The sequence below is a fragment of the Pygocentrus nattereri genome, chromosome 13, assembly GCF_015220715.1.
Source record: "Pygocentrus nattereri isolate fPygNat1 chromosome 13, fPygNat1.pri, whole genome shotgun sequence".
In the NCBI taxonomy this organism is placed as follows: domain Eukaryota; kingdom Metazoa; phylum Chordata; class Actinopteri; order Characiformes; family Serrasalmidae; genus Pygocentrus; species Pygocentrus nattereri.
This window is the reverse complement of record NC_051223.1, coordinates 16,299,066-16,574,709: the sequence shown is the minus strand read 5'-3', so window position 1 is coordinate 16,574,709 and position 275,644 is coordinate 16,299,066. Positions and strand designations below refer to the sequence as shown.

Sequence of the window (275,644 nt, the reverse complement as noted above, 5' to 3'; positions counted from 1 at the left end):
AGAAAATGTGTGTGTATGTGTGTGTGTGTGTGCGTGTGTGTGTGTGTGTGTGTGTGTTATTGTTATTGTTGTATTGTGCCCAGTTCCTGTTTTTTCTCATTTGCCGGAACAGATCGAACAGATTGCTATACTTGTGTGCATCTCTGTCACATCATAGAACAGCATTATTGTTTAAGAAATAACTTAAGTGTTAAAAGTCCACTTATATCTGTTCCACTGTCAGAACATTTAAGAAAATACAGTGCAAATAATGATGTTTATTTGTCCTTTCCTGCAATCTGTGCTAATATACGGCAACTGCCTTTGACTGATCATGTAATAATTTTTGACAGTAACAACAGACATTTCTGTGTCTGTTTATATTCAGTATAAGCTCAGCTAATTTCGTCCAGCAGGACGGTCTGTCAAAAATGGTTAATGTAGAAGCTACATGATGAGAATCAACTGGATATCTCATTTTTATATACATCTTTTTAAAAATTAACTTTGCACGTAATTTCCACAGGAATAAAATATTACTTTAACACACTTTTATTACTTACTTTTTACACAATTGGTATTGCTGTAGTATGTTTTATTCATGTGGGAATGATGCATACGTGTAAAATGCATCACATGGAAATATGATCAACTCACCATATCCCCCTTCTGGTTGGCAGACTGTGTCTCAGGCTCTCTGTCTCTAAGCCCCACAGGTCCTTCTTCCGGTGGGCTGTAAGGCATTGAGAGCATCCAGGCCCAGATCCGTGCCTGAACAGCTGATGCAAACATACAAACACACAGTATGCACAGGAATCTTGCTGCAGGGCTCATCTCTGATCCAAAGCTGGAGTGAGTGAGCGTAACCTGAAAAATGCCTGGTAGTGTTTAATTCACAACTTTTCAGCTACAGTAAAAGCTAACAGTCCTATCTTTGATGCTAACTCTGTCGGTGAGTTTTGACCGCCTCTGTCTTCTCTGACTTATATAGCCAGATGCAGCCATCCTTTCTCTCGTTCTTCTGTTTGTCAAAGCTACAAGATAGGAGGAGACAATTACTAGTTAATGGATTAGCAAAATTATTCACCCCACCCCTTAACCCCCACTGCACTTAGGTTGGTTTGACAAATTTATCAGCTGCATAGGTGGGGGTCGGGGGGATTGGGGTTGGGGGTCGTCTGTGCTAATGGACAGATAACAGGCTCCCACAATGGGGCAGGACAAGCACCTCACCTCCTTTCACATACACATATGCAGGGTGAGGGTCTGAATTGCAGACAAACAGTCCACAGAAAAATAGTGTGGAGGGCCGCTTGCTGTTGACCTCGGCCCCCTGCCTCTGGACAAACAACTCTGCCCCCCCAGCCCTGCCAATAACCCCCCACGGACCCCTCAGCCTCATGCTGGGAGTAATTTGCAGAAGCGCGTTCCACAGACGACAATGGTCACCTCATTAAACATAATTATCATCAGCGTTGAGCAGCAAACAGTGAGCGCCAGGACACTACCAAACACCAGGAGACTGCAGTTCTTTCTTCACCATCCTGTGTTAATAATAAAACACTTTAGTAATAGTAGTTCACTTTATATACAAGCTTAAAAATAAGGGACATGAAAGGGGTTGGATCAATGCCCTAGAAGAACTGCTTTTGGGTCTCTAAGCATCTTCTTAGTGGATGGTTCCTTAATAAGCTCTCTTTGCAAATGAGATAAAAAATGTGAAGAACCTTTTTAAAGTTTGAAACACCTCCACATAACATTAAGGTTCAGTCCCAGAAGTGTAGAACATTATACATCATGTCAACTGAATTCTTGCCAAAAGTGAGTCAACTCAAAGCTAAATATCATGTTATATATCACTGTTGTTGGAAGAAAACATTTTTCAGTTTTTTACATAATCTGAAAATGCCTGTCGCCAAAAGAAATGGCCCAAAATGACTTGGAAATATGTCTGGTTCCACTGACTTACATTAAAAGTAAAGTAGGTTCTTTCCTTCTGCTGTAAAGTTCCCAATCTGGAGAGACAAGGTTTTGTTCCGACAGCAGCGATGTTATTCATGTGGAACACAGGTACAAATTTGAGTCAAGTAAATCAGTGCACTTTTGTGTACATGTGTCTTCTGAGTTTTACATGTATTGTTAATGATGTAGAAATAGCGGTTAAACTAAAAAGCATAAGCTATTTTTGTGTATTTCTTTGCCTTACAATGAATAACTTAAGAATATGTTTTAGGTCAAAAACCCTATAAAACTGCCAAAAGCAGTGTCTCGAACATCAGGCAGCATATTCATAACTATTATATGTAAACTTTCTATAAGGGAGCCTTTAGAAGCAGTAAACTATTCAGGTGTCTGGTTCCTATCACCACTGGGAATAATTCTGACTTGGTATGTTTCTCTAGAATGGAGCGTTTCATATCAAACCACTTTGTTTATCTTAATAAGATCAAATTATGCAGAAACTTAATAAAATACCTAAAATGGAGTTGCAGCACGTTTTCATCGAGAATTTTCATCCATACTTATGAGAGATGTTATTAGCAATATCATTTTAAGGTGAGATCACCACAGCCTAATGGACCTCACTGACCCCTTAAACCACAAGAGGCTGTATGGTGGCCCTTGTAATTACTGAATACTAAGATTAATATCCGAATAATAAACCTGGAATTCAAGGGGTTAACCAGTTTGTTGATACATCAGCATGTGTTCTCTGGATGCTCTGTCTATGGCGAACAGATGAGTCTTTACTGTCTCTCTCTCTCTCTCTCTCTCTCTCTCGCTCTCTCTCTCTCTCTCTCTCTCTCTCTCGCTCTCTCTCTCTCTCTCTCTCTCTCTCTCTCTCCTCTCTGCTCTCCTTCCTGTCCACATTGCTGAATACCAATGTTGTGACTAACCTTTTATGGTCAAAACTGTGAGAGACCATGCTGACTTTTGACTCGTTTGTCTCAGCTCTTCTCAGCAGTGATCTAACCAGAGTGTTCTAATTTCATCTCATCTTATTCTCATCCTATTAGTTTACCTGTTTTGCACCTCAGCACACAGAAAGAAGCCATTTATAAAAACTTCCACACTGAAAGGCGTTGAGCAGCATGCTGTAGCCATGTCTTCATCTCAATGGAGCGAACAGGCTTTAAACTCCCTGCCAGATGTGAATCTGTAGATGTCTTATTCAGTAACTACTATGAAATGTTATGTAGTTATAAGAGTTAAGAATGTGGGTCCACATGCAAACCCTTAGAGTTTAAGGGGTTAACAAACTACTTATTCCTGCTTGTTCAGGATGTGATGCAGGTTAGCAGCAGTGAGTGGATAAGATCTTTCAATGTGTCTGGATCATTGTGGTGGAAACGCAGGTGCATTGTGTCCTAAACTTCCATGTACACAGAGCTCCTGTCTGCTCTGAGAGCTCTGTCTGCCATCTCATTAGGAGCCATTTAAAGGCCCTTATCAATTAATGATGGCTGTACTGATAATGAGGGAGAGACACTAGAGAGCCTGTCATGAAAAAGCTGTGTGTGTGTGTGTGTGTATGTATGTGTGTGTGTGTGTGTGTGTGCGCGTGCTAGGGTTTTCAGGTCAGAAATGGCCAGATATTGCAGGAAACTAACCAGCTAACCTCAAAAAGTTTGTAAAGAAATGTATTTTAAAGATTTAAATTTTAAAGATTGGTCTGTTTGTTATGAACGTTTCACACAGTGTAAAGATCAGATGCTGTTTTCGAATGAAATAAATAACAAATAAAGAAATAACAACAAAATAGAGCTGGAGTTTTTTGACAGCAATGTTATACTTTCAATACATGTCAATATGAATATATTTTAAGTGGCTGAACAAAGTCCCAACACCAAGCATTCCAAACTAGTGTGTCTTTTATATCACTGTACCGGAGCAGAGCATGAATTTCAGAGGTGACATGCAGTTCCTGAACAAACAGATGTGAGAAGAGAGGCAGTAAGCATCAGGGAGCAGTGTGTGAATGACAGCGTAATCCAGCACTGACTGTTTATTTGGATAGACCACTATTGGTGTCCCAACACAAAACAATACGTTGACATGAAGTGTCTTGTATTGGAACCGAGTGGTGGTCTACCCCACCCTGTTTACTTTCTCTGTTAGGCCTCCCTGATGTATTAACACTCTTCTTTACAAACACACATGTGCGCACAGTCTCTCACAATGTTTAATTGGGTGCTGATCAGCCCAGCAGGTTGCGTTAGTGTTGCGTTAGTGACCTCCAAATAAATCGTAGATTTCCCCACTGTAAAACAGTTGGAATCCACTGTGTTGATAGGCAGACTAATGTGTGTATTGTGTGTTTGTTTCAATGTGAGTGCAAGTCACGGGGCATGTGAATGTGTTTTCATTTTATGAGTAATCCCTCACACGTTATCTTTGCCGCTATTGGCATCTACACATTCACTCTGTTCCAATCAAAATAAATGTACTAGGTGTTATGAAAATGAGCTGATGTGAAAACCTAAAAACCCACTTACAGCGCAGTGCTTAGAAAGACATTTATGCATGAAATCAATATTATGAAGGTTGTACCACAACATTTCAGCAATACGTATTAAGTTGTTCTTTCTCTCTCTGCTTTTTCACTCAGTCCATGTTACAAATTGGAATGGATGATTGTTGGTGGAGAGTTGTAATGTTGATCTTATCATTGAGCCATAAACACACAACTGGGACACAATAATATTCTCTTCTCTTCTCTTCTCTTCTCTTCTCTTCTCTTCTCTTCTCTTCTCTTCTCTTCTCTTCTCTTGTTGTTCCTTCTCTTCTCTCTCTACACTTTTCATCACTTCTTCTCTCTTCCCTTCTCTTCTCTTTTTGTCTCTTCACTTCTTTTCTCTTTCCTCCTCACTATGTAGCCGCATTGTGGATGAAATGTCATTGGTTGTTGTCATACAGTTTTGTTTACTTCCAGATACCAATATCAGCATATGTTAAGGTTGGACAAGATTCAATAATAATAATAATAATAATAATAATAATAGCTCATATTGGCATTTAACCCTGTAAAGTCTAAGGCCATTTTCTAAATTTTTGCATATCTTCTTAAGTTCAACTTTAAAGGCACTTGCATATAAAATGACCCCCATGTGTTTCATATCAAAATGCTCCATTATTTTTGTCATCATCTTCCAAAACCACTGCAGCAGCTTTGGCAGCTGTAAACATTTTACAAGCCATTTCAAATGTGTTATTGATGATGACTGAATGAAGAATGAAGGGTGATGGGCCAGTTCTTACTGATTTCCCGAGTGTCCATTGGTCAGTTTCACACAAAATGTAGAGACACACAAATCCACCAATTACACAGAGAGACAGCCAGAAGACATGTATCTCAATCCCTCTTCATATCTCAATCCCTCAGTCATGTATTATCTTGCAAAGGTGGAATGGAAAGGGCGACTCAGGAATTAATTTCTGCAAAGATGGAGAAACATATATAGAAACATTGAATTTGATGTGTGGGTGATTTCATGCACCCCAGAGGGTTTATGTGAACCCATTTTTGACACAGGCTGTGGAGCCAGAACTAATAATACAACAACAGTATCGGACCTTACTAATGCTTTTGTAGTTGAATGCAATCAAGTGTAAAGCCCTTGCAGTATAGAAGAGGTTGTTACTGCAGCAAAGGAGCAAAAGCAAGTGCCTGCAAACTTTTTAACAGGGTGCATGGCCATTAAGTAAAAACTAGCAGAGCTGCGCACACCATGAACCATGGAATGAGTGCATCACTCAGGTCTAAAGAAGCCTGTCATTGTATAAAATCTATATATCAATATGGCTTATATATATGTATATCAGTATGACTTCACTATCTCATTCGGTTGCATAAAAATAAACTTGCTTAATTTAACTTAGAGGCCGTCAGAAACTACCTGTATGATAATTGATGGAAAAAAACTTTATTTAACCTCTTCTTCTTTATAATTGTTTAGTTTAGTAGATGTATTCATGCCCTGCCCTCAAGTAGATTCTTTTATGGCCAATGTTGTAAGTTGGACTAACTTTACAGAATATTGGCAAAAATCACACCTGACCTAATAAGCCTCTACATAATGTTGAGATTCCACTGTATAATGATACACCCCTCATCTAGACTGTGTTGTTTTAGCCAATTAGAAATATTGAGCTTGGAAACAACAATGATGAATTTTCCTCTGTGCTAACATTAGCTCCATTAGCACCTTAAAAACTAAACCTGATCTGTCCTTACAGTGTGGGCTTTTCGGAAATTTTGTGTGGTATAATAATTCACAAAATGCATAATTTGGTTTGTTACAATAGCATTGGGTCTCAGTTAGCTAAATGCCTTTGATAATGTTTCTGTTTTCAGCTTATAAGAGCATTCCACATGATCAAAGTACATTTTTACAATATGAGCTAGCCCCATGCTAATAAATACTTATGAGGACTGTGCTTTTTCATCTTTCTCTTGAGTTTATGGCAAAGAGGAAGTGATAGGAAGTGACAAAATAGACCATTTGCAAAATAATAATGGGTACACCTCTCAGTCAATCACAATTGTCTTTTGCTGTTAATTCCTCCGTCAAGTGAAGGAAAAGTGTAGACAGAAGCAGCAGTTGCAGAAATGGTGGAAGTCACTGTTACTAAGAAACATACAAAGACTGACACACATTCTGATCATCTGGAGGACAATGTAGTTTCTATTTCATTGCTGACGTTGAAAATACTGCTAAAAAAGTTTTGGACAAATGTCTTAAAAGGCCAAGCCCCACTGGAGGGCCCAAATTTATTTATTACACAACCTAAGAATAGCTTAAACAATCTGTATTGAAGTACCTGTAGTTCCTAAATAAGAAGTCTTAGTATGTAATAAGCCTGAGATTTTAAGGGGTTAAAATCAGTAGAAGACCACACTCAAAACTATTCATGTACAGACTAATACAGCTCTAAGTTAAACCAAATTTTGTCTAGATTACTGTAATTACTAATACACATTATAATATCTTTTTTTTTATGTCAAATCATTTCTTAACTTAAATGTTGACAGCTTGATAAATCAGTCATATTTAACAGGACTGTACAGTGCTCACATTTGTGATTACAACATAGTGTTCAAAGATTAATATTAATGCCCTTGTACAAAGTTTGTTAAAAGACATGAGGTAAAGGACAATGAATCCTCCAGTGTTAGCTCTGAAGGGGCAGCCTCTCTCAATTGAGCGTCATTCCAAAGGCATTCTATTTGATAAAGCAGATAAACTATGCAGATTGAGTCACAGCCTGAATGTAGGCACTTAGGTGAACTTAGGCTACGTTCTGGCAGGGTAGAATGTAAAAACAAAAAAGAGCCAAGTATTTCTCAATTACAAAAGCAGTCTTCATTTGTTTTGTGTATTGGTTAGCCTACCAATGACACAGCAAATAAACCATAGTTGTCATGGTTTTACTTGTTTTACATGATGCCAAAACAAGTAGTAGATTGTAATATTCCTTATATAAAACATATATTAATCTAATGTTCATTATAAAAATACAAAGAATGATGTAAAAAATAAACAAATGAAACCAAATAAATGAACAAAGAAAACTAACTGGGAAGCATTATAAAGGACATGTTGCCTCTTTGCTGGACACCCCCCTTAATGAACACCATCACTACACAACCACCCTCCAGTACTCTGTTTAGTTTGGCCATGACTGAAATCTGGCAATGTACTTTCTTATTTGTCATTAAACCCCTGCTTTAACACTGAGTGGCTAAATGATTTCCCTGGTGTAAAATTAATGTAAAATTGATTTCCAGTATCTTTTTGTTCTCTTTAAATTGGCCAACATTCACATTGTTTCTTCTCACATTAACCGAACATCTTGTAAGGCCAGTTTGTTTTTGAATAAAAATACCACGGTTATTATTATTACTATTATTGACAGTGACTGCTTGTTAACTGTAATAAAAATACAACCCCAGTTCCAAAAAAATGGGATGCTGTGCAGAATGTAAATAAAAAAGAATGCAAAGATATGCAAATCATGTAAACTATATTTTTAAATGCAAATTCTATGACAACATATCAAATGTTGAAACTGTTTATTTTACTGAAGTTTTATTTATTTTTTTTAATATGCCCATTTTGAGTTTGATGTCAATGCTGTTGTAATACATGCAGACTATGGTTTTATACTCTCTTGCTGAAATAATCAAGGCCTTCCCTGAAAAAGACTTTGTCTGGATGGCACCCCTATACCATCATGAATACTGGATTTTGAACTGTGCACTGTTAACAAGCTGAGTAGTCTTTATCCTAGAGGACACAGTGTCCATGATTTCCAAAAAGAATTTTAAATGTTGATTTGTCAGACCACAGGACACTTTTCCACTTCGCCTCAGTCCATTTTAAATGTACTCAGGCTCAGAGAAGGTAGTAGCGTTTCTGGATGAGAAGTTTCTTCTTTTAGTTTTACTTAGCATTTGTGAACGCAGTGATGAACTGGTTTCACAGACAGTGGTTTTCAGAAGTGTTCTTGAGCCCATGCAGTGATTTCCCTTCAGAACCATGTCTTTAATCATGTTTCTAATGCTACCTGAGGGCAAAAGATCGTGGCTAGCAAATACTGGTTTTTGGCCTTGTCCCTTGCATAATGCAGTCCCATGCAGTCTTTCATAGAGTGGTGAACTCCTCTTCATCTTTACTTCTGAAAGACTCAAACACCAGGTGTTTTTTCAGAATTACACAACTTTACCAACCTTCTGTTGCCCCTGTCCCAACTTTTTTGGAACGTGTTCTTGGCATTGAATTCAAAATGGGCATTTATCCATCCATCCATCCATTATCTTCCGCTTCTCCGGGGTTCGGGTCGCGGGGGCAGCATTCTAAGCAATGAAGCCCAGACCTCCCTTTCCCCAGCCACTTCCACCAGCTCTCCAAGGGGGATTCCGAGGCGCTCCCAGGCCAGCTGGGCGATATAGCCCAGCGTGTCCTGGGCGATATAGCCCAGCGTGTCCTGGGTCTTCCCCAGGGTCTCCTCCCAGGTGGACTCGCCTGTGACACCTCCCGAGGGAGGTGTCCAGGAGGCATCCTAACCAGATGCCCGAACCACCTCAGCTGGCTCCTCTCGACGTGAAGAAGCAGCGGCTCTACTCCGAGTCCCTCCCGGATGACTGAACTTCTCACCCTATCTCTAAGGGAGAGTCCAGACACCCTGCGGAGGAAACTCATTTCGGCCGCTTGTATTCGCGATCTTATTCTTTCGGTCATTACATGACCATAGGTGAGGGTGGGAACGTAGATCGACCGGTAAATCGAGAGCCTTGCCTTATGGCTCAGCTCTTTCTTTACCACAACAGACCGGTAAAGAGCCCGCATCACTGCTGACCCAGCACCAATCCGCCTGTCAATCTCCCGCTCCCTTGTACCATCACTCGTGAACAAGACCCCGAGATACTTGAACTCCTCCACTTGAGGCAAGAGCCTATCCCCGACCCAGAGAGGGCTCTCCACCCTTTTCCGCCTGAGAACCATGGTCTCGGATTTAGAGGTACTGATTCTCATCCCCGCCGCTTCACACTCGGCTGTAAACCGATCCAGCGAAAGCTGAAGTTCGCGGCCTGATGTCCCCAATAGGACCACATCATCTGCAAACAGCAGCGATGTGACCCTGAGGTCACCAAACCGGACACCCTCCATCCCTTGACTGCGCCTAGAAATTCTATCCATAAAAATTATGAATAGAATCGGTGACAAAGGGCAGCCCTGACGGAGTCCAACTCTCACTGGGAATGAGTCTGACTTACTGCCGGCTATGCGAACCTCCAGCTTTGTTTGTACAGGGCCTGAATGGCTCGTAGCAAAGAGCCATGTACCCCGTACTCCCAAAGCACCTCCCACAGAATACCCCGGGGAACACAGTTGAATGCCTTCTCCAGATCCACAAAGCACATGTGGACTGGTTGGGCAAACTCCCATGAACCCTCCAGAATCCTGGAGAGGGTGAAGAGTTGGTCCAGTGTTCCACGACCAGGGCGGAACCCGCACTGTTCCTCCTGGATCCGAGGTTCGACTATAAGCTGGACTCTCTTCTCCAGTACCCCTGCATAGACCTTGCCAGGGAGGCAGAGGAGTGTGATTACCCTGTAGTTGGAACACACCCTCCGGTCCCCTTTTTTAAAAAGAGGCACCACCACCCCAGTCTGCCAATCCAGTGGCACCGCCCCCGATGTCCACGCAATGTTGAAAAGGCGTGTCAGCCAAGACAGCCCCACAACATCCAGAGCCTTGAGGAACTCAGGGCGGATCTCATCCACCCCTGGAGCCTTGCCACCAAGGAGCTTCTTAACTACCTTAGCGACTTCGGCCTCAGTAATGGACAAGCCTATTCCCATGTCCCCAGACTCAGCCTCCTCACTGGAGAACGTGTCGGTAGGATTGAGAAGGTCCTCAAAGTATTCCTTCCACCGCCCAATGACGTCTTCAGTCGAAGTCAGCAGCACACCATCTCCACTATATACAGTGCTAGTGGCACACTGCTTTCCCCTTCTGAGTCGCCTGACGGTTTGCCAGAATCTTTTCGGAGCCGACTTAAAGTCACTTTCCAAGGCCTCACCAAACTCCTCCCATACACGGGTTTTTGCCTTGGCGACAACTGAAGCCGCAGATCGCTTGGCCTGTCGATACCTGCCAGCTGCCTCTGGTGTCCCACAGGCCAACCATGCCCGGTAGGACTCCTTCTTCAGCTTGACGGCATCTCTCACCTGGGGTGTCCACCACCGGGTTCGAGGATTACCGCCCCGACAGGCACCAACTACCTTACGGCCACAGCTACAGTCAGCCGCTTCAGCAATGGAGGAACGGAACATGGCCCATTCTGAGTCAATGTCCCCCACCTCCCCCGATATCTGGTCAAAGTTCTGATGGAGGTGTGAGTTGAAGATCAATCTGACAGGTTCTTCTGCTAGACGTTCCCAGCAAACCCTCACTATACGTTTGGGCTTGCCTGGTCTGACCGGAATCTTCCCCCACCACCTGATCCAACTCACCACCAGGTGGTGATCAGTTGACAGCTCAGCTCCTCTCTTAACCCGAGTGTCCAAAACACATGGCTGCAAGTCCGATGACACGACTACAAAGTCAATCATTGAACTGCGGCCTAGGGTGTCCTGGTGCCATGTGCACTTATGGACATCCTTGTGTTCAAACATGGTGTTCGTGATGGACAAACTGTGGTTTGCGCAGAAGTCCAAAAACTGAACACCACTCGGGTTCAGATCAGAGAGGCCATTCCTCCCAATCACACCCCTCCAGGTCTCACTGTCATTGCCCACGTGAGCATTGAAGTCCCCCAGTAGGACAATAGAGTCTCCAGGAGGAGCACTTTCAAGCACCCTTCCCAAGGACTCTAAGAAGGCTGGGTACTCTGAACTGCTGTTTGGTGCATAAGCACAGACAACAGTCAGGACCCATTCCCCAACCCGAAGGCATAGGGAAGCTACCCTCTCGTCCACCGGAGAAAACCCCAACATACAGGCACCGAGTCGAGGGGCTATGAGAAAGCCCACACCTGCCCGCCACCTCTCACCATGGGCAACTCCAGAAAAGAATAAAGTCCAGCCCCTCTCAAGGAGATTGGACCCAGAGCCCAAGCTGTGTGTTGAGGTGAGCCCGACTATATCTAGCTGGTATCTCTCAACCTCGCGCACCAACTCAGGCTCCTTCCCCGCCAGTGAGGTAACGTTCCAAGTTCCAAAAGCCAGTTTCAGCAACCGAGGATCAGAACGCCAAGGCCCACGCCTTTGGACACTGCCCGATCCACAACGCACCGAACCCCTACTACTGCCCCTCCCATTGGTGGTGGGTCGATGGGAGGGGGGACTCATGTAACTCCTTCGGGCTGGGCCCGGCCGGGCACCATGAGTAAATGCCTGGCCACCAGACGCTCGCTGGCGAGCCCCTCCCCCAGGCCTGGCTCCAGGGTGGGGCCCCGGTAACCCTGTTCCGGGCAGGGTACACAAGTCCCGTTTTTGTGTCTTCATAGGGGTTATTATGGATCACACTTTGTCTGACCTGTCACCTAGGACCAGTTTGCCATGGGAGACCCTACCAGGAGCTTTTGCTCCAGACAACATAGCTCCTAAGATCATTCAAGCACGCAAACCCCTCCACCACGATAAGGTGGTGATCCAAGGAGAGGAAATGGGCATTTATTTTTTTAAAAATGATCTTTCTCAGTTTCAACATTTGATATATTATCTTTGTAGTATTATCAAAGAAATGTAGGGTTTAAATGATTTGCACATCATTGCAGCTTGTGCATTTACATTTTGCACAGCGTCACAACTTTTTCAGCAATGGTGTTGTAAAAACAAATTTTTTTCAAAGCACAAAAACTGAATCAAAACTATAATGTCCACTGTGAAACCAACTAAAAGAAATAGACCTACTGAGGAAAAACATCAGGAAAAGATAAAGCTGAGCAGATCTCAGTCTACTGTCATGTTCATTTAATTCTATCTTTATCAAATACTGGCTATCACACACTCATCATAATACAAAAAATAAATCTAAAATTGAAACTGAATGAAAACTAAACTAAAATTGATAAAAATGTTTAAAACTAACTGAAACTAAACTGAAATCAAATAATCAATAAAAACTAAAGAAAATTAGAAATCTGTAATAACCCTGGTTAGTATGAGTGCTGTGGATGCTACCAGGTGCCTTAAGCTGAATGTTTGACAGACATAGCAACAATAACTAAGGGAGACACACTTGCCAGAATGGTCAGGTTCTCCTTATGCTGAATGGGATTTTTCTTCAGCTTTTATGAAGGTTGTCCTAGCAAACAACAGTTGTGGGTGGAGAATGAATAGATCAGTTGTGCCAATTTTAATCGAATCAGGCTCTTCTCTGCCAAACAAAAGCACAAAATTCCAAAGGCAAATTAATCACACTGTTAGTTTGACAGCCCTGTAGGCTAAAGTGAGAGGCTGCTAAGAAACAAAAGCATGAATCGCCATGGAACAATCATTGATTTCCTCAAATATATACAAATCAAAGACATGTCTGTGACAACTGCCTGGTCCTACCTATCAAAAACATTCTGCATTCCATGCCACAGTCAACTAGAGGCCAGCAAACAATTGCCATTCTAAAGTCAGTCTAACAGGCCAAGACCCCCTGCAGTGAGTGATCAGGGCTGTGTGTGTTTAGCACTAACAAGGAGAGCACACAAAGTATGGATCCAGTTTTTTTGTTTTGTTTTGTTTTGTTTTTTTTAACATGTACAAGGTGTTTGTGGTAGTCTATTATTAAGTTCTTTGGGCTCAGGCTGTTATTTCTCAGGGTTTTATATGCTCTGAAAGAGAGCTGAGTGTGTAAGTATTGGCATCATCTTACATGAAACTTGTACCACAGTGACCCACAACAAACGGCTGTGTAATGGAAACTGTTCCATAGCAGTTTGGGGCATTAGAGGTGAAAGCACACTATGTTTCTGCTCCTTTCAGATTTCTGAGATATTTACAGGAGAAATTACCCACAACATCAGAAACACATTTGTCCAGAGCAGTAAAGCTTGCAGACACAGCATCATAAATATCCAAACGGCTGGCTCACATTGACCTTTACTGCATCTGGGTTGTTTCAATTATGTTATTTCTGAAAGATGATGTAATAGTTTGTTGGGTCAAGAGACGTATCTCTCTCTCTCTCTCTCTCTCTCTCTCTCTCTCTCTCTCTCTCTCTCTCTCTCTCTCTCTCTCTCTGTCTGTCTCCTCGCTCTCTTTCTCTCTCGCTTTGCCTTCCATAGAAACAGGTTCAGACGCAGCCGATTCCTCTGTATTTGTTTTGCCTTCTTCAGGGATAGTCACTATGTCATTACTCTGCTGTCTGGACAGAGATTGTGCATTAGTCATTTAGCTGCCTCTCTTATCTGACAGACATATTGCTGTGAAGAGATGAACATGTCCAATGTTTCTTTCCTCTCTGAACTGCAGCTGCCTTAGTGTCTTATGCACGCACCCACACACATACACATACACAGAGGCTATTTTTTTAAACAATGTCTGCACATATATAGCTGTGCAAAAGTCAGAGATGACACTTTTATTGACTTAATTCTTGCTCAAAAAGCCAAGAAGAAGTTATTTATTTTTCATTGTGCAGGTACTTTTTTCATTCAACAAAGTACAACAGTGCTTTTAAGGTCCAATTGTGTACCTTAAATAAGTTTCTCCTAGTACAACAGTAATTGACTTTTCATAATTTAATGTTTTAAAACATAAAATAAAAGGCCTGGAGATGAGACGGGGTGTGTGGAGTCAGTACAACTTCGGAGATATAATTTCAATGGATTATGGCACAGTTATGCTCCCTGACTGAAGGTACTGAGATGTACCCCTGAGGGTGCCACTCCAATGACAAGAGGGATACCACCATGGTGACCGTTTCATAGGTGTAATAGTGTAGGTGTAATATTAGTATTTAATTAGTTTATCCTTCCAGTTACAGCTGTCTTCCCAATAAAAGCTGCTCCCAAAGGAGTCTCTAACATTAGTCCCCAGCAGAGAGACACTAATATTCGCACAAGCTAAACTTTCCAAATACACCTTAACTGACTTCAGATTTCTTTCTCATGGGCATCTAAGAGGAGATAATCCTAATGAGAAACATTATACATATAAGATAATCCATTTACATAAGGAAGAAAATTAAGTTAAAAATGTGTTAATGGATACAGACAAAATAGGACTTCTAACAAACATGGAGGACTTGATAGACCACCAAAACTGCCACCATCAGGTAAAAACAGTACTTTCATCTTTGAGAGAGAGGAGAAAATCAGGCTCCAGTCTTACTTCAGATCTGCAAGAATCAAGTGTTTCTGTCCATCCCTCCACTGTGAGAAGATAACTTAATGGAATGACACTGAAAGGATGTGTAGCTGGCAAGGAAATACTGAAAAAAGAAATCTGTGCTATATGTTTAATCATATATTTCTAAGCCTAACCCTGAACATAATCCTAACATTCAGGTTTAATTCAGGTTCTTTGGAGTGTGATGACCAGGTTTGAACCTGACATTGTAGGTTAGTCCTGTCTTGCTTTGGTTTTCCTGTAAACTCGGAATATTTTTGTCTTGAATGTGTATACAAACATGCAAAAAACAGTGCTGATGAGTGGTTTACGTCTTGTGGTATGGCCTCTATATTTCTGCTCTTGAAGTCTTCTTTGAACTGTGAATGGTGAAACTCCTGCCCTGTGGACATTGTCAGTGATGTCAGTGACTGTTGTTGTTGGGTTTTTGTTCACAGCTTCCACAATATTTCTGTCATCAACTGCTGTAATTTTCCTCAGCCGACCTGTTTCATGTCTGGTTGTTAGTACACCAATGGTTCCTTTTTCACAACATTCCAAATTGTTGTATAGGCTATGCACAATGCTTGTGCAGTGGCTGACTGAACATTTAGCTTTGCCATTTCAATAATTTTAGCGGAGACTGGATATGTGGTTGTTTTGCTTTGCTTTTTTTTTAGATGGCTTAAATATGTCTTCTTCTTCTTCTTCTTCTTCTTCTTCTTCTTCTTCTTCTTCTTCTTCTTCTTCTTCTTCTTTCGGCTGCTCCCTTTAGGGGTCGCCACAGCGGATCATCTGCCTCCATCTTGCCCTATCCACTGCCTCCTCTACTTTCACACCAACCACCTCCATGTCCACCTTCACTACATCCATAAACCTTCTCTGAGGTCTACCTCTTCTCCTTCTACCTGGCAGCTCCATCTCCAACATTCTTTGACCAATATATCCACTATTCCTCCTCAACACATGTCCAAACCATCTCAACCTGGCCTCTTTATCTCCAACTTTTCCAACTTGACTTTATCTCCAAACTGCTCCACCTTCACTGTCCCTCTGATCTGCTCATTTCGAATCTTGTCCATCCTTATCACTCCCAACGAAAATCTCAGCATCTTCATCTCCGCCACCTCCAGCTCAGCCTCCTGTCTTTTAGACAGAGCCACAGTCTCCAAACCATACATCATAGCAGGACACACTACTGTCTTGTAAACCTTCCCTTTCACTCTTGCTGCTATCCTTCTGTCACACATCAGCCCTGACACCCGTCTCCACCCACTCCATGCTGCCTGCACCCTCTTCTTCACCTCTTTTCTACACTGTCCATTGCTCTGGATGGTTGACCCAAGATATTTGAAGTCATCCACCTTTACGACCTCTACTCCTTGCATCTTCACCTTTCCACCTGCCTCCCTCTCATTCACACACATGTATTCCGTCTTGTCTCTACTGACCTTCATTCTTCTCCTCTCCAGTGCAAACCTCCACCTCTCCAGATTCTCTTCCACCTGCTCTCTACTCTCACCACAGATTACAATGTCATCTGCAAACATCATTCTCCATGGAGCCTCCTGCCTGACCTCATCTGTCAACCTTTCCATCACCATTGCAAACAAGAAGGGGCTCAAAGCTGATCCCTGATAGATAGATAGATAGATAGATAGATAGATAGATAGATAGATAGATAGATAGATAGATAGATAGATAGATAGATAGATAGATAGATAGATAGATAGATAGATAGATAGATAGATTCAACTTTATTGTCATTACTCAGTACAAGTACATGGCAACGAAATGCAGTTAGCATCTATCAGAAGTGCAAATAGTAGCAATAGTGCAAAAAGAGACTGTGCAAGTGTGCAATAAATAGACATAGTGCAACAAATTACAGTATATAGAATAAGTTAGTATTATAGATATGCAAAAATAGATTCACTATAGGTGTGTAGATATATACATGAAAATGTTGGAGATGTACACTGTATTGAATAACTGTTGTGATGTGTTATTTACATGGCAGTAGAATGTTAAATTTGTGCAATGGTAATAATAATGAATAAAACAACAGCTCTGATTGGTGAGTGTAGTATGAAAGGCAGTGTTCATAGTCCGCTGTGTGCAGTATGAGTGGTAGTGTTATCAGTGAGGTGTGGAGTTCAGCAGAGTGATTGTGGAGGGACAGAAGCTGGACCTGAGCCGACTGGTTCTGGCCCGGATGCTCCTGTATCTCCTCCCGGATGGAAGTAGGTTGAACAATTTGTGGTTGGGGTGGGAGGGGTCCCTAATGATGCTGTGTGCTCTGCGCACACAGCACTGGTGGTGAATGTCTTTGATGGCAGGGAGCTGCATGCCTGTGATGTAACCCTACCTTCACCTTGAAACCATTTGTCACTCCTAATGCACACCTCACCACTGTCTCACTATCCTCATACATGTCCTGCACCACCCTAACATACTTCTCAGCTACACCTGACTTCCTCATACAGTACCACAGTTCCTCTCTTGGCACCCTATCATATGCCTTCTCTAGATCCACAAAGACACAATGTAGCTCCTTCTGACCTTCTCTGTACTTCTCTACCAACATGCAAAAATTGCATCTGTGGTACTCTTTCTGGGCATGAAACCAAACTGCTGCTCACCTTACTAATTCTCTGCACTTCCTGATCTACTATCTCTCCCCCTGTTGTCCTCCTCTCTTTCTCTCGTTTTCCTCATTCATTAGTTCTTCAAAGTACTCCTTCCATCTTCTCAACAGTCTCTGTTCACTCACTAGTACATTTCCCTCTCTATCCTTTATCAGCCTAACCTGCTGTACATCCTTTCCAGCTCTATCTCTCTTTTTAGCCAAACGATGCAAGTCCTTTACTCCTTCTTTACTGTCCAGCCTCTCATACAGCTCATCATAGGGCTGAGCCTTTGCCTTTGCCACCATTCTTTTCGCTATGCGACTAGCCTCACAGGACTCCTGCCTACTTCCTTCATCTCTCTGGTTATCCCACTTTTTCTTAGCTGCCTTCTTCTTCTGAATACCTTCCTGGACTTCCTCATTCCACCACCAACTTTCCTTGTCTTCTTGCCTCTGACCAGATGAAACACCCAACACATTTTTGCCAGTTTCTCTCACTGCCTTAGCTGTCCTCAGGTAGCTCCTCACTGTCCCCAAGGGCCTGTTGCAATTTTTCCCTGAACTGCCTACAACCATCCTTCTCCTTCAGCTTCCACCATCTAATCTTTGGCTCTGTCTTCACTCTCTTCCTCTTCTTTGTTTCTAATCTCATTCTACAGACAACCACCCTATGCTGCCTTGCTACACTTTCCCCTGGTACCACTTTACAATCTCCAATTTCCTTTAGGTGGCATCTCCTGCTAAGGATAAAATCCACCTGTGTGCACCTCCCTCCACTCTTGTATGTCACCCTGTGTTCTTCCCTCTTCTGAAAATACGTGTTACACAGCCATTTCCATTCTATTTGCAAAATCTACAACCATCTGACCATCCACATTTCTGTCTTTCACACCATACCTACCCAGCACCTCTTCATCCCCTCTGTTCCCTTCACCAACATGTCCATTGAAGTCTGCACCAATCACCAATCTCTCCTCTCTAGGGACACCATCTACCACTTCATCCATCTTACTCCAAAATTCCTCTTTCTCCTCTAACTGACAACCAACCTGTGGTGCATATGAACTGACCACATTCAAAATTACACCATCAACCTCCAACTTCAGGCTCATGATCCTGTCTGACACTCTCTTTACATCCAGAACACTTTTCCCAAGCTGTTCATTTAGGATTATCCCTACTCCATTTCTCTTCCTCTCTACACCTTGATAGAACAGTTTGAATCCACCTCCAATGTTCCTGGCCTTGCTTCCTTTCCATCTGGTCTCCTGGACACACAGAATATCTACCTTCCTTCTCTCCATCATGTCTGCAAGCTCTCTGCCTTTACCAGTCATTGTCCCTATGTTCAGAGTCCCTACTCTATCCTCCACACTCCTGCCTTTCCTTCTCTCTCGCTGCCTTCTAACCCGCCTTCCTCCTCTCCTCTTTGATGTTCTTTGACCTACAGTAGTCCAATTTCCACCGGCACCCTGCTGTTGACCGGAGGCGGTCGTTGTTAACCCAGGCCTCGACTGATCCGGTATGGCAATCATATTTGTGATCCGCATGATAGTTTTGGCACAAGTTTTACGCCGGATGCCCTTCCTGACGCAACCCTCACCATTTATCCAGGCTTGGGACCGGCACCAGAAGTACACAAAGTACACCCCTAATGGCTGGTTTAGATGGCTTAAATATGTATGAATTGAAAATCTGAAGGATGGAAGGCAGTGCAACATTATAGATGTTAAAGGAATAAATAAGTTACACTTTAGTAAACTTCTAAAACTCTAAAGATCTGTATTTGAACCCAGACTTCCTTGCTCTTGCAAGTACATAACTCAGACAAGTTTCATAGTATTTACTGAATAATTTATACATTTAATTAAGTAATAGAGCATGAGGGGGAATGTATACAGTTAGTAGTAAAGGTTCTGTGCAGGTACATTTTTCGTTCATCAAGGTACAAAGAATGTAAATGTTCCCTCACACGGACAACGGTGGTTTTAAGTGTGGAGTCAATACAACTTAAAAAACTATAATTTCAGTGTATTATGGTACAATTATGTTCCCTGACTAAAGGTACTAAGTTGTACCCTTGAGGGTCCCATCCCAGTGAGAAGAGAAGTACAGTGACAGTTTCATACCTTTTCTGAGAGTGTATCATGGTTATGATAACTGCCAAAAAAGCAGAGGTAGGGGTAAGGTTAACAGTTAACAGTGTCTTAGAATAAAACATTGCTGATGTTTAGCAACTCACACACACACACGACCATAACAAACACACAAATAAATCAATGCATCTTGAAAGGCAGAAGCACACTTTTATGGCATCAGCACACGCTTGAACACAAACTCCATGTTGAATAATGTATTAGATTTACAGAGGTCTTCACAAGGCTTACATAATGTGTTCAGTTGTTTCTCTTTTTGTTTGACTGCTCTGACGTTGGCTTTCTCACATGGCCCTCTCCTCCCCACTGAGCCTGTTTCTAATAACAGAGGGGCGAGTGGGATTCCTGCTCTAATCAGAACCTTGCTGCTGTGTTTGGTGCCAGGTGGATGGAGAGAATGAGGGAGAGGAGACTACGAGGAAGATCTAGAGCAAGGATCAGTTGAACTCCACACTGATAGCCTCTGCTTATCTTTAAGGTTACTAACCAGTAACCTATCTTCATTGTGATTCAGTTCAATTGAGCTATTCTGGTATGGTTCAGTATTATTTATGACACACAAATATATGAGTAGTATAATAAATAATTAATAAATACGTACATAAATGTGACTGGAAAATTATTTACATAATAGTTGAATGTGCACAATAACAACAATACAACAAGCTTTTCTTAAGACTTTTCTGTTTTTTTCCAAGTAAGTATTATTATATTTGATTATAATCGACGCAGATGTTCTAAAATCAATGCTAATGAATTGCCATCTTCAGTTTGATGCATCAGTCCACTTCACACCCGTATTAACCAATCTCTTGTCAATCTACCCCTTACTTACAATGAACTTCAACTTACCTTGTTCTTGTATTTCTATCACATCCAACACAATCATTCCACCAGTTTTTTAGAATTTCTGTGGAATTAAATGGTCAAAATGTACAGTCATCCAGTGTGATTTAATATGAAATGCTCTGTTCTGGGGAAACTTATGAAATCATGAATTATTCACATTGTTCGTGATACAAACCAGATGTCTGACGTGTTTAATGCCTTTAAGAGCTCCTTTCCAGAACGTTATTACATCTAATGATTCCCAAGATGTTACCTTATGCAGGGGACATTGTTTTAAAATAGTTTTGTGATAAGATTTTGGCTTAAAATGTATATTTTTTAATGAATTTATGATAGAGAGGTACATACAGGGTGTTCTAAGGCAAAATAGTCCCAGAAGAAAATATTATTTTCAGATTTACCACCACTTTACAATTATCAACATTATAAACAAAAACTCAGAAGAACCAATAGGTTCACTGGTGGTTTTGAATGGCTATATTTACCTTGTAGATGTTGTGATCAATCGTTTCTATCACCACCACATTAAAGAAATCTGATTCAGAATAACAATTTCACCTCAAATTTCACTTCATTGTTTATGTCAACTGAATACAGAATTTCTTTTAAAAATCTGTGGAAGTCTCCTTCAAAGTGATGATTTAGACAAGAAAAAAAATGAAACAACTCCCCATCCCTTTACCTCAAATGTAATAAGTCAGCAAATATGTTTGGAGTCTGAAGTTTGCTTCTTTTCTGTTGCACTGGAGCCAACAGCTACATTAATGTCATAAAAAGTGCATACCTCATTACACTGCCACGCGGTCTGTCTGATACTGAGTAATCTAATGGTGATATACTGTTAGCTATACAGGTACAACAAACATGTACATCTTGAAGCCTGAGTGTGTCTGACCATTTGTCTGTTTTTACAGAAGGGTTATTCCACTACTGGAGTGCCCTTTAGCCTTTTAAACTTTTACAAAATATATTTCAAACACAAAACCTTAATGTTAAATTACATTTCTACATTGAATCTAGGAAAACATGCATTTAATCACTCAAAATATATTAACCCATCTGATGACAATGGCTTGAAAGACTAACAAGGTTGAGTCTTTTAGCATAAAATCAGCAAGTTCATAAAATGTGGCATTCGTGCTGTGGATTTTTACATCTTTAGTAGCATACTTTTGAGCATTAATGTTTGTAGTAGCATACTTTTAACCATTAATATCAGAAGGCATTAACTCGCGCTTAGCATTAAAGAGTTGTGACATTTGCATGGCAGGGCAGGCTACAACAGGCAGTATGTGACAAACATGCAGAGATGTACGCAACAGGAAACTGGCCAAGGCCACAAACTGAAGTAGGTCTGCGCTTAACCGTTAAAACGTGAGGTTTTCGTTAGAACATGAGGTTTTCGCATCCATATATGGTAAACTATATGTCCATTGCACCCACTAAACAGGAACATGTGCACATTTAGGTTTAGCTTATACACACACACACATTCAGCTTCAGGGTATAAAAGGAGTCAGAACACATTGGGAGGTCAGCGCTTACTTGGGAGATACATGATGCATGTTCTCTGTTTGTAACCTCTCCAGAATTCTGTAATAAAACTTCATTTGTTTCACTTCAGTCTGATCTTCTTGTCTCAATTTTTTTGCATCAACGAACACGCAGGACTGGTTTCGTCCACAATGCTACTAACATTTAGGATAGTCCTGTTAGCTATTAGGATTACTAGCTAATAGCCACTCTGCTAAAACAAACAGCATCGACCAGCATGGCTAGTCACCAGCAAAATCAGCATATGTTGTGTTTTGAATGCTGGTGTGCTGATCAGCAGCAAAGGAAGTTGATACATTGATCACCAGCAAAAGTAGAATGTGTTGTGTTTTGTATGACCATGCGGGGTCACCAACTAAACCAGTATCATACCAGCACTGGACCAGTATAAACCAGCTTAGATCACCATGCATTCCATGTGCTGTTTTTTCAGCAGGGTAATAGGACATTCTAATTAATCTGAAAATTGTAGCTATTTTTCATTCAAAATGTACATTCAGTCTGTAATTTGTATAACAGGGTCGAGCTGTCACAGAGACATTGTCAGCCAATATCACAATATCATTGAAAATACAGAACATAATTATGAGAAATGAGAACATGTACGCTTCTTCTTTACTTGATTTTCAGGAAATTTGGATGAAGCAGCTTCATGTTGAACATGTGCTCTGTGGAGTATTCCAGAGATTTCATTCAGGGGTAAATATGTTCAGGCATCAGTGTTGAGTGAATGTAGTCAGACTAAATAGACATTTTTATGACCCTGAATGGATGACTCATTGAGAAACAGTAAATGCTATAAGATTTAAGAAATATATTAATGATTATTTTTCAAGATGAAGTGTAGGTATGGTGCAAGTCTTACATAAGTGGGTCTATTTGGAATTACTTGACAACTTGAAAACAGTTTGAGGCAAGAGTATGATGATGCAATTCTGGTGAGTCATAGCTTCTTTACGTGTTAGCTACATTAGCCTCATATCTCCCATGCAAAACTGAAGCAGCAAACATGTCTTGGCAGAACAGCATTCAGAGCAGGTGGGGCGTGTTGGTCAAGCAGTGGTATAATATTCATACAATAAGTAGTGATTTTGTGTCAGTATGTTAGATTGGAAATGGTTACATGAACACACTGACATACATGAAACCATTGCTTATTGTATGATAAGTATGTATTCCAATATTAATACTTTTTTGAGCAAATAAATGGTTACTATCCCAGACAAACAGCGTTTTAAATCCAATTTGCACAGTACTGTAGTAAATCTCCTTTAAGCCTCTTTTGAGTCTTGGTTCCTTTCAGAATTTCTTCCTTATGCTCTTATAGGGAGGTTTTCCTGTCATCCTCAGTTTGCACTTTAGGGCTCTGGGCCCATTTTTCTATAAAGCTGCTGTGTGACAATGTGTGTTGTAAAAAGCATTACACAAGTACAACTAAATAGACTTGGACTGTGAGAACGGGTGGCATCCCTCATCCTGCTCATCACCAACTGCCCATTGATGCTTTTCCAGTTAAAAAAACCCCACTTGAACACTTTGGAAGCATTTCAGAGATTATTGGCAGTCTAAAAAGAGGCCACACAGATACAAGACCTGTCTGGTCTCACTCAGATAAGCCTTACTCCCTTACATCAGAAAGTGTTGTACAGCTGTTTCTGTTTGGGACACATTACATGGTGTAATACACCACACCGACGGAATGTCCATCTGAACCAAGTTTCACGCATCTCTGGCAGCTCTTTAGGTTAACTCTTAAATAGGTTTTGACGTAAAGCATACAAATAACAGAAATGCTAGTCATCATCTGGACTTGAAAGAAAGATCGTGATTTAAAGAGCAGCTCTTTCGCTCTAAATCAGCATCTAATGGCATGTCAAATAAGCTCCTTGTTATTTAGACATATTTCTGTTGAAGAACAGTTACTGGCACGGGCAAATGGGAACAAGCTATAGGATCAGGACTTCTCCTCTGTCAAGATTTAACACAGAGCTGTTCAAGCTGTTTTATCAGTTTATTTAGACCCATAAAAGCGCTTGTAACCATCTCTCATACACACACTACGTCTGTCCGGTGGAAAAAAACCAACAAACATTGCATAACCTCTTTAAAGGCATCCTCTCAGAACATTTCACACAGTGCCAAAGTTTTATACTGGGCTGGTTCAGAACCAAATTTATTTTCAGCAGGATTTCCCCACTCGTTCTCATCTGCAGAACAACCAGAATCACTGGCAGGCAAAATGACCATCTGTTCTGTGAATATGAGGTACTGGACAGTATTGTCTTTTTTGTGTTAATCTGAGACCTGTTTTTTGTATTCTTTGAAGTCCATAGGACACCAGAGAAGTGTTGCTGGCTTGTTGTCCCATTCCTCTATATGATTGTTTGAAGTCTAGAATGTTCTCCCTCATTAATATCTAGACTGTCAGTTCTAATTCTAGGTAACTGCCAACATTATGATGATCCTGTTTGTTGTGGAACACTGGATCAATGTGTCATGGATTTTACTGTAGCTTAAGAGTCAGTTTTGGGTACACAGAACTGGACTATCAATGGGTCAGCAATAACCCTTTGATGTCTGGGCTTATTATTCTATTGTTCACCTTAAGACATTATTTAGTGAATACTATTAATTATTCCATAACTACTATGGATTATATAACTACTGCTGAAAGGTGTGCGAGTTATGTGGTTTGGAGTAGTCTTGTAGTCAAGACCACTAGAGCCAAGCCCGAGTCAAGAACAAGACCATGACACATCGAGTCTGAGACAAGACCAATGCTTTGCAGTAGTAGAGTTTAAGTCTAAGACCAGGAGTGTTGAGACCTAGACAAGACCAGATTAAGATTTTTTTTTGGAATATAAAAGATAAAAAAAAGACAGGGGAAGAAAACTGAAATCTGTCTGTAGTTTATTATACATTTTGCATGATAGATATAAAGAAATAATATCCATATGTTTAATATATTAACCCTTTCATGAATAGAGGTCACTACAGTGTACAGCTGTTTAAAAGTGTTTTTTCTCTATATATGCTTGCAATTTTGGGCACTGCTGCATATAGTCCACTCTAGTGGAAGCTATTGCATCATCCTATACAAAAAAATCCCATTTGCTAGTCATTGCAATGGGGAAAAATAGTCAGTGAATCCAAGATGGCTGACAGACAGGGAGAAAGACCAAACACCTTGGCTATTTCTGTTTCTACCTTCTATAAAAAGATACCATTGCAGGTTAAAAAAAATATAATTACATCAATTAACATCTAAGGTGACATATTATGTAAAGATTTTCAAAATTTTTATTTTACATTTGGAGGAAATGCAGATTAATAATCTGTCCACTCAATTGTACATCATGCATCACTAGCTATGTTTCAACTTTAATGCAATGTCAATTACTACCAATGTTGTTCTTGAAAATAATTCATATGCTTTAATGTTTTGTCTGTAAATCAACTTCTTTATGTTTTTATAATGTAATTTGAGTTTTTTTCTTTAAATCCTTATATTTTGTAGAGCCCAAAAAACTAGCATACAGGGTAATAGAGGAGTTTCCAAATTCAAGTGAGGAAGACTGTGCTTCTGGTAGCAGTGATGAGGAATGGCTGCCAGTACAGACAGGTGCAAGCAGAGAAGTAGGTTCAAGCAGTGATAGTGAAGGTGAGGAGTCTGGAAATGTTGCTGAGGGAGTTGAGGCTGAGGAAGGAGATGAAGCTGATGAAGGAGATGAGGCTGTTGAACCTGAGGGACCACCTTCCAGGGCCCAGGGGAAAAAAGCAAAAGAAAAGAGTGTCAGAAATATCTGGAAAGCTAAGGATAACCAGTTTGAGGGAGACCTGCCTCCTTTTGTAGGAGAGAGCAAGATGAATGTTGAGGTAGCAGATCCAATAGATTTCTTCATGCATCTTTTCACCCAGGATATGATCAAGACACACAATACAAACCTTTACGCTGTCCAGAAAGGAAAAGAGAAGCTGGCATTGACCTCAGAGGACTTCAAAACATTTCATGGAATCAATATGGTAATGTCATATGTCAGATATCCTAGATCCAGAATGTACTGGTCATCAGAGATAGGACTTCATCTTGAACTGATAGCCGATGCAATGCCTGTGAACAGGTTCGAGCAAATTCTTAGTTACATGCACTTTGTTGACAACTACTCAATGGACCCCAAAAATGCTGACAGGTTTGTCAAAATCAGACCAGTCTTGGATGCACTCACGGAAACCTTCCAATCAGCACTTGACCCAGAAGAATTTCAGTCGGTCGATGAGATGATGATTACCTACAAGATGCCTGTCTATCAAACAATATGTCCCCAAAAAACCCAAGCCCTGGGGAATTAAAGTGTGGGTGCGAGCAGGATCCTCTGGGTACATGTACAACTTTGAACCCTATCAAGGTCCAGCTGGTGGACGAGGTGAGATCAGTCAGCTGGGAATGGCTGGAGATGTAGTCATGTGCCTTTGTCAAGACATTCAGGACAAGAACTACAAGGTGTTTTTTGACAATTTCTTTTGCACCATTCCCCTCCTTCAGGCACTGGAAAACCAAGGGATCTATGGCACTGGCACATGTAGAAGCAACAGGCTCCATTGAGCACAAGAAAAGCTGAAAAGAGAAAAGCAAATGAAGCAAGAAGGAAGAGGATCTGTCTCTGTCGTGACCAATGCACAAAACATCACTGTCACATGCTGGTTGGATAGTTCAGTTATTCACATGGCCTCTTCCTGCAACGGCCTGTCCCCAACAGATGTTGCACAGAGATGGAGCAAAAAAGAGAAGCAAATGCTCAACATCCAAAGGCCATTTTCCATGAAGTTGTACAATCAGCATATGGGTGGAGTAGATCTCATGGATTAATGTGTTGCCATGTATCCACACCGACGCAGAAACAAACGGTGGTACATCAGAGTGTTCTTTCACTTCCTTGATGTCACAACTGTGAATGCCTGGCTCCTTTATAGAATGTCTGGAAATGAAGCAAAGGATCTGCTGCACTTCAAGGCGTCAATAGCTCGTGCTCTTATCAATGCAGGATCCATGAAAATACACACCAGAGGCAGACCCAGTGCCACTCCACCACGGGCAAAACGGAAAGCAGTGTCTAAGGCCCCCCCTGAGATCCAGTATACCCCTGGAAACCACTGGCCCCAGCTCAAGGAAGCAATAAACGCCAGCAGATGCCAAGATGCTGCATGCACACGAAGAACCAAGTACATATACGTGCAGTGTCATGTAGCTTTATGTCCCGGATGCTTTGGCAACTATCACCGAAAATAGTCTCAGAAATGAGTAACAAGGATGTTTTGACAGGAAATATGATACATGCTATAAGTTACTGTGAGAGAATATGCTCAGTTCAGAGACTTAACAGTTCAGAGACTTGTGTCACACTATCCTCCTCAGTTCAGAGGAACCACCATTCCAACAGAATACGATATTACAACTGTATAACTAAATTACAAATTATACCTATATAACTACCAAGTTATTACATTGATGTTTTTTACAATAAAAAATGCATGAAGTACACTTGCGTGGACAGTTAAATATTTCTTTATCGAATAAAGAATAAATAAATATTTTTTTTTCAAACCTTGTTTTACATCCCTAAGGATGTATAAAAACACTTGACTCAGTTTATTATAATTCATGCATGAGAGGGTTAATATATTTTAAACTATATTTAATAAAGTATAACATTAAGTCATATATCCCCAAAATATTATTCATTATTACCATAGTCAGTCCAACTTGGCATTCACTTAAAAAATGAAAGTCAGCTCAATATAAATTAAACTTAAATCAGCATCTTAGTTAGGTAAACAATATAATGGTTTTTCACTCAGTTTTCCCGCATGGAGTCTTTCTATCGCGTCAGGCCTTTCTTCCTCTTGGGTTCTCACTTATGGATGGCTATGGCATTGCTGGGGTTCAAACTCATGATCTCCTGTAGGAGTGATGGCTTAGTCTGTTTGCAGAAGCCGTTGAAGTTATTCAGATGTCCAAAAATTATTAATACAGTGCAGAAATTATTGGTTGTATTAACTTTGAAAAGTGGCATGAAGACACATGCAATTATTGCAGAATAATTCACTGAAACATCAGGAGACCGAGTTAAAAATGCAGCAACACCACTACTGTCCAACCCTTGAAGCCCAGTCAACCGAGACAAGACTGAGACCTAGTATCGAATACTATGACACTAGTTTTGAGGTAAGACACTATAGGTAGAACAGACAGCTTTGGTCCCATCAATTATTTTTTAAATCGTTCAATAAATTCCATCTATAACATGTCTTCTCTTAAAGTGTAATCATACAAATTTCAGTACATGTGCACTTGCATGTATGTTGCATTTGTTGGAAAGCTTGTTTCCTATAGAAATTCCTATTCTTTTGTAAAAACAGTTACACAAATGGTGCATGTTTTCTCTTTGGTTTGTCTTTACAATGAAATGAACATTTCAACTTTAATGTCATTCAAAGGCTAGATTTCTGTTTTGTTCTTTGTTTTTTTAATAAGTGCATGTATATTTAAGTAAGCAAGCTGTTTTGCAAAAAAAAAAAATAATTCATTAGAATATCAGAAATCAACTGACTGAAAGAAATTGAACTTCATCTGTACTTCATCTCTTGCTTTGTGAGTGTGAGACCACATGGTCATTTAGGTTGGCTTGCGTGGAGAAAATTTTAAATGACTTTTGCTTACATAAAACTTCATTTGAATTTATATTATTCAATCGAAGGTGTTGTATAATACAAAGCAGGGGTGTTTCACTCAATTCCAAACACAATAATTTTGACTTCAATCAATGTTTCACAGACAATAACTAAAACAGCAGATGTTGATTTGGAACAGTGCTTCTTAATTCTGCTGACGTTAGCACCAGTATTTGTAATGTAATGTACATTTTTAAATATGTCACATTACATATGTCTGTAAATTGTAACATGTCAGGACCCAGAGTTGGGTAAAATACTTTGAAAAATTAGTGATAGTGGAAGACTGAATACACTGTCCTGAAATGTATTCTTAAAAAAAAAATAGAAAAAACAAAACTACAAAACCACATACAAAAAAAACACATTCAGAATTCATTAAGAATGCATATTGAGAAGACACACATGAAAAATTTGATGTAATTTAAAGTTAATTTGTAGTATGTTTTCTTCATGTAATTCTTCGCTTAATGTGTTTTATGAAAAAATCACTACATTAATTTGGCTCTCATCACCTGCTTCAGTTCACTGCTGCTCCCATAATCCCACTGCTGTCTCAAAGCAAACAATTTCATATCCCAATCACATAATTCTGCTAACTTGACTATAAAGTGGACAGCTTGATTTTTGGTGACATATAAATACATGTCTGATCATCACATTGATTTATCAGTCTACTCAGGCTTTAGCAGGAACGTCAGTGTCTGTAAAGAAGGCATGTATTGTCTTCTGCTTTAGAGTACTTGGTGGGTAAGTATTCTAAAAGTATTTTCCACAAAATTTTAAAAGTAACTATATTCGGAATACTCTCTTTACAAAATGTAACTTGGACTGAATACAGATAATGAATTTCTGCATTCCACTTACAAATTCTGAACACTTCTGCTCTATTATATCCCAAACCTGTCAGTACAGCTTGCTCTGGCTGCCTCAAATATTAGCGAAATGAGCACTGTTCACATTCAATTACTCGATTAGATAGCTGTAGCACGGCCACAAAATAAATACAACAAACAAAACCAACCAACACTAAGCTATGCTGTCCACTTTTCACTGGATATTTTCAATTACTTTATGCTAGGTTTCTCAGCTCTTCAGTCTCTTTTTGCTGTTGCTCGTCCCTCTCTCGCTCTATTCCCTCTCAGCTCTTTTTAAAGGCGCTCCAGAGCACCAGAGCCGAGAGGGAATGAGAGCTCGCCCCTCCGCCTCCCCGTTACTGCCCCCAGCTGGCAGCTCAGCCACCCGGGTCGAACGTAGCAGCCTCACTAGTTAACAGGGGGCGGGGCCTGGGCGGCGGAGCTCGGGACTTCCTCCTTGCCCTGGTGCCTCTCATGGTTGGCACCAGCGTCCTCGTCCTCCTCCTCCCGCCGTCACTCTCATGCCTCACGTCCATCCGGGAAGCTCTCTGGCGCATGCCACAATAAGCCAAGTTAACTTAAATGTTTATACACCATATTGTTCTCACTCTGCAAGGTGAAGTTAAACATAATTGTAGCATTGCTATCATCTTTATGTATTTTTTCAGCTGTGATTGTTTTATTCCTCATATCTGTCTTTATCTGTCTACCTAGGACAGAGGTTTTTGACCCATGGGCCTTGGCCCCCCAGTGGCCCCCTACTGCCAATTTGTTTTAAACCACAAAACATTGCTACATTCAACCAAACTTTAAAATCTGGCAAATATTACTGATTAGTTGCAAAAATAAAACATATTTATATTGACCTTCGTTTTTTTCTTTTAGCTTGATATGTTTATATTTTCAGTCAATTTAAAATGTTTCACTTTCCAGTTGTTTGGAGCTCATCCATATTGGCTGAATGGTTAAAAGGTCCAAGAATTAAAAAATGAGTAACTACAGCTCAACTGAAGCTTTGAAACAACAGTTTACACTGTCATTTGGAGAATAAACATAGCAAATATGTATATAAACCTGGCAAATTGAGTCAGAACATTTGCAGCTTTCCTCTCTTCAGCCTGACATCCAGCAATCAAGATCAGCTCTCATTAGATGAGTCAGTAAAAATGATCAGATCCATTCAGTACTATGGGCTGCTAAAGTTCTGTGGTGATTTTTGTAGGCTATGAGTTGCAAAAGGTTGAGAATCATTGCTCTAGGGTTTTTGACTATTTATTTATGTTTTTATCTGTTGTGTATACGTGAAGCCTTTGAAAATTGTTTTTAAGCAGCCATTGGGGTGATGATGTACTAGATGATGTCCCATACATCTTGTCCTATAAATTCATCAGCAAACCACATCTTGGTCTTCCCTTCCCAAAGGAGTTGCAGGACAGTTCACGTAACTATACTTATATACATTTGATTGGTTGTCTGACGTTGACATGTTCTCAATTCATAGGGTAACCTTTTCTGTTTGAGTGGAGAAAAATAAATGTCCTCTTTCTCTCATCCTCTCAGAAAACCAGGTATAAGTTTAGCCATTCTTGTGCTTTTTCAAGCTGACATTTTTATTACATCAAATTATAATAAAATATTTCATCTCCTCTTCTCCTCATATGCTACCACTCATTTTTACTCATGTAAAACTGAGTGGTAGCATATGATGTACCATGGTAGCATATGATATACCATGTAATTGGTCTGAAAGTCCAAACCATTCAGAAAGGTTCTTTCACATTGCAAACCAACCAAACTATGGTTCAGTTTGATCTGTATAGCAATCACCTCTTTTAGTACAACCATATTTTGGTCCTTTGGTCCAGACCGTGGTCCGAGGCAACTTTCACAATTACTGCTTTGGTTTGAACCAAACTGCAAAGTTCAAAGCTCCGGACCAAACAAGGTTGGTGTGAAAGCACCCTCAGCTTCATGTAGGTTTCAAGCAACTAATGTTGCATGGAACTTTCAGAAGAGTTGCAGAATGCTGTACATTATGAAAGTCAAGAAGATATACAATTCAGAGAAAGAATCTTCTGCAGTTTCTGTAGCTGCTGTTTAATTGAGATGTGTACAGTGACACACAGCAAAACGGGTGGGAAACAAACAATTCCCTAACTGACTACAGTCCGCCTACCTAACAAGCTATATCTGTCACACTCAATTCACACCAACACAACGACACATGAGGAGCTCAGTGGCCTTCAATATCTCATCCAGGCTCAAGTGTTTGTCTTTTTTTCTCATTCATTGCATGAGAAAGGCAGTGCAAGGCAGTATATTCCAATTTCAGATCAGATGGGTAAAACATGCTCAGCTGTTTGATCTTGACATTTAGCTGGGATACATTATTTTTACCAATGCATTGCTTTAAATGTTTTCTTTTCCTGTAAATTGGATTATCCGCATGAACCAATGTGCTGGCTACGGCCTTGTCAGGGAATCACCATTTCTGCCAAGCTCTGTTCAGTCACCCTGACAGTATCGGTGGAAACACAAGTGTGTGTGTGTTTGTGAGTGAGTCCTCACAGGGATTGATTTTGGAGAGCTGATCTATGTGTGGGTGTATTGGCATTTGATCATGTTCAGCAGCTGTGTGGGATTTCTTCTGCTTGTTCCACTCGGTTCCCGCACTGTGCCAGCGGAGCTGCGCAGAATTACACTGTTCTCACCTGTCACCATGGTGACAGGCCAGGGGTCAGCATGAGTGTGGGTAAATGTTATGCTTGGCCTCTTGGTTCTATCACATGTAGGTCCAAGTGATGAAGTTGTTTAAGTTTAAAAGTCTAACTGTGGTGTAACATGCCAAAACGTGTGGAGAAAGCATATGTGTTTGTGTGTGTTTGTGTGTGTGTGTGTGTGCGTTTGTGTGTGTTTGTGTGTGTGCGTGTGTGTGTGTGTGTGTTTAGAGTCTGTCAACAATTTAAAGTCATTTCAGTTTACGAGATCTCTGGATCTGTGCGTACCCATTTATCAGTACTCTGGGGCACTTCTGTACACAGTGGTGATAAATGGATGCCTCCTTTGTTCAGCATCATTTCCACTAGGTGGAGCTCTTTACAGCTTCAGCACAACTTGTTTTTGAAAGAAAAAGGCAGAAATATATAAATATTTGTATGTGTGGTAGACTCAGCCTTCTCTTAAATCCAGAACAGTTCAGAGAGAGAGAGAGAGAAAAGCAGGGAGAGAATGGGAGAGATACAAAAACAGACAGAAAGAGGAGAAGAGTGAGGAGAAAGATGGTGAAACAGTGAAACATAAAGAGACAAAAAACAGACAGACAGAAAGAGGGAAACAGACAGAAGGGAAAAAAAACATAAGGAGAGAGAAACAGCCAGTCAGAGAGAGAGAGACAGAGAGAGAGAGAGAGAGAGAGAGAGAGAAGCAGAGCAAGAAAAATAGAGACAAAAACAGACAGAGGAACAGAAAGAGAGAAGCAGTGCAAGAGAGATAGACAGAAAGAAAGAAAGTTAGAGAGAGAGAAAAAAAGAAAGACAGAGATAAAGAGACAAAAACAGACAAAAAGAGAAACAAAAGAGACAGAAAACCATACAGAGGTAGAGAGAAAGGGAAAGAGGAACAGAGACAGGAGAAGCAGAAATAGAGAGAAAGAGAGAAATATACAGAATTAGAGGAAGAAACAAAGACAGAAAAGGGAGAAAGAGAGAGAGAGCCTTAGAAACAAAAAGAAACAGGGAGGAGAAGTCTTCTTTTTTTTCTTGAACTATTTGCCGGACTGTCCCTCCTTGAACTATTGCATTACCATGACTACCACATCCCAGAATTTAGAGAGAGGAGGAACGGAGGCAGAGAAAAAAGGGTAGAAAACACTTTGAATTCTGTTGTGTTGTTGTATTTTTTCTGAGTAGAAAGAGTGGAGAGAAAGGGAGAGTGGAGGGAGGGAGGAGAGAGAGAGCGAGAGAGTGAAATAAAGTGCAGGAGATAGAGAGTCCGTCAAAGTGCACACAAGGAAGAGGAGTGAGGTGAGAGGGGAGAGACGCCGAGGAGGGAGAGGAGAGGAGGAGTAAGAAGAGGAGAGGAGCGATTGAAGGAGTGAAGGATTGAAAGAGAGAAGAGAAGGTGGCCATGGGTCTGTGTACTGTGCTGCTTATCTGTCTATCGCAGGCTGAACTGGCCAGAGTATGGAGCCAGGAGCTTTCAGGTAAGAACACTGAGCTCACACTAACACAGAGACAGACTCAGACTCAGGTAACTGACCTGGGATAGGATCCTCTCAAGTAGATCACAGCACTGAAAACAGTGATGCAGTGAATTGACTTGATTCAAATGTGTAGATTATTTAAACATTAATAAAATTTATTACACCAACACAGTTTTATCTTTTGAGAGCAGTTGGGTTGTAATATATCATTGCTGTCTGAAAAACATTTATCTCCAGAATTGCAAAAGGCAAACATGCTCTTAACTTTTAATGTAAGATAATGTAACAATACTGTAAACCAAGTCCTTTTGGAGAATTTCTTGTGGTCCATTTATCATGAAATGTTCACACATTGTTCAAATGAGCTGGAAAAATGCAAATCATGTTTATTTTCATTTTTATTATTTCTACAGCAATGATCATTTGTTCTTGTGGAAATCATGTAATCATTAGAACTGAGTAAATTCAATGCTTGACTTTAGTCATGTAAAACATGCTCTTCTGGGTCACGCTCTAATAGGATGCTAAATGCAGCCCTGGCTGAAGCAGCACTGTTGGGGCCCAAACTTCTATTACACATTACTGTAATTTATGACTAACTCAGTCAGTTTGCTTTGTTTTCCATTTAGTCACTGGGTAATAAGCTTTAGGATGTAATAGGCCTGAGATCTTAAGGGTTAAATTATGAAAGTGCTAATTAGAACCAGTAAATGTGGGTTGATAATCACTTGGGCTGTTGTTTTGTTCTTAGGTTTATGTTGATGTGTTCCTGTTTGAGAACACTTGAGTTCTATTCTGCTGTGTGTGTGTGTGTGTGTGTCATTAATGATGCTGTCAGTTTCCTCTGAGTCATTAGGATCCTTGAAGACAAACACACATAGGAGTTTACTGAAGCATCATTAATGACACACACACACACACACACACACACACACACACACACACGAATGTTTGGATAAATGTAAACATTTCATGTTTTTTCCATTATGTTATATTCAGCAAATAAACAGTAATTGTGCATTTTATGTAATGTAATTATGCAAGATATGTAATTTGATTTATTAGAATTTTTTGCATGAGACTGTATGTGCTGCAAACCTACACTAGTTCCACAAAAGTAGGTAAGCACAGCTACCCTGTACATTCATCTAAGTGTATGAAATTGAAGCCCAAACCAGCGTATTGTGCCTGTGACTTTGAGACCTGGCTTGACTTCACCAAGCCTGACTGGTGCTGCAAAATCTAAAACCTCAATCCAGTCACAGACACTGTTTTGCAGAGCTTTGTTACAAGTCTTGTCTTGAGCTGACCAACAGAAAATGTATGCTAGGATAAGCTGGTATTTTACACATGTACTACACTAACAGGATTTATCAGTAATACATTTTTGAGGAATTGCTGATGGTACCTGACAGAGAAGGGCACTTTCCCTCCTCTGATTACCTGTTAGCCCTACTATGTTAACACTACTGCTGCTGCGGCGGAAATACTTAATAAACTTCATTGAGCTTAACAAGCAAGGCTAAAGATCTGCCATGACTTATCATAAACACATTAACAGTGTGATTGTAACTGATGTATGGTTTATCTTCATTCCCAGCTGTGTTCATATTTTGGGAATGGGAATGTAATGCACTGCGAAATCAATTGTGTGTGTCAACATTACATATTGTACTGTGAGGACAAATCTTGTATAGCCATTTTGATCACATTTTTTTATATTGCCATCTACCCTTTAAACTTTGTTGAATATTCATGGTAATGGACAAACAGACTCTAAAATAGTATAAAATGAATTCTTACTGCATTTTACATGAACTTTCATTGAAAGTACATATGTTTTTTTTTGTTCTCCTGTAAAGTTGCCATAGGTTTTGACCATGATGATATGCATTAGCACATTAATGCACCCCTTTTTTCAGTGTGTTAGCCAAATATATACACATTTTAAACCATTGTTAATTCAATACATTATATGTCACTGCATTGTGTGTAAATATTCAAACAAGTGGGGGCTTAGTTAACAAATATGTTATTGTTCTGCTTTTACTGGTACACACCCTGTGTGTGTATGTGGGTGTATGTGTGTGTGTGTGTGTGTGTGTGTGTGTGTGTGTGTGTGTGTGTGTGTGTGTGTGTGTGTGTGTGTGTATTTCTGTCCTCCTTGGAGATGCTGTATTTTTAGCAGTCCTGGTTCTTCTCCTCTCTGCCAGGCAGCAGTGCTGCTCTACTTTCTCTGGCCTCTGTCTCTCCTGTGCCTCTCAGTTCTCATGCTGCTCCCACAGAGAGCTGACCGGCCTCACTACATCACTGCGTGTGCGTTTCAGCCACTGTACATGCGCATATGTGAGCATGCATGTGACATAGTTTGCGAATTACAGCTTTCATTCAAGCCATAAAACAAGGGCTCTGAGGATTCCATGCAACAGATTTGAGTTTGTGAGTGACCTATATGAAGGCATGTCCTGTTTGATCCACTTCTACACCTGGGCATCCCGTTCTGCGCAACCAAGGACACACTGAGCATGTGCGAAGCCCTGAAGCAGAGCCGAGTTAACCCCTTAAATTGCAGACTAAAGCTTCTGTTCAGTGTAGCTTTTTTTAAACTGACAAAGTAGCCTAATACAATTTAATGCTGCACTATGTATGGTTTTTTTTTTTATTTAATTGAAAGAACCAGGAGGGAAGAAATGTACTGTAATATGATATGCGTTTGCTGCGACTCTACCTGGAAAACTTGAAATATTGTTCTTGAAATATTGGTGTTGTGTCAGCTTTCGGGTAAGTTTTTTGGAACATGTTAAATGTCTTTATCTATTGATGTCACATGTACGTGCTCAAAAGGAAAGTCCAGTTTGATGTATTGGCAAAATTAACATTAATGCAATTTCAAAGCATTTTACTGGCTTTGCCAGATCGGTAATGGCTTTGTTATGTGCCTACCACAATGGTTTCGGTGCAACTGTGATGTTCTCAGAATACTACCAATTAAAGTGTTATTATATACCAATACCAGCTACTCAAACTGTAGGCCACTCCTGACAAAGCACCTTAACTACCACACTTCACAAAGTTAGTTTGTGTAGGGCATTTTGGTGAGGCCTTCAGTGATAGAGGTAATTTTTGGAAATGCTGCGCAAACTAATTCTAAGAGATTAGGTTGACAAATGCTAAAGTATTTCATTAATCCAGTATAAATCGTTCCAAAATGTTCCTAGTTTTTACTAGTCTGCCAATAATAATTCCTGAGTGAATCATCTTCTGTAATTGGCTGAACTTCCTCAATGATATTAGTCTTGTTTGATTTACTTCATGGTAATAACACAACCTGCTAAAAGACATGGCTATGCACCATGTTGTTATTATTATCTTTCAAATCTGTCAGTGGTTTAGCAATTATTGTCCCATATGAACTGGCTACAGGAAATAATAATATTATTTTATCATTCAGTTATAAATCTAAGTGCTTATTTTTCAATAAGTACTGTTAAGGTATTTGGTATCCCTAATGTAGCTGATATGTAACTGTCATAATAGAGGAATTATGAAGGAACTGACCTAATTGTGAAGGCACCCACATCAGAAATAGGGTCTGTTCTTTTGACACACTGATTGGCTCTAGCAGATAGCATTATTGTCGGCCAATCTCTCTCACATTTCTATCTCTTCTATTATATATCTGTGCGACTTACTTTTGGATGAATTTGTTTGATTTAGAGACTGAATCTTTCTTTTTCCCTGTGTTTTACCATAAAAAAACATAGTAGATGGTCCCAAGTCAAGAAGCTACAATTTACTCAGACTCTTGCAGATACCATAGCCCTCATACAAGTTGTCCCAGTCCTTGACCCGAGAAGGTGAAATCAATTATTTATGTTTCTGAAACAGGTGGCATCACTGACTGTTGTATTGAGAGATGACACAGAGGATAGGCAAGTTTTACATGTACACATTTCAATGCTTGGCAACTTTGCTCTGTGAGTTTGCGTAGTCTACAGCTTTATGACTGAGCTATTGTTGCTTTTAGACATTAATCCACAGCAGTAGCACTCACAGTCAACTGGGGCAGATCTAGCTAACAATCATAACACTGCCACTTATTGCTTATTGCTTTATACTTTATTGCTTTAACATAGTCCAGGGTGTTTCCTGCCTTCTGCCCAATGACTGCTGGGACAGGCTCCAGCACCCCCCCGCGACCCTGAGGGAGAAGCGGCTTAGAAAATGTGTGTGTGTGTGTGTGTGTGCTTTAATATTAACATTTTGAATGTTTGACTGGCAACATTTTATCCAACACTTTGTTGATTAACTTGAAGCCTGACAACGAATAAATTTAAGTTCATTGGGTGCTTTGATTAAATTAGTGTTACAGTGCCATCACCATGACACTGCAGTGTCTAGAAAAACTCTGTAACACTGACCCTCGAGCATGATCACATTGCTCAGTTAAGAGAAAGAGTTGACATATCACTCATTAATACAACATGAATCCAGCCCTTTGATACAGAACTTCATGATAACAAACTGAGCTTCACCAGGTGTTTCCATTTTAGTTCACCCTGGGCTTTGCACTTGAAAGGCTTTGATGACATTGTGCTGACACTGGCCGTCCTCATATGGTTCAAATTCAAGAGATAATCTGAGATAGATAGTTCAACCATGTACCCCAGCCATGATTTCTCTCTTTCTTTTTCTCTCCTGTTTTTCGCCTATCAGGGCAGCTGACTCTATTTGTGATTGTGTGCTATGGTTACAGTTTCTGACTTTGCGCCAAATTGTACTCTTCCCCTCTGCATGAGACGAAAGCCTTCTCATGTGCCATGAAACGCTCATGTGGAACTTATAACTCATGCTATCAGACTATCGACTCCCATACATGTTCGCTGATCTCACCGAGTCCAAAGGGACAGCCAGACTAATTTATAGATCCGGACTGAGGCAGTGGCTTAATGCAGGATTTACTCTTCTGATACGGAAATGCAATGAATCGACTTTGTAAGCACTTTTGTGGACTTGTTTTTCCTCTATTAGTGTTGATAAAATTAATAGGAAAGGTTAACGCTTTAACATTAACACTCCTCATCCCACGCTGTATGAAGTCACCTGGCCGGACAGTCAGCCATGTTCTGACCTACTGCAGGTGAAAGGTCTCACTTTTCCCATGCTGCTACCTCATAGAGCCACCCAGGTCCGACACAGCCACAGGAAGTTCTCTGTGAAGTTTTTGTCTGGCTAGAACACAGTTGCTCTTTCACAGCGTCGGTGTTATTCTCTAGAGTACAGTAGAACGCTACCCACTCACACTGCAAGTACCATTCAAGGAGACAACAAAAGGCCCTTTTCTTTCAGGGACTGATTTTTAATCCTGATGTCTCTATAGTAGTGGCATGAGTTGCTCTAGCTCTCTCTCTCTTTCTCTCTCTCTCTGTCCCTCTCTGTCTCTCAATCTCTCTCTCGTTTTATTAATTTTGATAAGATTTATTAGTGTCACCACATTCATTTATAGCATCAATAAATCATCACTGAAATTTTCATTTATCTCATTTCAATTTTCTCTCTCACTCACTCTTCTTTCTCTCTTTTTCTCTCTCACTCTTTCTCACTCTATTACTTTTTCTTTGTCTCTTGTACTCTCTTAGTCTGTTTTATACCTGCAGTGTTCAGCACTTTGTTGCAGCCTCTGTTGTTTTTAAAGTGCTTTACAAATAAATTTGAGTTGAGTTGAGTTGAGTTAGTGTTACTTTCTCATTTAGCATGCTGTAAGTTTCACCTCCACCCCCCCTGATCACTCTTACTCTCTCTCTACAACCTCATTCTTACTCTTTACCTCTCACTGTCTCTCACACTCCCTCTATCCATATCACTGGTAGTCTTCTCTCTCTCTCTCTCTCTCTCGACAAAAACAAAAGACAGCGTTCTGTTAGAAAGCAACTTAAGCTCAGGCAGATGAATAGAAAGTGTGGCTCATGAGTTGTCAGTTCGGACAGTGCAATTTGGCAAAGAATAGCGCAGAGTGACTGAACTCATACAAACACACACACACACATACACACACACACACATACACAGAAAACAGGAAGAGAGCAGCGACCCAAGCTACAGCCTTATGATACAGGTCCTGAAGTCCCCACTGGAAAATGTGACCGTTCTTCTGCTGTTGTACAAAGAGGGGATTTTGATGGGGGTGGAAAGCGCTGTAATCCTTGTTGATTTGTTTCAATTAGAATTTGTTGGAGTACAGAGAGAAAGAGAAAATCGCTGCCTGTGTGTGTATATGTGTGTGTGAGAGTGTATTCCTGCATGTGTTCTGTGCAGTGTGTCTGCTGCACATGTCCTATTTTCCTCTCCTGTGTGTATTTTTATCCTTCCGCTGTCATTTTTGTGGTTAATGATTCTAATACAGTTTAATTTAGTTCTGATTTTTCTCATTGATTCTGATTGATACTGATCCTGATTGTGACCGATTCTATTTGATTGTGATTTTGACTGATTCTGGTCCTGATTCTAATCTTGAATCTGATTCTGTGGCTAAGCCAAAATCACTCTATATCACAGAAATAGTGCACTATAGAGTGTGTTAGCTATGTTGTTGGGGGGGGCATAAGATAAAAGCAAAAAAATAAAAAAGTAACATGGATATTTCACGTAGTTAAACGGGTTCAAGAGGAACATGCTTTTATGCTAAATTCTAGCGCAGTGATTAGTGAATGAGCTTTCTTAATGATGTTTCTAGGAGCTGATGTGGTGTGGCACATGTAGTCCACCAGCATTTATATAAATCTGGTGCTTTGCTTTTGTTTGCTGTTTATTAACAGCATCTCACGTGTCCATTCGAAGAGTAAAGGGTGAGACAGAGCAGCGTGTGGGCTTCACACAGGAAACTGCCTGACTTTTTAGTGTCCTGTTGTCTTTTCCTTTTCTTTCTCATACTCTTTTTCTGTCTTCTCACCCTTCTCCCACCCCACACTATCATCACTCTCTGTACAGCCTGGTCTACCTCCTCCATTCTGGTTCCACCCACCCCTGATCCCTCATTTTATCGCTGTGTTCCTCTCTGTGTCTCTCTCTCTCTCTCTCTCTCTCTCTCTCTCTCTCTCTCTCTCTCTCTCTCTCTCTTTCTCTCTCTCATCCCTCTTTCTCTTCTGTTTCTGTCTTATTCAGTCTGTCTCTCCTCTCTCTCCTTCTCTCTCTCTTGTTCAAGTCTGTTCATTTCACAGAAATATGGCCTAAATGACCCAATTAGGCAGCTTTGATTGTGTGTGGTAACAGAAATAGCTGAGCTTTTCCGGCTATGAAATCAAACAAGATCCACTATTAGAACAGCAGCTCCCCCATGACACACATCACACCCACCCCCCTTTTTAATCTATCCTGCTGTTTCCTTTACCTCTCACTCTATTTTTTCAGACATGAATTATATTCTCACATTGAAGGGGAGGCAGCCTGGAATCTGAGACTGTTATGTTTCATCAATGTTACAGTGACCTTCAGCTCGTCAGACAAGGTTTGAGTTGAGTGATAACAGAGCAAAACAACATAATAGGCCACATTTCTATAGCAGACTACAGTATCATCCTGCTGAAACTTACTTTCCAGGAAAAATCTGCCTAGATTCTAAACCAGTCAATGAGAGTGAATGTCAACCAGGGCTGCAACAAACTAATGAAACAAAATGAACTAATCAGTAGTTATTAGGTGATCAATCTTTAACGTCAAATATAAACACTGTTTTATTACAAACAATGTTATACATGCTTTTGGAATGCTCTTTCAAACTTAAAACACCATAACTTCGAAATCATACTTGTAAAGAACAGACCTTCTCCTCTTGGAAAGACTGTTTTAATCAGTGTGAAAAGTGCAGAAACAATAAAGAAACAAATTATTTTCTCTATTGATAAAGCTTTGCTAAATTAATTCTTTTCTGTCTGTGGTGGGTACTATGAAAAGCAAGGAGAAGACGAAGTGCCATGACAAGAGAGCGAGAGGACATAAAATGAGGATGAAAGGACGTAATGTAAGGACAAGAAGACATAATGTGAGAATGAGGAGACAATGGGACATAAAGATGAAATGACATAATGCAAAGACATAAGTACGAGTGGACATAATGCAAGGACAAGAAGACATAACGTGAGGAAAAGAGGACAACACGAGGATAAGAGGACATAACGTGAGAATGGGAGAACAAGAGGACATAACATAAGGCTGAAACAATATAACAAGGGGACATAACAAAAGCATGAGAGGATATTACATGATGTTAAATGTTAAAAACCAATGATGGTACAAAATAAAACTTCTCCTGTGTGCCTGGCCAGGGCATGTAGTACTAGGTATTATAAAAGTAGAAAGGCTTCAAGTGTTGTAGCAGAAGTTTATTATTATTAAACGCTGAGATTAAAATGACATGAAACACTTCTACAATGTACAAATTTCAACAAGTGGAACAAATTGAAATATGCAGATTGTTCATTTTCTCCACAGTAATTCCAATTCTCCATAAGCGAGGGCACTCAATTACCATTTTGTCTACATCTTTGAGTGTGAGCAAACCCACAGCAACACATACACTTGGAGTCATACATTTCAAAATGGGAAACAAAATAGTTTTTTACGTGAAGGTAAGGCTTAGTGTTATTAAATATGTGATTTTTTGATTTAAGCTAAAAATGTGACATAGGCTATTGGCTAAAGACAGCAAAGGCAGTAGGCACAGAAGGGAGTGCTTCAGCTCTCAAATCCAGAGAAGTCTTTTGGAATTGCATATTGTTCTGAGCAGGCAAACTATAAAATGCTAAATCAGTGTTTGCATTATGTATGGAATCCCATCCCCAAATCAAATGACTTTTAGGCATTTTGTAGATCAGAAGACCTTTTGCTTACAGAAATCTGTGTTACCTGATAGGCTACATCTCCAGAACTCAACCTGTGTCACCCCCACTGTGGGCAGGGGTTGAAATTTTGTTTGATGTTACATTCATTTCATTGTTATAACAACTCACAAATAATAGCTTACAATTGATTACAACTTCCATTGTGCATTGTGCAGCCCTACTGGCTTAACAGTATGTTGCATTGACTTAGGGCTATCAGCTATTGGTGAACAGCATTATTGAGGCTAACATATCAACTGTTTTTTTCAAAAATGCTAAAGCTAATGCCAAGGCTCTCTAGAACACCATATGTGGCCTGTGTTTAAGTACTTAAGGATAAAAAAAATTCAGACTGAAATTATATACCACTGCTGAAATGCTTTATTGGGTGATTTGGTGCTCACATCATGATGGGAGTCTGGAATCAAGACATTGACTTAGTTCAGATGTATCTCCTGCAACAACTTGGCCACACATTTATTTATAACGTATGTGACTCGTTTCTGAACCTGATTAGAGAGTGTGGTTTGGCTGTGTTTCTCCCCAATGTCCCACAGTTAGAGAATGCTGGGTCATCTTGTTCTCACTCGTTTTCCACTTTGTCTTATTAAAGGCTGAAAAGCTCTCTTAAGTGCCTTTCCTCTCAAAGTTGTCTGCTTTTATTAAGGCAGTAAAGCAGAGCCCTGTGTTTGAAGACATGGTCATGAAGACTTGGAATTGGGGCTTATACAGCTAAATGCAATAACCCTTTTCTGGTTGTGTGCTTTCTTTTATTATTTCTTCTACTCTATGTTTTATGCTTCTCTCTCCTGCAGTGTGCATGTAGCCTTTTTTCTCTCCTCAGTTTGTTTGTTTGGAGAAGATTGCCCGTCCTGCTGTTTCATGCAACAGCTGTAAAAGAGCTATGCATTTAATGCAGCTGAAAGGGTAGGCCAAGCCACACATGCCAGTGAAAGCATAAGCAGCAGCCTCTGACTTCTTTCATAGAAGACACACTTCTGTGCCTGACTGTGTGTGTATGTGTGTGCACCTCTTTGTGTGTATGCACATTGAACCACAAACCCAATCATGTAATTACACTAACACCTCGAAATGCTTCTTTTACTTTTTGTTTCATTATTTCTCACTCAACAAGCAAAGAAATTCAGTTGAATGTGCAGATTCTACACTTTCAGTTGTTGCCACATTTGTGTTTGTAGAGACTAATAATAGTCTAGATGTCCCCCCACCCCCACACTCTGAAGACAACCTGAAAAATAACTGTAATAAAAAACATTTGGCTGTGGTTCTCTGATTGTTTATGTGTGCTTTGACCGGCGCTCTAAGAATGTATTGTAAACAAACAAACATCATCTAAATGCTCTTCCAGAGCACAACAGCACTGTTCAAATATCAGAGATCATTTGAAGTCAAAACAGCCATAACTTCATCAACATGAAGTTATTCATTTTTCAGGAGATATTTCTGAGGATATTAGATATAAGATAATCCACTTAAAAAGGAAGTGGAAAGTCAAAGGAAATAAGTGAAAAAACAGGATTTTCCAAAACTGGATTTCAAATAATTATTAAAACGTGAAGAGAAAATGGGACTCCTAACAACTATGCAAGACCTGGTAGATCACCATCAGATAAACAGTACGTCAAGCGTGCATATCTGAAAGAGGAGAAAATCAAGCTCCACTCTTGCTTCAGATCTGAAAAAAATCTGTTCATCCTTCTACTGTGAGAAGACAACTCTGAGAGGATGTGCAGCTGTGAAGAAGCTTTTACTGAGAAAAAGAAATAGATAAAAAGTAGAGTCCAGACCTGAACATCGTGTTTTATGCACGTGTTTCCCAGATGCTGACAGATGAAGAACTCAGGCTTAATGGTCATTTTGCCTGGTAAAATGATTAAATGTTGGGTGGTCTCTGACTTTTGCACAGTATAGTATGTCATTATGTATTAGTTTTATAAAGTAATTATCTACTGCTACTGATATGATTCTGATAATATAGGGCACATCCACATATACATATCTACATATCATGTCAATTGATTGTGTCTAGAAAGTCTCAATAATGACTCCAGATTTCTAAGGGTTACTTCACTCCATCCACAAAGCTGGGAGAATCTTGGAAAATGTCTATTAGACAGTGACCATCCATCAATGTTACATTTCTGGCCTGCATCTCATGGGCCGGTGAGCTGATGTTTTCACTTGCTCCACCTCACCATCATTTTCTTTCAGTCTAATGGCTTCTGAGGGCCAGCTTAATTATGAGGGCACTCGGTTAGGCTGTATTTTAGAGCTGTGATGAATGGCCCAGATACACATTAGAAGTCAACATTTTTCAGTATAAAGAGTGTAAATTGTGGGACTCACCATCATTTTCTTTCAGACTAATGCTCTGTGAAGAGGGACCTAATTATCAGGACACTTCATTAAGCTGTGTTTTAGAGCTGTAATGAATTGACCAGGAGATTCACACCACAGATCAACATTTTTCATTATAAAAAGTGTTAAAGAGCAAGACATGGCTGAGTGAGTCTCTCACACTAAGCTGCTTTGGGCTGAAAGAAAAATGTTCTAGGGTACAGCTGAGCAAGACACCAAGGCTGCATTGCGAAGACAATGGTTGGAAGGTGCTTTGTGGCCTTCACAAAGGGCCAGCTATAACCTTTAAGAATCACTAATCAGGATTTGTGGTGAGCATGCTAGCTGACGTGCTGTAAAATACCACAAGCTGTCTACATTATATACTTGTGTAACTGGCTAATGTGTATTGCTGATGCTTGGATGTTTGTTTGAGGTGCTAATAAGTTACAGTTTAAAATACATACAAATTTCTAAGCATTCTAAATTCAGCAGTCTGTCTCTCTTGGCAGTATTTTTTTGCTTACCCAGCTAACTTTAACCATGGTTTGATCTTACCAGGGTGGCAGTGGTGACAAAATTTAATGTTTTAAATGCTTTACGTTCTACATATTTAGGTGTTATTTTCTTTTCCTCTGCCTCATGTTTCACATGATTGGCTTTTCATCATAAACATCACTCTTGCATGTTCATGCAAACCAGAATCAATCACAGCCTATAAATCTAAATCCGAATTAACAGACAAAGTTGTTATCTGTTGTTCTAAAAAGAGTTAGGCACAACGTTGTTTGTTAGGTTTTGTGAATTTGAAGCTGGAAGCTGTTTCGGCTAGACAAAACCCAGATTCACTACTTCTTGTTGTCCAACTACAAGACAAAACAAAACATACCTTTATCCTTAAGCCTTTTCTTTTCTGTTTTTGGCTCCAGATGTGTCCATTCTTTTTTGAAAAGTTCCTTTTTCCCCTCTCACTCGAGCATCTTAGACAACATAATGGTATATTTATAACACAGAAGTTGTTAGGTTGCCCCCTGGTGTTTTGAGGGGCCTAAGCAGCTGCATATATTAGAAATAGTGCTGCCTTCACAGCAAGGTTGCAGTTTGCTGATCAGCATTACGTTATGAAAGCAAGCGAGAGAGTAGATAACAGCACTTCATCCAGAGATCTCGTAATGGGAAGCTGTGGAAATGGTCCAACAAAGCCCTGCAATATCTTTCACGTCGCTGGAAAGAATGACTTGGCAGCAGGACAGATTACCTCAAGGCCCTGTTCTTCAGCTCAGTTTTGAAATATCTTTGATAAACTCGCCTTCACCTGCCAGAAAAACAGCCGAGCCGGGTCACTGGATGTGCCGGGTGGTTTGAATGTGCGCTGTATAACCTTCTGCTGTCTGCTGAGTCTCACTGTGCTGTCACTGTCATTATGAGACGAAGTTGAGTCAGAGCGAGATGTGTGCATATCTGTATATCCTGCTGTACCCAAGTCTCCTGTGTCTTGTCTGTAAAGGTTTTTTTTTTCTGGAGCAGGTCAGCGTCTTTTTCCAGGCCGGGTCTACACAGTTTTATTTTTACATCAATCTCTCTGTGCCAGTACATCTGTCAAACATACAAACACATCAGCCTTCACTCATCCACAATTCACACAAACCCTCAGAGGCAAAGTACTTCTAGCATGGCATAAGGTTTGCATTAAAGCAGGAATTCCACCAAATTTCTGCTAAATTTAATTGCTGACATGGCAACCAAAGTCATGCAGAGTGGTATGATGTGAAAGGGTCCATTGTAAAGAAACTCACCAAATTAGATTTCTTTACAGTGATGGTGATAGAAACCAGGGCTCACAATATGCCCTGTCTCATTCAAATATAGCCATTTTACATGCACGTCTTCTGAGTTTGTGTATGTAATGTTGACAATGGTAAAATTGTGATAAGTCTGGAAAAATATATTTTTTGGGTACTATTTTGTCTCACAACAGCCTTTGTGCACCGTGAATAATTTTTAAAATGTGTTTTAGGGCAAAACTTTAACACAAAACTGTCATAAAGCAATGGCTCAGACAGCAAGCCATGCATTCATAACCATTTCATGTACTGCATTTCTGTGGGGGAGCTTTTAGAGGCATTAAACTCTTCTGACATCTGGTCCCTATCACCACAACTGTGAACAATTCTGACTCAGCAACTTTCTCTAGAGTGGAGTATTTCACATCAATACACTTTAAATGACTTTACATTTTAATGATTTAATCAAGAAGAAATTATGAAAATCTGTAAAATTGCCAGATTTGGAGTTTGAGGGCAGAGTTGTTTTACATAGATTGTATTTGTTGTGCTGTGCTTTTGGGCTTTTATTACTTTTATATAGCAACACACAATTATTTCATGTATACTCCAGGCTACACATGCCTTATTTAAAGAACCAACTAATATAGCTTTATATGTGCACACACGAGAGTAACAATGCCCATTCTCATAGAATAATGGATAAGCTGGCCTAGATTAAGTTGCTCTTAGATGTAAAATGTGGTGTCAGAATCTTTAAATTGGTCACTGATGCAGGAAAACCTGACACAATTCAGTATTTTCATTGCATCTGCAAATTCTGAGAATGTGTTTATTGACATCCATAGAGAGGGAGCACATGGCCACCAAATGGCTTCACATCACTGTTTAGACTCATATTTGTCAGCAGCTATCAAGATCTCTATTATGAATATCTGTGGGTTTGCTGTAATATCTGTTATAAGCTAGTTTTTTTCACCAGCAGTGGTCGCTTACTGCTGCTGTTTATCATGAGTCATACTTAATTCTACATTTACATACAAATTCATGAAATTTCTGAACACAATTAGCTTATATGCAAGCCATATTTGTTTCCAGTGTATTATTAGAATACATCATTACAGCTTGAATGGACAACTTTGTGGTGGAATAAATTGCCAGTATTAAAACCACATGGCCTAATTAAAAAAATCTTCTGGGGCTTCTTTGTTTCGCTTCTTCTTTACTTTGAAAAACTGCTGTATAAAAGCAAGAAAGTCTTCAAAGTTTGCTATCGTGACATGGTCGCTGTAGATCATCACAGCCTTATTACATCTTCTTCTTTTCAAGAGGCTTGCTTCCAGTTTTTCAGAAAAATTTGCAGGGATATTTTTCCACACCTCCAAAGTTCAGTCTTGGTTGGTTGTATTTTCTGCTCCTCACTATTCAAGTAATCCCAAACACATTCAGTGGTGTTGAGGTCTGGACTCTAGGGTGGTCAGTCCATTCTGAAAACACCAGCAGCTTCTTAGTTTGATTTGCAAATGGTCTACATTTTTTTGTCTTTTTACTTTTCGCAGTAAGAGCTTCTTGTAAGCTACACAACCTTTCAGACTCATAATGTTGAGTTGCCTTCTCACAGGGGAAGGCTGGACAGAAACACCTTTTTCAGATCTGATGCAAGATCTGAAAAAGGATGCAACAATGGAGCTTGACTTTTTCTCAAAGATGAAAGACTTAAGTACCATCAGAGGTTCTTACTTTAGAACTTACTTCAGATTCAGATTCAAAACTATATTGTCCATCATTACACAATAGAAAAGTGTCTGCATTGATGTGCTGCAACACATACATCATCTGAGCACAATAAGATGATTTAACTTCAAAAAATGTTGAGTACTTGAGAACCCCAGTTTTGGAAGCCTCTATTTTTGATAGAAATCTCAGTATGAGCTACATCTAGGTTAGTATTTGTTCGTATATGCTTTTTGTTGTGTGTCAAATTAAAATAGATTGGGTTTTTTTCTCAGGTTCACTCTATGGCCGATCGTCTCGCTCAGATGGTGACCCTTCAGCTGTACAGAGAGTCAAGAGAGACCAGCAGGAGTCGAACAGGCGCTCACAGAACAGGACGGGCCAGGAGGCGTCGACAGGCCTGGCTATAGACACGCTGCCTGACAACATGACGAACGTGGTGGTAAGTTATTGCAAACCAGACCTGATTTCCCTTCTCTTCTCTTCTCTTCTCTTCTCTTCTCTTCTCTTCTCTTCTCCTTGCATATTTTCTCTTGTCTTCTTCATGCATATTTTCGTTTCTCTTCACTTCTCATTTCCTACTTTAGTCCTTCATGATTATGCTGCTGTCTAAATGCCACCTGCTGTAATCCACTCCAGCTCTACTCTATTCTTAGCACTCATTCATAACATGCTTCAATGAGTGCTAAGCATTCACATCACTAAGGTCTGCTCTGCTATCTATCATTGATCTTTTGAAAGTTTCAGACTCAGAGGCTGAGATGTTTGCATTATCAGGTTTATCATCGTTGTGTACATGTACAGTCTGCTTTTATGAGAAAAACATCCTAATGGTCTGGAGTGAGGTTCAGTAAAGGCTATGAGGGATTACTGCTTTTTGTGGGGGAATGATGAAATGAAGCAGATGAAAGAGTGTGCACTGATCGCTCTTTAAATATCCCAGTGGGAGGACCAAGACATCTCACTGCAGCCTCCGGTGTGTGGGTTTATTGAAGTCGTCCTCAGTATTTTTTACCTCACTAACAGTCATATAAGAATAATTTCCATAAACTGTGTTATGCTTCCTGCTCTTCAAAAACAAATTCAAACCAGATTTACTACAATCTGTGCCAACAGAGGTTTTTTAAAGCATCCTGGTGTGTTCAGCATGTCAGTGTGTATAGTGTGCATATGATTTTGCATGTGTGCACATTTGTTTTTACACATTTTTTGAAGAAAAATGTCTTGACTATGTAGGAAAACAGAGAAAAACAGGGGAAAAACCATGGAGCAGAAAAGTATTCCTGACATTGTAAATGATATTTCAAACATGGAAAAAACTCAAGACAGATGACTTGATAAAATATGAATATGTATATACATAGATATTTACAATATATTATTTATCATTTAATAACTTCTTGTTCAAAGAACATTGAAATGAACATGGTAAAGTCATCGCACAATACCTTTTGGTGAATAGACAGTCACATGGTAGGATATGCAGTGCTGTGTCTTAGATTCCAAAGCACATTATCTCTGTAGGGACACAGTACAGTGTAAAATAACAAAAATGCCTCTTTCTTTTATTACAACTTCCACACTTTTTAAGAAACTTGTTTTCAGTTTTTCAAAGGAATCTGCAGGGTACCTTCAAATTGTTTATCCAAAGTTCAGTCTTAGAAGTTAGCTTTGCCTGATCCAAGTAATCCTGGATCCAAGTAAAGTCTGGACTAGGGGGGTGGCCAGCCCATTGTTATGGCAACACCAGCAGCTACTTTGTTTGATTTGCAAATTCTCTTGTTTTTTTCTATTTCCTTTTCCCAGTAACAGCTTCTTGACAGCTTCCCATCCTTTCAGATTCAGTGTCGAGTTGTCTTCTCGCAGTGGAAGAAAGAGGAGAAACACCTGTGGATTTTTTCAGAATTGAACAAGAGTAGAGCTATGTTCTTCTCTTTGTGAAATATGAAAGGTGTATATATATATATATATATACATATATGTATGTCAGTGTGTCCCCACATCCCCACATAAAACCAAATGTGTGTGTGAGTGTGTGTGTGTGTGTGTGTTTGCGCGCCTTGGAACATAACCTTTTTACTTTGGAAAATCCTGTCATAACCAACCCTGTGATTTTCATTTCTGTAATGCCCTGTGGGTGCTTTTTGATTTTGTTTAGAAGTTCTCTGGGCAGCCTTTAAACTCTTAGTGGGCATTCTTGGCCTTGACCATCATCCCTGGTCAGAGAGATGCTGTGTGCTGCAGGGGGAGGAGAGGATGGCACCTCTTCTGCAGCTGGAGCTGGAGGTTTCCCCCAGAAACATAGGCTCAAATCACAGAATCTGGGTCGCAGCCTGTTATATGGAGCACTGCTACACTCTGCGTGTGTGTGTGTGTGTGTGTGTGTGTGTGTGTGTGTGTGTGTGTGTGTGTGTGTGTGTGTGTGTGTGTGTTCGTGAGAGAGAGAGAGAGAGAGAGAGAGAGAGAGAGACAGAGAGACAGAGAGAGGGAGACTGCTTTTAACTGCTCTACTTTCTACTCTTCCCCATACCTTCCCACTATAGTGCCTCTATCCTTCTCTGTCACCTTCAGCCATAGAGTGCATTAATAACACAGCAGAGATCTGGACCGCAAACACCTTTAACAAACAGATACACATATGCAGTGATACACATGCAACATCCCAATCTCATCCCATCTCTCTCTCTCTCTCTCTCTCTCTCTCTCTCTGTCTCTCTCTTTCCACACTTCATCATGCATCAAATTTTTCAAACTCAAGGCATTACGTGTCCCATCTTTAGTGACCTCCCTGCATGCATCTGATGTAAACTGTTTGTTGTGTCACTGTGACAAAAGAACTGCAAATAATCACGACTTACTGCTTTCTTAATCCCACAGCATTCATTCATTGTGGTGTATTATGTGAGCGCTTCAGATTGAAACCATATGGGGATGAGTTTGTTCCAGGCACATTAATGAATAAATTAACATTTTGACTGATGTGATGTTATCTGGGTTTGGTGTTTTCTCTTTTCTCCTCCATGCTTTCTTGCTTCCCTTCAGTCACTCACCCTTTCCTGCTCCAGGTGTCTCAGTGCGGTCTGTCTATTCACTTTTGCCTTTCTTAGAACCAGACATACAAAGTCTTTGAGCCAGTTTCTGGTGCAAATAAGACTGTATGAAACAGGCATATGAGCCAAAGGAGTCACTAGGGGATCTGTGAGACAATTTTGAGAGTTGAAATAGAGTTACTCTGTTGAAATATTGTTATTTTCTTGGTAAATTTTCTTTCAGCACATGTTTGAGGCCCATGCCTCTGTCTAGTCACCCTGACTGCTGCCACTATTAAAAGAAGTCAACAACATGCCATTCAGACAGTGTCGAAAATTTACGCCTGGTCTTAATAGATGGTGAAGAATTCATACAAATATGGCCAGTACTGTTGCACAAATTGGAGTATATCAAACAGGCTATATAATTACCCACATTTATAATTATTTATTTGTGTGCAATCATCACCCAAATGCATGTAAATGGGGGAGACATTTTCTGCATTATTACAGTAATTGATGATGTTTGCATTGGCCTCTTTCCCCCGTGGTGGCTATCGACTCTGATATATTTAGTTAATGTAAACAAATAATACACCTCCCTGTAACACTATTTTTAACTGCCAGCTCTCTGTGTGTGAAGTGTTGTGACTCTGAGTTGAACTGTTAGTGAGTAAAGAGGGGTGAAAGGGAAGGAATTGAGAACCCCCTGCTGTGAAAACAGCCATGCTGAGATAAAAATGCTAAGACAGCCATGCTGAGATAAAAATATAAACAGTAGCATTAAATTGGAAAAATAGCATTAATATGTAATTTAAAAACTTTATAAATGTTGACTTGCTTGCTCATCAACAAAGATGGAAATCCTGTTTGACTCTACTTCAAAATCCATCAAAATATTTTCTAACCACATTTTTGAAGAAAAACATGCGTAGTTCAACTGAGGGACCTCAAAACAGGAGAAAATTGCATTTTATGGCCACTGTGAAATGGGGCTAATAAAGTGAGTAGCTGCATTCCAAAAGTTAGGCTGTAGCTGAGACGGGTGAGGGCTCAGTATCACTGTTCTATGAAGGCTGTTTGTCTGAATTACATAATGCAAAACAGAATGGTTTAGCATGGCTGCTTTGTCATGTCATCAGTAAAGAGCCAGCGCGGGAAATTTGATGGAGAAAATACTGCTGAGGTGAATGATAGTAAGCTGGCATGTACAGCACTGATGTAAATTAAATGCTGTCCTGCAAGATAAAAACTGTTCAACTCACTAAAACTAAATTCAATTTACACTTAACTTAAAAAAAAATAACAACAAGCTAAACTTTCTTTGATAGTTGTTAAAGAACATGAATGTAAACAATTATGTGTGACAGAAAACTACAAAAGAATACTCCAGTATTCCAGATACTCCAGTAGCGTCCTTGAAAATTGTTGAAATGCAGGCTGCATTTCTCACCTGTATTTTTATCCTAAAATGCTGAAAATAGTAAAAGAGAGGAAACTTGTAATGTACAGGGCAGTTATTCCCTTAAAGGAGCAGTATGTAGGATTTAGTGGCATCTAGTGGTTGAGGTTGGAGATTACAGTTAACAGAATACCCCACCCTCACCCAACCCTTTCCAAGCATGCAGTAGAGTCTACGGTGGCCATGATGGTTTTGAGGATTCAGGCCGTATTGCTTTTTCTTGCGCTAAATAATAAGTGTGATCTTGCATTTGACAAAATTTGGTCTCTTAGACTTCTCACAACACAAAACAGTTAGCCAGCACCGCAGCAGCCACTGATTCTTCTTCTTTCAAACGCTGCTATAGTGCCACCAATTTCAAGCTGCTGCTTCAAAGTAAAAATGAGAAATGTATGTAGATCTGAAGGGCTCATTCTAAGCTAACGAAAACATAACAATTGTTACTTAAATTAGGTCTCAGAATTAAGGCTTATTGTTTAGTAACTACGTGGACTACAAAGCAAATTACTCCAGTTATTCTTAAATTGCAGAAGTGTGAAATAAAGGTTTGGACCCAGTACAGGGCATTTAAGGGGTTATGTTTTTTGTAGTCTATTGGTATCATTAAAACTAAATATCATTATTGTTGTGTGACACCAGTGCCAATATACTAGTATAGACCATCTATTGTCCAGCATTACGTTTAGCCTTGTATACCAGTTTCATAAATAACACATGGTCAGAACATGTCTTTTTTTGTGCCTGAAGGCTGTCACTAAAGGCTTTGTACATCTGGCCCTCAAACTTAGTACATCATCCTTTTTTGACCTTGTCTCTCTCCCTCTCTCTCTCTCTCTCTCTCTCTCTCTCTCCCAGGAGGACTCTAAGAGGTATTATTCATGGCGTAGTTTTGGTCCAGGCGACAGACGAACTCGGGAGCTCTGGGTGGACCTGAACTCAGTCCAGCAGGGTCAAGTCCGAGTGCATGGCATTCTGTCCAACACACACCGACAGGCAGCGGTAAGACAGTCATACATAAATACACCTAGAAAAATCTCTGCAAAAGCTTTTACATGCAGGATTTATGCTCAAGGTTGTGGTTACGAGCACAGGCAAACATCTCGTTTTGCTTCATAATTAAATACTCCTTGGTCATTTTTACATTCACTCCCACCTTTCCTGTTTTTCTCCTTTCCGCTTTCTCTCTCTATTCTCTCTGTCTCTCTCTGTCTCTGTCTGTCTGTCTGTCGCTCTCTCTCTCTCTCTCTCTCTCTCTCTCTCTCTCTCTCTCTCTCTCTCTCTCTCTAGCGAGTGGCTCTGTCTTTTGTCTTCCCCTTCTATGGACACCAAGTGAGGCAAATCACCATAGCAACTGGAGGTAGTGCACTTACACTCAGTTAACCTGTAGTTTATGTTCTTTCATAGCAGATCAATATATAGCAGGCCAGTGTAAAGCAGGTCAGTATGTCTCAAGCCAGTGTATAGCAATTTAATGCATAGCAGGTCATTGTACAGCAGGTTTAGTTTAAAGCAGGTCAGTGTATAGCAGGTCAGTGTATAGCAGGTCAGTGAATAGCAGGTTGGTGAATAGCATGTTAGTATATAGTAGGTCAGTGTACAGCAGGTCAGTGAATAGCAGGTCCATGAATATCAGGTCAGTGTATAGCAGGTCAGTGAATAGCACGTTAGTATATAGTAATTCAGTGTATAGCAGGTTATTATGGTTAGCATATACCAGGTCAGTGTACAGCAGGTCAGTGAATAACAGGTCTGTGAATTTCAGGTCAGTGTATATAGCAGGTCAGTGAATAGCATTTTAGTATATAGTAGGACAATGTATAGCAGGTCAGTATATAGCATATGCTATAGTGTATAACAAGTCAGTGTAAAGCAGGTTATTATGGTTAGCATATACCAGGTCAGTGTACAGCAGTTCAGTGAATAGCAGATTGGTATATAGCAGGTCAGTGAATAGCAGAATAGTATATAGCAGGTCAGTGAATAGCAGGTCAGTGTGTCGACACTTCAACTATTAACTGTATCTGTGCTGTGCACTGGCAGAATCCATTCCCCCTAATGAAAATTGAATGCCACTTTATTCAGAGGCACTTTTCAACATTGAGTTTACAGACCTGGGCTGTGATCTATCAGTGTGACCTTTCACAAGAATACAGAATACACATCATTGAGATTATCAATTTGTTGTAAATTTAGGTATTTTAAATAAATGAGCTACAGTTTCTCTCTTGGTTCAATGGGAATTTTTCCAGTGTTTTGCGAAGCTTGTTTGAAGATGAATAATAATCCAGCAGTTTGTGCAAAGGCTGTATTCTCAGGTCAATAACAGCAGAACTGGTCATATAAGGGCAGTGTAGATTCTTTTTTTCTTTCATGAGCTAAATGTTACCTAAGGAAACTTTATAATGATAATGGTCTCCCCATATTGACTGCTTCTTAAATTAGCATGAGAAAAATGGAACACTAATGAGGAGACCTTTATTAATTAAAGATTCCTTCTCGCCTGTCTTACACTGATGGGAAAAGTGACCATGAATCTGTCTGGCTGCTCAATGTATCCTAGATCCAGCAGTCTGCTGCACTAATTAATTTTCATAATTATTTTCATATCATTGAGAGGAAATGGATTTGTACCACAGTGGATTATAATAGAATGATCTTTAATATTTTTCTACATATTAAAAACATCTCATTGACTTTGGTTGGAAACCTTCACTTTTGATTTCTTGACCTTCCACAGGCTTCATCTTCACTGGTGAGATTACACACCGCATGCTGACAGCTACCCAGTACATCGCTCCACTCATGGCCAACTTTGACCCCAGCTTCTCCAAGAACTCCACTGTATGCTACCTGGACAATGGTGAGTGAGGTCAAATGAAGACTATAAGTATATTTTAATGCACAGCTTCATTAAAACTGAAAATGTGGCCTGTGAAAAAGCTAAGGCACATTTTATATTACCTGTTTTACTTTTTCCGATATGTTGAATTTAGCAAATGAACAGAAATTGTGTATTAAAATAAACTCACATTCAAACTTTTGCATACTTTTTACTAGAACTCTGGCTGAAGAAGTTAAAGAAAAAGTAGATCACTGTCCTTACAACTATACTTGACTGCATATTTGTTGAATGCAGGAGCTACACAATGTATAATTCTTGCAGTGAAATTCCTGGTGTCAGGTTCCAGAGTTGTGCAAAAACTGCAACAAGAAGTACAAGAGAAAGTGCACATATATAGTTCACCATGTAAGAGACATGACATACATTATTTTCTCAAAAGTATCTGGACAATCCAAATAACAAGTGAATCCAGCTACAGCTGCACACACAGCTTGCAAAATCCCAATAGGAAAGCTTTGGAGCTCTGGAACAGCTGCATTGCCTTAGCTCTACCTATGATCACCATGCCCAATGCCAAGAGTCAGCTAGATGGATATAAAGCCTCCTTTGAGCAATATTCTCTGGAGTGATGTAGCGCCTGCGGGATGTGGGGGTTGTGATCCAGAACTAAAAATGCATCATTAATTCTAGACTACACTAAAGCTGTTGTGGCTAAATGCAATCAAATCCTCACAGCAATGGTTCAACATCTAGTGTAAAGTCTTCTAGAAAAATAGTGGCTATTACTGTAGTCAAAGGGGGAATAAAAAAGTTTTATTATTATTCCCTGTTACTACTCTTAATTTCAAAAGAAATGTAGGAGAAGCAAACTTTGTAGCACAGATGACAAGTAAAAGTATTGTCATCGGTCAAAATTGTATTTAAGTACATAAGGACAGTTTAGGATTACTGCTATGGAGTGCTGTATACCTGGCAAGCTGGAGAGCTCATAGGCTGAGTAAAGTGGTCTGTGCTCATCTTCATGAACATATAGTATGTGAGGCACAAAATCCTGTAACTGGAGATTAAAAGTGTTCAAAAATAACCGCTGTGCTGAAATATTTTGTGCTGTTCTCTGTTCAGAAAATTGCTTCATGTTTCTGTATAAAAATGATTAAGTAATTAGAAACCATGATTTTGCATATGAGCCCAATTATGAGCCCATATTAGTTCAATTATTTCTGACTCACTCGGGAGCGCCCTCTAGCATTTGTCAAACCTGGAATGCATTACTGAGAGGCAGTTCTCCAAACTACAAATTCTCTGGTATATTTACCTAAATGCTAAACTTCTGTGCTGTGAATATTGACCTGACCTTTGACCTGACCCCTGATCCTCTAGGTGAGGTGTTTGTGGTGCAGTGGGATAAGGTGAGGCTGCAGGGCAGGGAGGCAGAGGGATCCTTCACCTTCCAAACCGCTCTCCATCGCAACGGCACCATCATCTTTGGCTACAGAGATGTGAGTCCTTCCACTGGTTAACAGCATCGGCTCAGGGGAAGCAAAATAATGATACAAGTTTCCTATGGAGCCAAGAAACATAAGAAAACCTAAGAAAAACACTTGGCAGCAGCATGTTCGGGCTGTAGACCAGAAATTCAAATATGCTGGAGCAGGAGAGTTCCAGGTTAAGTCCCAAAGTGAGCACAAAAAATGTTGGCCCACTCCTTGCTCTCAGCATGTCTCCTTTTTTGTGATAAAATTGTTATAATTTTAAACATAAGCAACAACAATACCCCAGAGGTAAAATGGGCAAATATAAGTTACAGTGTCAGGCTGAAGCATAATCCAACCCCCCACTCCCACCCCCACCGCAGACAACCCAATAAGATTTCTCATTAAAGCAAAAGCTGCTGAATACGATGATTGGAAGGTAGTAGCCACTGATTAGCATGATGTCATAAGCACATTAACTGGTGCACATAAGATTTCATTTACAGTTAGCATCAGTTAATAATTTTGTTATTTATTAAATGAAAAATAAAAATATAGTAAAAACAGAAAAAATGTAGTATGTTTATATTGAGCAAGTATCCTCTACACAATTTGTGGCCCTTTTCCAGCCATTTAGTTTCCTTTTTAAAAGCAGGGGTGGTAGCTGTCCTACACAGCTCTGTCATTGGCACCACTCAAAATGTGATTGGCACATAACCATTTCCTAATATTAAAAAAACTACCTAGCAGGCATACAAAGATAGAATGAGTGTTGCAGGATTTGGCTGGAAAGTGAACAAATATTATTTGTCAAAAGATCTATTCAGTTACACAGAAATATAATAGCCTACTTGCAAGAGAATGAGAGGAGAAGCTGTCAGCTTTTCTAGGAGCCTATTACAATAGCATGTCAGCAAATTAACTTTTAATGTAGCCTGGGGAAATATCAGGTAAATGCAGTCTGGCAGAAAGTAGTACTTTTATCAAAATGTTCTTTTTACACAGGTAACGACACCGGTTTTGCTGCATGATAGGTTAGGTTATTGCAATATCTGTGTGCACATGTACAATTTTATGTACTTGTTTAAGGTGGTCTCCAATTTCTGTAGGTTGTACCTAACGCAGGAAACAAGTCTCCTTGAGCAAAGCACTTACCCCATGATGCTCCAGGGCTGCAGCATGATATCACTTTAAAAAAGAGATGAGATCACTTAATGGGTTCTGCCATGCATGCCGTAAATACCTTAATTAAATGGCCAACACTTCAGTTACTGGGTCAGAGTTATTCTCAAAGATGTAACACAGGCATAAGGCACATGCAGTTCCTTCTGATGGACCTTATGAGATGTCTTCTGTAATTAGGTTCCTTTACCTGTGGAGAAGATTAACTCTACTGAGCACCCAGTGAAGGTGGGCTTGTCTGATGCTTTCATGGCCTTTCTCCCTTCCCCACAATCCCGAGGTTAGTTTTTTTTTCAACACCCCTTTTAAGCATCTTTCCAAAAGCCTTGCTTCTCATGGGATTAGTCCTAAAATTGTTAATAGAGTTTCATTCTCATCTCAGCAGATGCCAGAAGGAGGACAATCTATGAGTACAATCGTGTTGAAGTGGACACGTCTAAGATTATAAACCGCTCTGCTTTTGAGTTCACCCCATTACCCAGTGAGTGTGTGGGGCTCAATCAAAGCCAGATTTAACTCTACTCTACTAGAGAGATGGACTAGTTTTAATAATGTTTTCTCCATTCCTTCCATTTTCATTCACTCAGCCTGTCTCCAACACACCACCTGTGACCAGTGCCTGCACTCTAACCTCACGTCAGGCTGTGGCTGGTGCAACGTCTTGCAGAGGTAGGAACAATGCTGGCCTTAAATGGTGCAGTTTACTACCTTTCTGTAGTTCTAAAATGCCTTTTCATGCAATTTTGTGTACATGCTTACATCTTTGTTGTTTTTCAGGTGTTCAGATGGGATAGACAGACACAGACAAGAATGGCTTGACTTCAGCTGCTCAGAGGAGGTAGAAGAGCAACTAAGAACATATCCCAGCTCTATTAATTATACACAAGGCTGCCTTTACTACTCTTCTGTTTGAATGAGGCATCTACCCTGACCAGCCACTTCATTAAGTACACCTCTTTGCAACTACACACTATCTGCATATTATCAGTTTCCGTTTATCATATAGATGCACTTTGTAGTGGTAGCATGTGAGTGTGTGTTGTGCTGATATGAGTAGATCAGATGCAGCAGTGCTGCTGGAGATTTGAAAGACTGTCCACTCTATTAGACACTCCTATCTTCTTGGTCCACTTTATATATATATAAAGTCATAAGCAATGGTTTATCTGTTGCTGCACAGTTTGTGTTGGTCATCCTCTAATCCTTCATCAGTGGTAAGAGGATGCTGTCCACAGGACACAGTTGGCTGGATCATTTTAGCTAGTGGACCATTTTTAGTCCAGCAGAGACAAAACCTCCAGCAGCACTGCTGTTTCTGATCCACCAGCCAAATAATACCTCTCTGTTGTGGCCATGTGGGGCTCCTGACCATTGACTATCAGGGTAATATGAGCTAACAAAGTGTGAGAGACAAATGGACTGCAGTCTGTAATTGCAGAACTACAAAGTGCACTTATACAGTAAATGAACCTGAGAAAGTGAACAAAGACTGTAGATACAAGGAGGTGTACTTAATCTAACGTTTGCAGTTTTCCCATTATCCTGAATGTGGTTGATCAGCAAAAACATGTTTTGTGCCTGAGGTTTGCTTTGTTAGTTTTGCACTGGAATTATAAGGCGAATATAGCTAGCAAGTAGTGAAAGCTGAAATGCCTAGGCCTGTCATAGTCATACATTTTTACAGACAATCAATTGCCATATAAATAATTGCTATTAGTAATTGAATTGTCTAATACAGCCAAATTGGCTGATTAGCTGTCTTGCTTCCTAGCAGTCAATACTTTGATCATTTAATTGTAATTCATTTTTTAGAGCTGTATGTTATTTGGACACCCTGGTCAAATGAAATGTTTGTTTATGGGAAAATAGGTTAACACTTGGGGTTCAAAGTTAGAAATGGCCCTGGCTGTAATATTCCATGATCCCTCTTTTGTGTGCTCAGGCGAAAGAGGGCACATGTGAAGATTACACTCCGGGAGGTGCAGACAGCTCCATCAGCCCATATAGCTCCTCTGCTCCTGCAGCCACGCCTTCCCCTGCAGCCAGACCAGGCAACCCTGTCACTGATGGTGAGTCGTCATACATTTACTTCTCACATACAGTGCTGTATATGGGCCATTCTATTAAATGAACTCAAACTGTGGTCCCAAAATAAATAAATAAATAAAACAATAAAAACAATGAATAACTTGGACACTGGACAAGGATTATGTTATGATGTATTTAACCCAAAGCAATAACTGAGATAGTAATGAGATAAATATATACAAAGTCATCATTTATAAAGTACTTTTTATTGTGAAGTGACTGTCCTAAACCCTAACCCCAAAATTTACACTTGATCCTTTTTTTTTTTTTAGATCTTTATTATTTTTAAGTGAAGCTGAAAGTTTTGACTTCAAAACTCTTTGTTTTGATAGTGATTTGTCGAGTTTTAGTCCAGAGGCATAATCTTATTTTAGCTACACCCCTGCATTGTAGAGCAGGAAGCGAGACTGAATCTCTGTCCCTCGTGGCCACATGGTGGGCAGTTAGATCTCATTGTTTTGAAGTAAATGTGTCCCAAAGTCTGAAAATCATTGGGTAACATTCAACAAAATGGTCACTACCAAAACACATATCTTCTGCAGTAAATTAACATTTTTTGTGTTTTAATATCTTAAAGCAGGCCCAAAGTTGCATTACACACTTCTGTAACATAAGAATAGCTCCACCAATTTGCACTGAAGTCCCTGTAGTTACTGAATAATAAGCCTGAGTATGTAATATGCCTCGCATTTTTAGGGGGTAATGAAGAATATTATGATTTTATGTGTGTACAAATGTTTATGTGTGTAGCAAATGCTTGCTAGTCAGGTATTGGTTAGCATTTTTGTGTTTGAGCTCAAAGTTAGCTAAAAGCATCCCTGTTGAAATTGTTACTACTGAAGCACTTGATAGAGCTATTATGATTGTTTTGTTAGTGACAAAATAGAATGTTTAATTTGTTTTAATCAAATAAACATTCATAAGATACAGGGTCTCTCAAAGCAAAAGATTTTTAGTTTAAAGTCCTAGTCAGTAAAAAGTACAATATGTGTTTTTAACTCTGACTTTGAACCAATTCGCTAGAAACTGTTTATTCCATGGTGTAGATTTACAGATAACGTACATGCAATGGGTGTCATTCACAGTTACACTATAAATACTGAAGATGCTTAGACAATAAGTCTGATTAAGTGCAAATATGTCTTTTTGACCTTTCTTATACACAAGGAGCTTGAAATAACACTTTGCCTTTGCACTTGAAGGCACTATGAAGTCTTAAAAGCCGTACATTAATGTGTTACTTGTGCTTGTCTTGTGTGTGGTGAATGCATTTTGCATGTGCGCTTAATTGCTAAACTTGCTCTTGTGCTGTTCCTGCCTCCGTCTGTGCTCTGCCATCTCTCCATGTACAACAACAATCTCTCTCTGCAGATGACACCAAACTCCTGTTACACCACCATGGCAATGGTGAGTTGGCCGCTGCTTTGGTGCTTCTAAAGTTTTTTAATGTCAATTTAAGTGTTCATGGATGATTTACAACGCAAAATTAGCTGAGAACATTTGTATAAACACTAACAGGATTGTGATACGATTGTGAATATCTGACCTTGCCTGCCCTCTTATAAAACATTCTCTTCCGGATGAGATCATTGGTTTATTTGTGGTCCATAGTAATCACAGTTCAGTGGTTGCTGTTGTTTTTTGCAGACTCTTACTCGGTTTAACCAAATGACATTCTTGTATGAATACAGACTGGGTGTAATTTGAAAGCAGCTGCCCTCAGCACATTTTACATTTCACTGTGCACCGTGCTATAGCTTAGCATTATGCTAAAGTTACAGTCGTATGCAAAAGTTTGGGCATCACTGGTCAAATTACATTTTGTTGCAGAACACCATTCTAATTGTGCTCATTTTAACGCACAATTACTTTGTTTATTTGCTAAATTAAACTTGATTTATTAGAATAAAAACACAAAATGTGGTCTGGGCAACAGTTAAAGCACATTTAATAGTTCATGTGTAGTTAATTTCCATTATGTTGAACAAATAAATATAAAAATTCCATACTTAAGGTTGTTCCCTGTAGAGGACAAGTTTACTTATTTTCACTTAGAAAATGAACAGAATGTATAATTTGACTGGGGGTATTTAAACTTTCGCATACAACTGCGCGCTTGTCTTAGAAAACCATCTGATCACTACACTGTGAAAAATAAACATGCCAAAAGGATTCTTTGAAAAATGCCATAAAAGAACCACTGTAAGAACCTTTAATTGGACAGTTCTTTAAGGAATATTCAAATTATAATTTTATACACAGTCTCCTGTTTAGTAAAAGAAATCTGACTCAACAGTGACTCAAAACACACTTATGATAGAGGCAAGTGTGCAGGCTTTTATGTTCTTGTGTTGAAGTTATTGTCCGTGAAACATCCACTGAAAGGTTCTTTAGGGAAATGTGGTTCTTCTGTATCACCACTCCAGAACCCTTTTTGCTTGTTTATTTTCGAGAATATAGTGCCAGTTTACTGACTTGCTGTCCACTATAAATGTGCTGTGCTGGCCCCTGAGTCTGTGTCTTTTCTGCTTTTGTTCATTCAGAAGTGCCTGAATCTTCGACAGTTCTACAGACAAGTACCGTTTCTCTTCCAAAACATGTACTATCTAACAGCTGCAGCTGTTTCTTTCATTTTCCAATTAGTTCCAGATTTACCGACTCCTGGTGATGAAGAAACTCCAGAGCACACAGCAATCATTGCGGGTGTGGTTGCGGCCCTCGTCCTACTGGTGTTCCTGACGCTGTTGGCTGTCTACTACATCAACACACACCCCACTGTTGCACCTCCATTCTACCTCATGCAGGTAAAAACTGACTGCTTCTGTCAAATCACAATACTGTTCACATGTTTCCAGTCGATGTTTTCAATGATATACAACCAATTATGTTTGATGTTTAAAGGAAAAATCACATTTAGTTTTTCACTTTGTCCAGAGTTGATCAATCAAGAGTTGATCAGCAGGGCAGATTGAGGTTGTAACTAGACTCTGCTGGAAGGTAGACCTCCAGGATCAATGTTGGTGACCACAGTATTACAGGGATTCTCCAATTGTTTTTCAACCTAATCTGCTGCATCTGTAGCTGACAGTCAAGTACGGTGGATAATCTTTTCTGTGCTTTTGTCTGTACAGCTAAATGTGGACACCACGTTGATCAGCTAAATGTGGATAACATTTTGGGTATCCACATTTAGCTTCTTAAAAATTAGGGTGCTGGTGCTACAAAACTAATGGGATTTAGTGTTCAGTGCAACACCTGTTGCCCAAAGTGATAGCCTGCTGTGTTCGGCTACACTGTGCTTTGTTGATTTTTGTATTTCCCAGCTCATCAGTCTGTGTCCTAAGCCACATCAACAAGTCTGTGTGAATAAAGACCTAGATGTGGTTTGACGAAGTTCGGACTTCTTTTGTTTGTTAGCAATGTTAGCCTTGTGGAATATCTCTTGTTGGATAGACAACATGTGGAGGAAGCGGAAAATTGTGTAAATTTAGATTTTTCATCCAACTGTTCCTTTAAATGATTCAATTGTGTTGGTCCTGCGCAACATTTGGTGTCTAGCTTATAATATTTAAATGTACATTGTATGTGTTATACATGCTGTATATGCTGTATGTATTGTATATTACTATATCAAATAACAAAAATATTGAAGAAATAGTCCTGCATTCCATCTAATCTCTGTCTACCACATCTGTATTGTACAGATGTCATGATTTTGCTGTTTGCCTAAATTTAGAAAAGAACTGCAAACACATCATTTGCTCACTTGCTTCTATTATAAATGTGTTTTGTGTCAAGTCTGTACAGAGAAAAGCACAGAAACGATTATCCATGGTACTTGACTGTCAGCTACAGATGCAGCAGATTTGGTTGAAAAACAATTAGGTGTATCCCTGTAATGCTGTGGACACCAACATTGATTCTGAAGGTCTACCTTCCTGCAGAGTCTAGTTACAACCTCAATCTGCCCTGCTGATGAACTTCTTCAGAAGTTCTTGATTGGCTGGATTAGATTTATTAGTTTTAAGGAAAGGGATGCATAATGTTAGATGTAGGTTGCTACTAAACTCTGCAGGAGAGTAAATCTTCAGGAGGAGGGTTGGTGACCATTGCTTTAATAAATCAAATTATTCCAGACTTCTGAATGGTGGTTTAATTGCAGTAGCACTGACAATGCTGCAATGTTCTGTTCATCTACAGCGGCGCACAAATAATTATTGGCCCTCCATGAAGTTTCGAAACCAGGGGTGCCACTCCAGCTATGCTGAGGTTGAACTTGGGGTTCATGAAAAGGAGGGATTCATCGAGGCGGAGCAGTGCTGAGGAGGCGGGACTTCCTGCACAAAGAAGCCATCACACACCTTTCATTTTACCTTTGGTGGGAGAGCTCAAAGACAAAGAGACAATGATGGGCTTTCAACCACCGCTGAAGGGACACCAGAGACTGACATAGTTACTTTGCAAGCTTTCTATGCCTTCCTAGATTTGACAGTCCATTCTGCAACACTTCTCATGCTATTCAGTTAGGACCGAGGAAATTCTGTTTTGTTTGTTTTTTTATTATTATTTTTTTTTATTAAGGAACTGTGGATGTTACTGGCAAGTTCGCTGACTACACTCTTTGCAAAGCCGGTGGGAATGGGACTTGTGTTAGCCATGATGACACTCTGCAGTTCATGTACAGTACAATATAACTTTATAGAATTTTCATTTTGAAAAAAAGGATATTTTGTGTTTTCTAATGTGCTGTGTTCATTGAAACGAAAAGAAGTCTATGACTCTTAATTCTCAGTTAGCCACATGGACTGGACTGCACTTTAAATGAACGATCTCATTAGTAATAGTGACATAACGTGATCTGATCTCATACCCTGTTTTGTATTTAGACCCTTAGAAGTGAGTTTCTTTCAGAGGTACCACAGTGTTGTAAGGAATCTAATGGACAGACAAATCAATTTAAAAAAAACAAAACAAACATATTGCGAACAAATGTGTGCCTTCGCAGTTATAATTTTTACAAAATATGAAGAGCTTGAGGACCCAAAAATGATGAGTGCCCTGTCCAGGCAACGGGATAGCCAGTCCCAAAGAAATGGTTTTAATTTACTGTCTGAAGTGTTACTGTCCTTACATAACTCAGTGACTGTTACAGTTTGGAATTAAAGTCAAACTACAACTGTAATTAGCTCAGATGGTTGGATGTGAAAAATTATTGTGAACAACATCAGGGCTAAGTCAGTACATTATTGTAGAAGGTTGAAAGTACGTTACAAATCTCATTACCGTGTCTCGTTTTGAACATACAGTGTGCAAAAAGTGAACCAATAAAGTGAAAATGCTGTTTTGAAAAAAAAAGTGTGATATGTTACTTGGAGCATGGGGTAAAAATAATAATGGTCAATTTTTTTTAATTATTATTTATATCACTGTGCATATAAATGTACACCAAGGCACTCCATTTCTTGATGCCAAGACAAAGACAGACGCAGAGACTTTTTGAACACTTTGGTCAACAGCAGCATCTACAGGCCAGTATAGGTGACACAGTTAGTGATAGCCTGCCAATAAAGTGAACTACACTGAGTCAAATCGATTTAATGTATAAATATTAAAAAATAAATTGCATTTATTTATTCTTCAGATCATTGAAAATTTAGGGTACAGTTGGCTATGGAGAACTTCATAAACTTATTCAGTTTATTTAGATTGTAGTTGTTGCTGCCTAAATGAGCAGAAGAAACATTCATGTATCCCATAATTACCCAACACACTGTACCAATTCACCTGAATCCACCCTAAAAATGTCAGTTCTATTAATAAATACATCTAATAACTAACTAATAATCACAAATGAGTTGGTCAATCTAAATTCATACGATATGGTGTCAGCAAATAACTATCATTTATTGTTTTTTTGTTTCGTGACTCGTTTGTCACGGTAGATTTTTTATTAAGTTTTCAATGTTAAATTGCTTAGTTTTGTCCCTACCTAAATAAAAAGTCAAAAACAGGGGGCACCCGGATTTGAACCGGGGACCTCTTGATCTGCAGTCAAATGCTCTACCACTGAGCTATACCCCCATCTGCTGCAAACGGCGAGCACATCTTGGGATATAGAACTATAACTATGTATGTCAAGTTTGTTTCTGTGTGTTGATTTTTATGTTGTTTAGAACAGTCGCGTTGCTACATTTGCCGAAGCAATTCAATGTTTGTAATGTTCATGCGGTCTAATCCCTGCTATATTAAGCTAACTAGCTAACCAGCTAACGAATGAAACAGTGACTGTCAACAGGAGCGCTATAACCCCACATCAGAAAACAGTCAGTTGTTTCCAACAATGTTTGTATAATTGAGGTTAGTTTCCCAATAAGTTAGCTTACAGTGTCCTAAACTCTACCGTGAACAATATTAATAAACCATAACAACGCGTATCTGCATTTACGTCGCATCTGACTCTTTGGAAGTACAGCTTGTCATATCAACATCAGCCAGAAGGAGGCAGTCAAGAAACAAAAGGCCAGGAGCTTGTACAAATATTGCATGTTTTATAAGGTTTTAAGTCACTTATTGAATTATACAGGTACTACTTAAAGCGTTGCTACTTAAAGCGTTATATATGACACTTTAATGTATTTTGGACTGACTTTACTAAACGGGATGTTTAACGGCCACATTGTCCGGCCCCGCCCTGCCTGTTCTACTCCTTTTATGGTCCTGTGAGCCCGTTCCACTCGCCCCGCCCTCCAGCGTCCACAAGCCCACGCCCCCTTGCGCGTGCACGAGGGGTGTACCGTGCCCGCGCCCAGTTCGCGCATTCAGGCGTCAGTCAGCAGCGCTGGCAGAGAGAGAGAGGAGAGCGTATCTCCACTTCAGCCATATGCAGTGAACCACTGGAGAGTCAGGGACCACCGCAGACGTGTAGAGTAGGCAGCGCGAGCAAAGCAACATGAATCCCCAGTGTAGCAGATGTAACAAGATCGTCTATCCCACGGAAAAAGTAAACTGCCTGGACAAGGTGAGTCATAACCTACAATAGGTCGTCATGTTACAACAGAGCTCAGACTGAAGCGCCTCTTTTACTCTGTTACAGTCGCTAAACCGCTGAAGAGCAGTTAGTTAACTGGATAATCGTACCGTACGGAGTTACTCTCGTCCGTGTTAGTGCAGTTTATCAGCATTTACTGATTTCCGGACAAACCATCCTCGCTAAAGTGTGCTCTCGTGAAGTACGATTAGATGGAGATAAAGGAGTTAGCTAACGTAGTCGGTTAACTCATGCAACTTGGTGCGAGAGCAGGAAAGGAGCCAGCTCGAGTTGGCTCCTTTTTTGCAACTTGTACGACCGCTTCCTGTTGAAACAGGCATTTCTGCGAGGGCCACACTGCCAGCTCTGCAGAAGTCTGTCTCTCCGCTGCAACGTTTTTGTCCAGATTGCAGTTGGAAGTTTTTAGACCGCGTGAATGATTGCAATGCTGGCGCAGAACCATATGCGATCACTTTTTTTCACGTCTGTTTTCGTGCAGACCCATCTTCTCTTGTTTGACAAAAATGTGGGCGTTGCCGTGAGCAGCATTGGTCTGTGCTGGCAAATGTAGGCCTAGATCAGTGCCAGTCCATACAACTTCTGAGAGTTGACATAGTTTAAGAGAGATGTAGTTCGCTTATTCCAGCTGAGTTCATAGACTGCATGTCTATAGACATCCCACGTTCAAAACTACGGAGGAATGGCTGCTCAAACCATTTATTAAAACATGGGGTTGTTCATGTGTAAGCATTTTGGAGACCTCGTCAGTTCTACCTGAAGATTAGATGGTCACAGGATTGTATTAATAGCTTGTGGTTGATGACAGCACATCCCTTTCCGGGTGCACTGCGACTAGCTTCGGTGTAGTTCTTGTGCAAAGGCTTTGTGGAGGCGTGTTTGTGGCTTTTCTGCCTGGAAAATCATAGAATAACGACCCAGTGCAAGATGAGCTGTAGGTCTGAGACAGATGTCATATATAAGACATCAGTGTTGTAAAAGACATGTTGAAAACCAGCCACTTTTTGGAATAAAGTCATCTCTGCCACTCATCTATTTCCAAGCAGCTGTTACATTCGTAGACAACAACAAAAGAGGAACTGGCCACAGTTGCCTTTGAAAGCTCAATTGTGCAACACATAGACTTAATCTAACTTGGCCTAAATCTGCTGCTTTTCATTGTAATGTTGAAGAAAATAAAGCTGCATCCACCAGTTTCACATGGCACGGTCAGTCTGAAACAGCTGAGCCAGACCCTTTTCCTCTTCCAACTGCTGGAATGTTCTCATGCTGTCATCGCCAATTTACTCCACATTGCAGTGGCCATCAACCATTGATTCAGTTGCCCCGTTGGGCCCCTTTTGAGACAGCCAGACTTTACATTGTGTTTCCAGATCAGCAGGGTTGATTATGAGGAGGGGTGGAGAGGTGGAATGGACTGGTGTTCTGCCCTTCTACAGCTCCAAGTTGCTGGCCTCAGCCTGTTTGAGAGTCTGCAGAATAACGGACATACCTGTCAGACAGATAATGATAAGCAAATGTCACAGAGTTGTATAATAAGTAACTGAAAGCTAGACATGGCAAGATGCCACTTGTTCTTTTCTGATACAGATATTGGAACGTTATGGTTCCCATTTAAAAGCTTTTAAATCATTTTTAATTAAAACATTTCTGTTAGGATGAGCATCTAAAAGTATTATGCTCAAACTTTTCAGACACCTTACTAGCCCACAGGAAGAATTACACATCTAACAACATCTCATCACACATTGTGAACCAAGTGTTATTTCAGATTGAATTGTGACAGATTCAGATCACTGGTATCTTATGTAGCATTTTCTGCCCATGTTGGCACAGGATTAATGTCTGGTATTAGATTGATGCTACCTCTACTGATAGCTAGTCAGTAGGTCTTCACTGATTGATATTGGCCTTTACAATGCTGATATTGCAAAGGGCCGCAATATACAGATAAGACTCTTGACAAACCACTACTTGCTCTGTGTGCTGTGAGCATCCTCAGCCAGCTCTGACAATCCAGATGATTGTCTATAGGCATTATGGTGAACCAACAAGTTTACAAGACCTAACATATGAAAATAATTTTGGTCAAAATAATACAGGCTGGTTAGCAAAGAGGCAGGGATGCTTAATCTGTGTTTTCTGTCTAAGTAACTCAATCTTGAACTTGTGGGCAACAAATATACATGTACAAAATATGTCCTTTGAATAACCGCCCAATATCCACAAAATCACCGACCTAAACTGACTGGATCATGCATACGTAAGAGTCCTCATTCAGTCAGATGGCTGATGTGGCTTGTCCCACCCACACAGCTTTAACAAAACTAGCAAATGCTAACAGTTAGTAAACTTTCTTTGCCTGTCATCCGTCGATCAGTTTGTTCAGCCAGCCATGCCAGCATTCACTGGGTGCACATCAAGCAGTAAAGTCAACGAAAGCCTTACCATTTTTAAGATGTCACCATACAAAAGCTGGATATTTTAAGCAAGCTATTAACACAGCGGGGATAGTCTACAACACTGTCTGCATACATACAGCCTGTTTCACTCATTTCTACCCACTCATGCTTTTGTGTTTAATTCTGTCTTAGTGGCTTTGCAGGATGGGCATGTTGGACTGAGAGCTGTCAGTCGCTTTAAGATAGGTCTGTTATATTAATTTTAGGTTGTATTTTATTATATTTATCTTTATTTTTCAGTTAAGTTGGATATTTAATGTAACACTTAATTTTGGCAAAAAATTTTTTAAAATATTTTTCACTGTGTTCCCTGTGTCTTTTAACATGCTGCATTAGGATTCACTACTGTGTATTAATAGTTTGTAAGCTGTATCACAATATCTAGCGATGTAATTGCAATACAGAGTATTGTCCATATTGTGCAGGTCTGTTAGTCAGGCATTTGGTGTCAGTATCAGTCATAGGAGAGGATGAAGCCCATATATGGCTGTGACAGGACTTTTTAGAAGGATTCTTATGCACACCAGCCATATTCCTCATAAAAAGGAGGAAGCACTTATTCATAAGTCAAATCAAACACTCATTGTTTCTCATTATAGGGACTTCCCAAACTTATGTACACTCCTATTAGGCTGTGAGTGTGTTTTGGGCAGTGACTAATACCATCCTTGGTGCGGGTGTGAAAAGTTACCAAGGCAATTGTGTGGCCTGTACACGCAAGTCCCAGCAGAATGAACTGACTTGCGTCTCTCTGTAGGGCCTCTTCCTCCGCAATGGCCTGGATTCAGGGAGGCTGTAGAGACCTACTTCAGATAATATCACTCAGCCACTAAGTAATTGCTTTACTTTTCTATGGCCTGGCAAAACATATGGACCCATTAAAGGTCAAAAGATTGTGCGCTATTTATTCTGGGTGCTGATACTTGTTTATTTTGAAGCTTATCTGCGTGAACCGTAATGATTCAAAGTAAGCCTTTCTAGATGTTCAGTACTGGAGTGTTTTTGATGTTGAGGGTAAAAATCATACTAGAAAATCTGATAATGTGTAGACAAGAAAATCAATTCTAACCCAACCATAGAAGTCAAAGGCTAAAGTACTAAAGTGAAGAAAAGAAAAGCTCCATGGTAGAGGTGTAACAATTCTGGAACTGAGGCCGAAACTGTAATACAGACGTCCACAGTTTCATGTCAAATGGTCTTAACCCCCTTCCCCTCACATCTCTTGGGTTAGCTGTTAGCCATTTGCCTAGCATGGTGACTAGTCAGCTATCCATGTGCAGTGCTCCTCCCTCAGCCTGCTTATTCAGGCAACCCTGTGGTCTTAGCCTGCAAGGTGCGAAAGTGGATTCTGATAATGGCTGTTAATAGTTACTAAATTCCAGCAGCATCAGACATTTGTAAATTGTAAGTCGATTAAAGTTTGAGTGTGACAGACACATACAAAACAGTATCCAGCCCCATTTTATGAGGCTGATGTTTGCTTCCTTTTCACCAGGTTTTTAAATAAATGGTTCTTATTAAAAGTGAAGGGACATCTAGAATAATACGGTTTCAGTATATTGACTGTGTAGTAATAAGAAGATTACAATAATAGTAACGAGAACTATATTTAACACACACACAATGCCTAAACCACTTATCCTTCTGGGTCACGGGGGAGCTGGAGCCTATCCTAGCTGTCATTGGGCGGACCATATTTAACAACGTAAATAAATCTAAAGTATTTTTCCATTAGAATGTGAACGGGTGCCTGAATACTAAGTTAACTGTTCAGAGTTAACTTAGATAACAACGAATTCTGCAATTACTTACTCGTTTTTGTCATTTTTGTAAGTAAGTATATGTATTTTACTTTGTCATTCCAAAACATTTGGAGTGCTTGAATGTAAGCGTGTTTTAAGCATGTTTGTGATTGAAAAGGCAGATGTTCCATGACTTTATTACTAACTATTCCAGATGAGGTCTAGAAACAGAAAATGTATTTCTCTGATAAATGAACATCGTCTGCTGAGCAGAAGAAATGCTGTCCTTATCCAGTGTTGTACCAGCTGTTTAGCTCACATCTCAAGGTTTTTTTTTTTTTTAAAAAAGCTGCCAGTTTCCCTTAGATTTCTTTTGAACAATAAAACATATTTTCAGATGTATTCTTCTGCGTGTTCATAAATGCTTGTGCTAAAGAGCTTTAGCCTTAGAACACCAGTGCTATCACTAAAAGAGCAATCCCCCAACTCCATCCATACATTAATTTTAGCTGTAATTTTAAATGCACTTTTTGGCAATTTTCCTTGTTATTCATTCATTCATTCATTCATTCATTCATTCATTCATTCATTCATTTTTAATTTGTTGATTAATTCTTGTGGATGCTCCAGTGTCAGTGTTAGTCAGAATGCACATCCCTACTGAAATGACAAGTATATCATGGCGTAAAATCTAACTGCATTCTATTCAGTGTGTACTGTCTTAACCTACCTACTGAAAAACACAGAGTATATGTGTTGTCACACCCCTACTCAGCAGCTTCTGTACTGGCTTTTTTTTGTTGATGCCAGCATTCTCAATGTTGTTCTGATATGTGTCCTTTGTCTCCTTACCCTGTTTCTTCTTATTACAGTATTGGCACAAAGGATGTTTCAGCTGCGAGGTCTGCAAAATGACTCTAAACATGAAGAACTACAAAGGCTTCGACAAGAAACCCTATTGCAGCCAGTAAGCTTTTCTCACCATCTTCTTCTTCTGTCTTCTTGTCTATCATTCCATCTGTCCCTCTGCCTCTTGAGGGTGTGTTTTCAGTCTGTCCTCCCTTCTCGAAGAACCGGAGTCTGGGGGTTTGGCAGGCATCATGTCCGTTATCTCCAGCATGTGAACCTCAGACTGAGCCAGCATTTGCACTGACAGATTATGTACAAACAAACGCAAATGTCTTGAGGTTTTATTGGGCTCTTGTGTCATTCTCACTCTGGACACAATGTGTAGGAGGTCAAACATTTGTCTGTTTTGTCACTGGCCAACAATCCGGAGCTCGTGGATGTTATGTCTTGAGAGCAAGTACTCAGAGAAGTGCAAACACGCTCTTCTTTCATTTCAATATTGCATCACTTCACCCATGATAAACACTCAGGCTTCTGTTCACTTGGAGCCCAGTCATTTTCTCAGGCTGCAAAAATGCTCCACACTGGGGAGGTGTCGTGTTGTATGATTTATTTATTTTTGGGGGATTCAGTGGAGTCATGCCAAACCATTTTTCCCTTGTTATTTAACGGAGTTTGAATTAGGGCTGTTCAGTTGTTAACCATTACTGCAGTAGGGGAAACTGGGGATGTGTACTATACATGAAAATTTGATAGATTTCATAGCAAGATTTTATGCTTTGAGTTAGAACTGCTAAGACAAATGTGTTAAAATTATCCTGGTCACGTCTATAGGTCTTTAGAACTGAAATTGCAGAAGACTGTAATATGCACATACTCTAAGGGCTTGGATGCGAAGCAATTAAAAACAAAAGTTGGGACGCTGTACAAACTGTAAATAAAACTAGAATGCAATAATATGCAAATTATGTAAATCCTGTATTTAAATGAAAATGGTACCAACACAACGTGAGAAATTTTATGAAAGTTTTTGAGAAAATGCTCATTTTGAATTTGATGTCAGCAACACAATTCAATAAAAATTAGGACAGGATATATAATACACTTGTAAAGTTGTGTCAAGCTAAAAAACACCTGATGGGTATGTGGTAACAGGTCAGAAACATGATTGGGTATAAAAAGAGTATCCCAGAGAGGCTGAGTTTATTTGTGAATAAAGACGAGGGATTCACCACCACAAGAACTTTGGGATTTTATCATCTACGGTACATAATATCATTAAAGAGATCCAGAGAAATCTCTGTATTCAAGGACTGGCCATGATCTTCAGGCCCTCAGGTGGCACAGCGTTAAAAACAAACTAGATTCTGTAGTGGAGATCAAGGCATGGGCCCAGAAACCCTTTCGAAAACCACTGTCTGTGAACACAGTTCACCACTGCATCCACAAATGCATGTTTAATCTTTGAAATGCAAAGAAGAAACCACAAATGAACAGGATCCAGAAACTCAACTGCCTTCTCAGGGCTAGAGCACTTTTAAGATGGAATGAGGTGAAGTGGAAAAGTGTCCTGTGGTTGGACTAATCAGAATTTAAATTTCTTTATGGAAGTCATGTACACTGTCCCCTGTGTCCTTCAGGATAAAGACCACCAGGGTGTCTATCAGTGCAAGGTTAAAAAGCCAGTATTCATGATGATTCATGTGCAATACTTAGCAATGTGCAATATTTAGTGTACATACAATACAGCTGTAAATATCTCCATATTTATATCTTGTAAAAAACATAGTTTTTAAATTTTGTTTCTATATTTATATTTATTTTATATACACATATATACAAAACGCATAGAACTGTGCACAACCCCTCCCCATTCTATTCCGTGTCATTTGTTTACATTGTGTGTTTGCACTGAGATGGAGTTGCTCTTAATCTCATTGTACTGTGTATAGTGACAATAAAGGCATTCTATTCTATTCTATTCTATGATTTGAGGGAGCATTAGTGCACATGGCATGAGTGACTTGCACATATTTTCAATTGAAAATACGGTTTGCATAAGTTGCATATCAATGCATTCTATTTTTATTTACATAAAGTGTCCCAACTTTTTTGGAAACAGGATAGTAACATTATTGCTAAAGAACATTTCAAAATTCATTCTTCAAAACCACAGTTATCTTACAGCAACATTCAGCATCTCAAGGACAGTTTTCCAGAGGGTGTGACAGTCAATTTTTTTCAGACAAAAACAAAAAGGAAATTTTGAAATCGAACACATTAAAACCAATGCTGTATTTTCACATCAGATGTGGCCACTCATTGTTTTTTGACAGTTTTTAATACTCTGGGTTGTTACAGACGCTCAAAATCCACCACACACAGTGCTTTGTAAAGTTGTCAGCTATGAGTTGGTGTTTCACATTTAGCAGAATAGGGTTACCCAGTGTCTGTTCCTTTGAGTCACACAGGCTAAAAGAAAAAATGTTAAATCCTTAGATTTTTATTTTTAGAAATAAAAAAATTATTTTTCTCAATTATTCATTCTTACATAATTTGCTAATTGCAGTTATTTGGGATGATCATTTGAGGTAGTAGCAATTATTTAAGGTGACTGCAAATCAGTCCAGTTATTGGATTTTGCAAAAATATTAAGCCACAGCAAACAAAATATTAATTTATGTTCAGTTGAGACAAATGAGTGTAAAAACGTTCTAACTTCTGTCTTCTGTTTTTTTAGCTACATGGCCTGTTTTTATTAGGCATCCCAGCAGACTTTTTTTATTTTTGCATATATTTTCACTCCTTAGAAGAAACTCTGCTTGACTACACATGATTCTGTGTAATAGATATTTGTGTGAGAGTATGTGTGTGTGTGCCCAAATGGGTGGTGTGTCAGTTTGACAGTGCTACCAGTGTTAGCTACTAAGCAAACATGGCATGGGAGCAAGATGGTTAATAAGCCAATTTGGCCAGTTTAATAGATGCATACAGTGAGCAAGAAAGTACAATTAATTTAAAAGTTAGAATAATATTGTAGTGTTCAATATCTTACAGCCATACTTTGACAGCACAAACAAACTCTTTAGAGACTATGTTTAACTTAAGCATCAGAACGCTACTTTCATGTGGAAGTGTCAAATTCTGCCTTTCACAAAGGTGCCTCTACAGGCACCAATCTCACTTCTGCACTAAACTGTATGCCTGTTTTGTGCCAAAGAAAGTGCCCTTTTGTCGCAGAGAGTCTTGTGTATCATGCTACAGTTGCAGCGTAGGCAAATGTCATGGGTTGCCAGGGAGGATAATGCAAAGTTCATATTTCCTCTGCGGTTGTTTTTCTACATCAAACTTCCATGAGGAATGCAAAGCACTGTGTATATTAGTAGCACCTCGATACATCAGTCAAATAGCATGGTCAAGCACTGGAGTGTATGCTTTTATAAAGCTTTCTGTGATCACCTGCAGCTCTGTGAAGATTTCATTCACTCTTCAGAGATTAAGACAAGCCCAGCAGACTTGAGGTCTTGATGCCTGAGTGTTGAATCCTCTTTGGCATATTTCTAAGTGACTCATGTTGCCTTTATGTGTTTATCATGTTAGTGTGGGAGAGAGATTTCATCCTAGATTTCATTCTGATGAGCTTCAGTTCACCGAGCTTTATTTAGGCAGACGTATGAGGTTTAATCTGACCTAATTTCTGTCTGATCCATTTTAGAATCAGGATATTCTTCAGAATGTCTAAATAAAAAGGTGAGACAATGCTCAAGACGGTGAGTTATTTATGAACCTGCTCCTCTGTTCCTCTACACCTATGAGAAGAGGATGTTTGTACAAGCTCGATTTTCCAGTTGCAAAAGTGTCCTTCCTCTAGAGCCCATCTAATTTGCCTGTTGGCTCAAACTCGGGGGAATGCAACATCGAAACATTGCTCAATTGTTATTTTCATGTGTCTATATTTTTGTATTCCAAGCTGAATGAGGGGATGGTTCTGGTTGAGGGTGGGTTGTGCAAGTATGTAATGGGGTGTTGTCAGAACTTATACATTTAGAACATTTATAAAATAGTGTATTTAACTGCATAAACTGCAGAATAACAAGTAACTTCAATATATTTCAAAAAATACAGTTAAAAATTGTCTTCAATACAGCAAAATTTGAGGACTACTGAAAATGTCTTATGCTAACGTGTTAAAGTTAAAATCATTAGAAGATTCAACATTATAAAAGTGCAATATTTGAAGCAAAAGTTGTGTCCTGGTCGAACACACTATCCACAAGCTAATATGTTAGCCCCAAGCTAACACATTAGCTACAAGCTACTATGACAGCCCCAAGCTAAACACAACATGCTAGTCATGATACCAAAATACAATACATTATGTTGTACATGCTATTTCTTCTTAAGTGGTAAATGTATGCAAATATTGAATCAAAATATTACTTCACTGTACATTGTACCTTTTTAATGGGGTACTGCTGTTTTGTTGTTATTTTGCACAAACAATATTTTTATATTTATATTATTTGTTCACAAACATCAAAACAGCTAAATGGTAGATATCACGAAAATGTCTTGCAAGATTGGGATGTTACACGTCGCCCAATGTTTTGTTTAATTTCACTTTGTTTCATGTATTTATTTTCTGTGAATAAGACCTTTGTGCATGTGTAGTTTGCTTAATAGCCCAAACTCCCTTCCCAATTGGAGTGAGAAGTTGACATGAGGCCAGATAAGGTCAGGACTGGAACAGAGACGTGTTCATGCATGCGTAAGATCATGAACTGAGTAAGAAAGTATAGGTTTCAGGGTTTTGGAATGGCTTTTGCGTTTTCAGGCCATCATAGTGAAATATTCAACCTTTGGCTTTGTGGATTGAGTCTACAAGCAGTTTCCACCACTGAATGAATGCATGCCCTTTCTCTGTGTTCTCCCTGGCTCTGAGACAGAATATTTCTTACCAGCTGGACAAGCTGGACTGTCTCAACACTCAGTCACACCCACAGTGCAGGACTTGGATCCTGTGCAACTGAATTTGTAGAAGCTGAGGTGTAAGTGCTTGCCATATCATGCACGATCGAGTCACATTGATCAGTTTGTCACACATTTTTTCCCCAACTATTTTTTACAGCAGAGTGATGTAAATGTTGAAGTCTATATAAAAACAGTTCAAGTAAGCTTGTTTGTATTCGAGCCCATTGGTTAGTGATTGTGCTGTTTGAACATGCACAGACTGGCACATGTGCATACACTCACCTGCTGTACATACTGAGCTGAGTTCGGTTCAAGTGCACCAAAACTTGTGTACTTGAAAGCGGGGGGGGGGGGGGGGGGGGAAATACTGCATGGACTGAAGAGTGACCAGGGATTATAGACAGAAACCAAGTTTCTCTCCACCCTGCTTCCAAATTCCAGTGAAGAAGGATGCTTAGAATGCAGGGAAAGACATGTCTAAGCAGGCTTTCAGCTGCAGGGATAGAGCTCAAGCATATTTTTATTCATGCTGCAACTGCTTTCTTCAGCCTCTTCTCTAATCTTTTACTTTATTGTAATCAGTTCTTGATGACCTTCTCAATGAGGCTGCAAGAATTAGTATGCAATTTGTAGGGGAGAAAATCCATGTTTATATTAGAGTGGGAGTGATCAATCTTGAAAAATTAGCAATTTGGGACAAAATGATCACTAAAACCATAAGTGTTATACAGTAATATTCATTATATCCTTTTTTCTTTGTATTTTTGTACATCACTTGAGCTCAGCAGATTGTCTCAGATTGTCAAAATTTTATGATGAATGGACCAATAGAATTAAAATTGTACAACAAAAAATTGCAGTGCATGAACTTACATTAAAAATTAAGAACATTTTTGCTTTCTCCTCTAAAGTTATCATTCTGGAGATACTTTGTGGGACAGTTCCATATGGCCTTTTCACACAGTCAGTTTTACATATCAAAAAATGTATTTAAAAAAAAAAAAATAATAATGTGTTGAATTTGAGAGCCACAAACGTGAACTCTGATATTGTCTTTTACATCAGAGCTTATGGTGACTCCTGTAGTTTGTTTGCTCATTTAAATCAGCTGAGGAGGTTCCACAAGCTCACCCACACACAAGTCAGTAAAATTCCCCATACTGATTTATGAACTTTTTAGCAGAATGGGCTGTTAACCATTGTTACAACTTGTTAGATCTGTTTCTTCATTAAAAATTATTGTTCCACAGCCCTAATTAATATTGTTATATCAAAATTCATCAGTAAACAGCAGCTAGCTTTTTCGAATTCTGTAAAATAATTAAAAACATGTAAGAAGTAACAAAAACAAAATAAACTATTTAGAGTGTTGGTAATTTATCTTTTGTTTTTAGTCTGAAGAGCTATGAATGGGTTGCTGTTCTTCATGTAATTGTTACTGTTTAACCTGTTTAAGTGGCGAAATAATTGGTATTATTTTCATCTATAAATGACTGTGACAACCCTAATAAAGTGTAGTACAAGTGTTCTCTTTGATAAATTTAATAAGCATATTTGCTCTTTTGAAAGGTGCTAAACTGTTTCTTTGTGCTTGTGTTTTTCAGACACTATCCCAAGACATCCTTTACCAGTGTGGCTGATACTCCAGAGAACCTCCGGCTCATGCAGCAGAGCAAGGTGCAAAGCCAGGTAAGTAGCATTCGTCCTATCCGCCTTCGTCCTTCTTCTTTTGCAGCCCTGACCCCACCTTCCCCCCCCACCCCCGGTCCGGTTCCACCCCATTGCTAATCCTCCATGTCCATTTCCTGTCTGCCCCTTGGCATCCGTTCCCATAAATCCAGTGGGAAAGCCAAACTGGTCTGATGACATTTGTTATTTACCTTGGAACGGTTGATGATTCACAGAGTCTGTATGTGATGCTGTTTAGGTGCTTTTTTTTCTCTCTACCAATACTTTCATTGTGTTTTGAAATATTCTATTAATCACTATTTTCTACATAGCAGTGCACAGCAATGCAGTACATTTTACCTTTAACAAAGAAAAGTTTCAGTACTTGTAACTCATTTAAATGTATCTACAAATAGTTACTTTAGTTACTCATATGTCTTTAAGAAAGTACTGAAACAGTTTATTTCAGTAGTGACATGAAAAATGTAGGACAGCATTTTTAATAAAGTTTTTTATTTGTTAAAAAATTAAACATGATAAATCTTTCACACAAATTTCACAAGTTGAATTTAGGGATTAAGGTTTGGGACAGTGACCGCCCAATAGAAAATACACAATAAATTATGGTTTTCTATATATATATGTAGTTTATTACTGTCTCAATTAATGCCTTGGGTTTAAATAAATTGTAACAATCACTGTAAATATTTTAGGCCTGAATACTTTTTACATTATTATATAAATAGATTTTTTTACAGTTTGGACTAATTTGTTAGAATGCTCTATAAGTAATGTACTTGTTCATGTGGTACCTGCAGCTACTTACTACACAATTTCAGTTGTGAATGTGACTAGCACAGAGCAAGCATGGGCAAAAACTTTACACCACGAGCAATCTTCCAAAGCATGTAAATGTCCTAATATGAAACTAAAGGATAAAGATCCCCATGCTGAAGAAGGCCCACAAGCCTCACCTGAACGGGCCAGACTTTATTCAGGAACAGCTATGTAAGCGTTACATTTTATCCCTAAATATTTAATTTTAAGGCAGCCACTTCTGGACTGTTTCTACTGGCTAGTTTCTAAGCTATATCTTGTTCAGAGCTAACACAGGGGTAGTGGTTTGCCTTTTAAATTATGTTTACTGTGATTGACTATTTCTGAATAAAATATTGAAAAACTGTTGGGTTTATTTCATATGTTCCAGTTTTGTATCGATTTTTAGAAAATAACTCAGAAGTTATGTTTTTTTTTCCTCCAGGGTATTATGGGTATTCCTTATATCCTTAATATATGGGCATATTGATCAAGGTTGCATAAAAAGAGCACTTTTTTGACCACCTTTAATACCATACAAACTACTTTGTGGCTGATTCTTGAAACATTTATATGATGTGGAAATGGCTGAAAATTTCAGTAAAATGCTAAATGAGTCTCAATGCATGAAATCAAGCCCCAGCCTACCAGCGTTCATTTTACTATTATCTAAATGAGGCACACCCTAATTTATGCAAATGTTTCTAGGGAGTATTTGGCAACTCATGAACCTATGGCTGTGCTGAGAGGCGGAGTTTGAGTGCACTGCTTCCCCTACTGACGAAACTATAGTGTTAAAATGATTAATTTAATAATAAAATTCTGAAATTAAGAATAAAATGCGAAACAAAGTCTTACATTTTTTTAAGACTATGGTGTGTAATGTTTGTGTGCAGTGTGATGATTTTACTAAACTAACAGATTTAAATACTAAATTTGTGTTTCGTGTTTTTTATTTTGTCTGGGTGGTGTTAGTAATATAAAATAAAAACACAGTCTGTTTTCAAATGGAACATGAAATAATTGCAGCATTTGTTTATAGCAGTGTAAAATAAGTGTATCCACTATTGTACTGACATGCCATGTGCACAAATTATTAGTATTGTTATTTTCTGTCTTTTGTTCTTATTACAGATTTTATTGTTCATTGTTTCGTTTAGCTAACCACAAATCAAGCATTTTTTCAAATCGTTAACCTCTTGCATTCAGTTTCACACACACTCCTCCCAGACGTGAGTTTGATCATCCAGATATGCTAAAGATGAAAACGGCAATCTCTTAGTGAAATTTGCATGTGCTCATTGAACAGTCAGATTTGACTGTATGCAACTTTGAGGAACATGGGCCGTTGCTTGCATGCTACTTATTTGTAGTGCATTGTGTAATTGTAAATGTGCACCGGATATATGTCACTTTATTTTCAGAGAACCGTTAGAGCATAACTTCCAAAACAACATGCTATACAGTGAATAGGACACAGTTTCGGACGTAGACATTGTCACCAGTGCTCTCGCCTCTGTGACTCTGAGATCTATGGGTCCTGCTGTTGTGACAATTGGATTGCCTTGGCAACGAATTCCACCAGACGGACTCACCATACCCTCCAAAACACACAGCATTGCTGTCCATACCCCCCACTGACACACACACAAGCCACACCAGTGGATGCATGTAATGGGCAGTGACTGACCATAGCCAATTAGCACTGTAAAGTCAACTTCTATTACTGTCTGCTAACCTGAAAGGTGCAGGAAAGAGGCACCCTCTTGCAAAAACACTGCAGGCCTACTGATTGCAATCAACATATAACACAATATGCGTGTTACATCTATAAGTGACCCAAGCATAAAAGGTAACGCTTCCAGTGAAGTTCCTGTAAGGTCATGCTCCCCATGTAGCTTCTGTAAGCGCCATCTGTTCTCCCTTTCTCTCTGTGCCATGATCCTTCTGCTTGTCCTCCTTTCCCCAGGCTTCTCTCACTTACCCCACCCTTCTTTTTCCCTTTTTTCCTGTTTCCTAGTGACCTTTCTCCACCTTGGTTGCTCTTTGTTACTTGCCCTAATAAACGTGAATAGAAACAGCTTAGCATTTCCCCCTATTTACAAAGTAACCTTTGCAGGTTTAATTTTAGCAGATATCTGCAGTTTTGAGTTATTTGACAGTTGGAGTAATGTCAGTCCTTGAGACTCCTGTTGGTTAAAAAAGAAGGAGAGAGGTGAGCAATATGTTAAAATATCTTTAAGCGTCCTCAGTATGCCTTAAACACTAAACAATTTCATTTACCATGAAAAGGACTGATTTTGACCTGTACCCATTAACAATAGCTTGTGTATAGCAACTACATTAACTGCCTTGAAACAAGTTGATTAGATGTCAGTCCAGTATGTTTCATATTTTTATCACCGTTTTAACAGTTACTTGATATTTTATAGTGTACAATGTTATAGTTTTACCATATCGTCCACGCTTAACCTGAGTATGTTTTAGGGAGCTGCAGCAACAGTGTGGATTAAGGACAGGGAACCTCCCCTGAAGTAATTAACACTGGCAGTCCAGATTAGATTAATGGCAGCGGGAGGAGAGATGTTTGTTTTGACAGGGAATAAATTGAGGATTAGAGTATAAATACTGCATTACTAGGCATTACCTCAGAGCCATGATGCAAAAAAGATCATTCAAATGCTGTCTGGAAATAGCTATGAACATAAACACACACTTACATGCCTTTTCATCTCTTTTGTGCACACACACACACACACACACACACACACACACACACACATTCAGCAACAGCACAAGCCCATAAAAGCACAAGGGCCCAGGGATGGTCAGTGGTGTTGCAAAAGCCTATTACACTCATAGCAGAGGTGTTACTCATCATTTTTGGCATAGTTGTGTGGCAGAGGGGGGTCTTTCCCCTCTCTCTTTTCTATTTAGGGGCTTTGTTTAAAGGCTGTGAGAGAGCACCCCTGGGTCAGCTCTGCTTGGCCACTTTATGGGGAATTTCCGGGACGATGTAGAAGCAGAGGGGGGGATGGGAAGATGTCAGTCTGGAGAACGTCATGGAAAGAGAAGGGGGCTTGTGTGTATGTAGTGTTATGTAGCAATACATCATCTCAACTAGTATATCAATATTGGTATCCCAACGCTACAATAACAAAGAACTCCAATATATGTCATTTGCTAAGGTCCTCAGATTCTTTTAATGAGAATTTCAAAATGTGTATTTAACTAAAATGACTTTTTGGAAACATGTTGATGCTTATAGGTGTCATTTTAAGAAAGGCAGAAGGATACATTTCAGAAGAAGCTCAGATTTTAGAGATTTGTAGAGTAGGCCAAACTCATACTCTGTTTTTGTCTTTTTGGATCCTTTTGGTCTAAAACAAAATAATAAAACTCATGTGTAACCAGTTGCAAAGCAGTGCAGAATGTTGTCTCAAACATAACATAATGAAAATAAATGTTAAACAGGAATTAGACACCAATGTATTTCCTCACAAATGTACTTAAGTAGAAGTAAAAGTATGATCATTTGAAGATACTATACCCATTTAAAATACACAGCTATATAGTACTTTACAATACTATACTGTGCATACAATACACCAGGAATATCTTTGAGTATATGAAAGTCATATACCCAATAGGTAGTAACTACTTGCTACCCATCGTCAGGTTTGTAAGAGATTCTTTTAGCACAGGGTACTAGTATTAATGGGTTCATTAACTTTATAAAGATACTTTTAAAACCTAAACAGCACCTGACTTTTTGAAACACTGTGATGTTGAGTTCTTGTATGTATTGGTAACATCACTCACCCCCCACCCGACCCCTTCTCCTTTCTAAGTCGGTCAACCATGTGTGTGTTGAGAGTGTTTGTGTGCGTTGGGGTGTTTCGATTTGGGTCAGGAGACACACACACACACACACACACACAGGCAGGGCTATAATGTGGGGGTTGGCGTGTTTTGGATGGTGATGGGCAGCATTGTGTCAAAACACACACACACACACACACACACACACACACATTAGTGCACTGCACAGCCTGTTCTGTCTACTAGTACTAGCTGCCCACTGCCTGACATATTTTGTTTTCCACTCATTCTTCATTTCATACTAATCATCATATAAGCAGCCCACAATAACCAAGCAAGGCCACACACTGTTATTAATAATTCATCCATAACCCACAATATGGTACTTGTGGCTAGAGGCTAAAGAATACTCTTGCTGTTCACTAGAAAGATACAGTCAAATCGCTCTTACTCAGCCAGCTTGCCATAAAATAAAGGACCTATAAGAGCAGCTCTATACCAGCAGTCCATAAAGTGAGTCTGGAGATTATCTGTGTTTGTAGAGCAGTAAAATACAACTGCAGTAGATGTGAAACTACCAGACTTGATTTTTGAGGCCCCCGTCATGCCATAGCTAATTCTGCAGGACACTGTCACTTTTGTTTGCCTCGACGCCAGTTTCCACAAATGAAGGAACTATGTGGAAGGTGGAACTATATAGTTCTTCACAAACATACTGTTGCTGTTGTTTATTTTCTTTCAGTATGTGTTTTGTGTGAGTGTGCAATGAGGATTTGAGCTGAAACCACATCAGCCTGCGCAGCTCTAACTTTAATTTAGAACATGCACTCACACTTTTTTTTTTTTTTGCACACAAGTCATTTCTTTTTGCACATCCTGTGTGTGTTTGTGTTCTGAGTTGGAGTGTATATGTAAGAGGTTTATATATATATATATATATATTTTTTTTTTAGAGGCTGCAACACTGACTGTGGTTGACCACACATCCCTATTCATAGCTCACATTTTAAGAGCTCACTTTAAACAATTATTTGGAGAGGGTCACCTATACAACCATACACTATATAAGATATGGAACAATACTTAACAGTCCCTGCAGATTTTCTTTGTAGGGCCATCCCTATCGACTATATTAGTGATTTAGGAATTCAGTAAATAAATGCCTGTTACGTGTGGTGATCGTATCCAGAATTGCAATAGAGCTCATCTGTCTCCATGGCCATGAAGTTGGGTGATTTAAATGAAAGAAACGTGCCTGCAAGATGCACTAAAGTATAAAGTTTGTAGTATATGAAATGCTCATGGAGAGGAAACCAGTGATTACATTGTACCAAATTGAAAACTGTACAAAATATGATATTTGATATTGTATCTTATGGACGTTTTTTTTTCCTTTGGTAAACATGTGTTCATTCTGATTTTGATGCCAATAACCCATTACAAACATGAGCATTTCAACCACTGTGTTACATCACCTGTTCATTTAACAACATTTTAATACACTTTTTGGAATTAGTCACCAGTTTTGAAAATTGAATTGTATGTCATTCTCATGTATAGATTGCATAGATATACAGTTATAGGGCATATGTATGGGCATTTGTTGCCATGTTGTTTTGTTTACAAAAAACAATAATGCTGATAAGGTAAAACATGAAAAAACTGCTTTGTAGTGTTTTTAATGAATTATTTAAATGCAGGTCAAAGTGAAATTAAAACACTGCTTTCAATGTTCATTTACATTTTGCATACTGTCCCAGCTCTTTTGGAATGATCTCATAATCTGTTTTCTTTCAATGCGTTCTTTCCATGTATACACACTCACAGAGCACTTTATTAGGGACACCTCCCCGTTTCTATACTCATTGTCCATTTTATCAGCTGCACTTACTATATAGGTGGACTTTGTACTTCTATAGTTACAGACTGTAGTCCATCTGTTTCTCTGCATACTTTGTTAACCCCCTTTTACCCTGTTCTTCTGTGGTCAGAACCCCCAGAGGTCCAGCACAGAGCAGGTATTATTTGGGTGGTGGACCATTCTCAGCACTTCAGTGACACTGATGTGGTGGTAGTGTGTTAGCATGTGTTGTGCTGGTAGAAGTGGATCAGACACAGCTGTGTTTGTAACATCTGGTGTTACAATAGTCCACCAAGCAAAATATCCAGCTAACAGCATCCTGTAGGCACTGATGAAGGACTAGAGGATGACCAACACAAACTGCAGCAGTAGATGAGCTGTCGTCTCTGACTTTAAATCTTCAAGGTGGACCAACAAAGTTGTAGTGTCTAATAGAGTGAACAGTGAGGGGACACAAAATTCCACTAGCACTACAGTGTCTGGTCCACTCATACCAGCACAACACACTAACGCACCATCACCATGCTAGTGTCACTGCAGTACTGAGCATGATCTACCACCCAAATAATACCTGCTCTGTGGTGGTTCAGTGAGGGTCCTGACCATGGGGAACATGAAGAACAGGGTAAAAGGGGGCTAGAAAAGTATGCAGAGAAACAAATGGACTGCAGTCTGTAATTGTAGACCTACAAAGTGCACTTATAAGGGAAGTGGAGCTGATAAAATGGACAATGAGTGTTGATGTTCCTAATAAAGTGCTCGTTGAGTCGTGTGTGTGTGTGTGTGTGTGTACACATACACACCCAGTAAATTTTATTTCTTTAATTAATTCATTGTAACTGCTTCGTTTCTTACAGGTGCTGTACAAAGAGGAATTTGAGAAGAACAAAGGGAAAGGCTTCAGTGTGGTGGCCGACACACCGGAGATGCAGAGAATCAAGAAAGCACAGGACCAAATCAGCAATGTAAGGGCAGTGTTAACCGTCCTAAATGACCATGTGCTAACAGTCTAAAACAAACTTCTTAACCCAAATGAGATCTTTAGTCACTTCTACATGGAGACTAAACAGATATGACTTCAGATACCCCTGGCATTTAAAAGGTAATTGATATAATGACTGAGTTCATGTTCAGGCACGTCTCTCTCTTTCTATCCCTCTCTCACTCTTTCTCCCTCGCTCTCTCTTGCTCTCTCTTTCTCTCTGTCTCTCTTCCCTCCCTCTCCTGAGCTCCACTTCCTGTCCCTCCGGCTTTGCCACAAGTTGTTCCCTTGCTTTTTTTTTTTCATGTCTGTTTAGTATAAGATCCAAAAATCTTTCACTAGCAAAGTGTTCTCCACGCCCCACGGTCTCACTTGTTGAGAGTGTTGTGTCTCTCTCTCTCTCTCTCTCTCTCAACTCTGTCTTTCCCTCCCTCACCACCATCTCCTGTCGTGGCTTGTTGCCAAGCAACCCTCTGATCATGTGACTGGTGCTTAGGTGTCATTTCCTCCATTTCTGAATGTGCCTGTGTTCTTCCTTAAAGGGTAGTGCCTGCAACTCATTCAGAACAGTGCAAATGGCTACACTAAAGAGCATACTGACCCCTTGTGCTTGAAATGAATTATTGCAGGGGTGCAGTTAACAAATTGAATCAGGTGTGCTTAAGGAAAGACATTACCAAATTGCTGGACACTAGCTCTCCAGAGTTTTGCACCCCTGAATTAATTTATTGCTGAACCACTTCATTGTGTTTGAACAGTGGGATCCAAAAAACACTAGTGAAAATGCTTCTATTTTGTATTATTCATGTAATACAACCTTTTTTCATCACAAATTATATCAGTAACATAACAAAAAAATTTCTTAATTTAATTTAATTTAGTAGAATTTTGTATGTTGTAAAGAAGCTTCATGTGCACTGAAGCTGGACTCTACAAGTTCATGCAAATCTGCTAATGAGTAGATCCGTTCCACCTGAGAGCTGAGCACAAGCTTCCGTGTAAGAAATAAAACTCATAAATAAAGCTGACCTTTTGTACAAAGGCCTTAACATGGTCAATATTGCACATATGCTTACATTTGAATAGTGACCTAGATTTTTTTTTTTCTTTTGTTTTTTAATTCTTAACATTTTCTTTCCATGATTACATGGTCTCACACTTTTGTACTGCACTGTATGTACAGGATGTTTTATAATGCTTCTTGTTTCATCAGATAAAGTATCATGAGGAGTTTGAAAAGAGCCGAATGGGAGGAGAGGCCCAACCTTCTGACAACAATGCCGGTAAAGGTATTAATAAATATATTTTGAAATATCATTGCTGAAATGTATGCTTTATGGAAGAAGGGGGGAAAAATGTTCTTAACTTTAATGCTTGTTAATGTAATAAGATTTTATTACAAGTTTTTTTAGACCATTTCAGTACTAACACTTGTGAATAAAGTAGAGCTAAAGTAAAGAACCATGGAAAAAAGGCACAAAAGAGCACAAAGCTCAGCTGAAAGGAGTCCATTTGTCACGATATGTTTACACAGTGTTTGATATGGCAACAATGTTTCACAAGGTACAAGGTCTCATTTTTCACTTTTTTTGGGGAATTGTTGCACATAACAGACTGTGGTATCATACCTGTGAATTAACCATGTTCTTATCTGTGCAGCCTATCAGCCTTCCAGCCCTCAGAGTTACAACTATGAGCCCCAGCCCCCACGCTCTGCTGCACCTCCACCGGCTTCTGGTGGTGGGGTATGGAACTTCACCCTTTCGTTTGCTACTCAAAATGTAGTTAAAAACAAAATGCATTATATGGGCAAAAGTACACCTCTTTATCACTGAATTCAAGTTTCATTCAGTCCCATTGCCACAGGTATATAAAATCAAGCACCTAGCCAGGCTGTTGACCTTTACAAACATTTGTGAAAGATTAGGTTGTTGTAAAGAGCTCACTGAATTCGAGCATGGTATTATAATAGGATGTCACTATTGAAACACGAGTTTCTTTGGAGCGATGAATCAAGAATCTGGTAGTCTGTTGGATGAGTCTGGGTTTGGTGAATGCCAGGAGAACATTACCTGCCTGATTGCATTGTGCCCCAGGAGTTGGGCTCAGCCCCTTAGTTCCAATGAAAGAAACTCTTAATGCTTCAGCATACCAAGAGATTTTAGATAATTATATGCTTCTAACTTTATTGGAACAATTTGAGGAAGGCCCTTTTCTGTTCTAGCATGACTGTGTCCCAGTGCACAAAGCGAGGTCCATAAAGGCATGGTTGGATGAGTTTGGCGTGAAAGACTGGCCTGCACAGAGACCTGACCTTATCCCCATTGAATGCCTTTGGGATGAACTTTTAAACAGAGATTGCGAACCAGGTCCTCTCTTCTAACATCATTGTCTGACCTCACAAATGCTCTTCTAGATGAATGACAAATTCCCACAGAGGCACTCCAAAATCTTGTAGAAAGTTTCCTAGATGAGTAGAGTGAGACAGACTCCAAATTAATGCCCATGGATTTAAAATAGGATGTCATAAAAGGTCCTGTAGGTGTCCCAGTACTTTTGTCCATGTTGTGTAGTTTGGCAAAGAATCTTGACTTAAGACACTTTCCCCTTACCACGGATGTATTTGATCAGAAAAGACATGTCCAGTGTCTGAAGTCTGCTTCTTTAGTTTTGCACTGGAGCTATAAGACTAATGTGACTTAGCAAGTAATTGAACCTATTAAAAGGCTGCACTTCCTACTGGAGTCTGATGCATGTGTAGAGATGCAGAACAGTTTGCTGAGGATCTAATAAAGTAATTGAACACCCATAAAGGGCCCATATCATGCAAAGCCAAATTGTCTGAAATAAAAATAAAAAAAAAGGTGGATAAACACTTTTAAGATTTAAAAACATTCATTCCCCAGTCTTCGGAGTCTATATATACATACTGCTAATTTTAAATTCACCAGTTTCGTGATGTCATGAAAACTTACAGCTTACACATTTACATTACATTCACAGGCCTGTTCAGCTAACAGCAGTTCAGCCCTGCCTTTTTATTCTGGTATTATAAGGAATGTTGCAACCCAGACTACCTTTTAAATAAGACACAGTACAGGGAATCCGATCAGAACAGAGCTCACTTACATACATCAGTCTTAAAGCAGTAGTAACAAATACAGCCTGTTTAAATCTAACTTGACAATGTAAGGTTGCAAAATGGTTATGTGAAAAGAAGTTATGACTGTTTCAGTACATAAACACCCCATAAACGTCATAAGGGGACCGTAAGGAAAAAATGAATACAGGAAAAATGTAGGATATTGGTGCGTCTGGAATTCCCCCAAGAGCAAATGGCGAGGTCAAATGGATGAGGGCATGTTAAAACCAGTACTGAACTGGTGGCATGTATGAACAGAGCCTCTGAGATTACTTAACAAATTAGCACAATATGAGGCAAATGTGCGGTGGTGATACTAATTAGTGGGGTATTAGCTTCCATTACTTGTTAGCTACCATAGCCTCATAGCTCCAGTATACATGTATTCAGTCACCCATGTTGAAAAAACGTCTTAAACCGAATTCCATGCTGGTGTGTGGTGGTCTGGTGCTGGTTTAACTGGTCACCCAGCATGATTTTGTCAATTTTCTGGCACATCAGCATCCAAAACATGACACATGCTGCTATTCCTGTGCTGTTTCTAGCAGTTATGTCCACTGAGATGTTAGCCCAACAGTAATCTATCTATGTGTCTCTGTGTTTTTGTTCAGAAGCGCTACAGAGCGGTCTATGACTATGTGGCAGCTGATGAGGATGAGGTATCGTTTGCGGACGGAGACATGATCTTGGACGTGCAGCAGATAGACGAGGGCTGGATGTTCGGCCGCGTCGAGCGCACTGGCCAGCAGGGCATGTTACCTGCCAACTACGTTGAGGCTATATAAGCAAGAGTCAGGAGAGAGGAGGAGAAGGATACAGGAGGGAGGGATGCACAGAGGAACAAGCCGTGTACCATTTACACTTAAGATTTATTTTTCCCCCCAGTTTCACTATTTGTTTAGCTTGGTCTTAATTAAATGAGAGAAACATGATCAGGCACCTAAGCTTTAGCTCTTTAGAAACAATGCTAATATGCTTAAAGTAAAAACTGCTCCTGTCAGCTCAATGAGTTTTTTTTTTTTTGTTTGTTTGTTTTTTTTCTTTTTTCTTTTTCTTTTTTCTTTTTTTTAATCTTTATTTCATTTATTCTCCTTTTTCCAGTGCAGAGAAGTTTGTTGGGTATGTGCATTGCTTTGCCTTTGCATTGAAAAGTATGGCTCAGTTTGTTCTCCATATGTGGATTCAAAAGTTGCAGTGGAAAGTGTTGAAGTGCGATGTCTTTCAGGGTGATTAGTTCTAGAAATGAAAGTTAAGGCTGCAGTGTATGCTGGGAAATGCAGTTTCAGGCAGTTGTTTATCTGAACGGCCAGATGAGTGGCCAGCACTCATTGCTCAATCATTGTCTTAATCGACAAAGTCTTAATCACAAGCTTGTTATAGCAAGCACTGCAGACGGGTGGGGGAAGCCCTTTAGAGTTCTTTTTATGCACTTTGAGGGGGAAGAAATACCAACAAAAATAAGGGTTTTATATGAAAAATAGATATGGTACAGTAATTTACTGAAAACATCCTGAATTGAAAAAAGCATCCATAATATTTGAGGTTTTATAGAATTCTGAGTATATATAAGCATAATCAGTGACTTATCATTCCATTGTTATTTTGTAATGAAGCATTCCAATCCATGATTATATTAAATAAATAACTGATATTTGAAGCACATGGTGTCTTTTTTTTTTTAATTTTCTTTAACCACAGTAATAAGGAGCAGTAAAGATGATGGAAAACATTTTGTAAAGGCATACAGCGCTGCAGGCTTGGGCACCTAAGAAATATTTTTAAAACCTTTTATCTGGGCAGTATGTTTGTGTGTGTTTTATTTTTTTGCCACATATTAGTATAAATACAATCAAGCAATTCTGAAAACAAAAATTCTTGTTTTATGCAAAGAAAAAGAGATGTGCTTATTAGAAGAACACAGGTTTGATTCCAGATTTCTCCTTGACACCTCTAGCCATCACAAATTTGTTCAAATCCACCACCGTCACACCTGATTTAACTCAATGAATGACTCATTCAGCCAAAACAGGTATTGAGTGACAACTACATTTAACACTACTGGCTTGAGGAGAGGTTTTAAATGGTTACGCGAACCCCCTGCCATATACTGTATGAAATCACCTTTTTATTTTTTCTAATAGTTTTTTTCTGAACACATCAATTCCTAGATTACTGTCCAGATAAGTAGCTTTTTAATATAATTTTCTCAGAAAACTTCGCATTGAAGGACAGAACTTTGCACCAACTAACATGGGGTAAAATGTAGCATGAATATTTTACATACCTAAACAGGTTCAAGTAGAAGGTGCTTGTGGTCATCCCATGTTCCCAAAGCAACATCACCTTTGAATTTTGATCACTAAGCAATCAGATATTTCTCACAATTCACTGTAAAGATTGTTTTGGACCTTGAAAGTCACAGAGGTCAATATCACGTTAATTCTTTTTTGGTGGCTGATTTAATAGCATGGCATTTCAGACATTTATTGCAGTCATTAATTGCTCTTCAAGATACAGTAAACATTTACAGTTAATCATCAATCTACATTATACATCTCTGCAGATTCCCATAAAACCAAGGCACATCTGTTGTCATTTTATGTACATGATAATACAAAATAGGTACAGGTTTTATATATATATATATATATATATATATATATATATATATATATATATACATTCCAGTCTTTCTGTTGTTTCTAAATGCATCTTGCAACATTAGACTGAAGGATGATACAATGCTGTTTATGCAATGTCCATGTGTGCTCATGTAAAGGTACTTTTTTACTGCTGTTTTGTAAGTGTGCTGAAGTACGACATCCTCTTGTGAAGTGTTTCCTGAACTCGGGGAGGTAAGCATGATGCTAGTTCCTGCAGAGCAGACGCATGTTTTCCTATGCAGTCCTCACATAATCTGTGAAAAGGAAAAATGGTTTATTAAGGCAAACAAAAAGCCTGAAGTCTGCAGAACAGTACCTGATCCTATTGCGCTATAATAATAATATATAATAATAATAATAATAATGCTTATGACCCCAGTAAATGACCTGGTAGTCTCCTTCTGCCCTTTATTGCCAGAGGAAAGGAAATCAACTCATATTTTTAATTAATATAATCAAATTTTGGTTATTCTTATGTTATAAGAGAGGAATTCAAATCTAGAATCGTACTGGCTCTCTGTGTGTGAAATGTTGTTGAGCTGCTAGTGGGCAATGAGGGGGGAGAAACTATACAGCTGTGTAACTATAGTCCTGCTAGCCTAACTAAGAAGATGAAAGTCCAGTTGACTTCTAATATTATAAATCATATATTCCATCAACGTTACTTAAGAAAAAAACTCCAAAATGCAAAAGAAAAGGTGGAAATTGCATTTTATGGCTAATGTGGAAAGTGGTTAAATAGTTTTTATGCAGTCATTGGAAAAGCTGGAAGTATTGTCCAAACTGGTAAGCTTTAAAAGAAAGAATATTTCTCACATCTAGTTCAAATTAACTGTCGCTCTGTTATTATGCAGCTCTTAGTGGAGAAGCCTTGTTTGAGTCCGATTTGCACCCTCTGAACAAACAGTCATAACTCGGGAAATGTTTACTCTATTGCTTAACTGGATAGATTGTGTGAAATAAGACCCCTTGAGGATTATTTTCCTCAGTGTTGTAATGTGTAATGTTGTGTGTATGGAGAAGAAAATGTCTGAGTTATGACCAGTTAAACACAGAGAAAATCTTGAAAAAACATTCTGATTTTGAGAAATTTATATGGAAGTGAATGGGGCAGTTTTCTGTACCTAGTGCCAAACAAATGCTCATAACTCTAAAGCTAATTGATAAAATGATGAGATATTTTGAGGTTTCAGAAAGGATGAGTTTCTCTACCACTGAAATGGACTTTCTAGGTTAAAGTTTAAGGATTTTAAAGCAGATTCAGCTGCATCTGTGAGACTGAGTGGCCTGCTGTGACGACATCGATGTCAGATAGAATCTGAAGTTCTGAACATTTCGCCGTTCATTCTTATGGGAGGTCAGGGCTGGACTGGTAATCTGGCGTACCGGGCATTTTCCCGGTGGCCCGACAGTCCTCAGGGGCCGACAGTCCTCAGGGGCCGATGCTGTTGGATTTTTTTTTCTTCACTATTTTTTTTTAAGCGACCGGCCCACAATTTAGAGTGGGCGGCCCATTGGCCCATCTTCAATATAGACAGTGGACTGAACCAATCAGGATATAGGACGAAAGCGGCCCCACCCTCTCTCTGCGTGGTCCGCTGTAACTCCCGCTACGTTCAGTGTTGAGCGCGTATGTTAGGAGAGGTAGCATGGAGAAACAGAAGCGGCAGAAAGGATGAGAGGAGAAGTTACGTGCAAAGAAATTGAAGAGTCTCACTGTAGATGCTGCAAAATGTGTAAAAATCACAGACGTGTTCGCTGCTGTAGCCACCACGTCCTCTAGGTGAAGACAGCAGCAGCAGCAGCAAACAAGGAGAGGAGCAGCCAAAGATGCAGGCTTTTGAAAGGGAAGCTGAGGGACAGACTGAGCAGGAAAGCGTAGTACGTAAGCAGGTAGTAACGTTAGGATAACACAGGGACTTTGAAGTGATGGAGGTAACGTTAGCTCTGTTACATGAGAATGATGAGCGATGGCGATTGATTAGTATCAGTATTTAGTGGTATTGCATACTTCCCAAAAACTGGCACGAACCAGCTCCCTTTCATGGATCCCTCTTTTTTTCTCTTAGGAAGCCTTTGTCTCTCAGGTTTTGTTGACTGTTCGTTTTCACAAAGTAAGCAATATAAGTGTGAAAATGTATTTAGTTGTAGTTATTTTTCATTTCTGTTACTTACTTTTTTTAAGTTGCCATGATTAAAGAGATATTTGGTATTCAGTGTTTTGGATATTGACATGGTAAGAATATTATTTGTGATTGTGATATAATAATGCTAAGACTGAATCCAATGACTTTAACCAATAATTTTTAAAATAATTTTGTTTTTTTTCCATGTCGCACTTCTCTGTAACCCCACATACATAAATTACAAGTCGGTTGCGCTCTGCTAATTATGAGGGGCCGGTCTAAACCAAAAATGCCAGGGCCGATTTTTTGCCCCAGCCCACCCCTGTGGGAGGTTTATAATATTTAAGCTTAATTTTATTAAAAACTACCAATCCGATCGACTTCAAAAATACATAGTACAAGTCACAGGGTCGAGACCTTCGAAATGCAGTTTGAACGGAGTCTGTACGTTAAGTGGTTCGGGCTGTATTAATTGCAGAAAAGTGTGGAAGAATAAGAAGTATGAGAGATAACAATAGAGTGCTTTTTCAAGTGCTCTAACTAAGACATCACAACTGGCTTGATACATGTTAAAATGTGTTCTGTTACTGCTGGGGTCTTTGAAAGCGCTCACCTGGAGAGGGAGTAGGGCTGTGTCTGAAACACCAGCACATCACTGCAGTGGCTCTGAGACGGACACCTGAGCACTGTAATCTGAGCAGAGAAATCAGTGGAAATTCATTAGATGACACACATATAACGTTTTTATTGATTCAATGGGTTTTAAAAAGTAAGCTGTGCTTTGCAGTCGAATGGTTATAAATACAGTGGCGGCCTCATATAATGCCCAAGCGAAAGGCTTCTACCATAGTGCTTTGTGTTAGAGAGGAATCTTTATTTGTAGAGGGTGGAAAGTGCAGCAAAATTAATAAAATGCAGACATAACAGCCCAGCGTCACCTAGACATCCTGCTGCTCTTTCAGACTGCAATGAATGTGTCATCAAATATCAGTTTGAAATGTCACTCAAATCTAACTGTCTATCCAAAGCAGATGTTCTTTATAATCTGACATTACCACCATGGTTCTGATATCAATGTGCATCCCTAGCAAAAAGATTAAAGACTAGCTTTTCTCTCCACGAAAGACTCAAAGTAAAATATGTCCTCTCCACTTACAAACACAAATGTGGTGTTGACTGAACACCTGTATGTTCTCTGCTTCGTGTAATGAGCTAGATATGACCCATAATTTATATTTAATTACAATAAGCATTTTCTGTCATCTGAGACTTCTAAATGTTAAAATACTGAACATTTAAACTTCACTGTCTCTAAATGTTCTTGTGAACCATCTTTTTGTGACAAAGTGTTGTGCCAAATTTAGAGACGACCCTTTCTATAACTGGTTTCAAATGTAAAACACTCTTTTAAGTACAAGTGCAAAAGCCTCCAAAACTAAGTATTGTATGTCAAATCTTTCAGCATTTTATTTGTCCACCCTTTAACTTTGTGCACATGCTAGACCTTAACTGTTCCATCCTTCCACTCTTAAAATCAACCAGTAACCGCCGTGTGACCTCCCAACAAAAGCTGCTCCAAAAGCTCTCACTGACATTTTGCTATCCTTCAAAGAGACTCTAACATTCACACAAGCTTAACTAACCAAACACACCATAATTGCATTTCTCATACACATGTAAAATGGCATTTCTGAAGAGGCTGTGTACAGGAAAATCCACTTGCATAATGAAGGGGAAAGTTAAAGGGACACTGAAAAAAAATTTCTAAACCTGAGGTTAAAAAAGTTTTTAAAAATTATAGAGATGGAACCATGCAACTGTGGAAGACCTGACAGACCACCAAAAATTCTCACAATATTATAAACAGCATTTAAAGCTTTCATGTTTGAGAGAGGAGAAAATCAATCTCCACTCTTGATTCAGATCTGAAAAGTCCATCCTTCTGCTGTGAGAAGACAATTAAACACTATGAGTCTGAATGGATGTGTAGCTGAAGAAGAAGCCCTTACTGACAAAAGAAAATAGACAAAAAGTAAGATAATTTGCACTATGACACTAGAAACTCTACAGACATGTGAGATGTGAGGTAAGTTTTATGGACTGATGAGTCTGAATTTGTAATTGGGATTACATGAATTGTGAGAAGCAAAAAATCCAACAAACTTCAAACTGAACTTTGAAGATATGGAAGAATATCCCCGCAGATTTATATGAAAAAAATATAAATAAGTCTCCCAAAAACAGATGCTGTAACAAAGCAAAGTGGACAAAAAAAACCCCAAAAGGTTTAGTGTAATTTCCTTTTCCTGTTAAATATAATGCCTTTCTGCTCGTTTCCTCACACTGAAAAACAAATAACGTACTTAATGGCTGTATGAATGAAAATGTAGAGTACTGTGTTACTTATTTTCCTGAATGGCTCTCATTTACCAAATGTACATACCGAATCCATTATCACGACATAATCGCTGCTTCCTCCAAAAACCACCACATCGTTGTCCTTCCCCTGTACTGCTGAATGCCATAACCTATGTGTAGATACAGTCGATCAACAAAGAAAGATCTTTGCTTCAAAATGTCCATTGCTAAGATCACTCAATCAACCTTACCTGGGCTTGTCTTTGTGAGGATGCTGCCTCTCTTTCCATTCTCCCGTCACAGTGTTAAATTCCCAGCCATCACCTAATTGGGGGCAAATTACAGAAGCATTATGGCAACACTTGTATATGTGCACCAATAAAAACTTTGAATTTTGAACTTACTGAGAACCTGTCCAGAAGTGCTGAGACCACCGAAGAGGAAGAGTGTGTTGTGTGACATAGGGGTCAGTGTGTGTAGAGAGCGGCCTATTGGCAGAGAAGTGGACAGGGGCTCCCTGAAATCACCCACAGAAACCCACACCACACGTTACCTACATATTAGAGTAGCTTCTGAATAATAAGTCTGAAAAATTCTGAACTGAATAATAAGCATACAGTTTAAGGCATTGTAAGAAATTTAAAGAGACAATTCAGCCAAAATGAAAAATGTAACCATGGCTACGTCATGCCTACTCGTTTCTCACATCAGCGCCCAAGTAGTTTTTTTTTTTTGATGGCAAATTTTTCAACTAATTTATTCTTTTAACAACAAAATAAGCTTGATGTCAAATTGAAGTTGAGCTTATATCAGCAATGCTAGTTAGCAACACAGATTTATTTATTTGCCTCAAGGTCAGTTGCTAGCAGTCAGGATTTGTTGAGTGTTGTAGGGAAAATGATATTGTGGTGTCAGAGCATGCCCATGTTCCCATGATGCTGCACTGTATGTAGTTCTTATAACAGAAAGTATGTTTTTGGTTGCATTATGAAGTCTGCAATATTAGGGTTTACAGGTTATATGAATGCTGAAGCAGTTTGGGTAGGTACTGTGTTTTGGAGTGTTAGCTACAGTCATCTGGGTTTGGGTCCTGATTCAGACCCCTTGACAGGATGTTGCAGTGGGTTGTGGCTGTGCTATATGTTTAAAGTGCCTATTTCCTCTCTAAGAAAATAAGACCAATTTTCCTCCCTTGCACTCTGAGTGCCAAGTTATTTCTAAAGCTATGATATGGGTATGAATTCTGAGTTGTCTATGCTTCTTATGTGGACCCCCTATGCTACAGTATATTTACACAGTGTATGCTGCATATTGTAGTGCAAGAACACTGATGGATGAAAAAACACAAAGGACATAAAGGAGCCGAAATGTGCAATACTGCACTATATAACAAAACAAGTAGTGTGTGTGTGTGTGTGTGTGTGTGTGTGTGTGTGTGTGTGTGTGTGTGTGTGTGTGTGTAAAACCATAACAATCACATAATAGCAATTTTTCAAGCAGTTAAAATTAGATAGGCCTGAGAATTCACATATAGAGCTTACATGATGAACTGCGCGTTTCAGTCCTGTGCTGCCTTTGTACCTTCAGTGTTTTAGAAAATGATGGTTGCATTTTTTTTAGAAATCCATTAACCACAGTGTAATACTGTAACCAGCATTCTCACTTTTTCAGATGGGCGTAGAGGCAAAGGCTGTGTAAATTATATAACCACTACTGTTTTTTCTCAAGACCAAGATTTAAAAAAGGAGATCAAAATCCTCTTATTTGGGACAAAATTGACATCACAATAACTTATTACCTAGGCAATCCAGAGGTCCTGACTAATGTTCAACAGAGCCATGGCTTGATAAACACTGTAAACTAATACAGTATTTTGATATTTTCCAAATTTCAGAGACTTACTCCATTTAAAAGCATACAACCCTGTGTTGATTTGGGGAAACTGGACTGTCTTTACTGCTTTAGTTTGTAATAATGATTCAATTACAGCATCTGCCAATTATGATAATTCTGACAGATAATTCTGCTACATTCACAGTGTTACGCTTCAGACATGGAACCCATAGAAATTCTATGTCATTTTGGTTTGTAAAACCAAATAATCAGATTTTAATTATGTTTATAATATTATTGTAAATATTAACAAAATACTCGAAATATGATGCTGGGAATGCAGTTGTTGTTCTTTACTTTTGCAGACAGTTTCTGAATTGAGGTGAGTTTTATAACCTCATTTTGTACGCATCACTTTTACACCCAGTACGTTCACAGTCTATTCATATGTGAATCATTAACTGAAAGTTTCATTTTAGCCTGTGCAAGAGCAGCAATATGCAAATAGTAACAGCGGCTTTCATATGTGCAAAGGTCTCCCTATTGCTGAGCAACCAGCAGCTAATACAGCTCTATTGTTACTACTCCTCTGTCACTAACCTGCACAGAATAATGCAGTTCATGCTGGTTTGACTCTATTTGGATGTGAGGGATATGTTTCAGGTTTTTATCCTGACCAAAGGGCTTTGTGTTGCCGGTTATCCGTTTATATAGTGATACAAGTGACGCAAACGCATTTAAGTCTTCTGTATTAAACATACAACAGTCTATACGGCTGCAGTGGGTTATGTGTTGTGTTGGCTTTTAGCTAACTACATGTCTCAGTATGTTTGACATACATGGTTGATCTTTAATCAACTATAAACCAGACTAGACAAAACAGAACATTATCTATGTGGCAAAAACATTTTTATTGAACTCGTTAAGTAGGCCATCAAAGGAAAAGGTAAGGACAGTACTCACATATGGGACCATGTCCATGAGACCAGGTCTAAACAGTGAATGTCTATAGTTTCTGTTTCCTGGAATGAAAATAATTTTTTGTAAATTTTACTCATGCCGGAAACGACGGCTTGTGTTTGATGCCTGTAAACATGACATATCTAATGCAATCCATGTGGCATGCCACTGCTGTTTTATGTGGTGGTGTGGGGCTCAATTTAAAATATTATATAGGTTTTATATTATATAAAAAGGTATTATATAGGTATTATAAAGGTTTATATACAGTATTGAGGAAAAGTCAGAGAACAATCTTCATTTATTTGTTTTCCAGTCAAATTGGCCGTTCACATCAGTAAAAAGTGATTATTTTTGCATCAGGGAAAAAACTGTTTCAGTATTTATTGTGTCCTCTCTTTGCTTTTATTACAGCTTGCATTCTTTTTAGGACATTTGCTTTCAGTTTTCCAAAGAAATCTGCAGGGATATTTTTTTTTCCAAAGTTCAGTCTTAGAAGTTGGTTGCATTTTCTGCTTCTCACAATCCAGTAATCCAAAACACATTCAGGTCTGGAGGTTTGGTGGTCAACTATTGTTCTGTGAACACCAGCAGCTTCTTAGATTGATTTTCAACTTTTTTTTGTCTGTTTCTTTTTGTCAGCAACAGCTTATTTACAGTTACACATCCTTTCAGACTCACATCTCTCTCTCTCAAAAATGAAAGCTTTAAGTACTGTTTATCTGACGGTCGCAGTTTTGATGAGGTCTTGCATGACTGTTAGGAGTCCTATTTTCTCTGCATCTTTTAATAATTTTTTGAACTCTGCCTTTTAGAAACTTCTGTTTTATCACTCATTTCTCTTTTGCTTTCCTCTTTTTACATAAAAATGGATTATCTTATATGTAATATCCTCAGGTCTCCTGAAAAGTGAGTAACTTAATGGCCATTTTGACTGGAAATTAAATAAATGAAGGGTGTTCTCTGGCTTTTGCAAAGTACTGTACAACATTAAAGAGCAACAAATATGACAACCATACAACTGAAAACAACTTCAAAGTTCTGTGGTTGACCTAATATGTAATATCCAGTTTTCACACTTTTGTTTTCTTTATAACAGGCAATAGTTGAACCAGGAAAATAACACTGACATATCATTTTGATCATGACTGTATTTTGGGAAAACTGCAGTTACAGTTTTTTCCTTCTTACAGCAATTCTGTCATCTACTCACCAGCCCTCCGCAGATGTAGCCCTTGTTGCCCAGAGTGGCACTAGCATGAGATGACCTCGGCTCAGGAGGCTGGCCCTGCCATAGAGGGACAACAATAACAGGAAAACAAATCAAAATCTCACTAGACGCTTCTAATCAGTTCCTCTTTTTGTCTCTTTTGCAATACCGTTTTTGCTGGTATGTGTCCCTTTACCTGGGTTTGTGGCTCAGTCCATGTGGCAGAGCTGGGCTCAAACATATAAACTTCATTATTCCAGCCCCAGAAGCGGAAAGATTCACTACCAATAACCGCCTATGGAGAAAACAAAATGTTAAATTTACTGTTAGGACTGAACAATGTGTTGAATTTATTTGATTTGAGTGTTTCTTTAAGGTCAGTCTTTTTCTTACAGTCTTTCAGTTTACTTACTTTTGACAGTACCTGGTTTGATGTATAGTCAAAAGTAAGTAAACTAAAAGACAAAAAGTCGTGGTGATGCCTTATATTTTATAAATGTGTAAATGATGTAGATTCAATATATTTCTGTTTTCAGTGAACAAAACTGGAACTACTGTATCTGTCCTTACCCATGAGGTCTCAACCACTGTGAAGCTCTTGAAGTTGTTGACCTCTCTAACTTTTTTGCATCCATATCCACCAAAATAAATTAGCCTGAATAAATAAAATACAGATGTATGTATTATAAATGATCTGCATTCTCTTTGGTCCAAGTACCTTTATTTTTGCTTACACCTTATTGTTAATTACAAAACTTAAACGATCACAGCATATAACCTTGTTCACAGTTCTATTTGATTGTGTTTTGCAGTAATTTAACCCCTTAAGCTCCAAGTGCCAAAAAGCAAAAATATATAAATAAAGAAAAATGTAATTTAAAGATGTGTTTAAACATAACACTATTTTGTTGTTAAAATACTTCAAAAATAAAACTTAAAACAATATAAGAATTCAATAAATTATATATAGTATAAAAATATGTTGGCTCTCTCATTGGCTGTGGGGTGGCATAAGTGTAACTTTCTGGAATGGCCAAATCAAATGTCCTCACAGGCCAACTTTGCCCTTGTTTCAGACATTAAATGACTGATGAAGCCACACTGAGACTTCATCTCTTGTAAAAATGGCTACATCCACAATTGGTCAGCTCCCTTTGAAAACAGAATACATTGTAATCTATTGTTAATGTCTTCTAAACTCTAAACTACATATGATGTCATGTTTTTTTATATATTTTTGCATGGGTTTATTTAGAGTCCTTTCCAATACCTGTCCTTGTAGACCCAGCAGGAGTGCCTGTCCCTGGGGGAGGGAGGGGTTCCTACACAGCCTGTCACTTTTTTCCAGGTGTACTTTCCATCCTGCAAGTCTACACAATACATCTGTCAAAACAGCACAAAATTAAAGTTGTTGAAAAAGAGCACAAACCACGCTAACATTGTCATGTCAGTGTAGACCTGATGTGGGTTAGTGGTTTTAGTCACCTCAGTCAGTTCATTTTCCTGTATATATATAACTAACTGAGCACAATGAATGTGGTTAGCACCATCATAAGTAAATGTTTGATTGCCTCTGGTCATAAGTGAAAGTATGTTAATAATATGTTTATGAAAATAAGCTAATAGCAGTGATCACACTTCACATTTTAATGCACAATTACTGTTTTTTCACTGAACTTAACACAGTAGAAAAAAACAAATTGTGGCCTGTGCATTTCATATTTTATGTTTAATTGTTTCCCAATATGTTAAACCTAGCAAATAAACAGAAACTGTGCAGTAAATTAGCACAAAAATGGGAAATATTTACACTTCTTTTGCACACAACAGTAAGTAGTAAGTATGTGCTAGTGTATGTTATCTGGGACTGGTAAATCTTTCTTGCTTTTATTCTTACCCATCCTCTTCATCGCTCAGAGGCAGGGCTGTACAATAAGATTAAGTGGCCCATATTAGTCCCACACCAGGGAAATTTCAACTGCACAATCTAACCCATCTAGCGCCATCTATATGGCTGTGAGCATTCTGACCAACCTATTCCTTTAATCATGCCACATTGATGATTTACCAATGTCTTTTATTTCATTGCTCATCAATGTTTTCATTTGGATTTTACTGGCTCAATGTTGCTGTTGCTGTCATAAATAACATAAGCCTCCTAGTGTGCATCTGAAATGTATTTGAAAGCTGTTAATACACTATACAAAAATATTGTAGCATAATTACATGCTAATTAGCCAGTTGCACATGATTTAAATGTAGCACTTTACCTGATTCATGTAATTTAAACAGACAAGTGATTTTTCATTTACAAATTCTAAACACCAGTTTGGTCCATCAAAAAGCAAAGAATGTGATTTATACTGTAATTTTATACAGAAAATACTGCAAATGTGCTACTGGCTAATAAAAACAGACATTTGCCAGTCTAAAGAAATCAGATCATGATCGGTGCATCCCTAGAGGCAATGTTTGTAATATTTGGTTTCTTCTGTCACAATACAAGCAAAGCACTTGTTGCATATAAGTACAACGAGTGTGTGTCATGTTTTCTTTCATGCATTTGCCTGGACAAACACGTTAGACAACTTTCAAATAATCGACTGTCTGTTTGGATGGATGGATGTTTCAGATGACTCAGTAGCTATACGGCCTGCAGGTAGAGAAGCAGAAAAAGCTCAAAAAAAGATTCTAAATAAGCTAAATAAGTCTTTTTAACTCTTTTTGTAATTTCTTCACTTATCTGTTTATTTGACAGGTACAACAGAGACGAACACTGTTGCGTAAAAAAGGCAGCAGCCTATAGCAGTGTGCTGTACAAATAGCTTCTAGCCAGAGCTAATTTAAATGCTTTTGATTCCATTCATACCTGGCAAAAACAGCTCACCTGGTTGGTGTGGCTGTTGCTGTCACAACCTCCGAAAACATAGAGCACACCCTGGAGGAACGAGCCACATGTCTGCGAGAGCAGAGGAGGAACCTCCCCACCCATTCCCCTGTGAGTCCTGATACACAGACACAAAATCTTAGGGGAGAAAAGGTTGTTTGCATTCAGTGTTGTTGCCACTAGTGACATAAAGCAAGACTCCACAGTCATTCCATGGTTGCATGCAAAAAGAACAAAACCATGCACCAAGCCAAAAAGGCACTAGCACGAAACAGATAAAAATATGTGATAAAAGGCCTTTCAAAGGAATTCATTATCCCTTTGTATTGCTCGGGACTTTAGGATCTCACACTTATTGAAGAGATCTCTGTGTGTGTTTGATATCAAAGTAGAGTACAGGAGTCTGAGTAATGCTGGTGGTAATGAGAGAGGAATTCAGCTCAGAGAAAAACCAGACAGGTGTGTTTTTCACCTCACCAGAGTCCACTTTCCATATCATAGAGCCAGATCTCGTCACTGGGTAGAACAACTTCTTCTCCATTCACATACTGAGCAAAAAAGAGCAAAGCAGAGGCAAACAATACTCAATAATGTCCGGCTGAACTTGGAAGGAGATTAAAAAACATCAAAGCTGACGAGAAAAAAGAAATAAACTTGGTGAACTTTGCATTGATAAAAGTGCTGTGAATCAGCTTGATTGAAATATGTATTTCAATCAATTTCGTCATTAAATATATTACAGCAGCAGTTTCGCGTTTTGACAATGTGCTGATTTATGATTTCTGTGAAAATTTGAGTCGAGTAAGATGAACGCAGTACTTTTGGGTTCAGTGTAGGTCAAATGTTACTGATGTAACGTCTAGTCGGTCCCTGTAACCTCATATCCCATACACTGACTATAGTAGGTGGGATGTGCAGCTCGTTCTGGCGTGATTTTACCTGACAGCCTCCCCACACGTACAGCACATTTCCAAACAGGACAGCCGTGTGGTCACTCCGAGCTGGAACCTCCATCAGCCCCGCCGTGTTTCTCGGCGCTCTGCTCTCGGTCAGGGATGAAGCTCAGAGGCGCTGGGTGAAGCAGGAACAGGAATCAGCCAGGACTGGACTGTTTACACTCTGAAGATGGGTATGCTAACAGGAAACTCTGAGGGACAACCTCGACTGGGAGAGAGAGAGAGAGAGAGAGAGAGAGAGAGAGAGAGAGAGAGAGAGAGAGAGAGGTATTGAAATATATTGTTTTTAATCTTTACCCTCTGCTGCTCTTGCGGAATGTAAACAGTCTAAAACCAAATCCACACGTGGCTGGATGTATTTTAGCTGAAGAATGATACCGAACGATACCATAAGTATTTGGACAGTGACATAATGTATGTCATTTTGCCTCTGTACACAGTGAATTTGAAACGAAGCAGGTAGTGTTGATTGACGTGTAGACTTTCAGCTTCAGCTTTAGTTTAATTCAAAGGGCTTAGCAAACACATTGCATTAACTGTTTAGGTCGTTTCATTTCCACAGGCTCAAAAGCAGTTCCGTGGTCAGGTGTGTCCTGTTTCCTCGTTATTTCATTACAGGTTAGGGAGAGGTTAAAATGTCTGGAGTTGATTCCAAGTATTAAAAGGTATCTGGCTGTTCGAATGAGTGAAGGAGGCAATCATTAGACCTGAAAAACAAAACAAACCTTTCAGAGAAACAGCAGAAACTTTAGGAGTGGCCGCATCAACAATTTGGTACATTATTAAAAAAAATAAATAAATAAAATAGTGGACCGGCCAGCTCAGCAACACCAACAGGACGGGAAAGAACATGGAAAGACGCTCTAGAGGGCGTTAGCATATCATTGTCAAAGTCTACAGTCAAGAGTTAGTTAGCGTTAATTCTGTGATTTTGCCATTGTGCCAGTAACTCTTAAACACTGAACGTTTATTTCATTTTTCAACGTAGAATGTACTTAAACATGAATTTTCCCTCAAAAAAGGTGTTAACCCATCTCAGGAACCCGCCTTTAAAAGGTCTCTTTGCTGACAGTAGTTTAAATGAGTGACCGCGTTGAAAGTAACAAGGTTTTAGCCCAGAATTAGCAAATACACCAAATGTAATTAACTAGCTTCCAAGCTAATGACATGAGGTCCTGGACGGCTAAAAACGAAGAGTTAAAATAGTTTCTAATCACTTTCCCAGAGCGTTTCTTTAATTTGAGAAAGTAAGAAGGATGTATTTCACAAAGAAATCTTATATATTTCCTTTTTTCTACAGCAAACGGGTTTTGGGCAGCAGGAGGCGGGCTTTACAGCTAGAGCGTGATGATTGATTGGCGAGCGGAGCAGCTGATTGGCTGTTCGCCCTCACTGACGTCATGGGTATCAATGAGGGGCCGTTTTAAATTCCTATAGCTCGAGTTTAAAAGCTCTTAACAATAAAACAGCGGTGTTAAAATGTTTCATGCTGTTCTATGTTCAGAAAATGATTGTATTCGTTTACATAAAAAATATTTAAGCATTTATAAACTATGATTTTGCTCAAATGCTCCATATCAACCCATTCACTTTGGACTCACTCGGGAGCGCCCCCTGGCGTTTGAGAAAACCGGAAGACATGACAGACTGGGAATTCTCTGGACGCATTCTCTGGCGCCTCCATTAGACCTGCGGTGAAGGAGTGCGTGGTTCGGGATGCAGCCTCAGTTGAGCCTGCTTAGTTAAATTTACATAGTAAATTTATAGTAAAGCTATGTTATAACAAAACGTCCACATTATAGAAGCAACGTAGTTTATACTAATATTAAGAATACGCGGTTTGAGAATTTGGGTTTATTTGGGTTAAACGAAGCTTCCTGCGTTTTTAAGTTAAGAGTTATACTAAAGTTTGCCTGACGAGGTCCCTGAAGTCCCAGTAAACACACTCCGTCATACTCGCCAGTTTCTCATTTTTTTCCACCTTAAATGGTGCAGCAGTTACATTCTGACGCCACAGATGCAGTTTTTGCATTGAGAAGTACAGAGAAGGAGCTACATTGTGTCTTTGTGGATCTAGAGAAGGCATATGATAGGGTGCCAAGAGAGGAACTGTGGTACTGTATGAGGAAGTCAGGTGTAGCTGAAAAGTATGTTAGGGTGGTGCAGGACATGTATGAGGATAGTGAGACAGTGGTGAGGTGTGCAGTTGGACTGACAAATGGTTTCAAGGTGAAGGTTAGGTTACATCAGGGATCAGTTTTGAGCCCCTTCTTGTTTGCAATGGTGATGGACAGGTTGACAGATGAGGTCAGGCAGGAGGCTCCATGGACCATGATGTTTACAGATGACATTGTAATCTGTGGTGAGAGTAAAGAGCAGGTGGAAGAGAATCTGGAGAGGTGGAGGTTTGCACTGGAGAGGAGAGGAGAGGAATGAAGGTCAGTAGAGATAAGACGGAATACATGTATGTGAATGAGAGGGAAAGGTGAAGATGCAAGGAGTAGAGGTCGTAAGGGTGGATGACCTCAAATATCTTGGGTCAACCATCCAGAGCAATGGACAGTGTAGAAAAGAGGTGAAGAAGAGGATGCAGGCAGGATGGAGTGGGTGGAGACGGGTGACAGGGCTGATGTGTGACAGAAGGATAGCAGCAAGAGTGAAAGGGAAGGTTTACAAGACAGTAGTGCGTCCTGCTATGATGTATGGTTTGGAGACTGTGGCTCTGTCTAAAAGACAGGAGGCTGAGCTGGAGGTGGCGGAGATGAAGATGCTGAGATTTTCGTTGGGAGTCACCACGCTGGACAAGATTAGAAATGAGCAGATCAGAGGGACAGTGAAGGTGGAGCAGTTTGGAGATAAAGCCAGAGAGGCCAGGTTGAGATGGTTTGGACATGTGTTGAGGAGGAATAGTGGATATATTGGTCAAAGAATGTTGGAGATGGAGCTGCCGGGTAGAAGGAGAAGAGGTAGACCTCAGAGAAGGTTTATGGATGTAGTGAAGGTGGACATGGAGATGGTTGGTGTGAAAGTAGAGGAGGCAATGGATAGGGCAAGATGGAGGAAGATGATCCGCTGTGGCGACCCCTAAAGGGAGCAGCCGAAAGAAGACGAAGTTACATTCTGACGCCTGTACAGTGCCCAACTGCTACACGATTTAAGGTGGAATTAAACATTCGTAGAAAATCGGGCTTCTGTAGTATTTCTCTTACATCTTACTTCAAACACCAGAAAATAAAACATCAAGACAGAAATAAAACATAAAAACACGGAAAAACTGCTGCAGTGGGTTGTTTATGTTGGTTACAGTCACCGGGCGCTGGTAAACGCAGAGCACGGATCAGGCAGAGAAGTGGAGTTTTTATAGCTTATACTGCAGCTCTATCTGAATATATGTGTTAAGGTAGAATACATGCTGTTTAATAATAATAATAATAATAATAATAATAATAATATTAATTTACTGTTGACATCAAGTATGATTGTATGAATAAATTCAAAACAATTTTATGTCATTTTAATAAGGCAGTCATATAAGAAGAAAAAAATTAAATCTCATTATGCCAGTATATCAACTTTAAAACATTAGAATTAGCCATATAATTAGCTTACAAATAAACTAACTTTACTCAGAGCTGCCAGCTTTTTTGATTGTTTTCATAAGCCCTTTCTGTTTTGGTCAGTACATTTATAAATACATTGGATTTGATTTGAAATATTCCACTTCAGATGTCAGATAATTAAGCAGTCGAACAGGAGAGGCAATGTGTCATCAAGAAATAACATCACGGCTGTGATGGAACACACAACCCCAAGTGTTCTATTGTGTATATACAACAGTTAATTAAATAAAGTGAGAAATTAATAAATAGGGCCGTAAACACGCCATTTAATATGTTTTAATATTAGCCGTTCCTTCCTCCAAATTATAGTTCCTTAACAAGCAGCTTGTTGCTACGTCACACTCGCTGTACAGTCAACAGTTCCTTCTCCAGCTCCTTACACTAAATTCCCAAACTGTCATCACCACTGGGCAGATTTTTAGTTTTTTATTGCGGCAGTTTTATGGCTCTGAAGATGAGTCTACATGTTTGGCGAATGGTATTCAGTTCATTTCTGGATGATTCCAGGTTGTTTAGGTTTTCTTCTGTCACAGATGCAGGCTGAAAAGCTGCTCAGTGGTGATGACAGTTTGGGAATTTAGAGTAGTCTCATCTTCAGAGTCTGACTAAATTGGCTGTTGGTCAAATGTGATCTTAAAGGCATCCGTTTTCTGTTTGTGCGCAAAGTAAGAAGTAAAAACATTCAAATGGCTTGAGCGTCTCCTGCAGCTGTCAAAGTTGTTGCTTAGTAACGGTGTCTTAGCGGAGTGATACAGTGTTTGTGAAAAACCTGTGATGTTTTGGCGAAATATCAGCTCATTCAGAACGCCTCTCAACCAATCAGCTTGCTTGGCCGGAACTAACTGCTGTATGAAGTACAGCCATGTTCAGATCTAAGAATAATACTGAAAGTAAGTCGTAGTCTCTAGGGAATAACCAAGAATAATGTGAATGGATGAAGTTTCATCAGGTACACAAATAGAGATGAGACCATGAGAAAATGACCATTGCCCTGCGGTGATGTTTAGAAACAATTATGTAGCATCTGCTGGGAGGCAAATGACCATTAGATGTCGCCATCTTACAAGTTAAAGTCTTTTGGTCGACGTGAGTGCAGTAGAAGTCCTAAAGTGAAGTGCGTTGTGTTGCTCATGTCTGTTATAATAGCAACAGCTGTTCAGACACATTAACATGAGCAGGAAGGCTAAAGTAAACTGAGTAGAGATTTTTGAAAAAAATGCTTTATAATTATTTGCTGTCTATCTGTATTTACTTCTAACACTGTGAATGTAAATTAGTTTGCATTTATTACAGCTTCTCAGGTTTCATATGGGCACTTCAGTCAGCCAGTTTAAGGTAGTGAGGTTTCAAAGATGTATGTGTTGAGGGAAACATTGAGGGCCACACTGGGAGAGAGTTTCCTGTTGTTAAGGGCTGGGAGTTTCCCGTGATACAGTTTGAGGGAAACGCCAGAGGATGTCCTGAATGCCTGAGCATGTGTGTGTGTGTGTTTGTGTGTGTGTGTGTGTGTGTGTGTGTGTGTGTGTGTGTGTGTGTGTGTGCGTTTAACTGTGTGGCATATATATATATATATATATATATATATATATCAATATATATATATCAATACAGGTAAAATGTATAAATATGTGACATATGTCACATCATTCTATGATCTCTTCTGGTGTGTGAATACAAACATACAATGTACCAACTAAAATGTATTGTTGGCATTTATGCCTTTCATTTTAAAAATGTCAGGTACTCTTCAACCATATATGTATAAAGGGTAATGTACTTGCATAAAATTAAAAAAATATATATTTTGTCGTGATCTTATGTTTGAAACCTAGAAAATGATACCGAATGATAGTAAATGTTGGAAAAAGTCAGGTGGTTTGACACGAGGAAAATCATGAAAATGTGTTATTGTTATTATAATGTGTATTAATTCATTGATAATCATGTTAAAAATTGAATATATAGCATTGTGAAAGACATGACATGATAAGATGATATTTTTAAAATATATATCTATATGCGTCTGCCTGGGTCCATATATGTGTATCTGTCTGTCTCTGTACTTGTCTGAATGTGTATGTGTGTGCGTGTGTGTGTGTGTCTGTGTCTGTGTGTGTGTATGGCTGTACTTCAAACTGTATCTGTGCATGAGACAGAGACAGAGAAAGCGTGAGAGAGGTACTTTTTTCAGAAACCATGCTTGGATACACATGCATCAATAATTTACTTCTGGGAGAAATTCTCAAAACTACATTACCCACATCACCCAGGCCTGAAATCAGGAAAGCAGAAGCTGCCCAATGAGGCTTCAGCTGGAGCCACCATATGGCTCGGTTTCAGCAGTAGGATCAAAGTGGTGGTTGTCAATAGCGACGGCTCTCTCTCTCTCTCTCTCTCTCTCTCTCTCTCTCTCTATTGTAGGAATGGGCGTGGCAGCTGTTGGAGGATCCACTGCGTGTTCACTAGCATCTAGTCATGTGACTTCTTACTATCCTTCTGATCCCGCTCTCTCCTCTCATGGTAATGCAGCATGTGTACTGTACCATCACAGGAAGGGAGGGAGAGAGGGAGGCAGGGGGAGGGGTGTTGAGGAGGCAGAGGAGGCGGAGGAGGGGAAGCAAGGGAGAGAGAGAGAGAGGGAGAGAGAGGGGAGGGTTGAGCCGAGGCAGGGAGATGAAACCAGCTTAGAGTAAGAGGAGTGTATGAGAAAGAGCGGAGCGCTTGTACAGCGTCCCTGTGACCTGAAGAAAAAGAAAGGAGGATTACACACGTCCCTCTTCTTCTGTCGTGTGACAGAGTGAGTGACATAGAGAGAAAACACAGAGAGAGAGAGCGAGAGAGAGGGGGGGAGAGAGTACGAGGGACAACTGAATTCAAGAGGAAATCTTCATAAGGCACTGGTGACTCCGCTGACAGAAGGACAGAGACGCAAGGAAAGAAGCGCAGAAAGACAGAAGGAAGGAGAGCATGCTGCTTTGGGAGAGGAGCATGTGTCCTCTCTGCTGGAGTGTGTGCGTGAAGAGAACGGTGCAGGATCACTGTCATGTCAGCGTCTAGGAAGCTTCAGTGAGCTCACTGAATGAAGACATGGCCCAGGTAAGGAGGTGGAGGTGGCTTTTATATATACATGCACACATACATACACAAACATGTACACGCTTACTCACAAATATCCCAGCAGGTACACCGCCCTGAGAGCGTGTACCATTAACATTCATGCCCTCCAGGGGCGTACCTACCGGTGAGCCCTGCTGGCAGCCACTGGAGCAACAGTGTGCCTTCAAGTCAGGGAGAAGGAAGAGGGGCTAGACAGGAAAAAAGGGGGGAGAGTCACTGTATAATGTCATTCACATTTGTTCTTGTGGAGATCCGTCCTTTGCAAGACCTAGCAGGCCTAATTGGTTGCATTTTCTGTTTGCATTTTGTTGTTGTTTTGTTGTGAGTTTAAGTGTCAGAGAGTACACTGTAATGTGTATTATTTCCATTTGAATAATACATAGTACTCTGCACAATTATTGCCAAGTAGGGTCACACCAAAATTTCAGCCACTTCACAAGTAACTAATGAAAAAAAATGCAGATTTTTTTCCTTCACTGTATTCAAACAGTTTGAGGAGGAGCAGCAGATCAACAGTGAAAATATCGGCCATTTGAAACTACTTCACAGTTTCTACAAGAAACATTAAACAAGCGATTTGTAATCACTGTTGATGCTGAGTATCAAGAGAAGGAACCAAGGTATGAAATACAGGGGGTCTTGAGGAGTCCATCAAATTTATGGGGGATCCCTTAAAATAAACTTATGACTTTAGGCTGTTTAAAAAAATACAAACTCAGGGAAGTCTTATTATATAGCCTCTTCACCCACAATCGTTGAGCTTCTGTCTCCAGCATTTTTAACTAGAGAGGCAGCACTGGTCTGCCTCAGGAGGGCACTGAAGCTAATTGGTTCACCCAGCTGGTCCTTCATAGCCTAGCAACTGTCACTATGCCCAGGATTTTGCTGAAAAAAGTTACGTATTTGTGTATCTGAAAACCTGCTGAGTTTGGTAGAAAGAGTGAATTGTTAATATTTCTCAAACCAAAGACAAAAGGGGAAATGTGTAATATCTCAGTTAATGTGGGGACGATCATTACCAACCAAAAATAACATTTATAAAAGAAGAATTGTTAAACCAAACATTATGTTGCTATTGCAGCTAGCATAAGCACTGGTATGACAACTGAGTTGGTAGTCCGCCAATGCTGGAGTGTAGACCATGGGATCCCTCAAATACTAGGAGGTATTTTGTACACTGGAGGGTACAACATCCAAGAACTTATCTATTACAGATTTGGTACCACTGGAAAACACAATATCCTGCTGCAGAATGCAGCAAAATAACAGATAGAGAAAAGGAAGTAGGCCTACCTGCTAGCACGCAAGTGCCAATTGAAGCCTCGTACCATACATAGTGTACCCTATATACTGTGATCATTTTAGGAAGTTTGTTTTATATACACTGGTTTGACTTAATGTCCGCTTTTTTCGTTTTTCACTTTCAGCGTGTCTTGAGTTTCAGTTTCGCCCACAGATTTTCATTTCACTGCCTCACTACTGCCAAGTACAGAAAAAATAATGTTGACATACTATATTTTCTGCAGGTGCACACATTTAATGGACACGTTTGAATAAAGTAAATTCAGTGCATCTAATTTTTAATGTACATTCAAACCAGGTAATCAATCCATGGCCGGAAGACCAAAAACATCTATATATGGATTTATGGAGATGTCTCAGAAAGTAATTTCCATAAATCCATAAAAGTGTGCGTGGTGACTGTGTTACTCTATGAATGTATGGGTGTGCATATGCATGTTGTGTCAGATGCATTTCCCATCAAACCTCTCTCTGGTGGTTTAAATTTGATATCTGATGTGTCACCGCATAGAAATCGTGTGAGTTCATCATTGATTTCATTTTAGTAGCGCAAGACTTTCCAGGTAAAGTCTATCCAGGGCATACGGGACAGGAACTGCCTCAGTGTCCATGAATGCGGAGAAGAAAAAAAAACCCGCAGTGATTGTTGTAGATTCATTTAAACGGCAGGTCAAGGATGCCTTGGGAAACTTGGCTCACAATGCGTGGTCCCACCTCTTTTTGTGTTCCTGTTGTTGGCTTGTGGTGTGAAAAATGAGTTGCTATGGCCCAATATAAGACCATTTTTGTCTTACTGACATTTGCTTTTTGTGCGTGCCTTCATTTTTTGGTACTTTCCCTGCTATAACGCACTGAACTCAACTAAGCCAATTCAGAAGTTCTTCCTGAGTTGATGTACTCTTAAAAATAAAGGTGGCAAAAGGCTTCTCTGCAGTGATACCATGGAAGAACTACTTTTGGTTAAAGAACATTTTAAATTTGTGGTTTCAAGAGTTTAAATAACCTTTCACTGAAAGGTGGTTCATCTGTGGCATCGCTCCAAAGAAACCTGTATGGCACCTTTATTTTCAAAAGTATAGATATGAGCAAGGAAAGCCAAAGTATGGAGGTAGGGGGAGTCCAGGAACCAGGCTGGGCACCTCTTGTCCAGCTCAGTGGAAGTTGTTTTTAATTCATTCCTGAAATGCTTTCTTAGAAGAACTTTCAGTGTGGTATTAAAATGTAAATACAGTATGTAAACATATATTATTATGTTAATATATTATTGTTTTGATGTCAAGATAAGACAGAAACATGGCCAAAATGTAAAGGTTAATTTTTTCTTTCCACAAAATAAGGTCATATCCACAATATCTTTTCATCATATTCAAATCTTTGTAAAATATCTCTTCTACTTCTACAAACATGGCGTGAATTAAATGCTTAGAGTCTGCACAGTGAGCTGCAAGGGAGAAATAATTAATATCAAATTACTCCACATTTTTGTTGTCATTCTGACTTCTATAGGTTAAAAGGTAATGAGAGGTGAATTCTACTAACAGAATTCCAGTGTTGGAAGCTTTCTTAAAGATCTGGCTGTTCTAAAGTGTTTGCAATCCTTCTGCTGATTTGCTTCGACTTTGACTGACAGGACAGAGCAGAGGTTAGATCACTTGGGGTTGGTAGACAGTGCAAGTAGTGTTTTCAGACATAGTCAAATGGCCAGAAATATGACGTGATGCTGACGGAGATGTGCTTTTTATACTCCCACTTGATACTCAAAAGCTTTCAAATGCTTGAAAGTTTTTTTCTTTTTAAGAGCCCATATCAAGTGTTTTTCTTATACTTTTCTCCTATGAGGTCCTCTTCTATTATTATTATTATTATTATTATTTTTTTTTTTTTTACCAAAAGTCATAATTCATTGTTACATGGCTATTTCCAACCTCTCTTCATTCCTTAGAATGAAACAGACTGTTTTTGTAACAATGCCTTTAAGGTCACCCTGTATTGTACATCATTCAAAAAGCAATTCGGGCTGAATCACTGCCTATAACTTCAACTTAAGCCGAATACAGAATAGACAGATTTATGTAAATTTGTCATTGCATCACATCTGAACAGCAAACAATTCATTCAAAACAGGCTGTTTTTGCAGTTTAAGCCCTTTTCGTGTTGGATTAGTTTGACCACAGTAGGTCCAGTAATGTAATGGGTAAGAGATTTAACTGACTGATTCATGCAGGATAAAGTATCTGTGTATACTCAAAAAAATTGCTCTGTAGTTGGGTTTAATCAGTTTTTACAGGCTGATATGATTTAACAAATGCGTGCAAGTGAAACTGAGTTAATTGTGTTTCAGTGAAAGTCATTAAGATATCAAAGTTACTGAATAAGTAACTTTAAATAAATGAATCTATTTGCAAAGTATTTTACTTGTTTCACTCACCAGCTTTGTGTTGTCTTTTCTCCGGCCTATACTTTCTTTTCTGTGTGCATTTTTCATCTACATCACAGTTTACCATTTAACCACATAGTTGTTGGTTGTAAGAGTGAGTTATCATAAAAACTACCACAGCTTAGTAGCACAGTAATAAATTAATGTAACCATGTAGTACTTATGTCCTTTTTCCTGCTTTAAACACTAGAACATAGACATATTAAGTTGAATGTTATAATATCACATGGAACTCAGCTGTGTATGACTTATTTGGATACTCTGAGTATATATTGCTTATTTGAACATATACTGAACATGGTTGTGTGGAACCACTTGACATAATATTTTTAAGTAAATCTAGCAATTAATTTTTTGGGTAATACATTAAAATAACCAGTTCTGTTACAATTTCCTCAGGTCACTTAAGTGTGATTTCATTACATAAATATTACGCGATCAAATATCTTAGAAGCTACTTAACAATTAACAAGTAAATCCAACATTTCATTTTTTTGAGGGTAATTTCTCCAATTTACCCCAGATATCTTGGACTGAAATGTCATATTAAGATCAAAATTAAACGGATTCTAACAAATAAATAAGAAAATAATGCCAAGTTAGCATTAGGCTACTGAAGTGAGCTCATTCAAATGAACAAATGCTGCCCAGCAACACAGAAATCGTCTAGTAAGAGACCTCAAGATATTTCATTTTCCTTGTCTTTCTAAAAAAATACCATAAGCAAAAATGTTGTAAAGTGCAGCAGAAGTCTTGTGTCAAACTTAACAATAAAGGAACTGGGAAGGAAAAAGGAACTGTGTCATCTCGAGCATTTTAGTGGTTAGCCTTGTCTTCCAGTCACCAAAAACAAAGGTCTTGATGTCTGTTACCATGTTCTGTAATTACATTGCCATGTCAATTTGAACAGGACTACTACTACAAAGACAGCCCTGGGTTTGGCAAATAGGAAGGTAATTTGCTAAGTTTATTACTTAGCTAACAAACTACTGACACATTCCTACTTATAATCACAGATCTCGATTGTAATCACTCAAATTACAGTTCATCCTCAGGTAAAACTAATCCAGCTTGAATAGGGCTTAAATGTACAAATATGCACTGTATGGACTAAAGAGTGGACATTAAACATTTATACACACTACATCAAACTCTTTCATTTAAAAACAGCCAGGAATTTAATTTTTTCCCCCGAGTGTTTGAAGTAGCAATGGTGTTCAAGGAACTGTTCAAGAAGGAAGGACGGTGGTGTGGGAGCGGGGCAGAGACGTAAGCTGAAGGAATGAGAGCGGAGAGGAAGTAGGGAGGAAAAAAGAGATCTAGAGATAGAGTTACAGATCAGAAGCGATGGTCTTCATCGCAGAAATTATGTGAGCGGGAAGTGTGTATGTGTGTGTGTGCGGTTAGAGGTTGAGTCGTCCTGCTTTGCTGTAGTCCTCTCTGCCTTAAGGCTCAGACTCATAGTGCCGCTCGGATCCACTATTACATCTCTCTCTCTCTCTCTCTCTCTCTCTCTCTCACTCTCTCTCTCTCTCTCTCTCTCTCACTCACTCTCTCTCTCTCTCTCTCTCTCTCTCTCTCTCTCTCTCTCTCTCTCTCTTTCTCTCTCTCTACATCTCTCTCGGCCTCCCTCTCTCCCTGCCTCATTCATTCTTTATCATGTACATAGGTCACTCTCTCTCCACAGTTGCCGCTTGCAGTAAACTGAATCTTTCTTTCTCTGTTTGCCTCTCTTTATGTGTCTGTCTCTCTCAGGGTAAAGCATTTTAGACATGTATTACTGGTACTGGGGTGATGGGTCACCTTTTCTTTTACTATTTCTCTACAGTCCTTAGAAGTCTAGTGGTTTGAGTCTGTATTGTGCTCAGACGTTTTAATATTTTTGTTTCACGGTTCTCTTTTGGCTAAACAAGACTCTGCACACAATAATGACTTTTCATCAAATCCGAATCATAATAAAAATATCTCCTCTTCTTCCTCTGAATGTAAAGGCGATGCTGATTTAAAGTTCAGGAGCTGTTACTTCTAAGGGTTGAAGGCTGTGTTTGTTTATGTGTGTATGCATGTGTTTATTATATGAGCTCAACACACTGCACTAATGGGTCAGGACCTCCCATGCTGGATTCTCTGTATCTCTGAAACTCGTAGGCACACCCTAGAGGCTCCTTCTAGCTGTCCACTCCCTTCCCACACTCAGAACTGATCATTTCACAGAATTAAAGGAATCATTTGGCAAAAAGTACTAATGTATACAATAATAATACCTCCTACCTCCAACCCAAAGCCCCATCCCCAACCCAAAAAAGTGGACAAGTGTACAGTACTGTGCAAATGTCAGAGACCACCTTTGTTTGTTTTTGTTTTTTTTTTCATTTCCAGTTATTTCCAGTCATTATGTACACATCATTCATAATTCAGTGGCAAGAAAAAGCTGGTAACATATATTTAACAAAAATACACAGATGCCTTGAAATAATATCAATATTTCCAGTGTTTAGTTTAATAAACGCTTTGACATTATTACAGTGTCCATTTATGGGGAGACTTAGTTATGTATTTTTTCCACACCTCCAAAGTACAGTCTTAGAAGTTGGTTACATTTTCTGCTTCTCATGTTCCAAGTAGTCGCGCATTCAGTGATGTTGACGTCTGGACTAAGTACATTGTTCAAGAACACCAGCAGCTTCTTCACTTGATTGGCAAATTTTCTTTCTTTTCTTATATTTCCTTTTCTTAGTGTTTTCCTTTTCTTAGCTCCTTGACAGCTACAGCTCTTTTCAGACTCGTAATGTTGGGTTATATTCTCAGAGTGAAAGGATGGACAGAAATACCTGTAGATTTTTAGATCTGAGACAAGATTGGGGCTAATGAAAAGATGAAAGAAGTGACAGTGATGGTGGTCTATGGGTGATCATTGTTAGGATAGCTTTTAATCATTTTTACAACTCACATTTTGAAAACTTCTGTTTTTCCGCTTATTTTTATTTGACTTTCCCCTTCCTTATGCATTTATATCGAATCTCCTCAGACGTATATCCTGAAAAATTAATCATTTGTACTTTTTGACAGGAAATTAAAAAACAATTAAGGGTGCTCTGACATTTGCATAGTATCAGTCATCTTACTTATGTCCTTATGTTTTTATAGATAGCTGTCATACAGTGTCAGAAACCACATTAGTAAATCAAATTGAGATTGACAACTTGACATGGTTTGAATTTGGTTTGGCAAATGTGATGATTTAGGCCTGCAGTTTGCACAGTGCTATTTGGTGAGCTTTCACAATTTCTTAGCTACATCTTAGCTTTGTAACTCCAGTGCAATATTAAAGACTATGTAGGACAGAATGAGGGTAAAACTGTGTAAATGAGATGTTTACCAAATTATTCCTTTACAAGAGCTCCACACCTTCTTTGCTGCTTTCCAAAATAAAAGATTTTTGTTGCTCAAAATAACAAAACATAGCAGGCTTCCATTATATGAACATCTCAGTATCTTTGTTCCAGACCCTAATGATAGTTGTATTTAAGCAATTACAGGCACAAAGTTTTTCTACCTCCTTTCAAACTTATTTTCCAAAGTAGTGTGATCTCTGTTTGTTTATTCTTTATAATGATCTGTGGGCTTTAGGCTGGACTCAAACTAAAGTCCCTGTGGAACAGTAATGAGGTTGTTTGAAAAGTCTTTCTTTCTGTTCCAGTTCTGTCGAGCTTCTGTCATGATGCTAGTAGAGCTCTGGTTAAAAGTGACAGCACTGAAGTCTGTTGATAACTGTCAAAGGGTGATTGACAGATCAACAAATGGCAAGCGAGAGCTGAGAAAAAGTGCTGCTCTTTTTGGTCCACAGCTGTCCCTCTGTATTGCTAACGTTCTCGCCTTCAGATGAGCCTGCATACACGGACACACAAGGGCCCAAATACTGCCATGCAACGACAAACTGTGCTATTCTTGTGTTTGCTCTGCATCTTGAGAGTATATATACTGCAACAAGGGCTTATTCGAATGCCTTATACTCTTAGGGAGTAGTCAAACGTGAAAGCTTGCTGTGAAAGGAGGAAAGGAGGAAGTTTTTGAGGAACCAATACATTGCCTGGGCTATGGAAATACATTTGCCATGTTTGGTTTGGCCTTGCCCTGTATGACTTTGTAGTGGATGAGGTTGGTCGGATGTACCGGCGTATTTATATCTACTGGAATGTCTTGTTTGGTTTTAGTGTTTTATTCTCACTCCAAAAGTGTCTGGACTACCCAGCAGGCATCTGTGCTATGCATTAACGAGATTCTAATGGCTTGATAATGGCATTTGGCTTCTTCTCTTGGCTCTAAAGCAGGATTTCCCTGACTGGCATACACCACATACTCTGCGTTTGATATCTGACCTATTTGGAAGCTGCCCAAGCTTTAGTCTGTGTCCACTCTTAAAGAAGTATTTTGGCAAACTCTCAAATTTCCAAATTTTCTCCTTATGCCAAGTGTGGTCAGTTTGCCAAAACATGTTTGGTATCTGAGGTTTCTTTCTTTAGTTTTGCACTAGAGCTACAAGAGAATCTTATAGTCCACTAATTATATCATTGTGAAAACTACATGCTAAAATCCAGTGGCAAACCATGATCTAGGCCTTCAGTTCGGGCTTTAAATGTCAAAACTCAGGCAAAAACAAGGAAATAAACATGTATACATTAATGCTAATTCCTGCTAGTGCACCTAAGGCATTCTAGATGCAGTGCTAAACTAACAGTGATGTCTTGGTTACACTATGGTTAGACCTGATTAGACTATGACTTGTATTTACGCTCAGCTAGAACTTCCAGAAGGCCTACAGTGATGCTTTTTCTCACAAAATTGGGCCCACCCATTCTAAATCAAAATGTTGTTGATCAATTCCTCTGTTGGTTCCTAATTATGTTACTTAATCTGAGGTCATAACAAACTAGAGAGTTCACTTGGCTGTATCCACCTAGAAACCACAGAAAAAAATTCTGATTGGACAATGTTCCATTATTTGTCTAGCCATAATGTAATAGTGAAATAGGAATAATACAGTACCTGCAGGATTTAAATACAACGAGAATGATTATATTAAATAAAATTGACAGACATTAATAAAAATACAAACATGTGGTTTTTACATGTATTTTTTTTTTATGTAACAGAAATCGTTAAACCTACTTGTAAGACATAGAAGGCCCTGAGGGTCCCACAGTGCCTAAATCATCATACACCAAACCACACTGAGTTGATTAGTAATCTAATTTGGATTGCTCATGTGGCTTCTGACACTTATAACATATATTTCCGTATTTATTAATAGCAACATGTAATAGAGTGTCAGAAACCACATCAGTGAGCCCAACCCAACAATCCAATGCTGTTTTTGAAGCAGGTATGTGATGACTTAGGTTTATGCTCCAGTGCAAAACTAAAGAAGCAAACTTCAGACACAAAAAATGACTGAGCAGACAAACTAGGTTTGAAGTTAGGGGAAAACTGTGCAAATTAGATTTTCACCTAATTATTCCTTTCAGGGGGAGCTTCACAAGAGGCGTGTCTCTGGGCAAAACAGGGGTTAGTATAATGATGGCAGCTTTAGGCCGATAGAGGGGATCACAGTGACATCATCCATGTGCTGCGCTGTGGGCAGTTGATGTTTAAGTGATGGAGCTCCATCTGTGCCATGTCACCCTCAGGCTGGAAGAGCAGAGCGCCAGCTTGAGTAACTCTTCTCAGTGCTCATACCTCTTATTTAGCATGATGTTTACGCCTGCTTAAAGGGATAGTTCAACCAAGCATGCTAATGTGGAAATAGTGAATGGAAACAAGTAGCTACCAATAATAATGATGTTCTTTCTTTAATAATACTAATCAGTGGCTCTTTCTTATTTATTCTTAGCAATATTAGTCTTTTCTGAACTCTTCCTTTAACCCAAAGTCCACATCTGAAATGGTCCATGTGTTCTATGAGCTTGCCTGAGTACAATTCTGAAGAAACATCTCATATCATATGGCTAATGACCCACATACAAAGGAAATATATGTTTCTTTCAAAATATGTTTATAATATATATCCATATCTGCTTGATACATAGGCAAATATTAAAACATGCAAAACGTCCAATTTGTTTTTTGAATATGCTGAATTTAACAAATATGATATATATATTTCAAAACATAACATACTGTATTTTGGACATATATTTACTGTATATATATTTAATTTAATTTATATATAATATATTTCATGTATTCACCGTATGTTTATTGGTTACATGGTCCTACTGATTTTTAACAAAATAAAAATCCAAATTTGACAGTGAAGCATGTAAAATGACATTATAATTACATTACAAATGTCAATGCTCATTCGAGGTATTCACCTTATGTTAATCCAAGATATAGTTGCACAAAATATCATCACTTTAGACCAATAAGAACACATTCTGCAACATTTTCTCTTGTTATACGGAAGTTAGTTGCTGGACGTGAATGGATAAATATGGGTTTGTGAGCTTGGACCTGGAAACATGTTGTGACTTCTAGTCCTCCAGAGTGGATGAAGTCCAGTGTGATAGAAAGGGTTATCAGGATATATATAGTGCAGCGTAAGCTGTGTTTGAGCTGTGGAGGGTACGTTTGTTGATGAGTGAAAAGAGAGAATTTAGGAGCCTTGGGATTATAAAACATGCCAGCTTAGTCTTAGTGGAGGGGCGTTTGGCTCTGGCCCCTTGAAATGAATGATCAGGGCCACAGAGAAAACAAAACAGGCGTTTCCAGGAAGTAAACATGGCTCACCATATTGTGTTTATTTTTACCCTTTTCCAGACAAAGTGAGGAGAGAGGCTGGGGTTGAAGTGTTGTTGGGTTAATGTGGGCATGTGTCTGTGTGTGTGGGGGGAGGTATTAGTGGCAGGGCAAGATAGAGCAGTGGGAGGGGTGGGCATTAGGATAGGGAAACGTGGGCAGTGGTAGTTGTAGGCAGAGGCTTAAAGATGCCGGATTAAAACTGTTGTGTAACAACTGCGGGTCTTTGGGGAGGTCTAGAGTGTGTGTGTGCGATCTCCATCACACTCACGTGGTGCTGCTGCTCTTCTGCCTGCTTCACTCCGCACCACTACTTGCTGACCCATACTTAGGGTTGGTTGATTCCATGAATTCCGATTCTGATTCCAAGTGAAGGAAATAGATGGCGCCGATTCTAAGAGGCCGTTCCACACAATAAATTACTTGCTTCTCAATTCCAGAAATGAAGACTTGAGCCCCTTTCAACAATGTACTTTTGGACAGGAATTTAAAAGCAGTTAAACAGGAAGAAGTTAAGAGTGAACACAAGCCAGAGTCAAAATTTTACCTTCATGAGATACATTAAATTACCGAGAAGGCTCATTATTTTATGAAGAGCACAATGGTGTCTCAATCGCAGCTTGCAAAGTGAATGTTTTTCATTTGAACAGTGTTGTTTTCAGGTGTCATGAGTGAAAAAACATCACAAGTGTATATTTTGTTACATAATTTTAGCGGCATACCCCACAAGAGATGCATCAAAATCTAACACTAGAGCGACACAGCATGTTCAGCAATGCTGAATATTTCTGTGAAACCTCAGTTTTAACCACTGATATGCAAACATATTGATTCTGTGATTGATTATATTATATGATTGGTTCTTCACTTTGTCCAAAGTACAAACGATGTTGTGAAGAATGTCAGGCTGTATTGATATTAACACCAAAATATCTCACACTATATGTGGTGTCAATTCTTCAATCTTCAGTGCCTTGAATGAAAGAATCAACTCTTTTGGAATTAAGTCCTAGCCCTACTTAAACCGGGGGCTGCACAATACAGACAGCCTATTGTGATTATATTGCAACATATTGCAATGAAAGTGTGCTGTACAATATATCAAAGTACCCATATCATCGAACATATTTTTAGGAAAACAGGTTACATTGGTTCCATATAACAGTAGGACAATAAACATCATTTACAATTAACACAGTGCTTTAATATGACTACAACAGTAATAGCATTACAAGTATTGCAGGGTTAAGATATTGTACATTATAAAGGATTTGAAATGTACTATTCACACCCCAGTCCATAACAATAATAAATTGTTGTTGTTGGAACAAAACTTTGTATCTTAATTTTTGTCTTTTTCATACTTTTACATATTTCTAGGTTTACACTGTGTCAAAGTTTCATGATAAACCGACCAATATAAAGTGCCCAAAATAGCTTAGAATAAAATCTTGTTACATTAACATTCATTGTCATTTACAAGCTGTTTTTCTTAGAAACAAGGTTTTGTTCCCATAGCGACGATATGTAAACAAAGCTGCAAAAAAACAGCCCATGTTAGATTCATAGCCAATAGCAGTTTTTCCCCTGCCATTCATGCTGAAGTTGTAAGGAGTGTTTTTTTTAATTAGGTACAAGGGCAGCCAATCGGTATAGAGCTAATGTACATATGTCAGTTTTAAAAGTACAGCAACGTAACAGCCTGTTTCATTTTCAGGGATAAAGAGAGGTTGGGAAACAGCCATGTAAAATGAACTGTTTTATATACCAGCTGTTTTTGGTACATAAAACCACATAAATGTTCAAAAAGCAAAATGTAGGATATGAGCCCCTGAAAAACACATTGCTGAATACTTGATCTGATTAAAGACTGGCCTGCATTATTTTGACAAATAGTATTTACATTTATTTGCATACCTGGCATTCATACAAACACCCACAGAACCTCATCAGGAAGTTCTGAGGTTGGTCAGAATCCTCACAGCACACAATAGGCAATTTTGTTATTGGTTAAAGGGCTTGTATGCATATTAGAGACCTCTGTAAAATCAGTAAAACATAGGCTGTTTTTGCAATATTAACAACCAACATATTTACAGCTGTTTTTCATCGTTGTATTGTTATATTTATTCCAGCAAAGTATAATTTTAGTATATTAAGTAATATTTATTTGGTTATAGCAGGGTATTACCTATTATGCATTCACTGGTTTGTTGCTCTGCTTTTGTATAAAATAATGGCTGTTACTAGATTATCAGAATTTGGGTTATCCTCTGGTGTAGGAGGGGATTAGTGTTAGCTTGAGCTCCATTCTGCCAGCGAGTATTTTGTTCCAAAATCTCACACTCTCATCAGAGAGTATTGTGGTGGACCAAGGGCTTGCGTAAACAGGGCATTATCAGCCGGGTGGGCGTGGCAATGGAGCCTTGAGCAGGAGCATCTGATTAACTGGAGCTACACTGAGCCATGAGGACAGAGCAGAAAAGCCACACACCCATCTTGAGCACCCACCCCCCTACACCCAGTAACTCTTTAGTGTTTGTATTGATTATCCATTAACTTCTCAAAAGAGAATTCATCAGTGCTGAACTGGGTCACAGCTGTGAACAGCCTCAGGAAGACTCAAAATCATAGATGGAGTTAAACTCACATTCACAGTGCACAACAATGTGAGTGCTGATGTGTGTTACTTCTTTATACACCAGTTAGTTTCGGCTACACATTTGACTGGTTGGAAAGTGTTGTTATATCTGATATATCACAATATTGCTATGCTAGTGTCATTTCATATTATACAGTAATAACTATGGCCACTTTACTTTCAAATGTGTTAACCACACACATGTTCCAGCTGTTGTTGGCCACAGCTATGCTATATGTAAGCAGAATACATGCAAAAGCATTTCTTGAACATGCTACAATATCTTTAATTTTTTCAACTGAAGCGATCATGAAGTACAAACTATTCATTTTTCATCATCAGAAAAGCACAATATCAGCTTTTTTCAAAATTGAATGTGTTCTTCTTCTACCTTTATTACAGCTTTTATTCTTTTTGGGAGACTTGAGTTCAGTCCTTTACAAAAATCTACAGGTATATTTTTCTGAACTTCAAAGTTTAGTCTTAGAAGTCAGTTGCATTTTCAGATTCTCATGATCCAAGTAATCCTAAAAACATCCAATGATGTTCTGGACTCTTGGGTGGCCATTTCATTGTTCTATGAAACACCAGCAGCTTCTTTGTTTGATTCACATTTTTTTTTGTCTGTTTCTTTTTTTCAGTAATACTTTTTGACATCTACACATCCTTTCATGCACATAGCTTTGAGTTGTCGTACCACAGTAGAAGGAGGATTCCAGGCTCTCAAAGATGAACTTTTAAGTACTGTTTATTTGATGGTGGCAATTCTGTGGTCTACCAGTGCTCTTGTTGTTAGACAGTTGTTAGGAGTCCCATTTTTTCTATTTCTTTACACAAGTGGATTATCTTATATCTGATCCTGACAAATGAATAACTTGTACTTAATGGCTTTGACTGGAATAGTTTTTATGGAAATAAATAAATGAAAGGTAAATTAAATTTAATTAAAGCATAAAAAGTTTACCTAATTGCATAATATGTCTTTTGGTAGTGTAAATTCTTAATGTTACACACTGATTTTCAGACATTTGGTTATAATTTAAATATTATTTTTTACATATGTAAATGTAGGGGTTAGGGTTTGGGAGAGCCACCTCCCAGTAGAACGTTCCCTAATATAAGTGTTCTGTATACATTTAGCTTATTGTTATCTATATTAATGCCTTATGGTAAAAGCAAAAGGCATAACATTACTGTGGGATCATAGTTTTGACTAATTCAGCAGAATGGTCTATGCTCTGAGCAATGTTCAGGTTTTCTTTGTTTTACTGTGTGATCATCACAGCCATGATTCACAGCGAAACCCTTACTACGTTTTCTTTATTTAAGCATACGTCTGAATGAAGCGTACTCTATAAAGCACGGAAATCTAATCTCTGTGGAGGGCAAATGTGAGCTCAGCCTGCATGCATCAGTCATTTACTGCCCATATACATGTATGATTGACTGCACAACTAGAGCACTCTCACATCAGCCCCACCACATACACAAACACTGGCTTAATTAGAAGGCAAATTCACTGATAGGCCTGGACAATTATTTAACAAACATCTGTTATATTCTCCCATTAGCCTTTGTATGATATGTAGAAAAAATACAAAAAGTAAGTCGAGCACCTGTTTGGATGAAAATGGCATCACTTCACTGACAACATTATTACACTTACTGCATCCTCTGAACATGTGAGATGAGAGTGTGTGCTTGTGAGAGGGTCTGAGTGTTTTCTGAGGCCCTCTTGTGGTCAGAGAGTGAGTGTACATGTACACCACTGGCATGCCGACTGGATTAGTGGATTATATATTTAGGGATATCTGCCCAGCACTCTGTAAATAGACAGATGGACACCCCCTCACTGTCCTCAACAGGGCAGATGTTCGTCTCTCTCTCTCTCTCTCTCTCTCTCTCTCTCACTCTCTCTCTCTTTCATGCACATTTGCCTTTGAATTTACTCATGCATCATTTATCTTACAAGTTTGTCAAGCCTGCTTCAAACCCTATTCTGGAGTGGCTATAATAGCAAGGCCAGTTATTTTGCTACAGAGTTTTGTGCAACTACATGCCTACACCCACCTAAATGTAGCAATAGCTCTCAGTAAATAAGCGGTCATGGCACTGAATTGGAGCTTAAATCCACAGAAGTCTGGTGGTATTATTGTCATGCATTTGATTTATATTATGCAATTATTTGAATGTAATCACATAAATGTAGTTACATAAGTATTTAGGTAATGTACTTGCGTTCAGTGTGTGTTGTGTATCGAGAGGTTTGAGTCCACAAGACTGTAGGCACAACAATAACTTCTTAGCAAATTTAATTAACAATGAAGTATCTCCTCTTCTACTTACGGAAACAAACATGGCATTGATTGAAAGTGTTTTTTTACACTTTTGATGTAATTCCTCTGCTTTCATTACAGAGGTCTGAGTGGGAAATCCTTAAACTAAATATAAAGACGTGTTTCTCATGGACAACCTAAGAGGGTTAATGGATACATTCAGTACCTTAAGAATTTTGCCTTTGCAGACAGATTTGATAGGCCTTTTGTGGGTGCGGAGGTATGTTAACATTGTTCAGGTAGTGTGATTACTTGTCTCAAGTCAAAAATCAGGCCTTAAGGTGTAATGTCATCTCAGACTAAGTGGCTTTAATGGGAGTTATGTGACATAGTGGTCCTGGAATGAAACCCCTGTCAGGAGCCCTTGTGGTATTCAATGTCACAGAAGACACCCCCCCCCTTCTCTCCATACACCCCCCCTTCATCCCCACTCATCACTTTCTAACCCTGTGTCTAGACTAAACTGCCCCCCAACCCCATGCCTGTTTTTTGTGGGACAATGGGCGTGTTAGGATAATACATACAGATTTTAGGGGACGCCGCCCATAAAATTTTGGGGTATACCACCGCTGCTGGGATGTCTGGATGACTTTTCTTTGTCTGGTGCTCTGTGTACAGTGGTTGGATTAAACAAAGAAAAACCCCTCCAGATTTAAAGGAATATTCCACTTTGTTTTTCATCCTAATCACTTTCCGCTGCGTCTTTAGCCAACGCTCGATTACTGTGGGTAGCATCTGCCCATTGGCTTCCATTGTAAGTTTAACTTGTATCCATGATTTTTACAACTTCATTAAGTATTTGTTAAACACATACAGCACTGTGCAAAAGTCAGAAAGGATGTGTAGCTGTCAAGAAGCCTTTACTGAGAAAAGAAAATAGACAAATAGGAAGAAAATTTGCAAATCAAACAAAGTAGCTGCTGGTGTTTTCGGCCACCTGAGTGCAGAACTCAACATCAACATCATCGCTGTTTGTGATTACAAAGTGCAACTAACTTATTAGATTGAACAAAGCTGTAATAAAGGCAAAAGGTGGACACACCAAATATTGAAAAATGTTATTATGTTTTGTTGGCTTCTGTGTTTTCTGTTATATTGTATGAACAATGAATAACTTTTGTTTAACAGCCATTTTGCCTAGAATGGAAATAAATGAAAGATGGTCTCATTGGATGAAGGAGGATTCATAACTTTGAAGAGTCTTGCACCCTGACAACGTTGTCATCAGAGCCTTTGATGTTTTTCCTCTAGAGCCAAAAAAAACATTCAAATCTTTGAATGTTTTAAAGGTAATAAAGCTGATTTAGACAAATTGACAGAAAAGTTAGGCTGCTTATGTGACCTATCTGTATTCATTGCTGACCTCTACTGGTCAGAGATGCTTCTGCAAAAGTGCTTTTTTTAGTAAAACTTAGATTGATTACAACATCTACTGCTGAAGCTATTTTAAATTTGCATTACGTGCAAGCAAATATTGGCATTGTATATAAAATAGTTACTTTAATTATGGAATATATTCTTTGTATATTTATGAGAAACTGTTATGAATCATGAGTGCACATATAGGGAAGTGTGTGTGGTGTGTGTGGTTTGTGAACTCATCCAGAAACACATCAGTTTATGCGTAAAACTCAGTAAGTATTAATGCTTTCCCCCATTCTTTTCCTCTGTGCTTTCATGCAGCGTTTGTTATGTAATAGGTATCTGTGTGTTTATGTTGAGCGTGTGTGTGTGTGTGTGTGTGTGCTTTTTGCCCTTGGGAGGCTGTCACCTAATGTCAGCTTCAAAATGGAGTCTCGCTTCATTGAGCTCCATTCCCACCCTCGGGCCACAATGACGCTGCTGCGGACGGACGAACGGACGTGGCCAACACGTAGACACCCACACAGTTAGGACACAATCTCCTTCACTTACTGTCTTTGTATCCATTTACCTTCCCAACCTTCACTTATCTTCTCACATTAAACAGCTGGTAAAGAATAAAAGAATGAAGTAAAGTAACGTAATCAGTATTTTTAGAAAAACCATGTCCATAAATAATCATCATGCAGAAAAATTCTATTCATATATGGTAGTAAATCAGTTGTTCTCTATAATGTACAGTATAATGCTATTTGTCTTTTTTGTATTTTTTTGACTTTTTATGCTAATTAATAATACCACAATTTGCATATCTGTTTCTCATCACTTTTATCTTTTTTTTTGTTAGTTTTTTTTTTCTTAATTACATTCTCAGAAAAAAAGGTATGACACTGTTACTGGGGCAGTACCCTTTTTGTGGTGGTACCCTCAGGGGTACATCTCAGTACCGTCAGTCAGGGAACATAACTGTACTGGAATCCACGGAAATGAAAAGTTGTACTGACTCCACACACCCCGTCGCGTCTCCAGGCTTTTTATTTTATTGTTCTGTTTTAAAACATTAGTTTATAAAAAGATACAAATGTACACAATTGGACCTTAAAACTGACCTTTGAGGGTACACTTACATTGTTTGTACCTTGATGAACAAATTATGTACCTGCATGGTACCTTTATTTCTAACAGTGCATAAAACTTTGTATTACTTTTAACTGTCTCTTACTTTATTTTTTTCTTGCAAAGGAAGTGAACCAAAACAGTAAACATCTCAATAGATGTTTGTGTTCAAACAGTAAAATGTTCGATTTTATAAAATATATTTGTTTTAATGACTAGATTCAAAGTGCTTAATCTGACAACTATTAGAATGAAAAAATAAATAAAAGTGGTCACTTGAATTGGTAAATGGTATTAAAAACATAAAACAAATCAGTTGTAAATAGGCTTAGTTGTAAATATTGAACCAGGCATCACTGTTTTTGTGTGTTTTAGTCATTGTAATTTTTTATCTGAGGTCACATTATTTGTCATATTTGTAACAAAACACAAATATATGTGGATCTCAGAAAATATCTTGTATAATATGAAACGAGTATTTCTATTTGACCAATCTTTTGTCCGGTCGTTTGTGCTCTTAGAAATTCAGTAGCATTCAGTATGAACAGTGTTTGGGCCTTTAACTGTTCATGTGTTCTCAGCCTGTTTGTGTGGCACTAGGCAGGACTTGTTTATAATAGAGCTAAGCACGCTATATAAAAAAGTGCATTTGTATGTGTGTCTTCAGCTCTTTGTGAGGGCCAAATGTTCCCAGCATGATGGAAAACTCAAAAAATGAATAATGTTGTGGGCATATTATAATAGAAATAACCCACAAAGACACTAATACAAACTGTCTTTGTGTGAGTGAACTGGTGTTCACGCGCCTATATCAGAGGTTAATCAGCTGGTCATGGGCACTGTATCATTCACTGGCGCACAATACCCACCTGCTGCTTTGCTGCTACAGCAGCAACTGGTAAATTCCATGTGATTGACAGCTCACTGGGATGGATATTTTGAGACCAAATGGAGAAAGAGGCATCGTCTTGGCTTACTCTTTATGTCTAAAAGAGTACAGGCATCCATTTTAATTAGTGAATTCACCTACTTTAAAGGGACATTTGACTAATTTTTCAAACATTCTGCATAAATAAATGGTTAAGAAAGGTTAACAAAGACATACAGAGTGGTTTGATGTGAAATGCGCAATTCCAGAAAAACTCACCAAGTCAGAATTGGTCAGAATTGTTGTGATAGGAACTAAAAGTCTGAAGCATTAAAAGTCTTTTAAAGCTTGCTCAGAGAAGGTAATTACATGACATGTTTACAAATAAGTTGCATGATGACTGAAACACTGTTTTAGGATATTAAAAGACATTGTTTTGGGCTAAAACATATTTTAAAACACACTCCTGACGGAGAGGTATATGTAGGACTATTGCAAAGCAAATATAGTACACTATTTCACATCAAACTACCATCAGGTGACTTTGTTTACACAGATACTGGATCGTGGAGAAATTTTGAAAAAGGTACACTCAGGTGTAGTGTCTTGCACACTCAGCTTGGGTAATCTCCCTAGAAAATCATGGAGCTCTGGAGCAGCCACGTTAGCTTAGGGTCACCAAGACCAGTGCCAAGCGGTGGCCAGAGTGGCGTAAATAGCCCAGCACTGGGCTGTGCAGCAGTGGAACTGTGTTCTCCGGAGTGATAAAGCTCCATCCAGTACCTTTGGGATGAGCCGTAGTAACGTTTGTGATCCAGAACTAATCAAACAACACCAGTACCTGACCTATGCTCTTGTGCTTGTGGCTGAATGCAATCAAATCCTCTCAGCAATGTTCCATCATCTAGTGTAAAGCCTTCACGAGGAGTAGGGGCTGTCACTGCAGAAAAGGGAAGTAAATCTACTTATTAATATTTCAGATGAAACGATGAGGAGGAGTCTGCAAACTGCTGACATGTAGTGCAGATGTGGCCTTTTCGTTCGAACTTTCAGTTCAGCTCTTAAAGCCCTGAACTGAAGGGCGTAGCCTAGCCCGTGTATTTCTTTACTCATTTTATATGGCCAGTTGCGTTGTGAGTTTCATTGGTAGCCTCAAACTGCTATTTTGCCATCTGTATGTCATTTTCCTCCCTGTATCTCAGCCACGCTATTTTCAGCGCGGCTCCATCCAGAGCGCCAGTGCGTGGCGACTCATGTCCGCACATGTAAACACCGATCTCAACGCTCATTGGCTGAGTGGAGCCGTTGTGCGCGTGCTGGCCACACCCACCGAGCGGAGGGCGGGATGTTTGTGGAGTCCGCGTTCGGTTTACAATAACGGCTCAGGAGAGAGAGAGAGAGAGAGAGAGAGAGAGAGAGAGAGAGAGAGAGAGAGAGAGGGAGATTCGTATCGAGTGCGTCTGCCGTTCAGGCACGGAAATAACGGATGTGTGGGACATGAGCAGCTGCCGTTATTGTTTTGGTGTTTGTGTCGAGCCGAGAGTTACCGAGGCGACACTGTTCAGAGTTTAGCGGTCTGTCAGGTTCGAGCTGAGCGGCCCCGCAGCTTCCCAAATGTCATGCATGGAGTTGCTTTCTGCCTTGTTGGAATACCCCCTCTCTCCCAAACTGGAGTAAGTGCTTTATTTTTTGCGTCCTTACTCTCATTTTCATAAACACTATATGTCTCAAAGTTTGTGCATTCAGCCACAAGAGCATTCGTGAGGTGTTAGATGATTAGTCCTGAGTCCAAACGCCGCTCCAACTCATTCCAACGATATATGGTGGAGCTGCATCACTTCAGGGAACGCTGGTCCACTGCTCTACATCTTAATGCTGGGAGATGTACACCCCTCTAGCTGTTGCTTGGCACTGGGCTCGGTGACCTTAGGCTCGTGTGGCTGTGCAGGGCTCCATTGCTATTCTGTGGAGATTATCATTTATTTGCACTGTATGTGCACGATTCAGCAAAGTCAGCAGTGAGTGCTTCTTAAAGTACATATTGGAACAAAATGTTTCTTCAAGGGTTTTTAAATAAAGACAATAGATCTATGGTTTCTATATACAACCTATGGTTCTTTGCATGGTGATATGGCTCTTCAGACTGATGGAGAATGTGTTGTAGCAGAATTCACTATTTAGTGTATTATAAGTTCTTGCTTGGAGCCATTGTTTACCACCTTCTGTACAGACATCTGACATGTTGATGTTGACCATGAACTTCTCTCAGAAACTTCATGTGCTTTTGAATAGCAAACTGGCTGTGTGCCTTGATGTACCCAGTTTTCTGCATGTGGTTTGTAAACCAGAGTCTAAGCAGTAATTAAAGCTGTACAAATAATGTACATCAGAACTTACAGTGGAAAAGAAACATGTGCCCCAATGGTGTAATTTCCATATGTCAGCCCACAGAGACAGACAGAAGGGACATTGTGGCCGTTGGTCAAGCCCCCATAGAGAAGGGGGGATGTGTGTCAATGCTTATTGTTCTGCACTGTACTGTGGAGCTTGCACTTGCTGTGGCCAGCTGCATCCTTCTCATACTTCAAAACTTGGGTCATGGGTGCTGGAACTCCCCTTACAAGCCTATCTCTTGCATTTTATTTTGCATGAAGTGGGATGACGTGGGATGGTGTAAGCACTATAGAGGGTTTTTTTTCCTGACAACCAAGAGGGTGTCGGCTAGTCTGTGTTATCATTTTCAGATCACTACTGTTGTGTTAATCATGCTTTATTATTCAGTGCACTTTATAATAAAATAGTAATAGTGCCAGTGCTGTCTTTTGAGGAAAAGCCACTGTCAGACTTTTCCTCACCAACTGGGTTTACTTACTGTTTAATCTTTCTCTCAGTGGAGTAGCAACACTTTTTACTGCATGTGGGAGGGACCATGCTGCTCACAAGTTTACTTCAGAGGCTTGGTTAGGCTGGATCCCAACCACAGCCTTACTCTCTTTAGCACAGCTGTGGTTATAGCTTTATGTTGCAGTTTGGCCCAGCATCATAAGACTTTTTTTCTCAGCAATGCTGAGATTTACACTATATATATATTTTACAACAGTCCCAGGCCCAGCACTATGTTACCTCAGAACTGAAAACTTCTAGGCTTGGCCTAAACTTTTTAAAAGAGGTTGTAAAGATTCTGCACTTAAAAACTCTCCTCTGGTTCTCTGGAACCAAATGCAGACTCATAAAGCTTCATATGGCCCACATTAAGCATTCTGTTGAGAAAAAAAAAGCAAAGGCATTGAAGCAGGAGGTGCGATACTGGACTAAAGTAGGAGACCACATTTAAGTTATTTAATTTACAGTTAAAACTACCATTACATACAAGTCATTTATTTTTCAGATTAGATATAAAATTAAATATATTTAATTTTTTGAGAGACAGAAGGAAATGAAGCTTTACTCTTTTTTTTTGACACGAACAAATGAATAACTTGTATTTCAAGACTGGTTTGTCAGCAAATTAAATTATGAAGGATGGTCTCTGACTTTGCTACAGTAAAGAATGTAATAGTTAAAGGTGCCATTAAATGCATTTAATCTATATTTAAAATTGTTTTATGATGTCCGCATAGAAGGTACGTGACTTGGTTGGGGCTAAAAATTCCCAGATGCAGTTTTACAACCCTAGGATTTGACCCTAGAATGAAACAAGCTGTTTTCCTTATTTTGGTGGGCTCATGAATAATTTGATGAGCTCTGCTCAGATTTACTGGTTTACAGCAAGGCACCGCAATGGCTCACACAGAAGCAAAATGTTGAAATAGACAGTAGGAAAATAATCTCTGTAAGTAAACTAGGTCGTGATACTAATTATTTAGCAATGTTAGTTACTTGGAACTTTCTGTAGCTAACATTACCTTTGCCAGCTACTTGCTTTTAATCTTGACAACAATACAAAGTGAATTAAAGTTGGTATCTTACTATGAAAATTTAAATTTAAAATACTCTGGCTGCAACCATCAAAAAATGGATAAAATCACACAGCATGGCTGCTACTTACAGGTTGAAGTGTGGTTTGTGATGCTAATAAATAATACAGCCTGCTCAATATTGTCCAAGGTCTGGGAAACTGTCCAGAGTGAAATGTGCAGAGCAAACTAATAAACGGAACAGAACTTTCTATTAAGAAGCCGGAATAGGAAACCAACTTCAGCCTTGTTAAAAGATAAGCATAAACCATGCCTGTTGACAGTTCAGTTCCTTAGTAAGAAAAGTGCTGACATCCCCTTCGCAGCCTGGAATGGTACATTTCTTCACAGTCTGCCATTTTTGTTGCTGTTGCTCTGCTGTCATTGTTTTGTTCTTCACTATACCTGCTGAGCTAGTACATGGGAAGGTATATGTAAATTTGGACAACATAAATCTTAATGAGTCAAGACTGCTAGGTGACAGTTTAGGATACTAGAATCTGCCCATTTTACCACCCTATTTTTTCTTTTGAAAAAGGAGACAGAAGTGTTTGCGGTTAATGGTATGTCAGTTCTATGCATCACACACCCCTTATTCCACTATGCCAATGTAAACATTGTTTTCCATTCTATGACACTTTTAAGGTTTATTTGACATACAACAAAAACAGTGATCATACTGCTAAAACAAGCACACAAAAAGATTTAAAGACATGCTGATTAAAAGCAGGAAGACACAGAAATATGAGGGCTACTTATACAGCAGATTAGAAACACCTGGGCAGAAGGGGTTACAAACTGCTTACAGGTAGAAACTCTAATAACAAAGTGAGACTAGAGAGGGGATGTGGGAGGAGACTGAAGGTGAAGCCAGGAATGGTAAACCTTCAAGCATTTCTGTGTCTAAGGAGAAGTGCAAAGATTTTTTGCTGTTTTTTTTTTTTATGTCCCTAAAACATAAGAGTCCAATCATTTGTAAAAGTACTTCAAACACCTGAGTAAACACCACTCATCACCTCAGCATAGCAGTTAAATATATTTCCATTGCCTTTAAAACTACTAAGCTGATTTCCTTTTTGAAAGGCCATTTAGATAAATATGTCTCCTGCATGCATGGCATTAAAGGAAGAGCTAGAGAAGGTTATAGACCATGGCATTTATAGTATAAGATTGACTGAATCACTAAAAAACAATCTTTGGTATAAAATTTTAATTGAGGAATTTTTGTGTTAATAGCTCTGTTTTCTCTTTCCTATTCATAATTATGCAAATAGGAGAAGAGTTTGCCCCAGATTGCTGTATAATATAATCAGTAGTGAAAGGAAAATACTGATAAGTGGGGCTGGGATAGTACAAAACATTTCTGTCATGACCCAAAATTATAGCCTTTTTTTATTACTGCAGCACAATAAAATAAAAGCTACTGAAAAATCATTTTAAGTCTGTTCACTACATGTATTGATAGACATTGAATGTAACCTCCTGGTTTTCTGTGAAACATCAAAAAATCAACTCCCTAATCCTTGGTTTTCACCACTTAGCAATTCAGCTCTTTGCAGGGAAACTGTATCAATATAATCAGATTATGGCCACCATACCCTTGTTATGCCTAATGTTACATCCTAATGGTTGTTACATATCCTCTTGTGATGTCTTGAGTTCCTACATCTACATTACAGAGTCCATAGCCATAAGACATAAATCTACTGAGGCCTGCTATACAATGACACAGGTGAGATTCTGCTGACATTAAGCTCAGAAGCCCCAATTTTTCCCATGGGCTTAAGGCCTTGAGTTGTCAGTTCTCTCTGTGTACATTACAGCCGGTCCTCAATAATTAACTTGGTCCCTGCCTTTGTGTGAGTGTGTGTGTATTAATGTGTGTGTGCAGTCCATGCATGAGAGGCAGCAGACAGTCCTTCAATCTTGCCAAGAGAAGCTCTTGCTGCAATTAAGCTAATCCAATGAGTTTCCCAAGTGGCAGTAAGGGATGCCCTTGCCCTGTGGCTGTGTTCCTACATGCCTCCCAGGAATACAGTGTTCTCTGGGGAGAGATCTTTTACAAATCTCATCACTGACTTACTGGCAGAGATCAGTCATGACCTTCTCAGAATCAAAGCCAACCCCAGCCAGGACTTAAAGTGGGGCCTTACTGTATCTTCGTCTGTTCCCAGACCTCCTCTCATGCCTCAACTATTATTTTTTTCCAACAATTCTGCAAAAATGTCTCCTTTTTGCAGAACGTATTCATCAGAAAGTACATGTTTGGTTGGACGTACTATTATCTATAAAAATAAAACCATCTAAAAGCTCAGATTACATTTGTACGTTCTTTCCATTTTTGTGGATAACAGTATGTCATACAGGGTCAGAAACCATGTGAGTGAGTCTATTTGAGATTAAGGAGATGTTCATAAGGCATTTAATTTCAGTCTTAGTTAAGTGTGGAGTCACTAAGGTTCAAGTTTGAGTCAAGTCTCAAGTCGCTGGTGTCAGTATGAGTTGAGTTGTGACTCTTTATTTGAGAATTTTAGTTGAGTCTCATTATTAGCTGCAGGCACTGCAGTGTATAAAAGTAAACCCCTTCTTAAACCTCTCAGGTTCAACACAGCTTCAAATAAGAAGCCTTTTATTACAGAAACACCTTCAGTTCGAAATACAGAACTAAAGCACTTCACACAGTAAATACTGTGTTTAAAGGGATGAGGCAAAACAACTTGAAACAGGTGTTAGGCTGTAGTTCATATAGCATGTTTGCCAACTGCTACTGCATCTAGCTAATCCATCTTAAATGTAGTAAGTTTTAAAGGAATGTTATTGGTAATTTAACTTCAGCCAGACAAGATGATAACATCAGCTATATTAGCAATTGCTCTAGCTAGCATACTTGCTGTCCAAACTATATGCTGGCCAACAGTTTCACATTTACCTCTTTTCCTTAGACACTGCATTTGCCTCAGGTAACGTTTCAGTTGTGTCCATCAGGCTGAAGGTTTTTCTGTAATGAAACCCTTGTGATTTGAAGCCATACTGAGTCTGATGATGTTATATAGTGCAAGCATGCGTTAATTTAGGCATACAGTTTACTTGATTATAATTGGCGGGGTTGTTAGCTGCATTGGCCTTCTACCTCCTGTGCAAAGCTAAAGAGGCTGACTAGCACTTTAAAGCATGCTGACAGGCTCTTTAGCTCATTAGTACTATGATGAAGCTTTGGATGCGCATAGCCTTTGACCTCTTTTTGTAAAGGGAGCTAGGAGATCTTTTTGTAAAGGGAGCTACTCCATACAAACGAGTGTGTGGAGTGACAGGGAGCAAATTAAGCTGACCCAGACTAGCACAATTTACAAGGCACATGTCTTTCCAAGGGAAAACAGCAAGTGAATTAGAGAGAGAGAGAGAAAGAGATAGGGGGAGAGATGTGGCTAGAGAATGAGAGTGGGCTTTTGAATGGGCTTTGCTCAAATCTAAGAGTGGGAAGTACAAGGCAGGCTTGCTCTGGCCTTTGAAATGCAGCGGTGACAATGAGCCTCTGTCTGTGCCAGGCTCAGAGTGGGGTGGAACATGTGTCATGAGGTGGTGGTGGTGGTGGGGGGGGGTTCTGGTGTAGGTCAGAGGCAAAAGGTCAGAGGGAACTGTTTCTGACCTCTTTTTGAATTGAGGTATTGGAAAAAGCAAGTTATATCTTTAAAGAAGCCTGGTGAGAAGTCTGACAGGAGCTCAAAGGGAGCTGAAAGAGAGATCGAGAGAGAGAAACAGAAATGAGAGAGAGATAGAGAGAGAGAGAGAGAGAGAGAGAGAGAGAGAGAGAGAATGCTACTCCCTGAAAAACAGTAGGGCTACATTCTCAGCCCAGCCGGGGGGCTAGTATAGGAATGTGAGCTGTATGGAGCGATGCAAAAAGAAAGAGATTAGAGAAAGAAAGTACCAAAGAAGGCCAGGAAAGAAGAAAGATGTCAGAGGAACAGAACAAACACGTTTGATGTTTAATTCGGCTGAAACATTGCCTAGTGGTTGGGTGGAGATAAAAGAAAGGTAGAGTAAGAAGGATTCGAGGATGAGTGTGTGGAGTTTGGGGCATCAGGTGCAGTAAAGGCAGTGCCATGCTTCCAGCATGTGCATGTGTAAGGGAGTTTGAGCTTGGCAGCTTTATCTCCCCTTCCCCCCACAAAAGTGTCCTAGTAGTGAAGCATTTCCGTCTGTACGTACAGCTGCTGCTCTGTGCATTGGGGTATTTTTAATATGGCATGGCCCTGAAGCCTCCTATACCATCCTCTACCCACCCACTGCATGCTAATGCAACAGGGACATCCAAAAGAGGTCGTGCACAATGTATTGTATGCTGTTTCCATAATGTCCACCCTATTTCTGGTCTTCAGATTAAAGATGGTACCAGTCTGATACCAAGTATTAGTATCAGGCTGAAATCAGCAGATAGTGAATGAATCCAATCTAACAAAGCATACAGCAAAGTAGATCACATGTTAAGAGTAACCACATAATAGCATCATGTGATAACAGTAGTCTCACAGCCTAATGTTGACATATGAACAAGGAGTTGCTAGTACGGATGAACATTTTAACCATTTGTCATTAAGTTCATGAACTCTTTGAATTTTTGTCATGTAATCATTAGAATGCGCTAACAGTAGGGGTGGGAATCTCTTGGCGCCTCATGATTCGATTCAGTTACGATTCAGAGGGCCGCGATGCGATTATAAAATGATTATCAATGCATCTTGATGCTTCTTTTTTTCTATACAGGATCTTTTTTTTTTCTTCTCATTGTGTGGCGACTTGGTACTTTTAAAGCAAAGTATTTGTAATGATCCATAATGAATTTACTTCCAATATCTTCTATTAGTAAAACAAATGGAAGTGATGTGGCAAATAAACTGGACGGCTCTCATTCACTGCTTTTGTTTGGAGCTCCTTAAACACTTCTGCCACTCATCTATGATAAAATGTGCTGGTACGGTGAAATAAGATCCAGTGATAATGGATGTCCATGCAGCACATGTTACAGTCGTCCTGCCCGCTTTCTTTAGTGATTTTATAACTCCGGATTTGGTCTCGTTGTAGAGAGTCAGGGTTCACTGTGTCAGTAAAATATTTGCGAGACTGCAACATATGTCTGCAACATAGTGCGAAAGCACCATTTCTCAGCAAGACTGCAGGTCACCAGTAGCTATGAAAAGGCAGAGAGATTTAGCTAAGACGAACATTTGGAGACTTATTTGAATTTATAAGCACCTTTTTTGGTTTCCTGGAACGTTAAATCTGCAACGAGAAACTGTCAAACACTAAAAAGTTTCAAAATTTTCCTGCTCCACCTTAAATGGTGCCACATTCACGTTCGGCGCCTCAGTCAGAATTTAAGGTGGAACGAAAAAAAAAGCTCAAACAAGAAGCTACTTCAGCCTCATGAAACAGCAGAATGATGAGAGATATTTTACAATAAGCTGCTCTACTTCTGAGGAAGTTTTCTGGCGGAGACGGGAGGAAAGCAGCTGCAACAGAAAACAGAGCGAAGTAAGTCTGTGTTTTCGTTCACAATTTTTTAGCCTATAACACAGACATACTGGGCATTACATGTTGTGGCTCCCAAGGTGGTCTGATTTTAGTTGAAAGGACAAAATGGCTCTTCTAAACACTTGGGTTATGACCTAGCCTGGCTTTAATGCAGAGCCGTTCGGATTTCTCGCTCATCCAGTTGTGTTTTTGTTATGTGCTGCCACAGACTGTCCGGATGCTGCACTTACCCGCTTCCAAGTTCTGCCCTTTGGCAGACATTACGTTATAAATTAAAATTTAGAAAATCGAAAATTGTTGACATTTGTGAATCAATTCAGAATCGTTCACCTCCGCATCGTGATGCATCTAAGAATCAATATGTCATTACACTGCAATGCAATATGTAATGTAGAAATCTGAATTTTATAAGGAGCCTTCAACTTAAAAAAAAATAATTAAGTTGTCAGCTTTGTATTCCTTGAGTGAGTAGTTTACATGTAGGTGGGTCATCTTAAATGAAGTATTTTGATTAAAAGTAATGATTAAAAATATTGAATTTAGTACGTTTAGCTGATTATCCACAGGCACACACATAATGCTAAATAAGGACACACAGTGTCATTGATGCGACATGCTGCTCTTACAAAGCACCAAAAGTTATTGCAGTTCAAATTGCGCCCTTCCACAATATCCCACAGCACTCCTCCTAGTGCAGCCACTGGAAAGAATCTTGTATGTTAGTCAATGTAGCTTTCTACACCAGGATTATGCCATTACAGATGCATGTATAAAAAGTAGTGGTTTTAGTAGGATTTAATAGTAGTTGACTTGGGTTGGGTTGGCTGGTTGATGTGACATCGTCCCACTAAATAGCCCCCTGACACCAGGCCTAACTACATACAGTGGTGTAACTGTTGACACTGCAGGCAGAGCAATATGAGCTCAGGGGCCCCTGAAAATCTTAATAGAACTTCATATAAATTTTTATATCATGATTCATAGCATAGTAATTTTACATTAGAGCACTAACATAGTTGAGGGTTGACGGATATTATGTTATTGAGTCAAGGTAATTTTCTTACAGACGGCCCTATTTTTTCCACAATAATTGGAGGTGATATGTTGCCCAGGCCCATGCCACTGACTACATGTCAATGTCTACATAGAACCTTGAACATTCAAAGAACCCTTTCCATTATTAAAGGTTTCTTTGCATCATGAAAGTGTTCTTCAGATAGATGGCGCTTTAGATGACTCGGTATAACCCCTTTCTGAAAAGGACTCTATATGGCACTAAAAAGCTTCTTCTATTGTAACAAGCTTGACACAATAGAAGAACCCTTTTAGTGCTATATAGAACCCTTTACAAAAAGGTTCTGTATAGAACCATCGGCAACACATTCCCCATCAATCTGAAGAATACTTTCACTATGCAAAGAACCCTTTAGTAATGGAAAGGTGTGCATGGTTCTGTATAGAACCGTTTTCTGTACTACAGAGCCTTTGAAGTACCATCATTTTAAGTGTGACCTCATTTGTAAAAACTCAAGGGAAATTGCTATTTCCCCTTAGACATGCCACCTAGTTGGATTGCTTTGGGTGCTGCTTTCAGAATTGGTGTGGAATGTGGCAGGAATGGAAGGAGGCTTTGGTGGACAGATTGAGAAGTTCATTTGTTCTTTTTTCTGAAGGAATAGCTGAGCTGTGTCGTCATTCTCTAAACTGTACTGTGAGGGTTTAAAAAGACATGGGCAGACTGGTCTGTGTAGGCTACTCCGTAAGCTCAGTCTGGGGGTGAAGCAAGTGGGCAAGAAAGAGTAGGAGAGAGGGAGGGAGTGTGTGTGTGTCGACCTAAAAAAAATGATAATATGATTCATCTGCATCAGTTTTGGAATCAATTATGATAATTTCCAATCAAGCAAGCAGTCCTTTTTTGGCCAAAATAAAATTCTCAGGCTATTTTCAAAAATAAAAATCCCCCCATGTTGTTGTATTGGTGTGTTGTTTTAGTTTTGCCTGTATTCCACTACTGTGTAAATTATAGGGATGCACCAACCATGAAACACACTTGTACATTTGTAGTACTTTCTATTAGCCAAGGTCACAATATAAATAACATTATTTTCTCTTTAATGGGTCAGATTGGCATTTCAAAACCTTAAAGGAAAAAGGCAGCATGAATCAAAGTTCTATGTCGAAAGTAAGAGGCAACTGCATGAGTCATGCAAAATTATGCTATGACATTTTGGCACAGGTGTGGCATTCACATTCATGTACAGTGCAAGTGCACTCACTTGCCTCACATTATTTATATCATAAAACTGCATCACAGTTGCGGGTCAGCCATTTAAAAAAAAAAACTGTGAATTGTCTGATTGCTGGTCACATGTTAGGAGCAAAAATCCACCAATTCCAATCTGGGCTGAAACACACTTGATCTAAATCATTCTCTTATCTTGCAGACTTAAAGACGGGGTCAGTTCATGATCTGTGTGGTTTAACAGCCTGGTTGGAAAACAGCATGGAGGTTAAGAGTTGGAAATATGAATCTGTATTTTTAGCATGGAACATTTTTACAGTTGACTAAATATAGGTTAATTAGGAGTCTTTCCTGCCATTCAGGCGTGTGCATAAGAGCATGCTTTGTGTGTGTGTGTGTGTGTGTGTGTGTCTGTGTGTGTGTGTGCGCTTGTGTGTCTTCGGACGTATGTTTTTTTCTTTTCGCAAGACTGTGAAGTGCCTCTGGAGAACCACACAATTATCACTACGCATCACACAACCGTGCAAATTGTTTTTATAGTATTTCCAAAATTAGGTTCAGCTTTTGGCACACTCTGTGTAATTTTTTCATTTATTTAGACTGAATTATCACTGTCATTGCTGATTATTAGCAATCAAATAATCTAGCAGTTATTTTGATGATTATTTGAGTAGAGGTTTTAAAAAACCTAGACAATAAAAGACTGTATTAAATAAACATAAATAAGGCAGCATATAAAAGTGCAGTACACCTGCACAGAAATATCATACAGTAGCTTAATTACATGAAAAGTTAAATTTTACATGTTTTGTTGAAGTGAACACATCCGCTTTATAGAACACACTTCTGCACATTTGTATACATACTTACTGTTTATTTGCTGAATTTAACATATAATTACACAACGCTGCTGTCAGGCAAATCCTTGTATCTCGATTTTTGTTGTTTTTCAGTTTTGGACATAATTTGAAAATACCTGTTGTTCTTTACATTGTGTGTAAATTTCATGATGAATGGACCAAATGGAAACAGCCCAAAATGACTTGGAAAAAATTCTGGTTCCATTGACTTACATTAAAAGTAAAGTATGTTTCTCCTTCTCCTGTAAAGTTACCAGTTGGAGATAGGAGGTTTTGTTCCGACAACAGCGATATATAACATTGAAACATAAAATATGGCCTGTGTAAAAGGTTTTTTTTCCATTATGTTAAATTTAGTAAATAAATAAAAATCATGCACTGAAATTTGCAGAACAGTACCACATTTAAGTTTGAGAATGTGTCTTGTGTTTGTTTAGGAAATCAACAGAACATGTCATTTGTCTTTGGGTAATAGACAGCATTGGAAATGTGCCAATGTGTGTGTTTAGTCTGATTAGATGTAAATAACATACATCCATCTCAGTGCAATAAGCTGAGCACTGTGTGCTGATGGCCTCCAGTGGCCATGTACTGTAATAACATGCTCCTGTCTATCGAGCATTTCCTGAAGGTCAGTCCTTCAGAATGATGTAACAGCTGTGTTTTGGATGTTGTCTGGCCTGTACAGCATGTTAGTGTTGATGCTGAAGTGTTTTTGAATACGTTGACAAGGTACATTACACAGAAGCAGTATTTAAGTACATGTCCAAGTGAGTATATGTGTGCTATTGATTTCTGATGTGTGTGTGTGTGTGTGTGTGTGTGTGTGTGTGTGTGTGTGTGTGTGTGTGTGTGTGTGTGTGTGGCCCCACGTGCCTCATTGTTCTTCTCTGTCAGCGGCTGCATTGTCACAGTGGTTATGTTTGTGTAGTGGCCCTGTGTCCTCTGTCACCATCTATCTTCCATCTACTCATCTCACACTTTATCCTTTTATCCTTAAATTAGTGCTTTGAAGCAATACGTCAGCATGTTTCAACCTAATCTCTGTCTACCACTTCTCTATTGCATGATTAACTAGCACAATCATTTCCCTGTGCTTAGTACCAGAACAGAAAACCTGTTGACTCAGAATGCACTTAAAATAGCATCTGCTCATTAATGTCTATTATGCTTGTTTGTCAGTACTTTTTCTGCTCTTTTACTAAGTACAGGGAAACAAATCTATTGTCAGTGGTGCTCTATTATATGCCACAGATGCAGCAGGCAGAGATTTGGTTAAAAAAAGTGTAGTTCTTCATTGTCTGTTTCACTATTTTGTATCTCTTTTCCATGTGTATGTTCCAGTGGAGGAACAGGCCTCATACTCAGTCAGTGACATTGATTTTTCTGACAGCACGCCGTTGCGTCTGCCTCATCTAAGGCCATAGAATGAGAGTGGTATGCTATTTGTTCTGTATCTCTCCATCCTCCAGTCTTTCCACCTTTACACTTCATTGCATAGTACTGTCAGGATTGAATGACAGAGATAGAGGTTAGATAGTAAGAAAGTCCTGACATTATATTTAAATTATCAAGTTACAATTACTTCATTTGCGATTGCTTGCTATCACTTACCACCACTGTCTGGTTGAAAATTCAGGCATACATATTTTGTGAGAAAAACAAACTCAAAAAAGAGAAAAAAGCGTGCTGGGCAGAGTCACCCAGAATTCCTAGCGGGTTAGTTGATTTCTGTTTACTAGCTCTTATTTTGTCCTTTAGATGTTGTTTTCAAACAAACGTGCTGCATATATAGATTGAATATAAGTTTGGATGAACTTTACATGTTTGGGTATACTGACCATGAATTTGTTTAGTGTCTTTGCTGAGTAGTCAGTTGTAACAGTATGTTCTCTTATGACTCTTTTTTAAAAGATTTCTTTTAAATCCCAGTTTGTGAACATTTATGTCATCAAGCAAGTTAGTGTTCTGAATAAATTAATAAATAAAATGAATAAATTATAACAATTTATGATAATTTTGTGGCTACTTAAAATGAAAAACTCTAATTCCTGCAAGGGTAGTTTGTGCGATGTGTTGTACTTTGTTAAACGTAAATACTTGTATGTATTCAGTTTCATGTATAATTTCAGACAGCACAAAAGGTTCAGATTTTAATGTGTTAATACAGGATTCTGCTTATTTGTACAGAATCCAGTTTTGGTGATGTAAGTGTACTTTATTTATAGTGGCTTTGCTCTACTGTAGGTATGAATAAGACATAGTAAACAAAACTGCTTTTCACTTAATCATTTAATCAAGAGCTGTAAGTATACACCACCATTAGCTTGGTACTAACATAACATTGAAAATTACTGGAAACTTCCCATTACTGGAAAATGTAGATTATTTTGGCAGCAGATAGGTGAACAGAACAGCTTACAAAGAGAATTACAGGGTTTCTACATCAGACATTGCAGTGTTTGGGTGGCACCTGCGCATGATTTTGTGACTGTATCTGAATCTCATTGCAGTTAAACTCAAGAAGTCAAACCTATAGTTGCATGCAAAAGTTTGAACACCCCTGGTCAAATGAAATGTTTTGTTGAATTTCTAAGTGGAAATAGGTTCACATCCTCTATAGGAAACAAACTTGTACATAGCATTTTTTCTGCAAATTTAAACATATTTATTTGCTGAGTTTAACAGCAATTAAAACATAAAATATAAATATCCTTCATTTGTTTACCAATATGTTAAATTGTCCAAGATAACCAGTAATTGTACACTGAAAAGTATTTTATCTTTAGAGAGTCTATTTTCACTTAGAAAATGAACAAAACATGTCAGTTGACCAGGGGTACTCAAACTTTTGCTTATGGCTGCATGTAGTCTCAACTCTGTTGTACTCCACTGCAACAGCTCATAAGCTCTCTATCTCGGCACATGGCCTGTGCTCCTTGCACTGCCTCATTTATTGCGGCAACCAGTGAGAGCAGCGGTCATTAGTAAACAAAAAGAGGAGTAAAACACATCAAACAAATGCTGAACTGAGGTGTTATTTGTTTTATACGCCTTACGGTAATCTTTTAAAGAGCAGGTCAACTGACCAAAAGAGTGAAATGCACACTTACAAAAGATGATTCAAAAGTTTTTTTAGTAAAAGTAGTTTAGTAGTTCTGTTTAGAACCATGAATTCTGCATAGATCTTTAAAGATTTCATGCTTAAATGGTTCTTTGCATGGTGAAGTGGTCCTTCGGATTAATGGTGTATGGTTCAGTAAAGAAACCTTTTTGAACATGGTTCTATATAGCACCAAAAAGTGTTTTTCTGTTGTTATAATGTCAAGCTTATAACAATAGAATAACCTTTTTGGTGCTATGTATATGCATACAACACATTTGCCATCAATCTGAAAAAAACAATTTACCATGCTAAAGAAGCATTAAATAAAACTAAATTTAAGCTTTAAATACTTCTACACAGAATGTATGGTTCTAAATAGAACCATTGTCTTTATTAAAGAACCCTTGAAAAGTGTAGGTCTGCTGCAAGATATTGGATCAGATTTAAGAACTGGAACTATTCATTTTATTAAGCGGTCTACTGCCCTTTCAAGTCAACTTAATGTCGAGCTTAATCTTTATTATTTTTTTTCTACCATTGTGCGTTGTAGAGTTCTGCTGGCCCTGTTAGAGCTCCTCAGCTTCATTAACTGTGTCTTATTACCACACACAGGTGATATTGACTGCATGGCTGCAGCTTTTCCTTTACTATTGTTTAATTAGCACATTTGCAAAAAGACCCCCACACACACTTTCACTCTTAGCCCTAAATTCGGAGTCTGAGTGCACTCTGCCTACTATATCAGGAAGCCAGCAGCGACAGCCAGGTCGTTGAGTCTAAAATGAGTCGACAGAGATAAAGAGCGAGTGAACGAGAGAGAGAGAGAGCAACACGAGTGCATGAAAAGAGCAGCTCATCACACCACCAGCAGGCTGAACTGGGCTGAACAGAGCGAAAGAGTAACAGAAAGAGAGGAGCGTGAGAGAGGCGGAGAGAGGGATAGAGGGATGGAGTTAGAGGGACGGCTGCAGAAAAAAAGGGTGAAGCCCCCCTAGTCACCTGAATAGCAGTGTTCGCACTAGACACACAAATAGCAGGACTACTACTATGTGGACAATTTCAACTGTGATGACTGGAGGAGGATATTGACTGAAGCCTGAGAAGAGAAGAAGGGATTATAACAGTACTCCAAGAACCACTTTATGGATCTTTTACTGTTTTCAACTGCAGTATTTTCATTGTTTAGCACCTTTTATCCACCTATGGACATCATCAACAGCATAAACCAGGATAAGAAATATTAAAAAAAAAAAAAAGGCTGCTCATGTCTCACTGAGTTTGCCAGAAGAGGATGTTAGTAAATGTTATAGTTGGATGGAAGAAATGCATTGACTGGATGAAAACCACCTCTGGAATATCAAGAGACAGTGAATGGACGATGGTCAGGGTGAAAGAACTTTATCCTCATAGTGCAGTCACACTGTCCTTAAGGTGAGACATTTTTATAAGTGGCAAGTTGGCGAAAATTTGTAGGTTGATGAAATTAATGAATAATGAAAAACAGCAACATCGTAACATATAGGAGCTTTAATCCACAACTTGGAACATTTTGTAGAGTTTGGACGGAAAAACCTCAGGACTGACTGGACTAAATGACCACCTGGACTGGTCTTAATAGCCACCATTTGAACTCAAAGTGAGGAACAGGATCAAGAACCCATTACAGGATACAGAATGGCAGCATTGAGCACACATCGAGTATGATGTAGGATCTGGAAAATCCCATAATCAGATGGGATTACAAGGCTTGTTAGTGGCTATTTTATGTTATACAAGGATGGATCAACAGAACTAGTGAGATATGACCACAGTTACTGGACCAACTTGACTGGTTTTGAACAGCAAGCTCTAGTGTAGAATTGTAGTGCTTCCGGAATCTCGTTGAGGAGCTTGATTGTCAGTTGATTATCACTGGAGGTACCATTTGGGTACAGGCGCTCATGTCTGTGGAAAGGTGAGCGTGTACATTTGTGGGCGTGACCCCTGTGTTTTACTGACCTCTGTGTGTCTACTGGTGGTGGGATGTGGGGTGTGAAGCGCTCCGTGTCAGGGGTCCCAGCCCCAGCCGGTAAAGAATGGTGCTTTGAGTTCCCAGTGGGGGTGGACTGCAGTGACCCCGAGCCACGCTGCATATGGCTGGCGGTCCTGAGGAGCGTCAACGTCCGACCCAACCGCATACGGGTCCCCAGGAGGGACATGCTGCACTGGCGTCTTCGTAGGGTAAGATTCAGTCAACTAGCTCTGATGTCTGCCATACAGAGGTAAAGGTGCCGAAAGGATTAATTGGGGCAGAAGAGCAGAAGAACCTTTCAGTGATTGGTTCTTTAAAGAAGTGTCTTCCATTAGACGTGGAAGTGTGAAGAACCTCTTTAATGTAAAATATAAGTTAGAAGTTTTTCCTAGAGCCACATGTCAATGCCAAGATGACTTTAGGAACATTTATATTTTAGAATGTGTTTAGCAACGTACACAGAACAGATGAAGTTTTTATGTTCCTCAACTCTTTCACTACGCTTTTTTATTATTGAATTGCCAGTTCTTAACCTTTCACAATGAGCAATTAAACAAACTTCACAAGAGGAAACAATATGTTCTAGTCTGATGATCCCTGCCTTCCTGTTAGTTGAAGCGTCAGTGTCCGTTAGGGTCACAGTTGGGTTACTTTCAAAATGAATTCTACTGCTTATAATAAAAAAACAATCAATGTTAAATGTACATTGACATCAACCTTTTTGAATTACTTTCCATTCAAACAATGTAACTGAGATGGTGTATTTTTAAAAGATTTGTAGATTTCTCTCTTTTTGTTTTAAAAGTGGGAGCTTTTAAGCTGCATTGTTTTCAAAACTGACACAGATCTTAGTTACTAGGGGTGGACAGTATGGTGATTGTGATCAATTACATCAAAATCCTTTTCTTTGTATAGTATAGGTTTCCAATTATAGATTTCTTGAGTACTTCTAGATTTATACCAATTGTAGACAGTAAACAATTAAAACAACACGTGTGTAGTAACTGAATAAACTGCACAGAAACAAGCAGCTTTTGATTATGACAATCATATTTTATTAATTTGTTAATGAAAAACAAGTAAAACAATATACTCATAGTTTTTCATAGCATATTTTAAGTGTAATTCTGCTGTTTTGGTGCATTCGTTCCCAATCCTCAGATATTGTATAATATTGTGATATGTATTACATACCTTGAAAATGCCTTCAAGTATCATAATGTTTTATTTTTCCAGTATTGTCCAGCTTTAATAGCAGCCTGTTTTTTAGATGTGTTCCATCACTCCAACCATGATTATGGTCTAGTCCATTATATCCGAGCAGTACTACATGAGTACTTGATTCATTTATAGCAGTGCTGTTTTCTGTTTCTCTTAATGGAAGTTTATGCTGATATTTTAAGGTTGGGTCTGTCTGGGCTGTCTGGGTGTTGTTTAGCCTTGGGGTACATGCTTGTCCTGGTGTTTTGCTCTGTTGGGGTTATGGCTACACCTCCACTGGCTTACATAAGGAGTGCTTGGAGGGGCGCTGATGACTAGTGGAGGGGAAGAAAATCAGAGCGGTTCCCATGCCTACACTATATATTTGTGTGTTTGTTGCGTATGTGTAAGAAAGCGTGAGTCATGGACAGTGCTCTAGAGAGTCCTTCCATCCAGTGGTAGCCCATCAGCATCTCATTGCTTCTCCTGAGGAAAAATATAGGTCAGAGCCATTACTAAGTCTAGTAGGGGGGGGGGCTTTAGTGAAGAGTAAAGAAATTAATATAATATTATAATATAATATTGTAACCCTAAGAAATTCAAGTATGTTGTATGGCTGCATGATACAGAATTTCATATTGAGATTATGTTGTGATTATATTGCTACATGTTGTGATTAGTGATATGACAAAAATACTATTTATGGTACATGATATTTGTTACAATATTTGACACAGACACAATATTTAGAAATATTTAAAACTTGCCGTCTATCTGGATACACTGATTTGTATTCAGCGTTTCCATACTGCATTGCACTTATTCTAATTGCAAAGAATTATGCAGACATCACAATTTAGTCTTAGACTAGGCTTAAGCCATGTTGGGCCACAATTGTGCAGCCCTACTACATTTAGGTAGTATAATTGGGACGTTTAAAATGACTGTACTTTTGCCTGCACTGTGTGTGTGTGTGTGTGTGTGTGTGTGTGTGTGTGTGTGTGTGTGTGTGTGAGAGAGATCTGATCTGTGAGTATGTGTGTAAGTGTTCTTGTGACCTGGAATCTTACACTCACGTGTGTACATTTACCCTCACTCAATTGTGACATGCCGGGCCCTGGAATCCAGAGAAGAACACAGCGCTTACATCACTCTGCTTTTCCTCCCATCATCTCTCTCTCTTCTTGCCTACCAGTGTTTCCCTCTCTTCCTCCTCATTCCTCTGCCTCTGTGTCATCCATTGTCCCTGCATCGGGTGTCTGAACATGCCCCCGAGTGCATGGGCATTGCACACATTCCTACCCTCTACTCTCATATCCTTTCAGTCTTCTTTAATAATAGCCTCTTATTCTTTTCTATATTTTATATTTCTACCATTGTTGTCAAACCCTGTAGCTCTGACCTGGTAACGTTACACAAAAAGATAAGCTTCACTGTAGCCTTGGGCCGATAATTGATATTATTGAGTATTGTGATAACTGAATGCCTGTTTTACTCAACTTATTGTTCTTTCCTTCTTTTTCATGTGTCATGATTTCTTTCATTGTTTTGCCTTTGTTTAGTTGCTTTTGCACATTCGTTCTAATGTATGGTAGATCAAAGTGTTTACAAAAGAAAAGATTATGTGCAATCACAGGCTGTACAGACATAACATCTCCAACTAATTAACTACACATTAGTTACAAACCTGGATTGTCATTTAGGAAGAGTATAATGTAAATTTTCAGTTTAATAAAGAATCCTGGCCAATTTCAGTGAGAAAATGTTTTGTATAATGAATAGGAAATATTACAAACACAGTGTAACTGATACAAAACATTACTCCTTATATATATTCACCCCCAAAAAAGCTTTCTTTTGTACAGATACTAAGTTCCGCTGGCGCCACTATGAGATTGCTCATGTTATCCAATTGCTTATTCAATGCCTTATACCTGAATACTTGATTAAGTAAACAAATGCTGGGTTTGGATATCCATCCATTCAAATAACCTCTCCAATCCCCCATTGTGATTTGTTTCAGATCTGTGGGAAACACTGCTGGGGAACATGCAAATTAAAACTGTGCATCTCTGGTACATGAGATCTATTCTCTGGTAGAGAGTCAAATGTAAGAGCATGTAAAAAAGTTGTCAATACACTAGTTTGGCAGTATTTAAGTTTCCAGCAAAATGAATGCCGAGAGTCCAGACTATCAGTGTTAACAGTGTTACCCATCATTTGTGCAGGATACAGCCCTCACTCATGTTTTATTGCATAATTAGAAAGTAGCGCTTCGCAATTGTTTATTGTGATAATTCTACGAACCGTTTCTCTATATATACTTTATTGTCCAAACTTACTGTACATTACTGATTATATTCCAAGCAGCTCTGTTGGTGCTGTTATATTCCAAGCAGCTCTGTTGGTGGATTTTAATGAAATATTCACAGTTCTTGCTCTGTTGGACTAGTGTCTTAAGTCAATTTGTTAAAAAGTCCCATATGCTTGAGGTGGGAGGGGTTAATGAGGGCACAGATGGACAGAGGAGCTTTGACACACTTCAGAGAAACTAGAGCAGGAAGAAGGCCTGGAGACAGAATAAGCACAGAAGGGTTTAAGGAAATGGTGAGACCAAACTTCTGGGAAGTGTTTTTGTAAGACTCACTGGCTATGTAGTAGAAAGCGCAGAACCTTCTCATATTAGTTTTAGAGTATTTTTAGAGAAGAGAGGATTCCCTTAATGGCTGGCTAAGGGAGGTACTGCACTTCCTGCTTCAATGTTTCCACTTCCTGTTGTTGTTTTCCGGTGGCGCTGCACAGCGCAGGGTGCGAGGTGATGGAATGCTGGGGTGAGCTGATGGGGAGGAACCCAGGGGAACAGGAAGAGGGTGGGTGCAGGAGACAGATGAGAGTGAGTGAGCTTCAGGAGAAACACCAGCCACTACCAGCCATGAGATCAGCCACTGCACACTACTAACACTGAGTAATTTCTGTTGAAATCAAGAACTTCCTGCAGTTACTCAGCGCCTCCACCGATGGAGACACGACAAACTTCTCCAAATTAAACTCCATGATCAATTCCATTGAAATGCTAAAAAAAGCTTATTAACTGACTGTTCAGGGATATTCTCCTGAAAATATGATGCATTTAGCTTCAACCAGATAAGAGGAATCTGCCCCACCCCCCCCCACCCCCCCCACCCCATTATAAAAATGGATTCTATCCTTTGCTCTTCTCTGCCATAGTCATCCATGTGGTGTGATCGTGCTCCATACCAGCCAAGTGAGATATAAACAAAGTCATTCAGAGTGCTCTGAATACAAATGTTTTGGTTGAAAGAAAAATACAGACTGATTGCAGTGGTGGGTATAGGAACCAGGGGTTGTGATGTCTGCATCACAAGTATAGGCATTTTATTTACTATCCAAAATCACTGGTGAACCTACGCATCTTTTGAGGTTTTAGATGTTGAAGGTAGTACAATAGTGATTAATATATTCTTTTGGGTACTTTTTAACTCACAACACCCTGCATGTTTCTCTCTGCATGATTTTTAAAAATGTGTTTAAAACCAAAACATCATAAAACAGTGCCACAGGCATCAGGCAGCATAATCATAACAGTTTAATGTAATACTGTGAGGTAGCTTTTAGAAGTGTGAAACTCCTTAGACATCTGGTTCCCGTCTAAACCACTGTGAACAGTTCTAACTCTGTGGGTTTATCTAGAGCAAAATATATAACATCAAACCACATTGAATGACTTTGTTTACTTCTTGGTGAATCATTCAGAAATTATGATAAATTGGTTAAATTCCCCTTTAACTTGATGCATTGTACAATACAGCATCTTCAGGAAAAAGGTTTGATTAGCTAGTGATTAGATTTTGTTCTAATAAGAATGAGTAGTTTTCAGCTCTTTATCGCTCTGTGACAATGAGCCATAGATAGAAATAATGGAAGTCAGTACACCAGTTATGAAAGCTCTGAATAGGCCTAATCAATGACCCATCTGTCAAATGCATCCATGTCTTACTCTGAGTGAAGATTTTTTTAGAAGTTAATGGGTTCTTAGTGGTCCAGTGCTTCCACCTTGCTCCCAGCTTGACATGGAGTCCAAGACTGACCTTTGTTCAAACATTTAACATTTTTGTCAGTATGTGAATGAGGGTGCGTGCGAGTGTGCCGTGTTTTAATACTCCTGTTGTTCCACATCAGGAACCACTGTATTTACTTTTGCCCTCTGCCATTGTTGGTAAGTCCCATGTGGTGGTTGATTATAGCATCTATGTTTAAAATAGACATTCCTGAGACATTCCTCGCTCCAGCGTGAAAGAGGTGGGGGTTGGTCCTTTGCCCCCACACTGGGTGGAGGTTACTGTAATAAGCTCAGTGTGTTGTTGAACCCCAAACCTAATCTAGACACCATGTTTTGTGAATGGCAAGGCGAAGGAGACAGTCTTAACTGAGTCATCAGCGCAGACAGGATATCTTACAGATGGGAACTGAGATTAGTATAGCTTAAGCTCATCATACTATTTTGGAGAAATTTGCTTAGTGGTTTTCTTTGTCACTGTTTCTTTTAAATGATCTCCATGTTGTGCTGTTTAAGGCAAAAGGGCGGAGAGATGGAGTTCCGTCGTCCAACGAGAATGCTCAATCGATGTCTGGGGAGGGCGTGGCATGGAAGGGTCCCCGTACTGTGGTCCTGCAGAAGAACTCTCAGGGCTTTGGCTTTACACTGCGACACTTTATAGTGTACCCACCAGAGTCAGCCCTCCACACTTCTCTAAAGGTAAAGTGTATCCATGCAAACGTCTGTTCAAAATAAAGGCATTTGTGTTCAACACTTTTACAAAACACAACACATGCAGGACATGGTACAAGTGCCTTTTTTTTAAACTCTTGAAACCGGCTGCAGTGCTTTAAATTATTTGAATATATATATATATATATATATATATATATATATATATATATATATATATATATATATATATATATATATTCCTGTTCATTGGACCAATAGAAATGATCTAAATATATTAAAATATTGTGTCTGTGTGCATATATAAATATATATATATATATATATATATCAGTGGTGCACCGACACTATTAGAGCTAATCCTTCAGATAACACTGCCTGAACATGTCAAAACTCAGTAGCTCTACAATAATGGTCATTTCTACTAGCACCCCTATGGGATTCTAGAAGTACTATATCCTACTAGCACTAAGCTAACAGCGTTTCACATAAACATTTTTGGCCATTTTTGACTAAACACTAACTCAAGCTTCTGAAAAACAGTCTGTGTCTTATTTAAAGCTTGTAACAGACATATACATATATTATGCCTTGCATGTAGCAGATGTACAGCAACTCTTGCCTGAAATGCATTGGACAGGCTAGCATCCATACTCACAGTCACTGTGGCTTTTTGAAAGTCCTGGAAGGCCTTCTGACATTTTTCCTCGCAACATTTGTCCCACTCACTGGCAATTAAAAACATGATTGAATTCCATTGTCAGTTCCTAATTATGCTGCTGGTTAATCAGTTCAGGCTCAGAAGTCCTAACCAATGAGAGAGCTAATTTGGCTGTATCGACCAAAGCAAAGCAAAATCTGGCTAGATAATTTTCAGTCGTGAGTTCAGCCCATTTGTTTCCTACCAAAAGTTAACAATAGAATATAGGTATCTTTACAGTACCTGTATATTTGTGTGTGTGTATATATATATATATATATATATATATATATATATATATATATATATATATATATACATAAACTATAGTAAACTATAGTGCCAAAAGTATTCGCTCGTCTGCCTTCACACGCAATATGAGTGACTTGAGTGACATCCCGTTCTTAATCCATAGGGTTTAATATGATGTCGGCCCAGCCTTTGCAGCTATAACAGCTTCAACTCTTCTGAGAAGGCTTTCCATAAGGATTAGGAGTGTGTTTATGGGAATTTTTGACCTTTCTTCCAGAAGCGCATTTGTCAGGTCAGACACTGATGTTGGATGAGAGGCCCTGGCTCGTAGTCTCCACTCTAATTCATCCCAAAGGTGTTCTGTTGGGTTGAGAATTCTGTGCAGGCCAATCAAGTTCTTCCACACCAAACTCACTCATTCATGTGTTTATGGACCTTGCTCTGTGCACTGGTATGCAGTCATGGTGGAACAGGAAGGGGCCATCTCGAAACTGTTTCCACAAAGTTGGGAGCACAAAATTGTCCAAAATCTCTTGTTTTGCTGAAGAGTTCCTTTAACTGGAACTAAGGGGCCGCGCCCAACTCCTGAAAAACAACCCCACACCATAATCCCCCTGCACCAAACTTTATACTTGGCAAATTGCATTCAGACAAGCACTGTTTTCCTGGCAACAGCCAAACCCAAACTCGTCCATTGGATTGCCATACGGATAAGCATTATTGGTCACTCCAGAGTGCACATCTCTCCTTCTCTAGTGTCCAGTGGTGGCACTTTACACCATTGCATTCAATGCTTTGCATTGCGCTTTGATGCGGCTGCTTGGCCTTGGAAACCCATTCCTCTCTACCCACTGTTCTTGAGCTAATCTGAAGGCCACATGAAGTTTGGAGGTCTATAACTATTAACTCTGTTCACAAATGTTGGTAGAAGCAGTCTGCATGCCTAGGTGCTTGGTTTTATACACCTATGGCCAGTGATTGGAACACCTGAATTCAGTGATTTGGGTGAATGAGTGAATACTTTTGGCTATATATATATATATATATATATATATATATATATATATATATATATATATATATATATACATACACACACACACACACATGCACACACACGATCACCGGCCACTTTATTAGGTACAATTCAATTGTTCAATTGTTTGTTAACACAGATAGCTAATCGGCCAATCACGAGGCCACAACTCAATGCAAAAAATGTATTTAGGCATGTAGAGGTGGTCAAGTTAGCTTGCTGTAGTGTAAACCAAGCATCAGAATGGAGGTAAAAAGGTGATTTAAGTGACTTGGAACGTGGCATGGTAGTGCCAGACAGGCTGGTCTCAGTATTTCAGAAACTGCTGATCTACTGGGATTTTCACACATAACCATCTCTAGGATTTGCAGAGAATGGTCAGAAAAAGAGGAAATATCCACAGAGCGGCAGTTGTGTGGACAAAAATGCCTTGTTGATGTGAGAGGTCAGAGGAGAATGGGCAGACTGGTTCGAGATGATAGAAAGGCAACAGTAACTCAAACAAATAAACAAAATCTCTGAGGAATGTTTCCAACAGTTGAAAGTTGAAAGTACGCCACGAAGAATTAAAGCAGTTCTGAAGGCAAAAGGGGATCCAACCTTTTACTAGCAAGGTGTGCCTAATAAAGTGGCCGGTGAATGTATATATATATATATATATATATATATATATATATATATATATATATATATATATATATACACACACACATATATATATATATATATATATATATATATATATATATATACACACACACACACACATAAATAGACACACACACACAGAAATTGAATACTGCCATAATCTACATTTGACTGATAAAGCACTTTTATAGTGGCTACCTTTATAGCCTACACAGCAGTGTCCTAGTAAGATCAGTGTCCCAGCACAGTGTCAGCCAAAGACCATTATTCCACAGCTAGATTCTCCTTCAGAGAGCCCCTGCCACTGTAGCGATAATCTTCTGACCTGTGACCTTGCTCTCAGCAATTGTAGGGATCGGTCTTTCAAGCATTTATGTGATCAGTAAGCTGGTCATAGGGGTTTGAGCAATCTGCTAAGAGGCCATTTTAAGATATGAAGCACTGGGACCTTAACCCTAATCACCCCATGAGGTGCAGCCTGTGCACCTCTGTCCTGCGGTGCATTCCTGTCCCCCCCAGCCCTGGTAGTAGTGAGGGGTCAGGACAGACAGGCGCTTTTTCTCTCTCTGTAAAGCTCTGCTTTTGTCTACGTGTGTCAGGAATGAGCCGTGTCAGCGAAACCCCAAAGCCTGCATGCAGCCGGCCACAGCCAAACTGTCCACTCAGCTTGTGTGTGTGTGTGCGTGTGTGTGTGTGTGTTCTGAAGATGAAGGGTTTGGGTGTTTTCCTGTGCACTTTGTGTTTGTGCTTGTGTGCAAAGATTGATGTGATTGAGTGTTCAGACTGCGGTATTACTGTTACCAACCTATTCATTACAATGACTTATTGTTTGGCTCCCTCTGGTGGTAAATAGGTCATATTACACTAAAGCTATTTTTGCATTCTTTCTGTGTCTTGTTCCAGGATGAGGAGAATGGCAATGGGAAAGGTGAGGTCACCTTTTGCTTTTTTGCCCTGATCTAGAGAACATTTTACTGGAGCACGTCTGTGTAGAGACATGACTTTCTGCAAAATTATTAAAATGAAAAAAAAAAATGATGAGCCAAATTCAAAATGGCAGGAATTACTAGTTTTCAGAAAGCAATCGATATCATGTGAGCTGGTTAGAAAAACAAAATTTGGTTAGAGATTTCTACTTAATGTCTCGTATATCTGATTAACCAAAACAGGCAAAAAAAAATTTTTCAGTTAAATGGCTATAATGGGTGCCTAACACTTTTGCACAGTACAGGAAATTGTAATGTGCCTTTTTAAATGTAACACTACAATATGCTGATGCATTTTGTCCATTACAACAAGCTTAAAAAAATATATGATAAATGTCATGAAAATGCCTTTAGGTATCATGAAGTATTGTTATCATATCGCCCACCTTCAGTATGGATGAGAATTTCTGTTTGTGTTGACGGTGTTTACGTTTTTAACTCAGGGAATCAGAGGGGCCGTCTTGAGCCCATGGACACTATTTTTGTGAAGAATGTGAGGGATAAAGGTCCTGCCCACCAAGCTGGGCTTTGCACAGGTAGGAAAAATAGATGAACTTTATCTTCAACATCCCAACAATATACAGTGTAATTGATATCTCTGTGTATGTCTTTTGTTTGTTTGTGTAGGTGATCGACTGGTGAAAGTGAATGGGGAGAGTGTTCTGGGGAGAACGTACTCTCAGGTTATAGCACTGATCCAAAACAGGTAGGAGAATAGGGCTGCATATTTTATCATGTATTTATCGTTATCAAATTTTTGTCCTGCACACTACTGTTATTGCAGGAGGCTGCAACATGCAAATGAGCTGAAGGCTGTGAACACCCAGATTAGTCTCTTACATTTTAGATGAAGAAATGCATTGATATGATCCATTAAATGTAAATAAAAACCAAAATAAACAGCGTTTTACCAGGAAAGTTCAGTGTATTTTAATAGGAAAGATTTGGTGAAAAATCTAATTTACACAAGGTTTCCGCTTATCAGACCAGACTAAATCAGACGAGACTTGCTTGGTGTCCACATTTCTGTTCTTTAGTTTAGCGCTGGAACTGCAAGGCTAACATTGTTAACAAACACTAGAAGTCTGCAGTCACCCAAAAACATCCTCAAAACTTCTTTCAACTTGCTCAAACTAGATCTAGATCTTCATTAAGGTTGGGCAGACTATTCAATATGGTTTGGGGCAGAGCATTACCTGATGTGAATTCTAGAAATGAGCAACACTTCACAGTGTTGAGCACTGCAAGCAGACACTTTAGAGAACAAAGGCATAGATTTGATCCTAAAATGGTCATTTTTTTCACAAATGGAAAATTCACGTCTAAGTAATGATTTATAAAACTGGATTTCAATGTAAAAAATGAGCAGTGATGCACATTCCAACCTAATGTACAAACCTTTGGCAGTCAGGATCAGTTAGATGCGGTGCAAAACTAAGTACTAAGGGGACACAACTACCTTCACCCATCCACTAGAAATCTATCTAACATCCTTAAAAGTGATGTTGCCTGATTAACGAATCTTACCATCATATACTTCATATCACATTACTCTACTGAAGAGAGAAAGCATACAGTGGCCAGCAGTGAACTCTCACAAAAGATCTCTATGACAACAAAGGTCACTTATTACTGCTAGATCAAGGGCTAAATTTAGCTTTTCTCATGCAATACACTGCAAGTTTCTTCCAGTGACATACGTCTGTGTTCTTTATGGATCGGTAAAAGTTATTTAAAAGGATATTTAAAATCAAGCATCAGAAGCTTTCAGTCATTACAGAAAATTTACTAAACTGAGACAGAGGTGCAGAGCTGTATTTGATTGGCAGATTGCCTCTGTGTGCCGCTCCACTGTGCCTGCTGCACACTACTCACCATGAACAGGTGTTTCTTATATGATACTTGTGCTGTTTATATTGCAAATCATGCAATATTGAATTTAATTTGAATAAAACTTCATTTGCACTATGCTGTCTTTTTTCTTAAAAAATATACACACAAACACTTCATTCATTCATTCCTTTATTAATAAAAAAAAAACTAGCACTGTGAAAAGCCATCTTTCAAGACCAGGCCAATTTAATACATAATGATGAGTGGCCCATGAGGCCATATCCTTTTCCTAGAATGTTCTTAGAACATCTGTACTTTTGTACTCTCACATACTGTAATTGTATTCCTTGTTCTGTTTCTTTTTAAATTAATATACATGCTGAGCTATTCTTTTTTTTCTCTTTGAGCATTTCTTGCTGTAAATGCTCAAATGTACATCATTAAAAATGGGCAGAGTTAAAAAAAAGCTCTTTTTTATGTACTTATTTACACCGTTTTTGTGTCACAGTTGCATGCATATATTCAAGCGGGCACTAATTTGTATGAATAATTTGCCAATAAACGCGGAGCACTTTTCTTAAGAATGAATTTAATATGAAAGTCAAGTACATTTTATACCTAAGACACTTGTATGCGGTTTGAGCGGATTGAAGAGAGTTTTTCAGGATGTACAGCAAGAAGTAGTTTGACTAATGACTTACAGTGTTTGTTAGCAATGTTAATTTCAGCCAAACTAAAGAAGCAAAATTTGTTTTGACTGATCACTTTTATCTGACTTAAGTGGAACCATTCTTTTGATATACTGCAATGTATATTGCAATTGCAATGTAATTGCATTATAGCTTTTTGCTTGGATAGTCTAACTTTATAACTGAATGCACATGACAACACCTGTTGCTTTGTACTGTAAGGCTCCTTATAATGCAACATACAGACATCATGTAAAAAAAGAAATCATGATTCAGTCCTGCGTGTTTACTGAACGAATGTCTCTTTTTCCTGTGTGTTTCTCTGTGCAGTGAGAGTGTGCTGGAGCTGTCCATCATGCCTAAAGATGAGGATGTGCTCCAGTTGGTAAGTGTGAGTATGACCTTTCTTCTGTTCTTCCTCCTTTCCACTTCCTATCCCAACACATTCATTTGTTATTCTTCTCAGCATGGCAGTATCTGATTAGCAGACAGTTATGTCTTTGAAGCACATTGCTATAATTTCATCCTGGAATTTTTATCTTAGACATGCTGGCAGCTTTCAGCCAGGTGCACTCTTATTACTTAGCGATCAGCTGTGCTCTGAAATAACCCTTAACATTTATGTTAAGGTCTGCTTCTTAACGATGATTACTGACCTAGCAAGTTCTAGCAAGTAATTAATAATGTCCTGATAAATAAAACATACCATTTGTAAACAAGCTTAGGCATGTGATATAAATGTATTCATAAGATGTGTATTCTTATAGAATATAGAGTTCTTATAATTATTCACTGACTTTTAAGACCATTGAGTAAATGTTAATTAATTGTAATCTTTCAGTTGCAAGCATACTTGTCTTTGATATTTGATATCTTAATTAAGGAATATGAACAAGCAATATTTATCTGACCCTACAATGACCAAATGTGAAAGCAAATTCTCACATTTCTTTTGCAAGTGTAATTATACATGTTATATGTTATGAGAGTCATAAACAACTGACGATAGATTTTAACTAAAGTGGACCTTTTTATAGAAAAATGCAATGAATTACTGTAATTTAGGAAAACATTGTTATTTTAAATTGTATTTTAAGTATTGTATTGCATTTTATGAAACATGACCCTTTTTTGTTAGCATGTTTGGTCAGTGTGAATAACTTGTTAATTTTCCTTGATTAAAGTAGATACAAGACATTTCAAATATGCATGTGGCTGAAACATAATTGTTATTTAACTCATTTGTCAGCAAACAGTTAATCATTGATTTGTAGAAGACTTTATTAACACAGTTCTGATAAGTAACACATTTAACACATTTCCAAGCTTGCTTAGAAATTACATGTTTATGTACTAGGGCATTATTAATGACTTTCGAATAGTTAATTAATTGTTAAAAAGCAGATCTTAAAATGCAGTATTACCAAATAGCCTCTTGCAAAACTTGATTAGGTCAGATTCCACCTCTTACAACATGTAATGATATACAGCTACTTTTGTCTTCCTTCTTCACCTCTGCCCTTTCTGCTCCCCTGCACCCTCCTCTTCGAACCTCCCCACCATTTATAATTTTGTCTGTATTTTCTCGCTCTCTCACAGGCATACTCTCAGGATGCCTATCTAAAAGGGAATGAGCCGTACACAGGAGGGGCCAAGAACCTTCCAGAACCTCCTCCTATATGCTACCCACGCAGCAAACCCACTGCTACTGGCCAGCTTGACAACCTGAACTGCAGACCCACTGGCCCGACCAGCCCCTTGGACAATGGCACTGGGGGTGCAGGCCACCGCCCGGATGCCCCAGCCCAGCACACTCTAGGCCACCATCGCGCTCGCTCTTCATCCTCGGCAGGCATAGCCATCAGCCCACTGGACTTCCACTTTGCCAACCACAATGCAGCCATTGCCTCTGCCTCGCTACCCCATCTGCGGAAAAACAGCCTGCCACAAGCACGCAGTGACCTGTGCCACCAGGCTCTGTGTGACTGGTACTACAGCCAGGCAGCAGAGCGTCCGGGACTGTCCATGTCCTCCCGACACCGTAGCATCTCTCAGGACAGGCTGGCTGAGCTAGGGCTAATACCAGGTGGACGTGATGGCTGGCCCCATAGCGCCTCTCAAGACACGCTGCTTCTCCACTATGGCGCAGTCAACCACTCGGACTCACAGTGGCTCGGCAGGTGGAGAGCACCCGGTGCCTCCAACCGCTCCTGCTCAGAGAACCTACTGGCTGCTTATGCTGCATACGAACAAAGCTACGGGCGCTCCCTAGATACTCTAGATCAGGCAGCCGCTCTGGTGTCACCTCGCTATGACCGGTCAGCCTGGTCCCAGCACCAGCAGAGCATCCAGCCAGTCAAGACAGAGGAGCGACCCAGCTTGAGCAGTCCACGAACAGTTGTTTCTGCAACTGTGCCCCCTTCAGGCCGGGGCTCCAGCCATAGCCAGCAGCTGACAGGCTCTCAATCTCAGTCCAGACGTCTTCCTGCACAGACTGTAGATGACCAAACAGTTGGTTACCGTAGCTACAGTCCCTCTTTCTGCCGCAAGGCGGGCCACCTCATGCAGCAGGCCCACTCCTTTAAGGACTCTTCTTACGCAGGACCTCACTTGAGCTGGACTTCCACACCCAAAAGCAGCCCCCCGGACAGCTCTAGTACAGCTTCAGGCAGAGAGTCGTCCCCTCTGTCCCTGTCATCCACCACTGAGATGCAGGATTCAAAGCCAGGCTCAGGAGTTGGAGGAGCAGTAGAGGAGTATGTTCAATCTCAGACACAAGAGGTGGTCCTTAGACAAAAGCCCCCCACTGGCAGACGTACACCCCATGCAACGCGCCACCCCAACTATACTCTGCCTGTGGATTCCCCCGAGCCTCCTGCAGCTTCAGCCCCTGCAGCGCGGCAAGTAGACTCCACAAACCGAACCAATGGCAACCTACAAGCCCTGCCTGTGGACCAGGACTCCTTGGCATCTATTCCCTTTATAGGTCAGTATGGGGGAGCCCCTCAAGTCATAACTAACAAGTGACTATCCATTGCTTTTGAAGTTTAATGATTGTTAAATGATAGCTTTTATTGAAGAAGTCACTATGCTCAGAAAGGTACAACCAAAAGTAAATTTTATAATTACGTTTTCAGGAACATTGAATGATGTAAACATATAGTACTGGGCAAAAGTCACCACCCTTCATTTATTTAATTTTCAGTCAAAATGAATGAATGTTAATTTTTCAGTGTTGGGGCAAAAAAGTAGAAAACATATTAATTTAACAGAACATTTCACAGGAGTCTCAGCAGCAAAATATCAGGTTTTTTTGCATTTTTTTGCATTTATTTCTTTTTTTAAGTTCAGTCATAGAAGTTGGTTGCATTTAATTAAATAAAACCTATTAAGGGTGACTTTTGCATGGTTCTGAAAATGTTAATTAAAATATATTAATAATAATAATATTAGATGAATTGATAATTTTGTGTATTCAGTAACAATGACAACTGTTAAATCTTTTCAGAACAAATCAAAGACGCAATTGCTACTTCTACCATCACCACCAGCGAACTTACTGGGAATCATCAAAAACTGCTTCTGTATAGAAGTTTATAACAGGCTGATTTGCCTGAAAAGGGCCTGATTTTGTCTAATGAAGTTGTAGGCTATGGTATTTTACCTTGGGTACTAAATGAGGGCAGTCCTGGGCTGGAGGTTAGGGAACCAGTCTTGCATCCGGAAGGTCGCCGATTCGATCTCCTGAGCCCACAGTATGTGACTGAGATGCCATTGAGCAAGGCACCTAACGCTCCAACTTCTCCCCAGGTGCTGCGGGTAGGGCTGTCCACCACTCTGGGCAAGTGTGCTCACTGCCCCCTAGTGTGTGTGTTCATTAGTGTCTATATGGTGTCTCGCTGCACAGATGGGTTAGATTACGGAGGTGAAATTTCCCCACTGTGGGACAAATAAGGTTCTCTAGGAAAGTGACTGTAAAGAAGGCAGTTTAAAGTACTATGATGTTATATATTTTTATGGAAACTTTTTCATTTATTTTTCAAAGATTATGCTCAGGCTAGGTATTATAGTCTGTCAGGGACTGTATTAGTCCAGTTTCTGATATTTTGCTTCTGCAGTTTCTTGCTATTTGTACGGTGGGACCGAGCAGGTGATCGCTCATGAACAGCAAATAATAAAAATAAAAGTGATTCATTATCACTGTGTTATGAGATGTTAGTGTACAAAGGATATCAAATGGTCTCATTTTATTGAGTAATTTCAGCAAAAAACCAGTTTGCGATGAAGGGAAGATGTGTAGACAGTAGTTCCGGTCAACATTTTAAAAGGAGCAGAGAACCTGTGAGAAGAACATTTGTGCCATCAGAGGCTACACAAATCTGCAAGATTCTCTTGTAAAGAACATAGCTCTAAGGATCTCCAAGCAAAGTTAACTATGAACGGTACATGGCACTAGGTTTGTAAAAGGGAAAAGCGTTTGACTCACACCTTGTCTGTACCATCTGTAAACGTTTGTTACTTACTAAACCTCAGTAACTAACAGCCCTCATTTAACAGGGTGTTCATTGAAGGGAGAATCCAGAGAATAAAAAAGACATAAGAATGTCCAGACCCCGCTGTAGTGTAAATATTGTGACATGTGGGAGATTATAAAAGTTAGTGCAGAAGTTTCAGTATCTATGTTTTAACACCTTAATTTGTGATAAAGAAAAGGGATGTCCTGAGGTTACTACAGTTTAACTAATTTCACCTCAGTTTTTCTTAGTGATTTTGGCTCATTCAGTAAAGTCTGAATTTATTGTCTTAAAATACTAGCTGTTTGGCAAATTTGGGCTTTGCTAAACCACATATTACCATTAGTACCTTTATTATAGAGAAACTGCATTTGAATGCTTGAGCTACAGTATGTATGTCTAGACGCTTTTTGCTTTTGAGGTCTTGAACAATCCATCTTATCCTAAAGAGACCTTGAAAAACCCATCTAGAAGTGACCCAATAGAAGACAAAATGCCTTGTTCTTGATTCTACCTCACTCCATGTCATTCTAAAATCCCTTTGCTCCCGTAACCCCCCCTACCTCACAGATGAACCCACCAGTCCCAGTGTAGACCTGCTTGCCCAGCACGTTTCTGCCTCCTCTGTGGTGTCCAGTGGCCTGTGCCAGGCTCCTGCCCTCTCCGGCCGGTCCGAATCTCCCTCCCTCACCTCCCCCCTCACCCACCTCCTCCACACAGACTGTGAGTGTGAACCCTGTCCATCAACCACCCAATCCCAGGAGACTGTCTCATTATCTCTCTCTGACAGCATCTGTGGCTATTGAAGGATGCTATCTGTCTCCTATGTAGCCTAGATAAAGTGACAAGCTCAAGTGACAAAGCTCAAATCTGCACATTTTTCCACTTACTCCAGCAACAGCTGATCAGCCAAGACATGTTTGTATTGTTGCGCTGGAGCTATAAAGCTAATAAAGCTAACAAGTAATGGAAATTTGTAGCCCAGGTTAACACAATGCAATCTGCATGGCTGTCATCCTACACTTGCCTTAAACCATGTTGCATTGTTAAGCAATCTCAGATAGACTTGCTTTTGTGGTTTCTCGGACTGCATGCAGGTCTTTAGGTGTGCAACATACTTTATCCATTTTTATAGATAACAGTATGTCATATAGTGTCAGAATCACATTAACAACTCTATTTGAGATTACATACAAGGAAATTGCACCATGATTTGTCAAAATTGTAGCACAATTTAAAAACTGAAACTCATATTTCCTTACAGTGGTGGTAATAGGAACCAGAGATCATATTGTCTGCAGCAAAAATCTAGGTTCCTGTCACCACCACTGTGAACAATCCTGACTGTGCCAGTTTCTCTAGAGAACATTTGACTTCAAGGCAGTTCAGATGGCCTTATTGTCACCTTGCCCATTTAATTATTTGAAAAATCACTGGAATTCCACTTAAATTATTTGATGTTGTTTGATGATTTATGACTGTTATAGTGATGCTAATCTAGTGGCTATAAGTTTTCATTACTTTGTAGCTACATTAACCTTCAGAGCAAAATTAAAGAAGCAAACTAGATTGTGATTGACTGTTTTTTGGGGTGAGAAGAGAACTGTGTAAATCAGATTTGTGGCCAAACTATCACTTTAACCTTCAGCATCTTGCTGGCTTGCTCCTGTCTTGCCTCCATGATTCTTTCTGTACTCTCTGCCAGCACTGTCTTTCATCTGTCTCCCTAGCATCGACAGCTTCAGCTTTTATCCTGTGTCCCTTGCTGTGCCTGTGTCTCCATCACTGTTCCAGCCATATCACCTGTCCTTTTGTTGAAGCCGTACGTCACTCAACTCTTCAGAGTGAATACATCTTCTCTTATCCTCGGTCTTATGTGTGTGCATCTCTCTCCTGTCCTACTCTTCGTCCACCATCTGCTGTTCATTTCCATTTCCATTTCTCTGTCTAACATCCAGCATCTGTTTCCTCCACTTCACATTGCTCATCATCGCAGGGCCAAAATTTAACAGACATCCAGTCAAACACTGGCAAATATTGCTAATGACTGGTAAGTTCTAGTTCACCAGCCACACATGATGCATTTCTAATATTAGCTAATAAGTCTGTCATACAATACATTAACCTGTTTTGTGTTTTTTTTTTTTTTTTGCTCTTTCACCTCATCAGTGTTTGTGTGCTCCTTTTCTCCCACAAGGCCTCATTCTCTGGTTCTCTCATTTTCTGACCAGGCAATGTCAAGAACAGCCGCCGCTCGTCGTACCTGCTGGCCATCACCACTGAGCGCTCGAAGTCATGTGATGAGGGTCTGAACACATTCAGAGAGGAGGGTCGCGTGTTCTCGTGAGTGTTAATAGCATGGTGTGGGAGATCACAGTACTGTCTGTATTTGTTTTCCTATTTGCTGTATGTCTAAAGGTTCAGCAGTACTCATGAGCCCTTGCTTGTTCTTTTGCCTATATATGAGAAAATCAATAATATAGATTCACAGTGCTCAAAAGTAGTCTTGCTGCACTCACTGAGTAGACTTTATATCTTGTTTATTTATTATATCCCAAGATAGAGTTATCATTTATTATTTTATATAGAAAAGTCAGAACAGCCAGCGATAACAACCAGGTTAACTAACTGAAACTCAAACTTGTCCTGGTAATTATTCAAAAACTTAAGTAAGGCAAGTAAAAATACTCAAATATTATATTAGTGCCACTTTCTTTTATATAGACCAGAATTCAGTATGTTATTTAGATCAATATTTTGTTGGTCCTTCTTTTGGATTTCTTCTTGAAGTCTTCATGGAGAGCATGAGTTTACAAAAGTGATGTTCATCCATGCTTGTTTCTTGCTGGGCTTGGCTCTTTTGAATGGTCAGAGCATGACAGGTTTTGAGCACTTCCTCTCTCTCTTTCTACCTCTTTAATACATTTTTCACTTTTCTGTGTATCTGTAATCTTTCTCACACACACTTTATTGACAATATTTTTGTCAGACTAATTCAATTGAGTATTCAAGTTTTCTTAGTTTTCTAACTTTTGCTGTCTTTTAGAATGTTACTGAAATGTAGAGTCATGTGTGTTGGATGGTACATTGGAGATGTCTGGTTTGACCGTGTATACATTTGGATTACTGTCCCAACATTTGTTTTGAATAAAATGGGGGGTTAGGTGGATGTTTTCTGGCTTGCTATTGCTCTCTTGGACTCAAAGAATAGATTGATAGTAATTATAGCTGAAATTATGTACTTTTGAATATGGTAAAGCACAATTTCCACAATGCATAAACAAATAGAATGATTCTTAAAAACAAAAAACAAATGGTAATAGAAGTGTCCCAAAACTACTTTTGAGCAGTGTATACATTATTTGTCTGTATATATCTTGTTAATTTCTATGTGAAAAAATATCCATCTTTTTAAATTATGCAAGATGCAGTTGACTGAATGTGACTGAATGTTAATGTTATGCAAAAAGCCACTGGCTAATTATATCCCGCTTCTGAAAGTTCTAATTTTCACTTCCTTCTGCAGGAGATTACCAAAAAGAGTCAAAAGCTTTTTTACAGATGGGGTGAGTTCTTTTACTCCTAGACCTTCTTGGACAGTCTTGCCCAGAATGTCAGTTCATCCTGTGGTTAATTGTTGGTGTATGGTTTTTCAGTCCCTCGAGAGTCTGCGAGCAGCAGAGGAGGCTCGTTCCAAACGCCACTCCACCTCCGAGCTGGGCAGCATTACTCTCACAGACATCAGGAAAGAGGGCTGGCTACACTACAAACAGATACTCACAGAGAAGGGAAAGGTGTGACTCGTGCTCAGTCCTCACTATTAAAGAAAAGTTCCAGTGCTTTTTCTTAAAAAACATTTTTTGGGCTTCACGGTTTTAAAATATGTTGGTTGTTGCTGTGAAATATGTACTTCCAAAGTAAGGAATAGAATTGGACCCTCCCACAGGCTTCCACAGGGGATACAAACATATTAATGCACTAATGCAGTGATGTATTATTTCCCAAAAATTCTGCTGTTATTTTTATCTTCATGTATAACATATCTGTAGCTTATTTACTTAACTACTTGTCAAACCTAACAACTACTAGTGTACTGCTCTGTGCCTAGTATCATAGGTAGTTTTGTAGTACTTAAGTCAGGACTGGTCTTGAGACCGTAACTTGATGGTCTCGGTTTTGGTACTAGGTATTATTTGCTGGTTGATGTTCATTGGTTCCAAAATTTAAACATCCTCTGAGGGCAGATCAGAATGTTATTATTATTATTTGTTTTCATTTATTAATGAAAAAGGATGTTATGTCTTCTTGGCTTTAAGAATGGTGAATAACCTCATCATTATTTACTTCCAAAAGTTACAAGTTGGACTAAATAATTAATTATACCTTTATTAGCAAATGATTTCAAATTTTCCCTTTTATAATTATAAAAAGGAGATTAAAAAAAAGGCAAAGGCTACAGTCACAATCTTGGAGAAAAAAGAAGAAACTTGTGCAGCATAACAAATGAACTGTCTCAGCTTTCTGTGCCCCTCTCTATTTTCTGCAGAAAGTGGGTGTTGGCATGCGGCCGTGGAAACGGGTTTACTCTGTGTTGCGCACCCATTCACTCTTTCTTTACAAAGACAAGCGGGAGGCAGTGCTGCACGGCGCCGGATCGTTAGGCCACAGTCATGGCCACAGCAGTCAATCTGAGGATGAGCAGCGAATCAGCATCCGTGGTTGCTTGATTGACATTGCCTACAGTGAGACAAAGCGGAAGCACACACTGCGGCTGACCACTCAGGACTTCTGCGAGTACCTGCTGCAGGCAGAGGACAGGGACGACATGTTGAGCTGGATCCGTGTCATCCGAGAGAACAGCAAAACTGACAGCGAGGTCAGAGAGTAGACAGGAGTCAGGAGTTAACAAAGCACACAATGTTAATGCCAGATTTCTTAAAGGACCAGAGTTACCAAATTTTACTTTTAGCTTTACTTCCTTTTGCAAAATTGTTGCAAATATGCAGTACCTTTCAGGCTGTGATGTTATTTGTGATAACACCTGACTTTGAGTGTTTTCTGCTATTCTTCTATAAAGTGCTATAATATTTTATTATTAATTTTATTCTATATTTTATTTTTTATATGTTTATAATATCATTATGGATTATGTTTACGTATTACTGAAAGGGACGTTTATTGTCTTTTTTATAGGAGCTAGGTTTCTCCAGGCAGGCACTCATCAATAAAAAACTGAATGACTACAGGAAACAAAGGTGAATTCTCATCATTTCTGCTGTGTTTCTGGTAATGATTAAGCTCTTTGTGTTTGAGAATAACTCCATTCTTCAACACATTTGTATTTTTCTACATCATTTGAGCACAGCAGTTGTCCATTTCATTATGTAAAAATCTAATTACGAATGAACTAATAGAAATGGTCAAAAATTGCTTGAACTAAAACTTCTTTACATTAACTTATATTAAACTTAAAGAACAGCTTTTGCCTTCTGTAAAGTTACCCTTTTGAAGACGCTTTTCTCCTTTTGATGATATAGATATGATAATATTGCAGTGTTAGTTTATATCATGCATATCATGTCATGTCACGGTGCATCTCTTGTATCCACAACAGCCCAACAGGTAATAAACCTGACACTTCTCCTAGAGTCCACCGGATGATGCAGCCTTTTCTCCTGTCAAAGACAGACAACACCACAGGAGCAAACCGTGCCCCCAAAACAGACAGCAAAGGTTAGTCATGCAGAATCTTGGCCTTTAGAATGCATTGAACAGAATTAGGTAGTTAAAAGTGTTCCTGCTCTTGATGCAACATGAACAACTGCACTCCACATTTGCACAGATTATCTAGGCCATATGCTCATGAAGCCTTTTCATAAAGTGTAGCAGTACTGTTTCAGGATCAGTTCATTTTTTTTCCTTCTTTCAAATACACTGACTGATTCTGGGTCAGCACTACTGCTGTGAAAATGATTTGGAAATGCTGGCTCTGGTTATAGAGCTCCACTCCCACTCCATGATATTTCCTGAATACAGGCTTTGGGCACATTCCAGTTACTGATAGCACATGCAATTATGGTGTGACTGCCATAGAGCTGAATAACCCTTTCTGATCTCTACCACTGCTCTCTCTGTCTCTATCAGAGGAGAGCAGTCCCCCTAAGGCTCCATGGAGCATCAACATTATGAAGAAGGGAAAGAAAGCGGGTCCTAAGGCCTTTGGAGTTAGACTGGAGGACTGCCCGCCAGGTGCCAATAACAAGGTTAGTCAGTGTGAAACGGTGAATGGGGCTATTGATTAAGTAGCTCAGTGAAGCATAGAGCTTAGGCACACTGCACTGTCAGGTAAATAAAGCTATAAATATTTCAGGAAGATGTATTTCTGTTGCAATGGATAATTGTATAATTACTATTTTTAACTGAACAAACCATGCATATCCTTTCAAATTTGCAATATTTTGCTGGAAAAAGATAAACTAGGAAGTCTTTAAAGGCACATTTTAAAAAAACTATATAAGAACATGAACACTTTTTTATCAAAGTTGCATAAAAATTTAGATTTGGCCATCTTTAAACTACTCTGTGTCTGATTCATTAACCTTTCATATGACTTGCAAACGATTTGACCTCAAATGATGAATCAGCTTCAATGAGTGAAATCAACGGCCAGCCTACCAGCTACTCATTTACATATCATTTGCATGAAGTATACCCTAATTTAAGCGATTAGGTGAGGGAGCCAATACAACAACAGTATTCAGTGTCTTGTGAGCCAATGGCTATGCTCGTAGGTGAAGTTTGAGGTCGAGCAATGAGTGCACTGCTCCCCCTACTGACCAAAGGTTATACTTTATACAAAAATTGTGAAGAAAATTAATTGTGAAAAAAACAAAATGTCTTTGTTTTTAAGATGATAGAATGATGTAGAGTGTGATAGGTTTCATTATATAGCATATTATGGCAGTGTTTGGTATGGTTTTGCACTGAAGTGTTATATATATATATATATTTTTTTTTTACTGCATTATTGCGGTGTTTGAGATGCTCCTGCATTAGATATGTATTTTTTGGGTGTAATATGTGTAATATGACTTTTAATGGAACATAATATAGTTCAGCATTTGTTTACAACAATGTGCATGTAAAATAAGTATGCATTTTTATATTGGATTGCCATGTGCATAAATTGTTGGTGTTATAGATGTTTTCTGTTTTTATTCTTATTATTGGTATTATAGATTATACTGATCACAGTTTTGGTTAGTTAACTGCAAATCAAGCACTTTTTTCAGGTTACTGAACTATTACATTCAAATGTAGAAACACTCCTACTAGGCGTGAGTTTGATTATCCAGATAAATGATGAAACAGTGATACACTTTTGATTCACTGAGAATTTTAATCGATTTTGTTTGTAACTGATCAGTGGTAACAGCCCTAATCCTAGTTTTCTGCTGCTATTGGTGTGGTGTAGTTTGTTCCTTTGATTGTGGAGATCTGCTGTGGCCTGGTGGAGGAAATGGGTCTTGAGTACACTGGTATCTACAGAGTGCCAGGGAACAATGCCATGGTGTCCACTCTACAAGACCAGCTCAACAAAGGCATGGACATCAACACTGCTGAAGAGGTGAGAGAGAGAAAGAGAGAGAGAGAGAGAGAGAGAGAGAGAGAGAGAGAGAGAAGGAAATAGAGGTAAAGCCAGAGAAAGAGAACGTCAGTCTGACTCTCATCGTTGTTCCACAGAGATGGCAGGACCTGAACGTAATCAGCAGTCTCCTTAAGTCTTTCTTCAGGAAGCTTCCAGAACCTCTTTTCACTGATGGTGAGTTAATTCCCTCCACATTAAAATTATACTGCAGCTCATCTTGCTGTGTGTAGGAGTGTGCCTGCGGACACTGCTCACTACTGCCCCCTCTTTGCAGACAAATACAATGATTTCATCGATGCCAACCGGTTAGAGGATGCAGGAGATCGGCTGAAGACCATGAGAAAACTGGTATGTAGATAGAGCTGGCATTTCAGGATGTTATTTGAATTGCTTTAATTTGTTGATGTTTTACCATTAACAGTGCTGTTCATTTGTGTATACCTGCTGTTCACCAGTTTGGAATTGATGTTTGCCAAAATAAAAACTATTTGGTTACAGATAAATGCAGAAGGTGATTCTAATTTGTATTCAAACAGTCGTTAGGAAGCTGGAAAAAGGTACATTTTAAATGTTATAATAATGGATGGATTCTAAATGACTGAGAAACCTGTATAGCTTCAAGGTTAAACTTAATAAAATAAAAGTGTCTCACAAAATAAAATGCCTCAAGACAAAGATATTATATCTTGTGTATATACAAAATATTATAGAGAATCACAATATATTTATAGTTATTTACCTACTTATTGTTCCCAAAGTACTTGAAATATTGAATAAAACATAAAAGTGCCTTTTGGTGTCAAGTTTATAATATTTAAATGTACAGTGTGTAAGTTGTTATTGTATGAAAAAAAAACCCTCAAAAGTGAACTAAAGAAGGTGGTACTAATAGTAATCTTCATGTTGAATCTGTTTTTAGATTTTCATCTATCACTCAGGGATGTTTTGTTTTTGTAATATACACTTTTAAAAAAGTACAGTAAAATACAAACTGTGGTGACATTATCTCAAAGTTGTGTAGTTGATTTTCAAGTATTCTAGGGCTCCATGGAATCTAAGGGAAGTAGTCCTGATCAGTCCAGAAAATGTATTTTTAAAGACATGTTACATCTCATAGTTGTCATTAGGTCACTCACTCTTTCATGGTAGTTTTCTGCTTTATGATTTCCCAGAAATATTTTAAGAACATTCTTGGACAATAGCTACTTCTACTTGACTCAACTTGTATTTAGAGTCCCTTATTACTCCCTTATTATTAACCTTTTATTACTTCTCTAATTTGAGGATAAACAAAAATCCCTTATTTGATCTTGCCATCACTTGTCATCAGAAATGTATTCTTCAGATGCATAAATGAAGTTATTTGTCAGTCTTAAGGTTATATCATACATATAATATCTTTACATACCTGAAAAAGTTTTCTTTCTTTCTTCTCTCTTCTTTAGATCCGTGACTTACCTGATCATTACTACCACACACTTAAATTTCTGATTGGTCACCTTAAGAGAGTGGCAGATAATTCCGAGAAGAATAAGGTATGTTGCCTGGTATTACCCTACCCAGTCAAGTGGACGTAAGCAAATTCCGGTCAATATTAACCAAACCTTGCAACTGCCTAAGCCTGGGGTGTTCAGTCTTATCTACAAAGAGTCAGTGTAGCCGCAGGTTTTCGTTCCAACAAAGCAGGAAATCAAGAGCTGATCAGGTGCTTGAAGACAGACAGCAGCTGATTAAACAAGTGGAACAACTTGTGTACTTGTTTGGAATGAAAATCTGCAGCCACTCTAGCCCTTTGCTGATGAGACTGGACACCTCTGGTCTACGCAATGGCCTTATTGTTGATGATGGAAGTATAATTGGCCTTGCTCTTTTTGCGAGGGCAGGGTGGTCCTCCCACACCCCCTTCACTCAATATGACAGACACTCAGTAGGGGACAGGTTTGAGAGCCAGAGTTAACAGTCCAAGTCCAAGTTTATAACATGATAAATGCCCCAGACAGAATGGGTGAAGTACTATAAATGGATCTGTTATAAATTTATCCACAAATGCTTGTTATAGTGATGCTGAAGGTGACCATGGAGCATGAGTGCCACATTGAAATTAAATTTTCAAAATCTCAGCATATTTTAGCATATTGTGCACTGTGGACAGTTGTGTTTTCTTTCTTTAATAACCTTTCTCTGTCTCTTAGATGGAACCCAGAAACCTTGCTCTAGTGTTTGGCCCCACACTGGTGCGAACCTCAGAAGACAATATGACAGACATGGTCACACACATGCCAGACCGCTATAAGATTGTAGAAACACTCATTCTACATGTAAGCACTAAAATTTTTTAAATTACATTATTTCCCCTTTTCATACCATCAGTGAAAATATGGCTGCAAATCTCCTCTCTTTTCTTTGCAGTTTGCCTGGTTCTTCAGTGATGCACTGGATAAAGATGAGAAGGTACAGTCTGATTTGTACAGTGATTATCTGGTAGATGTACGCTTGGCCTTTGGAAAAACAGCATGCTCATTACACTAGTGACACCCAGTTTGCTCTCCCAGGGCTCAGAGCTTATGATTCAGCACAGATTAAAGCTGTTATGCCTGTTTATATGCAGTGCAAATTATACTCCTCCAATAATAACTAAATCTGACATCTCACAGCCATCTTAAAACCTGCCACATACTGACAGCAAATCCAATGTAGCCGTGCTAATTGTAAAGTGTGTCTTAATGCTGTCCTGAGATCATTTGCATATTACATATTGCTGCTCCTGCATCAGTACAAGGGGAGCCTTTAGCCAAATCCAACTAGGGAGAATTTTAGGTGGCCTTAGGCTGTTTGTTCTTCTACTTAGACTGTCTCACTGATATGAAGCCACAGGCTGTGCACCCTGCTGCTGCTGAGAATATTTGTTTAGATGCATAGATCATTGCTTACAAAGTATTATGTGAAAAAAACAAACTTGTGACAGTGACTATTTCATGTTGCCTAATTAGCAAATTTCACATCAGCTTGTGCATACATTGCCTGCAAACGCCTTGGGTTCTCTATATTTTGTCATTTATGTAAAGCTCTTTGAAAGAAGATACAGCTGAATGCGTAATTGCCTCTGGTTCACCTTACAATGTGCTGTCTGTACATATTAAGCATTTCTGGAGAAACCATGCGTAGTCTCAGCTCAGCAGTAAAGGGTTAGCAGCACCCTAGAAGAACAATATGCGCTGTTGTTGGTAGAAAACCTCTTATCTCTATTTTGTCATTTTTCAATGTTTGGCATAATTCAAAAATGCCTGTTGCTCTTTGTATTGTTTGTAAATTTCATGAAGAATGGACCAAAAGAAATGGTCTAAAATGAAATTCTGGTTCCATTGACTTACATTAAAAGTAAAGTTGGTTTTTTCCTTCTCCTGTAAAGTTACCATTTTGGACATACAAGGTTTTCTTCCGACAACACCGTATGATATGTAACATCACAGGTTGTCAAGACTTGTCAGATCCATTCATTATAATGTTTAGCCATTTTTAGTAGTTATCAATTTATTAGGGACACATCTTATACATACTCTCAGTGGCCATTCTATCAAAAACACCTGCCATATGTACACATTGTAGAGTTAAAATTACAGGCTGCAGCTTTGTTGCTGCACATTTGCTCTCTACAGTTAAACCCCTCTATCAAAAGAAAAAGACCACAATGGTACCCAAATGACCACATATTTTTTGGGAGGCACGGTATTCGAATTACACCCTAACCTTTTTTGTGGGAGGGCTACATTGTAGTATAATTTGGCTCGGAATGTTTAGTATTATGTTATAATGGTATAATCACACATATGCATAATGCATTTTTTGTGTTGTACAATGTATTTTAAATTTACAGTACAGTTAGAGAAAAGCCATCTCCCTGATTTTATGCAGATAAAAAGAACGTCAAATTGTGTACACCATTATTATAAATTAAACTTGATGGAGATCAACAAAGATTAATGGAGTTGGGAATTGAGTTAGTTTCAAAGACAAAACTTTGAAAGGGTAGGAGTATATCATTAAAAATAATGGAATGATTAATAAATATTAATAAATTAGGTTAGTAGGATCTGTGACTCCTCCCAAATTCATATTTTGTTTTTATGGGAACTCATGTCTCTTTTGGGAAAGCCAAGCTCCCTCTGCCTCCCCTGTAATTCCAATACTGATAGAGGACCATTCTGAACACAGCAGCACAATGTTAAGCAATTTTTTTTGCGAAAAAGTCAGTCCAGAAAGTCAGGAAAAGAAAATGTGAATTAATCCTTTACCGACTTGTACAAATTTCTGAAGGTGACATAACATGTGAGGCACATACAATGGAGGGATTCATACCTTGATTAGTTTTCGGTAGAGCAGTTTTGACAGCCCCCCAACAACTATAGCTGCAAAAATTAATATATGCTGGGTGGAGTGGGCAGTGGCCCATTTAATGAGGGTTGAAGTCATTGTACCACTTTGCCGTTGTACACCAAAGCCCTGCAAATGCGTCAAACATGGCTTCCGTTGCATCATCACTTCTAAATTATGATCCCATCACTGTTTTCCACTTTTCTCTCTTATGGATAAACCAAGTTTTCCACCTCATCCAAGGGCAAAAACGTTTTTTGTGATATTTGGGCATTTTGAGTTTCTAGACTTTCCATTCAGGTTGTTCGTGCAAACATTAAGGTGCAGCAATGTTGCAGGGGTTTTTAAACACAGTGTCCAGTATCAAATTATAGTGCAAAGGACTAATCTTTGCCTGTTTCTCAGACCCCTGAGGACCAACGAGATGAGCAGCCTGTTCCAAATATTGATCACCTCCTCTCCAACATTGGCAGAACAGCACCGACGGGCGACGCCTCAGGTGAGACCAACATTACACTACATACACACTTTATTCTACTTTATTCTCTATCAATATCACTTACGGTACAGTGACTCTTTATGCTTAAGCAGATAAAAGCAATCGCTTGGGGATCCATGCCAGTGCAGGATTACTTATAGAGTTCCATGGCTCAATTTAAGGTAGTCTTGAAGATAATCCAATGTGCTTTTATTTTGCTCAGCTCATTGCTTCCTTTCATTGAGCTTACAGAGAGCTTGATTTGTAGGATACCATCTGCAATATTTGGATTTGCCTTCACAGTGAGGTTAATGGCACTTTAAGGAAATCAGGCATGCTTTATTCTAATTTACACTTCTTATTCAGAACCTTTGTAGATCTTTCTCTATTTCCCCCACTTTGGCACTAGCTGGCTATTTGTACTTTATCTAACTAGTTTTACTTTTCCTCTTAACATTCTCACTCAAACTCTCTCTTGCCGACTTCTCCTGTGTGTCTTTTCCTTCCTCTTTTCTGGATCACTCTTCATCACTTGCTACCTGAGCCAGTGGAGCAAACTCTGCGGTAGGAGCTGGATTCCCACTTGACACTGTGTGTGTGTGTTTCTGTGTGTGAGATATTGTTTGGGAGGACTCTAAATATTCTACTTAAGCATCTGCAGTAATATTTATAAACTCATAACTGGTTACCTGCAAAGAATTGGTGTATGAGTCATAGTCATGAATTTTCTGTTATGGCAAAATCCCTTTGGATCCTCACAGTAGGCACCATATATTTAATATAAGCTTACTTAGTCCTTCATTTTCCCAAATTGTTTTAATGAAGAGTGCTGAATTCATCGCCATTCTCAAGACATTAAGACACATTAAGAGCACCACATTGCCCATTGGTTCACATTGTGTTTATCCAGCTCTGCAGACTCCTGACCTCTCGCTTTTCTCTGTCCTCTCTTTTCTCCACCTGTACAGATTCCACCAACAGCGATTCAGCTAAATCCAAGGTAACGGCCTCTTTTTTTATTTACATCAGCACTACGTGACATTACAGTGATGCAGAAAGCCAGCTATTTAGGTAGTGCAACACTTGAGGTCTTGTTTTTTTAATAAATAACATTGTTTGTTACTTGGTTACAACAATTCATGCAATGGGGTAAACAAATACCCTATCACAGAACATAGACACATTCATCATCCAAGCAAGAAATATTGCATGAGGACAACACCCATATGCATAAGTGTTGTAAGAACATTTTTTTCTTAAAACAAAATCTCGAATGTAAAAATGATGTGAAAGTGGCCAGAGTGTCCAATGACAATGTGTTCATTCTCCCATTGTACACACTGTAGATGGCAGTTCCTTTGTTGCATGCTGTTGACATATGGCAATAATTATATTTTGTCATTCCATGATAGTTTTTGTGTTTAATTATTGAATTATACACAGAGTTTGTGAGGGCTTCAGAAGCCAGGTGTTGCCATGTGATATGTGTGAAAAAAGGAAAAAGAAGGCATATGATATGATAAAAATATATAATGTTATATGTAAAGCCTTCAGTTTCCTTAAGAACAAAAAAATTGACCTTTATATTGTAGGCAGGCAAATAAAAAAAAATTTTAAGTAATTGCCATATGGCAACACTATGCAATAGAGTTAATATTGACAGTTTCTTCCACCACAAATGCGGCATGTTGTGGAACATTGTCTTTACTTGAAAGCTGTTGGTCAGAGGCATGATACAAGAAAAATAGTAAAGAATATACTGCTATCAGCTATAACAACACAGGTATATCAGTTTGTGCTGGAAATAATTAACATTATCATGTTGAATCTCTTGCTGCAGGGATCGTTGAGTTCAAAGAAAGACGTCAGTGCCAAGGACTTCCTCCCCATGTCCATCATATCTGCCGTGACCCGGAAGAGAAAGAAGCACCAGAGCACCTGCCCTGCGGATAGCAGCAGCGATGAAGATTTAGAGCACGAGCCGGTCAAAGCCAGCAACTACAGGGAGCTAGAGGAGGGTGGGGGGAATGAAGAGGGAGATGAAGAGACAGAGTGCCCTCTTTTAAGTTCAGAAAGTCAGGCCAAAGTGGTGGAGGAGAAGGATGGAGGAGGAGAGGCAGGCATGGGGTCATGTGAAGGGGCAGGAGAGGAATTGGGAGGGAGGGAAAATGCAGCTTGTCAGCGAGAGGATGATGATGGTATACATGTAGACACTGGTCTAAGGGCACAGCCACGTCCTCGTAGCTTTCTCTACTCACACCAAAGTTCCACAGGCCTGAGAGCCACAGGTCGTCCTGCCAGCCCGTCCTCTTCCTCCTGCCCGAGCAGCACTCACAGAAACGGCCAGACAAACCCCGTGACCCGGAAGAAGCTTAGAGGAGAAAGAGTGCGCCCCCGCTCTCTGTATGGTGAGGATCTGGGGCTGGAGCGGGCCGCTGTAGGACTGTCCCGTGTCAAAGCCTCACTTGTCCGAGGCCAAGAGAGGCTACTACAGGCCATGTCCCCCAGCCGCGATCCCTCCGTCCCGCAGGGCTGGCTGGGCCAGGTGCAGGCCAACCTCCTAGCCTCTGCCAACGACCTGTGGAAGTCAGGCGCCCAGCGACGGCACAGCTCACCAGAAACGCGACGCAGGAGGAGAGACTGGAGACGCCACACAGTGGTGGGCAACGCACCTGGGGAACGCTGACCAATCACACAAAACCTCACTAAAATCTAATACAATAACCCAGTTGTTCCGAACACTAGTCCTGCAGTACTCTTGGCCTGCATATTTTAGTGTTTTCCTGCTATAACCCATCAAAGAAAGGCTTGTTAAAGAGGAATTCAACCATTTCTGCAAAATTAAACTGTTCAGCTGTAAACAAAGTTGTTCAGAGTGGTTTGATGTGAGATGCATGATTTTAGAGAAACTTACCAAGAAAGAATTGTGCTGACTGGAAGCAGACATCCACAGCAATTAATGCCTCCAACAGTTACCTCACAGAAAGTTATTACATGAAATTATTACAGACCAGCTGTCTCTTGCCTGAGACACTGTTTTACGATAATTTGAGAAGGTTTTGGCCTGAAAGACGTTTTTTTAAACCCCATCTATGGTAGAATGATGTGTAGGATTACTGGTGATTTTGGATAGTAAATAAAATGACTACATTTGCATTGTAGCCATTGTGGCCACTGGTTCTTATTATCCACCACTGTAAAGAACTCCAAGTTAGTAAATCTCTGTCCAATGCAGCATTTCACATCAAACTGGTCAGATTTTTGTTTACATCTTAATGACTGAATTGTGCAGAAATTTTGAAAATCCAATTAAAGTGCAAATTGCATGGTTAAATGAGTACCTCCATGTTTTTTAAACTTAATCTCTAACTGTAGCATCTGCAGTGGAAATTTGATTACCAGACAATAATTTTGACACTGTTTCCTGTGTTTAGAAAAGAACATTGCTCAAGAATTTGTCAAAGATATTCATAAATTAAGCTACAATTCTCTTTAATTTGTTCTTTTAGTCATGAGACTCGTTTTCCTGAGGGAAAAAAATAAGTAATTTTAACAGTGCAGTGATGCAAGCTAATTTTTCACATGCTCCTCTTTGATTATTATGGATATCAGAAACTTTGAAGTGAAAGACATTTGGAGTTCACTTCAGCTCATGAAAAGCTGGACTGGAAAAAAATCTTCCATTTTGGTACACTTAGCCAGCTATCCAACTTGCCAGCCATAAACAAAAAACACAATTACACATAAGTAAACTAGGTAATCATGTACTCATGAGAGTACAATGCTGCCTGTGGAGTCATAGCAAAAAAGTTTAGAGAACTTATGTGGTTGGTGGCAGCAGTATGACTGGAGTGTGCAGCTGTGCTTAGCTGAATAACTAACCTAGCTGGTAGGCAGTTGTCTAATTCACCTACTACAAACAGTAAAATCACAGAAGTAAAGATAATATTGGTAATTCTATGTATCATGAAGTCTCTATATTATGTATTTTATATGGCCAATGGGGATAAATTACTTGTATTTAGACACAGAGGACATGAAAAAATGTATTCACTCTGGAAGCCCATTGCTACAAATTTCATGGACATAAATGTAACACATTCATTTAGAGAATTCAGAAACTGCCGGTTGGCTTGCACATCAAACAAAAATATAAACACAACACTTGTTTTTTCTCCCATTTTGCAGTAATTTGATTTTTTTCCCTAGTAATGTCAGGCAAATGGTGGTCACACCAGATACTAATGTGGTGGTTTTAAGCAGGGTTCCAGTAAAATCTTTTCAGTAAAAAGTCTTGGTTATATATTTGTTCAATATAAGTCAATTTTGAGTCAGCTGCTTTTCTGTTCATTTCTAAACACAGGGAACCCCACTGAATTTATTGTCTGTGGTAATCAGTGGTATGAAACCGATGTGGCAGATAGAGATCAGGTTGAAAAACTGGTTTGATCAGATGCATTAGAGCAGTATATGAGTATATGCAGGAGGGTGCTGCTCCAGGAACAAGCCTGGGAATCACTACATTAACACAACAAAAAGCCTGTGCCAATCAGATTCCTTTAGCTGAGAAAATACATTAGGTGCAAGGTTCAGTGGAAGTCTTAAACTGATGGGAAGCTTGACTATAGCTGAATTCACTTCAGCTATTAATTGCATAAGCGCAGCATGCTGAAAAAACAAAACACATTTCATGCCATATTTATGCAATAAAGGCTTAAGGCCATTCAGCATACTGCACTGTTTGCAATAAATAACCTGAGCCCTTTCCAGCTTAATTCCTGTCTCTTCTCACCCCCACATCCATTGGAGGAGGGCACTTTATGCCAAAAGCAATGAAGAGAGCAGGATCTGAGCAAGACTTTGCACTGCCCCTTATCAGCATTACCAACAGACAGCACAACATGGCTCCCACACTCAGGTGCACAGCTAGTGGTTTTAAGGATAGACGGCTGTGGAGCACCCATAAAAACGTTTAAGCACTCGTGCGTATTTTAGAAAAACTCTGATATAGATATAAAAAAAAAAATACTGAATCAAAGATCTGACTTGCTCTCCATCACCCGTCCTCCAGTCTTCCCATTAATGAGTGTAGATGACAGTATTACAGACACAGCGGTTTTGTGGCAAAACAGCTGAAAGCAGCTACACTGAAAAACAGCATAACCTTACCTTAAGCTCCAGGAATGCCAACTCAATCTCTTGTTCTTTCTCTTCTGCATTTTGATCTCACAGTACTTGTTCACCCCACGGTGGCTTTGATGAGCTGCTGCAGATGGTTCAAAGTTGTACCGTCTAGTTCTTGACCAGATATTACGGCCAACTCCAATTCCCCCTTGTAACATGTCTGTCCTCTGTGTTTGTGGGTCACTGTTACTGCCCTGTGCACGTATGTTCATACACTATGTGGGTGCTTGTGTGGACCAAGTTTTGTAACAGTTGTACAAAGCCTTGCTAAGTTAACCTTTGTGTACAAATGATACATATGATAATATAATATTTGTTTTGAACCGTTTCTTTTTTTTTACTTTTGTGCTGTTACATAAAGAGGTCTTATTTCTCTTGTGTATGCGTGTTTTAAAAGGGAGAACATCAGAAAATTCTCTTGGCAACAGATTTGGATTAATTTTCATTATAGAACTCAGGCAAGTGGATATCCATACCAACTCAAGTTACCGCACAGCTGGAATTTAAACTCAAACATAATGGATTCTCAAGTATAAGCAGGCCTTTAAGACTACAGTGCCAGCAGCAGTGGTTTAATACCTATATAAAAACACCTTTTGAATGAACTGTGGGCCAAAATACCAAAAAGCATGCACACAGGCCATCTCACAATATTATAAGCTCATGTGATCTATTACATTTACAGGATTCTGACTCAAGTCCTATTTTGAGGAAGGAGTTTATGATCCTGCTTGAGCGTCTTGGTAATAGGAGACAAAGGAAGTACCACAATTCAGATAAATGGAAGTCATACACTTACAAACCCATTGGGAATGAACACCAGCCTGAGATAGACGACATGCATGTGGCTCAGGGCATGATCAAATGACAGCACCTGATTCTCGACATGACTGGGATTTCAAAGCCTGTAGCTTCATAACTAGATTGCAGTGTATTTGCTCAGTTGCTGGTTTAGTCGAGCGTCCGACTCCTTGCCTAAATAAATATGCAGTAATAAGGGAGAAAGTGGCACTGAAGGTATAAAGGTCAAGGACAACTCCGTTTAAATATGAAGTCATGATCAATTTAAAGACTCCAGTTGTCTGATCTTTTGTGCCGAACCATGAAGACCAAGAAGCGAGTTAAAAGGGGGAAACGTTACTTTGCTGTACTCCCTATAACTTAACCAGACAGATCAAAACAAATGACTTTGAATAATTTAATCGACACCACATTTGGAGGAAAAAATTCCACAGTTTTATTACATACTGCCTTGGTCATGCATTAACAAGAGGAAGCAGAAATATCAGGTGCACCAGCAGCAAAACAACCAAAAAAGCTCGTTTTTTCCTGGACTGATCGACACGAAAAGCGCTCAGACATTCAGTAAGTGGGTTTTATGATGAACTTTCACAAACCTTTCAGCAGTCCGAGAGAGAAATCGCATCTGTTCCTCACGTCAACTATCAACTATGGAAGCAAAGCAGTCGAGTGTTTTCGTTTCAAACTCAATAACGCGTGGAAAAAAATATACCTAACCTATGTTACAACGAACTGACCAACTTTATAGGACCGCACGTACAACTGTAATATTAAAAATTCTGGTAAGTAAAGAAAATTACGTCCTTTTTTTGTTTTTTGCTGTCAGGCTGAAAAGCGCATCACATTAAAGCTACCGCAGCTTACAGTTAAGACAATAAGTCGGAGAATGAGTGGACGATTAAAAACAAACCAAACATATCCACGTTTTTTTCTCTTCTTTTCTCGTCTGTCACTGGTTTTCTCTCTCGGGCTCAGGCTCTGCTGCTCTGGAGCCGTTCAGTCCCTGCTGTTGGTTCAGCAGCAGCTCTCCGTTCAGCGCCCTCAGTCTCTCCACCTCGCTCTCCAGCTGGCGCACGCGCTGCAGCGCGCTCTCGATTCCGCCGCCGCAGTCCCCCGCGCTCCTGCGCGCGCGCCGCTCCAGTCGGTTATTTTCCTCCTCCAGGCGCGACATGCACTTCTCCAGCTCCAGGTACTCCCTGACCAGCTCCTGCTTGGACATGTTCTGCAGCGTCTCCACATGGTAGCGCTCGTACGTCTCGGAAAAGTCCCGCTGCAGAAACTCGCCGCCTCCTCCCGCGTGGCCCGGCCGCCCCATGCCGTCGCTCCCCTCGCCTTCCTCCTCCTCCAGCACCGCCTCGTCCTCGTCGTCGGCAGCCTCGAAGTGCTCCTCCTCGCTCGCCGTGTCCTCGAAGCGGCCGCAGAGCTCCGTGTTGAGGTCCGGTTCCTCTCGGTCGTGCTCCTCCATCAGAAACTGCGTGGTGTTGTACGGCGCCACGGGGAGACCCTTGGCGAACATCTCCGCTCTGACCCGCGACGCCCGCGCCGTCTCCCGCTCGTCCAGCTCCTTCTTCTCCTCCCAGGTCAGCTTGAAGTACGGCTTCCAGCGCCTCTTCTTTTTCGACGGTCGCCGCCTGTGTTTTCTCTTACCCGGTAAGCCGTGAGAGGTGGCTCCGGGGCAGCCCGGTTGACCCTTGTTCTGCGGGCCCCTTGAGGTGTTCTCCGCCAGGAGGCCATCGTCGCCCGCAGCGTCACCGGCTTTGGGCTCAGGGTCGCTCCTCTCCCGTCCGCGATCTGCAGACAACAATCCCGGACAGACCTCCAGCTGACTCCGCTGCACTTGCTTCTCCGAGACGGCACTTTTCTGCTTGTCATCTCTCTGCCGCCCCCTGTCGTCAGCCTCCGGCGCAGCGTCGCTTTTAATGAGCTCCATAACTGTACACTCCCACCTGAAGGAGAGACACAAGTTTGTGATCAGTGATGAAAAAGGGCGCACTACCTTCTTTAAACACTCGAAGATCAGAACAGGAGAACAGAAAACACGAGGAGGATGGAAACTCCGTATATAAAGGCGTTATGCGTTTAAAAAATACAAACTTACAGAAGAGGCGGTTTCCAAAAAGTGAACGTTAACTTACCATTAGTATTTAAATCAAAACTATCTGATACGTCAACAACTAATTCTGGGGAGTGGGAGGCGTTAGGAAACGAACTTACCGTTTATTTCGAGTCCACTGTTTCGGTTGTTACTCTACTTAAAAAGGCTGTTAAATGTTAACTCTTTCCGTTCCGTCTAAGACTAGCTTGGTTTCTTGACAGGACCGAGCACATTTCCACCCGCTGGAAACTCCTTTTCGCTTCTGCTACGGAGTGGACGGGAGCTAGTGAATTTATCACCTCCCCACGTAAAAAGCGCATGCGGCGAGTCCTCATTTTTTCTCTGCTTTTTGGGACTTGAAGTTCATTTCTCCATTGGCCTATAACGGCGAGTCCCGCTTACAAACTACCATTCCCACAATTCATCGATTGTTTTCAGTCCCGATCGAGGTACGCCCACTCGAGGACCTCATTGGTACAGAAGTTTTTTCTACCCTCGCTACCCCGCAGAAGTTTTCTGATTGGACGTTTTCTGTGTCAATCAACAAGAAAGCTGTCCCGGTCACTCTAGTGGACGTTACCATCGGCTCTGATATGGGGATGGCGGTCCTATTTATAGTGCCTAAAGATTAAACATTTCAGCAATTAGAATCGAAATAGTGAAATTAAATGTAAACGTACAATAGTAAAAATTCATAGAAGAAAACAATACCTCATAATTTTGACAGTTTCTAGAATTACCGTTCACTCGAAAAACATGATCTTACCTTGCGCCTTTGGTGGGATTGAACGCTCTTCGTCCACAAAGTAGTCCTTCTTCACTGTAGTGATTAGCCATTGAGTGCGTCGGTAACGTCTGTGTCCGTGGAGTTGACGAACGTTCATTTTTCCCCCAGGCCAAGTCGATTTACACGTCGAAAATGAGACGTTACTTCTCACAAATCAGCAAACGTTTATTAAGCGTGTTTTTAACAGTACTTGCTCTGAATGTGAAGTGAATGAGGGGTGTTCGCTGTTCTGCTTGCTTTGCTAGTTAGCCAGTGGAGTTTAGCTCCGCGAGCTTCACCCAGTCGGGCAGATAGATAATACTTCAAAACCATGTTTATTTCAGGAGAACTTTAATAAAAAACATTTTGCTGCGTTTCACATATGAACGGATATTCAAACAGTATCCGGCTACAAACCATCCTTTTTGAGGAAGATCTCTCCAGCCAGCTGGTTCAGCTAACGTTAGGTTAAGGAGCTACGCGGGCTTCTAGCAAGCTCGCTGTCTGTAACTCATTTTGTACACATCAATTTGTTTCAAATAATTTATGAATACATCTGCAAAGCACGACACACCAAGCAGGAATGAAATAGGACATTTTTAGACATGTTGTGCACTAAACCGAGTCGTCCGTTCCTTGCTAGGGAAGTTAAGCTAACGTTTGCTGGCTAGCTGCATAACATCTGCACATTCATAACAAAAAACGCCAAGGCCTTTTTCGGTGGGATCTGGCGTCCAAGAAAACTATCCTGTTCATCATTTTGTGGTCGTTTCATGGGTACGGGGCCAAAAATATGCTGAATTAGGTCGCTGAGGGCGCATTTTCACATTAAATGTATCAAAACAACTTCCAACCTTTAGCTAAGCTACATGTCTGTGTTAGCAGTGAGGGTATTTACAAGTTGAACTGCACGCCACAGAATTGTTGTTCGACTAAAAAAGGAGGGCGTAATAACACGGGTATTTGTGATTAATAAACGCGGCCTTAGCCAGCGAATAAAGTGAATAATATAGCTCAAAACTCCCCTCAGATGATACAGCATGGTAATGTGAGAGTGACCCAGATGATAGCAGACAATACACTGAAATGATCCATTGATATCTCCTGAATAAAATACTCAAGAGTTCATAGCAGCCTAAGGGGACGTGTTTGCATGGATTTGAAGAGATGTTGCAATGCAAAAAACTGCGCTTTCTCCAAGACACGTAGAAACTTAATGCTAAAAGAAAGGTGACAAGGAGCAGAGCAAAACTCCAGGACTTGCTCCCTCATCAAAGTCATGCAGCTGAGTGCCTCGATGCATTCCCTTTGCTTGCTCCTTTTTTGTGTTTACTCCAAGTATTGGTGGACCAACAGGCTTTATTTTACGTTACATTATATTCGTTGGATGTAAGTACATTCTTCTGAATTAGTTCAACAAACTGTGCAAGGCAGTATTATATATTCTCTTGAACACCTTTTCTCATTAGTGTTTATCTCTGTAGGCCTGCAGTAAAGTGGAGGCCATACAAGTCATTTAAGGCTTTCTTGATGAAGTACTCTTGGATGACTCTTACACACAGATTACATTCATTTTGTCCCATTTGAACAGAAATATCTGCCATACAAGATAAAATCTGTTACTAGAAAGGCTACAGTCTGGCACTAATACTTTTAAAGGAACACATATATCATCTATTATTGAATGAGTGACACAGACTTATACATCCCATCTCTGTTCAACAAAAAAAAGACAAATCTGAAATGGATTAGTTTCAACAATCAACAGCCATTCTTTTCCTTCTGAGAGTAGCTATGAAGATTGATATTAGCCTTTCTTCATTATAGATGAGAACATACAACCCCATTTGCAGGACTTACCCCTTTATCTTTAACCTTGGGTTCACATTTAAAAAATACTATATTGATCATTCTGTAACAGGGATGTAGCGTTCCCTGCTCAAGACAGATTTATATGACAGATATATGAGGTTTTTTCTTCTTCCGCCTGAGCAAGAACACCATTCCCTGAGCGATGAAAGGCCAGACCAAGAGGAGAAGCAGCGTTCGGCCAGATACGTCAAATGGCCACCATCTTTCTGCCTGTGGACACAAGGGGGATGTCTTAAACATTGCCGTGTGAATGCCCTTTGTTGTTCATATGAAAAAATGTTTAACATATTATTTTTCCTTTTTAAATGTCTTGACTTGCTACTTTATCACTACTTCAGCCTTACCTCAGTCTGTTGAGCTGTGAATTGCATATGAGATCTCCACTGTGAATTTTGGGCCTTAGAAGTATTAAAAGAAGAAAAAGAAGGATGGGGGATGGTCATAAACAAGTAAGACGTGTCCTTATTATCTACAGTTTAAGTCCCAGTCATACAATTTTCTAATGGTAATCAAAATGGCAACAATCAGGAGGAAAGCAAACACTCAGTGTGAACATCCTCCGAACACAATCTGTCTCAGTTAACACATACGATATATGCTGAGCAGCCGCTTCATTAAGTACACCTTCTGCTATCTCCACTCACTGTCCATTTAATCAGCTTCACTTACCATGCAGGTAAATTTTGTAGTTCTACAATTACAGAGTGTAGGTCTGTTTCTCTGCATACTTTGTTAGCCCCCTTTTGCCCTGTTCTTCAGTGGTCACCACCTACCCAGGACCACCACAGAGCAGGTATTATTTGGGTGGTGGATCATTCTAAGCATGGCAATGACACCGATGTGTTGGTGGTGTGTTATTGTGTTTTACATTGGTGCTAGAGAATCAGACTGACACTCCTACCATGTTGGTTCCACCTTGTAAATGTAAAGTGAGAGACAGTAGCTGATCTGTTGCTGCACAGTTTGCGCTGGTCATCCTCTACTCCACCAATGGTCACAGGACGCTGCCCACAGGACACTGTTGGCTGAATACTTTTGGTTGGTGGACTACTCTCAGTCCAGCAGGGACACTGAGGTTTTTAAAAACTCCAGCAGCACTGCTGTGTCTGATCCACTTGTACCAGCACAACACCCACTAACACATCACCAACATGTCAGTGTCACTGCAGTGCTGAGAATGATCCACAACTCCAAAAAAATTCTCTGTGGGGTCCTGAGCACTAAAGAACAGGGTAAATGGGGGGCTAATAAAGTATGCAGAGAAACTGGACTACGGTCCGTAACTGTAGAGCTACAAAGTGCTCCTATATAGCAAGTGGAACTGATACAGTAGAGTGTAGATACAAAAAGGTGTACTTAATGAAGTGGCTAGTCAGCTTTTACAAATCATCACTGCTGACAGGACAAACCTTCTTTTTTGTTTATTTACATTGTTTCAAAATGCCTATTACCCTTTACATTGTTCCCTTGAAGGGACCAACAGAAATGGTCCAAAAGTATTGGGAAAAGATCTTTTCTATTTACTTAAATTCTATTTACTTTCTATTTTTGGATATACAAGGTTTTGTCCCATCAGTGATAATATACACAATATATAAGCTTAACATGTACATTGCTTGCTCTGGGGCTAGACCACTGACCTAAACGTCATGTGTCAAAGACAAAGGTTAAGAAGGTATTTTATTCAGTAATTGCACTGTAATAATCCTTGAGCTTGTAGTCATGGTCAAAGATAACAAATTGATGGCTTATTTACTGACTATCAGAATTAGATATAAAAATGTTAGAAATAATATAAGGATTCTCTATTTAATACAAAACTTAAAGCTTTGATATAGAGCATTTGCTCTTGAGTACCACCCTACAGTCAGATAATGTGGATGTACTGTTCAATTACACTTCCCCAGAGGTGTGAATCCCACATAGTGTCACATTAATTTAAAAATCACAGACATCAGACATCCCTGTTTCTCTAATGCACCATATTTTTAAACAGTGGGTAGGCTTTTTATCTGACTTGATACAAGAGCTTAATTTGTTCTCAAAGGACTGGAAGCATGTACTTTGCAACACTGAGGATAGCATCAATAACCTTCAATTTCAGATCCTGTAATCCATGTTTATTAACATTATTCAATTATTTGTATGGCTTTTTTGATCTGTTTTGATCATAATTATTCACTGTGTATATTCACTGCCTTTGTCTATGGTTATAAGCTGGCTCTTACATTAGCTGCAGCCAGACCCTCAACCACCTCCAGCCGCTCCATCACACTCTGCATGTCTTCTCTGAGCCTGCGCAGGGCCAGCACGATCTGCTGCTGCACCTGAGTGCAATCCTGAAGTCTATCAGTGTTTCCATCATCTCCTCCTCCTCCTTCTGCGCCTGAGGCTGGCCGCCCCACTCGTCTGCCACTGCTGTATGGGATACCCCCTGGGTATATCACAGCACAAAACATATGCACCAAAAGTCTAAATCTCAGATCTCCTAACAATTTGATCCTATTATGATTCTTCAGGAAATTTTTTTTTCCCAGGAGATATTTCTGAAGAGATTAGATTTAAAATAATCTACAAAGGAAAATAAATAAAAAACATGCAACATCTGAAAGACCACAAACACTATCACCATAAAATAAACAATACATAAAACTTTTGTTTTTGAGAGAGGGGAGAAAATAAAGCTCTGCTTGGGAAAAAATCCACAAGTGTTTCTGTCTATCCTTCCACTGTAAAAAGACAGCTCAATGCTGTGGGTATGAAAGGATCCATGGCTGTCCAGACCTGAACATCACTGATTGTGTTGCATGGATTACTTGGATCATGAGAAGCAAAAAATTTAACTAACTGATAACTAAACTTTGGAGTTAAGGAAACATATCCCTGCAGATATCCCCAAAAAACTGAAAACAAGTCTCTAGAAAAATGGTAATAAAAGGTAAAGGACTGGCACACCCAATACTGATATTACTCCTGATCCTGAAAAATGAATAAAGTACTTAATGGTGGTTGTACTGGAAATTAACTAAATGGTGGTCTCTGACTTGTACACAGTACTGTATTAAGACCAGGTATGTAAAAGGTGACTCCCCGCACCTTCTGTTCATCTTCATATAACTTACCAGGAGGTTCTCTCCATCCATGCCTCATCCCCTCTCTTCCTGGGTCCCTCCTTCTCATTGGGAGGCCACGCCCATCCCCAGTCCCCTCTCCACCCTGCCCGGCGCCTATCTGAGTCACCTGGGAGATGGGTCTGTAGTCTTGTCCCTGGACACCAGTGGGCTCTGTTAGTGCATGCCTATTTTGGTCGCCTTATGGCCCAGCAACTGGCTGTTTGTATGGTGCAAATAATGCACAGTGAGCTAGTCAGATCTAACAATAGCATGTGCTGGTGTTGCCAAGGAGCCAATCTTTGAGGTTCATACCTTAATGTTGTCCAGCTGCTCCACAGAGTCGCAGAAGATTTCACTTTCTGAGTCACTAGTTAGCACCACAACCTCTGACGCAGCCAAGTCTACACATATGTAGAAGGTGCATCAGTCTTCCTTAACATTCAGTAAATGATAAAAGCAGGTGTTTGAGGTTCATCACATGGATGCCATGCCTGCTAAAAGCAAGCTTCAAGATATTGCATCATCAAACGTATAATATCAAATGTATCAAGCTTTCAGAGTCCCTTGCGTCATTATGTTAAAGAGATCAATAAACGTCTATCCAGCGTCAAGAGTCTGTTGCTCACTTTTACTTTTAAAGTAGATTCTGTTAGAATACTCACCGCCAGTATTGTGCTCAGGCCCAAACAGTCCCCATGCAAACACACTGAAAACCGCAGGCAAAACTAACTAACTCTGATGTTTCTTTTGGTCAGACAGTACATTTGGCCTCCACAGATTCATTTTTAAAGCTGATTAGTCAATGACAATCTTATGAAAAAGAAGCAGACACAGCAATGCATCATTTACTTAAACACAATAGTGCTCATTAATATCCATAAGATCCATGTTTTTCTGATAGACTGAAGTCCACTACAGGGAGCACTGGGGGTGATGTAGCTTCTATTATTCATTACACCATAAAAGAAGGAATCGCACAGTTGGATTGGTGACTGTAGTACTAGTCTCTCTAACCAAGCTGCCCCCCCACCCTAATCATCATATAGAGGCTGTCATTAGATAGTGTTTAGCTACTGCAGTGATAGCTTCTTGGTACAAGCTTATTTAATGTCTTACTTTGTTTAAGTCTTTATTTCATAAAGTGGTTTTAACAAACTACCAAGCTTGAGAGCTATTCAGCTTTTTGTGTGTAGCTGAGAGTTGTCACCTTATTTATTTGGGACAGAACCTGCAGGTATCTGTAACATAAAATAACTGGACACAAGCTGCCTCTTTAGCGAAATTAATTCGCCCTGTCATAACCTCGGCATACAGCAATGTCAGCTAGCTAGGTAACTGCTGCAGTCTGACCTGTCCCTCACCCAAATGGTCCCCCAGTAGCTAATTTTTTTAGAGCAGCTAATGAAAGCTACCTAGCATATTATAAATAGCAACTGTTTGGAAAGTAAGAAACCTTTACATTGCAATTGCAATTTCTTAGTAATTATTGAAAATGTTTTTCTATCCATTTCATTTATGACAACCACATAAGCAGCAAAAGTTTGCACATCAACACACAAAGTATATGTGCCATAACTTTTGCACAGGTCACTTCTATGATTTTTTTTTTCCACCATGTTAAATTTAGTAACTAAACAGTACTTGTGCATTAAAACGTGCAGAAGTGTGTTCTCTGTAGAGGGTGTTTTAACTTTTTTTTTTCCACAACAAAATGTAAACAAGGGCTCCCAAACTTTTGCATATGACTGTGGGCAATCACATGTGTGATTTTAGCCAATGGAAATGGATCTATGTCAGCCTGACAGGGGGACTACCATGACCACCACACTAGAACTTGTGCCAGTGCAGTGACAGGGCAGAGTAAGAGGAAACAGCAGAAGGCATAATTGCTTATTTAGTCAAGTAACTGGACAATAATTAATAGTCATTGATTAAAAACATAACCTTTAGTTGCATTATAAAATAAAGATTAGTTACAGTCCCAGTGCACAATAACCTTTTGTTGTATACAGTTTTAAGCATTAGTGATTCAGGCTGTAATAGAATAAAGTCAGTGATCATCTGACACTCAGGCTAAAATTTGATGGTGATGTATATACAAAAAAACTTTAATTAGGACTGTACATAAACTTAACTTTGCATTAAAGTTTACCTGCACTTTCAATCTGAGGGTCACTGTTAGACACAAGCTCAAGATCCAGTTCTAGCTCTTGTACTTGCTCTTGGGCTGTTTCCTCTTGCAGCACACCACTGTCCCCCTCTTCAGCGAAACTAGCAGCCAGTTCATTAGCATTTATCGCTGACAAATCAAGAAAGAGTTTGCCATGTGTTTTCTTATTTATCTTAATATAAAGGACATAAACATATACATTACTTTTCTGTGAGTAATGTTTATGTAAAAAGCATTTATCACACAAAATGTCTATTAATACCAGTAAAATACTTTTTTTTTCAGTATGACAACTGCAAAAATAAAATACATGTAGCCCTCTCAGACAAACTCACCTGGTCTCAGAGTCAGTAGTGCCTCAGGTGGTCTGGGCATGTCATGAATGACACGGTAGAGTGGCTCAAAATAGTGGTAAAACGAGGCAGTCTTCTCATTTATGGGCATACTGTCTATAACCTTATAATGAGAATACGTTAATTAAACAATTTTGCCAAAGCAAATTCACAAGAAAAGGAGCATAAATCAATGTTTTCAGAAATCCTTCATTTACAAGACCAGAGTTTAGTCAGGTGTGTTTCACCAAGGAAGTCACCAACAGTTCAAAATGTGCGTTTTAGAACGATCAGCTACAGGGTTGTCTCTCTCAGATTTTATACTGTGAAAGTAACGGATTTCAAAAAAGTCTGACACAGTAAATACCTCCTGTGCGACTTTCTTCATCTCATCAACATAAGCAGCCATGGCATTCTCACGACTCATGTCTCCAAGCCGGTTCCAGGCATCCCTGAAACGATAAGCCAGAACTCATAAGACTCAGTCTTACCCTGATGATTGCCCCTCGCAACGTAATTTGTAGATCGTCGTTTAGCTTTTGTGACTGTTATGAAAGAAATCTGCATGTTCTACATACATTTGACACAAATTTGATTATGTGAAAATGAAATCAACTGCTGTCGAAATGTGGCTCTCTTTTCACATTGCAATAACTCTTAGATCTGATTGGCCTATAGAAATTAAATATTTCATCTGTCAGTTTGTTGAATAATATGGATGCTTGTTTCTGCCAATTGAAAAAATATATATAGCATGTTAGAATCCTCAATTATGACTTAAGATCTCATAATAATGACTTAATGTCCCATATTAATAAGAATATTTTCTCATTATTACGAGATGCTAAGTCCTAATTGATATAGTAAGTCATAATTTAGCGAAACTTTCTCCATACTATTCATTTTTATAAGATAGCAAGACAGTATGAGACAGGATATCACAATTATGACAAAGTATCTTGTTATTACAGGATAGGCATTCATAATACTGAGATACTGAGTCATAATTATGAGATACGATCTTAAATCGGCAGCCTATTCCTGGCAAGAATGTACCAAGGTGTAATGTTTAAATTGATAAACACTACAGTCAGTTAGCACTTCTCTGTGTGAGCAGACCCTTGTTCACTGTGCATGTTCATTAGCACTGCAGTTTGCTACATCACACATAATCATCTGGTACCAGTGAATCTTTATGAGTATAAATAAAGGAACGTGGTATCAGACCGATACCTGTGAACACTATTGGTACCGTTGCGTCCCTACTAAAAACCTAAGGCATGAGCATCTGAAAGGCACACCTGTGGGCAGGAGGTTCTGTTCTTCCTTTAGGGAAGTGGAGCTACAACCATGGTATTAACAATCACAAACACCACAACACTCACCACTTGTAGCGGCCAACGGGGTCCCAGAAGCCGGGCCGGGAAACTTTGCAGGGGCCACACACAGACTGTTTGTACAGACCATAGAAGCGCAGCATCACTTCATAGGAAGGCCTGTAGGAACCTGGTCATCACATTGAGAACATTAAAGCTGAATAAAACGCTAGGTATACATGCTTTAAAGGCACACCCAGGCCAAAATAATGTAATAATCGCTACAGTTGTTGTAAACATGCTTACACAAAGATCATATAAAATCCTAAATTCTTTTAAAACAGTGAGAACGAGGAATATAATGCTGCACTGCAGAACACATTACATAACATGACACAGGCCAGAATGCCCCTTTAGGAACTGCTATTTACTGCATGTAGTGATACTTGCCGTTTTTGGGCAGGTTATGAATGACATCCACTGCTGCCTGAAAGCGTCTCTGACAGTCTTCTCCTTCAGTCTGAGCTGTGGTGGCTCTCTGTGTCTGCATGGTGTTTATTGCTGGAGGGCTGTAAGGCCCAAGGCTCATTTCAGAAGAATTCAGTTCAATGAGGCGAGCTGTAAGTGAAGGTAGCTTTGTGGTACCAAGAAATATAGTCATTCGTCCATAACATTAAATTCAGCTAGCCGCGTTATTATTCATTTATCAGACAGCGCTGGCACCGTCAGCCTGGGAACACAGCCAGGGTCACTGTCACCGAACTGTGCATGAAGAATACAAAAAACCTGCAGAGACGTTAAGAAAACCGGCGTTGGCCTGCGAATTTCTCTCTTCGGTCGTCTAAGCTGACGTTACAAATCCAGCTGTCAGACTGTGCGCGGTGGGCAGAGTCCACCGAGTCCACTCACTCACCTCTCACCTGCTGTCCTCCTGTCCGACCGCACAGCGCACGCTCGACTCGCTTAGCGGTACAAAGAGCCCATGACAAGAAGCTGAGCAGACTGTCCGAGTGACAGAAGAGCCAGACTGACAGAGAAACGGACAAGCCAGCACCGCTCATCAGAGAACGAGAGCGGCCAGCACTACTGTTTATATCTGCTTTCTGAAATAAACTACTGTGAGTTGAGTTCCGGCTCCTGTCACGTGACGGAGTCGAAGCTCCCGAGAGAAGAAGAAAAAATCAGCGACTCTGCGGTTCAGATTACAGTCTCACACCGCCGAGGGGTAAACTCGCTCTATAACACAGACATAGACTCGCTCTATAACACAGACATAGACTCGCTCTATAACACAGACAGCGGACAGATTTTATGAACGGTATGTTAGCACTGCTTGTGGAGCCTGTTGACATTTAAAATAGACGAAAGGCCAAACTCCACTAATAAATACTGAATTCATGATTTCACGGAATGTATCACCGTCTCGATGTATTTTGTTATCAGTGTGTGGCTGTGAAGTTTTTTCTGAAGCACATTTCCGTGTATTTTTTTAATATATATATAGAGAGCGCTATGATGACGATGATGAAGTTGGCCGCTAGAGGGCAGCATTGTAACATATCTTTAAGTCGTCCCTGTATGAAGCTGCTTTCTACAGCGCTGTGCTTTGACTGAGCAAAGCCGATCCTGCCGTAGAGTTTTAATAAATTCACAGATAAGAATCAAATCAGGTTTGAGTTTCTGTTTTTATTCCTTACATTTCTGAACAGCTGTTTTCTTCGCTGTAAGGCAGCCAACAGAATACTGTATAAATTAGGTCACCCAGCACGTTTGAAGCAGCCAAGATATGACTGGGTTTATCCGCTGATGTGGGGGGCTGAGGGAAAGAGAATGGGGGACGGGGGCTGTAGCCCGGATACAGCAGCAGCAGCAGCATTGAGCAGCATCACTGACTGAGGCGCTCTGTTTCAGCTAAAGCTCAGAGAGCAGAGCTGGTGAGGGTCGTAAAGAAAGAGAGGGAGAGAAAGCCCCTCCTGCTGCCATGCTGAGCTGTGAGCAGGCCCAGGCCCTCCCTCAGTCCAGATAAATTACCAGCAGTGGCCAAAGAGGAAAAAATCAGTGCTGCTCTCAGTCTCGACGCGTTTATGAGGAGATTTCCTACAGAGAGAAAGACGAGGAGGAAAAGCGCTCGAAGATGCTGGGCAGTGAAAAGAAGAGCAAACCTGCAGAAAAGAAGAAGAACGGAGCTGGGATGTCCCAACACAAGACAGACGACCCCCTGGTTAATTTAGGTAAATCTAACGTCCAGGCAGCTGCACATGGCTCTCGGTGTAATGGGTGAAGTGACTGTTCTGATTACCACGTATTACTGTTATCAGTAGTGGTGTTAGTGGTAATATTATTACAATAATTATTATTAGCATTATTAGGGGTGTATTGACACACGTATTTCGAGGTTCCTTTATATTTTTGGTTCTGAGGTCAAAATTCAATTATTTTATATTTCATGTATTAAAATAATCTTCATTCTTCAGAACTCGATATGTGATACACAAACTGGTTTGGCTCAGAAGCATGCACAGCAATGGAGCTAAAAACAATACAAGAAAAAGATCAGAAGCACTCAGATGCCAAGTTTTGATGACTGCGGCTTCCATGTAAGACAGTAAATGAGAGACCCCTGGATAGGACCACTGAAACTATGTACTGTTTTAAAGATTTGTCCATACTGTACTTAAAACGGCATTTCATTATCATTATTATTATTAGGCCTTAGTTATATTGTAAGGTAGTCTCCTCTGACATATCATAGCCTGTTTTACCTAATCTGTAATTCTAAAATAATATAATATCAGTGCAGATCTGTTAATGTGACTTTTTCACTGCCACTGTGGAAATATGTTGAGTGTAACGCTGCTGCTGGAATAAAATCTCTGAAATTGTAACTTTACAGTGTTGTAAAGCTTTTTCTGTGTCCATGAAGAGAGTTCAGGAGAGGAGGGTTTGCAGGGATGATGTCTTTTTTTGAATAGTGTGCTGTCTACCCACAACAACCCAGTCTGACCAACAGGTCTTAATGCAGTAATTTAGAAAGGCATTAAACTCCTTGGGCATCTAGTTCCTATCACCACCACTGTGAAAATATGACTTTGTTTACCTCTTAATGATTCTTAAAGATATTTTGAAAAGTCATTGGAATGCCCCTTAAACTTTGAATTGAGGTTACTGACAAGATTTTTTTTAAACATTAAAAAAGAACAAAACTGAGATACAAAGTTTTGTTCCGACAGCAACGATAAGCATGTGGAATGTGGTTATGGGCTGCCAGCTGGCTCTAAAGAATTCACATGAGCAGAACTGAACATGTGGAAGATTAATTAAAACATAGATTATACCATATAAGATTGCAGTGATTACAGCACAGAAATTAAAATGCATTTGTTTAATTTATTTAACTGTCAGAATATTTTCTTTCTAATAAATCATTATCATAATACTCAAAGTAGTTTTTAGTGATCTAGCATTTTGTCACTACATCACATGAGGCCAAGCCAATTTACTCGACCGTTTTCACACTAGCCATGAATTGTAATTTCCGCTTGTTTTGGAGGTCCCTCTGTAGTATTATAGATGATATTATATCATATATCATATTATATATTATATTGTAATATATTTCTCTGGAAATTTGGAAGATTTACAAAAAAAAAAAGTGAAGTGAATTTTCAGCTTCCTAGGTGAACAAGGAAGTCAACATTTATTAGCTGCACAATGTTATTGGAATCATACTGGTATCAGCTGGAATTTGCTTAAAAACGATTTTAAACGGATATTTGACGTTGCATGTTTTGTATTCTGGAAAATAGAACATACAGGTGACACTGGGCTAATAATGCTATAATTAGGTTTAATGTTATATTTCTATATAATGTTAAAGGTTAATGTTATATTTCTCTATGATGCTAATCCAGGTAGATGTAGAACCAGTTTCTGCATTGTATAAATTATATATCAGGATTGGTATCAACAAGTAAGTACATGGAAAATATTGGCCTACAATTACCAAATCAGTCGTTTTTGTTTTCACTGCAGGGGGTTCTCATCCCCGCCCTACACCCCTTAGCTCTTACTAGCAGGTCGACTCAGTGTCACTACCTAGAGAACAGTGTCCTAGTCCCAAAATGCTACAGATTTTGGCTTTTTGTCACTCCCAACCTGTCTCCTGACTTCTGCTCGCTCATACATTTGTTTTGATCATCTACACTTGTGTCAGCAGAGCATCAGTTAGCCAGAATCAAACCTGCGCTGAGGTGTGTAACATAACATTGAGTTAGCTGATCAGGCAACAGATTAAAACACCACAGAACTGGTTTAATTTTTCCTTTCTGCCCGTCAGCACCGGTTGTTCATATTCAGTCCTTCTGGTTTGAATCGCTGTCATCTAAACTATTGTTGGTCCTATATAACTGAACGTGCACTTTGGTGCAGGACTGTAACTATGGTCAAAGTTTTAGTGAGGTCCATGTTACAAAAATGTGACCAACATCTCATAGTGAATAAACTACTTGTCAAATAGGAGCATTAATGCAACCATATCTCTTTCTTCTTCTTTTTTTAACCAAATCATTGCTCCTTTTTACCCATCCATTACCATTATACAACTTTTCCTTTCATGTATTCCTTCCCCATCCCTCCATTTCTCCATAAACTACTGCTACTGTTCCATAAACTGATTTGACTCCAGTTATCCTGTTTATCATGTAACTATTTATTTATGTTTATTTTGAAAAAAAAAAAAAACAGCTGTAAATACGTGCTGACCGCTACACTAAATGAAGTGATAGTTTCAAATTAATTGTATTTCATTTACCTCTCTCTCTCTCTCTCTGTATGTTATGTGTAGGCAACACAGTACAGCTTTCATTTCTCATCTAATCGCTAATGTTGCCGACTACGGAGCCTGTAGCCTAAACTGAGCCGCTACTACAACTAGACTAAGGCATGCTGATTTAGCGAGAGGGTTCTGACTGCACAGCCGCAGATTTTCACCCGCAGTTTCACTTCAGCAGGTTCGGGCCAGTGGAAGGCATGCGCAGTAGGACCAGGCGACTGTGCCATTAGCGTCCCTCTGCTATTTGAGCCAGTAGCTGGTTCAAACAGGCAGGGATGTTTGTGCTGGTTGTGTGTGTCGCCACGCATATTTGAATTCAGGAAGGGACATCGCTGCTAATATACAAATCACCATTGGTAACCGGTTAAACCATAAGCCAACAGTGCAAAACCATCAAAAACCGAAATAAAAACTTAAAGGTTTCTACAAACAATATTTAATTTATATTCAATGTCCGGTACACATTTTGTACACATGAGTGTCCTTTGGGGTCGATTTGACGCCTGGCTATTATAGCTATAAACATATATAATATATATAAAACATATGAAATAGCATTTCGCACTTTTTTTTGGTCTGGATGACATTGAGAAGACAATAATATGCAACTTTATAATCTTCAAAAAACTTCCCACTGCTTTAGGATTTTGAACTTTCTGTACATGTCTCAAAGCTGTAAATGCCAACAACAGCTAATATTAATTACTAATATCATGAATTTGTGGTGTTTCAATACTTCCCCTGTCAATTATGTTTTTTAAACATACACTATATGGACAAACGTTTTGGGACCTGTACACATTACACCTATAGGAGCTTTTATGACCTCCCATTGCCCCCACCCCCCACCCCCCTTTGCAGTTATAACACTTTCCACTCTTCTGAGAATATTTTGTACAAGATTTTGGAGTTTCTGTGGGAATTTTTGTCCAATCGTCCAGCATTCTCAATCTCGGTTCTAGTTTATCCCAAAGGTGTTAAAATGGAGTTAAGGAAAGGGCTCTGTGTGGGCCAGTCAGGTTCTTCAACACCAAACTTGGGCCCTGCTTTTTGCACTGGGGCACAGTCATACTGGAACAGAAAAGGGCCTTCCCATTTGGAAACACATAATTGTGTAAAATGTCTTAGTATGCTGAAGCATCCAAATTTCCCCTCACTGGAACTAAGGGGCTTAGGCCAACCCCTGAAAAACAACAACACAGCATTATCCCTTCTCCACCAAACTTTACGCTTAGCACAATGCATTCAGGCAAGTAATGCTCTCCTGGCATTCGCCAAAACCAGACTCGTCTGTCAGACTGCCAGAGAGAGAAGCGTGATTCATCACTACACAGAATGTGTTTCCTCTGCTCCAGAGTCCAGTAGCAGAGTGCAGCCGCTCGGCAATGGAAACCCATGCTGTGAGGCTCTCGGCGCATGGTTTTTGTGCTCATTGTTAATGCCAGAGGAGGTTTGGAACTCTGCAGTTATTGAGTTGCAGAGCGTTGGTGACTTTTATGAACTATGCGCCTCAGCACTCAGTGACCCTGCTCTGCAACTTTGCATCGTCTGCCACTTCGAGACTGAAATGATGTGGTTCCTAAATGCTTCCACTTTTTAATAATACCACTCACAGCTGATCATCAGTTTCGACTTTTTGCACTGAACACACCTGAATTCAATGATAAAGAGGCATGGCTCGCTCTTGTGTACAGCTTGTGTATCGGTGAGGCTCTCAAGAGTAACAGCTTTCCACTTTGTTGTTTTTGTTAGTATGCTGCTGGTTGATTTATCCACGGGTCTTCCCTAAGCACAATCCAGCATAGTTTGCCAAAGATGTTGCTTTAAAAGTTATTTAAAAGCAGTATTTGAGTGAGGGAACTACAGTCAAATGCTCTTTCATAGTAACATACATCACACAGTCTTACACTACCATGAAGAGTTTGTAGGGTACGATTTAAACTATGAACTAGGGACTATTTGATGCGAATCCAGTGTGTACTTGAACTGGGCCAAGCTGCAGATAAAGAAAGGACTATTGTTATGAAAACAGATGAGATGTTGAGGAATTTAACTTGGATATTGCTTGACTGGACAGCAGTGCAACCTTCTGAGGCTGCAGTGTGAGGGCTTCTTTCAGAAATATACCTCCTTATTATAGCTGTTTAAACACCCCATTACCCAGATCTACTGGCCTCAGCACCATCTATCATTCCAGGCCTGGTCGATCTGTAGCACATTTGTATCCCACTCTACCCTGCAAACTGCACTGAATATTGTAATTACAGGCCATGATGGGGTGGAAAAAGCATACCAGTATGTCCTTGGGGTTGGGTTGAATTAAATAAATATGAGCAAATATCAGGGAATTTCCTGTGGTACAAGTTGTACCCATTAGAGCAGGACAAGACATCTTCTCTATTCATTATACTTCATTAAGTTATATTTAAGTTAAACAACTGTTTTTGAATAGTTAACACACAGGCAGCAAATATGGGACATTTAAGTAATTTGTGATGAATGTGCTTGGGGTGTCTCTTGAAGAATTTAGAATGCAGTAAGCAAATACAGAGGTGTACACAGATTATAAGTGAGACAATCACTGATCTTCCATCTGACCAACTTCAATTTATCAGTGTGTTTTAGCATTTGAACACCATTTTTCAGTGTTTGTTCACTGAACACCTAAATCAATGAGGTGATTAATGTAAGTCTTTGTTGGAGTTTGTAAACTCATTTGTTTACTTATCTCTTTGTAATTACTACAAAATAATTTGTAGTTATTTTTTCAGTTTTGCCTGTTTTGCTCTCATTTTTTTTACTGTACTTGTACAACTCTTTTCTTGATTTCTCTCTCCCTCACAGTCTCAGTGATGGATGTGGTGTCCTTGCAAGAGGGCTGTCAGTCAGAGTGCAGGCTCGCCAGCTCTCTGCAAGAGGAGCAGTGTTTGACAATTTTGTTTAAAGGTGGACGGAAGTCTTTGGACCTGCAGTGCAAAAGCAGGCAGGAAGCACAGCATTGGGCCTGTGGCATCCGCACCCTGCAAGAGAGAATAATGAACATAAGCCAGGCTCAGAAACTCAACCAATATCCTTCAGTAGCACTCATCCTGACATAGCACTCATTCAGCCATAACATTGTGGGTTTCTATAACCATCTATACATACAGCATGGTGCAAAAGTCAGAGACAGCCCTTTATTTATTTCATTTACAGTCAAAAGTATTAAGTACATTTTTCCAGGAGATATGACTGAGAACATTAGACACAATCCACCTACATGAGGGTGAAAGTTAAATAAATAAAAACCAACAGTTTGCTGTTGTAGATGTTTAAAACCATGGAAAAATATGACTCCTAACAATGCAAGACCCGGTAGACCATCAAAACTGTCCCTAGGGCTGCACGATAAATCATGTTTTTATAATTATCTCTGTGTGAGTTTCCACAATAAACACACTGTGAGAGTGGTGGGGACAGAACAGATCTAATAACTTTATACACCCAATGCCAGAGAGGCGTCATTCTATTACCAGTGGCGTGCCTAATCTCACATCCTGTCCTGATCTTACTCCCTCTGCAGCCAGCTGCACCATCTGAATGCAAGTTCAATCGTAAGTTGGGGTGTAAAGTCCATCCTAAACCTTACATTAAGAGTAGTTAGTTTAAAACCAGCGGCACACAGAATTTAGGTTGCACCACAGATACTTACAGTGCATCTTAGTAGTGCATAAATTGATCATAGATCAAAACACTGTTGCTCAGAATGACGTTTTCACTCTGCAGCCAGTCAGTAAACGCTACTCGACATAAACAAACATTACACACATCATCTCCACACAGTGTAATGGCTAGCATTTCTCTCTTTTCATGGCATGTTTACTTTAAGATATGTCTGTCGTATTTGCTATAATACAAAAAGAGAGTGTGTTACAATAATGTGTGTTTATTCTGTTCTGCTGCTGAAATCTTTACCAATGTACGTTAACATTAACAAGTAACATTAGCAAAGCTGTGACTAATGTTATTGCTACTTGAATCTGCTGAACGACAAAAAGGTAATATTATAACTGTCACATTAAAAAAAAATTGTGTTATGCATTATATGCTAATAGGGTCAGCATTACACACATCCTGAGCGCTGAAGGAGCTGCTCTTATTGCTCTGAATGCAGTTGACTTGTGCACTTGAACCGTGTCACCCAGGTTTTGGAAAGTATATTTCAGTGGCAGACACAAAGTATAGCTAACTGCTCCATTCCAGTCTGTGATCTTTTCTATCTCCAATCGCTGAAAACAGCTTAATTCTATTGTGCAGAAGTGGTTGCCGACACAAACTGAGATGTATTTCATTTTTTTTGCAAGTTTTCCCATCGATTGACTTTAAGATTTTTATTTACAGCAGAACTTACTCCTACTATAGGGTAAGTGTAAATTTTAAGTTATAACAAAGCTATGGAGGAACCAGTTAAATTCGAGTAGCTCGGAAACTTGACCATAGAGGCAGTTCACATTCAAACTTGGCTACGCTTGAACTCACGTTCAGCTGGTGCAGCCGGCTGCTGGTTTGCTGTCACAGTTTCTTGTGTTATTAAATGAATTATGTAATCACTGCCATCAATCAACAATTCTGAGAGGAATCTCAAAATGCATAGGTAGATACTGTGACTTTTTGCTAATTTAAATATATTCATAAACAAAAGTGACAAAGCTAGCACTCAACTGAATTAAAACAGTGACATGTTTTACAACAGCACTGGCTTGCTTGATAATGTGCTAACTTGCTAATTCTGGCCGAAGCTCCTTGGGAGGTGAAGTCAGGACAGGGATTTGAGATCGGACTTGAGATCAAGCCTCCTTTACCACACGGGGACTGAACCCTGCTCTCTCACACGGGAGACAAATAACTTAACCATTCAGCCAAACAGCCAGCTGCAAAATATACACTCGGAGACCTTAAAATATTGTTTTAAACTATGAACTCAGCTTTGGAAATTCAGCTTACAAGTGTGTGCAGCAAAGGTGAAAACATGCAGCACACAGGCTCAAACCTACTGTTTTCCTGCTAGCCAGGTGGGCTATTGAAGCTTGCTACCTTACGCTGCACAGGTTCATTCAAAATAACAGTCCCAGATGAACCAAGAACACTGTGCCCAACTACACTCAAACAAAGCAAGAGCAACATTATTTTTAATCTAAATACAACTCATATAGCATGACGATATTTAATAACGATGTTTAATAACTAAACAAAAAAGTTTAACTAGACTATGTATTTGGTCTTGTGTGCCTGTATAAAAAATAAATATGTATTTTATGTTTTTGAAGTCTTTACAGAAAAAGCTGTTGAGATAGTGCTGACTGTTTCTCAATCCTTGAGTGCACAAAAAATATGCTTGCAGTTTTGATTTAAGTAGTTGTTAATATTTCATTTATTTTTATTTAACAGAATACTAATTTTGTATTTTGTGTTTGTATTTTCTGATACCCTGTGGTATCAGTTAGCAGCAGATCCTTTTACTCCTATAAGTTGGAATGTGGTGATGCTGCCATGGACTAGTTATTTCAGCACATCTCACAGATGCTTGATCAGATTGAGATCTGGGGAGCAATTCTGAACTTTTCATTACAATTCTCAAACCGTTACCAATCAATGTGTGCAGAAGAGGCAAATGCTATCAGGAAATACCATTGCCACAAAGAGGGTCCACAATGATATTTAGCTTGGTGGCATGTGTCAGATTGACATCCACATGAATGCCCGGACCCAGAGCTTCCCAGCAGAACATCCCAGAACATCACACTCTCTTCACCAGTTTGTCTTCTTCGAACAGTGCTTCTTGGTGCCATCACTTTCCCAAGTAAGCGGCGCACACATACCTGACTGTCTACATACCCAGCCATCCACTTAAAAAAAAAGGGGCTTGTCAGACCAGCAGACCTTCTTTCATTACTCTAAGTTTCAGTTTCAACACTCACATGACCATGTGCAGGTGCTTTTGACAGTGGATAGGGGAACTCTGACTGATCTGCAGCTTCGCAGCCACCTTATGCAGCAGGGTGCGGTGCACTGTGTATTGAGACCCCATAACCTTAAAAATTTCTATGACTTGTGCCACAATAGCCATTCTGCCAGTTTGGATCAATAAGCCTTGGTCGCCCATCACCCCTCCATTGGTTTGCTGTTTGTCTCTCCTCTGACTGTTGTCAGTAGGTGCTTACCACTGTGGATCCAGGAGTAGGCCATAGGCCTTGCAATTTTGGAGATGCTACATCCATCATGATCTGGCATTTGTCAGAGTTGCTCACGTCAAATATGGGAACTGACTGTTCACTTATCATCTAATCCTAGACCTTACCCAGAGCTCGATGTGTCATTGTTAGGAGAGAATCAGCCGTTTCATCTGTGGTAATAATGTTTTGGCTCAGTGTATATATAAAATGATTCTGATAGGCTAACTCTGTGCTACTTAACAGGTTTCACAGTATTAGGACATTAAAGAACTAAATAAAAATGAAGAAATGTTAGATGTGTCAAGAGTGATGAACAGAGCCATACAAAATTCTAAAATGACTGAGAAAGCTGTATAACATCGAGAATTAAGTTGGTAGCCAAAATTGATGATATATCAAGGCAGGTAGTTTGGCAAAGAAAATTGAAGATAAATAGAAAATTACAGTATATTATTCATCATTCTGTTAGCTTTTCTGTAGTAATACATTTAATTATAACACTTTTTATTTAGTTTGTAGTTTATTTAAATCCATATTGTATAAGTTACTATTGTATGTGAAATAACAAAAAATGTTAAAATCACCATATATAAATTGTAGCGTTTAGTTTATTTGTGCGATATGGTACCTGTTTTTTTAAGGTTAGTTAAGGCTCTTGTAAGTTGCCACATTCTAATATCTGTAAGTAAATCACTATTATAACAGGCTAGTTATTCTAACTGTTAAAGAAAGTGGGCAGTGCATGTTTATTTCTTTCCTTTATGCCAATTTACAGTTTTTACATAGTCTTAGACCAACTGTATCCATTTATATGCAACAGAATATGACCAGTCAGCGAATCTCGAAAAACAAGAGATCCAGCTGTTTTGTCGTGAGCTGTTGCATCGTCCTGAGCCAAATGAAGTTTTCCATCAGTACTCCTCTAACAGTCATTTGCTGTCCACTGTGGAGCTGCGGAAATTCCTGAATGACCAGGGAGAGGACAACACACTTGCACACACGCAGAGCCTCATCCTGACATATGATGAGTGGGGTACGATCAAAACCTGCTTTATTGTACACTCTCAAAAACAGCCTGTCGGCCAAATTAATAAAACGCAACATCAGATTTACTGTGATGTTAAATAGAAGGTGGTAACACTTTGATCCACGTTGATGGTAATTTCCCCCATAAACTGACTGTTGTTGCAGGAGAACACAAGGAGGAGGGAGACTTGCCTAAACTGGATTTCATTCATGTGGCAGATTTAACTGGCACTGCACTTAAAATGGCCTAATGTTCCTGTGTCAGATTCATTGTTGCACAAATTCCATGTTTTATGAGTTCTCCTCTATTATATAGGAAGTAGTGTTGGTTTATAATCCAAAGAAGTGAGGAGTAATTTGACATGTTAAGATTCTAACTACATGTTCAAATTGATTATAAGTAATTTTAGCTTATAGCTTTTTTTCAGTTCATGAATTCATGAATGTTTTAAAAAGGAAATCAGTTCGCATATTTGAAAATAATACACTTAAAATGCATTTCTTACAAGTAAAACAGAATTTAATAGCTGAAATTCTACTTGTAGTTTTAAAAGTAGTTTGTAGTAATAAAAGTAGTTGGTAAAAGTAATACCTGAGCCATTATTAATAGTATGTTAGCTTTACTTTTTATTGTGTGGAAAAAGAATTATGTTATGTTGAACTTTAGTTCATGCTAGTAATAATTGTGACTGCAATTATAATGAATTGGAAAAAAATCTTGAATTCTTACCATGGCGAAATTAAATCTTATGATACTATATAATTACTATGAAAAATTGAATTTTAAGATCTTGTAATCTTCTATCAGCGCTTAAGACACAGGTCAAAATAATGCAGGGTTAATGTGTTAATCACCACCATGGAAACGTTATGAATAGGTCTTATTTACCATGCAGCACATTATGTGTGGCATAGCGCTGTTACCACAGAGTTTTATGAATGTGGCCCAGTGTTGTGTTCTACCTTTACACTGTCCTTGATTCAATCAGTGTTCATTGATTACAGTCCAGCAGGGCCACATCGCACTGTTTTAATGCACATAGTTAGTATATGAAGAAAGATTATTAGCTGATCGTAAAAAAAAAAAAAAATCAGTTTTATCCCTGCTTGACTGTGCACGGCTTAGCCCTCTAGGACTGGAAGTGAAGGTTATCTCTCTCTAGACTTTCACTTACCAGTTAAACAAATATGAAGTTTCTTTAATTAATTACTCAAGTCCATTGGTGTATATCCTAAAAAACAATGTGCTTTTACATAGTACTATTAAATACTCCAGCAATGGCATTTTAACCTGTTATTATTATTAAACTATAACCTGGATCATTTTTGATATGATATTTGGAATAATAACTTAGTGTATATATAATGTGCTGAGCTGCTGTCTTTGGCTTACATCCACAAGGTGGACCAAGATGGTTGTGTGCAAGGGGACAGTGAGTGGACACAGTGTTTAAAATATTTATCTGCTTAGGTGATCTCAGTTTTTTTTTAACTTCATTTTATAATCAAATAAGAACCTAGATTCAAACTTTTTTGAAGTAAGCACAGTGTTTGCAATGCAAAAAAATATTCATAAAAGCTCATGCTAATATTTTTACAGTGTAAAGTTAGAAGTAATAACTTCACACTGTTGTGTATAATGCCTCTTGGTGTCTATTTAATTATATGTACATCTAAATTGTATACAGTAGAATAAGTAAACAAAATAGAAAAAAGTAAACTATTACAGAATATGAGCAGGAAAAATGAAAGACAAAGAGAAAAAAGACACTGAGTTAATATTGTAAGAGTAGTTGACTGTTACACCTTTACTCTCATTTGTAATAACTTCTGCCATCTTGTAGAGAAACATCATAACCACCTTGGTGTCAAACAAAAACAGAAACAAGACAAAATGGAAAAGAAAGTAAGAAAGGATGGAAATGAAAAAAAAGAAAAAGATTAAAAAGAGAAAGAAAGAAAAGAAGGAAGAAGATGGAAAAACACAAGAAGAAGAAAAGAAAGGAAAATAGAAGGAAAGAAATAATGAAAGAAAAAAAAGAAACACAAACAACAAATAAAAGGCAAAGAACATAAAGAAAAAAGAAAGATGGAAGGGTCGTTTGTAAAGCCATAAAAAGGCTGAAAGTAAGAACAGAGTTCAATAGAAGCACTTTAAACAAGCTCAGCCAATCAGCTCCAATCACATTATGATATCATCAAGACACTTTCATACAAATCTACAGGGAAATTATTGAAATCTAAAATATCGTTTGAAGGTATGAAAGTTATTAAAATGGAAAATGGATAGAACACATCTCTCTGAAATGACCTATAAAACAGTGTTTGAATCTGTGTGTTAAAGCAACATTATGTAACAATTTTACCTTAAAGTGACCTATTTGACCTGACTTATAATAGGAAGAGTGGCAAGCAAATAATGGAGAAAACTGAACTCGCTGTGATGATTGAGCTATAATAAGTTGTAAAAGTAATCACTGGAAATTAAATAAATCACTATTTTGTAATGAATAAATAAAAAATCATTAAAAATATTGGAAACATGCATCTGTTCTTAGAGATTTTGGACATAACTGGGAATAATGAAATATGAAATAAAGGTATAATATGTCTGATCCACTCGTACCAGCACAACACACACAAACACACCACACCACCACCATGTCAGTGTTACTGCAGTACTGAGAATGATCCACCACCCAAACAGTACCTGCTCTGTGAGGGTCCATGGGGGTCCTGACCACTGAAGAACAGGGTAAAAGGGGGCTATCAAAGTATGCAGAGAAACAGATGGACTACAGTCTGTAACTGTAGAACTACAAAGTGCATCTATATAGTAAGTGGAGCTGATAAAATGGACAATGAGCATCGAAACGAGGACTGATCAATGTATGTATAAAGACAAAGCAAGAGGAGCATTTATACGATCCAGAGATAGGTGGTTTGAAAAAGGGGGAAAATACATCATTCTTTAGCTTAGGAAAGGAATCAAGCGCTACCAGCATTAAATAACTTTATGATCAACAACATAAATGATCAACAACTCTCTTTGTGGTAATGATTAAGGAAAATTGATGGAGACTCAAATATTTTGTGACATGGACATTAATTACACTGAAATTAAAGAATGTTTAATAAATCACCTGGCAGTGATGGTGTGACTAGGGAATTTTTAAAAACATAGTGCATGATTGATTCTTATTATAAAAGTGATGTTCATGAAATCTTTAGAAAAAAATGAAGAAACAAGGCCTCATAACACTGTGCAATCCTCACCTGCATGAACTGACCTTTCTGATGATACTGCTGCTGCTGTTGCTGCTGCTGCTACACAAACTATTTACTTATAACCATTGCTTCACCTGTTTTTCCCTGCTTCTGTATTTTAACATTTTATACTAACACTGTTTGCAATCCGGTGTCAACCAGAGGTCTCAAGGTTTCTTCCTCTTGCTCTTAGGTTTTTCCTTGCTACTGTTGCCATTGGCTTGCTCATGGGGGCTTGGACCCGGATTTTCTCAAAGCTGCTTTCTGACAACACCTGTAGTATAAGGATAAATGACATATTAGCAACAAAAAAGGATAAATGACATATTAGCAAGAATATTAGGCTCAGATGCAGCATTTGACACAGTGAGCCATAGATTTTGTCTTAAAAGACCTTTGATCTTTTACAGGTATTGGGCTTTAAAATTAATATAAACAAATCTGCAGTGTTTCCATTAAAATTATGTGACTTAACAAAAATAAACTGAATAGTAGGAACTGCATTTTATCATCTGCGTAACATATTATGCTGAGTGACACTGATGCTAAAATGTTGATCAATGCCTTCATCTTCTCTCACACTGTATTACTGTAACTCACTTTTCTATGGCCTTCCAGTTAAACTAATCAATCATCTTCAGTACATCCAAAACTCAGCAGCCAGGGTTCTTACCTCCACTAAGCGCACAGCTCATATTACTCCTGTTCTTTGACGGTTGCATTGGCTTCCTATTTGTTCCAGGATTAAGTACAAAGTCCTTCTTCTTACCTTCAAGGCTTTACATGGTCTGGCTCAGACATTCCTGTCTGCCCTCATTTCATTATATTGTCCCTCTTATGCTCTACGATCTTCTTACGCTGGATTCCTCACAGTTCCCTCAGCTAGACTTTCTACTATGAGCGGCAGCTCTTTCAGTGCTGCCGCCCCCGACTCTGGAATTCTCTACCTTCCACTCTTCATAATTGCTATTCTTTGTCTTCCTTCAAGTTCCTGCTAAAAACTTCTCTTTCTTCTCTTTAGTCTTCTAAATAATTTTTTGGCACTATGTAAAGCGTCTTCGGGTTTGCGAAAGGCGCTATATAAGTTGAACTTATTATTAGTCATCAAAACAAAGTCACATATTTAGGAGTTGTTATGGAAATAGATGAGAATGAGCGTAGTATGGTAAATTTTTAAATCTATATGTCTTTGGTTACAGAGATCTGTCAGATCTTTGGTATCTCCAGATCTGTTTATATATCTTATCATATGATATGCCCTGTAACATAGGCCAAGAGTTAGATAAAAATGTTATTCAACTTAATATGGAAGAATAGACCTTAATATTTTAAAAAAATATTTTATGTAATAAGAAAATTAATGGTGGTTTAGAAAAGCTTAAATTATGAAAGTTTAAATAATATTTTCATAGTTAATGGGCTTATCAGACTTATTCAAGAAAAAAAAATGTTAGTTTAATTTGATGAGTGTGACGCAACAGACTCAGAAACTGAAGAAAGATCCATATGCAGATTTAATAGTAGAAGGGACAATCCAAAACTCATGGTCAAAAGGTATAGAGAAAAGGTCAAAACAAGTAAGACCGTCCAAAAACCAAGCATCCAATACAGAGGGGCAAAAGGCAAAAATCCAAAAGTCCAGGCGGAGAGCCAAAAACACAAGACAGGTAGATATTCCAAAACGTTTAGTGTGCAGACACGAGTGACCTGACAATACTTCACACTGCCTGGTTGAAAGGAAGGGGTATTTAAGCAGTGGCTGATTACTGAACAGAGCTAGTTCTCCGGGGAGTGAGACCTCTGGTGGCCATACAGCGAATCTGAGATGTGACTAAAATTGAAAAATTACCTGTTAAACTGTCGATATTTCTTAAACAGTCATTGCTAGCTTGGACTCTGGCAGTTATGGACTGGAGGTTAGAGAACCGGCCCTGTGACCAGAATGGTGCCAGTTTGCTCCCCAGCGGCGACAGTAAATGACTGAGGTGTCCTTGAGCAAGGCACCAAACCCGCAGGGCGCTGTGGATAGGGCTGCCCACTGCTCTGGGCAAATGTGCTCACTATAGTGTGTGTGCTCACTAGTGTGTATGTGTGAAATTTCCCCATTGTGGGACTAATAAAGGTCTCTTAATCAGCACATTTTTCCCTTCACAAAATATTATTTGGAATAATAGGAATATTCATTTTTAAGAATAAATCTCTCTTTCTTGAAAAATGGTTTGTTAACAATATTATATTAGTGAAACAACTAATTAGGAACACCAGTCACAATCAAAGAATATGCTATAGTTTTTGATGCTGTACCTCAACAAATGTTACAGCTTCTTAAGGGTTCATCAAATAGTGACATGGGTCTCTTTATTGGGAAAACTGATATCCTTAAATATAAATATAAATTAAATATAAATGTACAAACAAATTTATTAAGAAATCAAAATTTTATAAACAACCATATTGGTCTTTTGTATTTGAGAACATAAATTGGAATAAAGCATGAACAATTTGTGAAAAATATTTTATGAATATTAAAAGTGACTTAAAATTGTACAAAAATGTATGTATATATATATATATATTTCCTATTAAAGTATTTTAGAGAGATTTAGATTTTTAAATGACTTTTCTTGTACCTTTTGTGGTTTAGAAAGGGAAGCAAGTATCCATCTGTACTTACAGTAACATCTTTTGGATTGATGTGAAAGATTTTTTATGAAGAAAGACAGGACACCATATTACAGTGGATGTTTCAGATATTATTTATTTTTTCTATGGGCAGATTAGTTGTTAAAGTATTTATTTTTGTACATTATGTAATCACTGTGGGTAAATTTCATTTCCATAAGAAGAGATGGTCTGAGTATAAGTCAAATCCTCCATGAGGTTAAGGAATATGGTATTATTTTAAAAATATAAATACAAGACAGCTAAAAGAACTTGGGAATTGTATGATTTATTTAATGTGTAATACACCCCTGGCTGTGGTATGTTATGTTGTTGTATACTTCCTGCAATAAAAAACAGAAGTTAGCTCGGTATTCCCAGTATGGATATCATGGCAGACGAAAAGAGCGAAGAAGACATTGGTGGAAGAAGTGAGAAACTGATGTTCTTTTTGCCGGTGTTGTGCCGAATTCCAACTCCCTGGCAGAATCCAACTCCCACAGCGTTATGCATTGTTATGTGATGTTAACATTGAACCACATGAATGTTTTAATACAAACAGCTGATATTTCATCTTATGTTGCAAAGTGTGCCCTTGTTTATTCACAGTGTAACAGCATAAAATAATTTGGAAATTGTTAAAATGGCACAAATTATACTTGGCCGGCTGTCACTATATTTAGGGTGGCCTCCCAATTAGAGCCAATGTGTAGGAGATACTGCATTAGAATCAAATTGCAACCAAATCAGTTTTATATTGATGAAAATGTTGGTTTCAACTTCTGAACAGAGATTCTAAACTGTGTGTTGGAGAAACCTCTCCTAATGATCTAATGAACATGTGTGTTTTGGTCAATACAGCTAAGAAGAACCAGCTGATGATGCCCAACAGCTTCACCTTATACATGCTTTCGAGGGAGAATGATGTGTTTAATCTGGAGCATACTTTAGTCTATTAGGACATGAGCCAACTGCTCAAAAAAATAAAGGGAACACTTAAACAACACAATATAACTCCAAGTAAATCAAACTTCTGTGAAATCAAACTGTCCACTTAGGAAGTAAAACTGATTGACAATCAATTTCACAGCTGTTGTGCAAATGGAATAGAAAACAGGTGGAAATCATTGGCAATTAGCAAGACACACTCAATAAAGGAGTGGTTCTGCAGGTGGGGACCACAGACCACTTCTCAGTACCTATGCTTTCTGGCTGATGTTTTGGTCACTTTTGAATGTTGGTGGTGCTTTCACACTCGTGGTAGCATGAGACGGACTCTACAACCCACACAAGTGGCTCAGGTAGTGCAGCTCATCCAGGATGGCAATGCGATCAATGCGAGCTGTGGCAAGAAGTTTTGCTGTGTCTGTCAGCGTAGTGTCCAGAGGCTGGAGGTGCTACCAGGAGACAGGCCAGTACACCAGGAGATGTGGAGGAGGCCGGAGGAGGGCAACAACCCAGCAGCAGGACCGCTACCTCCGCCTTTGTGCAAGGAGGAACAGGAGAAGCACTGCCAGAGCCCTGCAAAATGACCTCCAGCAGGCCACAAATGTGCATGTGTCTGCACAAACGGTTAGAAACCGACTCCATGAGGATGGTATGAGGGCCCGACGTCCACAGATGGGGGTTGTGCTTGCAGCCCAACACCGTGCAGGACACTTGGCATTTGCCAGAGAACACCAGGATTGGCAAATTCGCCACTGGTGCCCTGTGCTCTTCACAGATGAAAGCAGGTTCACACTGAGCACATGTGACAGACGTGACAGAGTCTGGAGACGCCGTGGAGAGCGATCTGCTGCCTGTGTTACACTCCCCGAGCCCAGGGTCAGTGTAAACAGATTAAACACCTGTAAACAGGGTGGAAAAGATGAGACCCGAGGCAGTGTGGCTTGTCTGTGCAACAGCTTCTCAAATCTCTTCTTTATTAAACGATAAGTGTTTTTTTTTTTTTTTTTTTTTTTTAATAGTCTGTCTTGTGCTTCCTGTCTGTATTACTTCCAGTTCTAAATCCAAAGGAATAATAAGTACGTGAAATATAACAATCCATATTGTGGATTTTTACATCTTTAGTAGAATACTTTTGAGCATTAATATTTGTAGTAGTATACTTTTGAGTATTAATGTTTGTAGTAGCATACTTTTAACTATTAATATCAGAAGGCATTAACTCGCGCTTAGCATTAAAGAGTTATGACATTCATATGGCAGGGCAGGCTACAACAGGCAGTTTGTGACAAACATGCAGAGATGTACGCAACAGGAAACTGGCCAAGGCCATAAACTGAAGTAGGTCTGCGCTTAACCGTTAAAACGTGAGGTTTTCGTTAGAACATGAGGTTTTCACATCCATATATGGTAAACCATATGTCCATTGCACCCACTAAACAGGAACATGTACACATTTAGGTTTAGCTTATACGCACACACATATTCAGCTTCAGGGTATAAAAGGAGTCAGAACACATTGGGAGGTCAGAGCTTACTTGGGAGATACATGATGCATGTTCTCTGTTTGTAACCTCTCCAGAATTCTGTAATAAAACTTTTTGTTTCACTTCAGTCTGATATACTTGTCTCATTTTTTTTGCATCAACGAACACGCAGGACTGGTTTTGTCCACAATTTGGTGACCCTGATGTGATGCAAAGGAGACCATTGGAAAAAGAGGCTTGATCTTTTTCCTCCATTACTCATCACAGGCGCGCCATTTACTCAGGTTGGCAGAAACCTATTTAAATAAATTCTGCATATTGACAACTGCTAAATTATGGATGGGTAAAAGAGGTTGGATCAGGTAATTAAATTTAAAGGACTGAATTGGAACAAACGTAAGATAATGGAAAACGTTGTTGGGTAAATGGTAAAGTGATATTGAGTGATATAAGGTAATAAGGTATTGGGTCTGTGGTGTTTTTGCCGGGAATTGGTGAACCCCTCCCATCATCTGACGAGTGATTGGGATAAGGACTGGGTTGAAAGCCCCTGGGATTGGCTCTCCCTAAAACAGGGTTGGAGTCCCTGAGGTTCAAGTCCTCTAAAGTACCAGATTGGAGACCCTGAGGTTCAAGTCCTCTAAAAGTATCAGGTTGCAGTCCTTGAGGTTTGAGTCCTCTAAAGTACCGGGTTGGAGTCCCTGAGGGTGGTCCTCTAAAGCGCCCATTCGTGATAAGTTTGAAGTTCCTCACATGCAGCAAACCTAACGGTGATAACTGAGCATTGTGAGTTGAGCAAGTAAAACTTAGAAAACGTCTTGGTGAGTACCAGTTTTTTGATCAACATAGTGGAATACGGTAGAAAAAGATTTAGAGAAGGAATTGGATAACAAATTTGGAGTAGAGGCTTTCCCTACCGTGAGGGAAGACAGTAAATCAATCTGTACAATGTTGATCAATCACTGGATTCCCCAACACGGGTTTCCCAAAAGAATTCACTCAGATAATGGTACTCACTTAATAAGTAACGCCTTGGCATGGGTAGAACAATTATTAGGCCTATAGCTTCTTAAACGGTAAGATATCTGTAGATTAGTCACTGTGTGGAAATTGGCTTTGAGAAATAGTCGGATTAGGCTTGATAAAATTTGGGGACACTCTGGGCCCAGGGAATTTGGTAGATAAAGTTAATAAAGAAAAGTGAATGGTGGCAAAAGCATGCTATAGTAATGTATGAATGAGTCGACTTGAGTCATTCTGTGTGTGTTGCAAAGTTTTTCATTCTTAGACAAAAAAAGAAAAGAGAAAGGGGGGTTGGTCTCCCTCTCTCTCTCCCTCTCTGTGCATTGTGTGTGTCTCAGCTCATTGTGTGTGTGTGTGTGTGTGTGTGTGTACACGAAGCTGGACTTCGTCTGTGTGTCAGCCCCTCCTTTTCTGAGTAAGACGTGTGTGTGTGCGCAGATTTGGGTCTGTGTGTGTGTCTGAGCGCCACCCCTCCCTCTTCTCTTTCTGGGGGTGAAGCGTTTATGTTCTCTGACCTGCTGTGTGTCTATAGAGTAACTTTATGAGATTTGGGGATGGACAAGGAATGATATTTGCTTTATATAGTTAAAACTTAAGGAGCCTTTGTAGGGGACTTTGCTGGAAAAATAATAATAATAATAAATATATAAATAAATTGATGAGCCTCTTCTATGGAGGACAATTAAAGGTAAAATCACTAGTTAAAGTGAGTATGAGACCCACAAAGGACTTTGCTAGTTTAAGGGAAACATGTTATACTGAAGATATTAAATAATGTATATAAAATTTGAATATTATTAATGTGAGGAGGAAAAGTCATATAGATGAGGAGTTCTATGTTTTCTATGTTTTGTTTTACCTTTATAATGGTTATAAACAACAATGAGTCTTCTTTGGGAGACAAAAGAGGACTTTTGAGTATATAGTGGACATCTAAGAGTTAAGTAAAATCTATGAACCTCTTTTCAGAGACGTTGATAAAAATATATATATATAAATGAGATGAGCTCCTAAGAAAGGACAGAATAGTTGGTGAAGTAAATAACCAGTGTGCTGACAGATAAGTGTATAAATTTGTGCATTGTTAAAAGAATGGATTGGGATTAACTCTTTGTTGTGTCATATTCACTTTTGTTTGAATGAGCAGGAGAGAGCCAGATGACTGTGGGCGGAGAACCAGTGCATTACCTAACCTGAGCTCCATTGAAGACATCTGTGGGTGACTAAGAGGCCACTGTTTTATCCACAAACTCTTTCACAAACTTAGAAATTAGTATTTAGATGTAAGTGCATTTAATTCTAGCTAGCACTGTTTATAAATCTTCAGTGTGTGTTCATTTATTGATGAATACATTAATTAACAATAAGGGTTAATAAGGGAATGGTTAAAAAGACAAAAAAGCAAACTAAGGTGTCAAATGTAATTACTCCGTTTGATGTTGTGCGGAAGAGATTATGGTGGGAACACAGCCTGCCATAGGAGGTATCAGGAGACTTTTAGTTAATCTTCTAGGGGTTCCAGCCATGGACAGATTTTACAGAAAGCTGGACTAAACTGATATGTGGGGACTGCTGAGAATGATCCAGACCTGTTTGCTGCAGTTTGAGGTTGAATGTAGAGAGCATTGAGTGATACATTTCCGACAAATGCGTATCCTGATAATATTCTGATTGAGCCACTGGGACTGGAAGAAAACCTGAGAGCTTATGTGTCAAGAGCCCTTTGAGTGTGGACAGATTATATAGCCCACTAGGTGGGGCTTTACAGGTAAAAGGACCAAGACCAGAAAGAACAGGATCAAGAAATCCTCAGGAAACCGAAGCACATACAACTGGTGGATGACAAGAAGAAGGAGAAGAAGCAGGCTTTGGTTATATAGAGTCAGTCCCCACTAAATCAGCTATCATCACAACAATAGCTGAGTCAGGTTCGGCTCTAACTAGCTCAGCTATCATTGATACCTCCAGATGTTGCATGCTATGATGAAACACATGGGTTAGCTCATGTTCCAAGACGGAAAGTTGGAAGTAAAATCACAAAGGCGTCTGGGTTTTGGGCACCATACTTTCTTGAGCAGATTGATTATGTCATAGGCAGGTGCACAATCTGTCTGAGAAATAATGTTCGGAAGGGTATGATAGTTCCTCCTGGTCGCATTCCGACTCCAAGGGGTCCTATGCATGAGTTGTTGTGGATTTTTGTTGACATGATAAAAACAGTTGAAGGGAAAAGGTATTTATTAGTGGTAGTAGACAGATTCTCGCGTTGGCCTGAGCCTCGTCTGACTAAGCGTAAAGACGCTTTATCGGTACCTAAATTTTTGTGTAAAGAAGTCATAGGTAGATGGGGACTTCCAGATTGGATCTCCTCAGATAATGGGAAAGAGTTTGTGGATAAGACAGTAAGACTGATTTTGCAAAAATTAGGGATCAGACAATGTTTTGGAGCAGTTTACCATCCATGAAGTCAAGGGATTTGTGAAAAAATGAATGCTAGTTTGAAAAATCGCATTGCCAAAATTTGTTAGCAGAGAGGTTTAAATTGGGTAGCAGCACTCCCATTAACATTAATGACGAAGACGAGGATGAGGTGGAAGAAGGTTAACTGGTGGAGGAATATTCTTTTTGAATATTTAACCATTATATATTTATTCTTAGTGGATCTCGCATTCTCTTATGGAGTTGTGATTCGCATATGATGTGTCTGTTGTTTTTGCCAAAGATACTCGCTGTTGTTTTCTTTCCCTTTTAGAAAGAAAGGGGGGAAGTTTAGTGTTTGGAAATCGGGATGCGTTGAAGGGGTGCACACCTTCACGTATGGACGATAAACATGGACATGAAACTCTGAACAAGAAGATCTAAACTCAACACCATCAACACAACTTGGGGAGTCGACATATGGAAGAGTTTCAGTCTGATACATTGATGTGTTTATATGTCTTTGCTTAGTATGTGAATTAATTTTGAGTGAGTACGTTGGGACCTCAGATGTGTTTTCTTTTCTTTTCACGAGTTAGGGAAATGGTTTTTAGGTTTGTTATCGGGTCCGATAGGTCGACTAGCCCGCTAACGAACATTATTTTAATTTGTTTATTTTTGGGGTTCCATATGTATTAGCTTAAGTCAACTTCATACATGTTGAATTTTTTCTTTTAACGTTGGACTGGAGTTCCATAAAGGAGGTTGCTTGTGGCAGGAGAACCGTGAGAGAATTTTTCCTGTCTAAATTGTTTGATGGAAATTTCAGGAAGGTTGGCTGCCTGACAGGTTTTTTCGCTCTCACACTCCAGACAATGTGCAGTTGTTCAGAAAATGTAATGTGTTATATGTGTAAACGCACATATGTTCATCTTTTTTTCGAAGCTCTGTATAGCCGCGAAGGGGGAATATGAGGTGTATAGACAATCAACTATGAACAAAGACCGTTGTATTAGTAGATATGGGGGAATAGAATTAGACTACACCCTAGGCAGCTCCACAGCATGGACATTTGATTTGTGTGACATCAACTGTGCAGGTCAGAATTCATCATACAGAGGTTACGACGAGTATAAGTTAACTGATCAAATAGCCGCAGGATTCGAAAATATTCCTGTTATCTCTGCCCTCTTCCCCGTCACCCCCAACAAAAATGTAGATCGCATCAATTACGTTAATTACCAGGTCATGCGCCTCGTCAATTTAACTAAGGTAGCCGTTGAGGGCCTCAGCGCACAGCTCTCAGCCACATCTTTGATGACTATACAAAATAGAATGGCCCTAGACATGCTTTTGGCGGAAACGGGAGCTGTCTGTCACATCTTTGGTGATATGTGTTGTACATTCATCCCCAACAACGCCGCCCCGGATGGGTCAGTTACTAAAGCCCTAGAAGGCCTCAAAGCTCTCTCTAAAGAAATGCATGACAACTTCATCACGGGATGGTTAGATAAGGTGTTTGGCAAATGGAAAGCTGTGTTTATTTCGCTATGCACGTCGATCGAAGTATTTTTGGCCATCCTCATTACATGCGGCTGTTGGTGTGTTCCCTGCATTAGGACGTTAGCAGAGAGATTCATCACCTCGATGTTTCACAAACAGGAACTAAAGGGGACTATTATAATGCTTCTACTGGGAAAGGGACATGATAGTGAGGATGAAGGCGACGACAATGATGAGGCAGCAGATATTACACTTAACCTGGGGGGCACGGAATACGTGTGAGGATTGACCTTTCAGGGGAAAGGTCAAAAGGGGGAATTGTGGATTTTTACATCTTTAGTAGAATACTTTTGAGCATTAATATTTGTAGTAGTATACTTTTGAGTATTAATGTTTGTAGTAGCATACTTTTAACTATTAATATCAGAAGGCATTAACTCGCGCTTAGCATTAAAGAGTTATGCATTCATATGGCAGGGCAGGCTACAACAGGCAGTTTGTGACAAACATGCAGAGATGTACGCAACAGGAAACTGGCCAAGGCCATAAACTGAAGTAGGTCTGCGCTTAACCGTTAAAACGTGAGGTTTTCGTTAGAACATGAGGTTTTCACATCCATATATGGTAAACTATATGTCCATTGCACCCACTAAACAGGAACATGTACACATTTAGGTTTAGCTTATATGCACACACATATTCAGCTTCAGGGTATAAAAGGAGTCAGAACACATTGGGAGGTCAGAGCTTACTTGGGAGATACATGATGCATGTTCTCTGTTTGTAACCTCTCCAGAATTCTGTAATAAAACTTTTTGTTTCACTTCAGTCTGATATACTTGTCTCATTTTTTTTGCATCAACGAACACGCAGGACTGGTTTTGTCCACAATATACAATTATATAGACACATTCATGTATAAAATATACATTCAAAAGTGAGCAGAGATGTAGCTCTTACACTACACCATCATGAATTCTAAACGAACGTTAGTAGTCCATTAGACCCCATCTGAATATACTCCTAAATAATGGAGGCTTAACAGTACATTCCATGTGGACATGTATAATTAGCTTGGTGAAACAGTACCATGTTTACAAACTTTTAGTACAAATAAAATCAACATTCTCTCAGCAATGGCACTGTTTTGTGTTAAGAGCCTCGCAGAGCTTATATATATATGTTGTGTCTGTTTAAACATTACATGCAGGGTCACAAGAGCAGAGAAACAGGTTAAATGCTAACATGCTGACAATTTTACTTGGAACTCTATGGGAAAATGCTAGCAATGCTAACTGAGGCTAGTACTGAGTTTTGACCATCAGTAGATCAGAAATATAATCGAACACAGGCTACTATGGCTAGGATTTCGATTTATACAGCCTTAGAACCATAACCAACAAATATAAAAAGTTGTGCTTTAAAAAGCTAACACTGTGAACTACCCATCATCTCAACTTTGGCTCTTGCTCTCAGAAAATTATAAACTTCCACTTTGCTCAACTTAACTCACATGTAAAAATACATGTTTATACAATCTACGATCTAGAGATCAAACAAATGTACATTTTGTGTACTTTAGAACCTTTCTCACCTGTAAACAGGGTGGAAAAGTGTGGTAGTGTGGCTTGTCTGTGCAACAGCTTCTCAAATCTGAGAAGCAGAGTTGCGAGCAGCTGTAATTACCCAACGCCACAGCACACCCAACAGGGCATCTCCGCAACAGCACTATGGTTTGAGCTATACCATCAGAAGCTCATAATTTAGTAAAACGAAATATACAAAAACAATCACAAATGTGACCAACACTTTGTGGGTGTCACACCTGCAACATCCTTCAGCATGACCAGTTTGGCAGTGGGTCAGTAATGGTGTGGGGTGGCATTTCTTTGGAGGGCCGCACATGAGTATGTGTGATTAGTTTTGCACTATCCTGCTCCTGTGTTTGTTCTCCAGGCCTCTCCATATCCTCTGATTCTCTCTCTGGAGAACCACTGTTCAGTGGAGCAGCAGACCATCATGGCCAGGCAGCTGCGCTCCATCCTGGGAGACAAACTGCTCACAAAGCCCCTCAACGACCAGCTCTCTGAGAGCCTGCCCTCACCCGAGGTACTGCACAAGTAAATGCATACTGCAATTTTCATATTCATGATCCTGTTTGTCTGTCTGTCTTTATTCCTCATTTATTTGATATTGAGCTTCCTTGCATTTTCAGCCATTTATAATTATTTATACTTTTTTTCTTGGTTGACTGTCTAGATTCATTGTATTCTTTTCCATTTTACATGCTTGGCATCATTCTGCCATATTGTCTTATTTTGTCTGTCTTTATAATAGTGAAATGATGAATCTCTGTGCGTGTTCTGCTGCTGTGCTGTTTTAGCGTTATCAACATTATACATAAAAACTCAGCAGACATGTTGATTCACTGGTGATTTTGCAAAACAGTAAATAAAATGAAAAAAAAAAATAATAATAAATTTGGCCATATTAAAGATGGCCATATTTCTGTTACAGACATTGTGACCCTGGTATTGTCCCCCACTTTAAAGAAATCTGAGAAAGTGTCTCTAAAATGCATTATTTTACTTCTAAAATAACTTTGTTTACATCTCAATTACACACACAAAAAAATTAATAATCGGAATTCTCCTTTAAAGCACAGAGTAAAATGTAAATTATATATAGGCCAAATGTATAAAATAGTAGAAACTTATTAACAAATTAACAAACACACTGTATTGCCAAAAGTATTTGCTCATCTGCCTTCACACATATGAACTTGATTGACATCCCATTCTTAATCCATAGGGTTTAATATGATGATGGCCCACACTTTGCAGCTATAACAGCTTCAACTCTTGTGGGAAGGCTTTCCACAAGGTTTAGGAATGTGTTTACGGGAATTTTTGACCATCCTTCTAGAAGCGCATGTGTCAGACATTGAAGTCCAGGCTCGCAATCTCTGCTTTAATTAATCCCAAAGGTATTCTATGGGGTTGAGGGCAGGACTCTGTGCAGGCTAGTCAAGTTCTTTCACACCAAACCCGCCCATCAATGTCTTAATGGACCTTGCTTTGTGCACTGGTGCACAGTCATGTTGGAACAGGAAGGGGCCGTCCCCAAACTGTTCACACAAAGTTGGGAGTATGAAATTGTCCAAAATCTCTTGGTCTGCTGAAGCATTAAGAGTTCCTTTCACTGAAACTAAGGGGCCGAGCCCAACTCCTGAAAAACAACCCCACACCATAATCCCCCTCCACCAAACTTTACATTTGGCACAGTGCAGTCAGACAAGTACTGTTCTCCTGGCAACTGGCAAACCAGACTCATCCATCAGATTGCCAGACAGAGAAGTGGGGGTGTGGCTGACCGCACAATCCAAAAAAAGTTCAGGGGTGTCCAGTCTTGTCCACAAAGGGCCGGTATGGGTGCAGGTTTTCGTTTCACTCCAGCAGAACACACCTGACTCCACTCTTAATCAGTCAGCCTTTGAATCAGTCACCCTCAGTCTTCAGACAACTGAGCATGTGTGCTCCTGCTTTGTTGCAACGAAAACCTGCAGCCACGGGCCCTTTGCGGATGAGATTGGACATCCCTGGTGTAGTTGATTTGTCTCCTAAAGTATCAAGCTACACTACAACTGTTTGGCTTGAGCCAGCTAGCCAGGGGTAGTTAACAGTAACATCACTTAACAGTGGCCAGGACAGTTGAGAGATAAAACAAACAGTATTTTGATATGTGATTGTGTCTAAATGTCTGACCTTTTGATAGTTGTCAAAACAATGAGCAGTTTTGTTATTAATCATTGCCAAAAATAAAGCCACATTTTCCATTAACCATGTATTGCTGACAGTGGTCTTTTGGAAATACTTAGGAAATTCTTTGAAATTCTTTCAGCCTTTTTATTTACTTATTTACCCTTCAAAATCACCAGTTAACCTATGTCTTCAGAATTCTATGTGCAATATTGATGATGGTAGTCATAAATCTGAAAAAATAAGTTTTAGGCCAAAACTTTATCACACAACTATCTGAAAACATCTCAGGCATTAGGCTGTGTATTTATAACCATGTCATGTAAAAACTTTGTGAGGGAGCTGTAAGAGGCATTAAACATCTTTCAGACTCTTCACTCTCTGTCTTTACAGGACACTCTGAGAAGACGGGTGCTCTTGGGGCTGCTCTCTAAATTGGAACCGGGGCTCAAAAGAGTACCTTTGGATTTGGATTACATGGAATTTACATGTAGGTAGGAATTGTATCTCTGTAATGCACTTGCCTATCATGTTGATCTGCCACAAAAGTATTCAACTACCTTGACAGTCATCACCATTTCCAGTATTACTACAAAACCATTTTTTCAATTGTACAGTTGTGCACAGTAATACTCTTTGAAATATTGTAATCTAGAGAAAATACTGATTAGGACAATACATGTAAGTATCTTAAAATAGAGAAAATAATGTCTTTCAAGGGGGTTGTATATACTTAAGAGTGGCTGCAAATATGTAAGCATTCCATGAACAGTATTATTAATCCCAAACTGTCAAAACCACCCACATGCCCGCCCTCACGTGGTTTTGCGCCCCGTAGTTTTGACATTAATCTGACGCCATAAAAAGCCCCTTAGTTTTGCCTTGAACTATGAGGCTAATGTTAGTAACCAGTATTTAACCAGTAACATGGAAGCTTATATTCCACCAATTAGCATTGTGCAAACTGCACACATGAATCATTATACACTTGCCTCAAACTGTGTTGACTTGTTATGTATTCTCAAGTAGACTTGCTTATGTGGTTTCTATAATAATGAGCAAATGGATGGTGCAAAGCTTAAAACAGTGGTAGCAGCCACCTTCAAGCTTTAGCTTTCTCCATTTTACAGCTTACAGTATTGTCATACAGTGGCAGAAAGTCTATTTGAGATTACTTAACAACTCAGTTTAGTTTGGGCCAAGCATGTGATGACTTTCGCAAAAGGTTTGCTTGATGCTAATAGTTGATGTATAAGCTGTCATTAATTGTGAAGTAGATTAGCTTCAAAGCTCCATTTTAAAACTAAAGTAGCCAACTCTGGACACCAAGCATTAGAGGTAAGAGAAAACTCTTTTGTTAAGAGAAAAACTGCTTTTCTTTGAGAGATGCAAACTTCTGAAAGACACACCTCAGCATGCACATTATTGAGCACTGCATGCATTTTCATTAGATCCTCTTTTGTTTACAGGGACATCATTTTTACAGCATAACAGTCAGCATCTGAGCAGGACCTACCCATCTGGTCAACGCCTGCAATCATCCAACTACAACCCTCAGGACATGTGGAATGTCGGTTGCCAGATTGGTAAACTTCAGTTCACTTGAATTTGAAAGAAGCATTCAAATATAGAGAAGTGTAGAAATGGCATTCCAGCTAAATCACTGCATTGTACTCATTGTCTCCTGTGGCTCTGAACTTCCAGACTGACGGGGAACAGATGGATCTAAATCGGGGATGTTTCTTACCCAACGGTCACTGTGGTTATGTATTAAAGCCCAGCTTCCTGTGCCAGCCGGACACAGGTGGAGGACCAGGACACAACCCCACTCTCCTCACCATTAAGGTTAGTGCATCTCAACTCTTAGAGTGATTAAAGTGATAGTCTAACGACAAATCAAATTTACATTATTCCCCTTTTCCCACATATAGTCAAACAGCCAAGACATGTCTAGAGTTTGCTTTTTTACATTTGCACTGGAGCTACAAGGCTAATGTAGCTAACAAGTCTTAACACCAGTTATAGATATTTGCGTCAAACAGTGTAGGCTGTTAAGTAATCTCTACAATGTACTAACTAGACACTAGCATGCCATTCAGTGTCATTAAAGCATATTTGTAGATTACTCAACAGTTCGATGTGGGTTGAAATGAGTATGTGATGACTTAGACATGCAGTTTGTACAGTGCTACCTGAAGCATTATAGGTTTCCATTATTGTTAGCTAGTCTCACAGTATAATGAGATGCCTGGGGACAAATCGGTACACTATAAGTGCTGGGTTGCAGCAAAATCTGCTGTTAACAAAGGTATGCCGCCTCTAAAAGAGAGGAGCTCAGTCCTTGATTGGCATCTGGCCACTCCGCTGTCCGAAAATGGTGCATACTGGCACGTGCTTAGTGAATAGGACCTGTCGTCAGTAAGTGGTAACAAGTGGCACTTGCCTCTCACGTTGCTTGGTTAGTGGCACCCACCAGTGGCCACACAGAAACAGCGTATGCCACTCAAAACAGACACATTCTAACAGCTCCTGTGAATAAAGGGGTGATCATTGGTAGCGGCCACTTGGCTAGGCTAACTGGCTGCCCATCATAACACCACCATCAATAAAAGTGATGGAGGAATCTGTTTGAACACCTTGTACAGATTTGCGTTTCTCCAAACATTTGATACACCCTAACAAATGTGTTCAAAATTTTAATTAGAATTTTCACTTTCCTTTGCATTACTTTTTAAGTTATAACTAAAATTATTTTTGTATTGTATCATTTGTTAAGCAGTTTGAATGACTGCAGTGTATGAAAGGTGCTATATAAATTAACTTGCGTTGACTTTTCTTCGCACCCACATTTATCCCAAAGGTTCTAATGGTTGTCCCCACATGTTCTGGTTACCTAATCACAGAAACTATTTGTTAACTAGATTAGCCTTGACGCTCCAGTGCAACACAAAATAAGCAGATGTAAAATATCAAACATGTCTTGGCTGACTGACTACATTTTGAGTAGGAGGAATTGTGTATAGTACATTTTTTGCCAAACTATCAATTCCACTGTGATGGCCTAGCCTGCAAATTGACTGGTCTCTCTTATTTTGGAATAACCATTTACTCATGCAGGGGTGAATCATGCAGAGGTGAATCCTTTGTTTCAATAATATTAACATAATTTAGGGTGACTTAAAGCAAAAAGACCAAGTCAGTTAAAAGTCACTTATTCTGGAATAAACATTTACTCAGGCAGAGGTGAATCATGCAGAGGTGAATCATGCCCTTGGGAATGTTCCTCTCACAAAGATGTTGTGACCCACCCAGAATGACCTGACAGAATTATGTCTTGTCACTGAAGTGATATCTGAGGCAGCTCAAGCCTGGTTGGCTCCAATAACTCAAACTGTGTTCAGTAACAAGGGGAAGGACAGTTCGAGGCTAAAGCAAAACAACAAAGCAGCCTACAAGTTAGAATATAAACAAGAAAAGTTGAAGCAATGTACTTTTGCCAAACATCTTAAAGACCAGTTTGTAGTGACTTTAATACTGTTTGTTGTGTTCCAGGTCATCTCAGGCCAGCAGCTGCCAGGCACAGAGAAACTGAAATCCATTGTAGATCCTATGGTGTGGGTGGAGACCCATGGGGCTCCCATAGACAACAACAAGAAAAAGACACACCGAATCGACAATAATGGTATGTCAGCCGACCTTTACAAGCCTCAAACAATATCTGCACTATATGTTCAAAAGTTCATAGATACCTGCTCATTCAGTGTTTCTTCTAAAATCAAGAGAGTTAGCAGTAACAGCCTCTACTCATTTGGAAGACTTTACACTAGATGTTGGAAATTTGCTATGAGGATTCGATTGCATTCAGCCTTGAGAGCGTTCAGGTATTGATGTTGGATGATTAGTTCTGGGTCCAAATGCCACTCCAGCTCATCCCAGAGGTGTTGGATGGAGCTCCATCACTCCAAAGAACACAGTTCCAATAATCCACAGCCCGATGCTGGGGGCTATGGTGCTTTAGGCTGGTGTGCAGCTGCTCATAAGCAGTGTTTTTTCTGTGGAAATTATACAACTGGTGTATGTGTAATTGAATGCTTCTGTAAGAAGTGGGTGCAGCTTAAAGTAGCAAAATTCACCAAATAAAAGGGATATCTAGATATTTACATTCAGGTATTTAGGACTTTAAGATATTTAGAATATGTACAAGAATTGTTATGATCTATTTAAACCCAGCGTCTTATTTTAGCCACAACCCTGCATTTTAGAGCAGGAATTGAGACTGTGTCTTTGTCCCTCATGGCCACATGGTGAGCCGTTAGATCCCTTTGTTTAGAAATAAATGTCTTCCAGATTCTGAAAATCAGTGTGAAACCTTAATGACTATTGAGTACTGAAACACATTTTTTTGCAATTAATTATTATTTTTTTAATTTTAATGAAAAAATATGATTTTCTCTGTCTATAACTGTCATGTACTGGCTAGCAGTTCTGCTCAAAAATAGCTAACATTGCCACTACTGAAACAAAATAGAATCTTCAGTTCTTTGTTTCAATAAAATTAGCATAATTTAGGGTGACATAAAGCAAAAAGTCAGTTAAAAGTCCAACATTTGTTGATGTTGAAGCAGTTTGGTAGAATATCACAGTATAATACCATAATGATTACATTACACTGTTTTAATTTTCTCTCTCTCCTGTACTCTACTTGTTTTTCCATTGGGTGTATGTGAGTTTTGTCCTTTGTGTTTTCACCGAGGCTTTAGCCCCAGGTGGGACTGCACCATAGAGTTTCTGTTGCATGCACCTGAGCTGGTCCTGGTTTGCTTTGTGGTGGTGGACCACAATCACACTTCCAGGAATGATTTCCTGGGCCAGTTTACACTGCCTTTCACCAGCATGTGTACAGGTTTGCGTCTCTTTGTTAATGTAGGCAGTAAGAGTGGGCAGAATGGCCAAAAATGTATATCATGATATAATAAAATTTTCTGATAATCTCAGTATATATCAAAGTGTGTATAGTGCACAGTGTATTTATATACATTTAAGGTCTTAAGTAGATCTATTTTTGTAGTTTAATGGTGTATTATTTTTTATTGTTTATTGATTATTTGGATGTCCCCTTACTTTTACATAATAGTAACCCCTTATATTTACATAATAATTATTTTTAATCATCAAATTAAAATATTAAAATTGACATTGTTTTATTGTACAAAGGGGTGAAAACATAACTGAAGAATATATAGATAAAGCATTATACAGTCAATATTACTTTCTAACACTAGCTCCAAATATAAATAGTGCTAGATGTTTATTCATGTATGAATTTCTACAAAACTGTAACTGGCTTTGTATTCAGCAGCTTTTTGTTAAAATATTTGGTTCCAACTAAAATAGAGATATATTTACCTTCTGGGACCTGTACAAGCATGTAAAAGTAACTGCTACACCATTTAAGGTGTAAGAGGAAATTTAAATAAGATGATAACTTTAGCTTTGTTGAATAGCTTAATGAATCCCATATGCTCGTTGCTCTGATCGTCAGACGCTGTTGGAATGACGTCAGTGATATGAAACGTGCTTTTGTCAGTTTTATGTGGAAAAACGTACTGCTGGGCAACAAGAGTTACACTGAATATTACCATACCAATAATAAGGTAATTAAATATGGAAACTTTCAAAATAAAATTACCACAACGATAAGACATAATGTTGGATTTACTCCCATCAGGAAACATCAGGAAAACACAGAACTACTGAAAACCACCAGGAACCAACAGACACTTTTAATGGGTTCACTAGCAAAGGTTACTGTGCCGTTGGGCTTTTTCTGTCATTGTGCCAGTGTGCATGTGAAATCACTGGGGCTGAGAGAACATCTGGCTGAGAGTGCATGTCTGCAGCCAGAATCTATTGGGAAATTCATACAAAAGTGAAAGCTTGTTTTTTAAAACTTTGTTGTCATACTGAACCCTTTAGAGCTGGATTGTACAGCTCTGGATGTTAGCTGACAGCAGTTATTCATGTCTCCTCCATTTGGTCCCACTAATGCTCTGGTCACACTAAAGCTGGAGTCTACCAGCACATACCAGCCTCCTTTACTGTGACTGCACTGATTGTGTTTCTGTTCTGCAGTTTACAGGCACGTGCGGCTACTGAAGGCTGACGGTTCCAGTCTCTCTCCTGCCAGCCTCTTCATTCATGTGAAGGTCACACCTAATTACAGCAGCTCTGAGCGTGCAGCATAAACCAAATCCAGCAGAACAAAAAAAGTACAGCCATAATGCTTCTGGATATATGAAAGGGTTACAGTTGTTGCCACTAATGTACTGTAATTATACCTTATACTGAGTAATATGCAGGTCCTTGTTCTGTCTTTAATGATCACGCAGTGAAATAATCCAGTGAGAGACCAAATATGACAAACTTCAGAGAATATTCACAACAGAACATAGCTTAGCCGTTTTAACTCAGTAAAACCAAAGACTTTTTCTGGCTCTAGCATGCGTCAGGGGGTTTTGCATGCTTGTATGAAGAAACGTAAAACAGGTCAAAATTTTAGTAATATAATAATATAAGGTGTATTTTAAAATTCTGAAGCAATACAGTAGACTGACTATATTTTTTAATGGGAATCCATCATATTTCAAATGTATCTTAAACTAATAATTATCATATCAACTATTTTAGACTTTCTTCCTGTGCTGCTCAAAAATTCCAGTGTCAAGGTTCTAGTTGTTTAGCCAAAATGCTGCTAGAGATATGTACAAAATAAATTCATGCTGCATATTACACTTGTGTCTGGTGTCAAAAAAAGATATAACAGTTATAAAAGAACACCTTTTGGATTATATAGCTAACTGGGAAATTCCATTTTGTTAGACTAATACATTGTAAATCTAATACATTTTAATCTAACAGGTCTTAAGTATCTTCAATGTTTGCATACTACTGTGTTTAAAGTATATTTTCAATCACACTGTCAGGAATTCATCATATGAACACACTGTAAAGAAATTCTGAAAAATGTTTTGTCAAACTTTTGGCCGTGTATTATGAATCTGTAAAGTAATTAAGGTTTGGTAACTGCTGAAGGTTTTATTGTGTAGCTCAGGCCCTGTTTACACAGAAATAAAATCCAGTTTACACTTTTACCAACATTGTGCTACATATCACTCTATATACCAGGATGAAGCCACACATAAGTATGATGTTTTACTTTTATTTTTCTTATGTGTTTTTCTTTCAAATACTCCTCTGTTTATTTTTATAACTTGTACAGTCTATAGTGGCATTTATTTTGGATCTATTTTAAAAATGATCAAAACTTTCTTTGACAATAGAAATCATACTGTGTGTCGTGCATCACATTGCCATGCTGTGTTTCAAAAGGTCTAACTGTGTTGGTCTTAAGAGGCACTTTTTCTGGATATTAAAAAAAGACATTGGTGAAAAAAAGGAAACGATGGCATCTTTGCACTGTTACAAGTCAGATGATAATGTCTATTATGAACTGTCAGACTGCCTTTTATCAACTGATTTAATCAGCATGTTATATGACATAAGGGAATCTGTCCTGCAGCCTGTCGGAAATAAATACCCTCTGTAAAGCATTCGTGTACTGTAATGTCAAATATAATTTCTCTCCAGCTGTGTAAATAACATTTCTTATTGTTGTATGTCGTTGGAGGAGTGTGTGAATTCACATTGTACCATGTATTTATCAAACACCCTCAGAGGGCAGATCAGAATGTTATTACTGTTTTCACTTAATAATAAAAATGGGTGTATGTTGTTTGGTTTATGGTCAGTTGACTTTAGGTGATTATTCTGAAGGAACAGAGAATAAATTCACCATTTATGTCCAGATGTTACAGTGCAAAGTTTGACTAAGACTATAACTCTTAATCTGGTTTTGGCTTTGTCTTGAGCTTGACTACTACAAAGTCTTGGTCCTTTGAAATTGGATGTTGTTCTGGGTCCTGTGGAAGCCTATGCGAGGTGATATAGACTATATTGCCAAACGTATTCACTCACCCATCCAAATTATTGAATTCGGGTGTTCCAGTCACTTCCTAGGCATGCAGACTGCTTCTACAAACATTTGTAAAAGAATGGGTCGCTCTCAGGAGCTCAGTGAATTCCAGCATGGTACCGTGATAGGATGCCACCTGTGCAACAAGTCCAGTTGTGAAGTTCCTTGCTACTAAATATTCCACAGTCAACTGTCAGTGGTATTATAACAAAGTGGAAGCGATTGGGAATGACAGCAACTCAGCCATGAAGTGGTAGGTCACATAAAATGACCGAGTGGTGTCAGCGGATGCTGAGGGGCATAGCGCAGAGAGGTCGCCAACTTTCTGCAGAGTCAATCGCTACAGACCTCCAAACTTCATGTGGCCCTCAGATTAGCTCAAGAACAGTGTATAGAGAGCTTCATGGAATGGGTTTCCATGGCTGAGCAGCTGCATCCAAGCCTTACACCACCAAGTGCAATGCAAAGCCCTGAATGCAGTGGTCTAAAGTGCCACCACTGGACTCTAGAGCAGTGGAAACATGTTCTCTGGAGTGACCAATCATGCTTCTCCATCTGGCAATCCGATGGCGAGTCTGGGCTTGGCGGTTGCCAGGAGAAAGGTACTTGTCTGACTGCATTGTGCCAAGTGTATAGTTTGGTGGAGGGGGGATTATGGTGTGGGGTTGTTTTTCAGGAGTTGGGCTCAGCTCCTTAGTTACAGTGAAAGGAACTCCTAATGCCTCAGGAGACAAAGAGAATTTGGACAATTTCATGCTCCCAACTTTGTGGGAACAGTTTGGGGGCGGCCCCTTCCTGTTCCAACATGACTGTGCACCAGTGCGCAAAGCAAGATCCATAAAGACATGGATGAGCAAGTTTGGTGTGGAAGAACTTGACTGGCTTGCACAGAGTCCTAACCTCAAGCCGATAGAACACCTTTGGGATGAATTAGAGCAGAGACTGCGAGCCACACTTTCTCGTCCAACATCAGTGTCTGACCTCACAAATGCGCCTCTGGAAGAATGGTCCAAAATTTCCATAAACACACTCCTAAACTTTTTGGAAAGCTTTCCCAGAAGAGTTGAAGCTGTTATAGCTGCACATGGTGGGCTGACATCATATTAAACCCTATGGATTAAGAGTGGGCTCTCACTCAAGTTCATATGTGTGTGAAGCCAGACAACCAAATACGTTTGGCAATATAGTGTATGTGGCTGCTTTTCTACATACAGTACAGAGAGGTTACATATTAATGAAACCAACATGAATGGAGCTCACTGTATCATATTCACAGAAATATTTTGTCTAAATGAAAGAAAGACTACAAATAAATGTTCTAATGCTCTTCAAAACTAGCACCTCAGAGAAAGATACTACTCTTGTAAGAAGCTAACAAGAATAAATCAACACATTTAAATATATGATTCAAAATTGTATTAATATGGCATTAAAACACTTACCAGCAAATTAGTTGAATCATACAGCTTATTCAGGCTTTTGTTTTTCAGTTGTTTGTTTTTCTACTCACTTGAAAATTTCTTTTTTGCTTCTTCTAATTTGTTTTAAAAGGCTGATTTACAAAGTTTGCAAATTTTACTTGCCACTCCTATCAATGCATGACAATTAAAGCATTGCTTTTGGGTAGGCATCTCTGGAACATTCCTACAAAATAAAAAAAGGGTTTATGTACATTAGTAAAAAACACCTATTAATATACTTTATAAAGACAACAAACATTTTAGCACTGGAACTGGCATGTGCTAAAATGTTTGTTGTCTTTATAAAGTATATTAATAGGTGTTTTTTACTAATGTACATAAACCCTTTTTTTATTTTGTAGGAATGTTCCATATTATTACATTTATGGATATATTGTGTTCTGAAAAATCTGGATGCTAATAATATGCGAGGATATTGCGATATGCGAATGTCTGTGATATTGCTTTAAGAATGGCTGACCCTGAAACACTAAAATATAAACATAAAACCCCTGCGTTACTCACATTTTGAGATTTCCAATATTAATGTTTGATGTACAGAAAAGTTGAAGAGATCCTTTTTTATTTTACCTGCCAGCTATTTAACCTACCAAGACAACGCTGAAGATGGCCTTGTATTCGAATTTTCCATTCCACCTTAAATACTACAGCAGTTACATTCTGCAGTCCCATACACCGCCATGTAACTGCTGTGCCACTTAAGGTGGAACGGAAAAGGTCTAAACCTCAGCCTCGCACTAGGTAGCTAGCTAGCTAATGTTAGCTCAGTTACCAGCAGATAAATGCATTTGAGGCCTTTACACTTAATCCTGCTGTAACCTATGAAATACTAGTTACTGTAAGTCTAACGCTGAAGTTTTGTAGTTTTGTAGTGTTTGGTTACTTGCTGTGTTTAATTAAACGCCATTGTTAGCAGTCTGTGGAGTGCATCGGTCGTCTTTCTTACCGTATACTGTATTTCACGTGAGGTGTGTCGGTCGTATTACTTTGCTGAAATTGTCAATTCTTCCATACGCCACTGGGGGCGCTACACACAACAAATGTTCAATAAGGTTGTTTATTTGAATTGCAGTAATCGACCTATACGGTTGTTTCTTTGTGTGATCATGCTGATCTGAACTGTAGAGGGGGACTTTCCCGGCTTGTAGCATAACCATCAAGCTGTTTCATTTTGCTGAAGGGTGGGATTTCTTCATAAACAGATGACGTTTAGTGTTGTGAGCTCCCATTCATTTTCCAACAGGTGACCTGTCTCCTCCTTTATAATGTCTTTATGAATGTGTGCACCTCGTCAGGTTAATCAGTGAAATATGTGTCCTATTTAATAGAGTTCTGTAGTTGGTGTCTTTCCAGTGGGTTTTGAAATCATTGTCACCTTCTGATCCATTATGGACTCATTCTGCATTTTTGACAAGGTTTGTTCTTTATTTGCAACAAATCATCACCATCAGGACAAAACCTTGTCTCCAAAAAACCTTTAATTCACTTTCAATGTTATTTTTCAGGACAGCTGACATTCGGTAAAAATTTATTTGAAACTTCAGGACAATTGATTCTTTTTGTTTGAATGTTTCAAATGATTCGGAATAAGCAGCACTAGTGCACAGTGACATCAATAAATAAATGACTTTAAGATACAAAGACGCAAAAAGACAACAGACACAAATAGTGCTCAGACTAAAATAAGGTCAACTTAAAAAAACGCTTTACAAAAACCTTAATTGAGTTGACAAACTTATTAAAAATAAGTGTCCATGACATTTACTGGTATCAGCGAACTGAAAACTACAACTCCCATCAACCCCCAGTGCTAGGTTTTTGACCGGGAACAAATGAGGTGCATTATACGGTAGGAAACGCATTCCCTCTGGCTGAGCTGCTGGTAAATCCAGGAAGCATGCACAGATACTGCTGATAGCAAAACCGAAGCTTTCTGAATCAGTGAGATTTTCCTTAAAACTGTATTTAAATGGATTCGTTGATCGAGGCTTTTAAAACCAGTGCAAATGAATGACACCTGGTGGTTAAACTCATGAACTGCAGTTCTGTCCTGGGAGACGTTAAGTTCCAGAACCCGGACAGAAAACGCGGTGACTCACGACCAATGAGAAGCTGCCCTCGCTCTTACGACACACAGCGCGAGACTTAAAAATGGCGAACGCCGAACTGCTGAAAACGTTACACCCAAGTGTGTTTATGTAGAAATTTAGGGACGAAATCAGTGCCCCACCCCCACCTCAGGTTGTCTAGCCCCATTTTGCTGTTTGTAACTCGCACCGTGGATATAAATAAGATGAAGCTGAATTAGCTTCTTATTCTTATTTCCCGTTTCACCTTAAACGATGCTCTGACAGCCCGGCGCCTGTTCGGTGGCTAACGCGAACAGGCGACGTTATAATATCAGACTATAGCGGTAAATCCGGCAGGAAGCTCACAGCAGCCTCGAAAGATCATCAAATAAGCGCGACGACGTGGTTAATTAAGGAGGATGCGGAAAACTCTGAACAGATGGGCGGTGAGAAATGTTGATTACATTTACTTAGCTTAAGTAAATTACTTAATTTAAATTAATTACTTAATTTACTTAATTTAAATGAAAATTAATAAAGCTTAAGTTACTTAGCTAGTTGGCTAACGTTAGCATCGTTTGTAGTACACTGACTGTCGATCACCGATACAGCTGGTTACCTAGATACCGCGATGGGTCCGGTCAGGCCCGTCAAAGGCGCCTCAGAACTGCATTCGGTTCATGCAGAGGGTCAGTTTAAGAAACATCCATCCATCCATCAATTTTCTAAGCCGCTTCTCCGTCAGGGTCGCGGGGGGTACTGGAGCCTATCCCAGCAGTCTTCGGGCGGAAGGCACGATACACCCTGGACAGGTCGCCAGTCCATCGCAGAGTTTAAGAAACATGCCGTCCGTAACGATAGTATTTCGATACCATTTCAAGAATATAGCGCTGAGAAAGTGGGATAGGATTATACAACGGCGGGAACGCAGCGACCCGCGCTCATGTTTGTGTGGTGTTTCTGTACAGATTTGGCCGTGTGAGGCATAGAGAACCTGTTGATGTTTGTTTTTCTTTGTTCATTTAATATGCGTATTATTAAGCTTTAATATTAAAATATTAAATAAAATTTAATTTAGGTCTATCCAGGGAATCTTGTAGTAGTTATTTATTTACAGTGATGGTCAATTGAATTGTTGCTCCTGTTTAAACTTGATTTTTAACGTCAGGTGCAGACTGAATACTTTTCTGCTGGCCCAGCTAAATTAGTTCAACCCGTTATTAAAGAGGTAAACGCTACTGAGAGCAGTCTGTGCAACCTAGATTAATCTATGTTTGAGGATAATTTAGTAAATTTGTTGAGTATTAAGGAAGTCGTGGCCGATTTAATCCTTAGAGCTCATCATCGCTCAAGTAAATTCACAAGCGGATCTTGACCGGTCCAACATGGCGGACGTGCAGACGTATCGCCTCGGAGAACAGACAACGCGGCGCCTAGGTGGCTGTATCCATGGTCGTGATTGTGTCACATTTAAGACGCATTTCTTGTCGGTTTTTATTTTATCACTACCTAGCCACCCCGTTCATCTCAATATAGCATATGAATAATACATAAGAGATACAAGTGAAAGATGGAAACATCTTAATAGAAGTTATGTTGCGTGAAGGTGACGTAAGTGCTGCAGCAGGAGAAACGGTCAGAGTTAAAGGTGGTGGCTGGTCTGCATCATTTAAATCCCGTTCTGAAAACAAGTCCCACTCCGGCCTTGGGGTTTTGTATAGTCTGGATTTTTTTTTCAAACCCAAATGTGGTTGATGGATACAAGCGTTTGGGAAGCTACTTTGAAAGCATAGCTTTACGAGCTAATTACTTCACACTGGAAGAAGCTGAGCTACAAAGCAAAGCTACCCTGGAGAGAAATGTACACCGATCAGGCATAACGCTATGACCTTATTTCACCATGACCACCACATCAGTTACTGCAGTGCTGAGAATGATCCACCACCCAAACAGTACCTGTTCTGTGAGGGCCCATGGGGGTCCTGACCACTGAAGAACAGGGTAAAAACTAAGTATCAGAGAAACAGATGGACTAGCACTACTGCTTACATTTCTGACATAAACTACCGCGAGTGTAGTTTCGGAGTTTAGTTTTTACGTGATGAAGTGGATCATGAGAGAAGGAAAACATGTACAGTTCGACACCGACGAGGGTTAAACTCCCTTTATTATACACATCATATATACTTGGATTTTAGCATGCATTGTATGTTGGTGCCATGTTAGCACTGCTAGTGGAGCCTATTGACATTTAAAATTAGATGAAAGGCCAAATTCCACTAATAAACACTGAATTCATGATTTCACGGAATGTATCACCGTCTCGATGTATTTTATCAGTGTGTGCCTGTGAAGTGTTTTCTGAAGCACATTTCCGTGTATTTGTTGTTTTTTATATACAGAGCGCTATGATGAAGATGAAGCATTGTAACATATCTTTAAGTCGTCCCTGTATGAAGCTGCTTTCTACAGCGCTGTGCTTTGACTGAGCAAAGCCGATCCTGCCGTAGAGTTTTAATAAATTCACAGATAAGAATCAAATCAGGTTTGAGTTTCTGTTTTTATTCCTTACATTTCTGAACAGCTGTTTTCTTCGCTGTAAGGCGACCAACAGAATACTGTATAAAATAGGTCACCCAGCACGTTTGAAGCAGCCAAGATATGACTGGGTTTATCCGCTGATGTGGGGGGCTGAGGGAAAGAGAATGGGGGACGGGGGCTGTAGCCCGGATACAGCAGCAGCAGCATCACTGACTGAGGCGCTCTGTTTCAGCTAAAGCTCAGAGAGCAGAGCTGGTGAGGATCGTAAACAAAGAGAGGGAGCGAAAGAGGCGGTATCCTTCGCTCGTGTGCCTAATCGGCTTCCTCTCAGCTCCTCCTGCTGCCGTGCTGAGCTGTGAGCAGGCCCTGGCCCTCCCTCAGTCCAGATAAATTACCAGCAGTGGCCAAAGAGGAAAAAATCAGTGCTGCTCTCAGTCTCGACGCGTTTATGAGGAGATTTCCTACAGAGAGAAAGACGAGGAGGAAAAGCGCTCGAAGATGCTGGGCAGTGAAAAGAAGAGCAAACCTGCAGAAAAGAAGAAGAACGGAGCTGGGATGTCCCAACACAAGACAGACGACCCCCTGGTTAATTTAGGTAAATCTAACGTCCAGGCAGCTGCACATGGCTCTCGGTGTAATGGGTGAAGTGACTGTTCTGATTACCACGTATTACTGTTATCAGTAGTGGTGTTAGTGGTAGTATAATGATTGGAATATGAGTGACCGTTATTAGGGGTGTAACGACACACACACGTTTTGAGGTTTGATTCGATTTTCGATTAGAAGTTCAATATTCAATTCGATTTTTCTGTATTTCATTGATCTTGAACTAAATCCAACTCGGCTGTACGCAGGTTGGTTTGGCTGAGAAAAAAATGCAGTGCAATAAGCTACAATACAGAAAATAACAGATGCCTAGTTTTAACCATTGACAGATGATTGGTTTAATAATTATTACTATTATTATTAATATTATTATTATTACTGCACCTCAGCTGTATTGTAAGGTAGTCCGCCCTTAAAAAGGTGAGATATTATAGCCTGTTTTACCTCATCTGTAATTGTAAAATAATATAATATCAGTTAGTGTGATTTTTTTTCACTGCCACTGTGTAAACATGTGGAGCGTAACGCTGCTGCTGGAATAAAACCTTCTATCTCTGAAACCTTTCTTTACAGTGATGGTGACTGTAGCCAGGGGTTGCAATGTCTACAACACAAATACAGTATTTGTATTTACTATCCGAATGACCAGTGAACCTATACGTCTTTTGAGTTACTATAATGTTGATGATGGCAAAATAGTGGTGAATCTAAAGGAATTTCTTTGAGGACTTTTACCTTAGAACACCTTGCATGTACCCCTCCCCCATTAGTTTGTTTAAAAATATACATTTTAGGGTAAAAGCTTAATCTCAAAATTATGTGCAAGTTGGCTTTCAGAGCCATCAACCGCTTCTGACATCTGGTTCCTCTCACCACCACTGTGAACAGTCCTGACATGGTAAGTTTCTCTAGAATGGAGCCTTTTATACCAAACCACCCTGAATGACTTTGTTTACCTCTTAATGATTTAGTAACAGGTTTTTTGAAAAGTCAGTGGACTTCCCCTTTAACTGTGGATTGTAGTTAATAAAGCAATATTTGGATCGTTTCTTTTTTTCGTCCACTTATGTTTTAACATATTGAAAAGCACACAAAGAGCAGATGGCACTTAAAAAAAACTAAACAAACAAAAAACCAAAAAAAATAGAGGTTTTGTTCCAACAGCAATGATGGGCTTGTTGAATACAGAGAATCTGGTTATGGGCTCCCGGCTTGCTGTAATAACTCCCATGAGCAGAACTGAGCATGAGGAAGGTTAAATTAAAATGTAGATTACAATATATAAGATTATAGTGTAGTTTATAGCATAGTAGTACATTAGGATTTATTTGTATTTAAAGACCACATCTGTGTTACATAACCGCCAGTGCCACAATCCAGTCTTTACTATTTTATTAGTAAAGATAAAAGAAAAGTACTTTCATGTCTCTAATGAATAAGCGATTTTATGTAAACCTGAAGAGCTGAAGAGATTTATTCAGTTTAGAGAGAGAGAGAGAGCCAGACAAAGGGGGAGCGAGATAGAGAAAGAAGATGATAGAGTAAAGCTGTCCTGCATTACTGGGCACATTTTAAATAAAGTGATTACAGAATTGTAGAAGTTTTAAATACTGCACTATTTTGGTTAAGTATGAAACCTGTAATAACCCCATGAGGGAACTTGTTGGTATCAAATTACAGTGAGATTAAAAAGATACTTGATGCCTTTTCAGACAATGTTGTTTGTGGCTGTAGATGTACTTCATTAGAGAGCGTAGAAACAGGACCAGTGGCGGTCAAAAGACACTGCACGTCTGGCCATGAAAGCTTCTGTTCAATCATGTTCAATCATAGGATTTACAGCTACATTCACTGATTAGTGCATTGCTGTACTATTACTGAGTTGAAGGTAAATGTCAGGCCAGTCATTTTATTGATTAGTCTGAGGAGAGTTATGATAATACAGTTAGCCTCAAAATTCTGGATGATGGTGCCTGATATTCTGGGAAAAACTACCAATTTACAGAATATGTATATAATATTATTTTGTGTTATATAACAGTTCTACTTTCAATATACATTTAACCATAACAGGAATTGTTTTCATTCAAACATCATGTTAAATCATTATAATACTTATTATAATGCTTATTAGTAATCTAGCATTTTGGCATAAATGTCATATTTCTCTTTAAAGCTAATCCAGGTAGATCCAATTTCCACATTTATAAATGATTGTGTGTCAGTATCAGTATGGATACATATGTACTTGAAAAATACTGGCTTGCAGTTTTCATAGAGGTGCATCCCTAACATGTATTAAAGTGTTTTTATTGTGTTTAAATAATTTTTTTTTACTCTGGTTGTTTTATGAACATTTTTTGTTTGGTCTGCTAACTAAGACATTAGTCTTTGTCGTTAATACTTGTTTCAGCAGAGTAGCAGTTAGTCAGAATCTGACCTGTACTTTGGTGTGTATGTGGCACCGTTTTCCCATTTGTAGCCTGCTTGCTAAGCTAACGTTAAGTTAAGCTAACGATAAATACCGCAGAACAGGTTTAACTTCAACACTAGTTGCTCAACTTCAGTCCCTCAGGATTTAATTATTGTCGTCTAAACTTGTGTCAGTGCTTTAGTTAGCCAGAATTGAATATCTTCTGTTTTGAGCAGAGGTGTTATTATGCTAGCTAAGCTAATGCTAACCAGCTCCTCTACTTTGTGTTTAAATGATTAGGCCTGCAGGGCCAAAGAGACGTGGTCTCGATTTGTGACAGTGCAGCTACTTTACTTAATTAGATATGTTTATATTCATTAGATTAATTAACAGCAAACATAGGAGGTCAGCTTTGAAAAGAACTCAGACTTGTGTTTCTCTGAGAGGCTCAAGCTGGATGACCTTAAGCTGTGGAGCTAAAACGAGTCAGGAGATAAGCACCACAATGTTAAGTAGGAGGTGCCTCCCTCTGTTTGCTAAAAGTGACCAAATATTTTCTGACTGACTTGTGTTTAGCAAATAATATCGTCCCAGACAACACCACCATGCCACGGTGTTATGGCTACACCTAAAGACAGCGGACAGTGGACAGAATCTTAATGGGAAAGCTTGAAATGGTCATGCTTAATGTATTGATGTTACAAAGTGCATTTTTTGCAGGTCAAGAGTCCAAGACACAGATTCAAGCTATTAACTGAATAATTTAACAGCACAGGCAGACTTCAGTCTTCTCTGATGAATGCTGTCAATCTTAATTGCTCTGTGCTCAGGAGACTGTGACTGTTTCATCCTTTATGGTAAAATGATTTGTCCATCATGAATTTATGTATGTGTGTCTTTATATATATATATATATATATATATATATATATATATATATATATATATATATATATACACACTCACCAGCCACTTTATTAGGTGTTCAGTTGCTTGTTAAAACAAATAGCTAATCAGCCAATCACGAGGCCGCAAATGTCAATGTATTAAGGCATGTAGAGGTGGTCAACACAACTTGCTGAAGAGCACACCGAGCATCAGAATGGGGAAGAAAGGTGATTTAAGTGACTTTGAACGTGGCGTGGATGTTTGTGCCAGACGGGCTGGTCGGAGTATTTCAGAAACTGCTGATCTATTGGGATTTTCACTCACAACCATCTCTAGGGTTTACAGAGAATGGTCCGAAAAGGAGAAAATATCCATTGAGCGGCAGTTGTGTGGACGAAAATGCCTTGTTGATGTGAGAGGTCAGAGGAGAATGGGCAGACTGGTTGGAGATGACAGAAAGGCAACAGTAACTCAAACAAATAAACAAAATCTCTGAGGAATGTTTCCAACACCTTGTTGAAAGTACACCATGAAGAATTAAGGCAGTTCTGAAGGCAAAAGGGGATCCAATCTTTTACTAGGAAGGTGTACCTAATAAAGTGGCCAGTGAGCGTATATACAAAATGAGTTTTCATTAATTTTATAACTTTACATTTTATTACTAAAACTATTCAGTTATTGAATAAGAATGGAAGAACTGGCAAATATTTCCTGAATTTATTCATTTCAAATGGTGTGTGTATATATATATATGGTTACTGTCTTTTTGGCCTCTGGTCCTCCACAAACACTTTGGATATCCTTACATTTGGTCAGTCCTGACCTAAGTAATGAATTTTGCTTTAGTTCTATATTAATTTTTAGTTTATTTGGGTTTGTTTAGATCAACATCTAACATTTTTCATGCAGTTATTTTTTTATACTTTTATGCACTATCAAATGTGGGATTTCTGGTGTGTTATCAGTTTGTGCCCTAAAGATTGAACTGAAAATGAAAGTTGGGAAATTTCTTCAGAATTGTCCTCAGACAAGTGCAGAGAACATATAGACCAATCAACTAAATGTAATGTGTTATTATCTCATACCAAGGATTTGCCAGTGTGTGTTTAATACTTTATTAGGCAAATTGCACAGTACAGTATATAGCAATACAATTATAGTATCATATTTTGGCCATATTCGTAACTACGTTTTCATAATTACATTTATAGATAGTCATAAAATCCAACCCAGTTCCCTCTGTCTCTTCAAGCTTTTAGTAAGCTGGGGGTGGTCTTTCAGGCTTGGGACCAATTTTAAGGCCATTTACACACCAAAAAGCCTCTAGACGCCAAACTTCTCAGAATCTCACTGATTGATATGTGCACTGGTTTAGTGTTCTGTTCCTGTTTTCAAAAATGACTTTCATAAAAGATCCCCCATTTCTGTCTCTGTCCCTTTCTCTCTGTCTCTCTCTGTAGGTGTGCAGGATGATGAAGATGTGAAGATGATGCTGCAGGGCTCTACCATGCTGAAGGTTCGTTCTCCTCACTGGCAGAGGAGGCGCACACTGAAGCTGCTGGATGATGGGGTCACTGTGCACTGCGAGTCCAACAAGAGCTTCAGCAAGCCCAAAACTTGTGAGTCACCATCATCCAGGGGGCCATGGGGGTGCCAAAGGTGCAGAGCAGGGGGGCGAGTGGTGGGGGACTAGGAAAAGGTCTGTCTTACAGAGTCTTATGAAGAGGTATTGACTGTTGGAACAGATATTTTTCAAATAGAAGGATTGTACATGTGTCATTTTAATGTTAAGGCTAATCTTTATTGTCATCTTGAGTTTTGGAATATGCAAATGAGCCCTCTAACCAATTACAGTGTTTTTTACAGTTTGCCTTGACCAATCACAGTTCCAGATTATGTTCCTCTGGGTGTTTTGATGACTCAAGGTATCCATATGATCCAAAAACAGTAATGCATCAGCTTTTTACCTTGTCACATTAATGATTCAGTGCATTTCAATACTACTGCTAAACAATACTACTGCAGAAATTGGGGCTGTCCAGCAATTAAAATAATTGCTGCGGTTACCTGGATTATTCTTGGGGAATTGAAGATGGTTTTCCAAGAGGAAAGAACCAAAAATGAACCACAATGCTGCAAAAATCAAATTCCTTCCTGGACGTCTCAAAGCTGTATTTTCCAACAGCAACATTGCAAAAGTACCAGTTTTATTAATTTGTATTAATAAAGTTTTATTAATTTCCTTGTTAATTTTGCTTTTCATATTTTTATACTTATGAAAACATACTTTTTGTTCTGGTACAATGTCAAAAGATATTAGGTGAGTAAGTTTGAAGTGGATATATGCACTGGTAGTACATTAAATCACAGAAATAAATCTATCTGAGTACTTATTTCTCCTTGCTGTATAGTCAGTGGTTCCAGTGACTGTAGCCCTCTCACCTTTTCTCTCTTTCATACAGCTTATGTATTGTGGAGGCTCTTAAGAGTAACAGTAACTTTCCATTTTGCATTTGCTTTAGTGAGTTTGCTGATCTGCCAAAGGTGTTGCTTGAAATGCCATTTAAAAGCTGTATTTGAAAGCAATTGTGCATTTTGTCATAGCAAGATACAACGCTGGGCTTCAGTCTGGACTACTATCAGTAGTTCACAGGCTCAAACTAGGAAACTGTAGATCTAATGAATACTGGACACAGACAAGCTGTGGTTGAAGAAAGAAGCATAATGTTATGAAAAAAGTTGAGGAATTTAACTTGGACATTGCTTGACTGGACAGCAGTGCAGCTCTCTGAGGCTGCAGTGTGAGGGCTTCTTTCAGAAAGGTGGAGAATATTTAAATAAACCTCCTAATTATGGCTATATAAACACCCCACTGCCCAGGTCTACTGGCTTCAGAGCCTTCTTTTATTACAGGCCTGGTCTATTTGTAGCGTAGACAGGGGGGTATCCCTCCCTGCCCTGTAAGCTGCACCGAACATTGTAATTACAGGGGGTGGGAAGAACGTGACCCTCCACTTTCTGGTTTCTTCCATATTTTTACATGAAGTGTAATCATTGGTCTGGCAGCAGTGCAGTCTGTACATAGAAACCTACTCTTCAATTGCTTGGAGTCAAAGGAGTGATGTTATTTTGTGATGTGGTTAAGGCTTCCTGCATGTATGTGCACACCCATTCGGTATTTCTTGCTTTAGCATATGTGAATGTGCATCGTTGGCATCTCTAGATTAGGGTTGTGCATTCTAATTTTCACATTTGATGATGCAATATGTCACAGAACGCCAGTTAAGAGGTGGTCTTGGTAGAAAATATGCACGAAAATCCACCAGCATTAGCTTTATAGCCAAATATAACATTTACATGTTAGCACAGTAACCCTACATTGCCTAAACATTCTGGTCTTCCAGAGAAGATAATCATCAAATATCAGTTTGAAATATTGGTCATGTCCAGACATCTTCAATATATATTTTTAAATTTAGAATTACCTTCATGTACGGACATGATTCTGACATCATCAAGCATCCCTAGTCCTTACACAAAGCAGAGTATGGTTACGGTGGGCAATATGATAAAATACACCAATGTTTCAATATAGTTTAAATATATGTTTAAATGAATTTAATGCACAAATGGCTGTATTTGTGTTTTTTGTGTCTGTGATATAGAAAAGTGATGAATTGAAATGTTGAATGTACAGCAAGAGCTTTATTAATTGTAGTATCTGTAACCTGGTTACAGCAAGTGACTGACTGACTGATTGCCTGAGTGACCCACTCACACTGACTGATTCATTCACTCTAAAATGATTGAAAAAGCTGTATCACATCAGATATTTCAAAAAGTAGTTATTGTCATATGTAAAATAACAAAAATTGTTAATATGGCACTTTGTACTGCCTTCGACTCAGAAGGATAGGCAGCTTAGATTGTGTGTGTGTGTGTGTGTGTGTGTGTGTGTGTGTGTGTGTGTGTGTGTGTGTGTGTGTTTTAATATGACATGTTATTTTAAACCTTTGAACAGTAGTGTATTTACTTGCCATGTTTTCTCCCTGACTTCCCATGAAGCCATGGAATGAAAACCTAAATACTGATTACAGTATTTGAATACTGGCACCTAAACAAATAAGAGCTACTGCTAAAAGCCATAAATGTAAACATATTTGAATACTGCTTCACACCCTTACTCTAGACCTCCTGGGAAGTGTATGTGTAATGTCCCATCTGTGCCGTAACATTATGCAGTGGTTCCTTGCTGTTATTAGTGAAGTATAGAGTGCACCCTGTCTGACTTACTGTTCAACAGACCCATTTGAGCTTTACATCAGGCCCCAGTTTTTCCTTGGGTTTGGGTTGAATTAAATACATATGAGCAAATATCTTTGGTTTTCCTGTGGTACAAGTTGTCTGTGGGCCATTAGAGCCAGACAAAGAACTCCTCTTTATTCATTACACTTCCATTTCTGTTATGATGTCCTAGTTAAACAACTGTGCTTGAATAGTTAACACACAGGCAGCATTATAAAGCAAATATGGCATCTGAATTATTCATGATCTGTAGTATGTTTGTGCTGGGGTGTCTCAGAAAGAATTAAAAATACAGTAAGCAAATACAGAGGTGTACACAGATTATCCACCAGTGACAGACTGGTCTTCCATTAGAAAGGAAAAGACCAGTTTCACATGTCCAGGGTCACTGTGCTGCTTTTTGAACAGCCTTTCCCAGTGTTTGTTCACTGAATGCATATAGCAGTAAGGGGAATAATGTAAGTCTGTCTCATAATATTTTCTCATTTGTTTACTTACTTGTTTACCTCTGTATTTGTGAGCTTGCAAATATTTGATGGGTACATATTTGTTTTATTCTGTTTTAACATTTTTTTTTCTGCTATTAAGTCCTACCCAGTTGTCTCTGTTTCTTCTGAAGAAGCTTTCAGTACATTTGGGGTACTCTGTCCATCTTGGGACCAATTTCTCTCTCTCTCTCTCTCTCTCTCAAACACAGTCTCAGTGATGGAGGTGGAGTGTGTGCGTGAGGGCTGTCAGTCAGAGACACTGCGCAGGCTCGCCAGCTCTCTGCCAGAGGAGCAGTGTCTGACCATTGTGTTTAAGGGTGGGCGGAAGAGTTTGGACCTGCAGTGCCACAGCAGGGAGGAAGTGCAGCACTGGGCCCGCGGCATCCGCACCCTGCAAGAGAGAGTCAACAACATGAGCCAGACTGAAAAACTTGACCAATATCCTTCAGCAGCAATTGTTATCCTGACAATTCAGCCTTAAACTTTGTGTGAGGGCATCTCCAACCATCTATACGTAAAGCACTGTGTAAAAGTCAGAGAGTACCCTTCATTTTTATTTCCCGTCAAAGCAGCCATTAAGAAAATGTATTAATTTTTCAGGATGTTTCTGAGAAAATTAGATAGAAGGTAATCCACTTACAAAAAGAAAGTCAAAGGAAAATGCATAGAAAAACAGTAAAGGTGGGCAATGTGGCAAATTGTAATATACTGCAAGAAATTTTTCATGATGCACAGTTTGTCACAGTATTTATTTTTTTCTGACATTTGATATGCTGGAACAGACAAAGTAGTATCATGTAAAAAATACTGTACAGACCTATGAATACAATGATTTGTATTTTGCATTTCACATACACTAAATCTAATTAAACAGGGTTAATTATGCTCCCTTTTCAATCAAATATGCAGGTGGGAAGTGTTTTATGTAATTTATCAAAATAACTGTCAATATCGTTATATTGCTCATCCCCAGACTTTTTACTAAAAGTTATAGAAAAGTCCCAATAACTGTGCAAGGCATGATAGACAACCAAAATTGTTACAATCAGATAAACAGTATGCAAAGTGTCTTTGAAAGTGAGGAGAAAATCAGGGTCCACTTTTGCTTCAGATCTGTCCATCCTTCCACTGTGAGAAAACAGTTCAACACTATGCATCTGAAAGGACGTGTAGCTGTTAAGATACTGTTACTGGGAATTGGCCAAAAAGCAGAAAATTTGCAACTGAAACAAAACTGGTGCTCTCACAACAATGAACTGACAAAATCAAATTCTACTGAAATCTGGTGTAAATATCTTCTTGCACATGTGTGCAATTAAACATTTCCCCTGAGAGGTGGACACCTTGTGGCTTTAAGAACAATGAGCCTCATTCATCAATCATTCTTAAGACAATATTTCTTCTTAAAACACACTTATGCAGTTTTCATGAAGATTCTGACATTCACCAATTTTCTTATTAGGGATTTGTTCTTAGGTAAGAACAGAATCTACACACTATCAAGAGCACAAAGGTGTGAGCAGTTCTGTGGTTTAAGAACATGTCGTGAATCTGACGTAGACTTTTTCTTAGGACCTTTCTTGAGAGCAAATTTAAGAAAAAACTTAAGAAGGTATTAGTGAATGAGGCCCACTGTTCGTTCTAAGAGTTACTTAGTAAATCGAACGGCTCCAGTTGTTATTCCTGACCAGTTGCTTCTTCTTTAATTGAGCATATTGAGAACTGCAGTCAGTATTGATTTGCTCTTTATTTCTCATTATTGTAAAGGACTGGATTGTTTGATGTTCATTGAAACAGTTATTTTATCTCCTTTTGTCCACCCCTAATTCTGGCAAATCATGACTGGGACTTTTTTCTGTTAGTATAAGGTTATCATTCCACATTTTTTTGTTTATGTGGCATCAGAAGCCTTTTGTTTTAACCCTTGACTCCTCCCACCTGGATCCATGCATACCTGAGACAAGCAGACTTGAACCATGATGGGAAGATGACGTATGATGAAGTGCAGACGTTGCTTCAGATGATCAATATAGACCTGAATGAGCAGTATGCCTTCAGCCTGTTCAAGGTTAACTCTCTCTTTTGCTGCTTTTTATTAGACATGCACAAGGGTTGAGGTGAGTTTACCTAATTGACATATGGACATCATTTCTACATGAATAACATATACTACTTCAACACAATCAATGGCAAATGTTGGTAAACCAAAAAAAGATCTGTTGATGTACTACACTACCGTTCAAAAGTTTGGTCAGTGTTTTCAATAATATTTTTTGTAGTTAATACATATGTATACAATCATTCAAATATGCTAATTTGGTGCAATGTCATAGGTTTCAAACAATTAGGACACTAGATGAAGAAATGTTAGATGTGTCAGAGCTGTACAAGATTCTGAAATAATTGAGAAACCTGTATAACAACAAAAATTAAGCTATAATAAAATTTATATCCAAAACGTCAACATATTTGACAAAATGAATGTAAATGAAAATACTGTATAATATTCATCATTTTATAAACGTTTTCTCTTGTGATTAATTAAAATTGTAACATTTAGTAGGTATTGTATTGTATGTAAAATAAAAATTAATATGATGGTTCCAAATTTGGTAGAGTGTAATAGTGCATATATCAGTAAGTCAGTTATAGAAGACTAGTTATTCTGACTAAAAATTGAGCAGTGCGTATTTATTCCTGACCTTATACCACTTTTCAGATTTTATATAGTCTTAGACCAGCTGTGTTCATGTGTATGCAACAGAAGTGTGACCAGTCAGCGAACGGCCGCCTGGAATACGGAGAGATCGAGCTGTTTTGTCGTGAGCTGTTGCGTCGTCCTGAGCTGGATGCGGTTTTCCGTCAGTACTCCTCTAACAGCCGTGTGCTGTCCACTGTGGACCTGCGGGACTTCCTGAATGACCAGGGAGAGGACAACACACTTGTACACGCACAGAGCCTCATCCTAACATATGAGCTCAACGATTGGGGTACGATCAGCAACCTGCTTTATTATATGCTCTCAAAGCAGCCTCTGTTTCATCCTCAGCGAGCTTCTGAGCCAAATTCATAATACAGTCAGATTTACACTGATGTTAAGAGCATATAGCACGGCAGTAACATCTTTGCTCATTCATAAATGAGAATTACTGGTGTGTTTTACTGCTTACGCATTGTGAGGTGTTGCAGTACTTTTCCTTCATTTCCTTCATTCCTTCATAACACAAAACCATCTCGGCAAAATAAATAAATAAATAAATAAAAACAGCTCAACCACTCTGTCAGGATTTTTCCCTGGACACAAAGAGGAAGAAGACTTGCTTAAGAATGCTTTGAGATTGGTACTATACTTGAAATGGAATCTTCTTTTGCATCATATTATGCTGTAAAACCATAAAAAGGGCAGTGAACAGCTTTCAAACACTGTTATTAGTTGTGCAGTATCATGTATTTTTGTAATGTAACTTTTTAGCGTGGAGTATTGAACCAAAGACATGTTTCAATACAGCGGTTCTTAACCTGAGAGTCACAAGTGAGGTGCTGCTAGAGGCATATCTCATCAAACACAGAGAATTTTGATTTTGATGAGAGCGTGCAAGCTTTGCTGAAAGGCTCCTCTTACAGACCATGGAAGACAGGCTAATGTCTATTATGAATTTCTTTTGGGTGAGCTCGTTATTGATTGTCTTAATTAATCACTAAATTTAAAGTCATTTTTCAGTGTCAGGTAAAAGATTTGTGATTTGTGGCAAAGTGCTGGCTAAGGAATGTAGGCCCAGTAAGTGAGCTAACTTACCATTTGTTGGCTTACCACTATTATCTAACAAACATGTGTTTTGGTCAACACAGCTAAGAAGAACCAGCTGATGACAGCCAACGGCTTCACCATGTACATGCTGTCAAAGGAGAATGACGTGTTTGATCCAGAGCACGGCCGAGTCTATCAGGACATGAGCCGACCGCTCAGTAACTATTTCATCTCCTCTTCACACAACACCTACCTTACTAAAGACCAGCTTGTGGGTGAGAGCAGCACGGATCCATACATCCGGTAAAACAACCACATTTACTTTCACAGACACACAAATGTAACACCTTTGCCTGTAAATTCAATCACACCTTTTTAATTTGTGTGTGTTTGTGTGTGTGTGTTGTGCAGGGCTCTTAGCCACGGCTGCCGCTGTGTTGAGCTGGATTGTTGGGACGGAGATAAGGAGCCATTGATTTACCATGGACACACCCTCACCTCCAAAGTGCCTTTCAGAGAGGTGGTTGAGACCATTGCTGAATATGCCTTTAAGGTGAAATAGAAATTTGTTGCCATAAATTGCTGTATTATTCTTGTTCCCAGAGCCATTTGTTGGCCACTGCACTGGGATGAATACATATTTTAATATGTTTTGCAGTGGCATAATTGCATGGAGAATAACACTTTGTAACAAATTCCAAAAAAGTGTGCTGCATAACTAAACAGTAGTAGCAGCCATCTTAACATTTAAATGTGTGTATGTTTGTCTATTTCTATAGATAACAGTCTGTCATGCACAATGTTAGACAGAATACTTGGATGTGTTGGCTGAATACTAAACACACGGTGCTAAATACATTCTGTAACAATCAAAATCAAATCAAATTTATTTGTATAGCGCTTTTTACAATGGATGTTGTCGCAAAGCAGCTTCACAGAATTCCAGAAAAGACAGAGTTTTAACAAGAAGAGTAAAAAAAACCCCAGGTGAGCAAGCCAGGGGCGACAGTGGCAAGGAAAAACTCCCTCACAACTGAGGAAGAGACCTTAGGAGGAATCAGGCTCACCAGGGGGGGACCCATCCTCCTCTGGTCAAACTACCTACAAGTGATTATATTACTAATATTAATAGCAGTAGTATTAGTAGTAGTGACAGCTAGGAGTCTATGAAAACATCAGTGTAGGGTGGGCAGTTGGTCCAAGGTAGGTGGTGGTAGCTGGGGCGTGGGCAGCTGGTCAGAAGAGGGTAGCAGGAGGGCTCGACAGTCAGTCTTCCATCAGTGTCCGGCCGGACATGTGGGGGGTTGTATACTCGGAAAAAAGGCAGTAATCCATTACAATACATAAAAATATTGTATTGAGAATACATTTATAAAACCTTTATAGTAAATCCTTGCTGTTATTGGTTTCAGTTTCCCTCATGTAATTCTTTAGCTAATATATTTAACAAAACATTTACATTAAATTACAAAATTCTCAACATTACTTTTTCATCACCCGCTTCCATCCGCTGCTGTTCCCACAATCCCACTGTTGCTTTAGCAAACCTCAGTAATGTTGAGATTAATAACTCACTTGTCAAATTGATTTATCAATCTACTCAGGCTTTAGGAGAGCTCAGTAACACTGAGATTAATAACTGACTCATCACAATGATTTATCAGTCTACTCAGGCTTTGGCAGAGCTCAGTAACACTGAGATTATTAATTGACTTATCAGAATGATTTATTAGTCTACTTTAGCAGGAAATTCAATCTTCCAAGCTTCAAGCTGTTTTTTGAGTTCTTTTTTAGAATACCACTGGTTTTAAAATAACCAAGTACTAATGGTGTTTCTTTACAGATTGTATTTTTAAATTTAGTATGTTAGTATAAGTAAAAAGGTTTCCTGCTAAAAATCTAAAAAGGAACTATTCTGAATGCAGTAAAAAAAGTATTCTGTCTTTTGTCTTTAGAAAATATAACTTCGACTGAACACAGATACTTAATTTCTGTATTCTGAATATGTATTTAGAATACTTGTATACTCTTACATCCCAGTATGGTTTCATACTGAGGAGTAGTGAAATAAGGGGGCCGAACTCAAATCACATCAAACACACGTAGAAAATCAAAAAGTAAACAAAAAGCACATGGAGTGGGAGGAGCCAACCATGACATCGGTGCAGTTGGAGGCAAGTGTGAAATGATTTAGGCGTGCACTCTGCATGGTGCAAAGGCAAGCACACCATGCTATACTAATAAGAGTCCTTGGGCATGACTCCTAACACTACATATCACTACAATCTCTGTAACAGGATTAACATAGGTTGCTCTGGATGTTATAGTTTGTTATAAGTTGCTCTGGATAAGAGCGTCTGCAAAATGTACAAATGTTAATGTAAACCTATTTTACTACATTTGGTTTCAATTTCTGTAAACTTGAATTACATTAACACCTGCTTTTTATCTCTTTTTTTAGAAAACAGTTTCAGAATGCAAGCAAGCAAGCAAAGTTTATTTATATAGCGCTTTTTACAACAGGCGTTGTCACAAATCAGCTTTACAGAACAATCAGTATTACAGAGAGAAAAAAAAAAGAAAAATCCGGGTCCAAGCCCTCATGAGCAAGCCAGTGGCAACAGTGGCAAGGAAAAACTCCCTAGAAGAGGAAGAAACCTTGAGAGGAACCAAGACTCAGAAGGGGAACTCTTCCTCCTCTGGTCGACACCGGATAGCAAACATAATACTTCACATTACTATGAAGTATTATAGAACAAAGTAGGGGAAAAAAGAAAGCAGTGGCTAATTTGATTAGTTTATGATTATACAGCAGCAGCAATAGCAGTGGTCAAGCCAATGGCCGGTGAGCAGTGGCACCCGATCAGGGCAGAAGGGCCAACAGCATCAGACGCACAGGGTGGGCAGCTGTTCAACTCTGCAAAGACAGGAAGAAAACACAGAGTCAGTTCTGTAAAGAGTGACTGACCACAGATTACAGTATAACAGAGCAGCAGAGACTCCAGCAGGTCTAGATCTGACAGGGAAGTCTAATTACCAAAGGCTTGACTATACAAGTAAGTTTTTAGCCTAGACTTAAAGACTAAGGCTGTGTCTGAGTCCCGAACATTAACAGGAAGATTATTCCAGAGCTGGGGGTCTTTGTATGTGAAAGCTCTCCCCCCGATGTAACTTTAATAATTCTAGGTACCAGTAGTAAGCTAGCACCTTGTCATCTGAGTAGGCGTGATGGTTCATAGTAGGAGAAAAGTTCACTCAGGTACTGAGGGGCAAGTCTGTTTAGAGTTGTATAGGTGAGTAATAGAATTTTATAGTCAGTGCGACAATTTAACTGGTAACCAGTGCAGGGTTGATAAAACTGGACTAATATGGTCAAATATTCTGGTTCTTGTGAGGACTCTATCTGCAGCGTTCTGAACTAGCCGAAGCTTGTTGAGGCTTTTGCTGGGACATCCATACAGCAGAGCATTACAGTAATCTAGCCATGAAGTAATAAAAGCATGAACTAGTTTTTCTGTATCCTGTAGAGATAACGCATTTCTTAATTTAGCAATAGATTGCACCGTTCAGTCCATACAACACTTACTAATAACTAACTAATAACAAAAACAGCCTGTTTAGAGGTCACTGTTTTTGTGATGTCATGAAAAATATCATTGACGTATATCCACCTATTTAGCCAACAGTGATTTTGCACACATTCACACTGAAAGTAGAGTTTCAGCCCAGACTACTTTTTTGAATTACATAATTCAGGGCAGCCAGTCAGAAAAGAGGTCATTAAGATATATCAGTCTTAAAGGCACAATAACAAAAAACAGCCTGTTAATTCTAAGGCATAAAGAGAGGATGGAAAATCGTCATTACACAGTAATTATAACTGTTTTTCAATAAGTAAATCCACACAAACTGCATAAGTAGACCTCAAGAAAGGAAATAAATTATGTATAAAAATGATGTAGGCTCATCCTTTATATACATACATACATACATATATATATATATATATATACACACACACACACACACACACACACACACACACACACATATATATATATATATATATATATATATATATATATATATAATCTGTAGAATTTATGTTTTGCTTATTTTGTATTGCTATGTTATTTGTGTGTTGAACTTATATAATCATGTGTGTGATTTGTTCGCCGTCGTCATGAGTATGTGTGATTAGTTTTGCACTATCCTGCTCCTGTGTTTGTTCTCCAGGCCTCTCCATATCCTCTGATTCTCTCTCTGGAGAACCACTGTTCAGTGGAGCAGCAGACCATCATGGCCAGGCAGCTGCGCTCCATCCTGGGAGACAAACTGCTCACAAAGCCCCTCAATGACCAGCTCTCTGAGAGCCTGCCCTCACCCGAGGTACTGCACAAGTAAATGCATACTGCAATTTTCATATTCATGATCCTGTTTGTCTGTCTGCTTTTTTCATTTTCAGCCTTTTGTAGTTATATATGCTGTTTTTTTCCCTTGTTTGACTTTCCAGGTTCATTCTATTCTTTGACTTTCCGCTTGGCATCACATTGCCATATGCTCAAAATGCCCCAGGAGCCATGTCTGTTTTTCTTTTCTCCATCTTTATAATTATGAAATGATGAGCCTTGATGTGTGTTCTGCTGCTGTGCTCTGTGAATCAGACTTGCACTGATTTTAAATCATTAATATTTAAATCATTAAGATGTAAACAAGTGGATTGATATGAGTTCCAGGGGAAACTTACAGAAGAATTGTTCACAGTGGTGATGATAGGAACCAGATGTCTGAAGCCTTTAATGCCTCTAAAAACTCCCTTACAGAAAGCTGTTACATAAATGGGTTATGAATATGCAGTCTGATGCCTGAGATAATGTTTTACAGTAGTGTGGATTTATTTATTTATTTCAAATACATTCATGCCGGAGAAGTACATTTAGGTTATTGTAAGGAAAATTCATTTGGAAAGAAAGCTATTCTTTCAGTTTTACCACAATTTTACCAATATCAGAAAAACACAAAAACTCAGAACACACGTGTATGGTGATTTTGAATAGTAAATAAAATGGCTGTATTTGGGTTATAGTCATTATGGCTCCTGGTTCCTATCATCACATAAAGACATTTGAACTGGTGAGTTGTTTAAATCTCTGGACATTGTGTAAAACAAATAAAAACAGAATATGATGATTTGCAAATCCTTTTCAACCTATATTCAATTGAATACACTACAAAGACAAGATATTTAATGTTCAAACAGATAAACTTTGTTTTTTGCTGAAGCTTTGTAGGTGGAATTCTTTCCCATTCTTACTTGATGTACAACTTCAGTTGCTCAACAGTCCGGGATCTCCGTTGTATTTTGCGCTTCATAATGCACCACACATTTTCAATGGGAGACAGGTCTGGACTGCAGGCAGGCCAGTCTAGTACCTGCACTCTTTTACTACGAAGCCAGTGTTGTAACACGTGCAGAATGTGGCTTGGCATTGTCTTGCTGAAATAAGCAGGGACGTCCCTGAAAAAGACGCTGCTTGGATGGCAGCATATGTTGCTCCAAAACCTGTATGTACCTTTCAGCATTAATGGTGCCTTCACAGATGTGCAAGTTACCCATGCCATGGGCACTAACACACCCCCATACCATCAGAGATGCTGGCTTTTGAACTTTGCGCTGATAACAATCCGGACAGTCCTTTTCCTCTTTGGCCCAGAGGACACGACGTCCATGATTTCCAAAAACAATTTGAAATGTGACCACAAATCTTCAGACCACAGGACACTTTTCCACTTTGTATCAGGCCATCTCAGATAAGCTGAGAGAAGCTGGCGGCGTTTCTGGGTGTTGTTGAAATATGGCTTTCACTTTGTATGGCAGAGTTTTAACTTGCACTTGTAGATGGAGCGACGAACTGTGTTTCCTGACAATGGTTTTCTGAAGTGTTCCTGAGCCCATGTGATAATATCCATTACAGAATGATGTTGGTTTTTAATGCAGTGCCGCCTGAGGGATCGAAAGTCACGGGCATTCAATGTTGGTTTTCTGCCTTGCCGCTTACTTGGAGAGATTTCTCCAGATTCTCTGAATCTTTAGATGATATTATGGACTGTAGATGATGAAATCCCTAAATTCCTTGCAACTGCATGTTGAGAAACGTTGCTCTTAAACTGTTGGACTATTTGCTCATGCAGTTGTTCACAAAGTGGTGAACCTCGCCCCATCCTTTCTTGTGAATGACTGAGCCTTTCAGGGATGCTCCCTTTATACCCAATCATGACACTCACCTGTTTCCAATTAACCTGTTCCCCTGTGGATTGTTCCAAACAGGTGTTTTTTGAGCATTCCTCAACTTTCCCAGTCTTTTGTTGCCTCTGTCCCAACTTCTTTGGAATGTGTTGCAGGCATCAAATTCAAAATGAGTGAATATTTGCAAAGAACAATAAAGTTTCCTATCTGTTTGAACATTAAATATCTTGTCTTTGTAGTGTACTCAGTTGAATATAGGTTGAAAAGGATTTGCAAATCATTGTGTTCTGTTTTTATTTATGTTTTACACAATGTTCCAACTTCATTGGAATTGGGGTTGTACTAATCCTGTCCAGAAAAAAAAAAATTCTTCAAATCAGGACAGAGCCAAATGGAGTCTTGTGGATTATTCTGTTTGTGGACATGTGTGTGTGTGTGTGTGTTTGTGTTTGTTTGCGAATGTGTACTGTGTTTCTACTAAGGCCACACAATATGGACTAAAGTCTAATACTATGCTAAATGCATTGGTCAACCAATAATGCAAAATAACTCTCTGGCATTATTTTGATTACAATAACTAAAACTTTGTGTGTGTATGTGTATATATATATATAAACTTCTACACTTTTTTGTATGCCTCTAAGCTGGATAAACTGGTAGCAATGAGTGTTTAAGAGGTCCTCTTTGTGTAAGATAGGTGTTTCCCTATATATAATGCAAACACAGTACTGAATGTTATCAGCCACAACATTCTACAGACTAGCCACCAGAAATTATCGCTGTTTCTGAACTAGCAGGTGTACACATCAGAAATGAGGTTGAAATGTTATGTCCTCATCTCATCTGCTCTGCTTTTTGTTTAGGAAATTGTGAAGTACGCAATTCTCAACCCAAATATTGGCATGAAGTACTGAATTATAATCTTTTTGAGTAAATATATAAATATAGCTTTTGCAAAAGTGCTTCGTGAAATACTGGAATTTACAATGTAGCAAATGGTTTACACGTCTAAGTAAACATAAAAAAATGCCTTTGGCCACTGCTCAACACACCTGGTAGTACTGGCAACTCCCAAATCCAAATCTTTATTTCTTCATCATTTTTTTTGTCCAACAGATTCAGAAATGTAATTGTTGTATTTTGCTCTGATATGTGTGCTTATGTTGCATTAGGAGCTGAAAGGGAAGATTCTGGTGAAGGGAAAAAAGGAGCGAGTGGAGCAGGAAAGCTCCAGCTCATCTGAGTCCAGCTGCTCTGAGGATGAATCTAAAGCTGAGGGTAAAGCCAAGGGAAAGAAAGAAGGCAAGAAGGTGAGTCCATAGGCCACTATATACGCTACTTGCTCAACCATTAAGAATCAGTGTTTTGTTTTGTTACTAATTTAAAACCAAACCAGTGTTGTTGCAAATGTATGTGGACCATTCTGCCAAAACACATTTCAGACTTTTAACTGACTTGGACTTTAGACTAAAATCATTTTGCTTTAAATGACTGTATACCTTAATTTTGTTTATTTTAAACAAAATATTGTTTTAATAAATCATTTTATTGGAACAAAAATACAATGCTAAGTAATAACACTACAGAAACTTTACCAGATATTTCATTGGTGGTTTTGTAGTGACAATTTTGGCTAATTTTAAACATAATTCAAAAACGCTAGCCAGGACTTGACAAGTAAACACAGCTTTCAACAGTTGTCCAAACATAAAATCGTAATATTTTTCAGTAAAACACAGAAAAGTACTTAACTGCAGATGATATGTATTTTATTAGTTACTGTTATTAATGTTACACACTGAATTTCAGACTTGCGGACACATTTACTTTAAAACAATGTGATCTCACCATGTGGTCATGAGGGACAGGGATGCAGTCTCACTTCTTGCTCTAACTTGCAGGGGTGTGACCAAAATAAGTCTCAGTCTATGAACTAAAGCTCTTTGTGTGTCGTAGTGACGTGAAAACATATGTTCAGTATTTAAGAATTAAACTCATGATAAATCTTAATCTTTAAACTTCATTATAAAAGACATCAAATGGATCTTTAAAAAATGTTGTGTTAATTTGAAAAGTTGAAATTTAGGGGTCAGGGTTTGGGACAGATACCTCCCAGTAGAAAGTACCCTATAAATGATGATTTTGTATACAAACCCAATTCCAAAAAAGTTGGCACAGAATTGGAAATGCTAATAAAATCAGAAAGCTGTGATTAGTAAATTCTATTTGACCTATTTTGACAGACTGTGTTTTACTTTATGATAGTTTTTGTAAATGTATGCTTTTTAAATTTGATGCCAACAATGCCTTCCAAAGTTTGGACAGAAGCATGTTTACCATGGTGTTACCTCACGTTTCCTTTTACAACATGTAATTGTCATTTTGCAACTGAAGACACCAAATAATTAAATTTTGATAGTGGAATTTTTGCTGTTCTTCTGTTATGCAAGTTATATTTGTATTTTGAGCTTAATAAGACACACGTTGTCAATGGGAAACTGTTCTGGACTGCAAGCAGCCCAGTCTAGCACCTGCACTCTCTGATTAGGCAGTGATTGTAACACATGCAGAATGTGGCTTGATGTTGTCATGTTGAAGTAAGCCAAGGTGTCCCTAAATAAGACGGCATGTAAAAGGCAGCCTGTTGCTCCAAAATGTGTTCAGCATTCATGGTGTCTTCACAGATATACAAGATATACCCACTAGTAACCCCCCCATTTTCATGATGTGTATCAGTACATTTCAGATAAGCTCAACTAAGAGAAATTGGCAGCATCTCTGTTGACATATGACTTCCACTATGCGTAATATGGCCCTAACTTGCATTTGTGGACATTGCGATAGACAATGTTTACTGACAAAGGTTTGTCAGGCTTGTGAGCCCATGCAGTCATGGTCGTTACCAAAGCATGCTTGTTCACGTTGCAGTTCTGTTTGAGGGGTTGTGGGTATTAATTTGTGGTTTTCAGCTTTTTCTTACATGCACATAGAGTTTTCTCTGGACTCCCTGAATCTTCTCTGATATTAAGCAGTGTAGAGTGTGAAATACATGAACACCTTGCAATTCCTTTCTGTGGACTCTGTCCTGACTTTTTGAGATCAACAATTAAGGCCTTAATCCAGAGCCAGAACACAATTCTCTGGTATATTAGGTCAGAAAAGGTTAAAAACCTATATGAGCTAATGTCTCAAACAGCTTGCAGTCATGGGTTATATCACTTGCGCTTTTTGAAGATAACAGGAAAGGTCTTAACCTTTAAGTGAAAGTTTTTACTTGTGTAAGTAATTCTAACTGTCAAAAATTTTTCTCTAAATGCTACTTCAGACTTGGGGAGTGATGGGGAGTGATGATGAGGTGGACGCATACACTGAGATAAGCAAGATTTATTAAGGGCAAATCCATAGTCAGGGTCAAAACAGTCCAGGGTCATAGAGCCAACACGGATGGAATGGGGAACAGACATGACAAAATAAGTACAGGGTGAACAAACAACGGAGGTCGGAATAAACAAACACCAAACACTTCAAACAAAGACCAGCCAGGGACTAGGGAAAACACAGGGCTCAAATACAACAGGGATAACAATGGTTAACATGACACAGGTGGAAAACAGGTGGTACAATCAGGGGTGGAGTCAAGAAACAAGGGGGCAGGACAGGGAAGAATCAAAACAAAGAAAGCACATGGACAAGTAAACAAAAGCACATGGATGACTGGGAGGGACCAATCATGACACAGACACTTATATTGCGGAGTTATGATGTATAAAACCCCACACCATCTAATCTATTTTGAGAGAAAGGCAGAAGCCAAAATCCCTTGCAGGCTTGTTTTCAAGAAGAACATGCATTAATAAAACTCACTTGAGCAAAGGACGATATTGATCAATTGTGAGATGTCTACATTAGCAGAATATCCACCATAGAAAATTTTACAATGTTCCTAGTCTTAAATTATTCCCATCCCAACTTTTTTGGAACACATTGCAGGAATCAGTTTCAGAATGACTGTATATGTACAAAAAATAATAAAGTTGATAGGGTAAAACATTACATATTTTGTCTTCGTACTGTTTTTATTCAAATACAAGTCAAAGTAGATTTATAAATTACTGCTTTCTGTTTTTATTTGAATTTTATTTACTTTCCCAACTTTTTTGGAAATGAGTTTGCATATTTAGCCTATTAATATTTCAAATAATGCCTTGGGTTTAAATAGATCATAACACAATCTTTGTAAATATCTAAGGTCTGAACGCCTAATTGTTTTTTAATCCTTTTTTTTAAGTGGTACTATAGTTTGAGCTAAAAACCTGAAGAAAATGTAAAAAAGCAATGTCATCATGAAATAACATGCAAAAAAAACCTAAAAAAAAAAAAAGCTAAATAAAATTTAGGTTTTTATTATTTAAAATGCATTTTAAGTAACAAAAAATGATCAATGCATCCAGAGATTTGTTTGAGTGGTGCCATATCTACACATACATATTTTCAATGTAAGCTCACCAGGATTCTAGGTTTCAATTATAACCTGACAAGTTCAGAGTGTCAATAAGCAACAAGTCTGCTCCTTTTGGTGGCTAATCAGAACCTTAATGTTTCCGTTGATTTGTTTGCTTGTGTGTGCATGCAAATATGTTTGTGTGTGGTCATGCTCAGTGTACCGTTTGGCTCGTTTGTGTGTTTTCTTTTTGTGCCTGTGTTTCAGAGTTTGTCCACCCTTCTGATGTTTTTTGTGTTGTGTTGTGCTGTCTGTCTGCGTGTGTTGCTGCATGTCTGTGACTGTCTACTGCTCTCCAGTGTACGTGTGCTTCTACTCTGAAGGTGTCTAAGCTGAGTCCAGAGCTTTCTGATCTGGTGGTGTACACACGCAGTGTCCCGTTCAAGGGCTTCGATCAGGCAGCCAAAAAACTCCCCAATGAGATGTCCTCCTTCTCTGAGAGTGAGGCCCTCAAACACATCAAAAACTCAGGTACCCTGTGTGTGTGGAATGTGTTTCTATAAATGATTTATATTTCTGTCCATGAGACACAATGGAAATGTTTAAGTCACAAAAACAATAGCTTTGGACTATGTCCTGCATGCTATGTCCTGCATGTGCTAGTTTAGCATCAGCCAAGCCAAGTTTGGTGTTTGGAGCTTATTTTTTTATAGTGAAAAATTTTATAGTGATTTTATATTGAAAAATTGTGAGGTGCACTGCACTGTTTTTTTCACACTGTGTTCTGCTTCTGGTTGTTCATCTCACTGTTAATAAGAAATAACATCATTACTGTCAGTTAGCTGTATTAGCTACCTATTGTTTTGATAGGGTGCTCAGAAAGTTGTTGCTTCTTTTAGGAAGTAATCTACTATTGATTAGCAAGTATGGTGTTGATTGTAAAAAGTTAAACTTGGAACAATTTGTTTATGTTGTGATATTTGATTTGTGAAACTGGACTCAGAAAATGCAAATATCACTGAAAGCCTGCCTTCCTTTTGGTCAGATTAAGCAGCACAGAAAAAATGCTTAAGATGTAGGTTATTTGACTACTTCAAGTTTTTTTTTTTTTAACTGGGGCATCTGAAGTGCTCGCATTTGGCACCCAGCTTTGATGTTTTTGTGAAAAGAAGTTCTTGAAGCGATCAAGTAGACCACAAAAACAATGAGAAAAGCAGGTCTTTTAGATTTGAAAACAATAGTGTCCTTAAAGATTGTGTACAATGCAAAGCCCGCCGTAGTTTTGCTATATATTAGCTATAAGGCTAATGTGGCTAACAAGTAATGGATGATTATACCCCACTGATTAGCATTGTGCAAATTGCATATGTAAGTCATCATCACTTGCTTCAAACTGTGTTGAGTTATGTATTCTCAAATAGACTTGCTTACATAGTTTCTGCCACTGTATGACACATTATTATATATAAAAACGAACATGTGTAGGTGGATAGCTAAAAACAGGGACAGCTGTCACTTCGAAGCCTGATTTTGTCCATTTTTATATGTTATAGAATGTCATACAGTGGCAAAACGTCTATGTGAGATTATTCAACAACTCAACATGATTTGGATGAAGTGTATGATGACTTATGCATGACGTTTGCATGTTGCTAATTGGTGGGGTGTAAGCCATTATTTGTATACTACATTAGCCTCCAGTTTAAAACTGAAGTAGCAGACTGCGGACACCAAGCATTAGAGATAAGAGGAAAACTAAAACTTGCTGAAACTTTTTAAATCTTCTCATCATTGAGAGATGAAAAGTCCTGTAGTACATTTCTCAGCATGTGATTACTGAGCTCTGCATGGATGCCCTTCATTGGATGCCCTTCTGTTTACAGGAAAGTTCTTTGTACGGCATAACAGTCGGCAGCTGAGTAGGATCTACCCATCTGGTCAACGCTTGCAGTCGTCCAACTACAACCCTCAGGACATGTGGAATGCCGGTTGCCAGATTGGTAAACCTCAGTTTGTGAATCTAAAAGAACCAAACAGATTTAGCGAAGTGTAGAAACGGCATTGCATTAGCATACCAAATCCATCCATGTGACTTATTGTCTCCTGCAGTGGCTCTGAACTTCCAGACTGACGGGGAACAGATGGATCTAAATCGGGGACGTTTCTTACCCAATGGTCACTGTGGTTATGTGTTAAAGCCCAGCTTCCTGTGCCAGCCAGACTCCGAGTTCAACCCTGAGAACACAGGTGGAGGACCAGGACACAACCCCACTCTCCTCACCATTAAGGTTAGTGCACCATCTCAACTCTTAGAGTGATTAAAGTGATAGTCTAACAACAAATCAAATTTACATTATTCCCTTTTCCCTAATGTAGTCAAACAGCCAAGACATGTGTAGTGTCCAGAGTTTGTTTCTTTACATTTGCACTGGAGCTACAAGACTAATTTAGCTAACAAGAAAGCCTATTCAACCAATTAGCATGATGCTGAAGCTGATTTTGTTCCTGTTAATGATAAGGTTCCATGAAAAAATTGTTGTTGTTCTTTATATTATTTCTACTGCTGAATACTGTCATTGGTTAAAGTCATGCGATCCACACCATAACGTATAACAAAACAAAAATACTGTACTATATTGATGTAGAAATTTATTTAGGTGTCTCTAACTGTATTTCCCTAATTTAGAAGTGCATTGTTACTTCTATTAAACAAAATAACCAGGGCTAATGTGAAGGTTTTGACCTATGTACAGTAACATATTTTTCTCAGCAAAGTAGCTGATTTTTGAATGCTTCAGATTCTATCACCTGACAGATAACTTATCTGTAACTACCTTGATGGCAGATTTTCACAGTAAACTGTGAACATTTAAAACAAAATAGGCAGGACAGCTGCCTATTGGTGATAGCTGTCTCACTTTGCATAACTGGAGTGGCCTGAAGGCTGTCTGTCTGTCAGGCTTGGCTATGCCCCTGCACAAACAGTGTCAGAAAGAACATATGCAAGTGTACTTGAGATTACTTAACAGCTCAATGTGGTTTGAGACAAGTATGTGATGATTTGAGTGTGCATGTTGACCAGTGCTAATTGAAGTGTTATAGGCTTGCATTACGTGTTTGCACATCCAGAAACAAATCAGTAAACATTTGATGCAAGACTGCAGCAAAATCTGCAGCTAATAAGGGTAATGTCTACTCTAAAACCCACCCCCGAAATCCTCTAGTCCATGTTTATCAAGAGTACAGCTGATAACACAAGCACATCCAAATAAATGTTATGTTCTCTCCCCAAAATATCATATGGTTGTCCCTAGATGTTTTTGTTGCCAGATTACAGAGGCTACTAGATAGCTAGATTAGCCTTGTAGCTGCAAGGTGACAAAATTGACTACATTTTCAGTAAAAGGAAAATTGTGTAAATTAGATTTTTGCCAAAATATCACTTCAGCTGAGATATGCTAGCCTGCAGATTTACTCTCCTCTCTTATCTCTGAATAAACATTTACTCTAGCAGATGTGAATCATGCCCTTAGGAATGTTACACCAACGAAGATGTTGTGACCCACCCAGAATTGGATGACAGAATTATGTCTTGTCACTGAAGTGATATCTGAGGCAGCTCAAGCCTGGTTGGCTCCAATAACTCAATCTGTGTTCAGTAACAAGAGGAAGGACAGTTCAAGGCTAAAGGCAAACAACAGAACAGCCTACAAGCTAGAATATAAACAATATATTGAAAGAATTGTCTTTTCCACCAAACATCTCAAAGACCAGTATGTTTGTAAAGACTATAATACTGTTTGTTGTGTTCCAGGTCATCTCAGCCCAGCAGCTGCCTAAGCCAGACACAGAGAAGCTGAACTCCATTGTAGATCCTATGGTGTGGGTGGAGACCCATGGGGCTCCCATAGACAACAACAAGAAAAAGACACACCGAATCGACAATAATGGTATGTCAGCAGACCTTTACAAGCCTCAAACAATATCTGCACTATATGTCCAAAGTGTATATATATGTACAACCCTAATTCCAATGAAGTTAGAACGTTGTGTAAAACATAAATAAAAACAGAATGATTTGCAAATCCTTTTCAACCTATATTCAATTGAACACACTACAAAGACAAGATATTTAATGTTCAAATGGATAAACTTTATTGTTTTATTGCAAATATTCACTCATTTTGAATTTGATGCCTGCAACATGTTCCAAAGAAGTTGGGACAGGGGCATGTTTACCACTGTGTTACATCACCCTTCCTTTTAACAACACTCAATAAGCATTTGGGAACTGAGGACACTAATTGTTGAAGCTTTGTAGGTGGAATTCTTTCCCATTCTTCCTTGATGTGCAACTTCAGTTGCTCAACAGTCCAGGGTCTCCGTTGTCGTATTTTCCGCTTCATAATAATAATCCACACATTTTTAATGGGAGACAGGTCTGGACTGCAGGCAGGCCAGTCTAGTACCCGCACTCTTTTACTACGAAGCCACGCTGTTGTAAAACGTGCAGAATGTGGCTTGGAATTGTCTTGCTGAAATAAGCAGGGACGTCCCTGAAAAAGACGCTGCTTGGATGGCAGCATATGTTGCTCCAAAACCTGTATGTACCTTTCAGCATTAATGGTGCCTTCACACATGTGCAAGTTACCCATGCCATGGGCACTAACACACCCGCATACCATCAGAGATGCTGGCTTTTGAACTTTGCGCTAATAACAGTCCTTTTCCTCTTTGGCCCGGAGGACACGACATCCATGATTTCCAAAAACAATTTGAAATGTGGACTCGTCAGACCACAGGACACTTTTCCACTTTGCGTCAGTCCATCTCAGATGAGCTCGGGCCCAGAAAAGCCGGCGATGTTTCTGGGTGTTGTTGATATATGGCTTTCGCTTTGCATGGCAGAGTTTTAACTTGCACTTTTAGATGGAGCGACGAACTGTGTTCACTGACAATGGTTTTATGAAGTGTTCCTGAGCCCATGTGGTAATCTCTGTTACAGAACGATGTCAATTTTTAATGCAGGGCCACCTGAGGGATTGAAGGTCACGGGCATTTAATGTTGGTTTTCTGCCTTGCCGCTTACTTGCAGAGATTTCTCCAGATTCTCTGAATCTTTTGATGATATTATGGACTGTAGATGATGAAATCCCTAAATACCTTGCAACTGCACGTTAGGAAACGTTGTTGGACTGTTGGACTATTTGCTCACGCAGTTGTTCACAAAGTGGTGAACCTCGCCCCATCCTTGCTTGTGAACGACTGAGCCTTTCAGGGATGCTCCCTTTATACCAAATCATGGCACTCACCTGTTTCCAATTAACCTGTTCACCTGTGGAATGTTCCAAACAGGTGTTTTTTGAGAATTCCTCAACTTTCCCAGTCTTTTGTTACCCTTGTCCCAACTTCTTTGGAACATGTTGCAGGCATCAAGTTCAAAATGAGTGAATATTTGCAAAAAACAATAAAGTTTATCCATTTGAACATTAAAAATCTTGTCTTTGTAGTGTATTCAATTGAATATAGGTTGAAAAGGATTTGCAAATCATTGTGTTCTGTTTTTATTTATGTTTTCACAACGTATGTTTTCCCAACTTCATTGGAATTGGAGTTGTAGATACCTGCTCATTCAGTGTTTCTTATAAAATCAAGGATGTTAACAGGGAGTTTGCTCTCCCTTTACCCTTCTAAAAGGCCATAGAACATTAGTGAGGTCAGGTACTGATGTTGGATGACTAGCTTTGGATCAGAAATGCCAATCCAACTCATGCCAAGGGTATTAGGTGGAGCTCCATCCCTCCAGAGGACACAGTTCCACTGCTCCACAGCTCAGTTTTGGTAATGTATTCCCCTCTAGCTGACTCTTGACATTGGGCGTGGTAGCCTTAGGCACGTGCAGCTTATCCAGAACATCCCATTCTGTTAGCAATCTGTGGGGGCAGTCATGGACTGGAGGTTAGGGAACCAGCCCTGTGACCAGAAGGTTGCCGGTTCAATACCCTTGGCTGACAGTCCATGACTGAAGTGCCCTTTTCCTAACCCCCAAATGCTCCCTGGGCACCGTGGATAGGGCTGCCCGATGCTCCGGGCAAGAGTGCTCACTGCCCCCTAGTGTGTGTTCACTAGTGTGCATGTATGTGGGTGTTTCACTGCATGGATGGGTTAAATGCAGAGGTCTAATTTCACAGTGTGCAAACACAGTGATAAATGGTTCTGAATTCTATTCTAATTCTATAAGATTATACAACAATGTGCAATAGAATGCCATGTAAACAGTAAGTTTACCTTAAAGTACCTGAATTCACTAATTAGAAGGGGTATCTGGATACTTAAGTACAGAATATATTATGTGGTTTCAGGTTTCTCTCTCTCCTGTGTTCTGTTTGTTATTCTATTGGGTGTATGTGACTTATTTTGTTCTTTGCATTTTCACCCAGGCTTTAACCCCAGGTGGGACTGCACCTTTAAGTTTCTGCTGCATGTGCCTGAGCTGGTCCTGATTCGCTTTGTGGTGGAGGACCATGACTACACTGCCAGGAACGAATTCCTGGGCCAGTTTACACTGCCTTTCACCAGCATTCGCACAGGTGTGCACCTCCACTTCTTTGTAATGCAGGCTAAACCACAAGTAACCCTATACCAGGGGTATTCAGCTAAAAGGTTCAAGTATCAGATATCAGAGATCTGGATATGAGTTCTAGTCCAAAAGTTCCTTTTAGATGCTTATATTCAACTACATATTAAAGGTCTTTAATAAAACTACTGCACCAGTCCATTACTTGCGTTGTAGTAGTAAATTAATTAATCAAGTATGAATGCCAAGCCATTTCCCTCTGTACACTACTGGCCAAAAGGCTTCTATTCCAGCAGTGGCTTAGGGATCTGGGCAATGTGCTGCATATGGAAAGACTTTGCTGTATATTTACTAATAGAGATAATATCTTCCTGAAAACATTAAAACAAGAAATGTTTTTTTTAAATATTTGTCCACAAAAATAATATCTTTTTGTAAGGGAAAATAATTAAATTATTAAGTACAACCCCAATTCCAATTAAGTTGGGACGTTGTGTAAAACATAAATAAAAACAGAATATGATGATTTGCAAATCCTTTTCAACCTATATTCAATTGAATACACTACAAAGACAAGATATTTAATGTTCAAACGGATAAACGGATATTTTTTTTGCAAATATTCACTCATTTTGAATTTGATGCATACAACACGTTCCAAAGAAGTTGGGACAGGGGCAACAAAAGGCTGGGAAAGTTGAGGAATGCTTAAAAAACACCTGTTTGGAACATTCCACAGGTGAACAGGTTAATTGGAAACAGGTGAGTGTCATGATTGGGTATAAAGGGAGCATCCCTGAAAGGCTCAGTCGTTCACAAGCAAGGCTGGGGAGCAAGGTTCACCACTTTGTGAACAACTGCGTGAGCAAATAGTCCAACAGTTTAAGAACAACATTTCTCATTGTGCAATTGCAAGGAATTTAGGAATTTCATCATCTACAGTCCAGCAATGTTAGCAATTGGAGTGACCGAGACATCTGAATTCAACAATTAGGAGGGTGTCCATGAACCTTTGGCCATATAGTGTGCCATGCACATACCAAGCCATCTAACTAGTCAGCTAGTTTCATTTATATAAACAAATTTGGATGTTATGAAAGCTTATGAAGAGTTAAATATTTCCTGTCAAACTGATTTGTTCTTCTCACTCAGTCCCTGCCTCCCTCCGTCCCAGCTGAGGATTCTTTACTAGAGGGAGCGATTAGCACTTAAGTACATTTTGGGGCTTACAAAGCACATGAACCCAATAAGGCTGCTCATTTAAATCTGCCGCCAGAAGAGCTATGCCATGTGCATGTTCTGGTTTGGAACAGGAAACTCACATTATCAAATGTTACTATGAAAAGAATCAGAGCTTTTTTTGTTCAACTGTGTTTTCTGTCACTAAATAGAATATGCATGAGGCTTCCTTTTTTATTGGTGCATCGTGTTTTTTAGAGTAAGCCAATGAGCTCATTCAGAACAGAATTTGGAATAACAATGAAGCGTGACTGATACAGAATGTGACTCATATTCCTATTCATGTGTTTTCTTGTTCAAAATGGTGGCTTTACATCACATTCTTTACATATCAAGTAAACATGACAACAATATATATGTACCAGAATTGTATTATTAATGAGGAGCAGAAATCAAACAGCAAATATATTTTCTCTAAATATTTGTGCCGGCCTTAAAGTATTAAGAATGGCTCTGCACATCAGTGATACTGTGTGTCCTTGTTTCTGTGATGCAGCAACAACATGGGTAAAGTTTCAGTTTAGTCGTGCTACAGGTAAAGCTCTGGAGGAGATTAGTGGCAGATTTAAATTTATCCTCCAGGTTCACTTGAGAGTGCGAGAAGCAAATTTTGGCTTTCTGCCCACACCAATGGTGGAGGTCTACAAGTATGTACCAGCTTCCTTAAAGTTCTGCTGCTGATTGTATTTCTGTCCTGCAGGTTACAGACATGTGCGGCTACTGAAGGCTGACGGTTCCAGCCTCTCTCCTGCCAGCCTCTTCATTCATGTGAAAGTCACACCTAATTACGGCAGCCCCAAGCATGCCGCATCACCCAAAGCCTAGCAGAACACGAGAAGTACAGCTGTGATGCTCCTTGATGTCTGAACAGGTTACAGTGGTTTTCGCTGATTTACTGTAACTATTTCCTTATAATGTGTAACATGTAGATCTTTGTTCAGACTTTAATGATCACTCAGTGAGAAAGCAAATATGACAAACTTCAGAGAATATCAGTTTTGTCTTAGTAAAGCTTAGCAAAGGCTTTTTCAGGTTCTAGCATGCATCAGAGGTTTTGCATGCCTGTATGAAGGAACTTAAAACAGGTCAAAGTATTTATAATATAATCATGTAATGTGTCTTTAAAATGACAAAGCAATACAGTAGACTGGCTTTTAGATTTTAGGTTTTTACTTATAATGTAGCATCTTTCAAATGTAGCTTATACTAACAATCATCGTATTACTCTGTTAGACTTCTTTTCCTATGCAGCTGAAGAATTCCGTTGTTAAAGTGATTTGTTCTGCCAAAATCAAATTTACAGTTTTCCTCTCGTGTCCAAATGTAGCTCATTAGCCAAAACATGTTTGATGTCCAAAGTTTGCTTCTTTAGTTTTGCACTGGTGTTACCTAGTAGCAAACAAGAAATGGAAGCTTATGGTCATAGTTAACATAGTACAATCTACATGCCTAAATAATCACACACTCGTCTGAAACCATTTTAAGTTGTTAAGCAGTCAGACTCAAACAGACTTGCTTATGTGAGTTCTGACTCTGTAAACTTGCTTTTATCTATGAAAATTGAAAAAAGTACAGACAACATGCAGGCTTCAAAAAGGCTGCTACTACTTTTTAGCTATGCAACGTAAAACTGTAAATTTTGGGTGGAAAATTGTGTACATTAGATTTTTTATTTGGACTGTCTGTCACTTGATACTGTGCTTTAACTGTGTTAGAAAAAGCAGGGATCACACAGTCCAGTTCACTTTTAGCGAACATGCTTGCACTCCTTGGTTGCAGTTTGGCTTTCAAAAGTATGAACTGTAATATGTGGTCGATGGTTATTATAAACGAAAGCAATTTTTATATACACTAAATTGCATTTGAATTGCATTTGAATGGCCGACAAAGTCATATGATAGTGAAAAAATTTACCTGATGCATTTTCTATCCGTATGTTTTTTAATACAGCACAGAAAAGGCAAGGTATGTTTTCTCTGGACCTCCATACTTTCTTTTTTCCATATGGTGGGTGCAGCTGTAAATAAACACTCAAGCAGTGTTTCTTTGTTTTTACTAGTTCACCATCTAGTATGTACAACCTTCCCTAACACACCATTATTCTTTTCAATTGTGTTGGATGGGTAGGTGGTGCAGGCTAAAAGAAACTGAGTAGTTCATGAGTGCATGTGATAGAGAGAGAGCCTGCAGGGTAACTGCTGGCCTAATGCCTCCTCTAATAACAAATAACCTACCAAATGAGAGGAGGGAAGCAAATGGCTTCGTGGAAAAGAGGAATATGAGCTCCTTATTCCTTTTTAAGTTTGTGTCTGTTTTTCTGATATACTGATTTTTGGTCAGCGTCAAAATGTAGGTTTCAGTCATTTCTCCCTGTCCAAAATGCAACCTTAGAACTGTAAGAAAATGAATCTGGTGATTTCCTGCATTTCTTAATAAATGGTTACATTTTGAAGCACAAATTTGGGGACTCTCATAAATAGATGGGTCCAAATGTTACACAGCTTAACAAAGTACTTCAGAATTTAACTGTAGCTCTGTAGGAACAATTACCTCCTAATACAGCTGCAGTGACATATTTACTACTTAAGTTAAGGAAGGGAAACTGACTGAAATTCACCTGCAATGAAGACCAGAATTAAAAGACCAAGACGTGTGTTGGATAAAGACAAAAAGGTCGACATATATTATCAAATACCTGTTAAAATGTTTGGCTGAAATGAAGCTCTTATTAATCAACATAATCACTGTATTAGCATGGTAACTTGCACTTAGACAGAAGGCTGTCCATTGAAGGAAGATTTAAACACATCTTATTGAACGATTACATCTTTTGGTTTATATAACCAACTGGGAAATTCCATTTTGTTAAATACCTCCAAAACATTGTCAGTGTAACAGGACTGAAGTGCCTCAATTTTGCATTCATGACTGTATGTAACATGTATTTTCAATCTACAGTAAATAACCAGACTATCATAGGAAGGCATTGTTATGAAAATTTAACAAATAGTTGCCAACATTCACACATTCCATACAGACATGTTCTGTTATGAATCTAGAAAGGCAATTAAGTAGTAATGGTAGTAATTATGGTTTGGTAACTACAGAACTATAGAAATTTTGTAGCTCAGGTCCTGTTTACATAGAAATAAACTCACTTTTACCATCACTATGCAACTGCTGCATATAAGCATATAGTTATTACCAGGGTGAAGTCACAAGTCAGTGTGGCAGATGGTTGTACTGTTATTTTTATTATGTGTTTTTTTTCCAAGTTTAGATTTTAATGCAGGTTATACAGGCTATTCTTCTTATGATGTCCTTATGATGTTTATATTTATAACGTATACAGTCTATAGTGTCATACTTCTCAGATATACTTTGAAAAGTACCAAAAAGTTCACTTTGGCACTTTGAGACAAAAAAATGAAACTGTGTGTTGTGTATCAAGTTGCCATGCCTTGTTTAAATAAGTCATGCGTTTGTCTTGAGAAGCACTTTCTTTCTGGATATTTTAAATAACAAAGCCTTGGTGAAAAATGGAAACAATTACTTATTTGCACTGTTATAAGTCAGTTGATGATGTTTGTTATGTATATAACTGTCAGACTGCTTTTAATAACAGCACGTTACATGACCTAAGGAAATCTGTCCTGCAGCCTGTCTGAAATAAATCCTGCCTGTAAAACTTCCATGTGTTTTAATATCAAAGATCATTTCCCTACAGATGTGCCACTTAACACTTTTTAGTTGTATGTGGTAGGAACAATGTGTTCATTCTCTTTGTGTTGTTTATTTGAGTTCATTTCAATATTACAGTAGTTATTTATATGAATTTATATAAATTACCATTACCTTTACCTTTACCCTAAATATAAATGATCTTCCAAGACATGTTTAATATAAACCGCTAGCAGGAAGCTACTAGCTGCTGATTAGCGTTGTGCAAACTGCATACAGACACTTGCCTTGTACTGTGCCAAGTTTGTGAAATACACCTGCTGATGTGATTTCTAAGACAGTATGATAGAGGGTGAATGCATTTAAGTGAGACAAAGGATAAAGTGAGTCACGTACGCTTGATCTTCCACATCTAAATGCAGTACATGACTAGCAAACACAACTTATACACACATACACACACAAACATTTTTTTAAGCACAACACAAGAATGAACTGCAGAACATGTGTTTGGTTATGTCCATTCTTAATGCTACAGATAGATTTCAGACTTTGAGACACATTTACATCAAAACAATGGGCTCTAACTGCTCAGTGAGGGACAGAGATGCAGTCTCACTTCCAGCCTTATAATACAGGGGTGTGGCTAAAAGAAGGCTCCGCCCATGACCTGAAACTTTGTTTCAGTACAGACATGAATATTTTTTATTTTAAATTTTCAAACTTTTTAAAAATGATGTACAAAATTAAATCATGATAAATCTAAATCTTTTAAATTCACTTAAAAAAAATCACAATTATGTTTCTGAAAAAAAAAAAAAACACACAAAAGGCAAATATTGAAATTTAGGGGTTAGGGTTTGAGAAAGAAAGCTCCCAAAAGACAGAACTCTATAAATGATCCTTTTGTGTACATTTAGCTTATTATTGTCTCAATTAATGCCTTGGATTTAAACAGATCATAACAATTTTTAATGATCTAAAATCTGAATTCTTTTTTTGTTCTTTTTTCAGTTTGAAAGAATTCAAAAGAATGATCTATTTATATTTCAGTGACTGCAAATCACTGTGGAGTTGATGGAGTTCTGTGCTCATGATGTCATGTTTGGCTCCATTGTGAAAATCAATGGTAAATGAAACAACAACAATATGAAGCAAGTCATGTTAAGATTATAAAGAAGTAAAACTAAAATTAGGATTTGTAAATTTTACATGCATAGAAGTGGGATGTAAAAGTATAGCAGAGAACATATTTTCTAATAATTTTAAATGTGTTATTATATGCAATTTTCCTGTCTACTTTTTTACTACAGCATATAGGGCCAGTTTTCTGAACAGAGATTAAGCCTAGTCAGGGAGAGTATTTTCCTTTGGAAGAGGATCAAGGCCAGGCTTAATCCTGTCTAGGAAACTCGTCCATTGAAAAAGTGGGGCAGAGTATTACTGGTCAACTGAGGCAGCCACTCATGGCCTTTTAAGGGGACTTATGGGTAAATACATTTTACATGTCAATAATAATTTCACATCAATAGTAAGTTCTGGTCACTACAGGTTTTCCAGAGATGCCAGGCTAGACAGTTTGTTGAAGAATTGACTCCGTCAGTACTCAGATATCTAAACATTTCATGCATATTATAAGCAAAAAAAAATAAATGATGTTCACAAAAGTATCTGTTATGTCTTTTTTTCTAAGTAAAGAAATTCTATCATTCTGTCAGTGTTTTGTATTTCTTGGTTTTAAGCATTGTTTGAAGGCTAGATTGTATGACATTGGGATGATGGTGAAAAAGTAATACATTGTTCCAAGTCAGAGAACTGGTTGATACGGAACGATACGGAATCTCTCTCTCTCTCTCTCTCTCTCTCTCTCTCTATATATATATATATATATATATATATATATATATATATATATATATACACACACACACACACACTCACTGGCCACTTTATTAGGTAAACCTTGCTAGTAAAATTTGTGACACCCTTTTGCTGTAGCCCATCTTCTTCAAGGTTTGACGTGTTCTACGTTGGTATTCTGCATTCCTTTGTTGTAACAAGTAAAGTGTAACTTTAATTTTATTTCAACTTTGCACATACTGTAGATTATTTACTTTTCCTTTTTTGCTACTGTTTTTAGAGTTATTCTTATATTTTCTTTTTTTTCTATTCTCTTAAGATTATATTTGGTGAATGGAGGAACAGCAAAGTAAGAATTTAATTGTAGAGTGTAACAGCCTGTTCTGCTGTGCATATGACAATAAAACTCTTGAATCTTGAAGTAATTATTTGAGTTCCTGTTGCCTTTCTATCATCTCAAACCAGTCTGCCCAATCTCCTCTGACCTCTTACATCAACAAGGCATTTTCGTCCACACAACTGCCGCTCAATGGATATTTTCTCTTTTTCTGATCATTCTCTGTAAACCCTAGAGATGGTTGTGTGTGAAAATCCCAGTAGATCAGCAGTTTCTGAAATACTCAGACCAGCCTGTCTGGCACCAACAACCACACCCCGTTCAAAGTCACTTAAATCACCTTTCTTCCCCCATTCTGATGCTCGGTCTGCACTTCAGCAAGTTGTCTTGACCACCTCTACATGCCTAAATGCATTGAGTTGCCGAATGATTGGCTGATTAGCTATTTGTGTTAACAAGCAATTGAACAACAAATTGTACCTAATAAAGTGGCCAGTGAGTGTATATACACTACTCACAAAAAATCGGGTGAACT

The 275,644-nt window shown here is 39.1% G+C and overlaps 10 protein-coding genes, 1 long non-coding RNA gene and 1 other non-coding gene across 25 annotated transcripts in view; 7 read left to right on the top strand and 5 right to left on the bottom strand.

Moving 5' to 3' along the window:
• The window catches only part of LOC108424836, a 3,782-nt gene extending 2,401 nt beyond the window's left edge, over positions 1–1,381 (bottom strand). The window contains exons 1-2 of the mRNA XM_017693099.2: positions 1,213–1,381; positions 637–758 (exon numbers count right to left, since the gene is read on the bottom strand). Of these exons, the coding sequence (XP_017548588.2) occupies positions 637–758; positions 1,213–1,381 (291 nt within the window). The remainder of the gene's footprint in view (positions 1–636; positions 759–1,212) is intronic.
• Positions 1,382–33,246: 31,865 nt separating this feature from the next.
• Positions 33,247–65,796, top strand: plxdc1 (plexin domain containing 1). Of its 3 annotated transcripts, none has more exons than XM_017693161.2 (14): positions 33,247–33,787; positions 48,815–48,981; positions 53,886–54,029; positions 54,318–54,387; positions 55,768–55,890; positions 57,253–57,371; positions 58,707–58,806; positions 58,912–59,007; positions 59,114–59,195; positions 59,304–59,364; positions 60,469–60,595; positions 61,986–62,021; positions 63,258–63,418; positions 64,815–65,796. In XM_017693161.2, the coding sequence occupies exons 1-14, from the start codon at positions 33,712–33,714 to the stop codon at positions 64,935–64,937; spliced, it is 1,485 nt and encodes a 494-aa protein (XP_017548650.1). In that variant the 5' UTR covers positions 33,247–33,711; the 3' UTR covers positions 64,938–65,796. The 3 variants fall into 3 exon arrangements, with proteins under 3 accessions (XP_017548650.1, XP_017548649.1, XP_017548651.1); XM_017693160.2 differs by having other exon boundaries at positions 33,248–33,787; positions 58,909–59,007; XM_017693162.2 differs by lacking the exon at positions 61,986–62,021 and having other exon boundaries at positions 33,249–33,787; positions 58,909–59,007.
• An 827-nt stretch (positions 65,797–66,623) lies between these two features.
• On the bottom strand, positions 66,624–66,695 carry trnac-gca. Its single transcript has one exon. It is a non-coding gene; the product is annotated as a tRNA-Cys (tRNA).
• Positions 66,696–67,414: 719 nt separating this feature from the next.
• Positions 67,415–91,634, top strand: LOC108424884 (LIM and SH3 domain protein 1-like). 2 transcript variants are annotated; one of them, XM_017693164.2, is made up of 7 exons: positions 67,415–67,632; positions 72,736–72,830; positions 79,288–79,372; positions 86,708–86,815; positions 88,046–88,115; positions 88,492–88,577; positions 90,586–91,634. In XM_017693164.2, exons 1-7 carry the CDS (start codon positions 67,564–67,566, stop codon positions 90,757–90,759), a joined length of 687 nt encoding a protein of 228 aa, XP_017548653.1. In that variant the 5' UTR covers positions 67,415–67,563; the 3' UTR covers positions 90,760–91,634. The 2 variants fall into 2 exon arrangements, with proteins under 2 accessions (XP_017548653.1, XP_017548652.1); XM_017693163.2 differs by having other exon boundaries at positions 88,046–88,121.
• A 1,031-nt stretch (positions 91,635–92,665) lies between these two features.
• LOC108424886 (kelch domain-containing protein 1-like) lies at positions 92,666–105,175 on the bottom strand. 2 transcript variants are annotated; one of them, XM_017693173.2, is made up of 13 exons: positions 104,951–105,175; positions 104,489–104,559; positions 104,012–104,129; positions 102,395–102,507; positions 101,695–101,779; positions 101,321–101,419; positions 101,128–101,202; positions 99,918–99,976; positions 97,526–97,638; positions 97,373–97,445; positions 97,207–97,291; positions 95,377–95,456; positions 92,666–92,891 (listed from the first exon to the last, which is right to left on the bottom strand). In XM_017693173.2, the coding sequence occupies exons 1-13, from the start codon at positions 105,023–105,025 to the stop codon at positions 92,762–92,764; spliced, it is 1,176 nt and encodes a 391-aa protein (XP_017548662.1). In that variant the 5' UTR covers positions 105,026–105,175; the 3' UTR covers positions 92,666–92,761. The 2 variants fall into 2 exon arrangements, with proteins under 2 accessions (XP_017548662.1, XP_017548665.1); XM_017693176.2 differs by having other exon boundaries at positions 104,484–104,559; positions 104,951–104,982.
• A 6,055-nt stretch (positions 105,176–111,230) lies between these two features.
• arhgap23b (Rho GTPase activating protein 23b) lies at positions 111,231–182,888 on the top strand. 7 transcript variants are annotated; one of them, XM_037544204.1, is made up of 26 exons: positions 131,999–132,237; positions 154,066–154,248; positions 157,761–157,785; positions 158,287–158,379; positions 158,471–158,549; positions 160,696–160,756; positions 161,965–163,351; positions 165,450–165,602; positions 166,610–166,723; positions 167,111–167,222; positions 168,406–168,445; positions 168,536–168,673; positions 169,426–169,755; positions 170,073–170,134; positions 170,494–170,612; positions 171,024–171,142; positions 172,354–172,506; positions 172,623–172,701; positions 172,802–172,875; positions 173,973–174,062; positions 174,720–174,845; positions 174,937–174,978; positions 177,304–177,397; positions 177,921–177,940; positions 178,345–178,376; positions 179,217–179,360. In XM_037544204.1, the coding sequence occupies exons 1-26, from the start codon at positions 132,184–132,186 to the stop codon at positions 179,224–179,226; spliced, it is 3,789 nt and encodes a 1,262-aa protein (XP_037400101.1). In that variant the 5' UTR covers positions 131,999–132,183; the 3' UTR covers positions 179,227–179,360. The 7 variants fall into 7 exon arrangements, with proteins under 7 accessions (XP_037400100.1, XP_037400101.1, XP_037400102.1 ...); XM_037544205.1 differs by having other exon boundaries at positions 132,000–132,237; positions 177,925–177,940; positions 179,217–179,354; XM_037544203.1 differs by lacking the exons at positions 131,999–132,237; positions 177,921–177,940 and adding an exon at positions 111,231–111,683 and having other exon boundaries at positions 179,217–182,888.
• Positions 182,889–183,744: 856 nt separating this feature from the next.
• hexim1 (HEXIM P-TEFb complex subunit 1) lies at positions 183,745–185,742 on the bottom strand. Its single transcript, XM_017693107.2, has 2 exons — positions 185,576–185,742; positions 183,745–185,307 (listed from the first exon to the last, which is right to left on the bottom strand). Exon 2 carries the CDS (start codon positions 185,289–185,291, stop codon positions 184,311–184,313), a length of 981 nt encoding a protein of 326 aa, XP_017548596.1. The 5' UTR covers positions 185,292–185,307; positions 185,576–185,742; the 3' UTR covers positions 183,745–184,310.
• Positions 185,743–186,556: 814 nt separating this feature from the next.
• On the bottom strand, positions 186,557–196,400 carry acbd4 (acyl-CoA binding domain containing 4). Of its 2 annotated transcripts, XM_017693177.2 has the most exons (11): positions 195,939–196,400; positions 195,476–195,643; positions 195,095–195,215; positions 194,077–194,161; positions 193,713–193,833; positions 193,360–193,506; positions 191,520–191,608; positions 191,217–191,361; positions 190,323–190,528; positions 188,439–188,492; positions 186,557–188,304 (listed from the first exon to the last, which is right to left on the bottom strand). In XM_017693177.2, exons 1-11 carry the CDS (start codon positions 196,084–196,086, stop codon positions 188,173–188,175), a joined length of 1,416 nt encoding a protein of 471 aa, XP_017548666.1. In that variant the 5' UTR covers positions 196,087–196,400; the 3' UTR covers positions 186,557–188,172. The 2 variants fall into 2 exon arrangements, with proteins under 2 accessions (XP_017548666.1, XP_017548667.1); XM_017693178.2 differs by lacking the exon at positions 193,360–193,506 and having other exon boundaries at positions 195,939–196,294.
• LOC119264999 (1-phosphatidylinositol 4,5-bisphosphate phosphodiesterase delta-3-A-like) lies at positions 196,178–203,142 on the top strand. 2 transcript variants are annotated; one of them, XM_037544209.1, is made up of 3 exons: positions 196,178–196,250; positions 196,937–197,256; positions 202,701–203,142. In XM_037544209.1, the coding sequence occupies exons 2-3, from the start codon at positions 197,160–197,162 to the stop codon at positions 202,952–202,954; spliced, it is 351 nt and encodes a 116-aa protein (XP_037400106.1). In that variant the 5' UTR covers positions 196,178–196,250; positions 196,937–197,159; the 3' UTR covers positions 202,955–203,142. The 2 variants fall into 2 exon arrangements, 1 of the variants encoding a protein (XP_037400106.1); XR_005131320.1 differs by lacking the exons at positions 196,178–196,250; positions 202,701–203,142 and adding an exon at positions 197,500–197,901 and having other exon boundaries at positions 196,800–197,256.
• A 16,746-nt stretch (positions 203,143–219,888) lies between these two features.
• On the top strand, positions 219,889–230,401 carry LOC108424837 (1-phosphatidylinositol 4,5-bisphosphate phosphodiesterase delta-3-A-like). Its single transcript, XM_037544286.1, has 9 exons — positions 219,889–220,400; positions 220,515–220,674; positions 222,355–222,507; positions 224,550–224,646; positions 225,626–225,740; positions 225,842–226,001; positions 227,709–227,838; positions 228,910–229,059; positions 230,289–230,401. The coding sequence occupies exons 1-9, from the start codon at positions 219,889–219,891 to the stop codon at positions 230,399–230,401; spliced, it is 1,590 nt and encodes a 529-aa protein (XP_037400183.1).
• Positions 230,402–235,999: 5,598 nt separating this feature from the next.
• LOC108424853 lies at positions 236,000–238,279 on the top strand. The gene is made up of 2 exons (XR_001857655.1): positions 236,000–236,184; positions 238,141–238,279. It is a non-coding gene; the product is annotated as an uncharacterized LOC108424853 (long non-coding RNA).
• A 208-nt stretch (positions 238,280–238,487) lies between these two features.
• Positions 238,488–272,923, top strand: plcd3b (phospholipase C, delta 3b). 2 transcript variants are annotated; one of them, XM_017693180.2, is made up of 15 exons: positions 238,488–238,874; positions 243,647–243,805; positions 247,189–247,417; positions 248,918–249,047; positions 249,744–249,969; positions 250,829–251,030; positions 251,139–251,280; positions 254,964–255,116; positions 258,147–258,284; positions 261,799–261,946; positions 263,299–263,415; positions 263,525–263,703; positions 265,230–265,365; positions 267,856–268,005; positions 269,932–272,923. In XM_017693180.2, exons 1-15 carry the CDS (start codon positions 238,778–238,780, stop codon positions 270,054–270,056), a joined length of 2,331 nt encoding a protein of 776 aa, XP_017548669.1. In that variant the 5' UTR covers positions 238,488–238,777; the 3' UTR covers positions 270,057–272,923. The 2 variants fall into 2 exon arrangements, with proteins under 2 accessions (XP_017548669.1, XP_017548668.1); XM_017693179.2 differs by having other exon boundaries at positions 261,775–261,946.
• The last annotated feature ends 2,721 nt before the right edge of the window (positions 272,924–275,644 follow it).

What these genes read in the sequence shown, in the direction of transcription:
- plxdc1 (XM_017693160.2), top strand. Translation starts at nt 33,712, where the DNA reads ATGGGTCTGTGTACTGTGCTGCTTATCTGTCTATCGCAGGCTGAACTG. An exon ending in ACACACACCGACAGGCAGCG is followed by an intron (nt 54,030 to 54,317) that starts GTAAGACAGTCA and finishes CTCTCTCTCTAG; the next exon opens with CGAGTGGCTCTGTCTTTTGT. An exon ending in TGAGTTCACCCCATTACCCA is followed by an intron (nt 59,008 to 59,113) that starts GTGAGTGTGTGG and finishes TCATTCACTCAG; the next exon opens with CCTGTCTCCAACACACCACC.
- LOC108424884 (XM_017693163.2), top strand. Translation starts at nt 67,564, where the DNA reads ATGAATCCCCAGTGTAGCAGATGTAACAAGATCGTCTATCCCACGGAA. An exon ending in AAGTAAACTGCCTGGACAAG is followed by an intron (nt 67,633 to 72,735) that starts GTGAGTCATAAC and finishes TTCTTATTACAG; the next exon opens with TATTGGCACAAAGGATGTTT. An exon ending in CACCGGCTTCTGGTGGTGGG is followed by an intron (nt 88,578 to 90,585) that starts GTATGGAACTTC and finishes GTTTTTGTTCAG; the next exon opens with AAGCGCTACAGAGCGGTCTA.
- LOC108424886 (XM_017693173.2), bottom strand. Translation starts at nt 105,025, where the DNA reads ATGGAGGTTCCAGCTCGGAGTGACCACACGGCTGTCCTGTTTGGAAAT. An exon ending in GCTACATCTGCGGAGGGCTG is followed by an intron (nt 99,977 to 101,127) that starts GTGAGTAGATGA and finishes TTTTCATTCCAG; the next exon opens with GAAACAGAAACTATAGACAT. An exon ending in CAGCCCTACTCCCTCTCCAG is followed by an intron (nt 92,892 to 95,376) that starts GTGAGCGCTTTC and finishes TCCTTTTCACAG; the next exon opens with ATTATGTGAGGACTGCATAG.
- arhgap23b (XM_037544201.1), top strand. Translation starts at nt 132,184, where the DNA reads ATGCATGGAGTTGCTTTCTGCCTTGTTGGAATACCCCCTCTCTCCCAA. An exon ending in CGCCAGGTGCCAATAACAAG is followed by an intron (nt 171,143 to 172,353) that starts GTTAGTCAGTGT and finishes GGTGTGGTGTAG; the next exon opens with TTTGTTCCTTTGATTGTGGA. An exon ending in TAGAAACACTCATTCTACAT is followed by an intron (nt 174,846 to 174,936) that starts GTAAGCACTAAA and finishes TTTTCTTTGCAG; the next exon opens with TTTGCCTGGTTCTTCAGTGA.
- hexim1 (XM_017693107.2), bottom strand. Translation starts at nt 185,291, where the DNA reads ATGGAGCTCATTAAAAGCGACGCTGCGCCGGAGGCTGACGACAGGGGG.
- acbd4 (XM_017693177.2), bottom strand. Translation starts at nt 196,086, where the DNA reads ATGAGCGGTGCTGGCTTGTCCGTTTCTCTGTCAGTCTGGCTCTTCTGT. An exon ending in CCCGTTGGCCGCTACAAGTG is followed by an intron (nt 194,162 to 195,094) that starts GTGAGTGTTGTG and finishes TTATCGTTTCAG; the next exon opens with GGATGCCTGGAACCGGCTTG. An exon ending in AGCAGCTGGACAACATTAAG is followed by an intron (nt 191,362 to 191,519) that starts GTATGAACCTCA and finishes ACTGGTGTCCAG; the next exon opens with GGACAAGACTACAGACCCAT.
- LOC119264999 (XM_037544209.1), top strand. Translation starts at nt 197,160, where the DNA reads ATGCTGGGCAGTGAAAAGAAGAGCAAACCTGCAGAAAAGAAGAAGAAC. An exon ending in CGACCCCCTGGTTAATTTAG is followed by an intron (nt 197,257 to 202,700) that starts GTAAATCTAACG and finishes TCTCCCTCACAG; the next exon opens with TCTCAGTGATGGATGTGGTG.
- LOC108424837 (XM_037544286.1), top strand. Translation starts at nt 219,889, where the DNA reads ATGAACAAAGACCGTTGTATTAGTAGATATGGGGGAATAGAATTAGAC. An exon ending in GACAACTTCATCACGGGATG is followed by an intron (nt 220,401 to 220,514) that starts GTTAGATAAGGT and finishes TCCCTGCATTAG; the next exon opens with GACGTTAGCAGAGAGATTCA. An exon ending in ACACCGAATCGACAATAATG is followed by an intron (nt 227,839 to 228,909) that starts GTATGTCAGCCG and finishes GTTTTCACCGAG; the next exon opens with GCTTTAGCCCCAGGTGGGAC.
- plcd3b (XM_017693179.2), top strand. Translation starts at nt 238,778, where the DNA reads ATGCTGGGCAGTGAAAAGAAGAGCAAACCTGCAGAAAAGAAGAAGAAC. An exon ending in AGCACGGATCCATACATCCG is followed by an intron (nt 251,031 to 251,138) that starts GTAAAACAACCA and finishes TGTGTTGTGCAG; the next exon opens with GGCTCTTAGCCACGGCTGCC. An exon ending in ACACCGAATCGACAATAATG is followed by an intron (nt 265,366 to 267,855) that starts GTATGTCAGCAG and finishes ATTTTCACCCAG; the next exon opens with GCTTTAACCCCAGGTGGGAC.